Source organism: Sturnus vulgaris, chromosome 11 (assembly GCF_052056855.1).
Source record: "Sturnus vulgaris isolate bStuVul1 chromosome 11, bStuVul1.hap1, whole genome shotgun sequence".
In the NCBI taxonomy this organism is placed as follows: domain Eukaryota; kingdom Metazoa; phylum Chordata; class Aves; order Passeriformes; family Sturnidae; genus Sturnus; species Sturnus vulgaris.
In genome coordinates, this window is record NC_142253.1 from 728,663 (window position 1) to 1,017,020 (window position 288,358).

The 288,358-nt window shown below is 49.5% G+C and overlaps 1 protein-coding gene and 2 long non-coding RNA genes across 7 annotated transcripts; all 3 read right to left on the minus strand.

Moving 5' to 3' along the window:
• Positions 1 to 28,001: 28,001 nt before the first annotated feature.
• Positions 28,002 to 212,815, minus strand: GRM7 (glutamate metabotropic receptor 7). 4 transcript variants are annotated; one of them, XR_015805950.1, is made up of 12 exons: positions 212,154 to 212,815; positions 135,581 to 135,797; positions 102,421 to 102,562; positions 101,564 to 101,718; positions 86,006 to 86,146; positions 81,224 to 81,424; positions 77,453 to 77,592; positions 65,291 to 66,226; positions 45,811 to 46,057; positions 42,744 to 42,836; positions 36,885 to 36,955; positions 28,002 to 29,098 (listed from the first exon to the last, which is right to left on the minus strand). XR_015805950.1 is itself a non-coding variant. In XM_088171222.1 (11 exons), exons 1-10 carry the CDS (start codon positions 212,661 to 212,663, stop codon positions 42,766 to 42,768), a joined length of 2,760 nt encoding a protein of 919 aa, XP_088027348.1. In that variant the 5' UTR covers positions 212,664 to 212,815; the 3' UTR covers positions 28,002 to 29,098; positions 42,744 to 42,765. The 4 variants fall into 4 exon arrangements, 2 of the variants coding, with proteins under 2 accessions (XP_088027348.1, XP_088027349.1); XR_015805949.1 differs by having other exon boundaries at positions 36,885 to 37,066; XM_088171222.1 differs by lacking the exon at positions 36,885 to 36,955.
• Positions 212,816 to 229,525: 16,710 nt separating this feature from the next.
• On the minus strand, positions 229,526 to 242,832 carry LOC148222453 (uncharacterized). 2 transcript variants are annotated; one of them, XR_015805951.1, is made up of 8 exons: positions 242,529 to 242,832; positions 241,026 to 241,248; positions 240,797 to 240,885; positions 238,513 to 238,668; positions 233,380 to 233,443; positions 232,816 to 233,045; positions 231,156 to 231,765; positions 229,526 to 230,004 (listed from the first exon to the last, which is right to left on the minus strand). It is a non-coding gene; the product is annotated as an uncharacterized LOC148222453 (long non-coding RNA). The 2 variants fall into 2 exon arrangements; XR_015805952.1 differs by lacking the exons at positions 233,380 to 233,443; positions 241,026 to 241,248.
• A 16,242-nt stretch (positions 242,833 to 259,074) lies between these two features.
• On the minus strand, positions 259,075 to 263,819 carry LOC148222454 (uncharacterized). The gene is made up of 4 exons (XR_015805916.1): positions 263,727 to 263,819; positions 262,917 to 263,142; positions 259,569 to 259,633; positions 259,075 to 259,298 (listed from the first exon to the last, which is right to left on the minus strand). It is a non-coding gene; the product is annotated as an uncharacterized LOC148222454 (long non-coding RNA).
• Between the last annotated feature and the right edge of the window lie 24,539 nt (positions 263,820 to 288,358).

The window sequence follows — 288,358 nt, forward strand, 5'->3', positions numbered from 1 at the left end:
AGGAGATGCTGAGTGGGAGAGCCCCAAGGGCCCTCAGGAACAGGCACCCCCAGCTGCAATAATTCTCATTTACTGGAAGGGTGCTGGGGGTGGTGAAAACCTGCTGCACCTGACACATTTAGTGATGGTCCCTGCAGTGAGAGCCCTGCTGCTGCCCTGGGCTCCTGGGGACACTTTTGGGATCTGGAGGCTGGCCCGGGTGTGCAGGGGATGCTCCAGCACCAGCTGGGGTTTGGGTGCTGCAGGAGCATCCCCTGGCTGAGCTGGGAAAGTGTTGGTGAGAGATCCCTGATCCCCCCGGAGCTGCCTTGTATCTCCCCAAAGGGAAAACAGGAATTGAAACTTGCTTGTCCAGCGTGTTCACTGCTGTTCTGCCAGGAGTGGGATTGGTGCTGTCAGGGTGTAATAAATGAATGAGATGGGTTTTGAGGAGCAAGCAGCAGTGCAGGAGGGGGGGAAGGGGTTTGTGTCTGGCCCATTTCCCACAGGCTGGAAGAGCTGTTACCCAAATCTGCTTTGGGATCCCCTCCTGGACTGCTCCAAGGCAGGAAAAGGGGAATTTGCTGGGACCCCATTCTGGGAGGCCCTTGCCACCCTCCCACCCTTGCATTCTCTGCTTTTTATGTGGTAATTGATCGATTATTTCAGCAGAAAAGCAAAATTCTGCCTGAGAAAAGCCTGCCCTGCTTGGCCCTCACTGTGCCTTGGACTGGAGCTGAAATCCTGTTGGATTTGGCTTTATTTTCCTGAATTAATGGCTATGTGGCTGTTTGACAATCACCTGCCCTCTCTGGATGATCCTGTTCTCCAGACACCCCATGGCTCCTGAAAGGATGCTCCACATCTCTGCAGGGCAGGTGAGCCTCTAATGAAAGGGCTGCAAATGGGGCCAGTCCTGGAGGGAAGCAATTCCAGGGATAAAAGCAGGCTCAGTAACTGCACTTCAATAACCTCATTTTGGCAGCCTTTGCAAACCCAGCCGTGTGTGCCACCTGCACGTGGAAGGGCTGAACTCAGCTGAAACTGGGTGGGAAAGAAAGTGCCAAAATCAGTGGGGCTGGGAGTGAAAAAGGGGATACAAATTCACGTGGATTTCTTGGGGCTTTGCTGAGGGTCTGGAATGGTCTTTAAGGCCCTTTCAAATCCAACCCTCTGTAGGAATCACGGAATAAAAACGTTTGTGGGCTCTTCTTGCAGGGGGAATTGCTGCTGGGAGGGGGCTGCCAGCAAAAACAAATCCCTGAACTGCTCCAGGCCAGGATCCCCCTTCTGAGCTTCCTCCTCCTCACACCTGCCTGCCAAGGTGGGCACTGGGCAGGAGCTGACCCTGAACCCCCAGAGCATGGGCAGGGGGGCACAGGGCAGCCCCAAAGCCCAAAGTCTGCCCCACAGGGAAGGGTTTGTTGTCACAGCCCCCCCTGCTCAGGGAGAGCTTTGTTCTTGTGGGAGCAAGCAGGAGTTTATTAATTGAGCAATTTCTCCTGACCTTGATGGAGACCATCACTAACAGCCAAATAAATAGATTAGTATCATAATATTTCAAGGCCAGGCCTGGAAATTAATTGCATTTATCTGACTGGGGCTGTTTTGCTGTGGCAGTGGCTGGAATGTTTTGCACGTTGTGGCTCCAATTTGCACAGAAGCATAGATCACACCAGGACAATGCTACACCTAATTTACAGCAGCAAATGAGAGCAATTAAAAATAACTCAGTAAAAATGATACTGAATCTTCAATTGCTCGGGGAGATGAGGAGCAGCACATTCTATAATTGACTTGTTCATCTTGTGGCCCTCTAAAGGCAGCCTTAGCCAGGGTGGCTGTGTGCTGGTGGCCATTTCAGCACTGGTTCCACTCTCTGGCCACTGTAAATCACATACTGTGGTTTCAGTTTTCAGGCTGGATGAAGGTTATTATCTGTGTCTGTGGGAGAGTGGGAAGATGGGGCATTTTTTCCATCAGAAATGCAGTTTTCTTCCAGCTCTGCTGCTCCTGGTGTGCTCTGACACCTCCTGCTGACACCTCCCACACGGCTCTGATGGGTTATTACCATGAAGAGAAAAGCAGGTAATAGGAGTGAAGCACTGGGATTTCACTTCAGGCTGGGAGTGGGGATGTGCTGCACAACACACCTGTTCTGCATGGTTTGTGGGTCAGCCTGTACTTCAACCAGGAGCAAAAATAAAATAAAATGCCATGAAATGATCAAAATCCCTGCCTTTGCAGACACTTGCTTTGAAAATAAATGGAATAAATCTGGAGAAGACCCCCTAAGGTCATCGAGTCCAACCATAAACGTGGCACTGCCACCAAGCCACGTCCCTCAGCACCACACCTCAATTCCCCTGGGAATCAGGTGCTGCTGGACTCGCTGGGGGAAGTCCATTCCTAGCAGGGCCATGAGCATCTCTGGTGGCACTGATGACCCAGATTTCAGTGGGAATGCACTAATGAGGGAAAGCTCTAATGAAGGGCCTGTTACACGTGCTCCCCATTCACAGCTGAATTGTTTTGGTGGACAGTGATGAGCTGCTCTTAAAGCCCAGATGTGCCTCGGGAGGGGTTTGGTGGCTCCTGGAGGACGTCAGGAAGGTGGGGAGGTCCTGTCAGTGCTGTCCAGGTTCCCAGACAGGTAAGTGATGCCCAGCCCAGGTGTCAGGGCACTGAGGGGTCTGTTCTCTGCCCCGGTTGTTTGTGTTTTATTTGGGGAGGCTGAGCAGGGACCTGGCATTTCCCGGGGCTGCTGAAATCCTTTGCAGGCTCCTCTCACAGGAGGGTGTTGCTGGACCTGTCTGAGTTGAGGAGGAGAATTTCTGCCCAGGTTTGTCTCTGTGTGCTGCCAGCCCTGGGGTGGTGTGTGCCCAGCCCTGCTGCTTTGTTCCATCCATCCCCTGGCCTGTGAGAGCTGTGAGCAGTTGAATTGATGAGAGGTCTTGGAAGCCCTGAACTCGTGTGCTGGGCTGTGGCTGCTGGGGGGGGGTGAGCGTTTTTACATCTTCTCTTTCTGTCCCTAAACTGATGCCCCCTTGCTCGCTTGTGAGGCAGTATTTCAAAGTTTGCATCAAAATGAAAAGATGGCTTTTATATTTAATGTGTAGTGAGATCATGTAATTAGGAGTGAGCCTTCACGGTGATCCATGCCTGCTGTCACCACGGAGGGCTCTCTTCCCTCGGAGCAGCCAATACATTCTTCAGGCCACTGTATACATTCCCTGCCTTTGATCAATAATTTAGGGTAATCATTTTGTTCTGTAAAATTTCCCAAGTCCATATATATTGCATGAAATGCAGAATAGCCAATCCCAGAATGGATTTTTAAAAGCTTTTCATGAAAGGTTTAGGTTTTTTTGTTTTTTTTAACTCTGAGGAGGGGAAAGAAGTGGATCTAGAGATGTGAATAAATCTGTTTGTTTGGGGACTTTGATTCCTGAAGATTTATTTTCTTAATAGTGTTGGGTAGCATTTAGGCTGTCTCCAGCTCCTCAGTGCTCATGGAGCAGCTATCTTTTCTGTTTTATTTCAGCCTCCAGCTTTCCATGCTCAGTGAGGAGTGGGACTGGCACAATCCCCTCCCTGGCATGGGAGCTGTGGCTCTGATGTTCTGTGGTGTGGTTCTGTTTGGTTCTGTGCTCCCAGAGCTCTGGGTGCAGACAGCTCCAGCAGGAATTCTCCACCTCCTGTTGTGGCAGGGGCAGAGGAAAATGTTTGAGTTGTTCCTTGTGTGGATTTGTGTGTCTGGAACAGAACCGGAGCTCTCTCCTGCTCAAGGGGAAAGCTGGGTGGAAAGAGGAAAAATAACCAGTTAGAGGTGGGAATTTCTGTGCTGAACGTCAGGTGGAGGTGAAGAAGAGAAGGAAAAGCACAACTTTAAAGGATTTTAATTCTTTTGGAGTGGGGGGGAGGCTGATTTCTTGGCAGTGTTGACTAAGGTTAGAGAAAACAGACGAGGAGCTGGATCTGTGCTCTGAGAAGCCTGAGACTCTGCTTTATTTATGTATTTGTTTGTTTTAAAAAGGAAGAAAAAAATCCCATTAAGCAGCAGTGGGGAGAACATTCACATGTTGCATCTATTTGTCTATCTGCTCAAATAATGAGGCGTAGGATTAGAATAGGTGGGGAGTGAAACCTGACTGGAGCCTGATGTGTGGGGACTTTCAGGTTCCACTTGCAAGGAGAAACATTTCAAATGGCTCAGGCAGCGTGAGCTGATGTGTTATTCCCTCAGGAAATGGGATGCAAAATCATATTTATTGCTGCTGGTCGGGGATCTGAGGGTTTCTCTGTGCAAACATCTCCATCTGCAGAGGAGAGAGGCACCGGGGCACGTTCTGGGTTCCGTGTGCCTGTGAAAGGGGACAGGGAGCCCCAGGGCTGTGGGTGCTCTGTCCCACAGGCTGTAGCTGCACCCATGGGTGCTCTGTGTCCCACTGGTGCATTCCCTGGACTGTGCATTATCCTGGGACCTGCCGTGTTCCTGAAATAAAACAAACCAAAGGAGAGGAGAGAAGGAAGAGGGAGAAGGCAGAGCTTGGCACTTTGCATGGGCTGGCCACAAGGAAATGTGTGTAATTGTGCCATTTCCCCATGGAGCAGGGCACTGGGGACAGCACAGCCTGTTAAAACCCGTGTTAACATTCGTGCTGTGCTCAGAGCGAGGGCAAGGACTGCCTGTGGGTGGGGAAGGGCAGCAGAGCCTGGCCACCATCCGTATTCAGCACCACCCTTGGTGGGGTCTGGGGCTGGCAGCACTCCTGGCACACACAGCCCTGCTCCTTGAACTCTAAGTAGGTGTTTTCCCTCACCTGGTTTTGATTCTGGAACCTAGGAGCAAAAATAATTGGATATAGGGGGAAAATAAGAGCCTTCAAATGCGATGTTACCATAATGTGCTCTGGCAGCTCGGGCAACGTGTTCATTTTTTCAATCCTGAGGTGCATGAATAACACATGAGACAGAGCACAGCTGGAATGAGCTGGAGAGAGAGCTGGGCTCTGGGCAGGGAGCACATAAAAGGTGTAATCCATAAAGGCCATCCCAGCTTTATCTTCCCCAGCACCAGCTGGAACCTCCCCTGGCCTCCGGAGTGGCTGGCAGCTCCCGTGGCTGCTGCCTTGTCTTTGTGATGTTTATTCCTTTCCAAGGTTTACTTCAGTGCTGCAGTTGATAAAGAGATCTCCTTTTAGTGCCTGTTTGCAGGGCCCTGTGCACAAAGCAGCTTTGGCCTGGCCTTTAGGATGTGTGTGCTGTTGAAATACTGCACGTGGGAGTGTGTTTGTGGGCAGATAAAGGGACAACTGTTTGATCCCTGCTGCAGAGTGGGCTGTGGGGTTTTACACGAGTTAAACTCATATGAACATAATTAATTTCAAGTCCTTTTGTCTGCCACTTTCCTGGTTACTACACACAAGTACCAAGAGCACAGAAACGACTTGGCCAACGAGTTGCAATGAGTAAATGATGTTGTATTGATCTGAGCAACCAATCTGTTCATTACAGCTCTTCCAGGCTCCTTCCAAACCAGCCTTTCTGTTAAATATGAAATGTGTGTCTCCAGTGCTGGATCAGCCATTAAATTATGCTCCTGGATATTAATAAAAGAGCCAAAGGCTTGTCTTTATGCAGGCAGAGAGGGAGCCCCAGTTACATGGTAAATGGGATGAAGAATAGAGTTTTATGGTGCACTTAAAATTTATTCCATTTTAAGACATGTAGCAGCGTAAGAAGTGAGAATTTTTAAATTCTGACCTTTCCATACATAAATTGGCATATTTAGCTTATCTTTTTTTCCCCTTCTTCCCAAAGAATCCCTCTGACAGTTCCTGTCTCCTCCCTGAGTGTCCAGCAGAGGAATGGCTGTGCTCTCAGAGCAGGGCTGTGAGGCTCGGGGATGTCACTTTGAGCTGGGCTGTGCCCCTGTCCCAGCTCCCCTCCCTGAGCAGGGCAGGGATGGGCAGAGGCTGAGCTGTGGTGTCTGCTCAGGGGGTAAACGACTGAAACAGGGCAGGGACACCAGCCCTCCTCTGTCCCCGAGGGATGTGTGGGGTGCAGGGCCAGCTCCCAGGGGCTGGGCTCTGCTGGGCAGCCTGGGGGTGCTGCTGCTCTCCCCGTGTGCCACCCAGCACAGGTGACGTGGGCACAGCCAGCCCTTCTCACCTGGCACGAAATAAAAGTGTCACTGCCTTGTCTGTGCAGAGAATTTCCCCTGAGGCTGTGAAAGAATTGCAGAGTGTGACAAGAGGCCCCATTTGAGGAAATTCCGGGTGTCCAACCTGAATGTGCTCCTGCTCTCAAACCTTTGGTGAAAGGAACTGCCCGGGTGTGTGCTCAGCATTCCCACAGGGCTGGGCTGAGCTGTGCTGCAGAATCAGACACGGGTACAGAAAGCCAGGGCTGGGCTGAGCGCTGGAATGGGAACCACAGAGTCCCCAAGTGGTTGGCACGGACCTTAAGGACCATCAGCTCCAACCCACTGCCATGGGCAGGGACAGCCCCTGTCCCATTCCCCTTTGTCCTGGCATCCCACACCCATTCCCAAAGTCCCTCTCCAGCCCTCCCAGAGCCCCTCTAGGCGCTGGATCCTGTACAAAATGAAACTTTTATACAAACAGCCCAGACCAAATGCTCTATGTGTAATATTTGCCATGATTACCTCATCCCCTTGGTGCTCATCAATGCTCAGGGTGGAAGGGGTGGTGATACAAATCCAGGGTCCTGTGCTGGTGCTGCTGAGCCCCTGGCACAGCCTGTGAGGTTCCCTGGCAGGGACAGGAATGTGCCTGGGATCGGGGAAGGGCCACTCAGGAGATCGATACCGGAGCAAGAGCTTCCAGAACTCTTAGCAGAGCATTAAGATTTGTGCAGAGGCAGCAAAGAGAGAGGGTTTGGAAATGGAGCCTGGTGGGAATGTCAGAGGGATGGGAGAGATTTCACCCACAGAGGGGATGAGGGTGGGGGATTACCTGCATGGGGGGGGGGATTACCTGCATGGGGGATGCTCCAGGGCTGGCAGTGTTCCCTCCCTGCTCCATGGCACTGGGCAGCCTCCAGCTGCTCCTTGCTCCCCACAAAACCTGAAGCCACCGGGTTCCAGCTCTGTATTTTGTGTCTGGCTCCCTGTAAGAGGTGAGATCATCCCGAGTTTTAGTAAATCACGAGCTCCTAAGGGCAGGTGTGAATTCAAAGTGGGGACAGAGCCAGAGCAGCCTGACCTTGGGCAGGATCAGATCCTTGATGAGGATCAAGCTTTCACAGTTTCCTTCAGGTCTCCATTTATGAGCTGTGCCCCGTTCAGCAGTTCATTAAACCTCTGTGCTGAGCTGAGATTCCGAGCTCCTGCCAGGAATCCGCTATTTCTTATTTTGGATCCAGTAAATACCAAGTCAGGTAACATCAGGGAAGGAGTGAGCACCGGTGTTTATAGCATTACATGATAGCTCTGTCTCGCTGAAAATTGCACTTCCATTTCCACTAACGCCGAGGGAATATTCTGGGTTTATTTAACCCCTTCCTGCCAGAGCCCCAGCGTGTGTGTGCGGCTCAGGCACAGCCCCTGAGCCAGCCTGGAGCAGGACAGCTGAACCCTCGGGGGGCTGGGGCTGCCCTGGGGTGTCTGGGCTGCTCCCCCAGCCCCTGGGTGAGCCAGGGACGATCCCCAGCCTGATCCCATTTCGGGAAGGGCAATCAGGGCTCTCTGCAGAGGCAGGCAGTTACTAAACACTGCTCCGTGCCGGTTTCTAATGACACAAACGGCCCTTGCAGTCTCCAGGTGGATCTGCTCATCCATCTGCAGTTATTAAGTTGCTGGGAGAGATGAGAGTAAGAGTGCATTGAGTCCTTGCCATTTATAAGCCCAATTACCAACCCATTTCTGTCCAAGCACAGAGCTTGTCAAGCCTAAGTGAGAATAACCACTGCAGGAAGGACAGGGGGTGCCCAGTGCCCAGGCTGGATGGCAGCCCTGGCAGTGCCTGGATGAGGGTGATGGGCACCAGGAGCATCCTGGCTCCCCTGTCCCCAGGTGTCCCCTGGCAGGGTGGGGACTCCTTTCTGAGCACTCGGCACCTCCCCGGCTCTGCCGTGGGTGATGTTCACACCTCATCTCCAGGTTCTTGAAGGTGTTTGAGCATCTCTTCCCTTCAGGAAGGAAAACCTCCATGTCCAGGCTATCCCAGATGTGTCCAGCTGGGCACAGCTGCTGTCAGTCCCTACCTCTCACTTTGTCTTTCATTTTTTCCCCAACCTTAGTTTTCCTTTTATTTATTTTATGTTGTATATTTGTAATACTACTTTGAGATTGTTTGGGTTGTGCAGACATTTTAGTTAATCTTGATTTCGTGGAATGGTTTGGGTTGGAAAGGACATTCAGTCCCACCCAGTGCCACCCCTGCCATGGCAGGGACACCTCCAATGTCCAGGGGCACCCTGTGCCAGCCCTGCCCGTTCCAGAGGATGGTGCCAGTCAGCTCAGTTTTGGTGTGTGGCTGCAGCCAGAGCCTGGCACGGGCTGTGCTGTCCCCTCCCTGCATTTCGCTGTGAACCTGCACCAGGGTGAGCCTCGAGCTGCTGGGCTGCACTGGGAAAATCCACCGTGAAAAATGGGGCTAATTATTCGGGACAACGTGTTGTGTAATTAGACATGAGGCCACTGGAATGGCAGATATTTAAATCTGCTCACATTTGCCTCTTAGGGATAAGGCCACAACCAGACACACCATAAAATAATTCCAAATATTCTTCTTTCAAAAAAAGTTCCTCTGGAAAAAAAAAAATAAAATCTGAGTTTAAAGTAATTTGTACCCCACCGAGGTAATTTTCTACCCCACATTTATGGAAGAGATGCTCAGAGTAAAGCTGGTAAATGGAGTAGAACAGAGCCCTGACAGGATTATTTGTATCCTCATAAGAAGCCGAGCAAAGCAAAATCATCTGCAGGAAAATGTCACGGGTGGGAGAGGTGGCAGCACCGTAAATATCCAGAATTTCTCTGTGGCTCTGGCTGGGGCTGCCTGGCAGAGGGGTCCTGGGAGGGATGCCCAGCCCTGGGCACAGGCTGCTCTGGCAGCAGCTCAGCCCTCACAGCTAAAAAAAAATAAAGAATTATTACCGGTGTGGAATGCGTTTAAGCACTTCAGGTAATTAGCAAATATGTCGGTGCTTTCAAATAAGGTAAATTAAATGTGTGTTAAATAAGTACCAAAAGAAAAGCAAGTGCCAGCCGTGAGATGGGTTATGAATAAAACATTTTTACTACATTACCTGCTAGTTCAGGGAACTTCCCTGGGTGCAGAGGTGGGACCTGAGCAGCCTGGAGTGTCCCCAGGGGTGGAGGGACAGGGTGGCTCAGGGGGGGACAAACACCTGGGGGATCCCAGCTGGGTTCCAAAGGAGCTCTCTCAAGGGTTCCAGTGTTATTGTCAATATTCCAGTGGGTTCATTGAGCATGGCTGAAATGACAACAACCAAAGCAGTGAGCTCTGCTAAGCAGGGGAGTGTTCCCTGGGCTCTGCTGAGCGGCCTCAGCTCCTTTGGGCTCCTTTGATGCTTTACAAAACTGCAGGGGCAGGCCAGAGTCCCCGGGGCTTGGGTTGCTTCAAAAGCAGCATTAAAAATATAACAAAAATCACAACAGAGCCCTTCTGCAGCCTTTAAAGGAGTTCCTCAGACTCACTGCTGAATTTGCTGCTCCCAGCAACTCTGCTCCAGCCTGGGGGTGCCCGGGGGGGACAGAGGGATGCCCGGGGGGGACAGAGGGATGCCCGGGGGGCACAGAGGGATGCCCGGGGGGGACAGAGGGATGTGCTGCTGGCCCATGCTGGTGGCACACATTCCGAGGTTTTCCCAGCTTTTTGGCATTCCTTGGCAGGATGCTGGTGCAGCTGTCGCTGGGAGGAGAGGGAAGGTTTGGGGTCTGTGCCAGGCGGGGACCCTGCCCAGGTTTGGGGTCTCTCCCAGCCCAGGTTTGGGGTCTATCCCTGCCCAGGACCCTCCCAGGCTCTCGGGAGCTCCTGGGCAGCCCCAGCCCTGCTGGTTTTGTGGAGCTCAGGTCCCTCCCAGCCTCCCCCAGCCTTTCCCTGATGCGATTACTGTGACACTGAACTTGGACCCTTTTTAAATCACCCCCGTGGCCTTCCCAGACGTAACTAACCCCAAATCGATTCAGATTTCAGCGTGGTTTGGGCCAGAGAGGGCGCTGCCATGGAACCCCCAGCAGGCTCCGTGTCCCCTTTCTGCTGCCTTTGGTTTCCTTTGGGGACACGGCTGAGGAGCTGCAGTCCCTGTCACCAGCAAATATTTCTTAACTCAACTTTGATTTCTCATAAAATGGTGAAGCAATTAGAGAAATTAAGACAAAAGCCTGATAAATTAGAGGATAAATGGCAACAGATCCCAGTGCAGAGCCACCAGGGTAACTTGAGGGTAACTTAAACATGTTTTTAAGCCTTTTCCTTTTCCTAACTTGCTGCAGTGTGGATGTCCTCTGTTGCTCATTTAAAACCATCTTCCCACACCCAAATTTTCAGATTTATATGTAAATGCACTGTTGATCAATTAAAAGATAAACCCAACTTTTATGTGAGAATCTAGAAGGAATAAACTCAATAAAATGCAATTTTCATATCCTCATCTTTGTATACAGTGATCAGAAAGCAATTAATCAGATTATTTTTATTGCCCAATAGTAATTTTCCACTTTGTAGTAATTTCCTTGGTCTGTAATTCATAGTTATAAAACATTTTTATATCAAAAGAGATAAGTTTCATGTAGAGGATCTGTTTTGATCAGAGCAGACTAATGGCTGGTGCTGGAAATGCAGTGCAGGGTGACCCTGGAGGGAAATGACTGCCAGCAACCCCAGAGATTTCTCTCACTGGGGGTCCCTGGGAGCAGCAGGATTTGAGTAAAGGTCTCCAGGCTAAGTCTCACTGGGGTAACCAATATTTTCTATAATTTTGTAGTACTTTATTTTTAAAACAGGAAATGTGGAAGTTTGGAAATCATTTTTCATGGCAGTCTTTAAAAGCAGACTTTGGCTTTATTTTTTTATTTTTTTTCAAATCACTACCTGTGTGTCTTGCATCGGTGTGCAAAGAAAACCCAAGCCCTGCTTTTAGGAGCTGGTTTGAATGGAAATAAAGCCACAAACATAAATAAAATAAATAAAACCATCAAACAGCTGTGTGCAGAGGGTGGCTGGGGTGCTTCCCTCTCATTCCACACCAGGAACAGCCCCGAGGTTTGGGGCATTGGGGGCACAGTGTGGGATTGGGCACAGGCTGCACTTGGTGACCTTGGAGGCATTTTCCAGCCTCAATGGCTCTGGGATTCTGGAGTTTGGGGATTTTGGGATTCTGGAGTTTGGGGTTTCTGGAGTTCTGGGATTTTGGGTTTCTAGGATTCTGGGGTTCTGAGATCCTGGGTTTCTGGAGTTCTGGGGTTTTGGGGTTCTGAGATCCTAGTATTCTGGGATTCTAGGATTCTGAAGTTCTGGGATTCTGGGGTTCTGTGCCCTGCTGGCTGGTACTGGCTGCTTTCCCCTCTCCCGTGTGCTGTGCTGTCACTGCTGTCCCCAGCTCTTGGTGGCTGTCCCCTCTCCAGTGCCACCAGCTCCTCTCACACTCCAGAGCTGCTGTGTTCTCTGGAGCCCCCTGAAATGCTGTCATCCTCCTGCCCCCTCGCTAGAATGTGGCATTTTCAGGGCTTTGTTTGAGCCCTGGGGTTCCAAGGCAAGGCTGCTCTGTTTGGCAGCGAGTTCATCCCAGCTGAGCTGGCTGGGGCTGATTTTTGGCACATTGTGCCATGGTGGGCAGGGCTGGGCTGGGCTGGGCTCCAGGAAATCCTCTGGCAGCAGATTGTGCAGGAGAGATTGATCACAGCAGCATCAGCTGGAGAGGAGGCAAAGCCTGGCAGAGTCCGGGGAGCAAGGGATGGAGCCCAAATGTGGAGAGGTGCATTTGCTTTGGAAGCAGAAAACAGAACAGGAGGTGGAATTTCCACTGATGGAGGAAGAGTAGAGGAATTGAAAACTTTGCCTTGAAGAAAAACATCAGAGGAACAGGAGGAACTGCCATGCAATGTTTCCTTGTGGCTTCTCACAGTAATATTACTGAAAGTATGAAAAAATAACTAATTATTGTATGAAGAAGGGCAAAAATTAAAGTAATTTTTTCCATGAGGTTATATGATGTGCTCTACATACTCTCCAAATAAATAATTTACTCGCAGTGATTTATGCAGTTAATTTGTGTTACATTTTTGTTGCCTGTGGAGTGTGGTGTGTGCAGAGCCCAGGGCTGTGCTGTGTCTCAGACAAGAGCCCCGTGTTCTGTGATTCTGATTGCAAATGCCATTTGTCACCTCTGCCTCCACAGCTCAGGAGCTGTGCTCTGCCAGGAAGATGTTTCTGGTTTTTATCTTTACGAATGACCACATTATTTATTTGGAATACGCCAAACACCAACAAGTGCTCATGCAAGCAGCGAGCAAAAGCTCCCAGCAAACAGTGTGACACTAATCTGTTGTTTGTGCTAAAATACAGGCAGGAAATTACTGCTCGCCTGTCATGGAGCTCATAAAGGCAAAAAGAAAAATGCCACCGCAAAAGAATGAGCTTCAAAAGAAAGTTCCATTATCAGTTTGTTTCATGCCTTGTAGCTCCAGCTGCAAACAATCCCTTCCATAAACACCCCCTCCAGATAAATGGCAGCACAATTCGGGGGAGATAAAGCCACAAGTCCCTGTTTGGGGAGGGAGGATCCGCTGCTTTATTTTGTAACATCTCATCACCATCTTGGGGGAGCAAATGAATATGTATCGTCTGTTATCTTGTCATTTTGGAGCCAAACAACTTAAAATACATTTTCTGTGAAATAACCCCGGGGATTTCAAGACCAGAATAAATTATTAGAGCAATTTGAGCTTGGAGTCTCTGCACTTGCCTGAAACATGGCAAAAGCTCTTCCTGGTTTGGGAGAGTTGCTTTTGCTTAGGAAGCAAAGGGAAATAAGAGGAAAAATATCCACCAAAGCTTCCTTATCCCAGACACCTCTGCCCAACCCACAGGGATTGGGGTTGGCCTCTTCTCCCAGGGACCAGGGGCAGGATGAGAGGGAATGGCCTCGAGCTGCACAGGTTGGACATTTGGAAAAATTTCTCCATGGAAAGGGTGGCCAGGGAGGCTTGGAGTGCCCATCCCTGGAGTGTCCGAGGAATTCCTGGATGTGGCACTCAGAGCTCTGGGCTGGGGACAGGGTGGGGACAGGGCACAGCCTGGGTTTGATGGGCTGGGAGGGATTTTGCAGCTGGAATGATTCTGGGATTTCCACACACAGGCTGGTGATGCTCAGCAAAGCTCCTGGAGGGTGTGGTGCTGTGGGGACAGACCTGGTGGCAAATGCCCTTTCAGATTGTCACCCTGAGTCCCTGTTTGATAATTCGTGCTGGAATTTCTTAAATCTTTCCCTGGTTTATGTTTTCCTCAGGCTCGGGAGGGGCTGAGCCCTGTGCCAGCTCCTGGCAGTGCCTCTGCTCTTGGATGCACCTGGAAAAAAGGAATTAAATCCTTCAGTGAATGTGGAACTTCTACCTAAAGATGGACATCAGAGAGGACAAAACAAATGGGAAAAAAAAAAAAAAAAAAAGATGGTATTTTAGATTTTGCCATTTCCTGTGCTGCAGCTGACTGTGTGGGCCAATCTCCACCAAAGCCTGAGCCAGGAGCTCGGGCTGTTGGAGCCAAGCACTGGGACAATCCATGCAAATCTAAGCTCTAATCCTTTTATATTGATGGAAATTAAACTTTTATTCTTGCCATGGATATGGGAGCCTGAAATTCACTTTGGGAAAAAATTCAGGGTTTTATTTTTGGCTTCACTTTCACAATTACTCAGCCCAGGGCGTTTTTATGCTGCAGCTCCATTATGTGAAAATCGTGAGTAACATTTTTCTCTCCAGGACTCTACATTTACTCTCCGAATGTTTCACTGAGAATATGACATGATTTAGACTGCAGTGCTTTTAAAAAAGCTACCCAATTTCTAGGACCAAATTGTACCTGTGAAAGTGGCTGCAGGGAGTCAGCAGTGTCGTGGTGGGATCGAGCCAAGAGATGGCAGGAACTCGTTAGAGCTCTCTGCAAATTATCTCATTAAGTGCTTTCAGATTGGGAAGTGTCTCAGTGCTGCAGTGCTGGAGAATGGATCTCAAAAAAAGGGATTTTTTTCTGGTTTGGGGATCAGAGCTCGCAGTGTAACAGTGACATGCAGCAGTGCAAGGTGTGGGCACCTCGGGGCACCCGGGATGGGGCAGGGGGCTGCCAGGGCTCCCAGGGAACCGCCAGGTTTTGGCCACTTAGGTTGGCAGATTTTGGCGACAGATGACCCAAATCAGACCTCAAAACCAGCGGGGTTTGTTCTGGAGGGTGTTGGGATGGTGGCAGTGAATGGCAGGGGCAGGAGTGAGGCTGAAGAAGAATGAAGTTGATTTATTCTGTAATTTCTGTCATTTTTGCTGCTGTGTCTGTGCCCGTGTCCCACATCCCTCCTCTCTGGGGTGGGGCCGTCCCTTGGCACCAGCCCCGCTCCTCCCCAGGGAGGAAGGGCCGTGCTGAATAATTGACTGCATTGGAAATCTTTGTTCTGCGCCTCCAGACCGAAGTGGAAATTTGTCTTGAAGTGGCAGCTATCTGAAATCAATAATATCATCTACCTCACCTGCATTTACAAAGATAATATTTCCTTAATGTTGCCTCATTCAAAGGAACAAGAAAGGCATAAAAAGCAGAAGGAAAAGTCATAAAAAGCACTGCGGTGGAGCAGCACTAAATTTGAGAAAACTTTTCCAAGGTCATTAATTGAACTTGGTTACAAGATTTAAATGAGATATTGAAAATCAAACACGGCGGCCCAGTGTTAATTGCCTGTTCTGTGGGGGAGCACAACCTCAGAGCTGTAACTTCTGCTTTGTGTCCATAAAGATCCAGCAGCCCTGGGGAGCCACTGGGGCCACTGGAGCTGGCCAGCACTCCCAGGTTTTTATTTTTATTTTATTTTATTTATTTTATTTTATTATTTTATTTTATTTATTTTATTATTTTATTTTATTTTATTTTTTTCATTTATTTATTTATTTAGGCTACCCTGCTTTCCAAGCCAAGGCCCGTGCCCAGCACCTGTCTAAGAATAAATTCATTAAATCCTGTTCCAGGGTGCTGCTAAAGCAAGTCTTAATGTAAATATCATGATGGGAGTGATAAAAGTGTCCCAGTGCTCATCCCTGAGGCCAGGCTGGGCAGGGCTGGGAATCAGCAAAGGTGTCCCTGGCAGGTTTTTTTATTTGTTTGGTTTGTTTTTTCTGTGTTTGTAGGGTATTTTTATTTGTTTGTTTGGCTTGGCTTTTTTTAATTTTTTTTTTGAGGTTTTGTTTTTTATTTTTGAGAATGAATTTACATTGAAGATTAAAATGCCCATGAAGCTGCCTGAGCCATCCAAGTTCCTAGTGGGATCTGCAGTGTTTTGTAGACATAAAGAGATTGAAAACATTTATCTTCCCCCATGATTAATAATAAATCAAGCGTCTTATGATTCCTCCTTTAGGTTTTAATTTTAAGCAAGCTGTTGAAATACAATCTCCAAGCAAAACAAGGTTGAGAACAGGCTTTGTTTGGATTGCAAACAGAAGTTTTGTACTGTTTCAGACATAAAAAAATACAAGTCTATAAAACCTCAGCCTCCTGCAGGAACATATGGCTGCGAGCTGGGCTGGGTGAGGACGATTGATGGCTGCAGTCACAAAATAAATCTGAACAATTGGTGAGGTGAGGACAAATCTGAACAATTGGGTGAGGACAAATCTGAACAATTGGGTGAGGAGAAATCTGAACAATTGGTGAGGTGAGGAGAAATCTGAACCATTGGTGAGGACAAATCTGAACCATTGGTGAGAATAAATCTGAACCATTGATGAGGAGAAATCTGAACAATTGGTGAGGTGAGGACAAATCTGAACCATTGGGTGAGGAGGAATCTGAACCATTGGTGAGGTGAGGACAAATCTGAACCATTGGTGAGGACAAATCTGAACCATTGGTGAGGTGAGGAAGGTGGTGATGGAGGTGAGGAGGGTCCCAGCCAGGACTCCAGGATTTACTCTGGGAATTCTGGCAGGACAGTCTGCTGGGGTGAAGGATGTTATAAATGTGTCCACAATGAAACTTTCTTGTCACAGACAGAGGGAGCCCAGGATGGATTGAAAAGGGTGAAGGAAGTGTCTTGGTGTGGTTCCACTTCCCCAGAAATTGTTGGTTGTGAACTCCCTGGAGGAGCCCAGGGCTCCAGGGATTCATTCCCAGGGGCTTCTTCAAGGATTTCAGAGTGAGGGGAAATATTCCACTCCTCTTTGCTGTCGGATGGGATTTCTGTGCCATAAAATGTGAGCTCAAACAATTTCCCATGGAAATGGAGAACCCTACATGGCTGTATCAGTTTGTGTTTCAACCACTCATTATTCCTTCCTCTCATTATTCCTTCCTCTCATTATTCCTTCCTCTCTCAACACTTCCATGGTACCCAGAGTTTATTCATGGAGAGGAAAAAAGGAGCAGCAGCAGCAAGAATGGCACGAACAGGGAACGGGTGGAAAATTGAGAATTCTGCCTTTGCCAAGTGGGTGAGTGAGCAGAACATCAGCTCACCCAAAGCAGCCCTGGCACAGGGACAGCTCTGGGTGTGAATGGAACAATATTTCACTTCCTGGGGAGAAAAAAAAAAAAATCGGGCTATTGGTCAAGATGTTTCCATGGAAACGGATATAATTTCATTTCAGTGATGGATTACACAGGAAAACTCCAGGGAGGTTTGAGATGATGGAGTCTCATCTGACAGAGCCTGGCAGATTCCTTCTCTGGAGTTTTAGGCAGTTCTGGTTATGTTTTATAGTTTATACAACCTTTTAGAACCACATATGCTTTATATTTTATATATATATATATATATAAATATATATTTTTCATAAATTAATTATTAATCATTAATTATTAATTATATATTATATATTATATATTATATATTATATAATATATATTATAATCTATAAAACAAATATATATTATATATTATGTATTATGTATTATGTATTATGTATTAGGTATTATATATTAGGTATTGTATATTATATATTGTATATTGTATATTATATATTGTATATTGTATATTAGATATTAGATATTTATATTATATATTATATAAATTATATTTTATATAATATATTATATATATAGTGTATTACATAAAATATCTATTTTATATCTGTATTATAAATATTTCAATTTTACGTGCAGGAGCAGTGTGGGACAGGGTCCTGGCAGAGGCACTGCTGTGGGTTTGCCCAGGGATGGGGAGGGGGCTGCCAGCACTGCAATTCCCCCAGGAATTTTCTATTTACCCATTTCTGAGCTGAGCCGAGCCAGCACTGAGTCAGCAAAGGGAAAGAAGTGAGCTGTTGGTTTTTAAAAGGTGTTCCAGCTGCAGGAATGGAGCACAGGTAGGCTGCAGCAGGCAGCAGGAGAAAGGCAATTTTATTTCTCTTGAGGGATCAATATTCCCGAGGAGGGAAAGGTTTGAATTCCCAGATATCCCGGGCCAAACTCCTCTCATGATGGCCATTGCCATGAGCGGCCTCTCCATCCGCCCTGGCAGGACTGGGCTCTGGCAGGCGCGGTTTTATCTGGGACACAAAAACCCACCCTGGCACAGGAGCGAAAAATGGACCCAAACCCCTGCCCAGGGGCCAGGAGAGCAGGCACGGCCTCCTGCAGAGGGAACAGAGGGCTTGGGGACCTGAAACACCTCCCTGCACGACAGCAGGGGAATATCGGGGATAATGGAATATTGGGAATAATTGGGTATTTGGGATAATTGAATCTTTGGGATAATTGTGTATTTAGGATAATTGAATATTTGGGATAATTGAATATATGGAAAAATTGAATCTTTGTAGTCATTGAATATTTGGGATAATGGAATATTTGGAATAATTGAACAATTGGAATAATTGAATCTTTGTAGTCATTGAATAATTGGAATAATTGTATATTTGGGATAATGGAATATTTGGAATAATTGAACAATTGGAATAATTGAATATATAGGATAATCGAATAATTGGAATAATTGAATCTTTGGAATAACTGTGTATTTAGGATAATTGAATTTTTGGGAAAATTGAATCTTTGGAATAATTGTATATTTGGGATAATTGAATCTTTGGAATAATTGAATATTTCGGATAATTGAATAATTGTAATAATAGAATATTTGGAATGATTGCATAATTGGAATAATTGAATCTTTGCAGTCATTGAATAATTGGAATAATGGAATATTTGGGATAATGAAATATTTGTAATAATTTAAACCTTGTAATAATTTAATCCTTGTAATAATTGAATAACTGGAATAATTGGATATTTGGGATAATTGAATCTTTGAAATAATTCAATATTTGGGATAATTGAATCTTTATAATAATTACATAATTGTAATAATTGGATATTTGGGATAATTGAATCTTTGGAATAATTGGATATTTAGGATAATTGAATAATTGGAATAATTGAATATTTGGAAGAATTCAATATTTGGGATAACTGAATATTTGGGAAAATTGAATCACTGGAATAATTGAATAATTGGAATAATTGAATATTTGGGATAATGGAATATTTGTAATAATTTAAACCTTGTAATAATTGAATAACTGGAATAACTGCATATTTGGGATCATTGAATTTATGGAATAATTGAATATTTGGAATAATTGAATCTTTATAATAATTGAATAATTGGAATAATTGAATCTTTGGAATAATTGTATATTTAGGAAAATTGAATAATTGGGATAATTTAATATTTGGAATAATTTAATATTTGGGATAATTGAATATTTGGGAAAATTAAATCTTTGGAATAATTCAATATTTGGAAGAATTGAATCTTTATAATAATTACAAAATTGGAATAATTGAATAATTGGGCTAATTGAATCTTTGGAATAATTGTATATTTAGGATAATTGAATATTTGGAATAATTGAATAATTGGGCTAATTGAATATTTGGGATAATTGAATAATTGGAATAACTGAATATTTAGGATAATCGAATAATTGTATATTTAGGATAATTGAATATTTGGAAGAATTCAATATTTGGGATAACTGAATATTTGGGAAAATTGAATCACTGGAATAATTGAATAATTGGAATAATTGAATAATTGGGATGATTGAATATTTGGGAAAATTGAATAATTGGAATAACTGAATATTTAGGATAATCAAATAATTGCATAATTGGAATAATTGTATATTTAGGATAATTGAATATTTGGAATAATTGAATCTTTGGAATAATGAATCTTTGTAGTCATTGAATATTTGAAATAATTGAATATTTGGGATAATGGAATATTTGTAATAATTTAAACCTTGTAATAATTGAATAACTGGAATAATTGGATATTTGGGATAATTGAATCTTTGGAATAATTCAATATTTGGGATAATTGAATCTTTATAATAATTGAATAATTGGAATAATTGAATCTTTGGAATAATTGTATATTTAGGAAAATTGAATAATTGGGATAATTGAATATTTGGAATAATTTAATATTTGGGATAATTGAATATTTGGGAAAATTGAATAATTGGAATAACTGAATATTTAGGATAATCGAATAATTGTATATTTAGGATAATTGAATATTTGGAATAATTGAATCTTTAGAATAATGAATCTTTGTAGTCATTGAATAATTGGAATAATTGAATATTTGGGATAATGGAATATTTGTAATAATTTAGTCCTTGTAATAATTGAATAACTGGAATAATTGGATATTTGGGATAATTGAATCTTTGAAATAATTCAATATTTGGGATAATTGAATCTTTATAATAATTACATAATTGGAATAATTGGATATTTCGGATAATTGAATCTTTGGAATAATTGGATATTTAGGATAATTGAATAATTGGAATAATTGAATATTTGGAAGAATTCAATATTTGGGATAACTGAATATTTGGGAAAATTGAATCACTGGAATAATTGAATATTTGGAATAATTGAATATTTAGAATAATGAATCTTTGTAGTCATTGAATAATTGGAATAGTTGAATATTTGGGATAATGGAATATTTGTAATAATTTAATCCTTGTAATAATTGAATAACTGGAATAATTGAATATTTGAAATAATTGAATCTTTATAATAATTGCATAATTGGGCTAATTGAATCTTTGGAATAATTGTATATTTAGGATAATTGAATAATTGGAATAATTGAATATTTGGAATAACTGAATCTTTGTAATAATAGAATCTTTGGAATCATTGTATAATTGGGCTAATTGAATAATTGGGATAATTGAATATTTGGGAAAATTGAATAACTGGAATAATTGAATATTTAGGATAATCGAATAATTGGAATAATTAAATCTTTGTAATAATTGCATAATTGGAGCAATTGTATATTTAGGATAATTGAATAATTGGAATAATTGAATAATTGGAATAATTTAATATTTGGAATAATTGGATATTTGGGATAACTGAATATTTGGGAAAATTGAATAATTGGAATAATTGAATCTTTGTAGTAAGTGAATAATAGGAATAATTGGATATTTGGGATAATTGAATCTTTGTAATAATTGAATAATTGGAATAATTTAATATATGGGATAATTGGATATTTGGGATAATTGAGTCTTTGTAATAATTGAATAATTGGGATAATTGAATATTTGTAATAATTGAATATTTGGGAAAATTGAATAATTGGAATAATTGAGTATTTGGAATAATTTAATCTTTGTAATAATTGAATAAATGGAATAATTGTATATTTGGGATAATTGAATATTTGTAACAATTGACTCTTTGTAATATTTGCATACATGGAATAATAGAATCTTTGGAATAATTGCATAATTGGAATAATTATATATTTGGGATAATTGATTATTTGGGATAATTGAATCTTTGGAATAATTGTATATTTGGGATTATTGAGTCTTTGGAATAATTGAATAATTAGAATCATTGTATATTTGGAATAATTGAATCTTTGGGATAATTGACTCTTTGGAATAATTGAATATATGGGGGATGGGATGGGGGATGGGCACAGCTAACCCCTCCTCCCGAGGTTTTCTCAGCCCTAAAAGCAGCCGGAGCCTCTGCCAGGCACTGAGTGCTGCTGAGAAATTCTTCATAAAAACATCCCCTGCCTGCCCCGAGAGGGGGAAAAGCTTTATTGTTAATTCTATTTATTTATTGTTCATTCTATTTATTGTTCATTCTATTTATTGTTCATTCTATTTATTGTTAATTCTATCTATTGTTAATTCTATCTATTGTTAATTCTGTTAATTTATTAACAATAAATTGTTCATTCGGCCATTTGTGGTGGGACAAACAGCCGAGGTGTTTCAGGTACACATGGTTTTGGCTAAGACAGGTGCTGTGTTTTTATTCTTTGGGGCACAGTGCAGGGCACACACTGCAGGCTGCACTGAGAACTCAGCCTCCAAAATTGCATAAAATGGGTGAAACACCCGCTGTGAGAAGAGAAATAATTGCAGCGCTTAAACTCCGCGGCAGGTGTCAGGAATAAAAATAAAAATAAAAATAAAAATAAAAATAAAAATAAAAATAAAAATAAAAATAAAAATAAAAATAAAAATAAAAATGTGACTTCTGCGTGCTTTCAGTGCAGAGGGAGCCCAGGCTGGCTCCATTGCCTGGGTTGGAGAAAAGTCTCAGCACCAGATTCCTGCAGGGCTGGGCACACACAATTAACATTTCATCCCTTAATGGAGTTATTAAAAAAGGTAGAAGGAGTTCATAGAATTGTAGAATGCACTGGGTTGGAAGGGACCCATCCTGAGGGCAGGGAAGGCAGATTTTGCAGATTTTATTTCAGACAATTAATTTAAATCCTGCTGGGGTCTCCTGTTGGGCTGCTGGGGTTTCCTGGCCTCAGATCAGCCCCAGCCCTGCCCCCAAATTCCTGCTTCCATCACAGAGGGGGGATGGAAAGGGACCATGAAGGACAAGGGGAAAAGGGGAAGGGAAAATGGAGTGAAATGGAGAAAATGACTTTTGAACAGTTCATACATGATCACTGATCAAAGGCAGCATTTTAAAAAGGTTAACACCTCGGCAGAGTTAATTGCTGTTCTTCCTCCTAAATTCCAGTGTAATTTCTGATTTCTTCCTCTGTTGTTGAACTTTCAGCTAAGTAGATTTTAAATAAAACAAATATTTATGCCAGTAAAGCACACAAGGGCTTCATTGTTTAAGTAAAGCAAAGCAATTGAAACTTCCTCGTGTAAATATTGAAGGAAAGCAAAGCAAACAAACCCAGAAACTCACATGGCTGAAGGAAACTGCCTTAAAAACCTGAGGTTACACACCTCTTCCCATAGAGTTTCTTTTATTTTATTTTATTTTATTTTATTTTATTTTATTTTATTTTATTTTATTTTATTTTATTCCTATTCTATTCTATTCTATTCTATTCTATTCTATTCTATTCTATTCTATTCTATTCTATTCTATTCTATTCTATTCATTCGTGTTTCCTTAGGGCTCCTTCCTGCAGGCACCTGAGGGAAAGCTGCAGTTTTCTATGTACAGTTTATAGATACATTTTTATAGATACAGTTTTCTAGATACAGTTTTCTACATGCATTTTTCAATACACAGTTTATATATATATTTTTTTCACTGTAAATTAACACAGCTCTGGGAGTTTGGAGGGCAGTGAAGTGATAATTGTGCAAAGCAGAGGTGCTGGAGACACCAAACAGCCGAGTGGCTGCTCCTGCAGCTGGAGAGGTCTCAAGGAAATAACAAAAGCAGTTTTGGGGATGGAGAGGAGACTGTGGGGAGCTCCAAGCAGAGGAGAGAGCACAGGGAGACAAAATGATGGCACAGCTACAGGGCAGAGGGGAGGGGGCAGGGAGGGCTGGGACTGCAGCCTGGGACGTGTCCTGAGTGTCACTGGGGGGACAGAGCCAGGGCTCGGTGCCCAGCTGTGCCATCCCCTGCAAAGCTGTGCAGGTCCTTGTCCTCTGGTGTGTGCACTTTGTGGGGCTGTGTGGAAGGAAACAACAATTCTGGGTCATTTCCAGAGGAGATAAGGCCCAGGGGACACAGAAATGGGCAATTCTGGCTGCTCCCCCTCGTGCTGATGGGAGCCAAACCCGAGCAGGGAAGCTCCAACCTCAGGACACGAAGAGCCAGAACAGAATCCTGCTCTCCTCTCCCTGTGCCATGCTCTGCTGCCCGGATTTCATGTCCAGCAGCCTCTGCCGATTGCTGAGCCTCCTGTCGGGCACTTGCTGAGTGACTGATCTGCTCCAGAGGCACACGGGACAGAGCAGATGCAGGATTCCAGCAGCTGCAAAGTTAAGAGCAAGGTTCACTTATCTTATGGTTCAATACAGTGGGAGACAGTCATTTTTATAAATTAGAGAGCACTAGATTGAGATACATTCAGCTCAGATTAGCTGAGGCTCTTGCTTGAAGGGGCTCATTGAAATGTGTGTGATGTTCATTGTTGTGCGAGATGCTGCTCAAAACTTTTAACAACAAGATAAAAGCTTGTGACTGGGAGAAAGAACTGCTGTCACTGCTGGATTTAATAAATCTTCTGCAGGGACAATGAGCCTGAGATAAACCCAGACAAAGCCTCTTGCCTGGGAGTTCTTTTGGCAGGTGGGAAGGAAGGACGTTGTGTCATTGTGGTTTGGGGCTGCTGGAACCTTCCCAGGAGTCAGGACAGGATTTGTTCTTCCCTGGGTTTGGGGGGAAAATGGGCCATGGGTCTGCCCAGTGCCAGTCACATAATCAGCACCAAAAAGCTGGAGGAGAAAATAAAGCTGAAATCATTCTTAAGAGGAAAAAAAAAAAAAGGAGTATTCTTCTTGGGTGGTATAAAAGAACAGCATTTGCTGAAAATTAAATTTACTGAAAATAAATGTGTGGTACAAGTAGAATTGAATCCCAGAATCTTTAAGGTTGGAAAGGCCTCCAAGATCATCAGGTCCAGCTTTCAACCCTCAGCCACATTGCAAAGTGCCACATCTCATTGGTTGAACTCTTCCAGGGATGGGGATGTCACCACTTCCCTGTTCCAGTGCTTGACAAATCTTTCAGAGAACAAATTTTTATTAATACAAAATAATCGTTACAATTAAATAGTAATTTAATTTTATAGTTTAATTATAAAATTCAATTGTTAAAATTAAATCATAGTTTAAATTACTGTTTATTAATAAGAAATAATTGTGGCAGCATCAAGGAGAGCAAAGAGCAAACTCTGCTCCCCCTGGAGCATCAGGGCACTCCCAGGGTGTTGGAGTCTGTAAATCAGAAACCTCTGAATTGTCCAGAGAGAAATCAGAGTGCAGGGATTGAATTAAAACCTTTGGATGGATTGAAGTATATTAAGCCACTCATACATGAAGTAAAGGTGTAAGTTTTAAATAAGTAACTAAATAAGTAAAAATATATTTTAAGTGCTTTAAAGAGTAAAGGTCTTAGATACCAGTGTAGAAGAACAAGTTCTAGTGAAGGCTGAGAAGCACAGTCCTCTAAATACTCGTGTTAAAAACCAGTTTCCATGTGAGCTCCAAAAAACAAAGTTTTAGACATCATAAAAGTATGGTAAAAATATTGCTTCCATTTTTTAGCTAGAACAAGATAGATCATATGTGCAGTTTATATGTAACCTGCTGTGCTAAGAAACTAGAATTCTAATCAGTTTAAAAAAAAATGGTTCAGGTTTGTGGTTTTAGCTTATTAAGTAATTTGTGTAGAAGAATCTATGCATTAAGGGGAGATGCTCTCTCGCTTTTTCTTCTCTCCTCACCACCCTCATCATCATCACCCAGCAGAAAAGAAAAGAACTGCAGCAGCAGCATCAGCCCTGCCACAGCCTCGACAGGAGCACCTTCTGCTTCTAATTCAAATTTGACTTCTATTTAAAACCCTATGCCAAAAGCTTTTAGCATGAACTTTAACACTTGTAACTCTTTGCCTTTCAAAACTCATATACCTTTACAATAAACAACCTTATAGCAACTAATAACTGCTCAACTCTTTAAAAAAACCAAACAGCCCAACACCAGGGGACAGAAATAACCCTGCAAACCCAGCCCTGCTCCCCTGTGGCTGTAAGGCTGGGGAGGGGTGAAAAAATACAGCAACAGGCTTTATCCAGAAAGCAGAAAAAGTGATTTATTGCAGGAGTAGGCACATTTTTATAGACTGGTTAGCTGAACCATGGATAGAATGAGCTCATTGGCCTAAGGAAGGCAACACCTCTTGTAAACACGTTCTAATTAAAATATCACGTTCCTCACACGCTTTTATGTCCACAACACCAGGTGCTAAACTTTGTCATTAATTCTTTCCCTTCTCTTTTCCTTTGGGGAGTTTGGGAAAACTCCAGGTGCTGTTTCACCTGGCTCTCAGCAGCAGCCACACTCCCCCTGCCCAGAACTCAGCTCTCCTTTAATAAAACCCTGCTGGTTGTCAGACCCTCAGGGCAGCCCCAGGGGTGGCACTGGAACTGCAAATCCATTTGCTGCCAAGTGTGAGCTGAGGGTGAATCAGGAACAGAAACAAGCCCGGGTTTCCTGGCAATGCAGGTTTGTTCCCTGCATCCAGGCACCCTCAGCACACTCCAAATGTGCCTCTGGGAATTGTTTTTGGGAAAGGCCTGGGACACTGGGGGCTGGTGGAGCCAAACAGCACCTCACCCCCCCCAGCTCATATTAATCTATTAGAAATAATATTCGTTATGCCTCTAGCACAAAAAGCAATTATCAAAATATTTTGCTAAACATCTTAAAAAAATGTTATTTACCAAAAACCACTCCACTGTATCAAAGCCTTGACAAAAAGCTCTTTTCGAAATTAATAAATATGTTTGATTAGCACTTTCATGGATGTACAGAATCTGCATATGGGAGCATTATAGTGCACTTAATTATATATAAAGGCAATTAATGTCACAAATTAAGACGAAGCTCTGACTTGGGCTAAATAATTGTCATTATCTATCATACAACATGCCCAGAAAGCTTAGCTCTGCAATGATTTTAATGAACAATAAACTTGGCATTTACATACCAAAACAATTTGCTGGAATTCAGTCTCAGTAACAAACAGCCACAAAAAAAAAAAAAAATCACTCCCATTCTTGGGGAATTTTTTTCCTTTCACGATCACATGGGCGTTTTTAGCCCGTTCATCACGATGGGAACATTTCCTGTCTGCAGCTGGGTCCCACAGCACAGCCCGAGGGTGAGGGGATGTTCCAGCCCCACAGCACCCCTGGGTGTCACTGCTGTCACCGGGATCTCCTCCAGAGCAGGAGAGATCTCCATGGGATGTCCACAGCACCCCAGGGTGTCACTGCTGTCACCGGGATCTCCTCCAGAGCAGGAGAGATCTCCAAGGAATGTCCACAGCACCCCAGGGTGTCACTGCTGTCACCAGGATCTCCTCCAGAGCAGGAGAGATCTCCATGGAATGTCCACAGCACCCCAGGGTGTCACTGCTGTCACCGGGATCTCCTCCAGGACAGCTCCCATGGGGCTGCAGGGGGGTGTGAGCACCTCCCAGCCCCCCCAGGCACCACCACCTCCCTGGGCTGTGCAGAATCTCCCCACACACTTTTTGGGAAATCCCACCAGCTTTCCTTGTCCAAACTGGAAAACCCCCCGGCACTGACAGGACATAAATTGTGCAGCCTTGAGGCAAAGGTGCTTTGAACGGGAGGGTTTCCCTAAAAACTGCAGCCTTTGCCTGGGGCTGCCGATCTGCCCAGGACACGTGTGTGGAACACAGGCTGGTCCTGTGTACATAAACAGATTTATGTTATATGGAGATACAGCTTAAATAAACCCATTAATGCACCCGGGGTCCCCAATTTCCCATCACTCCCTCTCAGCAGCACCATTCCCTCTTTCCCTCAGTCCCCCTTCACCAAAATAAAGCGAAAAACAAACCAACAAACCATTTTTTTCTCGTTTTGAGAAAAAGCATTAGAGTCTTTGAGCAAGAAACATTTGTTTGATGGCAACGTGCTTATTTAGCCCAACGCTGGCTCTGTCCTTGCGTTTACGAGAAAAGGAAAATGCTGCAGCACCTCTGCCTTCATTATTAGCTGGGTTGGTAATTAGTTTGTTGCCAACAAAGCCTTTACCTGTGTGGAGTTCGTTCTGCAGCTCACCCCGAGGTGCAGGAGCATCCCCGTGCCCGTGCAGCCAGCCCGGCTGTGGCACCCAGCTCCATCTCTATGGCCCTGCCGTGCCTGTCACAGCTTCTCTTGACGCTGATTAACTTCATCAGGATAATTGATCGAGTTGTCTGCAGAAAATGGGAGCTAAATGCCTTCCCCGGCATCATCAGAGCAGCCGAGCCGTGGTTGCCATGCCGAAGGTGCTGCAGGTGCTGTGCTGCAAAGGGAATGAGTTTTCCTCTCACCTCTTGCCTCAACTTTTCCCTTTTCCTGCCCCAGCTCACCCAGGCCGTGCCTGGCAGATTGACTCTGATTAATTGCTCACTTAATTACCTTCTGCTGTGCTGTTGAAAGCAATGTCCTTCAAAGGCATCAGGAGTCTCAGCAGCTGACAGCAGCTTTGGAGATGTCAAACACTGACAGGAGGCTGGCACTGCGGGATTCCAGCGTGGCTTTTGGGGTTCTTACACACCCTTAAAAGTCCCTTTTGAGCACTTTTCCCTGCAATCAGCTGCCAGCTCCCCCAGGACTTTCTCCAGACCTGCTCCTTTGTGCACAAGCCCCCTCAGTGCCGGGTTTTTGGATGTCTGACAATGTCATGAAATAAATGTTAAGTCACAAGGGGGAAGGGGGAGGGAACAACTGAAAAAATATATTTATTGGAGTAAATAAAAAAAAGTTAACCAAAATCCTTTATTGATACATTCTTGGATAATATCACAGGATCGAGAGAATGGAAAGGGAGGGAGGAGGTTGCGGCAAAGATTGGTTTCACTAAATTGGCACATAAGCAGCAAGATTAACGAAATTACTTATTACAAACAGTATAAAACATACATGCTTCTGTAAGTCCTTATCACACTGGTCAATCATGGTGGGGCATCAACAAAGAAAAACCTCAAGACATGTAAAAGCCATATTCTTTCCTCCAAATATCATAAGAATCATTGAAATTATTGCAAAATAGTCATATACCTTAAAGAAAAGAACAAAATAGAACACAAATACAAATATCAAACATAAATTATTAACATGTACCATAAAATACATTACTGGCATGCATTCCAAAGATCAAGACCTCTACTAAAACTCAGCAAAAATCCTTCCTGCTTCCTCTGCAGCCCATCGGAGGTGTGAAGGGGTGGGGGGACAAACTTCGCCAGCACAGTTTTTGGTCTTTAAATTCTTTTTTTTGTTTGTTTGTTTGTTTGTTTGTTTAGTTAAAAAAAATAAGGTATATGGATTGCAGTGATACAAGAGTAATAGTACAAGTCATGTAGACAGGTGTGAGATCCTCAGTCGCCGGTTGGTTTGAGAAGTGCCCAGAGCACAGGGCCTCAATGAAACCGCGCATCCAGAAACAAACAGGGAGCTGGGAACAACATGGATGAAATATGCAAAAATCCTCACAAACTGTACAGAGAGTTCAAAAACCTGCAGTCTGGAAGTACATAGAAAGACAGAGTTAGCCCCTTGGAGTGCAGAGCCCCGGGAGCCGCTCCTGAGGCGCGGCCATGGCGGCCCAAGGCCGGAGCGGCCCCGGGGCCAGGCCGGGCCGGGCCAGCAGCGAGGGATGGATCCGGGATCCGGGATCTGGGATCTGGGATCTGGGATCAGCCTGGAGCCAGGGCTGCCCCCCTCCCACGGCAGCGCCGTGCTGCCCCCGGCACCGGGACGGAGCTCAGGCAGGCGCGCTCGGGCCGCGCCCATGGCTGCCCGGCCTAGATCACCAGGTTGTTGTAGCTCACGTACTTCTTCTTGGCAGCAGGGCCTGCAAGGGAACAGGACACGGTCACACAGGGACAGACACCTCGGGGGGTGTGCTGGGAATGGGGACACTGGGAGTGGGGATGTGCTGGGAATGGGGACATTGGGAATGAGGACACTGGGAATGGGGACAGTGGGAATGGGGACACAGGGAATGGGGACATTGGAAATGGGGACAGTGGGAATGGGGACATGGGGAATGGGGACAGTGGGAATGGGGACACAGGGAATGGGGACACTGGGAATGGGGACACTGGGAATTGAGACACACCGGGAATAGGAATGTGCTGGGAATGAGAATACGCTGGAAATGGGGACACACTGGGAATGGGGACACACTGGGAATGGGGACACACGGGAATGGGGAAATACAGGAATGGGGACACTGGGAATGGGGATGTGCTGGGAATGGGGACACATGGGAATGGGGACATTGGGATGGGGACACTGGGAATGGGGACACTGGGAATGGGAACACGCTGGAAATGGGGACACACTGGGAATGGGGACATACAGGAATGGGGACACTGGGAATGTGGACACTGGGAATGGGGATGTGCTGGGAATGGGGACACTGGGAATGGGGACATGTAGGGAAGGGGACCATGGCAGTGGCTCCCGACCCCCAGTCCCGCCCGCAGGACTCCGGGCTGGCGGCTCCCAGGCCAGCCCGAGCTCCAGCTCCAGCTCTGGCTATAAACAGAATTAGCAGGGATTGATTTTGTCAGGCTCCTGCAGTCTGGGTGACTGCACTGCTGAGGCACCACAACCAGATCCTATTAAGATTTCGTTTTTACAAAAACAGTGACATTTCCTCCAACTTCTTAAATCTCCTGAGCTAAACTTGGCTTTTCTCGTGGATAAAGTGATTCTTATTCAAGTTTTATGACTTCTGAGAATTTTTCAGTATGGAGATGAAAGTACCAGCTTTCCCAATTATGACCTTCAAATCCAATCTGTTTGCAAACAGAAGGAAATCAAACCAGTCAGAACTTTATGAGCGCCACTACACACTCCTGTCAGGAAAAACTGTGAATATTTGCAGCTGAACACAAAGCAAAATGTCCTGCAGTACTCTGGCAACATCTGACAGATCCAGGACACAGAATTGTGGAATATCCTGAGTGGAAAGGGACCCACCAGGATCATCCAGCCCAGCTCCTTCCCTGCACAGACACCCCAAAATCCCAGCCTGGGCATCCCTGGCAGCTCCTGGAGCTCTGGCAGCCTCGGGGCTGTGTCCATTCCCTGGGGAGCCTGGGCAGTGCCCAGCACCCTCTGGGGGAAGAACCTTTCCCTGATATCCAACCTAAACTCCAGAGACCAAAAAAAGAGCCTGGATTTTCAGTTATTCCAGTTTGCTAAAACACTGACTAAATCCCACAGTCTTTGGGAGAATTTGGCATAACTTAAGCAGTTTGCTGAATATTTGCAGCCTGCTAAGCTGGGGCAGGCTCCACTCATGCTTTGGATAATATTTTTAATGTGGTGTGTTTCATTTTAAAATGGGGCTCTCAGCAAAGAGCTCAAAGCTGAGTTTTCTCACCAGTTCAGCCCCAGAACTCCTTTCTCATTCCCATCAGGACAAGGAAGCAGCGGTGCCAAGGGGATGGAGCCAAGGAATGCTGCCTGGATGGGCTCTGAGACAGTGACACAATCCTTGGCACGGCCCTCACCAGGATAGTGCAGCTGACAAAAGCATCATCCATAATTCAGATAAAATGATCAATAAAAGCCGTGCGGGTACTTTCGGAGAGGAAAGACAATCTGCCTTGTTTAAAGGCTGTGGGGCCGGGGGGGGATCATGTCCCTGATGGCTGCTGCTGCATTTCCCCTCCTGCTCCTGCACTAAGCCCAGCCCAGCCTCTGTGCAGCTTCAGCCTCATGGCAGGGCTTGGCAGCTCAGCAGAGACACACTCGGTAAGGAATCCCTCCCGAGTCACAGCTCATCGTTATCACTGGCAATTAGCACCAGGTATGGATGCGATTTTCCTCAAAGAAATTAATTTCCATGAGAATGGGGGACGCTAATGGAACACGAGCATCCATCCCCTGCTCCTTACACGGATCCAGCTCCGCAGAGGGTGAGGATCCCCCACAGCGAGCACACACCGGCCTCCTGCAAGCTACACACCCGAGTTAATTAATTAATACACTCCGAATTATGTCAGGAGCAGCATCCGCCGTGCAGGGCCATTCCCCGTGCCCGGGGATCACGGCCCCGCTCCAGCAGCGCTTCCTGAGCTCGGGATGTGCCAAGGACCGCGCCAAGGGCTCTCCCTTGTTTTTACACCCCAGCAAGGAAATATCCCGGCTGCTGCCTGCCTGTTTGCCAATAAAGGTGCTCCCGAGGCGTTTGCACCGTGTAATTTCCCTGAAAACAGAAGGAGACCTTTCAAAAGAGCCCTAAGCACCTTAAAAAGAGGTTTTCTGTCGCGGTTAAGCGCCCTTTTCTGCTAATTTTCCGCTAATTAGTGGTGAAGAGTGACAGTGCCGACAGGAGAAGGAACGAGTACGGGACAGCTGAGGAGTGCAGGTGTACACAGAAGCCAGGACCTGTGCACGGGCACAGGTAACCCCACAGTACGGGACAGGTGAGGAGTGCAGGTGTACACAGAAGCCAGGACCTGTGCACGGGCACAGGTAACCCCACAGTACGGGACAGGTGAGGGGTACAGGTGTACACAGAAGCCAGGACCTGTGCACTGGCACAGGTAACCCCACATTGCCACAGAACCATCGAGGCTGGAAAAGCCTCCAGGATCAGCAAGTCCAGCCCTCACCACGGCCACTGAACCTGGCATTGAGGCCACCTGGGCTCGTGTCTTGGTTATGAGTGCACTCATTAATAAATAAACACTTCCAGGGATGGGCACTCCTTCACCTCCCTGGGGTGCCTGAGCACTTTTGGTGAAGAAATCTTTCCTAAGAGCCAGCCTGAATGTCCCGGGTGCAGCCTGAGGCTCCTCTGGCTCTAGCACGGTTCCCTGGCAGAAATTGCAATCCCTTGGCAGAATTTGCAATCCCCTGGCAGAATTTGCAATTCTCTGGCAGAATTTGCAATCCCTTGGCAGAATTTGCAATTCCCTGGCAGAATTTGCAATCCCCTGGCAGAATTGCAATTCCTTTGCCATCACCCATGCCAAGGCACCCAGACCTGCAGCAGCAGCACCCAAACGGGGACAAGCTGTACAGCTGCACCCAACTGCTCCTTAGAGCACAAGAATTCTTTCCTTTCCAGCACGGAGGGCACTGAGAGCCTCCACCCATCCCCTTCCAGGAGTGAGGAACAGGATGGGGAACAGCTGCATCTCTGTGCCAGCAACACATTAGAAACAAATACACAGAAGCAAAAATCCTCTTTGCACATATGAGTTTCATCACTTGACTGGTTTTCATTATCTTGGGCACAGGTCACACAGAAAGGAGCTCCCCCAGCAGCCCAGAGCAAGGCAGAGCTGTCAATACTGACTCAGAGCCAGATGTAATCACTTGCACTTCAATTTTATGCACATTTGTAACCTCTTCCATGCTTAAAGAGCAAAGATTTACAGTGCAAGAAATGAATTTTATTGCAGCCCCCAGGCATGTGGAGCTATCAAACACATGAAACATCATCTCAGCATTCCCAGCTCCGAGCAGGGCTGGACATGGGGATGGCTCCGAGCCTGGAACTCCTGCTCTGATTCCCCCTGCACTCACTGGGGCAGATAATTCTTAGCTCCTCTCTTTCATTTCCCTAATTCTGGCTTAGCAACCCGTATCATTTGTGCCAGGCAGAGCAGAGGCTGATTATTAAATCCTACTTCTAGTCCATCTAAAAGCAAAATGGAGCGACGTGGCTTCTCCTCCATCTCTGCCAGAAAGACAAAGCCATCCCCATGCTCTGCTGCCTTTAAATTGGAGAATTTAGATGAGAGTGGGATGAAAGCAACAGGCCTAAATGATTCTACATGCCTGCCCAAACCCCAACAAATGGAATGAAGCTTGGAGAAAATAATTTTAAATTTGGTATCTAAATGTAAATGGATTGTTCTTTCACATTTTGACATCTCTCTTGTTGTGCTACCACAGTGTTCTGGCACCTTCTCAGCTCTCTCAGTGGCTGCATTGTACAAAGCCATTTCACTGCCTGGGCTGGGCCCCTCCAGCCTGGACCTGTGCCTTTGGTGCAGAGGAGCAATGGAACAGCCTGGTTTAATAATAGAAGTAAATGAAATAACAAATATAACATCAGGAAAAGTGTGTTCCTCCCTAATTGCTTTGCAGCTTTCTCTAATAAATGATACCTGTCAGACTCCCCTGTCACTCCTGGTGCAGCAGCACAGTGGGGACATTCCGGGGGTGGGACATTCCTCAGCAGATCCCAGACAGCACCAGGCAGGCCAAGGTGCTAAAAACATCCCTGCTGTTTCCTGATTTCACATTTCCTGGGACACAGCCACAGTGGGTGGCACCTGGTGATGGGCTGGACATGTGCCAGCCCCAGGACACCTCAGTGACACAATGCTCAGTGACACAATGCTCAGGTGACAAAATGCTCAGTGACACAATGCTCAGTGACACAATGCTCAGGTGATGCCCTCAGAGAGTCACTGATTGTTGGAAAACTCCTCCAACATCCTCGAGTCCTTCCCCCAGCACTGCCAAGGCCACCACTGCCCATGTCCCCAAGTGTCACATCCCCAGAGCTGTTACATCCCTCCATGAGGACTCACCCTGCCCTGAGCAGCTCTGCCAGGGCTGCACAGCCTTTTCAGAGAAGAAATTTTCTCTAAGATCCAACCTAAACCTCCCCTTGTGCGACTCAAGGCCATTTTGTCTTGTCCTGTGACAAATCCTCTGTGACCATGCCCACGTCCCTTCTGGTGGACGTGGCCTTTAGGATGTCCAGCAGGACAAGTGGGATTGTCCTTGGGAGCCACAGCAAAGGCCAAAGCTGGCTGGAGCTGCCAGGGGAGCAGCAGAGAGGCAGAGCACCCTGCTCTGTACACCCCGGGCCGTGCACAAGGCAATTCACAATGAAACCTCATAATAATGACCTCAGCTCATTAGAATAATGATGTTTCTGTATGTGCATGCAAATGCCGTGCTCCAGCAGGGCTGGGCAGGTGCTGCAGGTGTGTTTCCATCCTCACACAGCTTCCTCTCCTAAATCCCTCACATTCTATTCAGGGCTACTCTTTACCCCTTTAGGGCTCCCTATTACTGTCCCTTTTAGACACGGCTATTTCCCCAGCCTGTCACCGAGCCCTGAGCACACCCAGCCTGCAGAGAAGAGTGAGTGACAGCACCCTTGAGGTGAGCCCTGGGCTCAGGGGACTGCCAGAACCCCACACAGAGCAGAACCGGGGACCAGGAACAATTACAAATATTCAATATCCCGAGCTCCTTTAATGAGCATCGCTTTGAAGTTCCCAGAAGGATTTAATGGGAAGGAAGAGCCCAACCTCGCCAGTTCCCCAGGGCACGTGGGGGTTTGCAGGAGGTTTTTCTTTCCAGAGTCCGGTTTAGCTTTGAAAGCTTTCAAGCAGCAGCAGCTATGGGGTGTGTTTTTAATTCCTCAGGTTTGGTTACAATGCTCCTTCTGTGAGAGCTGGGAATGCATCCGAGAGGAGGAGTAATAAAAGCAGTTCTTGGATAAGATAATGGCATAATAATAGCATCAATTCAGGTCAAAGTGGCAATGATCTGACCCTCTTAGAGCTTGAGACAGCGTGGGAGGGTTTGAGTACATGAAGTAAGTGTTTGCTTTGGAGTCCTGCAAATGTGCTGGACTGAGCCCAGCCTGCTGGGGAACTTCTCTGTCCATGAACCCTGAGCTCAGACAGCACAGGGACAGCAATTCCATCAGACACACGCCTGCAGTGCAGCACAGAGCCAGCCAGCTCTGACTGTTTGCACTAGAATAATTCCCATTCATTCCAGGGAAGCAGGCTTTCCCCAGTGAATCCCAGAGAGCATGGGAAGCTCCTCATCCCCTTCACCCCAGAAGCCACAGAATGATGTGAAGGTTACTCTGCACAGTCCCTGTGCACAGGGCACCTCTTTGGGAAGAAGAAGGAAGGACTATTGGAAATCTGGGCATGTTCTCTGTGTACAGATCAGTAATGGGCTTGGGCTCACACACAGAGCTGTGGCACAGGGGCACAGACAGAGCTGCTGTGCTGGAAAGCTTTTCCTGATGGCACAGGGTGACCCTTACACTGCCCTGACACTGTTCTGGGGACAGAAATTCCAGCTGCCTACAAAGACAAGAAATAACCCCATGGGGCACAGCACAAAACATGCACTTCCTATTTTCAGGAGAGTGCAGTGGTGAATTGCCAGTTACCTCCAGCTCCAGCCTGAGATCCCACTGAACTGAGCTCAGAGAACTGCCAGAACCCCACTGAGATCCCGCTGAACTGAGCTCAGAGAACTGCCAGAACCCCACTGAGATCCCACTGAACTGAGCTCAGGGGACTGCCAGAACCCCACTGAGATCCCACTGAACTGAGCTCAGGGGACTGCCAGAACCCCACTGAGATCCCACTGAACTGCTCGAGACAAGGGCAAAGCAGCACCTGGGGATGTCAGCACTGCCAGCCCTGGAAATGTACAGTAAAGTACAGAACAGAAAGGTAATGATTTCTTCTGATGCCTCTGTAACAATTTCCCTCTTGGATACACGGAGCACTTTGGGTTTGTCGTGGTTTCCCAGCACTGGGCAGTGAGCTCAGACCTGGGGGCAGCAAACACATCCCTGAGGAATGGTACCAAACTGTCACAGCCCTCTGAGGCAGGAGACATCCCCATGGCGAGGGCAAAACTCAGAGCTGGAGGAGCTCTGCTCCTGTGAAAAATGGTGCACCGGCATTAATGGTGTAAGCAGGGATGGGGTCATGCCCCAAAACTGGGCTGGGACCGTGCTCCTGTTTGTCCCTGGTGAGAGGTGGCACTGACCACGTGTGATCCATCCTGCAGGGCAGTGACAGCTCTGTGCACACAAACACAGCACATCATTCATCTCTGCCTCCGAGCTGCTGTTCCTCTGTCAGCCCCAGCGAGCTGCTCCTGATAAACTGGAGAGATGATCTCAGTATCTCAGTGCTGGGTGACAGACACTGCTCCCCAGGGCTGGCTGAGCATCAGCTCCACCAGCACCCCTCAGTTACAGGGTGGCACCTCCAGAGATGGATCCAGAGATGGATCTCCCCATAGGGACCTCCAGAGATGGATCCAGAGATGGATCTCCCCATCGGGACCTCCAGACATGGATCCAGAGATGGATCTCCCCATCTGGACCTCCAAAAGAGAAGTGACTGTATCACAGAACAGAGCCAGGCTGTTCATGGCCTGAAAAATCATCAGGGTTTTGCCAGAAAGAGAACTATGGGATTGAGGTTTTGAGGAGGAAATAAAGCTGATAGAGCAGGATCAGCTGTACCCTTCCAAACAAAAGCTAAACTCAATGAAGCACAGCACTGCTGAAGAACATCCATCTCAAGCACCTTTGGCTGCACCCTCTCCCTGTCTCCTGTTTGCCCATCTTGCCCACGTCCTCCTTGTGTGCAGATAAAAACTTGTGTGCCAGGGGAGGCTTGAGAGTGTGTGCCCCATGAGGAGCAGGGGATGTGCAGCAGCAGCTGAGCACTCCTGCAGCAGGTGGGGATTGCAGAGGGGCACAGGCTGAGCTGTGCCTGTGCTGGGATGTGGGGACACAAACCCTGCTCCGAGGATGGAACCAGCCCCAAGGGACAAAGGAGTCACTGCAGAGCCCCCACACCAACCCATGCCCAGAGCCTCACCTGCACCAGGCCACGAGGAGCTGCAAAGGTGCACAGGATCTTAGGAAATGTGCTTCCAAATGTTTGTGACACTATGGCAGGGAAGAAACAAACCCAACTCATATTCCTTAATTGGAGCCAGCGGGACAGAAAACCTGCTAATTCCAACTGCATTTCTACTGCTGCTGTGTGAATGCTGTGGACTGGAAAGATAACAAATGGAAGCAAATTATTTTCACCTGCTTAAAACAAAGTCATTAACAGCACTTTGCTTATCTTACCTGGAAAGCCAGGCTCTGCAGAGAGCTGTTAGAGCCGAGTGTGAAAACAGTTTGCATGAAACATAATTAAAGTGATGACCTGAGTGATGGCTAAAGCTTCCCCAAGGAGGCCAGGAGTCAGAGCTTTGGAAAACAATTCACCTCTGCCTGCTGACTGTGTGGCTGAGCTGGCTCCAGGATGTCCCCAGTGCCTCGTCCCCAAGCCCTGGGCACAGCCAGGCTCTGGGGCTGCCCTGCCCTGGTCCAGCACATCTCTCCAGCCTTTATTCCTGCTGCCATCCTGGGGGTGGTGTGGGCTTCCTCAGCCTCACAGGGAACAATTCCTCCCCCAAATCCCACATTCCTCTGGCTCTGGGAAGCCATTCCCCTTGTCCTGTCCCTCCAGCCTCTCTCTCCACCTTTTCTTGCCAGCGCCTGCAGGCACCAGGAGCCACAATTAGATCACTCTGAAGTGTCTCCAACACTGCCAGGTCTCCCAGCCATGGTTACCCTGTAATCACACAAGCAATATTTTCTTACTCACACCCAGGAACTCCTCTCCCTTCCTGCCAGCTGGCCTCCTCCAACTCCTTGGCAAAGACTTGCAAGTAACAAACATCTTAACAGGAAAATCAGGAATGTTCATGAGGTGCAAGGAGACTCAATCCACTGGAAAATGTATTCCTGGTGTACAACTCTGTTACACCATGTCTGACAAAATTACACTCTGAGCTGCGCTGTTAAACAGCCCCATTTTGCTGCAATCAACATTTAATTTTTTAGCAGAAAGTCTTGATTTCAAATACCCTGGAAATGTTTAACAGCTGATATTAATAAGAGCCCAGATTTAATGCAGAGCTCTTTATCCCAGGGACATGATAAGCATCGTGACAAGTGGTGTAACTATGGCAACTCCAGCTTTTCCATTTCTTTTTCCCCTGAACAGAAGCACAGGCCCCTCACTGGATGCAGGGCCAGGCTGAGAGCCAGAACTGGGCTACTGAGGGGAAACTCAGCCAAGCCTCACCTCCTGGGACTGGGCTGCTCTCTTTCCTCTTCACTGCCTCCGTGGTGTGTCTCATGTATTTACATGTATTTACATGCATTTAACAAATTTACATGTATTTAACCTAACTCCCTTCCTTGTTTTTCCATTTTGCTCTCTGGTTAGAAAATAACCCCCTGCTTTGTTCCCTGTGTCAGAGTCCAAGCCAAACAATCTCAGCCCAAAGGCAAAACTCCTCTTTTCAAGGCCCAAAGGATTCTCTCCTCTAATGGATCCCACTCCTCACTGGCAGATCCCACATTTCCTTCCCTGAAGCCAGGAAAGACAAACAACCCCTGTGATGTTTTCCAGAGGTGCTGGGTGTGACAGCAGTGCCTGTGGCAGAGGAGCACTCAGAAATCCCAATTCCATTGCTTGGATTTGCTGCTGCTTCCTGGCCCTCAAAAGCCAAACAAACCCAGGTCCCTGCACAAACCTGTTCTGTGTTTGCACTCTGTGACAGCATAAACCAAGATAAACCAAGATAAACCAAGATAAACCAAGATAAACCAAGATAAACCAAGATAAACCAACACAAACCAACACAAACCAAGATAAACCAACACAAACCAATATCAACCAACACAAACCAAGATAAACCAAGATAAACCAATATAAACCAACACAAACCAGTATAAACCAACATCTCCCTCATTTCCAGGGCCAGAGCAGGGCTGGGCTGTGCCTCCCACCCTCCCAGCCCATCAGCACCCTCATTTCCCAGAGCTGCTGGGATTTTCTGTGCTTTGATTCCCACAAAACCCATCAGGCTTTGGACAGCTCCACCAAAGACACACAGAGAGGCAGGAACAGAGATTTTCTGCTGTTCTTACACAATCTGAGCAGTTTTCTCCATACTTGCAATAATGCCTACCAGAAACTGCCTGGATTGTGTGTTTGAGAAATTAATTTTGCTGCAGTGTTGCTTGGGGTTTGTCCTTTTCACCCTATCATTATTAGAATTTCCTTTTTGAAATCACTTGCCAAATGTTCAATAGATTTATGAATAAAATCAGCCCTTCCAGGTTCTGCTGCTGCTGGGAGGGCCTGGACCCCAATGACTGCAGGGCCTCCAGGGGAATGGAGGTGAGGATGTGAAGTCTCATCTCCTGGTCCTTTCCTGAACCACTCACAAGGATGTGAGTGAGAGCCCCAGCAGGAGGGAGGTTATCCTGACATCTGCCCTGCCTGGGAGAGAGGGAATCTCTCATTATAAATCTGTGGCAGGTAAGAGAGACAAAAGCTGTGTCTTCTCCCTGATATTACAATTTATAGATTTGACAGAATGTCCCTGAGAGGATGTAAGGAGTGATAAATTAGTCAAAGGGAGAACTCAGAGCTGCTGAGAGTTTGTTAAGCAAGAAGGTGAGAGGGGCTGGTCCATGAGATATAACTGTATATAATATATATATATATATATATATGTGTATATATCACTCCTCAGCCAGACCTCCCAGGAAAAAGGATCACATAAGATAGAAAATATGGAATGAATGATGAATACTTACACACTAATTAATCCTTATTTGTGCTCACAGACATCCATCTCCTACTCAGATTTTCATATCCCAGGCACTTCTAGCCATGAGTGTGTTTTTATTCACACATCAAACTCAGAGGTGATGGTTTAAGTGCCCTCAGAATTTCAATTTTTTAAAAAGGAAACAGTCTGACACTTCCCTGCACGTTACAAGTCCTGTATTGTGAAAGTCATGAAAGGTGTGAGACAGTCTGCAGATAATTAATATGAGAGCAGGCAATTCTATGAATGTGCCATCAAAAGTAACTATTTTTAGATGGAAAAAAGAAAGTAACACCATCTCCAAATGGGATTTTGGGCAGGAATTGTTCCCTGGAGGGTGGGCAGGGCTGGCACAGGGTGCCCAGAGCAGCTGTGGCTGCCCCTGGATCCCTGGATACACCTCAGTGCAATGCTTTTAAAACAAGAACATCACCATTAGAAGGAATTTGTGAAGTTGTTTTCCAGTGAGCCATTCCAGAATAAAACCAGATGCAGTGAAGAGCTGTCAAAGTCTTTCAGTTATCAATTTTGAGTGCAAATTCTCATTTCTTAGCAGCCTCCACTGAACAGAAAATCCCTCAAGTGAGGTTAAACACGGAGTGTTTCCTCAGGATGAAAGTGGCCAGATTGAAAACAAAAATGACACTTTAATCCAGCAAATAATTATTGCATAGCACACACTGGAGGCTGATGAGCCACAGAGCATCTCACAGCTCAGACCCAGAGCTTTCAACGAGCTGCCTGTGCCCAGGGCCACCTCTCTGTCCCCTGGGCCACCTCTCTGTGCCCAGGGCCACCTCCCTGTCCCCTGGGCCACCTCTCTGTGCCCAGGGACACCTCCCTGTCCCCTCCCTGCACATTTCTGCAGTTCCAGCTGCATTCCTGCAGTCCCAGCTGCACCCCTGCAGTTCCAGCTCCCACCCTGCAGTTCCAACTGCATTCCTGCAGTTCCAGCTGCATTCCTGCAGTCCCAGCTGCACATTCCTGCAGTCCCAGCTGCACCCCTGCAGCCCCAGCTGCATTTCTGCAGTTCCAGCTGTATATTCCTGCAGTTCCAGCTGCACTCCTGCAGCCCCAGCTCCCACCCTGCAGCTCTGCAGACCTCAGATGTTCCCTGCCCTGCTCACTCACAATCTCTCCCCTCACGCAGGCACCACGAGGAGTTTCCCAAGGCCGGTGTTTCCAGCAGCCTCAGGAGCACAGAACTCCCATCTGTCACTCCCGGGGAACAATTTCCAGCGTTCCAGACACATCTGCCCGTGCATCACCAGCAGGAATTGATAGAGCCCCGTCAGGGCTCAGCTCTCTTCATTCCCACTACAAACACCTCGCCAGCCAAACAAGTGTCAATTCACAACCTGGCTGATGTTCTCCTGCTAGCCCGGCTTTGTTTTTAATGCACTGCATTGTTTCATGCTGCTTTCGGTTTTGTATTCCTGGGAGAACAAATCACAACAGCAAGCAGGGCTCCAGGAGCTGGAGCAGCAATGCTGGGGCAGAGCTGGAAAACAACCTGGAGCAGAGGAGCACTGGCAGGACCAGCACAAGCCCAAACCATGCCTGGCTGCAGCATTTTCAAAGCTTTTCTGGACCAAATTTTAAAATGTGCTTAAAGAATCTGAGTGGCCAGTTGCTTTTTGTAGGACTTGGGTGACAAAGTTATTTGTGTGCCTTTGCAGACAGCAATTCCTTGGATTATCTTCTTCCTTTATTATTTATTATTATTTCATTTACATGGAAAAAAAATAATTTTAGAATCTGAGCTCCTAATTATTTTTTGTGTAGTAAAAAAAAAAAAAAGTTCTGGGTTATTTTAAAACCGAATTCTCCTGAGATTTAGGTGTCTTCCATCCCTCTCTTTCTCATCTCCTTCCTTTAGCAATTTCATCTGCCCAGAGCTGCCCTTTCCTCTCTGCTCTTTCATTTGCAGTAATGCTTTGAGTGGCCCCTTCTCCCCCTGGGCTGCTTTGTCCCATTTCCCTCGGATGCTCCGGGTCACCCCGGGGCTCCTGGAGAGCTTCTCCCTCCCATCCTTTCTGCCTGAGCTGGAGTTGGCATAATGGCCCTGATTCAAATACAATAAAAACCAATTTGACCTCTCAGCCAGGACTGAATTGATGCTGGAGCTGGGGCAATTTACACCAGCCAGAGATACTGGTAATTTCTTTTCCTGTGACTCAGAGACTCCATTCAAGCAACATTCCAACCTTTGCTGATAGAAGTTCTCGCCTATTAGGGCCCAGCTAAACATTCTGAAGGCTCGATACAATACAGTGATTTTTCCAGTGCACAGCACCACAAGAACCAGGTCAGGTCCCACCTTTTGTACCTGGGCAAAGCCCCCTGAGCACACACAGAACTGGGAGAAATGCTTATTACTGGTTGGAAATCATTCCTCTCCGGTACCAAAGGCTTCCTCCGTGCCCTAGGAAAGCTGGAATTCCTGGCTGCTGCAGCCACAAACACCACAGGAGCTCACACATCACCAGAGCACCACGAGGCAGCCACGACACGCAGCAAGAGCCAGCCCTCAAAAATTGTTCACTCGTGCTTCCACAGTCAGTGGCCACTGCAGTGCCCATGGGGAAAAGCAGCTTTTCCAGCCCTTCGGGGCCATTTAGAGCTTTGGAGTAGGGAGGGTCCTTCACACCTTGGCAAAAGTTCTCTCTTTGCTGCCCAGAGGTGCTGGGGGTGACTCAGAGAACACTGCAGATATCAGAGCTGGTGGCCACAATTAACTTTTTGATCATTTGTTTGTTGATTTTTAAACAAATATCTCCATCCTCACGGGCTTTATGGGGATCCAGCTGCAGTGGGGGGAAGCAGGAGAGCTCTCAGAGCTGGTGCTGGGGTGTCCCCTGTCCCACACAAACCCTCCCATGGCAGCTTTGGTAACAGGTTGGTGAACAATTTTTAAGTTAGATATTTGTTTTAACACAGCTGCACTAATGAACATTTCTCGTGTTATTATGTATATAACAAAAAGAGTCATAATAATCATCATCATCATCATCATTTGAGAATAAAATAATAAAAATCTCGGTTTTCCTTACCTTTTGGGAAAGCAGGCAAAAGCTACACAGTAGGTGGAAGAGTGTACCAAGTAACAGACTTTTGAACACTCTTTCTTACTGCTGGTATAGAGTCTACAGGGAAAGTAAACACATTGAATGTAGGATGGGTCTGGGCACAAGGAACGCTCCCAGCCTGCCCTGCCATGAATTCACCTCGCTCAAACGGGGAGGCAGCAGCCCAGGGATCAGCCCTGGCCAGCAGCAAACGAGGCAGGGCAGGGAGCTCAGCTGCCTCCAAACACGGGGCAGCTGCTCACAGCACTGCAGGGCTGCCTGAGCTGCTCCCTCCTCTCCCTCAACCAACTCCGGGAAAATTTGGCTGCAGTTCCAGGCTCCCCCCAGTCCCTCCTCAGCCCCAGAGTCACTCACAGGTTCCTTGGTACCATCAGCAGCCATTTGAGTGTTTTCCCCAGGAAGGTGGAAGGAGTAATTCCATGGAAATCTCAGGATAAATGAGAGTAATTCCATGTGAATCTCAGGATAGATGAAGTTTGGGTGGGAGGCTGGAGCGTTTCTCTCCCAGTGTGACACTCTGCCCAGCAGGGCACTCAGTGCCTCAGACACCTCAGGATCCACCAGAAACACCTTCCCAAGTGTGGGATTCAACCACGGACACACAGAGAGCACAACAAACGGATCCCAGCGCTGGGAGCTGCTGGGCAGCAGCTGCTGCTGATCCCAAAGGTGCCCCAGCAGGGAAAGCCGTGCAGGGAGGGCAGCAGGCACATGGCAGATGGCAAACAGCAATGGCTGAGAGAGCTCTCCTGAACAGACTGCAAGGCTTGGCATTAATATAATTCATATAGCTCCCATCTATATGTATATATTTATATATTATATATCCCATTCAGCAGGAGAGCCCCCCACGGCGTGGTGGGGAGCTCAGCCTGTGAAACTTCAGCTTTTCCAGGGATCCCATGGAATGGGAAACACAGCCAGGGCTGGCAGAGGAGGTCACTGCATCTCAGGATTCTCCTCTCGTGTGGATCACTGGCTTCTTTTAGACTCACTCCAAACCCCTCTCCCAAGTGCTCTGCGTGTTTTTTTTTCCTAAATTCCAGCAGACTGCCCCAGAGCTGTGTGCAGTGGTTCCCCAGGATGAGGATTCCCTGCTCCTGGGGAGCCTCAGGGGGTTCACAGACCTTCACATCCCCAGCCCATCACCACACAGGGCTCTGGCTGGAAGAGACCTCAAATCCCACCCAGTGCCACCCCTGCCATGGCAGGGACACCTCCCACTGTCCCAAATCCCAATGTCCAACCTGGCCTTGGGCACTGCCAGGGATCCAGGGCAGCCACAGCTGCTCTGCTCCTTTAAAGGGCTACTAAAACTTGGAGATATTTCCAAGGCTGTTCCTCTGTAAAACCACCCACATTTGTGGTTTGACAGCGTCCTGTGAGTAGGACAGGACATAAATCTGGGCTCAGCCCCCAGATTCCCAGTGGTTGGGTTCTGTGATGCTGCTCCCTGGTCTGGGGGACACTCCTGGCTTTCCAACAGAAACAGCAACTCCAGCAGCTGAGACAGCACCAGCACAGCCCCATGAGACAGAAAATCAAACTGGGAACCCCACTGTACACAGAGAAAATCAAACTGGGAACCCCATTTTACAGAGAAAATCAAACTGGGAAAATGACAGCCCAGGGCAGGAATTCTTTGTTTCCTCCTGCACTCTGTCCAACACAGTCCTTAGTTTGTGAGAACCATTTCCTCCCTGTCCCATGTCAGAACCCAGTCCAGCTCCCAGGGATGAATTCACTTTTTCCAAATGGAATGTATTTTGTACACCTGCATGGTCAGACATCAGGGAGAAATCCTGCATTGGGGGAGGAAAAATGCTGTGTCAGGGACGTGCTGCCTGCTCCAGGCAGGAATTCCAGCGGCACTGGGGACAGGAATTCCATTGGCATTAACGGGACAGGAATTCCATTGGCATTAACGGGACAGGAATTCCATTGGCATTAACGGGACGGGAATTCCAGCGGCATTAAGGGACAAGAAGTGGCAGGAATTGCAGGAATTCCTGCAGAGCAGGGGCAGGGAAAGAACTTTTCTCCCCGTTCCGATGTGGTTTTGCACAGAATCTGCAGCCGTGCCCAAAGCTCTGCAGTGTGCTGTGCAGTTGTGCAGCTGTCTCCTTCCTCAGCTCCTTCCACATTCAAATGCAAATCAGATTTGATGGCCTCAGTCTGTAATTTCGTGCTGTGCTATCCTCTGCTATGCACATTAAGGAAACTAGAAGTGTCTTTGCCATCTATTTTCCTTTTAAATCGGTGGCAAGATTTGCATTCAGGCCAGATAAAATCCCTAAATGGGAATCTTCAGGGACTGTGAGACTTTTGCAAAGCAACTTTGCAAGAATCAGGATGGAAACTCTGGTTAGCAGAGTTACTGCTCGTGGTGCCTGCCCGGGGACCTGTCCCTGTCCCTGTCCCTGTCCCTGTCCCTGTCCGGGCCAGCCGGGCACGGATCTGTGCCCAGGGATGTGCTGATCCCTCACCCACGGAGGGAAAGCAGCGGGGCACGAGTCACCCACAGCTCCTGAGCCCTTCCTGAGCTGTAACCCTGCCAAACAGCAAAACCTCAAACAGCCAAAAACTGGAGAATTTAAAACCCACACTGGAGCTAAAAACGGAGAATTTCAAACTCACCCTGAAGCCAAAACTGGAGAATTTCCAACCCACCCCAGAGCCAAAACTGGAGAATTTCAAACTCACGCTGGAGCCAAAACTGGAGAATTTTGAACCCACTCCAGAGCCAAAAGCAGAGAATTTCCACCCCACGGCAGAGCTGCGAGCACAGTGATGGAGCAGAGCAAGCGGAGCAGGGATGGGATGGGATGGGCTGGGTTTAACTGGGTTGGGTTTAGCTGGGTTTAACTGGGTTTAACTGGGCTGGGCTAGGTTGGGTTGGGCTGGGCTGGGCTGGGTTTAACTGGCTGGGCTGGGTTGAGCTGGGCTGGGTTGGGTTGAGCTGGGCTGGGTTTAGCTGGGCTGGGTTTAGCTGGGCTGGGTTTAGCTGGGCTGTGCCGTGCCCCGCACTCACTGTTGGGGTCCAGGTTCTCGCAGAGCTCGGTCTTGGCCTCGCCGTTGGGGCGGTCGCTGGCTTTGTGGGACAGACGTGAGGACATGGTGGCCGCTGTCACCACGGCCTTGAAGCTGCGCTTGCGCTTCTGCACGTTGAGCTCGGGGTGGAAGATGATGATGTAAACCTTGGGCATGTAGAGCATCCCCAGCGCCACCGACGCGCTCAGGTTCATGGAGATGGTGAGCGTGGTGGTCTGGATGTAGAGCTGTGGGACGAGACGGGGGTTACACTCAGCACTGCACACAAATAGCAATTTAAAAATGTAAAGTCATTTATAACCAGTGTGCATGTGTTACACACACAGCACTGCACATAGAAATACCCATTTAAAAATGTAAAGGCATTTATAACAATTCTGCATGTGTTACACACACAGCACTGCACATAGAAATACCCATTTAAAAATGAAAAGTCATTTATAACCAGTGTGCATGTGACACACACAGAACAGCACATAGAAATACCCATTTAAAAATGAAAAGTCATTTATAACCAGTCTGCATGTGTTACACACACAGCACTGCACACAAAAATATCCATTTGAAAATGTAAAGTCATTTATAACCAGTTGCATGTGTCACACACATGGCCAGCCCAGACACAAATACTCACTTTAAAGTCATTTATAACCAGTGTGCATGTGTTACACAGCACTGCACACAGAAATGCTAATTTAAAAATGTAAAGTCATTTATAACCAGTGTGCATGTGTTACACACTCAGCACTGCACACAAATACCCATTTAAAAATGTAAAGTGATTTTTAACCAGTGTGCATGTGTTACACACACAGCACTGCACACAAATACCCATTTAAAAATGTAAAGTGATTTTTAACCAGTCTGCATGTGTTACACACATAGCCAGGGGCTGCAGCACTGCACACACAAATACTCACTGTAAAGTCATTTTTAACCAATTTGCACATGTTACACACACACACAGCCCCATGTTCCACGGATTTTGAAGCAGTCTGCAGTGAGGATGTGTGAGCAGCCCCCGTGCTGCCCCACACAAATCCCCTCCCGATCCAGCACAGCCAGGAATGGACACAATTCCCACAAAGCCAGGGCACAGCTTTGCCCCAGGTATTCAGAGTGCAGAGCAGATTGGATCGAGATAATTCTGATATCAATTCGGCTTTAGCTGAGCTGGAGGTTATAGAACAGGAGCTATACTAGCACGGGTTAGTAGGAATTTCTGACTTTTAAAAACATTGAGGAAAATGGGATTTTCTTGTTTTTACCGTACGTTAATTCTCGGCAGTTCACTGCAATAACTTTGCAGAGGGTGCACAAGGATTTCTGTGCTCTGACACTCAGCTCTGCTCCTTATTGTGGAAAAATATTTTCAAGTCAGAGAACAGATACTGAGATGAGTATTCAAAGAAACCACAGGGATTAAAAATTTACCCTGCAAATATACAGGGCTAGAAAAACCTTTTTACCCCCCCCCCCCCCCTTTTTTTTTTTAACTGTCTTTCCAGAGGACACACATAACAGATAAACCAGAACAATTCTCAGGATTTCATTAAAAGGCACAGACATAGCACAGTCCAGCTGTGGGGGAGCTGAGGAGGCATCAGCACCTCTGCAGATCCTCTTCAGAAATTAAATATGCAGGAAATCCAGAGAGATGGGAAAAGCTTCAGAGCAGTTTCCCCTTCTCCTCCCATTCAGTCTGAACTTCTGATGGAAAAGCTCTGGGAACAGCACAAATGTCCCCAGCACATCAGGGCTGCCCCTGCAGGTGGCACAGAGAGGTGCCATCTATTTAACTTTTGTATTTTTATAATATATAATTTTATAATTATATCATTTTAAAATTAGGTAATATATAATGTTATATTTTTTATAAATTTTGTAATTATTTTAATAATGATTGCATTTTTATCTAATTAGGGCCATTGTGCAGCAGTGCCCAGGACCCTCCCCAGGCCCAGGCAGCAGCTCCAGGGCTGCCCCAGTGGGGAACTGGTGTGACTGGGAGCTGCCTCACCCTGAGCATCTTTTGATCCTTCCCTGCTCCACAGGCTGTGCCCAGCAGAGCAGCAGCAGCTCAGGAATTCTTGTTTTTCATTTTTCCTGCTGGAAAGGGGTTGAAGGTGAAATGATTATTTAATCAAAGGGGTCTTTGGCAGCACCTCACCAGAGTTCCCACCTTACAAATACTGATGGGAGATAAAAGACAAGGGAGAAAGGAGCATTTGTAGAACAAGGAGGGATGAGTGACACACAAAGCTTCTCATGACAAATGGGAGCAGCCCAAAGATAAGGGAAACTAATAGATATGCTCATTATGCAGAGCCTCAGTTTTATGTGTTTTATCTCTGCTTTGTGGTTTTACCAGCCAGACATAAAAATGCAGTTTACGTGAAACTATTTCATTTCTGATTTCCCCTCTTCTGATAAATTCTGGGGAAGCATTTTAGATGAATGCAAATGGCTGCCTTAGAGTACAAAGGATCAGATTTAACTGACAATGGGACTCTAATAACTCGTGCGTGCCTTTTACAGCTGCCTGCTGAACGTGGCAGCTCCCAAACCTGAGATTAAATTAAGAAATTAAGATGCAGATTTAGTGAGAGATGCTCGAACTTGACACGAATGAGAACTGGGACCGAGCTTGCTCAGCCTGGAGGGGAGAAGCTCTGGGGTGACACAACTGTGGTGACACAACTGGGGCCCTGCAGTGCCTGGAGAGAGAGGAATTCCAAGGGATGGAGGGACAGGGAATGGCTTCAAACTGCCAGAGGGCAGGGATGGATGGGATTTGGGGAAGGAATTCTTCCCTTCGAGGGTGGGGATGCCCTGGGATGGAATTCCCAGAGCAGCTGAGGCTGCCCCTGGATCCCTGGCAGTGCCCAAGGCCAGGCTGGACATTGGGGTTTGGGACAGTGGGAGGGGTCCCTGCCATGGCAGGGGTGGCACTGGGTGGGATTTGGGGTCTCTGGATGGGATTTAAGGACCCTGGATGGGATTTAAGATCCTTCCATCCCATCCCATCCCATCCCATGATTGGAAATGTTTCCAGAGGAAATCCAGGCTTTCCCAAACCAGCCTGGTGTTGGTCTCCCAGGCCAGCCCTGGAGGCTTTGAAGCCACATCTGCTATGGCAGAAGGAGAAATCTGAAGGGTCACCCTCACTCCAATCTCCTCTCTCTCAAGCAGACTCTGGCTTTTGACAAATTCTAACTTCACACCCTGAGTTGCAAATGCAGGGACTTTGAAGCAGGCACTGGAGAGAACCCAGCCCCAAGGACATCATTCACATGCAAAAGCACCTAGATTTTATCACTGCTTTTACATAAGTGATTCCCATTTGAATTTTAGATTTTTATGTTTTCCGGATTCTTGCTTTATTCATGCAAATCACAAAAATTGCCCTCAAAACCTTGGGAGAAAATTGGACTGGTCTGGAATACACACATCTAATAACGGGCAATTTTTATAGAGCAAAATACATCCGTGGCTGATTTTGCATGAACTGTGGTTTCTCCGGGGAGCAAAGCTCTGATCTCTGTCTCTGCCAGCCCAGGAGAGATCTCCAGCTGCTGGGCCAGAAGAACTGAACTTAGAGTTTAGAGAACAACTTAACTCAGAGCTGCAGGGCTTTGCAAAGTCCCTTCAGGAGTCAGAAATCCTTTTTGCAGGCTAAAGCTTTGCCTTCAGTCTAATCAGGAGCAACTGCTCCTTTTTCTAATTCAGCTTTCTAATTATGCACTGAATTGTGTTATGTTGCAATATGGAAATAAAGTGGTAACTTGAGATATTTTTGGACTCGTGCTATTACAAGCCAATTTATCTCACTTTTATATGGGAATTAAAACAAATGTTCTTACAGATGAAGTAGAGGGTTTATAAATCTCCCAGAAGGCTTTTCCAGGTCAGCTGAAGATTCTATCTCATTCTCTACATTATGTAGTGCAAATATAAGAATGAGAAACACTTTTTAATAAAAATTAAAATTAGCTCCCCCTGCGCTGCGTGTTTGCAAAAACACGGGAAGTGAAAGGACCTGAATGCAGATGTGGCCTGGGAAATTTGGGTGTCCAGGGCTGGGTGAGGGCACTGCTGCCCTCCTGCAGGAGCCCCAAACCCACCCAGGGAACAACTCCTTCCCAACATCCAATTCATGCCCACAAAATGAGAATTCCTCCAACAGAAGCATCTAAAAACCCAACGTGCTGAGGGCAGAGCAGAGTGCCAGCCAGCCTGGCAGCATCCCAGGAGAGCTGGGAGGGATCATGGCCCAGCCAGCAAAAGGAAAACCCATTCCCAGGGAGTCACACCTGCACAGGCAGCCAGCAGGAGTGAACAGCACTAAAAGGATAAATCCCCAATTCCCAAACTGCTACCCCTAATGTCACCTTGGCTCATCCCCACGTCCCACAGCACCCAGCACATCGACTTTTCCAGCTGCTGGTTCACAGCAAAACGTGTGGAGGAGAGCTGAAGTGAATGTCTGTGTTTTAAATATCTCAGTTATTCCAGCTAAATATTTTATACAGCTTGTTCCCTTATATTAGGAACTTCCTTATGCAAGAAATTTGCATGCACCAAAAATAAACGTTTATGGGTTATATCTATAACTTGTGTGATAATTCAAAGCAGCAAATGCTGGAGCACTTGCTCTGAGGGTTCTGATGCAGATGCAGAAGAGGAGGAATTTTGTCCCTCCAGCCTGAGACAGAAACTCTAACAGCTTATCTGCAAGGAAATTAAATTAGCCAGATAATTGGACAGAGCAGCAATGGAAAAGCAAGTGCTGCTTTCAAACAGCATCTGATGGCTGAGAGAGGAGCTGCAGCAGCCTCAGAGGCAGTGCCACGAGTCCACAGCTCACACACACACAACATCCAGCACACTGCTCCTCTCCCCGGCTGCACAAGGAGCTGCCTTGGCTTCCTGGTCCCTACAGGGACATCAAAGGGGCCCAGGAGCTGCTGGGAGTGACCCGGGCATTGGGACAGGACAGTGCTGGCCCTGGCCCAGGCCAGCAGAGGATTCGAGGGGCTGGGAGTTGGTGTCCCCAGGACTGGGTGCTGGATTTCACTGGCCTCGGACAGGAGCTCAGCACAGTCAGGGACGTGCAGGGAGGGAGAATTCCCCTGCAGGGCCAGGGAGGTTCTGTGCATGCCCAGCCCTGACCAGGACAAGTTCTGCCTCCCTTGGGGCTCCTCCCTCCTGTTCTGTGCCCCTGGCGCTCTGCACTCTGTCCTGGCTGCCCGAGGGTCCAGGGGCTCTGAGCCCTGTCCTGCTGCAGGGCTGGTGACAAGAGAGGGACAGAAACTGCTGCACTCTGCCAGCCCGGGCCTCTCTGCCCTGCTGACACGGCCACAGGTGAGGGACATGTCCACAGGTGAGGGACATGGCCACAGGTGAGGGACATGGCCACAGGTGAGGGACATGGACATGGCACACACAGTCACAGGTGAGGGACACACGGCCATGGCACTCATGGCCACAGGTGAGGGACACACGGCCATGGCACACACGGTCACAGGTGAGGGACACACGGCCATGGCACTCATGGCCACAAGTGATGGTCAGAATTTGCAGTGGGTGAAGTCTCCCCACAGGATCCCAGGCATTGCCCAGGGCAGGAGTGTCCCGAGCCCCTCCTGGGTCCCCCAGGGCTCTGGGGGTGATCAGAGATTGGATTGCAGGCACAGCCAGGGGGAAGAGCTCCAGAAATCCCATTACCAACCCTCAGAAGTGTCTGAGAGCTCCTGCTTGGCACTCCTGTTTGTGATCACAGCTCTAAAATAAGTTACACGTCACGAACAGAGGCAAACACAAAGTGCAGCAGGAGCAATGTACATCCTCAACTTCTATTATTAAAATAATGGCTTTTCCCTCTCTCACGGGCTGAGCACTTGGCTTTTTTGAGCTAGAAATAATTCTTCATCTGTCACTTCTTCCAGAAAACAAAACAAAAAAAAAAAATAAGGAAAGGCAAAAAAGAAAAAGCCTTCATTGAACTGCTCCCCCTCACCACTGCACTGCTAAAGTGACTGACACACAATCTGGGCATTTTCAGGTATTCAGAGCCAGACTCTGGCTGCTGTTGTAAATCATATTTCTCCACACTTATTGCATTTTATTCATTTTATACATGACCAGAGATTAGAGTTCAAATGAAACAGATTTTGCTATCCTTCTTATATTCCAAACGTCACCAGTCTAGAAATCTTTAATTTTACTCACTTCAACTATTGAATAATTCAATGAAAAAGGAGAAAAAAAATCTCAACCCTGCAACCCTCGGTTCGAGATCTTGGGGAAAATAAAGTGAGACCCCAGGGCTGTGTCTCTGCAGGATGGTGGGCACTGGATGTCCCCAAGGGGCACACAATGTCCCCAAAGGCACACAATGTCCCCCAGGTGTGGGCCCAGCAGGGTGGGGGTGGCACAGGGGGCTCCTGGCCAGGTCCAGCTGGCCCCCAGCATGGGCTGGTAGCCACAGCAGCTCCTGGATGTGCCCAGGTTGTCATGGCAATGGCAACTCCGAGTGCAGCCCTGGGAGCTGCAGCTTTGCCTTGGCAGCTCTGAAGATGCTGCCGGTGCTTCAGGGCCTGCAGAGGAGAGGCACAAAGGCCCTGGTGCTTCTCTCTCCACCCGGGCTCTTTAACCAGTAAATTGCAGTTTAGTTTTAGTGCCCAGTAAATCTCCCAGCCACACGCCAGGACAGCAAGCAGCCCCTCTCACTTCAGCTATTCAGGTCTTGCAACACGAAATCCATAACCCAGAATAAATACAAACGTTGTTAAAGATTCCCCAGTCACACACAGGGAGCTCCTGCTGAGAAAACAAAGCCAAAGGAACAAGTCCAGCCTTAAGCCAGCCTCACAGGAGGGGCTGAGCCCCCCCAGCCCCAGCTCAGGGATTCCTTCTCCTGCCCTGACTGGGCTCAGACTGAGCTCTACTCCAGTGCCCATCCCACTCCCTGGCCTGTCCATCTGCAGTCCTGCCACGATGAAAACCCAGGTGTTTCAGCCCAGCCATGCCTAAGGAGAGCAGAGATCCCCACAGAAGGTTCATCTCACACAGCAAGCCTCAACACTCTTTTTCTGTCCTTCCACTCCAGTCCTGCCTGCCCTGACCCAGCCACATGAATGTTTCATTTATATCCAGCCACTTGGAAGGCTTTCCCTGACATCAAACTGCTCTTTTTTCTGACACACTCCAGGTAATAAATTCCCTTTGCCTCCACTTATTTCAGCAGCTGAACATCCTCAGTCCCCTGACACACAAACTCACTCCAAACCTTCCCCCATCCAAAACGAAACCCTCTGGCCTTCCCAGAAGAACAGAAGCGATTCTCCTGCACAGCTGGGCTCCAGATGTTCCCTGAGCACAGCTCCTGCCCCCCCACTCTTTGGGTGGGTGCAGCTGAGCCCTTGGGGCCGCAGAGAGGAGTGCCCAGCACAGGTGGCACCAGCTGGGGACGTTTTCTGCAGGACCCACCCAATTCCCTCCTGCTTTGGCCACTGCAGGGCATTTCTGTCTGGGAGCAGGTACCTGGTGTGAGCTGTGCCCCTCCTTTGGGGCTCCCCAGAGCTGCCTGAGGGGCAGGAGCCTCCCTGCAGCCCTTCCCTGGGGGCTGCTCAAACCCCAACACCCCCAAGATCAGAGGTTGATCCCTGCCTGTCACCCAGAGCAGAGCCCCGAGTGCCACCTCCAGGGAGGGTGACCCCACCCCTGCCCTTTGTACTGAGGCAACCCAGCATTCCCAGAACTGCCTCCCAGTATATTCCCAGCTCAGCCAGTGTGCAGAGCCTCCAACCAATCCCACAAAACATTCCTTGTCCTCCTAATGCCCGAGAAGTGACCGATGGCCCCAGCCCTGCCCGTGCCCCAGCACTGACTGTGGCCACTTCACCTCCCCAGGGCTACAAATCCCAAAAAGTCAGCTGGAATCTTTCAATGTCAGCGAAGTTTGACCCAGACCCATCCTGAGAATCTATTCCATATATTTGCATACAAAGTAAGATCTAATTCTGCTTGGAGACCTTCAGGGAAATTTGAAGTGCAAGCCGGTGTCAGTGCAGGAGGGGGAGAGGGAAAGGATAATCCTACACTTATTACTTCTCCTTAAAGGCCTTTGGAGCAGAGCACTGCCAATAAAAAGCACTGACAAACATACATAGATGAAGCAAGCCAGTTTTTCTGACACTTTTGAAATGATAATGTAATTATTAGTTAAACCAGAGCATTTACATATTGCTTTGGCTACTTAGAGAAAACTTGCTATGGCTGGACATGTCCTCTGCCACCAGGGCTGGGTACAGAGTGTGGGATGTGCTGGGGGACTAAAGGCTGCAGGCAGGTACCCAGAGCAGCCAGTAATTTGTTTATTCTTATAATTGGGTTATTTATTCATTTATTTCTCTATTAGCATGGCCAGAGCAGCTGTGGCTGCCCCTGGATCCCTGGCAGTGCCCAAGGCCAGGCTGGACATTGGGATTTGGGACATTGGAGGTGTCCCTGCCATGGATGGGTGGCACTGGGTGGGATTTGAGGTCCCTTCCCACTCAAACCATTCTGTGGAAATGATTTCATTTTCTGCAGGATGAAAGAGAACAGGGAGTGTGGTAGAGCTGCCTGAGAGGATGCAAGATTCCTGGAAAAGGCAGCAAAGCCTTTGCTCCTGACCAGCCACCATTAGGAGTTTAAACCCTGGCACAAGGAAAAGAATTCCTTGTACTAAAAAACCGCAATTTAAACGTCAAAACAATAATAAAAAACAAACGGTCGGACACGGGCTGTGGGCAGCAGCTCAAGCCTCACAGAGGCTGGACCCACACACATGTCCCTGCTCGGACCCCAAGAGTTGCCCCCAAAGCTGTGCCGGCAGCCAGGAGCACCCCCCGGTGACAATGGCCATCCTGGGGGTCCTCAGGGGCTCCCTGGCCCTCCTCACCGCCCATCCCACGGCCCAGCACCGGCCAGGAGAGCCCGGGGGCAGGGGGAGGCTCGGGGTTAGCTCCGAGCGCAGGGGGACACCGGGCTCTTCATTTTCCCCGTTATTCCTCCAGAGCCGCGCGAGTTTGCGCTGGATTAACTCAGTGACTGGAGCCAATTCTGGCTGCTGCTCATGGATCCCAATCAGAACCCAGCGCTGCCATGGAAACTGCTGGAAACTGCCCAGAGCATCCCCACTGCTGCTGCCCCGGCTCCGCTCTGCGCCATCCTAAACCGGCATCGGGTAATCCCACACTACGAGATCGTTTAAATGAGATTTAATTACAAAGACTCTATCATTTTAGGAGCTGCCAAATTCCAGTCGTTCCCCGTATCTTTGGGAGGCACCCGTGCGCGTCAAAGCTAACCCAGAGCGCCAGGGAAGAGCTTCCCTCTTCATTTTCTAACACTGCCTTTCTGTTGTCAAATAACCCAGATCTGCACCTCAAACCAGGCGCTGCCGTGACCATTCCAGCAGTCTCCAAGCCATTCTCGGGCTGATGGAGCGATGCCCTGTCCTGCACCATCCCAGCTCCGAGGTCACTCCGGGACCACCTCCCACACACAGGTAACGCACAGGTGACAGCGCCATTCACTGGAATTACTCACAGCTCCCACCAGAACCTGCATTTGGGCTGCTCAGACCCACAGCAATCCGCGGACAAAAACCCGAGTTTTAAACCCAAATCAGCTCACGTGTTTAACTCCTCCGTGGCCTGACAGAAGTTAACGAGCCGCAGGCACTGATGTGAATCTGTAACATTAACTGTGTTTTAACAGGATACAGAAAAGCCGAGCCTGGTTTTTTTTTTTTTTTTTTTTGTGCCTTGAGCCGCTGGGACACTTGCCCAGGGCAAGCTGACTGCAACAGCTCCCTCATCCCTGCCCGACAGAGCCACCTGAGAATGAAAATGAATTTGGGACAAACCTGGCACAGCGAGCATCCAGCCGGGATTCTGCTCCGAGCCGAGCCCAGATTAACCCAGCCCAGGTAAACCCAGCCCAGATTAACCCAGCCCAGGTAAACCCAGCCCAGGTAAACCCAGCCCAGGTAAACCCAGCCCAGCTCAGCCGCTCTGCAGGGACCCGGCTCGGTAAATGTTGTTTTGGGCACCGCATCCCCGAGCCCGGGGCATGGGCTGGGCTGGGTTAAACTGGGCTGGGCTCGGAACAGAGCCCCCCGTGGGCTGGGCTTTTCTGCAGAAAATCCCCGCTCGGGTCCGGTCAGACCCAACCCCAGCCCGGGCTCGGGGCTGGGTCCGCTCTGCTCCGCAGCCCCGACCTCCCTTCTTATCTCCAGTCCTTATCAGAGCTCATCTTGCAGTCAATAAAACCTGCTAAAACAACATTGATTCTGAACTCCTGCAGAATCAAATCACTTGACTTCCTTGGTCCTCCAATTAAGGCCCCAGAATAAATCTTAACTACTCCCTAATACCAGTTTTCACAAGACTTTCTCCAGCTCTAATCACGTTTAAGCACCTTGGCTAAACGAATTGATTTCCATTGCTTTTTCCTTCCCAGCCCCTGGGAGTCTGTGCTGAGCTGTCCAGTGCCTCTCCTCCCCAGCCTGCTGCTGAATTACTGCTCCAGCCCAGCTCTTCTGCAGGATCTGTTCCACCGCTAAAAGAGCTGCCTTGTCTCCAAATGACATTTAATTGTCTCCATGAAACATGGCAGGCTGCTCTGATGCTGGAGATGTAAATCCCAGGGAACAAGAGGAAGATGAGAGGATATTGTTCATCCCATGTTTTGTCCTCCTCCTCCTCCCTCTGCACTCTGCTCAGTAAGAGTCTCTGGAGGTAAGGCCAAGGTGGATTTGTGAACACTCCAGTTATCCAATTTACAATACACACATTATTTTTCACTGGTGAAAGCACAGACCTGGGCAGGGCTGAATCTCAGCTTTCCCTGCTGTGGCAGAGGCACAAGGGCTGAATGGAGCAATTAAGAGTGCAAGAAAAGCTGTTATTGCAGAAATACAAACATGCCCCAAATCACTTTCGATGAGGTAGGGTTGGGACACAAATTTTTTGCTTCAGTCTGCAAGAATTCATTGTTGTTTCTCTTTAACCTTCTGCTGAGCTTATGCCTCAAAGACAAAACATGAGGCAATTTCTATGACTGAGCACGATGGCTTCTACTTTTATTATTATTACATGCCTGCTTAAGCCACTTAAAACAACAAATAAATCCTCCAAGTCAATATTTTTGCATCCATCTCTTATGTATAGAGAATCCTACTTTTTACTTTGCAATGGCCTGGCCTGGCTAGACTGAAAATGCTTTTTGCATTGCAGCTCTTTCCTGCTCCTGCAAACCCAGCAGTGTTTGGCTCTGGTGTGCACAAAGGAGCTGAGGTTTGGTGTCACAGGATCTGTCCCACAGATCTCCCTCCAGGATCCACAGATCCTTGCTTTGTGGAGAGGAGATTCCCTTCCCAGTGCCTGCAAATTGGGGTTTTTTTACTGATTTTGGAGGGAAATTTTGGCTGAAGGAGGGCAGGTTTAGATTAGATATCAGGAAGAATTTGTTCCCTGGCAGGGTGGGCAGGGCTGGCACAGGGTGCCCAGAGCAGCTGTGGCTGCCCCTGGATCCCTGGCAGTGCCCAAGGCCAGGCTGGACATTGGGATTTGGGACATTGGAGGTGTCCCTGCCATGGCAGGGGTGGCACTGGCTGGGATTTGGGGTCCTTCCCACCCAAACCATCCCATGAATAGCTGAATGTTCTCACTGCACAGTGCTTTGGAGCAGGATGAAGCCCTGGCAGTGCCACTCTCTGTGACCCCCATCCCTCTGTCCACACAAGACTCCACCTGGCTCTTCCTGCTCCTCTCCTGGCAGTTTTCCTTGCTCCTTCCATTTCGTTCCTGTTTATTCTAAAACAAAGAGAAGGAAATCTCCTCTCCAGCTGCGAGCCCAGAGGTGCAGGCTGCTCCTCCTGCAGGGGCTGCTCCTCCTGCAGGGGCTGCTCCTCCTGCAGGGGCTGCTCCTCCTGCAGGGGCTGCTCCTCCTGCAGGGGCTGCTCCCAAACCCCTCACAGGACATGGCACAAGTGCTCAAGGACCAATTCTTGATCAAACCAAACCCTGACTCCAGCATCCACTTCAGCAGGAAAATTGAGAAACATCTGCTTAACTCCCATTGCATCGAACAAGCCCTTGATGGCTCTGCTTTGTTCCTGGATGAGCTCAGAATCAGCAGCCATTATTTCTGCCTCCAAACACCCTGATTGTGTTTGTGCAACACCCGGGCAGAGCCTGGCTGTGCTCTGCTCCCCCAGCCCTGGGCTGGCTCTGAGTGCTCTGGGATGCTCTGCAGAGCCATCAGCTCCGAACAAAGCAGCAGCAATGGGAGCCGAGGCTTTCTGCAGCAAAACTCAGACTCAGCTCAGTGGCCCAGCCCCAGCAGAGCCCCCCGCCCTCTGGCCCACCCTGCAGGGACTGGCACAGGAATGGTCCCAGTGCCACCCAGGACACCCCAGCCGAGCCCTTGGAACGGGGGTCACCTCAAAAATGCACCCTGGGCTGCAGGAATGGACCAGGGAAACCACATCGTCTTTGTGACACACTTACCTTAAGCCTTGCATACTCAGGAATTTCAAAATACTCATTAAAATCATGGAATCGCCTTTGGGGTCACCAAATCCCATCATCAACCCAGCACCCCCACAGCAGCTCCTGAAGTGCCAGGTCACACTCTGAGCACCCTCAGGGATGGTTTCAAGGTGTGGAAATGCACGATCACAAATGGAAACTGCCCGCACAGATATTCCAGCACGCTGCCCCCGCCCTGTCTGCAGCCAGTTATTTTGTGACTGATTCCTTTTTAACTCACTTTGAAGAGCTATTCCATAACTCTACAGCCATCCCTTGTCCCTGGGCTGCCCCGAGCCCAGCACTACTCAGCGTTAATCCCAAGGCAGGGCTTTGCAAGGCTGAGATTTTCCCTTGGCTGCCTCAGGAATTCAGCAAACTGGAAAAAACCCCCAGCCCCTCCCAGCAGCGTGGCAGGGTTGATGCGAGAGCTCTGCTGGGGAAATTAAGTTGTCAGCCCAAGCGAGTTTGACATTCAGAGATATCACAAGGCAAGCAAAGAGAAAAGTTTCATCAACAAAGTAATTACTGCCCTGGACTCCACGGAGCCGCAATTATTTCCCGGTGAGGGGCTGTCAGTTTGTGCTGCAGATAAAAACTCCTGATGGGGCTGCCAGGGGCCCGTGCAGAGATGGCTTTTCAGATGTAAAACCCTCCTGGCAATTCTACATCTTCCCCCCCCAAAAAAATACCCGAAAAAAAAAAGAACAAAAAAAGTACATGTCAACACTATGCATTAAACACCTACACGTTTTTCCCTTTTAAAATTGCGTTGCTTTTTAGCCAGAGGCAGTTAAGTTTGCACCAGAAATTCCAGAGGTAAAAAGATTCCTTCCTTCCTTCCTTCTTTCCCCACTTTTCCTTTCCTGACATCAGGTGTGTGCTCAGGACAGGGGCAGCTGGGGATGCTGAGACACAGACAAGTGCCTGTGCCACAGGCGGGCTCCCAGGGGGAAAAGCACCACAAATATTCCCAGATCTGCCGTTGCAGTCAGACACGGATTGTCCAGCCTTGGGGCTCTGGGTGAGCTGCTCTGAATGGAGACAGAGCAGCTGGGCAGGAGCTGGTGCAGAGCTGCAGCAGTGCCATGGAGGGAGGCTCAGGCTGGATTTTGGGAAAGGTTCTGCTTCCCCCAGAGGGTGCCCAGGCTCCCCAGGGAATGGGCACAGCCCCGGGGCTGCCAGGGATGCCCAGGCTGGGATTTTGGGGTGTCTGTGCAGGGAAGGAGCTGGGCTGGATGATCCTGGTGGGTCCCTTCCAGCTCAGGATATTCTGTGATTTTCACCTCTGCAATGCCCTCTCCTTTCTGGGTTCCATTTATTTTCCCATCTTCCAAATAATTTATTTTTTTTTTTTTTCTATCTCCTCAGCACAGCTGGGAATAGAAAAGGCTGGATTTACCACAGCAAAGAGATCCCTCACTGCCAACATGAGACATCAAAGCAGCCACTCAGAGGCTTCAAAGGGTCCCTGGGTGACACAGCAGCACGGTGGGGACAGCAATGAAGTCACTGCTGCTTGGCTGAGCCCAGGTCCCTGTGAGACAGCACAGCAGCTCCAGCGTGTGTCACTGCCCCACGACACACATCCTGCTCCAAGAAGGGAAGATTTTCCCCAATAAACCGATGGTTAATGATGTGCCTGCTGTACCTGGCTCTGCTGGTGGCTCTGCTGGCTGGGGGAGCCCCCCCTCCCCAGGTAATTATGTGGAACACGATTGTGGCCTTGGGCTCTGCCTGCTCAGTGTTTGCAATTAGATTTTACTACAAAAGTACATATTAACATTAAAGGAGCATTACAATGCAGCAAATGTGATAAAGCAGAGCAACGTTACTTGTACCTTCTGCTTCTGTTCTTTCAGGAATCATAATCACCGTTAATTTATGGTCTTCTGAGGAGGATCTAATTACTGCAATCAGCCCTTATTTCACTCCGAGGGTGCACGTGTGCTGCTGCTGCCTTGCAATACCTGCCTTGACAAGAGACACAGCCCAGAGCTGCACTTGCAGTGCTCCTGCAGCTGCCACTGCCTGGCTGCACTTGGGTGCAAATCCCCCAGCCAGGACCAGGCAAAGGCAGGAATCCCTTTCCCAGGAAAGGCCTGGGAATACAGGGCAGCACTGTGGGAAATCTGCTTATCACCAAAAGGTCTTTGCTTTTTCCAGACACCACCTTGAGGAGCAGAGGCTCCTTCCCAAAGCCATCCCTGTCGTGTCAAACCCCAGTGACAGATCCCCAGTGACAGATCAGATCCCCAGTGACAGATCCCCAGTGACAGATCAGATCCCAGTGACAGATCCCCAGTGAGAGATCAGATCCCCAGTGAGAGATCAGATCCCCAGTGACAGATCAGATCCCAGTGACAGATCCCCAGTGACAGATCAGATCCCCCAGTGACAGATCCCAGTGACAGATCCCTCAGTGACAGATCAGATCCCCAGTGACAGATCAGATCCCCAGTGACAGATCAGATCCCCCAGTGACAGATCAGATCCCCCAGTGACAGATCCCAGTGACAGATCAGATCCCCCAGTGACAGATCCCAGTGACAGATCAGATCCCCCAGTGACAGATCAGATCCCCAGTGACAGATCAGATCCCCCAGTGACAGATCCCCAGTGACAGATCAGATCCCAGTGACAGATCCCCAGTGACAGATCAGATCCCCAGTGACAGATCAGATCCCTCAGTGACAGATCAGATCCCAGTGACAGATCCCCAGTGACAGATCAGATCCCCAGTGACAGATCAGATCCCAGTGACAGATCAGATCCCAGTGACAGATCAGATCCCCCAGTGACAGATCAGATCTCAGTGACAGATCAGATCTCAGTGACAGATCCCCAGTGACAGATCCCCAGTGACAGATCCCATCCCCAGTGACAGATCCCCAGTGACAGATCAGATCTCAGTGACAGATCAGATCCCCAGTGATAGATCAGATCTCAGTGACAGATCCCATCCCCAGTGAGAGATCCCATCCCCAGTGACAGATCAGATCCCAGTGACAGATCCCCAGTGACAGATCAGATCCCAGTGACAGATCCCATCCCCAGTGACAGATCCCCAGTGACAGATCCCATCCCCAGTGACAGATCAGATCCCAGTGACAGATCCCATCCCCAGTGACAGATCCCATCCCCAGTGACAGATCAGATCCCCCCTTCTCTCTGCTGTACCTCATTGTTTGGCTGTGGGACACCCCCAAATCCCAGGTTTATGCACCAAGTTTTCCTGGCAGTTTTTCTTCCTCTTTTCCAGCCTGGTGAGCCCTGGCTCCTGATGGCCTCCAGGAGCCAGCCCAGTCAGGAATATCCCGAATTTCCTGGGATGTTCTCTCCTCCAGGAGCCTCAGGGGCCATAACCCAGCTAGAGCTGGGGCTGTGGGGGTCTGTTCAGGGAACAAAGCTCCCCCCAGAGCAGCAGGGAGGGGAAAACAGCCAGAGATGAGCAGCTCCAGAACCTGGGTTCCTGCAGCACCTCAAGGGCACACATGGAAATCCTGAGCTCCCATTCAGGGTTAGACCATCAGCAGCAGTGACAGCTCAAAACCCTTTAAATTGGGCTGGGGTTTGGTCACAGCCTCCCTTCCCATTGGGGAGGCCACATGAATGCAGAAGGTAATAAAGGAAACCTTACTGAGAACTTTACCCAGAAGTTGTGCTTAAAATTTTTGTTTAGTTCCACAGAAATTATAATTGAAAGTCTCTAAACACTCAAAGGTTGTCACAAGGGTATTTATACACTTTGCAGCAGTGCTGTTACATAACCTGATAAAAAACCTAAGCCAGGATCACTTTTGTAGTGAAGGTTATCAGACTTCCAAAAATTCCACTGATTATTTCACTTCTAGATTTCAAAGAACACCGAATTTGTCCTCAGTTAAAATGCAGAACTCCAGTACTCCACAAAAGTGGATTTTTTTGAATAGCCTGTGCTTTGAGGGTCTCCAGCCTGGAGGTCTGAGCTGCAGTCAGGTGAAGCTGCTCTTTAGTCCAGGCTTGACTTAGAACCACTCTAATGTCAGATCCTTGAATTCCAGGCTGTTCTCAGGGATACAATCAAGGCTGGAAAAAAATAAGAACTTCATCATCTGGACATGCAGACAATGAAGTGATGGGTGAAGTGAAAGTGCATCAATGAGAAATTCCTGTTATCAGGAATTTGTGGTTTTAATTTGTGAATTTTCAGCAGAAGCTGCAATGCACACTGTCCCTGTGAGAGCCCCAGCTCGTGGCAGACTCAGTCACAATTCCCTGCGAGCCTCAAAGCCTGGTTTTCTCCACAGTCCACCAGTGTAAAACTCCAACAAATTTTGCATTAAATTCCTCATAACTCCCAAATCCACATATGCAGAGTTGCTATAGCAACTGTCAGCCCAAGCCTTCCCAAGGGAGAAAATAAAAGTGTGTCCTACCTGGCTAATTGGTATTTGTGTTACAGAGAATTGAAGGGTAATTTAGTTCCACCAAAAAATAGAACAGAGACTGAAGTGCTCCTGTGCTAATGTGACATTATTTAATCTGAACAAGGACCCATTTTGCATGTGCCTTTAAATTATAGTATTTATGGAACACTCAACACAATAAGTAAAAGTGTTGCTGCCAAATATGCCTGACTTGCCCTGCTTATTGATTTGAATAAAAGGGGCATTGAAAAAAAAACCTGGAGAAACAAGAAGGAAGGTGGAAGAGCTGATGGGATTAGGGACTTCAAATTTCATTACAAAACCCCCCCAAAAAACCCAACAGTTTGTAACTGAAAGCTCATGCAAAAAGAAGCTGATGGAAGGAGACAAAACTCTTTTCTTATTCCAACTTTTCCCTTTTTCTCATCATTGCAGGAAGAATAAAGTTCCCAAGCACGACAACCTGAACAAGTCACCCTTCACTCAGTCCTGGTTAGAACTTTTTAACTTGAAAAAAGCCCTGAAGATCATTCAAGGAAAGAATCCCACTGGCAGGAGATCTTCAGGAGCAGGCTGACAGCTCTCACTGGCTTGTAAACACATCCAGCAATGTATTATTTTAATCTTAGCACAATTACTAAATACAAGCAATCAAAGCTCTGAGGCAGCAGAATTCTGTGAAACGTGAAAATATAACGATGACATCTCTCTCTCTATCAGCCCAATGACATAATCGGAGAAAATGAGATTTCAGGGCAATATTCAGCTTCCCTGGGCACCCTGTGCCAGGGCCTCCCCCCCTCACAGGGTGGAATTCCTTCCACATACCCAGTCTAAGTCTGCCCCCGTTCAGCTCAAAGCCATGGAAGGATTTTTCTGAGCAGAGACAGCACAATTCCTGTCCCCAGACCTGTCCTGCTCCTCCAAGGTCACAGCATTTTTAGGATAAAACAGAGAACCACAGCCCCCAGAGCTGCAGGGTGCCCAGGCACCCAGCTCTGTACCATGGGCACTCCAGGGGTGCTGGAACCTGGGAAGGACGAGCACATTGCACAGCCATGGCATCCCTGCGCTCACTGCCAAACACAGCCCATAAATCACAGCCAGCCCATAAATCACACCCTTTGTGTTCCCTCATTTCTCATGGTGGGCAAAGGAACAGGCTGAGTGGAGTCCAGCTGTGAAAAGGTCTGAAATGTGCTTTGACCATGTGCCACCTCCCATGTGCCTCAGGGTTCATCTCCATCCTGGAGAAACTCGGATTTCTGCCCTTCCTCACACCTGGCCTCCCTCCACCTGCTCAACAGCTCCTGACTGAATTATTCACCTTTTATGAATTACCTGAAGCACATTGCTAGGGTTTTTTTGTTGTTGTTGGAGGTGTTATTCTCTACCCTGAACAAGGCAGGTGTTTTCAATATGCCTTCTACTGAACAACATTATGCTTGTATTTATCGATAAAATAAAATAAATCCATACACTGAAACCCACACTGTTATATATAACCCCATTCCTCAGTTTAAAAGATTGTGCTGCATGAGATTTTCCAGCAGGTGCAATTTCCATTTCAGCACAGACGAGCGTGGCTAAGCTAAGGCACAATATTTTCCAGAGGAAATATCTGACAGGAAATCAGTAGCAAGCACCAAAAAAGCACAATCCCCGCACCCCCACCCAAAAGGAGTGCCAGGGAAGAAAGGAAAGCAGCAAAGCTCCTGCAGAGCAGCTCTGTGCAGGGCAGCAGCAGGGTTTGGCACCCTGGGCACTGGGGTTTGGCACCGAGCTCTGCTCCCACAGCCCAGGAGCCCTGCAGGGACACGGGGACAGGGACACGGGGACAGGGACACGGGGACAGTATCACCACTGCTCTCTAAATACTGGACTTGGAGGAATTTGCCAAATCCCTCTGAAGTGACAGCTTTTCTCCAGAGAGGAGTACAAGTGAATCTGCATCATGGAGCATCACTGGAGCCACGGGGCTCAGCCTCAGGAGCTCAGGGCAGGCCCTTCACACCATAAATGTGTAAATGTGTCCCGGGGCTGCTCTGTGAGCAGAGCACTCCTCAGACTGCACACTGCCCTCAGGGCTCAGCTCCAGAGGCACACGAGTCCACCTCAGTAGTTTTTGACAGTTTTCTTGCTTACATCTTGTGTTCCAAACGATTTAGTTGGGAGATGCCTCTTTGTGGATAATATGACAGCTAATTCCCACTTATCCTACTGTAAAGAAACAATTGAAATAGATGCAACAATAAAACTAATGGCAATGTGATTGCTATTGATCATTTGCCAGTTTGTCAAATGAATGGCCCACGAGCTAAACGGGGAAGGAGAACAGCGCCACAGACTGCCCGTGAGCCAGGAAGGAGCTGACTGGAGAGCTCAGCTGGAAATCCACGGGAAGCTGAGCGCCAGCATGTCGTTACAACCACAGAGAATCCTGAGGGACCTGTGCACTCTCACCTACCTTTTCTGCTGACTGGGCAGTGCCAAAAAATATTGGAATGAAGGCAAGCCATACTATACAGGTAGTGTACATAGTGAATCCAATGGGTTTGGCTTCATTAAAATTCTCTGGGACCCCCCGAGTCTTGATGGCATACACAGTGCACGTCACCATGAGCAGAATGCTATAACCCAAGGAACAAATGATCTGTAGATCCGTAATGTCACATTTGAGCACTCCTCTGGCCTGATCGGGGTTCATAGTTTTCTGCTCATCGTAATCTACGATGATGTTGGGCGGGTCAACAGCAAACCAAACGAAGACCCCCAGCAGCTGCACGGAGATGAGGCTGGAGGTGATGGCGAGCTGCGACGTGGGGCTGATGAGCCGCGGCGCCGTCACCGACTTCTTGCCCTGCTCGAAGATGCGGTAGATGCGGTTGGTCTTGGTGAGCAGCGCGGCGTAGCTGATGCACATGCCCAGCCCCAGGAAGATCCTGCGGAAGGAGCAGACGGCCACGTCGGGCTTGGCGATCATCAGGAAGGTGATGATGTAGCACAGGAAGATGCCCGTGAGCAGCACGTAGCTGAGCTCGCGGCCCGAGGCGCGCACGATGGGCGTGTCGTTGTAGCGGATGAACGTGGCCATGACGAAGATGGTGGCGACGATGCCCAGCATGGCCAGGAAGACGGGGATGACGGCCCAGGGCGAGTGCCACTCCAGCTTGATGATGGGGATGGAGCGGCAGCCGGTGCGGTTCTCGTTGGGCCGCTCGTTGTAGGAGCACAGCAGGCAGGTGACCTCGTCGGCCTGGTACTGGTATCCGTCACACAGCTCGCAGTGCCAGCAGCACGGCATCCCCTTCACCATCTTCTTCCTCTCGCCCGGCCGGCACGGCTGGCTGCACACCGAGGGGGGCACGGACCGCACCCCTCCGCCCCACTGCATCTCCTCAATCTGTGCGACAGGGACACAAACAGGCTCGGGGTTAGGCCTGGCTTAGGGCTGGTTTAGGGCTGGTTTAGGGCTGGCTGCACACCGAGGGGAGCATAGAACACACCCCTCCGCCCCACTGCATCTCCTCAATCTGTGGGACACAAAAAGGTTTGTGGTTAAGTCTGGCTTAGGGCTGATTTAAGGCTGGTTTAGGGCTGGCTGCACACCGAGGGGAGCATAGAACACACCCCTCCGCCCCACTGCATCTCCTCAATCTGTGGGACACAAAAAGGTTTGTGGTTAAGTCTGGCTTAGGGCTGATTTAAGGCTGGTTTAGGGCTGGCTGCACACCGAGGGGGGCACGGACCGCACCCCTCCGCCCCACTGCATCTCCTCAATCTGTGGGACAGGGACACAAACAGGCTCGGGGTTAGGCCTGGCTTAGGGCTGGCTGCACACCGAGGGGGGCACAGAACACACCCCTCCTCCCCACTGCATCTCCTCAATCTGTGGGACACAGACAGGTTTGGGGTTAGGGCTGGCAGCCACAGACATGAGCTGGGAATGAAGGGAGGGGACCGGGGAGCCCCAACACACAAAACCCAGCTGGACAAACTTCCCACATGTCAGGCTCCTTGAACCACACCCTGGGGCCTCTGTGTGGGCTCTGGTCCCCAGCTGTGCCCACTGCCTCCATTTCTCATTTCTATTTGTCATTAGACCTGATGGAATGCCATCCAACCCCAGATAAACCACCAGAGTGCAAACCTGCTTCTTCATGAGAATTAGCAAGAGCATTGCAGACCTTGAGGGAAGGCAGGACTCACATTTGCAAGGCTGCTTTCCACAAACCTTGGGGTTTCTTACCGAGACAGAACAGAGATCTCCCTTCCTGGAACTGCTACTGAGCAGGGAAGATTTGAAATGAGGTGGAAATGTGTTTTCTACAGGGCATGGGGTCAGTGGGAATGGGGGAAGGTCTGCCTATACAAGCCAGGTGAGAAATATGAAGGACAAAGAAAATGGTCATCACTGAAAAATGCAATAATTAGATAGCATTTCATTTCAAAGTCACACTCAGCTTTTGAAATACCACATGTGCTTCTGGGAATGCAAATGATGAATAATTATATGAAATACATGGCAAGTCTCACTTACTCTGCAGTCTGGAGAATCCTCAACTCCAAGGTGTGTGACAAAGGCTCCCAAGTACTGTGGAAAATTAGACTCAAATAATTTCAAACGATGCCTGACTAAAGGCACTCACCAGGAAGGTTTAGCATTGGACCCCACTGAAACAGTCCAGACTGGAAGCCTGGGAAGGCTCTGGCATTCCCAGCACCAGTCAGCAGCTCCAGCACTATGTGTGTGTCTCTTTTCCAAACATAAAACCTCATCCCCTGGGATAGATGTGACCAAGAGTTACTAAAAACAAAATTTCACCTGTTTTTCTTTAGGTCACTTGAATGCTGATGAGCTCCATGATTTTCCCTACAAGTCAAAATTCTCAGATGAGTTTATTGAATCAGCTGCCTTAATTATTCATATAAACAAGAGGACTCAGATGGGCAAGTCTTAAATTGAAGGATTGAGTTGCACTTTCCTAATTTAAATCAAAATAGACCCTGTATCACCTTCATTTTATATTTGTGAAAACACCAAACCCTGAAGTCGCACTCTGCTCACACACTGGAGTGCCAAGAGCCTTTCTGTGAGTGCTGTAAAAATAATCCCTCAATAAGAGAAATTCTAAAGCTCTGCCACTGCCTGGGAAACTTCATTAACCTTCAGCATCCGGGGGAAGAGAACAGATCCATGAACTCCTCTGCTCTGCTGAGCTGGAGGTGTGCAGCCTGCACGAGTGTCACCATAGCCCTGCTCCCCTTATGGCCACAAAAGGAAGAATTCCCAGATTCTCAAACGTGTTCCACGGCACTGCTGGTGCCTGGGACAGCCTAAAACTCCTGAAGGTTCATCCTGCACAGGCACTCTGGGAGGAGAGAAAGAGACCAGGCAGAATTGAGCAAAGTCCTGACACCACGACAGCTCTAGCACTGGCCTTGGACAGATTTCTGCTGTTTCTGGAGAAAATTCAGGATGCAAATGCCCGGCAGGGAATGCTGAGCACCAACACCTGCAGCAGGGGCTGAGAACCTGCCTCAAACTAGAGACACTTTCCCCAGTCAGAAAAGCACATTTTTAAAAGAAACTTGGTCCCATATCCACATATCTTTTAGATGCCTCCAAGGATTAGCTGAAAATGCAACACAGGCAGCAAAAAAATTCCTACATGATGAGAAAGTGCCCTTGAACTGACAGAAAGACTGGGGGTGTTTATGTAGAACCTTCCATTTCAGCCCAGCTCCAAAGGAATTTATTCTCCCCAAACCAACAGCCCAGGGACACGAGCAGCCCCCCTGGCCTCGGCTCTGGCACATTTGGGAAGGATTTTCTCCCTGCTCCACACATCCCCCAGCTCCTGGGATTGGATCCACTCACAATAAATATCCTCATTATGTTCACTATAGAACAAACAACAAGAAATGCTTAGTCTGTCTCATAAGGCCTAATGTAATTGTTCATTTTAATGAATAAAGTAACTCAATCTCTGTGTATAATTCAAACATTGCTGCTTTGCTTCCCTCCACCACAAACATTGCCATAATAAGCCATTTGTTCTGAACTTAATTGTTTCGTGCAATGTTTGATTAAAATAAAAATCAGTACAAAAATAATTACATTAGTGGTAATTAACCTACTCAGGGAAGAAAATAGCCACGTTCCCTGCTACCACTTTCATAATGATAGTGCCATTAATTTCATGGACACCCAGATCCCAGTGGTGAGGACTGGGCTCAGATTTATTGCCACCTCCAGACTGCAGCTCCTAACTCAGCACTTCAAACATTTGTGTGCATTCCACTTTGCAGACAGCAATATTTGCATGACTTAGCTCTTCAGGCTCAGCTATTAATGTCTTGTAATTAGGTTTTAAATCCAGGGATTTACCACGATAATGGTTTTAAGCTAAGAATATGTCAATAACACATCCTCAGCAGAGTCTTCTGCAAAATATCAACTGAAATCCCTGGGAGAGATAAGAGTGGTGATAAGCCAGAGTGGCAGGGAGGTGCAGAGCTGCTCCATGCTCCATCAGATGTGCTGCTCCACCTCTCACTGCGACTCCTTTGGATTTCCCTGGCTCCAGGGGCTGCCAGGGGGGCCTTGACCTGCAAGGTGGTGGAGGCACAAACCCCACCGGTTCTGCCTTGTGCCAAACACATCCCTGCACTGAGAGAGCAGCCTCAACACCTCTGCACAGAACACAGGATTCCACAGGCTCCAAACCCTCTCTTGAAACAGCAGGATTGCTTCTGCTGCAGCAGCACAGGAGCTCTGGGAAGTGGCCATGCCATCCCATTGTCCCATCCCATCCCATCCCATCCCATCCCCCAGTGCTGCACTGGGAATGGGGCTCAGACCCCAGTGTGGGTTTTTCTCCAGTGGGAAATCCCATTTCCCTCCTGCCCCGTGCTGTCCCCCCAGGGCTCAGGTGCCCCTCAGGGTGTCCCTGGAGTCCAGCCCTGCTCACACCAGCCCTGCTCACAGCCCTGCAGCCCCTCCAGCTTTTCCTTGCAGGAGAGGGCCCAGAACCGGAGCCAGCAGCTCCCATCACATCCTATTAACACATTCCATTAATTAGGGTAGGAAACTTCCAATGAGGGCCATCACTCTGCTCCCACACTGCAGCTCCTCTTGGGTGTTCCCACAAGAAGCAATTCTTAACCCTCCTTTATTTCCCTTTCATTTCGACTCTTCCTTTGTCTCTGGTTTAATGTTTGTCACCTTTTTTCCAGCAGCCCTACCTGCTCTGCCCCAGCAGCACTGAGAGCTCCTCTGAGCCCTCACAACTCCATCCTTAATGAGATCCAAGGGCCATTTGTTCTACATTAAAGCAAGGACATTTCCAGCACACCACTGATGTAGAGGAAAATGCTTAATCCACAGTTTTTGCAAAAATGCTTATTATTATACATTTCTGTTGACACACAATAAAATGGAAAATTAATTATTTTAATGCTTTTATATCTGCCTACAGCTTTGTGTTGTCTCCTCACTAATGGAAGGGGGTGGACCATGCATCTTCACTATTCATCCTGCAGCCCCTGCATAATATTCTTTTAATTAAAAAAGAACATGTGCTTCCAAATGTGCATTTATAACACACAGTTCTTGTCTCTTTAAATGGATAGGTTAGGGCAAAAGTATCTTCTGAAAGCAGAGTTAACCCAAGGCAAATTTTTATCCTTAAGTGGCTTAGAAGGAGGGAAAGTCTGAATCACCACAGAATCCCAAACTGGTTTGGACATCAAATCCCCCCCAGTGCCACCCCTGCCATGGCAGGGACACCTCCAATGTCCCAAACCCCAATGTCCAACCTGGCCCTGGGCACTGCCAGGGATCCAGGGGCAGCCACAGCTGCTGTGGGCAGCAGAGATTTTTATTGTGCAGGATGGCAGAAAGCCCCAGCCCAAAGAACACCCAAAGCCCAGCTCAGCCTGAGGGCAGAGCAGCTCAGCAGAAATCAAACCCTGCTCCCTGCTCACAGTGCCCCACAGCCTGAGAGTTTCAGTCCTCAAGAACAAGCCTGGATGACAATGACACATCTGGAAGCAAATGCAAGAATTCTGGCTTTTCTCCTGAAAATGCCTTTTTTTTTTTTTTCCTCCTGAAAACTCCTTTTCAGGGCTGTTTTTCACGGCACAGCCAGGAGTGGACCTTACCTAAAGTTTGAGGAAAGGATTAGCCCTTTCTTTATCTCTCTTAGGAGCCCATAACTTCTTACTTTTTCTGTTCTTTGTGGTTGTGAAGAAGTGCTGCTGTGCCAAAGCCAGCACACATTCCCAGTGAGGAAAGGGCAGTGGTGAGAGGGAACCAAGCACACGTTGTACAATTTGGAGAACATTTCTCTGCGAGTCCCTGGCAGCTCAGAAGTGCTGGCATTTATTTATCCTCCTAATTCCCCAGTTCATTCAAAGCCCAGCGTTTCCCAGTCACATTATTTGGTGCTGGCTTTCCCTTCCTGCAGCCTCAGCATCAATGGGACAGTGATTTCCTCATCACATCTCGTGTGCAAGGCAACACAGGGCAGGGAGGGAAGATGAAAGAAATACAAAATTCTGAGGGAAAATTCAGTATCCAGCTCGTTTAGGCCCTAATTAGATTGCTGCAGTGATATTAATAATATTAATAATATTAAATTATCCTGCTCAGGTTATGCTCAGTCAACTGGGCCCTAAAAGAACTGCAGATCTGCACAGAAAATTAAGAATGGCTGGTGGAAAGACACACTGCCAGGGGAGCAGCAGATTCCCAGGGCAGGGGATTTTCTCCCCACTTTTTCCACTTTTTTTCCCATTTTCTTGCCAGGGTAAGACCTCCAGTGCATCCCTGTGCAAGGGAACCCTGCCCTGGGTTTCACTCCACCTCACCCAGGGAGGAGAAAAGCCTGCCCCAGCCCTTCCAGCTGCATTTTTGGGAGGAAAAGGACAAAATTTGGCCTTGCAAAGGGAGGCTGGAGGCTGCAGAACCCTTCCCCAGTCAGTCAAAGCACAGGCACTGCTAGAGCAGAATGAAATCCCTGACTGCAGTCAGCACTGCTCAGTCAGCCCCAGATCCCCCTGCCAGTTCAAGGTGGGATGAACCAGTAAAAAAGGATGTCCCATGGGAATCATTTCAGCAGCATTTTCACAAAAAGGTACCTTTTCAGTTCAGTGGAAGAAAAGCCCAATAAAGCAGGAAAACAAAGCAAATAAAGCAGGAAAACAAAGCAAATAAAGCAGGAAAACAAAGCAAATAAAGCTTCCTGTCGAGTTGTTTCAGAGCAGGCTAAAGACCCTTTGCAGCTGTTTATTTGGGGCCATAATTGTCCATCATGTGAACAATTAGCTGGAGACACATGAAATTCTACATTAAACATCTGATATCACAGTCCTGCCAGCAGCCACAGCGATTTCCTTCTGAAATCAGTATTCAGGGACATTTAAATAGTGATTATTTCTGACCCACTCAATACACGTGGCCTGTCAGGAACCTTCAAGCTTTGCTGAAATGCTGGAAACTCTGAGGGCTGCTCACATGGGCCTGGTGTGAGCAGAGCTTTCCATTCCTTGTCCTCCCCAAAGCAAACAGGCACACCATGACACATCTGCCATCATTTCTACTCCACCACCCTGGGAACAAAATTTCGTTTTGCAAAACACAGCTGGGTCATGTTTGGGATCTACAGAAGCAGCTCCAAGCCAAGACTTCCCATAGCTGCTCATGCAGTTTATTGTTGCAAATTTGGTCAACAAAAAACGGAGACAAAGCAGCAAGTTTTGGATGGTGTTAATTGTCACAAGAGTCTTGGCACGCCTGGAAAGGTGCCAGCCCCTGATCTGCCACTGAAACCTGGGGCAGGTGGGGCCCCAAAGCTGTGATCCTGCTGGAATGTCACTGCTCACAGGGACAGGGATATTCAGGATATTCAGCAAACAGCCCCTGCCACAGCAGGCAGACAAGGAGAGCTGGGAAAGGAAACCCCAAAGCAGCCTTGGGGTGCCCTGGCCTCTCCAGACACAAACCCCACAGTGCTGAACCCACAACCCTTCAGCACTCCTCCCAGCCAGGAACCACACTCACCTTGCCAGGGAAGAGCCAGAAGTGTCTTTGGTGCAGAGGCAGAAATGCAATCACGATTTTGCTGATGGTTGCTGCATTGTCTCTGTCCTGCAGAGCCTTGCCCACATTGCCCCCATGGACCTTCAGTGGGGAGCTCATGGACAAACAGAGAACGTTTTCCATCCAAACTCCTTTGCCAGGGCAAGGGTGAGACACAAATTTAGGTTTTGCTGCCACCTCCACGGCCCTGGAGGTGAGCCCAGAGGAGCCACAGGGGTGCCCAGGGCTGGGCAGGAGTGCTGGGGACGAGGGGGAAGGGGCATGGAAATACCGGGCAGAACTCACTAAAGAACCCAGTGGGTGGGACTGGAGCCCGAGTTCCCTGCTGGCTTAACTGGGGGGCATTTCAGTGCCCACACTGGCCCTGCACAGCTCCCCACAGCTGGCTGGACTTCTCCACACACAACAAAGCACATCTGTCACTGAAGAGCCTCTTCCCACTTCCAGATATTAAATAAAGAATATTGCACCCTCAATAACGCACAAACTGACATTGTTACTCCTGCCAAAAGCAACCAAACATGTTCATTAGCCATAAAATATCCCAGCAAAGCATTTGCTCTTGAATATATTTGCTGACAAAACCACATTAGCCTCGCAGAAAAGCTTTACAGAGGGATGTGTAGGCGCACAAGCAGCACCTCTTTTGGAGCCTGGGTGATTTATTTTTTAACTCTCATTTCTTACATAACTCATTCTCAGAGTGTGTCTGCCCGCAGGCTCGTGGCCATGGAAGGGAACAACACAAGACAAAGCAAAATCTCGAGTCAAGTCCTCTGCTACATCATTTTTTTGGCCATTGTAGCTTTTATGAGCTCCTCACACTCCAGTTTTCTGCTGTCTTTAAGCACACGTGTATCCATCTCTGACTCTCCCTGCCTTCCCTCGGTGTTTTGTCCCCACAAACACTTTTCCTGTGCCATTCCCAGAACCCCAGCCGTGTTCTGCCTTGCCAAGCCGATGGTGCTGAGTTCCCTCACTCACGCTGCTCTTGCTGCCTGGGCCGGGCGGGTCAATAGCACAGAGAAAATGACATTTCACGTCCTCACTTCTGAGCCGGAGCTGCTCTGCAGAGCCAGGGCTGAGGTTTAACTATTGCCTCGCTGCCGTGCTACAGCACAAACCTGTCCTGGCTGAGGTGTCCTGAGCCGTGCCCTTGTGTGATGGAGCCACTGCCAAATGCACCGAACCCCCGTGCAGTCCCCCAGCCCCCCAAGGCACCCCCAGCCTGTGCAGGACCCGTGGGATTCCCGTGTGCAGGAGCAGGCAGCAGGCAGCAGATGGCCATTCAGCGGGCCAGTGGCTTCAAAAATCCCCTTCCACTTGGCTGCAAGTTAATTCTGCGAGTTGAGATAATTAAAGGTGTTTGTGCTGGTCATGGCTGGCAGGAGCAATGAGAGATTGCAGAATTTAATGAGGGAACAGAATAAACAACATCCATTATTGCAGCACACAGCAGGGAGGAGCTCCGGGAGCCCAGGGATGGAGCCACCTCTCAGATCCTGTCACTGATGGGCCCAGCCACGGCCACAGCTCTGCAAACAGATCCCTCTGCAAGGACTCTACACTGGTGCTGGGAAATAACCCCATAAATGCAGACACCCCAGCCCTGTGACAGGGACTGTCACCACGGGTCACTGGTGTGACACTGCAGGGACACAGCAGAAGGTCAGTGCCAGGAACAGAAACTCCATCTACCTGCAACACATCCTGCTCCAAGGGAAAAACCCAAAACCCAGCAGCAAACCCAGGAAAACAATGAACAGAAATCAATTTGAACGTGCTACTTTAGAAAAATACCATCTGTTGGCAGAATATTCCCGAGCAACAAACATCACTGGAGAGGTGCTTGGATGCAATTCCAGTTCGAATATTTTATCAAAAAAAAGGCAGGTACAGCCAGGTCTCTTGCCAGCAGGTTAGACATTTAATTACTCTCTTCACCAGCTCACTATTCACAACATTTATTTCCAAATTCCCTAACAGAGATGTTTATGCCATGTAAATTGATTATCCTGAGTCCAAACAGATTCAGGAGGTGTTGAAGTGAGCAGGTTCTACATCAATTGCACAGAGGATTACAGAGATACTCAATGTACTTCTGTGTGTGGGGAAGAAAGGGTTGCAGTGTGGAGGTTCCATCCTGTCTGTGTCAGTGGCCCTGGTGGTTTTTTTAGGTTTTTTAGGTTTTTTAGAGCTTTCCTCAGTCTGTCTGCCAACACAAGCAAGAGAGAGAAAACTGCAGCAGAAGTTACTCTGCAATCTAACATGAAAAAACCTGGTCCAGCCTGTGCCCAGCACAATCCCCAAAGCACCAGCAATGGGAAGATCCCTTTGCTGAAGGCACCACAAGAGACTGAAGAGCAGCAGCCCAGCCAGAGGAACCCAGCAGTGAAACATTCCTGTTCCTTCCTGCTATGAGGATGAGGATGATGATAAAGAAGAAAATCTTCACTCACCTAGCTGCTCTCCTGCAGTTATCTCCCTCCTGCCCCGGGGTCCTTACCTGTGTGAGCAGCTCCTCCTGCTCCCAGGGAAATTCAGACACAGAGCTGACCCTGCCCAGAGTGACAAAGCTCTTGGGGAACAAAGCACCAAACAAAGCACCAAACAAAGCAGAGCCACATCCCAGCAGCACCAAACAGCCTCTGCTTTCCCCTCCTGGGCTGTGTTTATGAAATAAGAACCGGGGAAACATCCCCTCAAGAGTTATTGCCACAATAATTACTGAAGACAAATCGCATCCTCGGGTCCTTTTCCCTGGGATGTATTTAACAGTATTTATTTTGGTTATTTCCAGGAATCCTCGACTTCTCTAAACTCCACAATTGTCTCCATTATTGTAAGAAATAATCCAATAATACAAAAGGGACTAGCTCATACATTTGTGTGAGGAACTAGGACGCTTGAGTGATTAGAAGGGAAGTCAGTGAGAGAATCTCAACTATTGGTATGACCCTGTGGCCATGAGGAGACGAGGGTGAGGAAAGAGGTTTTTTTATGGCAACATTTAACACAACAACAGGAATACAAATCAAGCTCCATTAATTTAGCCTTAAATTTTAATGAATCGGGATGTGCAGTTTACATAAAGAAGGGTTTGCTTAATAAAATATTAATATTTTTTGCTAAAAGAAGTGTAAACTGCAAGTTAATATAGGTTTCCTTATATAGAACATCAAAAGTTGAAAAGCACTGAAAGAGCAAATCAAACACAGAAGATGAAAATGAGCCAAAATTCAAGGAGAGTAAAATCTTGTTTGTGATCAGCCTCCAGGAGTGGAGCCCTGGTGATTCCCATCATTCACTGGATCTAACAAAGCCATGAAAACATGAAAAATGAAAGTGTTGGGCCTTTGGCTGCACCCCAGGGGATGGCTCTGTGTGAGCAGCCGTGCTTTGTGTCCCAGGGACAAAAATGGGGGCAGGAGATGTCCCCAGGGCACAAGTGCACAGAGTGAGTGACACCGGGGCCAGAGGGAGCCCAGGGCTGGGAGCACACCCTGGGTCTTTAATTGTCACCTGGGTCACACCTGGGTCACATCTGGATCATCCCTGTGTCACCTCCTGGATCACACCTGGATCACACCTGGGTCATCCCTGTGTCACCTCCCGGGTCACACTTGGGTCACACCTGTGTCACTCCCTGTGTCACACTTGGGTCATCCCTGTGTCACCCCGGTGTCACAACCTGTGTCAGCCCTTGGTCACCTCCTGGTCACCCCAGTGTGTCCTGGCCACCTGTGGAGGGGTGTCAGGGCAGGTCTGTGTCACACAGCCCGTGCTGTCACCCTGCTGCCAAAGCAGAGCTGGCAGCAGAGGAGGAGCCACCCACACCCAGAGTTCCCAAAGCTCCTGGGCTGGGAGAGCTGAGTGAGGGAGGATCCCTTTTTGTACAGACACCCATTTCCCTCAGGAACACCCTGGCTGTCACTCAGGCCATCCTGAGGAGCCCAAGTGACTGAAATCTCTGTCTGGGTAGAACTGGCAGCACCTCTCCAGGACCCAGAGGGCACAAAGCCAAGCAGGGAGGTCACAGCCCAGCCTTGGAGGGCTCAGGCTGGCATGGTCTCCAGCTTTCCCACCCACCACTCCTGGGTTGGTTTTTTCCTGGGAAACATCAGAGTGCATTTGAGCACCTGCTCCTGCTGCCTGTTTGCCTTTAGGCACAATCCCAGAACTGCCACCTCATCCCCAGCGATTAAAACCACCACAGGAAAAACGACTCACTCCAAAAACATTCCATCCCAGCTTTCCAGAGACGAGAAAAACTGAAAAGCATCAGCAAATGAAAGCCCAGTGGCTTCAAACTACAACAAATCACGGCTTCATTCCCCAAGCTGGCAACCAGGGACTGCACAAATAATAAAATTTGCATGATCACCTCACGCCCGTTAGCCTGAGGAGTCTCAGACTCTCCCTCCGGCTGCCTGGGTACAGGGGGCAGGTGACAATGAGCACAGCCCAGTGTCCCTGCAGGGCTGGGGAGCTCTGGGTACCACTCAGGAGGGGCAGGGCACTCACGTTGAGCTGCAGGTCGTCTGTCCACTGGCCCACGAGGCGGTAGCCGGGCGTGCTGGTGTTGCTGCTGTGGAACTGGAAGATGTCGTAGCGCCCCGGGGCGTCCCCGTTCTTGTTGAACATCACTGGGGTGCCAGCACTGCCTGGGGGAAGCAAACAGGACAAAAAAAAAAAAAAAAAAATCCAACCACCCAACACCAAATCTTTGCCAAATCTTTGATGTGGTCACGGGTCAGAGGTGTCACGGTGGTCAGGGCCATCCAAAGAGGACACTTGGGGACACTGCCAGCACCCAGCCCTCTCCCATGGACCCATCCTCTGCCTGAAAACAAACCCAGCAAGCCCAGGTGAGCCTTACCTCACCTCCTCTCCATGCCAGCAGTACCAGGCAGCTTTTCCTCCTGCCCTCCATCCTCCATCCTCCCTCCCATCTCCCTGTCCTGGGCAGTTCTCCAGTGAAAACCATTGCTGTGACTGCAGCCCCTCAGTGCTGCCTCCCCCTCTGGGAAATGTCCCATGTGCCTCTGACACACGCTGCTCTCAGGAGTCAGGGCCTCGTGAGTCTTGGCTACCATCCAGAAACAGCTTCCTCCTCATCCTCATCCTCCTTCACGATCTGCTGCACCCGTCATCATCATCATCATCATCATCACCGCGGGCTGGGAGGGAACGGAGCTGGCTTGGGGAACAGAATTCCCTTGTCTGGGAACAGCATTCCATGGGAACAGCATTCCTTGGGCATCCCATTGTCTGGGAACAGAATTCCCTGGGAACAGAATTCCCTTGTCTGGGAACAGCATTCCCTGGGAATAACATTCCCTGTCCATTCCATTCCTTAGGAATAACATTCCCTGTCCATTCCATTCCCTGTCCATTCCCTTATCCAGGCTCTGTCTCTCCCCCATGGGAATGCCTTGAGCAGCACCAGAGCAGGGCCCTGCATTAATTTGATTTCCCACGTACTGAGGTGAGGAACACAGGTAAGTGCAGGGCAGGGGGAGCCCGGCACAGCCTGGAGCTGCCCTGACACCTGAGCTCAGGTGAGCTCCCAGCAGGACACCTGCAGTTCAAGCAGGCTGGGACCCTTCCCAAGAGGAGAACTCAGAGCAGTGCCTCATCTCCTCAGAGCTCCAGGAAAACCTTCCAGGGTGACATTTCCTTCCAGACATATTAAAATAGGTTTCGGTAGGGTAGGGTAATATTGTGTCAAGATTGAAGATTATGACAATCCTCCAGCATATCTATATTCAAAGCTTCCTCCTCCTGTGTAACTTTTTTTCCCTAAAGCAATGAAAAATCTCTCCTGTTGTAGCACTGAACTTTAAGATTATCGTTTTCTTCATGATTCCCATTCTTCATTGAATTCCAGGGAGTGAAAAAAAGATTTGAAGGAGTGAATTAGCATAGTCTCCATTCTAGCCCTGGTAAATTGTTTCCTGTCTCTCCTCCAATCCTCTGAGATCAGATACAAATTCAGTTCAAAGGCTGCTACAGAAAATCTCCCACTGAAATCTCTCCTGGCTGGTTCCCTGTGAGCACCAGGCAGATATTTAATTGTCATTACAGATTCATGCAGCCAGAATACATTTGAGTGGAAACACTTGGAGTCAATCAGAAGCAATGGCTGTAATTCCTTGGCTCCTCAGGAAAGGCAGCAAAGTGCTCAATGGGATCTGGCTAATCACCACTCTTAGGGCTGCTTAGGGCGAGTTAGGCTCAGCTTTGTCAGAGCTGACAAGAAAGGGACACCTGAGACGGCAGGAGCTCAGATGAGGCTCCCAAAATGCAACAGACACATCTGAGGAGGGCACAGGGGAAGGGCCAGGGCTGTGAGGAGGGAAATGGAGGATGGACAGACGGACACCACTGTCACAGCCACCCCAAAAACAGTGCTGGGACAAACCCTGGGGGCACTCAGCCAGAAGAGAACACACCTACAGCCACCTGCACGGGAACAGCACCCCAGATCCCCCAGCAAAGCCACTGCAGCTGAGCCACGATGGCTCCAGCAGGGCACGGGGGGTGGGCACTGCACAGACCCCAAAGGCACCGACCTGGCACCTCTCCCATGGCCCTGCACATGGGGCAGGCAGCAGCAAACACTGCTGGGTGCAGTTTGCAGCTCCAGCAATGCTGAAATGTGCTGCAGGCAGCAGCAAACACTCTTTGATGCAGTTTGCAGCTCCAGCAGAGCTGAAATGCCCCAGCCAGGCTGCCAGGAGCCCCTGGACCATGGAGCAGCTGTGGAAAGGGGAAGCTCTGACCCCTCAGGGCATGGGGCAGGCACCAGTGTCCCTGTCCCTGTGCTGGCTTTGCAGCTGCAGCCAAGGCTCTGCTGGCCAGGCCAGCCCCCTTTAAGCCCTGCCTGGGCCGGGGTGAGGCTCTGAGCCCTTTCTGTGCCACCTGGCTGCAGGCTCTGTCACTCCTGCTTCCCATCACTGCACAGCTCCAGCCTCAGCTCAGGCTCCTTTCATGGAATAATGGAATTAATAAAAAGTGATGTATGGAAACCTCACCGCAGAGAGGAAACAGGCGGTTCAGACATAACCCTTGATCTTCCACTCATTAAAACACGTCGTTATTTCACTGGGTTTTGATCATTCAGGATTTAGTTTCTTTCTGTGAAGATTTCCCAGGTTTGGCTGAGCCCAGTAAGCAGTTCAGAACCCGTGTCACTCTCCAGGCTGCAGCTCCTTGCTCGTGCAGAGCTGTGACAACTTAATTCAGTTCCCAACAAAGGAGCTGCCTTCTCCCCACACAGACACAGGGCACTTGACACCTGCAGGAAGCCCTCAAACCCAGACACAATCTGACTGCATTTGTAGGGCTCCCATCTCTTCATCACGGCAAGATGAGGAATGAACGATGAAGAGGAGAGCAGGAGTTACACAGGTGTCACCAGCCCAGGTGTTTGTCACTCAGGGCACGTTCATGGCACTTTGGGCACCCAAGGGGCCCCTCTGAGCAGCATCTTCAGCTTTTGCCTGGCAAAAACACAACTGCACTTCAAACTTTCAGGATTTCACTGCGTGACCACTTGAGGTTTAAAGTTTTCCATATTTTGGGCCTTTTGTTCTCCAGGCAACGATGATTGCAAAATGCACACAGAGCTCCTCACCCAGATCCAGCCCCTCTTCATCACAGCCTCGCTGCAGGGATGGCAGCACCTCTGCAGGGAGGGCAAGGCCCCAAAAAGCAGGGCCAGCAGGGGAGTCCCAGCTCATGGCAGGGCCAGCAGGGTGACCTCAGCTCATGGCAGGGTGGTCCCAGCTCGTGCCAGGGTGGCCTCAGCTGCCCAGGGCTGAGGAGAGCTGCTCCACAGCAGGAGGATCCCAAGCTCTGGGGCTCAGGACACAGGAGAGCAGCAGAAGAGGTGATGGCTGCTCCTCCCCTCACACAGAGCACCCAGCTCCCACTGCCCACCCTGGGAAGCCAGGACAAATCCCCTGGAACACGGGGAACAGGGATCTGCACACTGACCAGCCCCTGTCCATGGCCCAGCTCTGAGAGGGGGGACAGCAGGGGACGGGGGGGACAGTAAGTGACTGAGGGGGGTCAGCAGGTGATGACAGGGGTGTCAGTGGGTGCCCATGGGGGGTCAGTGGGTGCCCAGGGTAGGGTCAGTGGGTGCCCATGGGGGGTCAGTGGGTGCCCAGGGCTGTCAGTAGGTGCCCATGGGGGGTCAGTGGGTACCCGGGGGGGGGTCAGCAGGTGCCCATGGGGGGTCAGTGGGTGCCCATGGGGGTCAGCAGGTGCCCGGGGCCCCAGTCTCACCGTTGAAGTTGACACTGCGGATGTATTTGAGCAGCCTCTTGCCCCCGGCGTGCTCCATCTCGGGGCACAGCCCGGCGCTGTCGGCGCACAGGTCTCGGTTCATGTGGTGCAGGGCGTGGGCCATGGCGTACACAGCATCGATCACAAACTGCACCTTCCCCTCCTGCTCGTAGTGAGAGTCCTTCCCGATGCGCTCCTGCCCTGCAGGGACACAGGGGACACTCAGGGACAGCGGGGACAGCGCTGGCACCGGGCACCGCCGAGCCTCTCCGAGCTGCGCCTTCCATCGGTGCCATAAAACCCTCTGAGCTGTTCTAAAATCAATTAAAACACAACCAAACCTCTGCCATTGGTACCAGAACCACCGACTCTTCTTGCGAGTCACTCTCCATAATCCCGAGACACAAACCGTGCCCTGATCACACCGCGAACCCCAAACCCACCCCAAACCCACCCCGAACCCACCCCAAATACAGCCCAGGCACAGCCCAGACCCTCCCCAGGCACAGCCCAGCCTCTGTGCGCTCCCAAAGCCCGGCTTTGGAGCAGGGGCGCGCTGCAGGGAAGGCACAGCCCGTTTTAAAGCCCGGTGTTTGGTTCTGCTGCAAATCCCGGGCTCGAATTGAAAGTCACAGCCAGGTCAAGGGAAGAAAGAGTCACTCCAGAGAAGCCACCGAAGGGGCTGCAGAGAACTGAGGAACGCGCCGGCAATTAACGGGCAATTAACGGGCAATTAACGGCAGCTCGGGAGGCTCCTGTCACTGTCACCCCTATGGCCCAGCCTGCAGAGCCTCAAAGGTCCTGCAGAATCCCACGATTGCCTTTCCGGAGAGAACGCGAGGAGCCCCAGAGTGAATCCATCCGAGCCAGGGGCACCGGGATTTGTTCCCGAGTGGGAACCGGAGCCCTGCGAGCTGCTCAGCCCCAGGGAACACCTGGAGAAGGGAACGGTTCTGGAAAATCAGAACACGGGAATGAAACCACAGGCAGGCAGAGGAACTCGAGCGGTGATGGCAGAGGTGAATTTAAACACCGGTTTGCAGGGTCGTGCCTTAACCCCTCTCAGGCTGCAGACACAGACAGACAGACAGACAGACAGAGGTGTGACCTGCTGGCCATGGCCACAGGTGGCCCTTGTGCTGTTCTGGTCACCTGAGCAGGTCAGGGGGGCTCTGCAATCAGGTGCAAACCAAGCTGGATTTTCAGAGCCTGGAACGAGGCACTGCAGGCTGAGAATCAGGAATGTGATTTATTCCTTTTCCCCGAAACTATCCATGAACTCCCTGGCAGTGCCCAAGGCCAGGTTGGACAGTGGGGTTTGGGACAGTGGGAGGTGTCCCTGCCATGGCAGGGGTGGCACTGGCTGGGATTTAGGGTCCTTTCCAACCCAAACCATTCCATGATTCCATGATTCCATGATGGTTGAGGCACCCCCTACCAAAACCCCTCAGTTTTAAATCTCACCTCTTCTGGAAACACTGAAACCCTGCAAACAAGTGAGCACAAAAAGTGACTTTCCAGCTAGTGAGGATCCTTTTCATTATTCACTGCCTCTCATTGATTACAGAACTTATCAGGACTTGAAGCCCTGACAAGGAAAATGCTTTTAAGTGGTTTCAGCTCTGTAACCAAATGAGCAATGCAGCAGGAATGGATGCCAGGGGAGGGGATGTGGGATTGAAATGCTGCACACAAACTGCACTGATAAGCCACAGCAAGTTCCAGAAGCACGGCTGGGCACACACACAGCAGGAGGAAAACCTTCAGCAGTGAAAGATCTGAGAGAGGAACCTGAGCAAAACACACCTGAAAAAACCTGAGAGCAATGTACCAGTGTCCAAACACAAAAATAATAAAGGTTTTTAAATCTTACTGGAATTTCCAAGAACAGGGATACTTCCCTGTGCTGAAACAGCCTCTCAGCTGAGTATTGAACACCAAGAACTGTGCACAGTAAATCCAGATGTGGAGACAAATGTAACTGCTCACCACAAACATGTCTGAATTTATACAGTTGGGAGTGTGCTGTGCTTCACCAAAACACAGGCTGAGTTAGCTCCTGAAGACATTCCATTGCAATTAGAAATTTAACCCAAATCTGAAGCAGCAAAGAACCTGCAGAGCAAATGTTATTACTTACATGGACCAAATATTCTTCAGAAATAATTAAAAAAACCCCTAGCAAATATCCAAATTAATAGGCCTGGCTGAACAGAGTTCCCTCCAGTTTGTGTCACCCTCATGCTGTTGCAGTGAGCAGCAAATCGGGCCCAAAGTCCAAAAATGATGAGCCCAATTTTAATTCCAACTTGAGCATTATTGTGGGGAATATTTCTCCCTCTGAGGCTGAGCTGAAGAAGTCAGGCAGAACGTTTTACCACAGGCTCCAGGAGCAGCTCCTGTATAATGGGAGTGTAGAAATTCAATTATTAATTACTCTGGAAGAGAAGGAAGCTCCCAACAGGCATCAAGTTCCTGCAGATGAAAGCAGCAGAGCCGTGGGTGCCTCTGGGGAAGGGGCAGAGAGAACCCCCAGGCTCAGGATGTCAGGAAATCCTGGGGGTCCCACGGGGGGAAGGTTGGAAAACCAACCTCACACGAGCCCCTGTGTGCTGTGAGACCCAAAGCATGGAAAATAAAAACAAACCCCATCCACATCTCTGTTTGTCTTTGAGAGCTGCACCATTTCTGCTCCTCTTTGAGAATTGTACCATTCCTGTTTGTATGAGAACTGCACCATTGCTGCTTGTCTTAAAAAATGCACTATTCCTGCTCCTCTTTGAGAACTGCACCATTCCTGCTCCTCTTTGAGAAGAAGTTGCTTTTATGTTGTTTTTGTTGTTGTTGTTGTTGTTTTTTTGGTTTTTTTTAATGTGGAGACCCGCAGGATCCACACAGCAGCATAATTTTCTTCAGCAGTGAAGCAGCTGACACCTGGGACACTCGAACATAAAGTGATTTCAGGAGAACACACTTCTGTCCCACGGGCTTGCAATGAGTACCTTGGGATGTCAGGAGAAGGATGAAACACAAAAGCAGTTTATTGACACGAGCATTTTTTGCTTCCGAAGGATCCATTTGAAGGTGATGACAAATAGTTTAACCCCCCCCTTTCCTACTCGAGGCTCAAGTGCTCATCATCCTGATTCCTGAGAGACAGAGCAGCTTCAGGCACATCCTCACAGGAGAACAACCCTGCAACAAAGGCAGGCAGAAAACTCCAAAGCCAGAGTGCTGAGAACACAGAGAAAGAATCCCACTTGTTCCATCTCCTTCAGCTGACACGAGTGGGATGCAGCTCTGAGAGCTCCTGGTCACACTCGGCCGTGTCCACGCAGGCAGCGCTGATGTGTCCTCACATGGAGAGGAGCAGTGCCCTGCTCCGGTGCCTCTCCTCCTGCTGATCCCTCTGCACTCATTGGTATCACCACACGGCACAGGGGATGCGTTAGGATGAATAAATAGAATCTCTAGGACAATTTTTATGGCATATAATTCACACAGACAGACATCAGAATCCCACTCCGCCGGTGCTGGCATGAGATGAATTCAGACACTGCTTCAGTTCCTGAAGAATTAAACACGTTTTCAAAGGGTCTCACACAATAGCGCTGCTGAGAACCTGGTGATAGTCATCATTAACAAGAGATTTAATTTAAAGATTGTGGGATGGTATCAAACAGGCAGCTCTTACTTGCACGAGGTGGAATTCGGGGAAGCGCTGGCAGAAAAATATCCAGTGTTCATCCAGCCCCATTCACAGCCCTGCCTGGGGACAGGCACACAGATCCACCTTCCACAGAGGGCTCTGCAAATGTCCCCTGGACCCTCCCTCCCCGCCCAGACCCTGCACACAGCAGGGCAGAGCCCCGAGTGTGGAACGGGCCGGGAGCAGGGCTCGAGAGCCAGCGCCAATGTGCCACGGTCAGCACTGGAATTTGGAGGAGCAGAGGATTCCAGTGGGGCTCCTGTGCACTGAAATCCCGGACAGAGCCCTGCAGCACCAGCAGCAGCTCTGCAGTGACAATCCAGCCAGCAGAACTCATCAGACACAAAAGAATTGATCCAACACCACCCATCAATCCCCATGGGATTTCCTGGGCAAAGCAGAGGAGCTCTGAAATTTCTCCTGCTCACCACACACAGTGTTGGATCATTCTCCGAGCCAAACTCCCTCCCCACCCCTCTGGAGCAGGATTTGTGTCCAGGAGTGCTGAGCTGCTCCCTGGCACCCAAACTCCCTCCCCTCTGCTCTGCACGGGAGTTTTCTTCAATTTTCAATCGAAATAAAACAAATCCTCCCGTGAACTGATTTCCTCTGGTCACAACTCAGGGCAATTATCCAACATAACACATTTCAGATGCTGCTGGGAAATCTGAAAGGGCTGGGGGGAGTGTGGGGGGACATCAGGGGACAGCTCTGGCCGTGGCTTCTGTGTCACAGAGGCACATTGTGCCCAACGCTTCTCCAGGGTGTTCTGATCATGGAATCCCAGAAGGGTTTGGGTTGGAAAGGACCTTGTGGACCATCCAGTGTCACCCCAGCCATGGCAGGGACACCTCCCACTGTCCCAAACCCCAATGTCCAACCTGGCCTTGGGCACTGCCAGGGATCCAGGGGCAGCCACAGCTGCTCTGGGCACCCTGTGCCAGCCCTGCCCACCCTGCCAGGGGAACAAATCCTTCCTAAATTGTTCCATCCTCCATGTAAAACAAACAAACACCCCCCAGCACTGAAATAAAACCATTCCTGGGTCCCCCACACGAGGAAGGATGAGCTACCTGTGCATTTACGATCCGTGTCCTCCTTCTTGGAGCCAGTGATGGTGAGCTTGCAGTTGAAGTTCTCCTCCCAGTACTCTGCAAACCACACGTTCCTCCTGTTGTTCTCCAGCGTGCGGGAGGTGAAATAGGTGTCAAAGCCTGCGGGAGGACAGGGCAGGGCTGGCTCCTGGCTGCTCTGCACGGGGCAGCTCAGCCCGGGCACAGACACTGCCCCTGTGCCCCCTCTGCAGCCAGGGACGTGTGAGGTCACCGTGGGGAGAGAGAACACAACTGTGCCCTCATCAGCTGCAGCCTGCAGGAAAATGACTCTGACTGCCAGGTGTAAAACTGGGCAAGGCTGATGCAAAACAGAGCAATAGAAAACAATCAATTAAATAATTAAAAAAAATATAATATCGTATATATTTATATTTTTTTATATTCTTATATTTTTATTTCTATACATTTATATGCTTATATACAAATATATTTTATATATTTATATTTATATATATTTATTTCTATAAATTTCTATATTTCTATATAAATATATTTCTCTATAAATATATTTCTATATTTATAGACGTGTTTTTATTTCTAGATATTTCTATATTTATTTATAAAATATTAAATAAAATAGAAATAAATAAAACAGATCAATATTTTTTAAAAAAGTGATAAGGAAAAAGCCTGGATTAGAGATGTAGTGATTAGGAAGTGGAAATAGATGATGTGGTGCAGCTGACACAGGGCTGAGCTCAGGGCACTAATTAATTTTGTTATTGGCCTGCCCAGACTTGCAGAGGAGGCACCTCCATCTCAGCAGGCTGTTCCCTCTGTGCATCCCAACCCCCTGCAGCAGCAGCCACACCCCCTGCAGACAACATCTGCACGGGCACAAATAAACAAATCCTTCTGTCATTTCCTGTGGCTGCTCCCTGTGCACCCCCAGGCTCAGATGTGCCTGCAGGGCACAGCCAGGGCACAGCCCCTGGCACGGAGCAGGGGCAGCTTTGTGCCCAGGGGTGCCACAAGCAGGTGATGCTGTTCCAGCCCTGCCAGGTGCCCCTGGCACCCCAAACCCTGCTGCTTTCCCAGCCCAGCTGTGCCTCCCCAATCCTCTGGAGGTTGGGGCTGTGCTGTTGTCCCCAGGGAGCTGTGTCAGCCCCACAAGGAGCAGAGCAGTCCCAGCGTGGGGACACTCACCTGGGCTCACCTGGCTGAGCAGGAGCTGTTCCTCAGGGAACCTCCCACAGCCGAACCCCCAGCTCAAGCCCAGGCACAAAAAGAGTTTTTTCTGTTACTAAGAAAGTCGTGGAGGAATTCAAACTACCCAAACGCTGGATGAAGCAGAGCAGTGGTGAAGGGGACTGGGGGATGCTGGCTGTACCCAGAGGAGCTCGGAGTGAATTATTGCCATCCTACACGGGACAGGGATGTCAGAGGATGTTCTCCCTCTCCTGGGCTCTCCAGCTGCTCTGGCCCTGCAGAGAGGTGCAGGAATGGAAGCCATGAGCTCTCCCAGCCCAAAGCAGCCTGGCTACTGCAGCATCACCCAGCCCTGCAGATGCCCAGGGACAGGGGGAACGCTGCTGGCACTGCAGCCAAGCATTTCCCTCCTGCAATAGGTGCTAAAGCCACACCGGCTGCCACAGCACAGGGTGGAGCAGAGTCTAAGGAAAACCATCTGGCACGGTGAAATCAGCACAGCAATCCTTCCACCAGCGATAAAAATAGACAGCACAAAGCCAGCTGTTGTAAAATTGGAAAGGAGACTGGGAATGGGGTCAATCCCTCTTCTCCCTGCTCTGTGTGCCACTGACCCAGCTCTAACCTGAGTTTTCTTCGGTCTGCTGTTCTTGACACATCCCAGAAAACCAGCCAGAAACATCAGCACTGAGCCTTCCAGGAGCAGGATGAAAGCTAATTCAGATTTGACCTGCAGCCTCAAATGATGCAGTTTATTAAAATCAGAAGTAGCTCCCTCCCACAGCAGAGGCAGCAGGAGGGTGCCAAGCACAGAGACCCAGTGAGTGATGCCCAGCCCGAGCCTGAAGGACTGCAAACAACCCATGGAAAAATGTAAAAAAAACCCCAAAGTGGGCTGGGAGAAACCCTCAGTGCTGGACTGCAGCTTCACTGAGAACTGGGGTGCACTCTCTGAGCTCCACACGACTTCCAGCCCTCCACTGCAGCTTGAAATGAAACCTTCCCAGAATAAAATGGATCAAACTGCAGGAAAAGAGAGATCCTGGGGTGGCAGAGATCCCCATCTCTCCCTGCTCTGTGTAACCTGAGGCAGGGACTTCACCTGGCCTTGCACAGACTGAATGAATAATTGGTTAAAACCCCTGGGACATCTGTTGTAGCTAACTAATAACAAATGAGTGATTTAGGAACATTTCTGTGCAGCCTCTAGAAGGGCCAGCATTATTTCTCTAAAAATCCAAATTATCCTGTGATTCTATGATTACCATTTATAGGATTAAATTCCCTAAGGAAAATATTCTCCTGGATGGTTCAGAAGAATATTTAGAAAACAGTAGCAGGTTTTAGGGACACACAACCTCAACTTTTTCCTGTAAACCTGTGTATATTGGTTTTCCTCCTAATTAAAAGAGCATTTCAAAGGGGATATCCAGTGCTAAGATCTGCAATGTCCATGTGGCTGGGAAAGAGCACCAATAAACCCTCCCCACGTGCCAAACTGCCTGGCCTCTGGGGAAAGTGCTCTATAACTTAATAACACAAAATCAATGAGTCCTGATAAAACTGTAATAGAATTCCATATGAATTACTCTAAAGCTTTACAGATCTAATAACAAATAATAACATTCCCATTGATTGGTTTAATGATCCCTCTGCATTCACAGGCAGGGATATGGATCCCTATTAAAAAGGGAACATTTTTTACCATTCTTTTCTATTGATCAGGACAAGTGGGTGAGTGACAGCAGGACAGGGCTCAGAGCTGGACAAGCCCCTGGTCACTCCCAGGGGTCAGTCCTGTGCAGCCACCCCTCCCCCAGTGCAGATCCTGGCAATGCTGCTCCCCCAGGGCCAAGGAGAGCCCCTGCCAGAGGCACCCCTGGCAACAACAACCCTGGAATGGTTTGGGTGGGAAGGGACCTTCAATCCCACCCAGTGCCACCCAACCCTGGAATGGTCTGGGTGGGAAGGGACCTTCAATCCTGGAATGGTTTGGGTGGGAAGGGACCTTCAATCCCATCCATTCCCCAATCCTGGCATGGTTTGGGTGGGAAGGGACCTTCAATCCCATCCATCCCCACCCCTGCCATGGCAGGGACACCTCCCACTGGCCCAGGGGGCTCCCAGCCCTGCCCAGCCTGGCCTGGGACATTCCCAGGGATTATTTCAGCAGCCAGGGCTGTTCCTGCACTGCCCACAGTGCTGTCCTGCAGGTCCATCTGTGCCAGTGGCAATCTCAAATGCTTCTCTACTTTTAGGCAGGTTTTTGGAATGAACCTGACTCATAAACACTGGGGGTGAAGGAGGCAAAGATTGTCTGACAGCAGACCTGAGCCTGGGCTTCACCTTTGTGACCCAAGGCACGAACACAACTCACACACACAGGGCTGAACCTGAGAGCTTTGGGTTCACAGGCTCTGGGAATTCGATGACCCAGCAGAAAATGCTGGATGCTTAAATGCAAAAGCAGGAATAATCACTTCTCAGCCCTGTTCGTGACCAAGCACTGCACTGGTGTGACAAGATTTAGTGATTCCCCAATGTTCTCCATATTTCATACTTTAGCAAATTACTTTTTCAGCAAATACCTCTAAGAGATATAAATAGTTCTTTTATGAGATTTTCCAAATTACAATGAATCTCTTATTACTTCAAATCACTGTGATTTGATTAAATCATTATTTTTACACATAGAAAGATGATACTACCTAAAGGGTTCATTTATTTTCCACCTCAGGATAAATATGTACATGAACTACATTGTGTGATGAGACAGAGGGGAAAAAAAGGGGGAGCATGGAGAGGAGAGTGGGGGAAAGGGAAGGATCCCAAACCCTGTGGAGGAGCTGGGAAAGTCCAGACAAGGGACAGCAGGAATGCTCAGAAGAGCCCCTCAATTACCAGCCAGGCAATAAACCCTGCTGACCCCACTCCAAAAACCCCAAATGACTGAGTCCTAACATGAACCCTGCCCCTCTGCCTCCCTGTGGTGCCCTTTTCTGTCTGAAGAGCTGCATTTGTCGTTGGGAAAGAGTCAGGAACACATCCAGGGACAGGGGGAACTGAATTTGTCACTGGGAGAGTCTGGAACACATCCAGGGACAGGGACAGAGGGAGTGGATTTGTCACCAGGAGATTCAGGAGCCCACCAGGACAGGGCTGGGCTGCAGGAGCCAGGCAGGGACACCCAGGAAAAGCAGCACCCGTGAAATGAGAGAGGAAATCCGGGGATCCCATACGGGGCTGGCACCAGTGACAGCAGCAGCAGCCAGGGGACACTCCAGCACCTCCAGCAAGGACAGCAGGGGTGGCTTGTGAGTGCCAGCAGCACGAACAGCAGGAGCTGAGAGGGACCCGTGTCACCTCTGCTTTGCCAGTTCAGCAGCACACGCTGCAAACCTTCCCCTTCACGTGTCACAAGGGACTGCAGGGGCTCAGGGGTTATTTAATAAGGAAAATCATTAAGCCTAATTAAACCACAAAATTATTGACCCACTGCATTTCCCACGTGCCTCAAGTACTCTCATTGTCAGCCCAGGTGAGAGCAAATCCAACAAATTGACCCAATTTCACTCGAGCAGGGATTTGAACAGTTTATAATATTTTTACTCTTCTATTTAGTGCCAGGGATGTCCACACTAGTGACAACCAGCTATTTACCCACACAGTAAATCATCACCTGCTATAATTACTGATGCCAAATGAGTTGAAAGCAGCTACTCAAACACTTTTCCAATTTTCCTAGCATTTAACCCAAAGCAGTTTCATTTACCCACATTAAATCTGGGATAAAAGCATTAGCTGGGGAAGGACAGGATCAATTTTAGGACAGCAAGGCTCTCTGCAGATTTGATGCTGTTGCCCAGCCACACACTATGGGCTGGTATTAAGACAGTCTGCAGATTTTTTTTTTTTTACCATCTTGCTAGGCAAAGAGGCCATAAAATAAATGATTTTATTAACTTCCAGCATGCCATAAAAGTACTTTGCAGTTGTTTGCTTTTTCAATTGTTGATTATAACTGTGCAGAGGGGTATTTTAGGTGGTGTCACATTTGACTTTTTATATCCATGACATAAATCACATATAGAGGAAATTCCACTCAGGGCAGACCAGGGATTTCAGGCTGTAAAGGTTCTGTTGGGGTAATAAATAGGTACGGGTGAGTATCCTCCCCATCACTGCACAGAATGATGCAGCTGCCAGGGTCACCACCCAGCTGCTGCCTGAGGCAGCCCTGCCCGGGAAAGGTTAATACACAACTTGTTATTATTCATTATTCTACATTTCACAGCCTCCCCCAGAGCCCCCATGCCCCAAGAGCAGCAGCACAGCCCCTGCATTTCTCTCTCTATTTCCATTTTCAGTGGCACCAGCCCAGCTGGGGGTTCCCCTGGTGCAGCAGGTGCTGAGCACACCTGAGCTGTGAGCAGAATCCCGGGATTGTGCTGTGCCCTGGGCAGGGCAGGGGCAGGGACAGCCTCCCTTTGTCCACCAAAGTTCAAATCCACAAAAGGACAAACCCAAAGCCAGAGCTGCTCTGAGAGCTCCAAACCCCGGCCAGACTCGGCACCTGCAGCCCCAGAGGGATTTCCCAGGCTGGCCCAGGGGTGGAGTGACCCGGGCTGGTCACACAGCTCAGGGCCACCCCAGGGCTCCTGGAATGAGCAGCTCCCTGTGAGGATGAAGAGATTCCTCCCCAGGCAGGGACAGTCACAGCTGAGCCCCGAGCAGGGGGTGCTGCTGGAGCCTGGAGCACCCAGCCAGCCCTGGCGACTCCTCCTGCCCCTGCCAGGAACCCAGCCCTTCCTGCTGCCCACTCACTGCAAATGGGCAGTTTGATTTGCCAGGACCTTCCTCCGTGAAAAAATCCTTTTCCTCACACCTGAAGATGAGCTAAAGGCTTTTACCAAAGCTGTTGAGCAAATAACAGAGCAGCTGTGGCTGCCCCTGGATCCCTGGCAGTGCCCAAGGCCAGGTTGGACATTGGGATTTGGGACAGTGGGAGGTGTCCCTGCCATGGCAGGGGTGGCACTGGCTGGGATTTAAGGTCCCTCCCAACCCATTGGATGTTTCTTCCCAGCAGTTTCCCAAGTTCCACCAGAAGCTGCTCCATTTTAATAAAGCAGAGCAGCAAAACCTGAGATCCAGGAGGTTTAAATGCAGAACATGAGAGTGCTTTGCTCCCTGCACAGCAGCCACTGACAGAACGCTCCCAGCACCTCCTTAAATGAGTTAAACTCCAGTCCCAGAATTTAAATTCACCCATAATTTAAACCAGGGTGAAAATACAGAAATCCCTCTCTGTTGGGATGCAGCGACTGCAGCAACTCCTGGAGGCGCTCAACAGGTTAAAATTGACAATGAAGAATTCTAATGAAATGAAAATGCAAGGGGCTGCTCCTGCCAGCACTGAGCCCTTCCCAGCAGAGCTGATTTTGTCCCTGTCCCTGTCCCTCGCTGCAGTGTTTCCATGTCAACAGCAGCAGCAGCAGAGCGTGCCCAGCTCTGAGCAGTGGGAATGTGAGAGATGTGAGAGATGTGAGAAATGTGAGAAATGTGAGAAATGTCAGTGCCAGCTGTCCCCAGACACCCCAGAGCCCCCAGAGCACATCAGCCCTGCTGGCATGGGGACAGGGCTGGGGACAGGGCTGGGGACACTGGGTTCAGGGCTGGGGACACTGGGGACAGGGCTGGGGACACAGCAGCTCTGCCCAGGGCTGCCCCTGTCCTGGCCCAGGAGCTCAGAGCCCTGCAGGCACTGCCAACCTCACTGCACATTCCCAAGAAAATGGGAAAGGACCTCAAATCCCACCCAGTGCCACCCCTGCCATGGCAGGGACACCTCCCACTGTCCCAAATCCCAATGTCCAGCCTGGCCTTGGGCACTGCCAGGGATCCAGGGGCAGCCACAGCTGCTCTGGGCACCCTGTGCCATCCTCCCCTCCTCCTTCACTTGTCCAGTCATCCCCTGCTCCTGTGAAAATCCCTCCCCTGCACCCCCCTTGAGGTAAAGGAAGATCTCCCCAGAGCTTTCTCCTCTCTCTGAGCAGCTCCAACTCACTCAAAATAGAACCCAACCCCCTCATCACATCCTTCCCTTTTCCCCTTAGGTCCTTTTACAAAACACAAGTTCCTCGCTGTTTGACAGCCTGGAGTTCTTGATTTCTCAAAGGTTTCTTGGCCCCAGGGCAGCCTGAGCAGTGCCACAGTGAGCAGGGAGGTGAGCAGAGGGATCTTTGCTGTTCTCTCCCTGCTCCCCCCTGTGCACAGGGATCACCCCAAGCACCAGCCAGCACAGCTGTTCACATCTGGGCAGGCACAGCAGGGCTGATAGAACACCCACAGCACCCCAAGGGCACTCCCTGATTCTGGGAAAGCAAAACCCATTTGCAGCTGATTTCAGTATGGCAGGAGCAGAGCATCCTCCAAAGCACCCAGCCCTCATCCTCCAGCCTTGGGGGCCACCAGGTCAGTCCTGGGGCCAGTTCCTGGCTCAGAGCTCCCCTCACGTGCACCCAGAGCCACTGGATCCCACCCCAAGAGGATCAATATCCCAATAAATATCCCAATAAATATCCCAATATCCAGCAGCTGCTGAGGGCAGGCTGAGCCCAGAGCTGCCCTGGCAGGGCCAGAGGTGCTGGGGACAGATCTGAGGCTGCCTGAATGTAAGGAAACTTTTAAATGGCTCTCAAGCTGCAGGATAATTTGTATTCCCCTCTCTTCGTACCAACACATTAACCAAATACATTATTTCCATAATGAGGAGATGAACATCTGTGTGGCTTCCCAAAATTTCAAGTGGCAATACTCGAGACAAGTATTCCCTCTCTGGGACTGACACATCAGCATTTCAAATAACTGCCAGAACTAAAAATATCATTTAAATTCCAAGGAGGTCAAAGACAGTTCAGGTGTGGTTTAGATTTCAGTTTTTTTAGATAAAGCAAACCAATTTAATTCCACGAAATTAAGTGTCTGCAGTATTGTACTAAATCATTTGTACTTGGCCCCGTGTAAATGAGGTGCTCAGTGCAAACTTTGGCAGGAATGGGAAGGACAAATCCCCGAGGCTGTGCCACTGGAAATCGCTGAAGAGCTCTGGGTCAGCCCCAGCTCTCGTGGCTTCACCTCCTCCTGCCTTTGGGACAACGAACCTGCCCAAAGCCCCCCCAAAAACCAACTCAGCCCATCAGGTCTGAATATTCTTCTTTGGAAATTCGTGCTGTGGGAAGCAGTAATTAAACAGAGAAATAAAAAAAAAACAAAACCCCAAACCTGAAAATGAAGGTGAGAAGGATTTCTCCTTTACCTTTAGGACTCCTCGCAGGTCCCTCCTCCAGGATGTTCTGTGGCTGCACAAGGGGGGCTGCTCTGCACTGTGAGCACCGTGAGCACCCAAAGGAAGGGAATTTTTGGGAGGGAATGGCAGTGGGAGCCTGGCTTGCCCGCAGGGGAGCCCAGGGAGGGTCACTGGGGACGAGCTGAGCCTTAGCCCTGCTCAGACACAGAGCTTTGGGCTGGACCTGGGCAAGAACCAGAGAGGCAGCTCAACATCGACCACGAGCAGTCACAGCCCCCTGCTCTCTGCAATCATCACTTTGAGGTTCCTCACTCCTCCTCCTCCTCACCGGTCCTCACACAGGTACCTGTGGCAGGTGGGACACACCTGAGCAGAGCAGCCCCTGCTGAGCCCCCCGGAGCTGGGACCCCTCTGAGAGGGCTTCTTCAATTTCCTGCTGCATTCTCCTGTATTGCATGGCTAGAACCTGCAGCCAGTCTATTAAGTACCTCTATTAAATTGATTAATCACCTCGTCAGTTGTGTGCTGCCGGGAGCTGTGAGTGTGAGGTTCCACCAGGGCCGTGCAAACAGAAACCAGGCAGTTCCTTTCAGATGGACACACCGTGTAATGGGAATAAAGCCCGAGCTCTGCTCCCCACACCTTTCCTGCAGCTGCACGATCTCCCCGGGCAGCTCCCAGCCCCTCACAGCCTGCACTTGGAGCTCGGACAGGGGGGTTGTGTTTATCCACCCAGCCCATGGATCTGCTGACCCCTGCTCCCCTTCCTGAGGAGCCAGACAGGGGCTGCCCGGAGCAGCTTTTCCTAAATCTATTCCTAAATCTTTCCCTCAGTCATTCTCCACCCCTTTGTTGTCATGCAGTCAAGTCAGCAGAAGGAAAACACGCTCCTGAGGCAGCCCTGCAAACGCAGCAGGAGTGAAGTGGGCACTTCTGCCTTCATTGTATCATCTTTAAGGAAATTATGTGTATTGTTCTGTGCATTATTTCCCGAGCTATTCCTTCCCAAAGCCTGTAATCAGCGAGGCTTTAACAATACACAAAAAGGCAGGGAAACAAACAAGCCAAAAGCTCTGCTCACATCTCAGCTGAGCACATTTCTGTGTGTGCCGAGCCTGCCCGAGCCAGGGGTGCCAGCAGCAAAGCTCCTGTGTGGCTGCGGCTGTGGAGTCCCCGGGGATGCTCTGGGTGCCCACAGGCTGGGACCAGCCGCTCAGGGAGGACCCAGCCACCCCAAACGCGGCGCTGGGGCGGTGAAGGCACTTTTGGGGTGTGATGCAAACATCCCTTTGCTCCTTGCACCCGTCACAGCCTCCTGCAGGAGGGGTCTCCTGGAGCTGCCACACACAAAGAGCTGCTGTGTAAAATGACAGCCCTTCCTTTCTGGCTGGAAATAGCCACACACACCCAGCTGACAGCTCCCAGGGCACAGGAAAGGTGGCCTGGAGGAGAGGCAGTTTTGGCTATCCCAAAGGCACTAGGGGCGATCATAGCTGATGTCGTGTACACGTCTGCATGTGCCCAGCCCTGCCCAGAGCCCTGCGATCACAGCTGGGTGGGGACACAAAGCCCCACCCTGAGCACAGCTGGATGCCAGCACAGCTGGATGCCAGCACAGCTGGATGCCAGCACAGCTCCACAGCTGCTGGGGCTGGGGGAGCTGCTCGTTCCATTCCAAGGGGCCCCAGAGAAAGCTCCCCAATCTCTGTTTCACTGCAGTTCTTCAGTTCCCATTAGAGCTCCCCAGCTCATTTCTGTGCTGGGAATCAGCAGCATTTGCTTCAAGCCCCATTTGGGACAGGATTTCTTGTTAATGCCCTGCTGGTTATGGGCCGTGTCCTGCACTGAGCAGTGGCAGATAATTCCCTTGAATCCTCTAAACCATCAGCCCCTCAAACCCTCACAGAGCCAGGGGACTGCAGGGCCTGAGCCCCACACAGCAGCCAGGGCTCACTCCTGCAGCACCCCAAAATCCCCTGAGCAGGAGGGAAAGGTGAGATCTCACCTGCAGTGCTGCCTCCAGCGCTGGGATGCTCAGCACTGCAGTTCCACGGGGAATGTGCAATTCTCTTGGCCCTGTTTGCTCCAGCATTTCCAGAAGGATCTCTCTCAGGACACTGGCACCACCACACCCACGAATTTCAGAATTTAATCTGACTTTTACCTGCACCACAACACTGCCCTGGTCCCAGCCAGCCTGGAGGGGACAAGGGGGGGACAGCCCAGAGCTGGAGCCCTTCAGCAGAGAGGGAAGAACAGCTCAGGGAGGGAGAGGAGGATTCAGGTGATGGGGAGAGACAGCAAATCTGGGAGCCACGTCCCAGACCAGGCACTGATGGTCCAGGCTGCCCCTCCTGTGCCTTTCCCCTCAGGACTGGGGTCCCCTCTGGCTTTTGGTGTTCCTGGGCTCTGCTCCAGCCCCACAAACCCCTGGAGCCACATCTTTCCATCCCAGTTCCTCTCCAAAGCACATGGCTCACGCCCCAGGGACACTGAAAAAGCTGGAGAACAACAGAGAACTGGAAAAGACTCTGCACCAGGCTGTAAACAAACAGAAAAATCCAAATTTTACAAGTATTGTTATGCAATGTACACTGGCCTCTGCTCCCCCCAGGGAGAGGCAGGAAGGGCTGTGGGCAGCACAACATTCCCAGGGAATATTCCAGGGAAAAATGAACCCTGAGCTCCTTCCCTTTGCCACTCTGGGGCTGTGAGGGTAAAACACTTCAGAGCCCTTAACCAGGGAGAGAATTTCATCCTCAGTTTTGCTTAAGTCACCACTCTTCCATTGTTTTTTCCCAGTTCATGCTGCCCAAACAAAAAAAGGAGCAAAGCAGCTCTTGTTGGAAATGAAAACAAAACAGGATTTGCCATTTCTTTGGAAGACAAACAACTGAAAATTCCAGGGACAGTTCTGTTGGTTTGCAGTGCTTGCAGTTTTTGTATTTTAAAATACATAGAGCTCATCCCTGTGCTGGATCTGAGCCATCCCTCAGCCTTCTTGCCCAGAGCTTCACAAACTCCAGCCTCAGCCCCATCCACAGCCTCTGGAATTGAATCATTAATCTGAAATCTATTTGAATCCCACTGTTCAGTTGCATCAATTCTGAGCTCAGACAGTAAAGACTGTTTTTCTCCTCATCAGCAAAGCTTTTGCCAGACTTTCTAAATAATTCAGATCAAATCTCTGTATTATCCTGTGTGTTTCTCCTCCAGCTGCTCCCCTCCCTGGAGCTGTGTCCATGCACACAGAGCACACACACCTGAGAGAGGGGAGGAAGAGTCTGCAGAAAAAAACATGAGAGGAAAGCCCAGAGCTCTGGAGAGCTCAGTCAGCAAAAGTGACTGAGTGACTGCCACCAGTGCTCCCAGTGCCAGCCTGGGAACTGCCCAGCCTGGGAAATCCTGCACAGCAAAAGGAATGAGAGAAAGGAAGAGGAGAGGGGATCACTGTCTGTCACAGCTGAGGGAAGTGGAAAACAATTCCTGGGACTCAGGATGGGCTTTGGGAATCTCCCCTGGTGTCAGGAGGGCTCAGCACACTCTGCTCTGGGAGAGCTCAGAGCACCAGGGAACAACATCACAGCTGCTCTGTGAACAAACCAACCAACAAAGAAATAAATAGAATATTCTCTTTTCCCTCTGAAAGCCTCTCCAAGCCCTTCAAGCTCCCTGCACCTGGCTGGGCTGGCACTGGAGCTGCTCCCACCTTGCCAAGGAGTGATTCCTCTTTCATCTGCACTTCCCTGGCTCACTGTCTACTGCAATTATGCAAATAAAATGCAACTTTATCCTTTCAGCATAATTACATCAAACACAATCAGGCTATATTAAGACTGACTTAAGATGAATGAATTCAGTTCATCTAATGATTTCCTAAATCCCCCCCACGGGACCGTGGCAAAGAAAATTCTGTCCCAAGAGTGACATCGAGTACCAAGACAAATAACTGTGGGTCTGGGGCCTGATCCTACAAATAGCCAAACACTTTTAGGTCCCCTCTGGAGCCACAGGCTGCTGGGCTATTCCCACTGCCAGAAAAGCAGGGACATCAGCAGGCAGCTGTCCAGAGGTGTAAAACACAGCACTCCTGCACTGCACTCCTGCTTTTTGAACTGAAGTCACAGCTGGAGCTGAAGAATAATTTGAAAAACGCTTTTTTTTTTTTTTTTTTTTCTGTACAGTGAGTGTTTCAGTTTATGACTCGTGTGACCACCAGCTCTGCAGACAAAATCCTGCTGATCCAAAGTGTGCCCTGCACCCCTGAACTCGCAGGCACATCCACTGTGAGTGCAGCTGGAGTCCCTGGCTGCTCAGCCAAGCATTATTCCCTTTCCTGTGTCAATATTCAGGTCAAGGCATGGGAGCTGCTGTGCCCTCTCTGCTTCCAGCAAGGATTCTCAGGAATCTTCTTCCAACGTATTCCAAACACTACTCAAGGCAGTGATAAGAAGAGATGCTTTGGAGGAGTAAAATAAGGGCAAGCCCCTCATTCCTGAGTGTAACCCAGAGTTCTCATTAAATGCAGGGGGAATGGAAGGGTGACCCTGCCCTGGAGCCCCAGGGAGCTGCATGGGAAGGAGCTGGGCTGGGATCTGCCCAGGGAAAGGAGCTCCAGCCTGCTCTAAACTCTGCTTCCTTCAGTTTGCAGGGGAAAAATCGAGGTGCTTTATTTCTTCCATTTTATATTCATCAAAAGCGATGTGTTGCTGAATTTTAGGAAGCAGAAGTTCATTTCTGGATGATGAAAGAATGACATCAAAATGTCAAATTCCTTTCTCTGGGTCTCGTGGCCAAATGAAACCAAACCAACAGAAAGGAAAGCAGAGCAAGCTCCAGCAGCCTGAGCAGCAGAGCAGTGCAGGACGTGCCTGGGCATGGGAGCACCAAGGCTGGGCATCCCTGACACTGTCACTGCTCTTCTCCTGGTGAATGAGGCACCAATGGGGTCAGCCCAGAAGGGGAAACTGCTCCAGGAGCAGAGGGGTGAGCTCTGCTCCCCTGAGCACCCCTGGCAGCAGGAGCAGATGGCACCTCCAGATGGCATTTGGGGACAGCTGGAGGGGGCTGGCAGGGCCAGGGAGGAGCCTGAGCCCCCTGCTCTGCACAGGACACCCCTCTCTGCCCCCCAGGCTGCCCCTGCCCACGACAGCAATGAGGGATTTGTCTTAACAAACCAGCTCTGGGTGTGCTGGGGGATAAAACCAGCACTGAGAGATAAAAGAAACAATGGGAAGGATTCCACTGATTGATGGATGGATGGATGGAAAAAAAAGATATTTGTCTTTACAAACAAACTGTAGGTTTGCTGAGAAATGGAATTAGATATTGAAAGGTGAAAGAAGCAATGGGGAAAAACCATGAATTGTATAAGAATTAAAAATGCAAAGGAGGGTTGTACATCAGAGGGGAATCTCAGGTGTCAGGGGTTTGGGAAGTCTGAGCCTCTCAGGTACCTCAGCAATGGGGAAAGAGAGAGGGAAATGTGGATGGGAAATTGGGATAAAAGGGAGGTGAGTCCTCCAAAAATCTGATAGACCCCAGGGAATGTCCCATGGCCTCTGCCTTTATCCAATAAAGTGAAAGGACTCCTCTGTGTCCTGTTTGGACACAAACCTCTGGAGTTTGTGGGTTCATTTTCCTGACACCAGGAAGGAGCACACAGACCCCAGAATGTCCTACAGGACACCTCAGCCACAGAGAGCTGAAGGCAAAATGCACTTCAGGCACCACAGGACTCCCCCAGCCTCTGTGGCCACGAGTGCCAAACTCACCCATCAAACTCCAGGCACCTCTGAAGTCACTGAACAAGGAGAGATTTGCAGCTCAATAAACACAGAATTTTTGGGGTTTTTTTTTTGTAGAGACACCAAATCCACTGCCATCCCTAAGTCTGCTTTACCTGACTCTGCACACCTGAACTCCCCCACTCTGCCATCCTCTCACTGCATCCAAACCCCCTCGTGCTTCCCACGAGGGGTTTAATGTTCAAGGTAAAGGAAAACATTTTCAAACAAACAAACAAACAAACAAACAAACAAACAAACAATCGTGGGAAGTTTTTGTTGCTGTGTACTGCTGACAGAATTTTCGTTTCTGTGTCAGAAACCCTCAGGGATGAATACAGACAGTGTGAAAAGCTTATTAAAATATTCAGCTTTCCTGAAACAAACCACTTCATTGTCTGTCAACTTTCTGTATTTACGGAGAAATAACATCCAAGAGTACCCTGGGGGGGGTTAAAAATGGAAAAGAATGAAGCAGATGATCTACCTGAGAGGAATAACTGATGAGCAGGGAGTGCAGGCACAAAGAAAAATGCAAATATTTGGTTTTCCAGGGAGTGAAGGCACCAGAACCCATTTTAATGTGGGCAGCGTGCTCGGGGGCTGGCCCAGCAGAGGGGCTGGGTTTCTGTGCTCAGTACCTCCCCTGAAAACAACTTTTCCTCCATATTCCAGAGAACTCACAGCCCCTCTGGTGCCCACACGGGTGCCAAAGCATCTTCACCCACGACAGGATTAACAAATCGAGGCCAGATCAGACAACAAACACTTGAGAGCACAAAATTGAGAAGCAAAGGGATTAAGCAGAACAAGCTTCTCAAAAATTGCCATACACACACATCTGTACAAGTGTGGACATTTCTGAAGCACACAGGCAATATGGATAAATCCAGTGCTTGGTCTGAAATAAAAGTTAGGCTGAGTTTAAATGGAAATCACTGATGGAAAAATGAAATTTTAGTCCTTGAGTAGAAAACTTCTCCTCTGCTTCAGAGAAGAGTTGCCCGAGATGCTCCCTCCCCTGCATGAGCTGAGAGGTCCAGATCAGTTGGGTTTTTATTTCCAGGGGACAAATCCCTTCAGGGGCAAAGCCCTGGCACATCCCCCAAGCTCTGAAATCACATCTGTGACAGCCAAACAAACAACCTCGAGTTTCCCCGTGGGGAAATTCAGGGAGCAATCAGGAGGTGGAGATGCAGCCCAAGGAGCTGGCAGTGTTTGTGTCCCCGGGTTTATGCCCAGGGCAGGGCAGGGCAGGGCAGGGCAGGCTCTTACCCTCGATGGTGGCTCTCTTGGGCAGGATGGTGATGGCTCCCTCGGCCACGTCCTCCTGCTGCAGCAGTGGGCTCACCTTGGAGCCCCAGGTGTCCGAGCCCACCCACAGGAAATGTCCCACCTGGTCTGCCCTCTTGGCAGCCGCCAGGATCTGCCTGTGGAGAGGAACCTTGGCTTGGAACGTGCCTGGGATCAGCTCCAATACAAGGGCAGATGACCCCAGAGCCTTCCCTGCCTCACTCACAGCTTTCCTGGACATTCCCAACTCCATATCCCCACCCCAGACCCTTCCCTGGCTCATTCAGAGCTTTCCTGGACATTCCCAATTCCGTATCCCCACCCCAAAGCCTTTCCTGGCTCATTCAGAGCTTTTCTGGCACGTTCCCACATTCTCAACTCCATAAATCCCCACCTATCTCCATCACAGACCTTTCTCTGCTTCACTCAGAGCTTTCCTGGCACTTCCCACATCCCCAATTCCATATTCCCACCCCAGACCCTTCCCTGCCTCACTCAGAACCTTCCTGGCATTTCCCCACATTCCCAATTCCATATCCTCACCCCAGACCCTTCTTCCCTGGCTCACTCAGAGCTTTTCTGGACATTCCCAACTCCATATCCTCACCCCAGAGCCTTCCCTGCCTCATTCAGAACTTTCTTGGCACTTCCCTGGACATTCCCAACTCCCCCCATGCCCACCCCAGACCCTTCCCTGGACATTCCCAACTCCCCCCGTGCCCACCCCAGACCCTTCCCTGGACATTCCCAACTCCCCCCGTGCCCACCCCAGACCCTTCCCTGGACATTCCCAACTCCCCCCGTGCCCACCCCGGGCTGTCCAGGCTGTCCCAGCTCACCTGATGTCCTCGTCGTTGGCGAAGATGACGATGGCTCTGGCGTTGGGCGTTTCCAGCAGCTGCCGGATGATCCTGTCGAAGTCGATGCTCTTGTCCTTGCGGTCCTGGGGGATCTTCAGGGACTGGGCGATGCAGAGCCCACCTGTGCCAGGGAACAGAGCACACAGGGACCCTCAGAGCAGCCAGGGGAACGTCAGGGGACAGGCAAAGGGCGGTGGGGAATGCACAAAAGAGAGGGAGGGAGGAATTCTCGCATGGATCACTGCCCTGATCCACAGGGATCCATGAAATTCCTGCTCTGACACCACGCCTGGGAGGGTCAGGGGTTACAGACTGTGCCCAAGAACAGCAAAACAGGCAAAGAAATGGGCAGTGGGGGGATGAAAAGGAGAGGAATTAAAACAGGAACCCGAACAAGCTCAAAGTGATGAATAAACCCCCAAAACAACGGGCTGAGAGGCAGAAGGCACTGACAGTGTGCTGGGCAGGTTTGTCTCAGGGAAGGGCTGAGATTCTTTTTGATTTTGCTACTTGAGGGCTACTGGGGGAAAATGCTTCCACTGGAACCACTTACCTGGAATAGGAACAGCCAAAGCTGAGATACTGGCAAACCCCACATTGTGTGAGGAAATCCTTATTCATTCAAGTGCCCAGCACCAGACAGGTGAAGAGACACAAACTCTGAAGCCTCAAGATCAAATCTGAATGGGATTTCTCATAAACACCCAGAGAAAAAAAGCAAAGAGCACCAGCACAGTCCCAGGTCCCTACAGGCAGAGCAAACCCCACTTCTAGCACAGTTCCTGTATTACAGCTGTCTAGTTTGTTTTAAAAAAATAAAATTAAAAAAACTCCCATCTCCACTGACATTCTGCTGGTGGCTGGCAGATGAAAACACAACTTTTGCCTTAATTATTTTGTTTCTCAGTAGTAAATGCTTTCATCTTTTACAGCATCTTTGATACCAGCCTGCTCACATAGCACACAGTGCGTTAATTAATAACGTATCAGAGCTCTTAATGAAAACCAGCAGTGGGGATGACTTAATTAAAAGGCAGCAGGACAAGGAGGAGATTCACAGATAGGCTTTAAAACGCAGATTGAGAAGTGCAGGGAATTGAAGTGCTGGAGAAGGTGTTGGAGGGTGAAGAACCTGGAGGAGGAGACTCAAACCCCGGAGCCTCCTCCTCATCCCAGGGCAAAACAAACCCGGAGAGAACCACGGGAAGAGCTGGGAAAAACAAACTCCTGCTTGGAAATGGTGAAATGCAGCTCTTGTGCCCATCCCTGAGCCCCCCACAATGCAGGTCAGCCTCGTTCTCCCTGGTTTTGAGAGACAGGAGCTGCAGCTGCCTGGGGGCAAAGGAGCTCTGCTGGCCCAAACTCTCAGGAGGGAAAAGCATTGTTTCAGTGGGGACAAACCAAACAGTGGAAAAGAATAAAGGAGAAGAACAACTCCCAAGTTTTTCTCTGACTCACATAAAACATTTAATTTTGTTGCACAGTTATCACAACCTGGACTTTCTGCAACCTTTTCTTTCCCTTTAGAAGCAAACAATACCGAGTTTTAAAAATAACCTTCATTTTAAATGAAGATCATAAGTCTCAGTGCCAGCAAGTTCAGAGATCTGAACAGTTTTAAATTAGACAGAATGAACCCAGACCCACGAGCAGTGAGCTCCAGCTCTCCCAAAACTCAGGGGATCCCAAAGCAGGGATCACAGCCCCCAGCCAGCCCCGGTGCTGAGCATCCCCAGCACTGTCCCTGCCCATGGGACACTGGATGGGCCCTAAGGTCCCTCCCAGACCAACCCAACCTAAACCAACCCATCCCATTCCATCAGCCCCTGATTGTGATGAACACACCCCCAGTGTGCAGGGAGTCAGCAACAAAAGCACCCACACCCAGGACAGTGATAACTCTGTGTCTGCATTAAAGAATCTGGGAGCCCAGGGGGGAAAAGAACAACCCCCTCAGCCAGGTGACACGCTGTTGTTGCAGAACTATAATTTATAAAATAAATGAACTATTTAATATTAAGTAAATATGACCAAGATGATGGAAGTGCTTGGAAAAGGGGCTGGAATTCTGGGAAGGCTGCAGCCACCCTGGAACAATCCCATCCATCCATGGTGTGGGGTCTGGGTGGGGAAGGCAGAGCTCCCATTGCTGTGGGTAATGGTGGATAATGGTGGATAATGGGAGATAATGGGGGATAATGGGGGATAATGGTGACACTGAACCGAGCATCCCTGCTCAGAGCCTCAGCTGTGGCCAGGCTCCCACAGGCAGCAGAAGCCCCTAAAGCAGCTTTTGCTGCCAAAGCTGGAAATTCCAGGGGCTGGGGAAAGGAAGGAGGAGCCAGGCTGGGGAGAGGAAACAGTCTGGAATTTGAGGGCAGGTCTCAGATGCTGTTTGTGACATTTCCCACTCCCTCTGGGGGTCAGCTCCTGTTTCCCTGCCCAGTGGGGAGGGTGAAAAGCAGAGCTCTGCTCTAAGCTGCCCACCTGGAAAAGCTGCTCTCCATCCAGGAGAGGGGAGCTTTCCCAAAAGGAGCAGATGCCAGGGTCCCCTGCCAGCCCTGGCACCACCTCTGCTGAGAGGAATTACAGCTAAATGGCAAATATCCAAATATCTGTGTGCCCTTTGTCACCCCCCGGGGAATTGGGTGTCTGCTGTCCAAAAGGCACAGTGGAATAAGTTCAGCTTCCACATCCTCATCCCACATTGCAGCACAACAGGAAACATGTGCACAGTTATTGGAACTGTCAGGTTAATTCACAGCACTACCCAGGGAAAAACCTCGGAGGGAATTAGGTGGCAAAAACATGAAAGTTGCAAATTCAGGCTCTTGTCATAGGATTCGTGCAGTAATTCATTACCCCTGGTGGCCTGGGGAAGTGACAAATGCTCCAGGCAGCACCGAGTGCCTGGCAGTGGCTGAGAGCCAAGGACACCCCGGGACTGAGCTGGGGCTGCCCCTGCATCCCTGGCAGTGCCCAGGGCCAGGCTGGACAGGGCTTGGAGCCGCTGGGATGGTGGGAGGTGTCCCAGCAAGGCAGGAAGTGTGGATGGAACAAGAACAGCCTTAAGGTGCCTCCCAGCTCAAACCATGATGGGATTTTATGATCCCGTGAATTTGTGGATCCCACACCCAGCAGGCTCAGGTTGCCGAGATAAAGGAGCACATCCAGCCCCTGTGAGTGAGATCCATGGCACAAACCCTCTGAAGGATGAGCAGTGATGATTTTTCTCCCTGGGGATGCCAGTCCTGTGTCAGAGCCTGGCACAGTCTGGCCCCAGGGCAGGATGTTCAGCCAGGGACTGAACCAGCAGGGCTGGGGACACAACAGAGCCTGAGCGACCTCTGAGCCACGTCCTGATCAGTGTCCTGATCAATGTCCTGAGAAACGTCCTGATCGGTGTCCTGATCAATGCCCTGATCAATGTCCTGATCGGTGTCCTGATCAATGCCCTGATCAATGTCCTGAGCAATGCCCTGAGCAACGTCTTGATCAATGTCCTGTTCAGTGTCCTGATCAATGTCCCGGCTATGTCCTGTCCCCCCTGTGCAATGCCCTGATCAATGCCCTGCCTGCTCCTGTCCCCCCGATCGATCTCTGATTAATACCCTGATCGATCCCTGATCAATACCCTGATCAATGCCCTGATCGATCCCTGATCGATGCCCTGATCGATGCCCGATCAATGCCCTGATCGATCCCCGATTCATCCCTGATCAATGCCCTGATCGATGCCTGATTGATGCCCGATCAATGCCCTGCCTGCTCTGTCCCCCCTGATCAATGCCCTGATCGATCCCCGATCAATGCCTTGATCAGTGCCCTGATCGATCCCCGATCAATGCCGCGATCGATCCCCGATCAATGCCCTGATCGATCCCCGATCAATGCCCCGATCGATCCCCGATCAATGCCCTGATCGATCCCTGATCAATGCCCCGATCGATCCCCGATCAATGCCCCGATCGATCCCCGATCGATGCCCCGCCTGCCGTGTCCTCCGAGCCGCGCAGGGTCTCAGGGATGCTCGGGGCCAGCTCTGGTGTCCGGGGCTGCTCGGAGCAGAATCCAGGCTGTGCTCCCGTAGCCATGGATACCCCCGGCATTCTCCACGAGCCACTTAACTGGATTATCAGGGAGCAAAAGAGACAATTCAACACTTTTTCAGCTGATTTATCTGCAGAGATTCCCCTTTTGGGGGGGAATCACTTTTGGCAACGCTGAAAACATCACGTCACAGAGTTATGTTGGTGCTGATGATTATTAAAAGGAACTCTCAATTAATTTCATTAGTACTTTCTTTTAAAATCAGCAGCTGCCTCCTGGATGTTTATCCGAGTTCTGGGAACAACAGACAAAGCTCCTGGCACAGCTCTGGCCCAGCTCCCTCACTGCACACCAGCACAGGAAACACCCCAAAATGAAGATTTTAAGGATGGTTTGTTGGGGGGGGGGCGAGAAAAGCTCAGGTTAAGTACAGATGGTACCTAGACTTCATAAAATAAACGATAAAAATAAAAAATCTTCAAGTGCAGGAGAGTTCTGATCCCTCAGAGAGACCCTCCCAGGGAGCTGCTGTGGCCCCACAACAAGCAGGACCCCCCTCACACAAGGGGAATAAATCAAACAAACACTCGAACTGAAGTCTGGGGGAGCCAAAGGAGGGAATTAACTGGGGAAGAAATGAAAGAAACCTCAAAGGCACACAGGAGGTTTGTTCCCATTTCCTTGTGCATTTTCTGCATCACTGCTGGGCTTGGCATTTCCTGCCATTCCCTGCATATACAATTTATGAGCTGCCATGAATTCGACTTGTAAACCTCCTGTACTGTGCAGATGAGAAAGCAGAGGCAGTAACACTGAAAACTGACTTTAAAGGAGTCAGGATTGTCCCTGTGTGAAAACCTGGATAGCACAATTGAGGAGAGTTCCCTGATAAAGCAGAATCACATCCTGAAGAACCAGAGCGACAAAAATTCACTTTCTAGTTCTGAAATACAGCTGGGGCTGTACCAGACTCCTCAGCAGGGACAGAGCTGTTCAAACAAGTGACACAAAGCCCCCAAATCCTCAAAGCCAGAGGCTGCAAATCCAGCTGTGACTCACACGAGGCTCTGCTGCAGCAGCCACGTCCCAGGGAGGGGTTTAGGCCAAGCTTTGGTTTCTGTTTAACTAAAAACCAGAATAAAGCCACATTCCAGGACCTGCCAGCAGCCTCACACAAGAAACAATCAGATCTGCAGGAAGTTATTTGAGTGTAGGAAAATTTCCAGCCCCGTTCCCAAACCTGCAAATTCACAGTACAACAAGTGAACCAAGTAAATCCTGGTATAATATTCCCCTGGATCTGCAGTATTCCCCTGGATATTGAATATTCCCATCATGGGACAAGTGTGGAAGTTCACCAGGGCTGCTCTGAGCCCACCAGAACACTCCCACCACAAATCCCACCAGGGATTTATCCCAGACCTCCAGCCCATGGCCCAGGAGATGCCAGGGGATCTGCCCCAAGCACCCCAAAGGAATTTCAGTCTGGGAATGAGCTGAGGGATAGGAAAGCTCCAATTCCATGCAGCCAGAAATGGAAATCAATGGATTTATCCTGTCCCCCAGTGAAACCAGACCAAGGCACATTCAGAGAGAGATGGGTGGGTTTAATTCTGCTGCACCCCCAAAACACAGCTCTGGGAAATGGGAAATGGAGCATCCTGGGCATGGAACACCACACTGCAAGGAAAAACATAAATGGAGAGGCCAAATCAGCACAGAATACGCAGGATCCTCAAGAAAAAGGAATTTGAAGTTAAAAAATGGCTCGTAGAGAGATCCAGAAGTGCCAGCTGGGCCCTTGTGTCCTAAATCAAATTCCTAATGAGGCTCTGGGTTGGCTGCTTGTTTCTTTCCTGGGACAATTAATACCCTGCTCCCCAGGAATGCTCACCCTCCTGCTTGCCAAGAGCTACAGAGCCTTTGCTTGTGGCAGTAAAAGAAGTTTACAACTGTCCTGATCTGCAGATGGGCTCGAATTGAAATTACATCTCCATAGTATGGTAATTCGATTGTAAAAATGGAAAGTGCACCAATAATAAAATTACATTAAAACATGGAATGACAACAATTTATCCAAGGAAAAGGATCCCTGTGGATACCCAACAGCTTTAACTAAGAAACTTTCTACACATGAAGAAGCTACTGAATCACTTGGAAATTTCATTTTCACTAATCTTGTTTATTGTTTCATTTTTTTACATTAGCCCTCAACATAACCCAACAACAGAACACCTAAACTAATATGGAAGACTAATATTTCTACTATGTTATTCATTAATGCTTAATTCCATTGTGTCAGACCTTTGCTGCATATTTAATGACATTCCTGGTGTGTTTTATCACCTCAAAATTGTCCTTTATTATGGCAGTTAAACTCCACTAATATACAAAAAATTAAGACTCTCCTTGGGAACACTAAATTAAATTACAGGAATGGTGTAAGATCACTTTGAGAGATGTAGGAGAGCTCTGTTTGTGAGACAGGAGGAGAATGAGGATGTGCTGCAGGACCAGGAGCTGCCTGTGCTGGGACAGGGCTTGGCTGCACAAGGGATTGGGAGATTTTGGCTTCCTAAAATCTGCTGCAAAAGGTGCACTGGAGCCACACGGTGCAGCCATGCAGGAAAAAGCAGTAGGAAATAGAAGCCCTGATTTAAACATTGAAATGCCTTTTGTAGGTCCAGCTCCCAGCCTGGAGCAGAGCCCTGCAGAGGGGTCAGGGGCTCTGGGATGCCCCTGCCAATGGAATGAGACCCCTGGGAGGAGAGGAGACAGCAGGGCACCCAAAAAACTCCAAAATGGATGAACCATCCCCTGCTGGCTTCGAAAGAACAGCAACTCCTCAGCTGAACATTTCTGCTTCCAGCCTTGTCCCTCACCTGTTGTGACACCCAGGGGAAGGGGTTCAGGCTCCTGGGTTAGGGAGCAGGGCTGTGCTGCAGATCTGTGGGGTCCTGTGAGACCCCAGCCCTGGGGGCACCTGCTGAGCCAGGGGTGAACCCCCCTGGGTTAAAGCTGTGCCCTGATCAGCACAAATCCCCAGTTAATGCAAGGATCAAACACTTGCAGAGCTGGCCAGGCTGGGGCTCACCTCTGACACCCAGCTGCCAGCCCAGCACCCACCCTGCTCCCCACTAAGGCTGAGCCCCGTCCTTGCAGAGCCTGAGCTCAGCTCTACAGCGTCCCGAGCAGAAATAGCACAGGCAGAGCCCTGCCAGCATCCCTGAGTGCTCACATTTGCTTTGGGAACAGCGTGGGTGGTGTGAGCTGGGCTGGGGAGACACAAACACAGCACCCAAAATACCCTGGGGAGAGCAGAGCTCCAGCCCAGCCCCAGAGGGGAGAGCCAGGCTTGTGCTGCTGCAGAAAGCCCAAATCCAGCAAGAAAGGGAAATCCTGCAGGACAGGCAGGGGAAGCAGCCCCAGCCCAGCAGCCAAGGTGCCCAAAAAGCTTCCTGGAGCTCCAGCAGGGACACCTGGTGTCCCAACCCCAGAGAGGCTGGTCCTGGTCCTGAAATGAGATTTCATCCAAAAAAAGCAGATTGGGTTCCAGGGAATCAGCAAAGAAAGAAACAAACTGGGGAGACACCCCTGGTTTGCTGAAAGCAATGCTGTGATTGAGGCAGAATCACAGAAGTGCTGGAAAAGATCTTTGAGGACAAGGAGTCCAAGCATTCCCCAGCACTGCCAGCAGAGATATATATATATCTATCTATCTATCTATAATTCCTTGATCTTTCCTAGCTGTTCTCATTATCCCCATCTCCTTCACACTGGAGTAATGTTCTTAATGTACTTGGCTGAGCCTTAATGACCCTCTCTCAAACGAGTACTAAAAATGCAATACAGTCAATAAAAGCACTCTTGCAGCCTGGCAGAGCCCAGCCCAGCCTGGCACTCATCCCCTGCAGCTCTGCCACCACAGGCTGTGACAGGCACAGGGGAGGCAGCCCAGGACTCATCCCTGCAGTGCCTTTGTCTCATGGAAAATCTCCTGTGAGATCCCAGTCAGACACCAGCAGCCACTGGGGGCTCTGGGGACAGGGCTGGGACAGGGACACTGGCCAGGGACACACCCAGGCCAGGCTGGACAGGGTTTGGAGCAGCCTGGCACAGTGGGGAGGTGGCCCTGCCATGGCACGGGTGGCACTGGGTGGGCTCCAAGGTCTCTCCCAGCCCCACTCCCTGGCCACGTGCTCACTTCTCCCAGGAACCCCAAAAAGAAATTTGGATATTTGGAATTTGGATATTTGGAATTTGGATATTCCTGAGTGATCCCAGCACCAAGCTCTTCACTGCCTGCCTTCTGAAAAGCCTTTCCAATGATCAGCCCATTAAAGACATTTAATTTAACATTGAACACATTTAATGCCCATTAAAGACAGAAGGATTCTCTTAATCTGATGCTGGACTTGAGAGCCCTGTGAAATATTTGCCAATATCTGGAGTGCCCAGAGTGTGTAACTGGCCAGGGATTGCTGCAGGAACCTTCAGGAAAGCCCACACTGCCCCATAAAAGCTCCCAAAAACATCCTCAATCTTTAAAGCCTCCATCTCCTCCTTGTGCTGCACTCCTGCTTTTATGAACTGGGCATCCAGAGCTGTGGCAGTGTAGGAGAAACTGCTCTGTGCTACACCAAGAATAAACCCAAGGAAATTCACTTTACAGCAACAACTCTGAATGCACCAGAAAAGAGGCCACAGCCTCAAACCAATCCATCCATCCATCCATCAATCTTTAAACCAGTTAAAAATTAAATTTTTAGTTAAATTTAAATTAATTAAAAACTAGTTTTTATGCCACAAAGGAGTTTTATCACTACTTTTTGGGGTGGAATCTTGATAGGGCAAGGCAACACCAGGAAATCTAGGATTCACAAGAGCAAAGAGAGAGGCCAAAGAAGGGATGAGGAGGAATTATTATTATTATTAAAATATATGAAATAATATATATTATTTATTATAATCTATCTTCTATAATAGTAATATATATTATTATTAAATGCTATATAATAATATTAAAAAGGGGCTGAATGTGCCCCTTTCCCTGACTGTGGGCCACTCCTCCTATTTTCTCCCCTTAATTGAATTTCCCTCTGTTATTTGCAGATGAAATCTCCCATTTTCCCTCTCCACCTCCTGGCACTGAGGGGATCAGGAGCTGCACTCCCTGTGCCATAATGAGCACCCAGAGCAGCTTCTGCTTGTTCTGGAGTTCCCTGGGCTCCCCCTGCCAGACTCAGCCCTTGGGAATTGCAGCTTTTCCAACCTGGAACGAGTGCCAAGGGCCAGCAGAGCTTCTCTTACAAAGAGTCTGACTTGTATGGAGGAATTTCAATGATGTTCTGGGTATTACACAAATGAAAAGTAATTAAATCAATGTCACTTCTAAGGAAACGGATGTTAACTGTTATTTCACATCCACTTCCTTTATCTTTAATTCATTTTGTGGTCAGAAAAGATGACCAAAGTTATCTTTACTTTGCAAAAAACTACTGCAATGTGAGAGAGGGAAATTAACACTTTGATTAACGCTTTTAATATTTGAAATTAATTTCAAAGCTTCATCTCCCTCTCCAAGGTTTGTATTAATCATTTCTCCCAATATTATGGCATATTGAAAGAACCTGATTAGATTGATTGCAAAACAGAGAGTGAAGGCACAGCTCAGCCACCACTGATTCAATTCCTCACTGCCATTCCAGCTCTACCTACTCAGGGAACTTGCTTTGCCAGCACCTCTATTTGAACAGAAAATGGGGAATTTTCGATGTAAAATTCTATTTCTCAGAGCTCACACACAGAGCAGCTCATTCCAGGGCTGGGACAGCCACAGAGCTCTGGCAGCTCCCAGATATTCCCTCATGGAATGGTTCAGGCTGGAAAAGCCCTCTCAGATCAGATCCAACCCTTCCCCAGCTCTGCCAAGGCCACCAACGTGTCCCCAAGTGCCACATCCACAGGGCTTTGAAATCCCCCCAGGGATGGGGGCTCCCCCACCAGCCCCTCCAATTCCTGGCCACCCTTTCCATGAAGAATTGTTCCCAAAATCCACCCTGAGCTTCACCAGCACAGCCTGAGGCCATTCTTTGTCCTGTCCCTATTCCCTGGGATAAAATCCCAAATTCCCAAATTCCCCCTGGCTGTCTCCTCCTGTTAGGAGTTGTGCAGAGCCACAGGGTCCCCTTAATCCCTTTTCCTCCAGGCTGAGCCCCTTCCCAGCTCCCTCAGGAATTCTCCATTCCCTTCCCATTTCCCTCAGGAATTCTCCAGCCCCTTCCCTGGACCAGGCACAGAACAGACCCTGCACCCACAGGGGAGCTCTTCTGAAAAAAAAAAACCCAACCCTCCATTTACAAGTCATGAAGTTCATTTTGCCTTTTCTCCCAGAGCAAAGCAATGTTCCCTGCATAAAAAATAAAGGATCAAAGCAGGATATCCACAAAATTCCAGCGAGCCTCGTTTAATCCACTCGCTTTCAGTTGTTCTGCAAACTTCTTATTTTGGGGAAATAAATGTTTTTAATTAAGTTGACTGCACAGCTGCTGAGGCAAGAGCTGTCAGTCCCTGCACATCCACGCTGATAGCTGCACTTGATGGTGATAAAGCAATTTGTTGAGTCATGCTCTTTTCCCTCTCTCCAATCTTGATTCCCCAGACAGTGTCAGTTCTCCATTTGTTAATCCATGCTTAATTTTTAAATCACAAAGCATCATGGCTTTAAAGATAAGCTTTTAAAGCGCCCTCCTACACAGCCTCTCCTGCCATCTCCCGGGATATTGCTGAGAACAAGCAAGGATCAGACACTTCAAATATTAATGAAGGAGCTGCTGCTGGAAACTGGGGGGGGGTTGGAGGCAGGTGATGGTGTGGAGATGGGATGGGAATGAATCCTGGGCAGGGACAAGGCTGAGGATGAAGGGCAGGTCAAGATTTGGGAAAACAACCCTTCCCAAATCCAGGGAGAGGGGAGCAGCTCTGCCAGGTGGGGCTGAGAACCCCAAGGCACAGGGGAGGACGGGTCCCCAAACTCCTCCATTCTGGGGACACAGAAAATGAAAAAAAATCCTCACCAAGCTGTTTGTGCTTCTCTCACCTGGAGCTCCCTGGGACACAAAATGGAAACACAAAACCTTCAGCAGCCCCCAGAAAAACCCAGGCACTCAGTGCAATCCCTGGAGAGCATCACAGAGCCACTGAGCTGCTTCTGCTCCCAGTGAAACGTCCCTGGGATGGGAATTCCCAGCCACCCCAAAGCCAGGCTGTCCCCTGGAACCCCGGGGCTGCCCCAGAGAGAACCAGGGATGTGTGGGGGAGGCACTGGGTGACACTGGGAGGCACTGGGAGGCACTGGGTGACACTGGGTGACACTGGGAGGCACTGGGAGGCACTGGGTGACACTGGGTGCACACACCCACGCCTGCACTGCTGCAGCACCCCCGGGATTCCCAAAGCACAGCCCAGCCCTCCACACATGGACAATCCTGATTTTCTGTGTTTTAGACACCAAGACATGGAGGAGCCCTGCTCCTTCCGAGCATCTCAGTAAAGATTTTAAGCATTAACCTGATTCCTGTAACACTGGGAGAAGAGTCCTAATAAAACTAAAGTTACTTTGATGATAAATTTTAATTAGGACCATCCACAAAATGCTAAAATAATCTGATGGAGGAGGCGAATTCCAGCTGAAACAGCAGAACATGTAAATCCTCAGCCTGATTTACAGATCCTGGAAGCAAATCTGGAGCAGTTCCCTCAGCCTTTCATGCAATATTTTTTATTTTTCTCCAGAAAAGCTACACTGCCAAGGAGCCATCTCTTTTTTTTGGGTAGATCCTTGTTAATTACTAGCATGGAACTTTCCTCCTAATTGAGCAGCCAGCCAACACACCAACTGAGAGATGCACAGTTCACTGCAGTCTGAGTTACAGCACGTGAAAACAAAGGGAATTCCTCCTTAAAAAGAAATAAAAGCATTTCACCAATGGTTGAAAGAGAAATGGAAACACTTTTTTACCTACCAAAATATGGAGTTCACTGCTGTGTGCTTCCCCTGCCACAGCTGAAGGCATCACTAACCTAAAACAGAGCAGAGAGCTGCACTTGCACATTAAATGTCTAAAGACAGGTGCAGAGACAGGGCAGGTCACATCATCTCCTCACAGAACACCTTCCACAGCAGCCCCAGGAAAATCCCTTTTCCACACCAAATTATGAAATGTGGGGCAAACATTTCCTGGGGAGAAAAGGGAGCAGAACCCTCCGGAGCTGGGCATGGGGCACTCAGAGCTGAGTCCTCACTGGTGCCAGGGGCTCTTTTGGGACAAGCACAAAGAGGAGACGCAGGAACAAAACCAGGAGCGGGTCACAAGTGGGGAAGAGCAAAACGAGAACATTTTTCTTTCAGCACAGCTCCAACCCCACTGCCTGCAGGGCCCCAGGGATGCTGGAAGGGTTTCACCTGCCCTGAGCAAACCCCTCTCAGTGCTCTGTGGGCTCCACAAACCCCCTGGATCGGCTCTGCCTTTGGGATTCACTCACACAGAGTCTGCTCCCAATCACATGGATTGGCTGATGCTTTGTTTGCTCGGGCAGACACTCAGAACAGCTTGAAACTTCGACCAAACTGGGTGGGGAAAGAAAAGAAACTCGAGAGGAAAAAATAAACCAGAGAGGAAAAACAAAACTAGAGAGAAAAGCTAAACCAGGAAACGAGAGAGGAAAAAAGAGAAACCGAGGAGGGGAGTGATGTCCAGAGGCACAAATGCACAAAAAAGACTCGCCTGAGGCTGTAGCTCTGCTCTGAAGTTGGCCAGGCAAAAGCACCTCCTGATCAATACTTTGTGAGACAGATTATAGCTCATTAGGATCTCCTGCTTCATTTGCTGCTTTTTATTCCATTCCTGCCAGCATCTCCCAGTCCCCAGAGAACGAATTCTCTGCAAATGATGCCCAAGGAGCATTCCCAGGACCCAGCTGGGTGCAGCTGCAGCAGAACTGAGCTCTCTCCATCCCCTCTGTGCCTTAAGGGGTCCTGGGCTCCCTGGGGCTGGGGCAGCAGCGATTTGGGGAAGGGAATTCCCAAATACCAGAGGCCCCCACCGTCCTCACTGAGCTGCAGCTGCACACACAGGAGCTCTGCCTGCCAGCTCCAGGGAGCCCAGAACTGAGCTCCTGGGGATGGCTGTCCAACAAAAACACCTCCCACGCCTCCCAGTCCTGCACACCTTGGGGAGGAGCTGCCTGGAACCCACCTGGAACCCACCTGGGACCCACCTGGGACCCACCTGGAGCCCACCTGTGCTCTGCTCCACCCCAGTGGAGATAATCTGACTTCTAGAAGCGCTTCCAGAAGCACCTGCAGGTGCTGAAAGCAAAGCTGGGTGCACAGGGGAGAGCTCACAAAGTCACTCCTGTTCCTGTTCCAAGGAGAGGAAGGAAGGATAATTCATCCTGCCAGGGGCTGCTCCTTGCTGCCACTCCAGAACTGGCTGCTGCAGTGTTTGCCACATTCCTGCACCCAGCAGGAATGATTTCCTTGGGAAAAAAATGTAAAAGCTTTAAAAAAATAAAAAAATCCATTAGAAGAAGTAAAAAGTAAAATGCCCAGCTCCTACAGAGCTCAGGCTCCAGAGCAGCTCGGTGCCTGAGAAGTCCTGAATGACTTTTCAATTTATCATGAGATTGGCAAAGGTGAAAAGGTTGAATTTGGTGGCACTGACTTCCACATTCTAGTGGCTCTATCTGGATTTTTGCCTGCCAGCTGGAATAGGAGCTGAAATGGAATTACCTTCCTGCTAAGAGCTGGAAATGACTCCCAGGAGTCAGCCCTGTGCTCCTGGAATGCTTTGGGGGTTAAATTCCCAGAGATTTTACTGCAGATGCCACTCGTGCCTCCTTATTTCAGGGAGGATTTCATCTTGGCTGCAGTGTATTTTCTGCAGACAAATTTTCTCTCTGTTTTTTTTTTTTTTTCCTTCATTTGAGAGAAACAGAAGTGGAAGAGCAAACCACCCACAATTCTGTGCTGAGGTTCTCCAATCATCTCAGAAGTGGTGGCTGATGCAGCCAGTTCAAACCCTGTCTGGACTGAGATGTGCTGCAAACTTCATTCAGAGATCTGCTGTTTCCATGGCAAATTAGGATGAACAACATGAAATCAGGAGAGAGAAATCTGGGAAAAACCCCAACGTTATGGAGAAATGGAGTGCCCAGGATGAGGCTCCTGGGGCTGTGGATGTGTGTAACAAGAATTAAATCTCTGCTGAGGGCCAGGGGGGTCCCATCCCTCCGTGGTACCTGGAGCTGGTGCTGAGCCAGAGCAGAGCTCAGGACACCAACAGTGCTCCTCACAATGTGGAGCAGAGGGTTACACCAAAAAATGAAAGGGTTACACCAAAAAATGAAAGGATTACACCAAAAAATGAAAGGGTTACACCAAAAAAATGAAAGGGTTACACCAAAAAAGAAAAGGGTTACACCAAAAAATGAAAGGGTTACAGCAAGAAAAGGGTTACACCAAAAAATGAAAGGGTTACAGCAAGAAAAGGGTTACACCAATAAATAAAAGGGTTACACCAATAAATAAAAGGGTGACACCAATAAATAAAAGGAATACACCATGAAAGGGTTACACCAATAAAGGAAAGGGTTACACCAATAAATTAAAGAGTTACACCAAGAAATAAAAGGGTTACACCAATTAATGAGAGGGTTACTCTAATAAATAAAAGGGTTACTCCAATTAATAAATGGGTTACTCCAATTAATAAAAGGGTTACAGAACTCCACAAGCTCGTTAGAAACCTCTCCCTAAAGTCTTGCTGCAGAAAGATGGCACAGGGTAAAACTTTCAGGAGTTAAGAATGAGGAGCCTGACAGTGAATGTTGAATTTGCAGTCACAGGCAGCAGTGACAGCCAGGCCTGGGCAGTGACACAGACCCACATTTAGGGCACTCAGCACATGGTGCTTCACAAACTGCCACCCCATGGAAGTTTTCATCCACTCCAAGAACTGCTTTTCCAAAATCCAAATAAAATGGAAGGCTCAATAATCAGGACAAAGGATGATGAGGCCACAGGCAGCTTTCAAATGTGGGAAATCCAAATGGATCTAATCTGTTCATTAACACAAAAGCTGTTTATTGGGAATTTACTGCAGTTGTCCCAACACTACATTCCCCAAAAGGGTAAGAAAACCATCGTGCCCAACAGAAATGAGGGTTTTCTGTTGCTTCATTAAAGGATTTACATTCCTGCCTTCTGGAAGTGGTGCCTGATTGCAGCTGGAGCATCTGTCACATTGGAACCCCCCAGCCAAGAGCAAATCATTCTGGAATGGTCTGGAATGACAAATCCCAGGGGGGCTCTGGCTGTGCCCAGACCTGGCACCAGCAGGGAATGGGAACCAGCAGCAGCACTTTGCTCCCCACGAGCTTAAAACTCCCTCTGCCTCTGTTAAATCCCTTTCTGCATCTGAAATTCAGTCCTGGCCATGGGCTGTTCCTGCCTCTAAATGCAACTGGGGCAGCAGCTGGGAGCTCCCCAAACCCCAAACCTCAAACCCCAAATCCCCAAAGCTCAAACACCAAACCTCAAAGCCCAAACCCCAAACCCCAAATCCCCAAAGCTCAAACCCCAAACCTCAAACCCCAAAGCCCAAACCCCCAAAGCCCAAAGCTCAAACTTCAAACCCCTAACCTCAAACCCCAAACTCTCAAACCCCAAAGCCCAAACCCCAAAGCTCAAACCCCCAAAGCCCAAAGCCCAAACCCCAAAGCCCAAACCTCAAAGCCCAAAGCTCAAAGCCCAAATCCCAAACCTCAAACCCCAAACCCCAAAGCCAGCACTGCAAGGACAGGACAGAGCAGAGATTTCCCCTCCCCCAGGAGCTCTGCAGAAGTGTGGGATGCAGAACATGAAGAATCCAGGAATTCCTGACAATTCCCTTATTGCTCCAGCCCTGCTGTGCCTTCAAGCAGCTCCTTTCACCCTGAGTGGGTAAAAGGACCAAGTAAGCCAGGAAACCCACAAAAAAAAATCTTCTAAATCTATCATCTCTTCAAAACAACAAAAGTTTTACTATTTAGTATTATTCATTTTTATGCTGAAAAGTGTTTTACCTGTTAAATAAGGTTCTTCTTTTTCCACTTCTCTCCAAAGAAATATTTTTCCCCGAACCAATTAAAAAAAAAAAACAAAAACCCAAATTGCTTAAATCTGTTTCATACAAAAAAAAAAAAAAAAAAAAAAAAAAAAAAAAAAAAAAAAAAAAAAAAAAATTCAAAAGTTTGCTCCCAGATTTTCCCTAAATCAGGACAGGGGGTCTCACAGGGGATGAGCTGCCCTGCCCTCCTCTCCTGGGCCTGCCTGGCCCTGCTGCAGGGCACCCACAGCCCAATCCTGGCTCCAGCCTCTTGATTGCTTTCAGAAAAGGCAGAACATTTCCCAAAAGCTGCAGAGGTCTTCCAAGCCCAACCATCGAGGAAAATGAAAGATAATTTACCAAAATCACATTGAATTTCCTGTAAATCATCAGCATTATGGCAGTTCCCCATTTTAATGCTACTTTTACACATCTATTTGTCTCAGGTGAATAACAGCTGGGATTTTTACCACCAGAATTTGGTGGAGAGTCTGGAGGAGAGCCCCAGGAACCCTTTGGGGATGAAACACAGAGTGGGTACCTGTGATGTTCTCACTCAAAGCCTCGTGTATTTTCTGTTGATTTTTCCTTGGCAATGTCACTTTTAATAAGAGGCTCAGAAGCAGGCTGACCTACATCATCTCCTAGTGCAGAAGCACACTCTGCCTCCCACTATTTTTGGAGAACATAAATGGAAATGTCTATGGCTGGCTTGGTTACCCTGTCCCTGCAGAGCCATAAACATCCAATGGCAACAAATGGCCCAGGCTTGTCCAATTCACCAGCAAACTCACACAGCTGCTCTTTTTTCAACAGCAGGGCCCAGCAATGCAAAAGAGTCTGATTATTTCATATCAAGGCATAAATCTTCCTGCTCTGCACTCAGATGGCACCAGGGCACTCTGGTCTCCAGAGTCAGCCAGAGCTGTCTCCAGGAGGAGGAGCTGGAGCTTCTCCCCCTCTCCCTGTCCACGTTCACCAGTTCCAGCACGGGGACATAGCAGGGCAGATGGAGCAAAGGAATTTTAAATCTTTTTCCTATTATTCTGTTAGCCTTTAATTGCCCTGAATCAACCTTGCCACAAGACAGAGCTCCTGTTTTCCTTTCTGGCTGCCTCATTTTCCTTTCCCTGGGACCCAACAGCCACTGCTCCCAGGTCCAGCACGTTATAAATAAACCCCCTTGGCTTATTTGGCTGAATCATATCTGATTTGAAAAGGTACAAAAGCTGCACACACAGCCCGGCTGGCAGTCCCTGAACAATCTTTGTCCAACAGGCAATTCCTGAGCTTTACCCTGCACCATCCTGCCCCAGCCCCAATTCCTGAGCTTTACCCTGCACCATCCTGCCCCAGCCCCAATTCCTGAGCTTTTCTCTGCACCATCCTGCCCCAACCCCAATTCCTGAGCTTTACTCTGCACCATCCTGCCCCAACCCCAATTCCTGAGCTTTACTCTGCACCATCCTGCCCCAACCCCAATTCCACAGTGACCAGGGCAAGGCTCCATCCTGCTGGAGGGACACAGGGAGCCCAGCTGGGACTGTGGCCAGAGCTGGCCCTACAGAACTGGCCCTACAGAGCCCAGGCAGGTGGGATCCTGCAGCCCTGGCCCTGCAGATGGGATTCCTGCAGCCCTGCAGGAGAGCAGTGCCCTGCTGGGAGATGGCTCCAGCTGCAGTTTTGGGGCCAGCCTGGCACAGAGCCCTCCACAGCTCCTGGCTGTGCACATTCTCCAGATCCCCCTGTGGCCCTGGCCAGCCCAGCAGCGTCCCCCACATCAGCTCAGCACAGCCCCCACCTGAACAAGCCCAACTCTGCCCCTGCAGGTGAGCCCAGCTCCCCTGGCAGTCCCAGGATCAGCCCTGATTCAGGGTGGGGACAGCAGAGCTGCAGCAGGGCCAGGGCAGAGCAGGAGCTGCTGAAAGAACCAGACCCACCAGAAAGGGGGGCATGTCCCCAGGGGCGTCCCCAAACCTGCTCCAGGCACCTCTCACTGCCCACTCCCTGTCCCAGAGCAGAGATTCAAATGTCCCAGCAGATAAAGCCTGGAGTCACAACCAGGAGATGGGAATGATGAGCCAGGAGCTCCCTCCTGGCTCCCAGCATCTGCCTTTGTCCCAGGAACTGAGCCCAGGGACATTTGGAAGCTTATCTTTATGTTGGTGTTAAAGAAAAAGTTTCTTCTCCAACAAACCAAACCCTACAAACTGGCCATGCAACTGCAGGTGTAAAACACAACAGCAAAATGAATCCCAACAAAGAAACGACTGAAGAGCTAAAGCTGCTATTCTGCACCTGTCCCAGCCTGCTGCAAATCCTGAGGCTGTAACAATCACTGCATTCCATCCCTGGGGCAGCAAAACCAGCACCAGACCCCAGAACACAGTGAGCAGGGTCAGGCCATGGGGAGAACAGGAGGAAAGTGTCACCTGCTGTCACCCAGAGGGGATAAAACCACCCAGAAACACACATGGCCAAAGGAACCTGTGCCCATCCCTGTGCTGCCAGGCCAGCCCATCCCCATCCCCTCACCTTGGCACTCCCCATCCTTCCTCCTGATACCAACAGAGAAAACATTTCCCCCGCCAGTAATCTTGTTTATTCTAATAAAGAGTCACTGACTAAAACAAAATCCAGAGAATTGACTGTTGACTCACAACTGAAGAGAAATTCCCATAGGCAAATCTTTTTAGCATTCCAAAAGCATGACTAATTCAATTAACACCAGCAGAAGAAGATTATGTAAAGCTACGAAGTTACACATCTATATATGTATAGAATAAATTACAATGACATGTTAAGGAACACAGGTAAGAGCTGGATGGTTTGCATTTCCTATTTCAAATACTGGTAGAAAGATCTTTATTGCCAGTTTGACTCCAGGAGGTGTTTACAAATTTTCAGGCATATGTGAAAATAAAGTTTTAGAGTAGTGTGGTTTTAATTACCTTTTCCTTACTCAAACCATTACTGGATGTTGTTATGGCAGAGTTGTCTTTGTCCATCAGTGACTGTACATGTGCCAAACCACCCTCCACCCCTCTTCTTCTTTTCTGCTAATTCCAAATCTCCATAAATCTCATGAAAAGAAAAAAGAGAAAAGCAAGGAAGTGGAAAGGAGCTTGTCTTGTGGATCACTCATGCAAGGAGAGAATTCAGGATTGCCCTTGAAAGGCTTTTCTGAAAACTTCACAACCAAAGCACGATTAAACTGTGAGCCTGAAAGTTCTTGTGCCAGGAAACAACTTCTTGTGTTTTCCTTTGACTCGAAAGCTGGGGGTTAATGAGCCCAACAATGAAATGAAATAAAATAAATGTGAATTCTGGGCTCAGGCAGTGCAGCTGCTCTGGCTGCCTCTGCTCCAGAACCAGAGGCCACCGTGACAAACTGGGACCACAGGTGACTTTGCCTGCCTGGACCCATCTAAGAACATGAAAGCTTTTCAGAACAACTCTCACCTTTTCTTCCCTGTACAAATCTTACAAATCTCCTGCCTTGAGCTTTCCGGGCTCATTTAAAATTCCAGATCAGCCAGAGCAAAGCTGAACTTGTCCCATCAACAAACACTGAGATAAGATGAAGCTCCACATTCACGTCATTTTTGCCTGAAAAAATGAACTTACAGGAAAAAACTGCTGTACTTTTTATAAAGGTGTGAATTAGGGCTGACTGAAACTTCAATCCCAAAATAACCTGTGAGTTCAGCAGCCATCTGGGCACACCCTGTGGCTGGGTGTGAGCACAGCCCCTGCCCAGTGCCCCGGGCCCCTGCCAGCCCTGCAGCCTCTGCCACGACCCCCAGGGCATCACCTGGCACCATCCAGAGCCCAAACCTGCAGCAGATGTGCATCACTGCCCTGCTGTGCTCGAGCAAATTCAAACACTGTTTGAAGAACTTCACTGCCGACTTCTGAGCTCAGCCAGCCTGGGAATATTGCCCAGAAGTCATGGCCAGAGCCCTGGGCTGACCCAAACCCCCCAGAGCTGCAGAGGGGCTCTGTCCCTGCCCAGCCCAGTGTGTCACACAGATGTGTGACACATCTGTCACCAGGACCTGCAGCATCAGGGATGCTCTGAACAACACCCAGCACCCAGTTCGGGTAGAGCCAGGCAGGACTCGGGGGAGCTGCCCCTTTTTAAAAATCCATTTTAAACTCTTGTTTAACACAGGAGGCTGGGATCTGTTCCCTGCAGGGTGGGCAGCACACAGCAGGGCCACGGGGCTGCCACCCTGGCACAGCAGCAGCACATCCCTGCTGTCACACACAGCCCGGCTCTGCAGCTCCTTCCCAAGGCCTTCCTGATCCCAGCAAACTGCTTCTGGCAGCAGAACAACACTCAGCTCCTCCCTGGGCACGGGGAGTGCCCAGCCCTGCAGGGATTTCACAGCCACACTGGGGAGTGGCACCTGGGGACACGGGGTAAATGCTGGGTGGGCTTTTCCAACCTCGATAATTGTGATTATTCCCACAGAAAAATGTTCTGCTTGGGGAGTTGGCAAATGCAGGATCCACCCCTCACCTCTGCCAACCTCCTTGTGAGGAGGAAATGTGACACGGGCCAGGTATGGCACAGGATGGCACAGCACGGGCCAGGTATGGCACAGGATGGCACAGCACGGGCCTGTCACTCCCTGCCACCCCTGCCACTGCAGGGACAATAACCCAGCACTCCCACCTGCTGCACACACCTGGACAGTAACTCTGCACACACCTGGACAGTAACCCAGCACACACCTGGACAGTAACCCTGCACACACCTGGACAATAACCCAGCACACACCTGGACAGTAACCCTGCACACACCTGGACAGTAACCCAGCACACACCTGGACAATATCCCTGCTCCCTGCACTCCTGGGGCACACAGCTGGCACAGTGATGCCATGAATCCTGGAGATTTAGGGAATGTGGATGAGCAGGGATCAAGCTGAAGATCACAGAAAGGTTTGGGATGGAGGAGACCTGATCCAGACCTGATCCCGGATGGAAGCTCCTGCAGCTCCCCCGTGCCTGCACAGGGACACCCCAGCAGAGCTGAGCAGGGGCCCAGGCTATAAATAAATAAATATCCAGATACAAATAAAAATAAATCCAGACACATCAGAGCACCCAGCACACCCTGGGCCAGTGGCTGTGTCACCTCAGCCCACCCAGGAGCTCAGCACAGCAAAGCTGAGCTGCCTGAGCTTTTCACACCCCATCCTTGAGGGAATCAGCCCCACAGCAGCCTGCAGAGGGGAGCAGGAATCTCTACAGCTCATGGGACTGTCCGAGCCCCTTATGTAACAGGCAGCAAGGAAAGCTCCCAGGAAAAGAACATTTTCTGTTCTTGGAGATGTGCAGCTCTCCTGCAGCACCTCCACAGCCACAGAGCCCCTGGGAGGGTGAAGGTGCTGCAGGGAGAGCTGCAGGTGCTGCAGCTCTGGCCTTTGTCTGCCTCCTTCTCTGCAGCTGCACGGCCACCCTGCCCTCTGCCTTCCCAATGCCTGTTTGATTTGGTTTGGGCACAATCATTGAGGGTAGATTTAATTTCTTGGAGCTGATAATGAGTGTTGCTAGATATGGATCCTTTCATTTAAAAGTCTGCTTTGCAATTTAATCAGCCTCCACAGCCTCAACACCAGCCTGGAAGTAATGTGGGATGGTTGTAATGGTGAATGAAGAATAGAAAAATTAGACAAAAATTAGATTAATGATTCTATCAGAAATACAGAGCTGCTGTCTGTAATCAAGTTTCAGTGTGCTCTCTCAACACACTGGTGTCTCTGGAGAGGATTACACATCTCCAGGCCAGTGCTGAATAATTCCAGCACAGCTCCCAGCACAGCTCCAGTCCACACACAGGACAGCAGCACCACCTCCATCTGCAGCAATTTCCCCACTCCTCACCTTAAGAAACATTTTCCTGAGTGATGGGACAAGACATTCACAGCCACCCTGAGCTCCCCAGGCAGCCCAGCAGGACTCAGCCCCAGAGCCCCTGAAATGGCCAAACCAGAATCACACAGCAAAGCAAAAAGTCATTACATCAAATAGCTGGGAGGTCCCAGACAGCCCCAAATCCATTGTGGGGACCCCAGGCAGCCCCAAATCTGTGCTGGGGGTCCCCAGGTAGCCCCAAATCTGTGTTGGGGACCCCAGGCTGTCCCCTGCCCTGGCACAGCTCAGTCCCCACCTGGACTCATCCCACTGTCATGGAGAGCTGGGCTGGGAGAGGATTTTTCCCACCTGGATTTGCCATCACAAGCAGCAGGATTTCCATGGCTGGAACAGAGACACAGAGAGCTGCTCGTGGCTGAGATCAATTCCTGACACCACTGCTTGGGTGAGCAGAGGACAGATCTGCACATCAGCTCTCAGCACCAGACATTTCCACCCATTTGTTGGTACAGGAAAAATCCTGCCTTGGCAGCCAGCTGCTGACACACCTGTGCACATTCACCTACTGGAGAGAAAAGCAGCTTAAGCACTAATGACATCCAAATTATATCTTTGCCATCTTTGATGTTTATGATTCTTGGCTCCTTTCGAAGTAAAAGATGCTGTTAGAGTTTAATCAATAGCATTCTGCTTGGAGAAAGGCCTTCTGAAGCTGACAAAACTACACAGGCTTTGCTTTGAGACCTGCTCCAATCTGAAAAAGGATAAAAAGGAAGTGCTTGGCTTCTCATGCTGGGGAGGTTGTTGAGATTTCTGAGGAAATCAAACAGCGACTGCAAACACGATGTTATCTCACTGCTGGGGCTGAAAGCAGGGAAAAGCTGGATCTGGGACTGTGGCTGCAGCTCAGCTCACTGCAGGGCTTGGGAACGCTCAGAAATCAGAGATTAATCAAATCTGATCAGAGATATTCCACCAGAAATCAGAGGGGTGGTAATCCCTGCATTCGGGCATCCCATTTCCCTGTTCCCAATCCCTGGCAGAGTCTCCTCAGCATCCAGGGCTGTCCCCTCAGCAGGATTAAAGTGCCAAACCCAGGTCTGAGGTGCCAGTGCCACCCTGGCCACTGTCCCCATGCAGGAGGTGGCAATTGCTGCCCTCAGCTTCCCTGTCCAGCCTTAAATTCTCCTGCAAGCATCTGGGCTTTGTTTTATTGGGTTTTTTTGGGGTATTTTTCAGGAATCTTGGAGTGCCAGTGATTTTCCTTGTTTGGCAGTGAAATCTCAGACTGGTTTGGGTTGGAGGGACCTCAAATCCCACCCAGTGCCACCCCTGCCATGGCAGGGACACCTCCCACTGTCCCCAATGTCCAACCTGGCCTTGGGCACTGCCAGGGATCCAGGGGCACTGAGGAAATGATGAAGGTGGCCCAGATGTGTCTGTTCTGGAGGTAAATAAGAATTTCCATGGACACAGAGCCCCTGCTGCCCTTCCCTCAGGATCTGAGACAGAACTGCAAGGGCAGGGAGGGGAGGGAAGCAGGGAGAGAACACAGCCAGGCTTTAAAAAGAGAGAGATGGAGCTTTTAACGAGCTGGGAAGTTCTCAGGGAGCGATTGCTGGGCTGATTGCTCTGAAACTCCTTGCATTTGTTCTTGGAAAAGTCTGAGGGAAAACACAGCATCAAAGAACGCCGAGCACGGCAGCAGTGATGGCCAGAGGCACGGGACCAGGCCATTTCTGTAAATCCCTCCAAAGTGCTAATTGCTTTTTTAGTGCTTCCCACAGAGCAGGGGCACTGGAGGGCAGCTGGGTGTGAAGGGGCTGGAGCAGGGCTGGGCTCTTCCAAAGGAAATGTTTCCTTCAGGGACAAGTTTGGGCTCTACAGACTTTGGCTGTGATGTTGTGAGGCTGCCTCCATCCTGATATTAATAAATAGATTTCTTTGATTACAGCAAGTGGAGGTTTGAGAACAAACAAGACAGGGAATGAACTGGAAGGGGGATTATTAAGAGGCAAAAATTGCAGGGTGGGAATATCCAAACTCCAATTCATGCTCAGGGTGAGCAGGACACTGCCCTGGTCACACAGTTTGAGCTGGCCCTGGCACAGGGTGCCCAGAGCAGCTGGGCTGGCATCCCTGGCAGTGCCCAGGGCCAGGATGGACACTGGGGACAGTGGGAGGTGTCCCTGCCATGGCTGGGGTGGCACTGGGGGGGATTTAAGGTCCCTTCCCACTCAAACCTTTCTGATGAGCAGCAAACAGAACCAGTTCTGACACCCAAGTGCCCAAATCCTCTTGGCTCATCCCAAACTCCAAACAAAGGCTGGGTTTGGATAACCCAGGCCCTGGGTGAGCTCCTCCAAGCCAACAGCATCACCTGGCAGCACTCCTGGGGCTCTGCCACAGCCCCAGGTCACTGCAGGGTGGCCCCAGAGCTGCTGGCCCAGGGCCACCCTCCTCTCCCTCAGCTCTGCAAGGGTGGATTGAGCTCCCTGCAGCACAGCAGCTGCAGCTCCACTCACTGCAACAAAATCACCAATTCTCACTACCCTGGCAAAAACCAAGGTGCTCTGGTTCCTTTAGCCAGGCTCAGGTGTCCAAACATGAGACTTCAGGTGCAATTTGCTTCTGATATTGGAATAGATATGAAAAAAAGCCCTCCCAAGGAATAATAGAAAACTTGGCAAAAGGCACACGCTGCAAAAATCTAAAGGCCATTCCTTAAGCAGAGTCCTTGCTATCCAGCAGTGATATACCAGCAGTATAATCTTAATTAGCCAATAAAAGTTTTTAGACAATCTGTCTAGACTTGCTTTTGCCTGGATATAAAATTGGCTCTAAAAGAAATATATAAACAGCAATGAAACATCAGTGAAGGGCCGTCAAAAAAAGCTCCCTGCTGCTCTACATCTGCACCCTGCTCCTCTTAAACCACGAGCATTTCTGTGAAATCTTTCAGGCTTTTGAGCAGAAACTTGCTGTGTTTGGGCTCAGTGCACTGCAGGCTCAGGCAGCTCAAGCCCCTGGGTCTCTGCTGCAGCAGTGACAGGAGCAGAGCTCTCCTGGAAAGCTCTGGAGGGAGCCAGGTCCTTATCAATAATTCAAATAATAATTGAGAGTGTGTGGGGAGCACTGGCTCTGCCCCTGCTGCCCCAGACAATCAGGGAAAGGAAGAAAATACAGATATTAGATAAACTGGGGGACAATGAAAGGGTTGGTCAGACATTGTGGGTCACTGAATTAAGGGGAGAAACAAAATCCAGGGCCTTCCTCTGCTGCAGGCTTTTGTGAAATTCACTTTTCCTTCAGGAAAGCTGGCAAGCACAGGGAGAGGTGCCAGAGGCCAGCTGGGATTTTTGGGATTTTGGGGATTTTTGGGATTCACAGGCTCCACGTGTCCCTCCAGGCAGGCTGGGAGCAGGGAAGAGCCAGCTGAGGAGCAAAGGCTCAGACACAAACCTCTGGCCAGTCTGATTTCCCTGCCCTGGGCACAAAAGAGACACTTTGGGGAGAATTCCTGCCTTACCTTCTATAGAAGCTTTAAGTTTTCACCATCAAAGTCAATCCTGCTCCTGAAATCAGGGCTTTTTGGATGAAACAAATGGGATTTTCCAGCCCACTCTCTATGGCAAAGCTTCCTTACCCGTGGATATTTTTTCCCAGCCATTGCTCAGTTTTTGCAGCTCCAGCCACTCGTATCCACCTTTGTTCTGCAGCTTTTCATCTCTCCCTCTCCTCAGCCTCACTCCTTTATTGTTCTCTAACCCCAAACTCTCTCCTTTCCCCCTACTCCTCCCCAAACCAGCAGCCTCTGCACTTCAAGGGCATCTTTTCTCCTCAAGTTTCCTAATGCACATGAACAAACTTGGTGTCCATTTCCTCAAAGTCTCCCCCTTTTTCCCCAATTTCCATCCTCCCCAGCAGCACTTGGCTGCAGGACAAACTCCACTGCTCCCATGCCTGCCACGAGGAGCCCCTGGGATGCAGAAATGCTGCCCAAACCAACTGCAAACACTGGATTGGGATGAACATCCTGAGGCTGCAGCAAGGCAGCACCTCCCCTCCTGCAGGCTGAGCACCCCTGGGTGCCCAGCGTTACTGGGGGGGATCAGGACCCCCAGAGCATCCTCGTGGATCAGCCAGCACCCAAGGGATCCCTGCCCTGGCATGCACAGCCCCTCTCACAGCCACACCAGAGGTGTTTTATTACAGCTGGGCTGCTGCTCTGAGAACACCCTGGCAGTTATTTGTTCAGCAGCAAGAATTGCCCATTTCAGTTTTATTCTGTCCTTGGGATGCAATCTCCACATGGTCAATAAGTGCCATAAAAAGGCAGATATTTGTCATTAAAGTGGCTGATGGTCCGAGGGAGCAGCAGGGTGAGCTCATCCCCGTTCCTGTGGGCTGGGGATGAGCTGCTCTCACCTCTCAGCTCTCACCTGCCACCCCCATGCCCCAGGGCAGGGATGCCATGGGAGCCCTGCCTGCCCTCCCCAGCTCCGGGGATTGATTTCTCACCAGGACAAGGAGGCATCACCGAGATCCCATCACAGAATTCCAGCAGGGGCACATCCAGCCCCTGGTGCCTCCCTGCTCCCCGGGGACCCTGTAAATCCACACCAGGTACTTATCTCCCCTCGCTGGTAAAAGATAACAAAACACATCTAGCACTACACACCAAGGGTCGGATTTTTTTTTTTAAATTCAAGCTTTTTATCGTGCTCGTGTTTGGTGCCAACGCTGCCTGTGCAGTCAGGAGAGAAATGGATGTTCCCAAAGGGCAGCTGGGATCTCACCTGCCCTGAGCAGGGAGCAGAGGCAGCCAGGACACCCTGGCATGGCCCAGGTGGGACAGACAGAGGTGGGCACTGCAGCCACAGCGTTCTGTGATCTCCAAACACAGCCTGGGGTGCCACAAAAGGAGCTGTAGAGCCCAGTCAGCACCTCAAGGACCCCCCGTCCCCTCCTCTGCCCTGCTCACGGCTTCCCAAAAGAGCCACAGCAGCTCTGACCCCTCCCAGGGTTTTTTCACAGGACTTTTTTTTTTTTTTTTCCTACAGATTTTACTTTCCCGCTCTCAGAAATTCCTTCAAGCTCTCAATGCAGCCCCAAGAACTCCTGAGGATCAAGGCCAGGGCATCTTCTCCCAGCTCAGCTACAATTAACAGGAAATCTCATTAACCCTGCCAAACTACAGCACATAACACGAGTCAGTACAAACTCAGCGATCTTGCCTGATTGTTGTTTTTTTTTTTCTGAAATGCCAAAACATTTGTTATTTGACAACAGGAGGGAGAACAATAGATTTCATAATGTTGTTATTTAACATCACTGCACACCGAAAGGACACGTGCCTGAGTGCTTGGGAAAAGTGGGAAGAAAAATGGAAAACACTTGAAGTGCTCGGAGATAAATGACTCGATTTTATGAGTGGTTTATCCATTTGTTTTCGCTGTATTTGATCCGGAAAACAGGCTCCCAAGAGAATGAACAAAGGCTACTCCCATCAAAGCTGAATGACTGAACACGACCGAAGACACAGGGACAGCACTGAGCCCCCAGGAGGGGTCTGCAGGACCAGGAATTCCCTGGAAACCTCCCCCAAACCTCCACCTGTCCTCTCTTTATTGTCACAGCCAGAGCACTCCCTGCCCAGCACTTCAGCACCTCCCTTCCCATTCCTTGGGTACCCTGTGAGCTCCCTGCTCCTTGCCATGAGTGCTCCAAACCACTCAGCAGGCTTTGATGGATCCCAGGAAAACAGAGATCCTTTCCTTAGCACCGGAGTGTGGGACAAGAAGGAAATAAATCAGGATTTTCTGCTTGGCCCCAGCAGTCAGCAGTGCCTTTGGGGGTGCAGGCAGAGCAGTGATTTCACCCTCTCATGTTAGTTCATTTGTGCTAATGGAATTCCCAGCAGACAGCATAAAAATTAACTTCTCTTACAAAAATGCGGATTCAGGATCAGAGCAGACCTTCAGGAGCCTGCAGAAGTGCTGTGTGAATCACTGAGGGATGACAGAGCAGCTCTGGGCTTTCATCAGGGTCAGCTCCTGTCAGCAAGGGCTGAGTGAGAGCAGAGACCTCTGATACCACTGAGGGGCTCAGGGAGCCTCAGGACATGACTCAGATCCCAAAAAAACCCCAGCACAGGATTCAGATCTTCAGAATCACAAGCCAGTGGAGAAAACAAGAATCGAGGCTCTAGGAATAGCTGTTGTATTTTCAGTTTTCAGTGGGTAGAAGGGTTTAAAAAGCCTTTGCCATGGATAACAAACCCAGAGAAAATAATTTCTGTAATGAGTACTGGATTGTAGGCCATCAATTTGTAAAGAAACCAGAGAATTTGGAGAGGATGATATTTAATGCACAGATTGGAGTGCAAAATCATGGTTCGTGATTCTGGTGGAGTGACACAGAACCATGGAATGTCCTGAGCTGGAAGGGACCCACAGGAACAAAAATCCAAGCCCTGTCCCTGCACAGACACCCCAAAATCCCAGCCTGGCCATCCCTGGAGCTCTGGCAGCCTCGGGGCTGTGCCCATTCCCTGGGCAGTGCCCAGCACCCTCTGGGGGAAGAACCTTTCCTAAAATCCAGCCCAAACCTCCCTGGCACAGTTTCACTTGCTAAACACAAGGACAAGGTGTCCCACACAGGTTTGTGTGAATACACAGGGGGTTTGTAGCAAACAAAGCTAAAGGGAAAAACAAGATAAAGAAATTCAGGCTTATATTGAGAAATGCCGTTCAGGAGCTCTGCTGGGAAAAGAATTCTGCTTATGAGGGCAGGAAGGATTGAAAATCAGAGTGGTGTGGGTTGGAAGGGACCTGGAAGCAGAGCCTGGAATGGGACTGGAACCAAACCCTGGAATGGGACTGGAACCAGAGCCTGGAATGGGACTGGAACCAAACCCTGGTATGGGACTGGAACCAGAGCCTGGAATGGGACTGGAACCAGAGCCTGGAATGGGACTGGAACCAGAGCCTGGTATGGGACTGGAACCAGAGCCTGGAATGGGACTGGAACCAGAGCCTGGTATGGGACTGGAACCAGAGCCTGGAATGGGACTGGAACCAGAGCCTGGAGTGGGACTGGAACCAGAGCCTGGAATGGGACTGGAACCAGAGCCTGGAGTGGGACTGGAACCAGAGCCTGGAGTGGGACTGGAACCAGAGCCTGGAACCAGAGCCTGGAATGGGACTGGAACCAAACCCTGGTATGGGACTGGAACCCCCTTTGTCACACCTGCAGCACACACACAGAGGTGCACACTTCCCTAGAATCCCTCTCCAGCCCCTGCCAGTGGCTCAGATCTGAGCTCAGACCATGCAGGGCTGTCCCTTCTGGCCAGCCTGCCCTGTGCACACAGAGCTGGGCAGGACACAGGGACAGCTGAAGGAGGGACACACATCCTGCAGCTCCAGGACACAGGGACAGCTGAAGGAGGGACACACATCCTGCAGCTCCAGGACACAGGGACAGCTGAAGGAGGGACACACATCCTGCAGCTCCAGCCCCTCCTCAGCCCTGAGCTGCAGCCCAGCAGTGGGAGAGCAGCAGAAGCCCAGCAGGGCACAGCCAGCCAGCTCAGCTGTGAAAATGGGCCATTGGGGGAGAGCAGAACATTAATAAATGCACTCCAGATCTTTCATTTATCTGTTAGGAGGCATTCAAGTGGTCTTTTGCTAACGACTTCAATATATATATTTCTTACAGATAGCAATTAACCTTCTGGTACAGATTAATCTTTTAAAAAAAATCAAAGATGAATTAATCTTTGAAATTCAAGTATTCAGTAGTTTCATTAATAATCTGAAATTGTCCTTTAGATTTCCCATAATTAGACCATTCCCCTAATTTATTAATCCCACAGACTGCAGAGCATGTTTCAAATCTTCATCTCCTGCCACAATGACATATTCAAACTCGCTTGAAGTGCTCATAATAAAAGTCACTTTGTGAAGAATTATTAACTCAGAGGATCAAGCAAAGTCTTTATATGCCAAAGCATATTTGAAAACTAAGCAGGGGAAGCACTTTCTACTGATCCTTGGATTTCCTGAGATCCTGGCTGATCAGAAACAAGTTGACTTCACTGACTTCAGGAAAATTGGCTGCTATGGACTGGAGGCCAAAGCCAGGGGATGTGTTGGTACCTCCAGACCAAACCTTCCTTCCTGCCAAGGGGAGCTGACTGTGAGGTGCCAGACAGTGCCCTGGGAGTGCCAGCCCCTGCTCCTGCTCCGAGCTGGCCTCACTTCCCTCCAGCCTGGGCTCTGGCAGAGCTGCCTGCTCTGGGGACAGCAGAGACCCTCACTGGGGAAAGAGGAGACCCCAGGGAGAAGCTCCCCTGGAGAACAATCCCTTAGATAAGAAGTTCTTCACTTAGAATGACTAAAACTAAGAAATATTTTACCCCTCTGCAAAGCCCTGCTTTGTCTCTCTGTAATTCTACTGGTTCATTTTCAACCCCTTAAATAATGAATTCCTTTTAACCTAAAATCCCTAATTACTGGCTAGTTTCCCAATCCCTTATTCTGTTTCCAAGACACCTTAACCCTACAAAAGTCCCCTCAGGACCCTGCCCATCGGATTTGCTGCCCTGGACCCCTTCATAGAAGAATTAAAGATTCTGTGGAACTTCCTTTGGGGCTCTTCCCAGTCCCTTTCTCTGCTGGTAAGAAGGTATTTTACCAGCTGAGCATAAATCACAATAAAAGCTGATAGCCTGGGCTCCAGGCATTGCTTACATCCCTGTACCTTGTGGCTGAAATGTGCCTGAGACTCCAGGAAAAGCTGTTCTTTGTGGGATATCTGATCCAGGCACTGCTTACATCCCTGTACCTTGTGGCTGAATTCTGCCCAAAACTCCAGGAAAAGCTGTTCTTTGTGGGATATCTGATCCAGGCTCGTTGTGGCAGCTCAGGGCTGTAACAGACACAGCCAGACAGGGGCTCTGCTCCTCAAGCACCACTTCCACCCTTTCCTGAACCCTGCCAGGCTGGACAACACTTTCTGTAGGAGTTTTCATTCATATCCTGACCCCATTTCAGCTCCAGGCTCCTGCCAGGGACTTTTGGGGAGCAATGGCCCAGCTCCTCCCATTGAGCACCACGAGGTTCAGCCCAAAACCAGGGGACAAGGTGCCACTGTCCCCAGGGATGATCAGAACCTGCATCTCCACACAGCCCTGCTCCATTAAACCCCCACACTATGGGATCTTCCTGCACTTCCCAGGGTTTGGGACCTGCAGGAGCTTGTGACAGGTATTAAACCCCATCAGAACTGCACTTTATCTGTGGGATAAAGGAGCTGAGCACAGCCCTAAGCAGCAGCAGCTCCAGGGATTGGATTATTCCCATCCCAGAGTCAGGCACATCCCTGTGAGTGCCTTAGTCTGCCAGGCATGACCCACATCCCCCTGAGGGACACAGAGCTGGCAGCACTGCTTGGCTTCAGGCTCTGCTTTTTCTGCAGGATCTTGTGTTGACTGCATGAACAGCTCATAGAATAAATGTAATTCTGCACAAGGTCCATAAAATGGGATCCTGTTCTCCAGCCAGAGCCTGTCCTTCACATAGGGAACACATTTTGGGTCTGAGTTTGCAACTGCAGATATTTGCAAATAAAGTCAATTTTAAATTCCAATGAGCACTGGCATTTGTCACTTCCTGCTGTATTAAATCCAAACCCATTTGCTTTAATACCACATAAATATGCATTTGTAGGAACAGAAGAATTTATGCAAATGTGGGTTCCTTCTGTGACACCAACAGAAGGAAACAATTCCAGCTCCCCCTCTCCAAGACCCCTTCCTTTAATCCCAGCGACTTTCCCTGCTTGTTCCCAGGAAGATGCTGCAGGAGGGATCCATCAGCCCCAGCACAGCCTGGGACGTGCCTGGGGCTGTCCCTGCAGACAGAGCCCGTGCTGGGGGACCAGCCCTGGGCATGGGACCCCCTGAGCTGCCCCAGAGCAGCCCCTGCCCTGCCCTGCCCGGGCATTCACTGAGTTGGGAGTGCTCTGCTCTATTTGGGGCAGTGCCAGGGATGAACAGGGGCACTGAGCTGGGAGTGCCCTGCTCTATTTGGGGCAGTGCCAGGGATGAACAGGGGCACTGATTTGGGAATGCCCTGCTCTATTTGGGGCAGTGCCAGGGTATTTACACGGGCACTGAGCTGGGAGTGCCCTGCTCTCTTTAGGGCAGTGCCAGGGTATTTACAGGGGCACTGAGTTGGGAATGCCCTGCTCTATTTGGGGCAGTGCCAGGCAGGTCCAGGGTGGGAGAGCTGAGAGCTCACAGCAGGGCTTGTCTTGCCCCATGCTGATGGGTTCTGTCCCCAGAGCCTCCTGGAGACAGCCCTTGCATTTATCACCAATAATCAATTCCATCATCAATGATTCCATCCCATCACCAGCTGCTTTTTCCTTCCCAGCACAGGAATCAGCTCCAAACATTTCATTTTCCAAAGCCTGACAAATCTGGGTTGCAGGTCAGCTTGCCAAGGACTCTCACCCAAGGGCTGGCATGTGTCACCCCACACCACTGGGCTGCTGGCTCCACACCCCACAGCAGCGACCCCCGAGCCTTCAGGGCAGAGGTTCTGAATTGCCTCCACTGAAATGGGCAGAGAAATGCCAAAGCAAACAACCCAAATCAGGCTGGACCCCGGGGCTGACACCAAAGTAAAGCCAGTGGCTGTAGGCAGCCCCCAGCAGAATTCCAGGCTGTGCAGACACACAAGCTCAGCCTTTCCAAACCTGGCTTCTCCCCATGCCCGCACAGGGAAAGCTCAGCCAGAGCAGCACGAGGAGCTCGGTCCAACTCAAGCATTTCTATTTCCCCAGAAATGACTGCAAACCACTGAGGGCTCCCACTCTGAAAGTCCACGAGCAATTTCGGGATGACAACACCCAGGAGGCATTGCAGAGCATTGCAGAGAACTGGAGCAAGTGTAGGATCAAATATCAGCTCTAGAAAAACAGGATCACATTTGGCACAACACGACATCGATGACTTTGCTGGAGGGAGCACGGGCGTGGCCTACCTGCCTCTCTGGAAATTTGCATGAAGGACTCGACTCCTTTTTCTCCATAATTCCCTTCAGATGCCAAAGTGGACACATAATTCCATCCCAAAGCTTTCACAATGTCCACCATTGCTTGTGCTTGGAAGGAATCTGGAGGAACCACCCGTGAGAAGAAATCATAGCGCCTGTCATCGCTCAACTCGGGTGCAGTTGAGGCATAACTGATTTGTGGGATCTGTAGAAAAAAACAATTTCTGATAAATACACACATTCACAGACTCATGGCACCTATAGCAGCAGCAGCTAAAGCACCTGGCTTCAGCTGAGCTTTGGCTTTGCTGTGCCCAGCTGCATTTCTCTCCTTTACAACGTCCAAGCCAAAGGAACGATCCTTTCATTGGCCTTGAATTCCCCAAATAAAACTGAGAATCCATTGCAGAGAGCCCTGTGTGTGCACACCCCTCACTCCTCCCTCTGACACAATCCAGTGCAGCACACAAACCATTTCCATCACTCACTGCCCTTGTCTCAGTGCTGTGGTTTCACCAGGATTTGGGATCCTGGTACAGTCAGGTTAACTCCACACCTGGAAGCCAGGGAGGCTCTTCCTCAGCCTTTGGAGGATGAAGGCTCCAGGCTCAAGGAAAGGTTTAGTTTTTATTCTTTCTGATGAAAAAGAGTGTGAAGGTTGCTGAGCACAGACACAGCCTGGAGATCCAGCCCTGTTCCAACAAGCAGCCACTGCTTTTCCTCCTCCCAGCACAGTGTGGAGGAGCCTGGCAGTGACTTTTGTGACACAGACACCAGAACAGTGCTCAGGGCTGTTGTCCCCATGGCAGCAAAGGCCCTGAGCAGTTCCTGAGCTGCCAGGACCTTGATCCCCAATGTGCAATTGTTTGTTACAGTCTGGGACTGCATAACCTGCCATCATCTCACCTGAGACACCACACAGGGGAGACAAGAGATTTGCAATCCTGAGCAAAGGGCAGCACCACGAGCACCTCCTGCACTCTCAGCTCTGGTCTCTGCACAGCCCTCCACAAGGATTTATCATTCCACAGGTATTTATCAGCTCTCCTGCCTCCCCAGAAAAACAAACGTGAAAACCAAACAGAAAAACGAAACGGTATTTCCCCAGGACCAGCGCTGCAAAGGGCTCAGCACCTTTGGCTCCACAGAGAGCAGGGGAAGAGGAGAGCAGATATCCCCAGAATTCACATTATTTCCCCAGAATTCACTTTATATCCACACAGGCATTTGCAGCTCCCACAGCACAGGAGAAGCAGACACAGAGAGCAAAATTGCTGCTGGGGAGCCAGAAGGGTGAACAGAGAAATGAACTTTGCATGGAAAAATTATCAACTACCCCACCAGCTGCTATTCAGCCTAAACAGACACTCTAAGAGTCTGACAGAGAGGGCTCCTAAAATTCAGTTTATTGCACAGATGAGGTTCCAGCAGTTGTGGGTGAGCCCAGAGCTGCTGGCTATGGGCAAGCCCTGTGTCCTGAAACCCCTTTTTATTATTCATGTTACAATGCATTTTATCTCTTTCATGTTAAACTTTGGGACTTGCTTTGCAGTGGAAATTTCTTCTAGCTTTGGTAAAAAAAAAAAAAAAAAAATCTTTTTGTCTGCCTATGCTTTTTTGCTTGGTAGAAAACATTCCTTGATTGAAGAAGATTTATCCTTTTGTTTGAAGGCCACTTAGTTTATGGACTTTAGTCATAAAACTCCTTCCAACTCGACTAAACCTTTGTTCTCTCAGTTGTTTCAGCAACAACTGGCCCTAAAAGCATCTTTTATGTCAAAACTTGCTTTCATTTCTATAGAGTCTTCTGTATATCTGCAAACTTTTCTGTTAAATTTTCGTCTTTCCCAACAAAGTGTCCCAGAAGCAGCAGCTCCATCAGTGCCAGCCCTGGCCCTGCAGACACCCCAGCAATCCCCTGAGCTCCCTCCCACCCCAAACTGCAGAGCACGGACCCTGCTGGGCATCCTGGCCAGCAGAACCTGGGAAATTCCACTTTGTCCCTGCTGCCAGCAGTGCCTGGACACTTTGGGTGGACACCTGAGCACCCAGCACCCACCCAGAGCCAGGGGCTGCTGTTTGCAATCAGCATTAAAGGGAGGCTGAAACATCAGTTCTTATATCTGTGGCAGCTCTTTGTATCCCAGTTTGCCAACAACTCCTTTTTCAACTAAAAATCCAAAGGAGCACATTCTGCACTTTCACAACGACCAAAGCTTCTATAGAATTTGCTGCATTGCTTGTAATCCTAAGGAGATTTTTTTGATTTTAAATCTTTTTCCACTGTTCATAAAATATTAACTGCTGCTGGCTGCTTCAATCACTTGGAGCATAAAAATCAGGTATTAGAGGTTTTACCAGCGCTTCAAACAGGATATCTAAAAGCAACATAAAGTTATATATATATATGTGCCAAGTAAAAATTTCCTGCTGTTTTGTTAAAATCACATTGGTTTTTGTTAAAACGCCTTCAGGGGGTGTGGCAGGGACTGCAGCCACCAGCAGTGCCCTGGCCAGTGTGGCAGAGCAGGCTGCAGACACCTGCAGGAGGCACCAGCAGCATCCCAGTGGCCAAACTGGGCACCCAGGAGCCAAAACCCAACTGCTGCCCCCAGGGAGCTCCACACAGGCACCCCCAGCTCCTGCCAGCACCAAGGTGAAAATAAAAAGGGATTGGGACAGCTCCTCAGGGCCAGGCTGGGCAGTGCCCCTGCTCTCTGCAGGGCTGCAAGGAGGGAGAGCAGGACCAAGGACCACCAGCGAGTTTTAAATCACTTTGCTCTGTTCAGGGCTTTTTGATTATCCAGGTTAATATTTTCTGTCACTTCACCATGCTATTTTTCCCTCATTTTAGCAAAATCTGTTCTTTATCATCAATTCAAAACGGGAGTTGGGAGAAGCAAGATTTCATTCCCATCACATTTTCCCCATTTTCTGTTCTGACACATCAAAAAGCTCCAGAGAATGCCAGCCTGCTTTCCAAAGGCTCCAGCATCCTGGCAGGAGGGACCTCGACCTGCTGGCCCTTCCCCAGCTGCCCTGAGCTGAGCTGGAGCTTTCTAAGGACACTCAGGGGCTGGCAGGTGAGAGAACATCTCAGTGTCCCATCCAGGGAACATCTCAGTGTCCCACCGAGGGGACATCTCAGTGTCCCACCGAGGGGACATCTCAGTGTCCCAGCCAGGGAACATCTCAGTGTCCCAGCCAGGGGACATCTCAGTGTCCCAGCCAGGGAACATCTCAGTGCCATGGGAAGCAGATTCTCCTCTAGTCCCTGTGTTTGCAGGCCCGTGGCACACACCACACTCAGTTCCCCACGTGGTTTGCCTGGCTGATGTTCTGATCACAGCAAGGGGGAATGATTAATGCTGGGAACACTGTCTTAGTCAGTGATTAATTAATGTTAATTTATCTCTAACATTGACCATTATTCTTCATTTATTTCATTTTCTCCTGCTCATGAAGAGCTGTCTCTGGGTCACACTCGTTGTCTTGCTTGCAAAGCAGCTCCTGTTTGAGAGCAGGAGCAGCAGCACAAAGTCACCAGAGTCTGCTCAGCCTCTCCTTCCCTCCAGCCTCTCCTTCCTCCTCCTCCCCTCCAGCCTCTCCTTCCTCCTCCTCCCCTCCAGCCTCTCCTTCCCTCCAGCCTCTCCTTCCTCCTCCTCCCCTCCAGCCTCTCCTTCCTCCTCCTCCCCTCCAGCCTCTCCTTCCCTCCAGCCTCTCCTTCCTCCTCCTTCCCTCCAGCCTCTCCTTCCTCCTCCTCCCCTCCAGCCTCTCCTTCCTCCTCCTCCCCTCCAGCCTCTCCTTCCCTCCAGCCTCTCCTTCCTCCTCCTTCCCTCCAGCCTCTCCTTCCTCCTCCTCCCCTTCAGCCTCTCCTTCCTCCTCCTCCCCTCCAGCCTCTCCCTCCTCATCCTTCCCACACCAAGCATCCCCAGCAGCAGGTTGGGAACAGCTCAGAGCACACCTATGGAACTCAAACTCGCTGTTCCAATTTTCCATTTCCATCTCGTTGTGTTTGATTATTGATCCCCCACCTCTCCCCTCAGCACACCCGTGTCAGAATGGTGCCAGGATGTTTGAGGTGCTCACCCTGCAAGAGCCCAACCCCGGTGCCAGAGCACAATCCCCGGGGCTGCAGGAGCTGCCAAAGCCTGGCCTGCCTGCCCAGCACCCCAAACGCACACAATTATTGATTATTGATTATTATTGATTATATTGATTATTGATTATTGCTGCTAGGCTGCCCCCGAGGGGACCTTTTAAAAAGATGATGCAAATGGTGCACCTGAACCCACCTCAGCAATGCCAGCAGGCAGAGAACTTCACAAAAGGCAATTTCCCTGAGGAGCTGGAGCAATTAAGATAAAGCAGGAGTGCACCCACTGAGACATTAATGAGCTCCTACCAGGACAATATTAAGTTCACAGTTTGCTGCATTTTTACTTTCCATTTCCTCCGAAGTTTTAGTGATATGATTTTCCTGGCAGAACCTCTTGAAGCCATCACATCTGGCAGGGCAGTGCCAGGTTCCAAAAGCTGCAAATCCCCCACCCCCAACAACGACTCAAATTCACAAAAATGAGCTGCAAAACTCTGCTGTGAACTGAGAGCTGAGGAACAGCCTGGGATCTGTTCAGGGCTGGGGTTTTATTCATGGAAATAGCATAAATAGAAATAGTTTTGAAATATAAATGTTATAAATATTATAAATATTATAAATTCATGGAATAATGGAATTCGTGGAAATTTTACCCAATACACTGAATATTTACTATATGTATCCTATATATAATAACATGAAAATTTTATCCAATACACTGAACATTTATTATAAATATACTCTATATAATAACGTCCATTTTAGGAGCAACAGGAAATATTTCTGAGCAATGGAAGGAACACTGAGAAAATAAACCCAGAAATGATTCATGTACCTGGATTTTGCTGATACCTCCATTGGTTCATTCCCCCAATCCTCCCAGGCTGGGTGAGCTCCAGCTCCCCCTCCTTGGCCAGAATTAGCATTGAGCAGCCTTTTAAAATTCCCAACTCCTCATTATTATTATTATTATTATTATTATTATTATTATTATTATTATTATTATTATCATCATCATCATCATACTGTTATTATTATTATTGTTATTATTGTTGTTATTGTTATTATTGTTGTTATTATTGTTATTATTGTTATTATTGTTATTATTATTATTAGGGATGGAACCCATTCCTCACACAAACACTTCCAAAGTTGCTTTGGCTTTCTCAAACAACTTCCTTTCTAATTGAACACCTCACTTTTAAATTCATTTTCAGACCTGAAAAGAGCCCATTTCCAGGCACAAACCAATCCCATCCCCACCACGACTGTCATGGCACTAAGGTGGAAATATCCTGAGTGATTTTGGGAGGCTTCTCCATAGCTACAAGGTCTTTGCTGCTTCCTCTGCTAGAGTGAGAAAGTACTCCTGAAAAAAAATAAAAAAATAATTGTAGCAATTAAGGGACAATAATGACAGCAATTAGTGCTGGCCACACGGCTCATGGGAGCACTTCAGCTCAGAAAGCAGGAAAACAAGATGATAAACAGCCAGTAAAATGAGATGTGTCCATAAATATGAGATATCCTGTATTTCATCTTGATGACCTGTGCCTGGACCAAGGTCTGTTTGTGACAATGATGAGCTTTTGGCATAAATTGGATTTTTATAGAAAAACAGGGGCTGATTTCTTGGCTTTTAAATACTAAAAGAACCTTGAAGAACCTGACTCGAAACCAGGACCCGGAATTGTAATGAAAATTAGTCAAAGCACAAAAATAAACATCTTAACCCCCTCCAAAGCTGCTGGAAAATTGTCCTTGAGTAAAGCAGGACATCCCCCCTGTGTCAAGCAATGCCCACAGTGGGGATTGCTCACTCATTACAGAGTGTGTTATACAGGCCATAGCCAGCATACAGCACACATTTCTGCTTTCTTAGGGATGAATTATTTACTAAAATGCTTCCAATTCTATCCCTCCAAATGCCCAAGGCCAGGTTGGATGTGGTTGGAGCAGCCTGGGACAGTGGAGGTGTCCCTGCCATGGCAGGGGTGGCTCTGGGGGGGATTTGGGGTCTCTTCCAACCCAAACCATCCTGGGGTTCTGTGATCCTATTTTTGGCAAAAAGCATTCTTTAGAGCTGGGTCTCTGAAGCAATTCCAAACCTTCCTGATACTTAAAAATAACTCTGAGAGAGCTTTGTGCCAGGCTGTGGCAGCAGCAGAGCTCCCAGGGCACGCTGAGACAGAAATGGGAGGGCAGAGCAGGCTCCAAACCCTGCCCATCCCCGTGGGCTCAGAATTTGGGGAGGCCAACAGGAATTCTCTGCTCTCTCCCTGCCCTCAGAGGAGGCTGAGCCCAGCCCAGAGCTCCCTGAGCCCAAATACTCCCACTCTTCAAAAAAAAACAAACTTAGAAACAAATACAAACTTACACACAAATACAATACTTGTACTCTTCAACAACAAATGCAAAGCCCAGGTTACTTGACAGAAGGGGGAGTGAATGAAGGCATGAATAGATTTTGAAGCTGGAAGAAGGAGCATCTCTGCAGGACCCAAACCCACAGAATAAACACAGAATACAAGCAGGGAATTAGTCCCTTTTCCTTGGGGAACAGGGGCCATCCCAGAAAAATAAAAACAACCTTCAAGAGACATGCTTGGAGACTGGGATGAGATCAGAGGAAAGGCATTAACAGAAGGAGATTTTGACAGCTAAGGGCTGTGCCATCAGTTCTGGAGGGAGAAATGTTCATCCCAAACGGGCACCCCTGACCCAGGATGTAATTCAAGACTCGAGCAGTGCTTTGGGAGATGGGAATGAAACCAGCACCGTCCTCCCCATGCCCTCCCTCCAGCACACCCACAGCCCTGCACAAATCATCTCCTCCTGTGTTTGCCAGCCCAGCCCTCACCATCTGAATTGCCAACTGCTCCAGAAAACTGCCACACCTTGGCACTGGCTCTGCCTAAAAACACTCCTTGAAAAACGCGTCCAGAAAGCAGGATTTGAATTCCTACTGACACAGAAGAAGAGTTTTAGCTACACACTTGCCTCATTTGTGTGTGCAAATTCCTCTTTGTGAATAAGGCTGTGTTTATGTAATCACGAAGATCCTGAGTGAGCATTTCTCAGAAGTAAAATTAACTGGTATTTATATTACTCCCATTTTAATTTCTCTTGGTTTATCTGCACTGTGATTCACTAATATCGGGCGAAACTCGAATTTATAATTGTTAATTACTATTTGTAAGCCCTTGATCTGCAGCCACCCTTCCTGGAAAGCACCACCCCCCCCAGCCCTTATGGCAGGACAAGGCACAAACACTGGGCCACCCTCCCTGACACCCAGGAGCCACAATTCCCCCTGGGTGCCCCAACAAACCCCTCCAGGAGCACAGAACCTCTCCCATCCCATCCCCAGGGAGGGAAATCCATCTCCTGCACCACAGGGATTATTGATACCGAAGGCACAGGCACAAACACGACACTTCCCCATTCCATATTTTAAAGTGAAATATTCAGCTTGTTCAGAACTGTAGCTGGCCTGCCCATAAAGCAGCGTGGCAATAAAGGCTCCCTGGTTTGCAGATGCTGGGGATGAGCTATGGGCAGCACAGCACATCGGATTGCACAGCACTGAGCAGAATATTCCTCCTAGGATCCATCAGGGGGAACATCAGTGCTGATGGCCCATCCACTGCAATGCACAGCTCTTCAGATTTTAACCCCAGCCCTGGTGGGCTGAGAGCTGCACAGAGATGTTGAGCTAATAGATGGCACTTTGCTAGAGGCAATCGGAAATCTTAACAAAGCTTCAAAGCATCTTGGCTATTAGGAGCCAGTTCTTCAAGCCCATTCTGAGCTGAGCTCATGTAAGGTGATGAGAGCACAGGGACCCTTTCATGGGGCCACTTTTGGGCAGCCAGGCTGTGCTCAGCTCCTGCTGGGGCTCAAATCCAGCCTACAAATAACAGCCAGGGACATCGTGTCACTCCGAGCCCACAGCACAAGGTCTGACAGAAGCACTGTGAGGGAGGGGATGAGGTTCCAAAGAGAGAGCTCTGTGTGCTCTCAGTCTGCCTCAGGGGCTGTTGACTCCCAGCCCAGCCTGAGGAAGCACCAGCTCCAGCAGACAGAACACACAATGCCACAGAGGAGGGAACAAACCAAGGTCTGGCCACCAAAAAGCTGCAGAAAACAAAAGAACCTGTGCCAAAAATGCAAAAGTGCAGCTGCCTGTGCAGCCCACTGCTAAGAGCAAGAGCAAGGGTTGTCCAACACCCTCAGGGGCTGGGGAATGGAAAGGATGTTGGGGGCCCATTTTGGAAGGGCTGAGCTCAGGATTTTGTGTGTCACACATGGAAAGTCTGTCCTTGGGCTGCTCCCTCCATCCCCACGTCCTTGACAGGACAAGGGAACGGATTTAAGATGAGAGATGGCAGATTTGGATGGGATTTTGGGAAGGAATTGTTCCCTGGCAGGGTGGGCAGGGCTGGCACAGGGTGCCCAGAGCAGCTGTGGCTGCCCCTGGATCCCTGGCAGTGCCCAAGGCCAGGCTGGACACTGGGATTTGGGACAGTGGGAGGTGTCCCTGCCATGGCAGGGGTGGCACTGGCTGGGATTTAAGGTCCTTCCAACCCAATCCAGTCTGGGATTCTGTGTCTGTGGATACTGGAGGGAGAGGAAAGGCTTGTCTGCCCCTCCCATGGCCTGAACACACCTGCAAGGTCTTCTAGATGCCAAAAACTCTTCCTATTGCTCTGGAGTTGAGATTTACACCAATCAGGGCATTCTCAGAAGGTTCCTGTCACCAGCCAAGGTGTTGGGCAGAGACTCAGGGTCCATGCCCTGAGTTATGGGACTGGGAGCTCTGGGTAATTTGTTCTCATCTCCTCCCACGTGCACCATTCCCATACCCCTGCCTGCACTCCCAAAAGCTGAGAAGCCATCCAGAAGCTGGATGGACACACAAACAATCCTGCAGTGACTGCAGCTCCCACATCCAAACACGGAGTCACCAATTCCACCTCCTTTGAAAATAAATCTGGAGCAGAATATAAACAGAATGAAGCAGCTTTTATGTTTTATTTATGTGTACACATTGCTCCATTCATCCCAAACAGATAATTGAACCTTATATTGTCTATGCATATTTTAAAAGGTTTTTAATCTGCAAGTATAAATCTCATTGATTTTGAAAGTAGCCCGATAAAGACAACACCAGTAACGACTTATTCAGCAGCCAGGCTGAGACAGAAAATGTTCTTGGTGGCAGAACAGAGTTCTGTGAAAGTAATCCACAAACACAGACACACAGACCCAGCCCAGTGGAAACAAATTGCAGTGTGGTACAAGGGGAAACAATCATCCCTGTGACTGAGTTATTGGGCTAAATGAAAGCTGTCGAGCTCGGATTTGAGCAGATCTCGTAATTGCATTTCTAGGAGAGCATCCATGCTTATGTCGTGGAAAATAAGGCTGTGATTTGAATATTTATTCCTAAATTTTCAATAAAGCCAAGAGTCTGACAGCCAAAGAGAATAAAGCCTCTGGCCTTCGTGCCCTGACAGCGTAACACATCCAAAATCTGGCAGTACAGATTTAGCTACATTAAATGGTTATTTCTAATTTCAGTGTACTGTTAAACTCTGGGCAAGCAGCTCAATGAGCAAACCCAAACTCCTGTGAATAAATCCCACTGAAGAGACATTGCAAAAGGAGGAGTCTGCTCTCATTAAAATGTCTCGGAGTGGCCTCACGTTAAGGGAGAGGCTCAGAAAATGTGAAAATGTGATCTCCAGCTCCCCCCCAGATCCCCTAACACCCCAAGGGGACCAGCTGCATTTCAAGCAGTAAATGATGTTTTAAACAGGGTTTCTGGAGCTCATTTCCCTCCGTGCAATCCTGGAAGTATTTCTGAATTTTAAAACGTGTCAAATAATAAAAACCCCGGGGTTTTTAATGCTCTCACACACTGTGGCTGACTGAACGGTTCTGCTTGAGCTTCAACTGCCTTGCTTTGGATTGGCACTTCATTAAAAGCTTGAGGCAAGAGGGAAGTGTGGATTATAAAGAACGAGTGTAAGCTGCTGTGTGACCTCCCTGCAGCCCTGCTCACTCACACCTGAACAGGTCCCACCTCCTCCTTCCCCCCAGCTCTCCCCACACCCTCAGGCTGTGCTCACAGAGCTGCAGCTGGAGGTGACAAACCCAGGGCTGGAACATTCACCCCAAATTCTCAGCAGGGCCACAGACCCCCTGTCTTAGGCTGCAGCACAGGATGTGACCAGCAGTGTGTATTCTATCACCAGCTGTGGGCAGTGACCCTGATCTCTGTGGGGATCTCTGCTGTTCCTGTTCCAGCTGTTCACCCAGCTGTGGCAGTGATCCTGATCTCTGTGGGGATCTCTGCTGTTCATGTTCCAGCTGTTCACCCAGCTGTGGGCAGTGATCCTGATCTCTGTGGGGATCTCTGCTGTTCATGTTCCAGCTGTTCACCCAGCTGTGGGCAGTGATCCTGATCTCTGTGGGGATCTCTGCTGTTCATGTTCCAGCTGTTCACCCAGCTGTTGCAGTGATCCTGATCTCTGTGGGGATCTCTGCTGTTCATGTTCCAGCTGTTCACCCAGCTGTTGCAGTGTTCTTTATCTTGCCCACAGCCCATCCTCCCTCCAGGAGATCTCTCCTGTTCATGGCCATGCAGTCCCAGGGCAGGGCTGATCAAATTCCATCATCCCATTGGGAGATGCTCCAGCCAGGGCAGGAGCCGAGCATTTCCTACCCAGATCAAAGGGGAGATTTGGAACAGCAGAGCAGCCTTTTCCCACTGCATCCCAGAGGAAAACCAGAGCCTTGCACATCATCCCTGCAGCTTTGGAGGAAAACTGCACCTTGTGCAGGAGCCCTGCTCCAGCAGAACCACATCTGTCACTGCAGGAGGATGCAGCCACCATGGAATGGGACTGCACCAACCCTGACTGACTGACGGGGGCACCTTGGATTCTCCCTCTGCCCCTGCTCTGGGTTTGTTCTCTGCAATACTGCATTGCTATTGGAATTTTCCCAGTAAAGAACTGTTATTCCTATTCCCATGTCTTTGCTTGAGAGCCCCCTAATTTCCAAATTACAATAATTTGGAGGGAGGGGGTTTACATTCTCCATTTTCAAAAGAGGCTCCTGCCTTTCTTGGCAGACACCTGTCCCTCAGACCAAGACACCTCCTCATCCTGCCCTGATGGGAGCAGCATCACTGCTGCCAGCATCCCAGTGACATCAGGGATCAATTCCCCCGAGCCCAAAGGCTCCTGACGGGGCTGTGATGCTGCCAGGGATGGTGGCACCTGCACAGAGCCGCTGTGGGGACAAGGGAGCTGTCACAGGTACAGGTAAGAGCCTGGGTGTTACACAGGCGTGGTGCTGTGTTGTCCCAGTGTGTTATCCTGCCTGGACAGGCCAGACTGAATTCCTGGTGTAAACTGATCCCAGAGACCTGGAATGCTCTAAATGATCAAATCTCCATCAGCCATTCTTTATCTCCCCTTTTCTACCAACACAAATCATCTTCTTCTATGTCATAGAACCCAGAACAGCATTCCAGAGCACCCAAGGTGCACCTGAGGCAGCCAGGCAGAGAAGAACAATTCTCTTGTAAGAAGTGCAAGATCAAGGGCCCAGCTGGGGGCTCTCACCTCACAACCCTCCCAGCCAGCACAGAATTCCTACAGGCAGCTCCGCACAGCCCAGACGTGTTCCCAGCTAAATAATCTGCCCCAGGGAAGAGCAGCCTTTAGCTCAGGTGTTCACTGCTGCTGCAGCCACAGCCCAGGATATTGGAGTTCACCTCTCCAGCACTGCCCTGCTGTGCTGCTCTGCCTCTCAAAGTCACCACCTGCTGCAGCAAGGACTCAGATAAATCATTTTTCCACCAGAGATCAATCATCAGGGTGGAAAAACACTCCAAGATCAAGTCCAACCCTTCCCCAGCACTGCCCTGTGTCCCCAAGTGCCACATCCAGCTTTGAAATCCCCCAGGATGGGGACTGACTGTGCCAGGGCTGGGCAGCCTTTCCATGGGAAATGATTCCTGATATTCAGCTTGGAGCTCCCCAGCACAGCCTGAGGCCGTTCCTTGTCCTGTCCCTGTTCCCAGATCCCAAATCCCCTCGGCTGTCCCCTCCTGTCAGGAGTTGTGCAGAGCCACAGGGTCCCCTTAATCCCTTTTTCTCCAGGCTCAGCCCCTTCCCAGCTCCCTCAGGAATTCTCCAGACCCTTTCCCAGCTCCCTCAGGAATTCTCCAGCCCCTTTCCCAGCCCCTTCCCTTCCCTGGACTCCTCCAGGTCTCCCCTGCACCGAGGGAGGGGCTCAGAGAGGACAAATTGTTCCATCATCTGCAAGGTCAAACGTTTCCTCCCTGGAGTTCCAGGCATTTAAAATTCCTCCAGAACGTGTGGGAGGCACACTGACCCGGGCTGGGGATGGTTCCACCAGGGACAATGAGGGATTATATTTAGCCTGCCTTTGATTTCATGTTTTCTTTAATCCAAAATAAACATTATGACAAGTAGAAATGCCTGTTGTGTCCTCTGAGCATCAGAAACGGAACAAGGTCCTTCAGGACACAGACTCTGGGTATAAAGGAGAATGGGAAAATGCAGAGAGGGAGAATGGATTGTAATTATGGGAGAAATCTGCATTTGACATTTCTCCCTCTACATATCCAAGAGTTATAGGGTATAATGAAGTTCCAGGGAATATCTATACCTTTTATTCCCTTATATTTCATCTCTGGCCTTTCACAAAGTGCATCATCACCATGTAATTCTACAGATATCTAAATATTTCTGCATTATTACAGGAAAAACCACAAGGCAATCACACTTCTACCTTCACTGCTTTTCTTCACCTCACCATTGAGCTTGCCAGCTAAATAATTACATTTCTTCTTATCTAACTTGTGGGAAAACAAATTTAATAACAGAAATACAGTCAGAAAGACGAATACTTAGGGGAGAATAATTTTCAGACTTAAACTTCACAAGCTCAATAGATTATTCTGGACACTGGATAATTACTCTGCATGTCTTTATCACAAAAGTGCCCGGACATTCTAATTAATCCAAATTACTTTCTAAGGGCCATGTTATTAGACTCATGCAGGAACAGCCAGATATAGAAATATTTGTATTTTTTTGAAGGTCTCTAACAGCTCAGTCTTTCAGCACCCTGATGAAATCCACACCAGAGCAGCTCCTTGCCTTGCCTGGAGCCAGCAATGAATCCTGAGGAAAGGAAAGCTGCAGGAAAAGCTGCCCAGCCTGATCAGGGCCTTCCTTAGAAGATAAAAATCAGTGTCCAGTGCTGATTTCATCAACAGCACCGACCCCAACCTGCAGCTTGTGTCCCTGATAAAATCTATCCTGTGTCTGTGATAAAACTGATCCTAAACCACACCAGCAGCCACTTCCACTGCCTGAACCAACCTTTCCCATCCACACCTGCCTTGCTCTTATTTTTGCAACGTTATTTCACCATCAACTCAATTTTCAGTCATTAAAAAACGTTCCCAATTCTCCACCAAGCCTCCTTTGGAAGCCCCATGTGTCAAATTCGGGGTCAATTGTTCAATACATGGGACAGTCAAGGAAGTGCTCATCAAAAAAAACCATCTGGGCCTGGTGCACACCTCAGGTAAACCAGGTGTGCTTTGGTTTCTCTCCTGAGAGCAGAGCTGACCTGTTACAGCTGTCCTGGTGCCCAGAACTGGCCTCATTTACACCTTGGAACCAAAAGAGTAAAAGTAAAAAGAGCAAAAAAAGCCACAGGCACTCAGATTCTCAACCACATTCAAGCCAAACTTGGTGGTTTCTCCCTGCATTTTTTTTAGCAGAAAAAAAAAAATCCAGGTGTTCTGGAAAAGTGAAATGCTCTTGGAGGAGCCTCCCATCAAAATTTGGAACAGCTTTGTGTTCAACAGCCTGAGGAGCTGGGCTGGCACTGGATTGGTCATACAAAATTGGGTTCAGGCTCTGAGACATCAAATAAAGGCTCATGGGCAGCCCTGATGTCCCCAACCTTCCTTCCCTGCCTGGCTCTGAGTGCCCAGAATTCCCCGACCTTCCTTCCCTGCCTGGCTCTGAGTGCCCAGAATTCCCTGACCTTCCTTCCCTGCCTGGCTCCCAGTAAAGAGAATTTCCCTGACCTTCCATTCCAGTGGCTCCCAGTAAAGAGAATTTCCCTGACTTTCCTTCCCAGTGGCTCCCAGTAAAGAGAATTTCCCTGACCTTCCTTGCCAGTGGCTCCCAGTGCTGAGGATTTTCTGGCAGCTCAGCCTGGAGCTCCTGCAGGGCTCTCCAGCTGATCCAAGCACGGGGCAGGGGAGCTTTGGGAAGATGAAAGCAATCCCTGTGACCCTGGAAAACCCTGCAGATAAAAGGGAAAAAGCACCAAGCGTTTCAATCTCCCTGCTCTGTGAGAAGGCTGCTGGTGCTGGGAGTGCTCAGAATCCCCGAGGATTGATCCTGCAAGGTGCTGAACAACCTGGGCAGCTCCAGCAGCCACGGGAAGGGATGCAGGCAGAGCCACAGCAGCTGCAGGGACGATGTGGGATGGTGTGTTCTCCTTCCAGGACAGGAACAGCATCACGTCCTCAGCTGGGCCACACTGCCACGGGCCTCAGTGGAGCTGCACAGCAGCCACAGCTGGAAGAGCTGAACAGGAATGAACAGGGCTCTGATGGCTCTGCAAACACTCCTGCATCTCTATTTATCACATCACAACGAGCACCGTGCCTCTGGAGATCACCTCATGTTTATGCATGCTCAGTTTACACCCTAAATCAACACTTTTTTTTTTTTTTTTTTGGTTTTTATTTTTTTAACTTCTGACTGAATAGCTATTTCTGAAAAGGAGTTTATGCAGAACGTTGGTGTCAGATCATTCTGGCCCATCATCAGCTCTCCTGGACAGGGGCAGCAGCACCGTGGGATGGGAGATGGGATGGGAGATGGGATGGGAGATGGGATGTCCCCATTAATCCCTGAGCAGCAGGGCCATCCTTGTCAGGAATCAGCCAAGCTGCAGCAGCCTGGAGCTCCCTGCAAGAACAGCTCTGCCCTTCCAGCCCTGTTCCCTCAGACCCAGGAGAGGGAGAAGGGGAGGGACAAGGGGGCTTTGCTCTCCACTTGAAACACGCTGAGAGTCTAAAGGAACGCAGCACTCCAGGAACACTAAATGCTCACACTGCCCACATTTCTCACTGCCCCCGAGGGACAAATAAAACCCCAGATATTTCTCCAAACACTTCTGCACCTCCTGCTCTCACTCCGTGGCACAGCAGCATTTTATGGGGATGTTTTTGGATGCCACCCCCTTACCCTCATCTCTCACCAGTGTCTGTCAGATCCCTCCCTGCCAGCCTTAGGAACACACACAGGGTTTATTTCCTTCTCCTTCATTACATCTCCTTTCAATTCCCTTCCCTCCAGTTATTTATTCCTCTGGAGGGCAAAAGCACAGAGGAACAAGCCCCCTGTGCATTCTTCATCAAGATGTGCAGAGTCGCTGCTAATTACTGCAGTGGAGCTCTGGGCTGGGAGCAGCAGCTCCAGCTTGTGCTCACCCTGCAGTGTGCCCAGGCTCAGGAGCCCACGAGCACAGAAATGGTTTGGGGTTTTTTTTGGTTTTTTTTTTAATGCTATGTTCTGGTATCACAAGCAACCAACAGGAAAATTAGCATTGTAAAATGGCAACCTCATTTAGATAAGCACCCTGTGAATCCATCTAATTTGTATACAGAGTCATTAGATGGTCACAGCCCAGTGACTCAAGCCTCTTGCTGTTCCTGCTGCTTCTGCCCACTCCTGAACACCAGAGCTCCGGGGCTATCCCGAATTCCCTGAGCATCACTGCCAGCCCTGAGGAGCAGGATTGTCCCTGGCTGGGGACTGGCAGTGCCCAGGGAGCCCCAGCAGCCATCCCTCATTGCCCAGGGGGTGCTGCCACCTCCCTGGGCTCCAAACCTGCCCCAATAAAACCCCCAAATATCCCTCAAACATCTCTCACCCAGCGGCTCAGGGGCTCCGTGGAGCTGCAGGAGGGTTGTGAGCCCCTCTCCACTATCACAACACCCACTCCAGGTACTCCCTGGGGACTGGGTGACACCCGTGGGCACAGGCAGGACATCCCTGGGGTGGCACAGGTGCCACACACCCTCAGCTGCAGAGCTGGGGGGTCCCTGCCCCACTCCCAGCCCCCCTTGGCACTGGGGAACACATGTGGAGCCACATCATTCATGGGATTTGTCTTCCTGCAGACTTTTCTGCAGGCAGAAATGCCAGAAGATTTTAACATCCATTCTGACAGCTTGGGAATCACCATGTTTAATAACAGGAAGCTGACAGGGAAACTCAATAAACAGAAATCCTTTCCACACTGTCCCGGTCCATCTGCATTATCCCAGACACACAGGAGATTTATATCCACCCAGGTGCTCACACCAATCCCATCTCCATGGCATCACACAGCTCTCAACTCTTTAAAAATAGAACTAATAGCATTTTCTCATTATTTCTTCCTTCCAAGCTTCCCAGAGAACTGCTGCAATCACTTATGGCTTTATTTTATTTATTCCTTTGTTTGTGAAAGAGGCTGAGCGAAGCACAACGCTTCCCTTCTGCCAGGGAAAGGGAAAGAAAAACAAGGGGGGGTGGGAAGGAATTGAAAAGGATTGTCTGTGTTGTTGTAGGGTCCCAGCTCGTGTGGGGGTGGATCCCATCCCAACCCAGCTCCAGCCAGGTGGGACAGAAAGGAAGGAGAGCTGAGAGATGGAGAGCAATCCCAAAGAGAGCCTGGATTAATTAGTGCAGACATCCCTGCAATGCTGCTGCATTCTCCTCATCACCTGCACCCTGGGAGAGCCAGGCTGGCACTGCCCCCAGGCTGGCACTGCCCCCAGGCTGGCACTGCCCCCAGGCCAGGGCACAGGGGCTCTGCTGGCCCAGGGATGCCCACCATAGGGAAATGGCAAATCCATGCATGCATGCCCCCAAGGAATGGAAAATCCACCCATCCATGCATCCCCCCAAGAAATGGAAAATCCACCCATCCATGCATCCCCCCAAGGAATGGAAAATCCACCCATCCATGCATCCCCCCAAGGAATGGAAAATCCATCCATGCATCCCCCCCAAGAAATGGCAAATCCATCCCTCCATCCACCACCCCAAGGAAGGTGCCTGGCCCAGCTCAGCACCCAAGACACAAATGCTCCTTAAATCCCTTTCCTTCCTCACTCACCACCTCCCATGCTTCCCAAGTGAGAGAAACACATCAGAGTATTATGGGAATGATCTGGATGTGCTCCTTTACCATCCCTCTCAACCACATTTCTGTTCAATGAGCCAGCAAGAGCCGTGCAGATCTCCTGGCAAGTTCCTCTCCTGAAGGTGTCCCTGAGCCAACCCCAGCCCCCAGAAGTGTGGAGGTGACAGTGGAGAACCTTCCTGTCCCATCCCTGGGGACCAGCCCAGGGGACCCTGCTGCATGGCTGGCTCCAGCAGCCCTGCTGTACAAATTCTGTGTCCCCAAACCCTCTGTGGCAGAGTTCCACACCTACTGATCCATTCCCAACCCTGTCCCCACTCTGCTGTCCCCAGACTGAAGGCACCAACCTCACCATGAGCATTTTACAGCTCTCAGTGAGAGGGGAAAAGCAAAGAAAATATCACAGCAAAGGCAGATTGTCCCCCTGGTACCCTGCAGGATGGAAATGAGAGATGGAGAAAACTCTCTGAGCATCTCTCCCAAATCTAGGCCAGTGCAGAGGAGTGATCCCAGCAGAGCTCTCCTGCCTCCAGCACAGCAGTGCCAGCCAAAACGGGACTCCTGCTTGCCCACAGCCTCCCCTGGCCCTGGGTTTTGGGGGTCCCCAGACTCACCCCCGGGTTTTGGGGCTCTCCAGACCCACCCTGGGCTCCTCCTGGCAATGACCCAGCCCTGCAGCTCACACTTGTGACCACTCTGAGCACCAGTTAACCCCAGAGATTCATCCCACCCCATTCTGCCACCATCATCCAGCAGGAAGAGACACTAATTAGCAGGGAGCTGTTGCAGGGATGCATGAATATTAATGCCACCGTCCAAACTAATTTCCCCAATTACTGCTGTTACAGCAGCTCCATTACAATCCATAAACCCGGGATTGATATGAAGATCTCCCTAATAAGGGAGTGAGAACAACTGCTAGAGAGCTCTGCCACGCCTCAGCTGACACTAACAAGGTTCATTTTCCCCCTGTAAAAAAATCATAGAAATCTGTAAATATTTTAAGAATAAAAGCAGCCTTTCCCTCCTGGTATAAATATTCTGCTGTAAAATCCACACGGAGCTTCCTTCAGCACAGCCTGAGCTCAGGGAAGTTTGTGATCTCCTGAACTCCCAAGCGTGGAGCATTGAACACTGAGAGACAGAAAGTCCCATTAAACCAATGAGCTGGCTCCTGGTTTGGGATCTTTATTCCAGATTTCACATTGATACTCCCCTTTGAAGTGTCTGTGCTCAGGAATTCATCAGTCTGTGACATGGCTGAACGATTATATGACATGTTAGAGCTTAAATGCACTTTTATTATGCATAAAGCATTACATTTTGCTATTTATTTCCTTTCGCAATGCTTTTTTACCCCTCTGCAAACACAGCCAATACTTGGAAATGAGACAGCTAAAAACTCTGCAGAGACAAAGGAATTAAACCTTTTCCTGAGGAAAAAGAACCATTCCATGCATTTAGATCCACCACTGAGTTACACTGATGGAGAACACGGCTACAACATCCCTTCTGCTCCTGGAGGTGACCAGTGCTTGGGGTGCACCATGATTTCATTCACCAGGACCTGCAGATCCTCAGCCCTGAGTGTCCCACATGCCAGCCAGGGCTGGTTATGGGGGTGAATTCCCAGACACCACGAGCACACCCCCAAAGCCCAGCCCAAACCCAGCACCCACAAACTCTCACTCCATGGCAAAGACTCATCTTTTAATTGAAAGGGGAAGATGGGAGCAGAGGGCAGGACACCTTCCAGCAGGCAAATCACAGAATCCCAGAATATTTGGGGCTGGAAGGGACCTCTGGAGATGATCCCTCCACCCCCTGCCCAGGCAGGGTCACACAGGAACACGTCCAGGTGGGTTTGGGATGTCTCCAGAAAGGAAAATTCCAGCATTCCCTGGGCAGCTGCTCCAGAGCTCTGCCCCCTCCATGGAAAGAAATTCTTCCTCATGCTGAGGTGGAACTCGTTGTGGTTTAGTTTTTAGTCAAATGCCTGCTAGAAACACTCCCAGTGATAGCCCAGGCTCCTGAAACCATCAAACCTGACCTCCATCCTGCCACCACCCTCTACCCCCAGGACCTGACTGAAACCTGCACTAACCCTGGGCCTGATGCTTCTCAGAAATATTTTATACTCCAGGGAAACAGCAGCACAATGTAACAAATAACACAAACACAAGGGCGAAGCACAAATCTGTTTTCCAGAAGTAGGAAAAAACTACATAAAGCAAAAAGCCCTCTGGTGATAAGTGATAGAGGAAGATGTCAAAAATCACGTTAAAAATCATGTTTAAAATCACTCAGATGAGGCTGTGCTGGACCAGATGCAAAGCTCAGGAAATGCTACAGGATTTTAATGATCTCCAATTTTAAACGCCAGCCTCTCAGGGAGCAGCGTGCAAGCACAGGAGCTTTGGAGAGGTTTTTTTTCTCTGCTTCCACCTGCTGGTCAGACCATCCTCGATTCACCCGGATGAGTTAAAGGCGGGGATGAGGAGGGCTGGGCTGGGCCCTGGCCAAAGCCCAGGGGCTGCTCTGGAGCTCTGGGACATTCCCAGAGCTGCACAGTGGGACATGGAGCAGCTCTTGACTTTGTGTGAGTGCAGCCCCAATGCCATGGTTTACTGACATTATCTGAATAATGATACATTTATTCCTTTGGTGGTGTTGACAAATCCCTCTGGAAGTGCTGGACACTGTATTACACATTATTATCATTATTATAATTATTATTATGATAGAAACAGAAAGTAAGACTGCAGTGCAGCCTCGAGACACCATCATTTCCCTGGTAATGCCAACAGAGAAGAATTGAACAAATAACCATTCTGGGGGTGAAAAGCAGTCTCACTGCGTTTCAGAAGATTCATTTTTCCAGAAGGGACACTGACTGAAAGCTGGAAGAGGCTTGTGGAAATTGTTCCCTGAGATAATTGCTATTAATTAATGACTTTCCTGCAGGATGAACGTGGAATCAGAGCCTGGCTCTGCTGGGATGGGCACCCAAACTCCTCAATCAGATGAGCACCCACGGGTCCAACCCATCAGCACTCACTGAAAGGGCCAGGATGGCTTGCACAGAAACCGAAATTCTCCTGATCCTCTGCACCTTCTCCCAAGGAATGATTCCCAAATCCCAGCTTTCCTACAGACACAGCCCAGAGGGGAGCAGCAGGTCAGACTCTGGATGGATGCTCCCCAAACTTTCTGATCAACAGGACAGCAGGAAACAGCCCCAGCTTGTGCCAGGGCGTGGGCAGATTGGACATGAGGAAAAATTTCATCATGAGAAGTTTGCCCAAGGCCTGGCACAGCTGCCCAGGGAAAGGTGGAATCACCATCCCTGGAAGTGTCCAAGACTCATGGGGACAAGGTCAGTGGTGATAATGGCTGGACTGGATCTCAGAGGGCTTTTCCAGCCTAAAGGATTCCATGATTTGGAGAGGATGAGGAGCTCAGGCCAGGGCTGAGGCAGGAACGTGAATTTGATTCTCTCTCTTCTCGTTCATCAAAGCTGCAGCAGGGCTAACAGGCTAAAATTGAACAAAAGTGCTCAGGAACAATAAACCAGGCACATCCAGCCCAAAACCAGCACTGAAATTGCTCTGACCTGCCTTGCAGCTGCCTGGATCCTTTTTCATGATCCTTTCATCTTCCTCTTTCCCACCAAGGACCAGGTCTTTGCTTCCTGCCCCTCAAGGCCTGTTCAGCTTTTCTTCTCCTGGCTCTCTTTAAAGACACTGCCTGTGATTCCAAGCCTTTCATACTTCTCCCTTACACATCCCTGCTCCATCTGGCACTTGCAACACCTTCCAATTTAGATTCATCTGGAATGAATCCAGCAACAGCTTCAGAAATACTGAAGCAGATGCTTTAAACAATGTCTCTGCCACCTTCTGCACTGCTGGGGAAGGAGGGAGCTGCCAGAGCCTGCTGCCCTCCTCACCAGGGAGCCCCCGGGCTGGGGCTGCCACAGCTCCCTGGGGGCTCTGGGCACTTGCCACGTCCTCATCCCAATCCTTGGCTCATCCTCCCTCCCCTACAAACAAAATCCCGTCTGCTCTCCCACTCTCTGCTGCCACCATCCCTCTCATCTCTCTTTTCTTCTCCTCCACCACACCCACAGCAGAAGGGCCAGGTGAGGGCCAGCAGGTGAGTGTCCCATCCCTGGCACAGCTCCTGGGCTGTCACAGGGACCCTGAAGGGCAGGGCTGAGGCAGTGGCTGCCCTGGTGCCCTGGGGAGGATGAGGAGCTCAGGGCAGCCCCAGCACGGGGTCTCACCTGCCCTGGGGATGCTCAGCCCAAGCCTCAGCCCCTCCAATCCCCCTGGACCCCTCCCAGGGCTGCTGCTCAGTCCTGGGGAGCTCCTGGGCTCACTCACACACCCTTACCCACCTCCGAGGCTGGCACCACCCTCGTGCACAAACACCCAAGAATGTTTAATTATCAATGGCAACACTCACAGAGATCCAAGAATATTTAATTATCAGAGGCATCAGTCACAGGCTGCAGCTCCACACTCACCACTGCCTACTCAGCAGAGCCACCTCGATTTACTGAACTGCCTCTGTTCTCTGTTTTCTTTTCATCTCCCTGATTATTGCCCATCATTCCTGGGAAGCTCCATCAGTGATTCAAGCCAGACTCGCAGCCTGGCTCCTGGGCATGGCGAGGGTGTGCTGCAGCATTGATCTGCCTTCCTGTGTGCTGCAATAAATATCAATCCACTCCTCATCCTTCCCACTTCTAAATGCAAACCTACTCTCAGAGAGCCAACCTGAGCCTGCCACACTTGGAGTGCTGCTGATTCTTCTACTCCACGTATTAAACAGCTCCAACTTCCCTGCAGATGAAGCAGAGGCTGAAGTTCCTTTGCAGCTGATTCCAGGCTGCACCTAAGATGCTGAGGAAGAGGATGGAGTGCTCCACCTTCCCATGGAGCATCCTCAGGGGCAGCCCTGCTTCAGTTTGGTGCCAGCTGAGACTGCCAGGGTGAGATTTCCCAGCTAATGAGGGCCCTGCCAGTGTCCCCACATCCCTCTGGGATGGTCCTGCAGCACCAACTCTCGTGGGAGCTCTGCCAGAACACGGGCACAGAGTGCCCTCGAGGCTGGGAGGATCAAAGGGCATTTGCTGTCTCTAAAAGGACCACAAAGGAAGCTGGAGAGTGAAATGAGAGGGGAAACGAGCATCCTCTGCCAGGATGGATTCAGGAGCACCAGGAGGTCCCCCCAGCATCCACCCACAGCTGGTGACCAGCCCATCACAGGCACTGCAGCAATCCTCATTCAGTTCCTCACCATTTATCCCACCTTTGAGTGGCCACAGGACCGTGGGGCAGCAGCTGTGGGGGCCAGCCCAGCCCGGGCTGCACTGACCCCTTGTCCCCAGAAGGGCCCTGTGGCCATGGCAGGTGGCCCTGGGCAGATGCCAGCCCCTCCCAGCTGGCAGGAGCGTGGGGCTGAGCCCCCCTTGCAGGACAGAGCCAAAGCTCCTGGCCAAGGACAGGCTGGGAATCGATTGTGCCTCCTGCTCCTCTTCCTCTGCCACCTGTCCCAGGCAGGAACAGGAGTGTGACCAAACAGAGGGACACGTGGCACCTGGAAGGAGCCTGGAGTGCCCAGAGGGGACAGGACCGAGGGCACAGGGCTCGGGAAGCCTCATCCCCCCAGGCACAGACACTGATCCATCAATCCCATCAGGCTGTGACTGCAGGAAATGGTGCAAGAATGAGCACGAGCCCTCGTGCATTGAAATGCTGAATTGAGCTTTGAGGAGAGAGAAAAAAAAAATAAAAAAATTACAATTCCAGTGGAGCCCAAGCCAAAGCTGCTGTAAAACCCCTCCTTCACAGGGGCTCTGCTGCAAAGTGCCTTATGTGTAATTAAATGATATGGATAATAAATGCCAGGAATCAAAGGGAAGGCAAAATAAAGGTTTGAAGGTAAAAGATGTTTTCAGATCTGATTTCAAAATGATGGTGCATAAATGGAAAAGCAAATTTAACAATATTACTGTACTCTATCATTAGGAGAAAATGAGAGCGATTTACTTATCACAAAACTGCACTTTTTAAACAAAACCACCACTTAAAACAAAACGGATCTTTGATAGAAAGACCATCAAAGCTGGGTTATTCACAGCAAGCAAGGCTGAGGGGAGGTTCCAGGCAGGCTGTCCTGTTCTGGGCTCTGGAAAAGCCAGCCCAGAGCTCCCCAGGATGTCCCAGGCTCAGGAAAACCCAAACTCGAGCTCCCTGCAATGTCCCAGGCTCAGGAAAACCCAAACTAGAGCTCCCCAGGATGTCCCAGGCTCAGGAAAACCCAAACTCGAGCTCCCTGCAATGTCCCAGGCTCAGGAAAAGCCAGCCCAGAGCAGGCTCAGAGCTCCCTGCAGTGTCCTAAGGCTCAGGAAAAGCCAGCCCAGAGCAGGCTCAGAGCTCCCCAGGATGCCCCAGGCTCAGGAAAAGCCAGCCCAGAGCAGGCTCAGAGCTCCCCAGGATGCCCCAGGCTCAGGAGGTGGCACTGGAAGTGCAGAGCCGAGGCTCATCACGAAGCTTTATGGGTTCAATATAAAGAAAACGCAAGTCAGCGTTGGCTGCCCACGAACAGCAGCACTTTGCAGTGCCCCGTGCCCCTGATGTGCAGCTCCCCAGCAGTCGTGGCCCATGGGAAATGCACAAACTGCTCAAAGGCAGCAGAGTTTGTCTCCTCATCCCTCAGCAGCCCTCGGGGTCAGGACTCTCTGTCCCCTCAGCTCTCCCTGCAGGGTAGGAAATCTGCATTTGCAAGCACTTCACTTGCTCTTGTGCAAACAAAGGAACACAAAGTTTGCAAGGTGACTTGCCAAAATTCTCTGTCTGCTACCGATTCTCTCTGCTCCATAAGTTTCATAAGCCAATAAAGATCTTTTATTACAGGCTCACACCGAACCCAGCCAGGTGTGAGCTCCCCACAAGCTGCACCAGGCACCAACTCCACTCTCAGGCACTGCCAGCCCAGGTTTAGATCAGGCAGAAATTTTTAAATAATTCCAACACATACAAATGAGCTCAGCAGATTTATTCTGTCCATATGGTGGCTGAATCGTTCTTTCAAAATTCCCTGTTATTGCTGGAGTACCAGAAACCCACCCAGTGCCCAGTGCTGCTGCACCTGGAGCACCTTGAGGAGCCAGGAACACAAAAATGCCACTGAAGGGTTTGGACGAGGTGATCTCTAAGGTCCCTTTCAACCCAAACCACTCTGGGACTCTGTGACACAGCTCACCCCAAATCAAACACATGCTCATGCCTGACTGACCCAAACCCACAGGCACAAATTGCAGGGATTTAGGCACTCTACCCAAAGTGGATCAGAGAAAACCAGCAGCTCCCACAGTCTCCTGTGGAAGGCTAAGCAGGAGTAGAAATGCAATTTTCAAGGTTAACAGCACACAGAGCCCAGGCTGCCACTGTCCTGCTACTCCTGGGGGAAAATCAGAGACCAACGAGCAGTTTTTGGTGTGTCAATAAAATCATGGAACTGGTAAGAAATTGGTGAAAAAGATCTCCAAGATGCCTGTGAGCCCAGCAGCACTGCTGTGTGCACCACCAGACTGTGACATCCACAGGGCTTTGAAATCCCCCAGGGATGGGGACCCCATCACCCCCCTGGGCAGCTGTGCCAGGGCTGGGCAGCCTTTCCATGAGAAATGATTCCTGATATTCAGCTTGGAGCTCCCCAGCACAGCCTGAGGCCGTTCCTTGTCCTGTCCCTGTTCCCAGATCCCAAATCCCCTCGGCTGTCCCCTCCTGTCAGGAGTTGTGCAGAGCCACAGGGTCCCCCCCGAGCCCCTTTTGTCCCCTGCCAGGGCAGGGCTGTGCCTGTCCCTGCCAGGGCTGCCCTCCTGCACCTCCAGGGAAAGCAGGAACCCACCAGCTCCAAGGGATGCCAGAGCACCAAGAGGCTTTTGATTCATATTTAATTGTTCAACTCAAAGAAAGCCCCAAAGCACCGCGAGGTGAAGAACAGAGATGAGAAATCCAGCTCTGAGAACTGTGAGAAATGCCAAGGATTTTCCCCGGCTGAGTCCTTCACACAGCACTTCAAACACGGGACTGCAATCTGGGAGTGCGAGGTGTGCAGCCTGCAAAGGGCCACGAGCACTGGGGCTGTGTTCAAAGCACGCCAGCATGAAAAGAAAAAAAAAAATCAAATACAAATAAAAAGGAAGCACAGCAGAGCAGAAGGAAGGTAAAGCTTGTCCCAGGGTGGTTGTGGGAACTCAGGCTGGACATCAGGAGGAATTTCTCCCCTCAAAGAGTGGCCCAGGCTGGTGGTGGAAGCCTCAAACATTGAGCAGACACTCTGGGATGTGGTTTCGAGGACATGGGGTTGGATTGATGTTCTTGGAGGTGTTTTCCAACCTTAATTATTCTCCCCTCCTCACTGCTCTGCAGCCCATACACCCAGAAGGAAAAGCTCATCTGAAACTCATTCTAGGCAAATTTTACAGTAAAATTTAACTGCAGCAATCCTTGCAGTCTATATTTTATTTTTTCTGCTAATGGAGCTTTTCCTCTGAAACAATAAAACAATGGAGCTGTTGAGCAACGCTGCTCATTTACAGCTCTCCAAGCACTGAAGGGATTTAGCAGTTATTTGCCAACACCAGCAAAGGTTTTGGACCAACCCCCACGAAGCCCAAAGCAGCAGGGTCAAACAGAAGCAGCAATCCAGGAAAATCAAACAGCTTGGAGGGGACATTCCCTGCTCTGATCCTGGCCCTTGGCACCAGCTGGGCACTGAGACCTGCAGCAAAGGGAAGGAGATTCCCTGAGAACCTGGAGACGGGAAAAACTCCAGGAGAAAGAAGATGATGCATATTAAATACATAAAATACCTAAAAATATGCATTCAAATGTATTTCCCTGAAAGCTCAGGGTCTCTCGTTGAGAATATCAACAGCAGGAAGCATCCCTGTGAGAAAAACGCAGTGCTGGGATCACAGAATTCCTGACAAATCCATCCCCACCTCCTGCAGGCCACAAACAGGACGTGCCACCTTTGTTTAAGGGAGAAGCAGCTTTATGGTGCCTTCAGGAAATACATATTAAAATTTAATTCTCATAAATATCCTTTACAGCTTGCAGCGCTAATTACATTGAATTCATTTAGTTCTCAGGCCGTTAAATAAAGTTTTTCATTGATTTACAGATTATAGGTTGATATATCACAGCAAAGCTCCTTCCTGGTTTATTATGCCCCTCGAAGCCTTTTTAAAAATATTATTCAGTCCAAAATCAATAGTTACACTTGCAAAGGAAAAAGCAGCGATGTGGAAAGGCTCCCAGAGGGAAGCTTTAACCCCGGGGTGAATCTTACCCACAGCAAGAGAACATCCCAGTCATGAAAAATGGGACATGTGGATATGGAAACACCTGACCAAAACCTCTCCACTTTGCACCCTCTCCTCCTCTCAATTATTCCTCACTATAATTTTTTTTCCCCAATAAAAAGATGATAAATCGCTCCAAGGCTTTTACATTTCCAAGTCAGAACACACACCCGAGGCTTTTGGTCTTTGGATTTGTCCCCATTTTGATGGGGTTTTATACAGTTCTCAGCTCAGAGTGGATTCATTTGGAGAAGCATGACATTTCCCAGAGAAAGGGGGAGATCTCTCCAACATGATAATGATGTGGGGAAGAATGCATCTCCCAAATCAGGCCTGAGCAAGAGCAGCTCTGTGCAGGAGCTGTGAGTCATCACAGCTTGGAGATGCTCAAGAATGACTAATTTGAATTTTCAAAGTGAAAATAAAAGGTTACATGCTTGGGGATGCAGGCCACAGGCAGCTCTGAGGGGATCTGGCAGACGAGAGGGAAAGGAGGGAACAATTCCTGCAGGAATTCCAGGGAGGGTCCCTGGGCTGAGCATCCCCTGCTCCCACTCTCAGCCGTGGGTGCTCTGACCCTGCTGCAATCCCACAGCCACCAGTCACACATGGGGGAGAAAATCTCAGCGTTTTGCACCGAGGTTTTAGTGGGTTCACCCCTGGAGAGGGGCAGTGGCTGCAGATGCAGGGACAGCACACAGGGAAGGGAACACTGGGAAACAATTCCCCCCTCGAAGGCATCTCCCCCACACCTCCCTCTGCTTCCAAATGAGAACACAAACATCCTCCACAGCTTTAAAAACGTCATTAGGGAAAGGTAACTCAGAAACACTGAAGTTTCAGACCCTATAACTTTCCTGCCATGAGAGTATTTAAATTGCATTTTGCTGCCTATGATGGATCTGTCACCCCAGGAGCAGCAGAGCTCCCGAGCTGGGCTCTGGGAATATTAAAGAAGCTCTGCCACAGGTTCATATATTTCAATCTCCTCTGTCTCACTGGGCAGGCATTGCCAGGGCTGGCAGCTAAGAGGGTAAAAAATTAGCAATTTATTTATTCCCTCCCCCTGCATGCTCCCAGTAGGAGTATCACAGTCACAGGCACCGGGGCTGAATCTAATCACAGCTCCTCTGATTGTGTTAACTGGCTTTTCCTGCGAGGGAAGTGGGATGTTCTGAGCTGACACTTCTCTTATTTAACCCCTGCTCGTGTCTTCACCTGCTCCTGCTGCACCCCTGAGGATGGAGAGAGCTGAGGGAGCCCTGCTGAGCCCCGTGCAAGGAGTGCCAGCCTGGGCTGGAAGGGACAGCAAAGGTCACCCAGTGCCACCCCTACCATGGCAGGGACACCTCCCACTGTCCAACCTGGCCTGGGACACTGCCAGGGATCCAGGAGCAGATTTCCCTGTTCTGGGAATTCCATCCCAATGTCCCACCCCTCCCTGCCCTCTGGCACTGGGAGCCATTCCCTGTGTCCTGTCCCCCCATCCCCTGTCCCCAGCCCCCCCAGAGCAGGGCAGATGCTGCTGCTCCTCCTTCCTTTCTTCTTGCACCAAGGCTGGACTTGATCTTGGAGGTCTTTTCCATCCTGACAGATTCTGAGATTCCACGAGAACCAGGTCAGTGCGTTCTCGTTAATGAGCTCATTTGGGCTCACTGACCCCTCGCTGCACCTTGCAGCTTGAACAGAAAACGTTACTATAAATAAGAATGGAACTGATTTTCCCTACCCAGGGACCCTGTTCCCACCCAGCAGGATTATTATTCACTGCAGCTCAGCCCAGCCTGAAGAGGAGCTGTTATTACAACTCACATGATAATGAAGGTTTTTCTTTACCTGAACCCACTTCAGAAAGAACAGTATCAAAAATGGCACTTTTCATCTAAGCAGTGCTCTGCCAGCAATTGTGTCCTCCAAACCCCTATAAAAACAGCTCACTTGAAATCAAATCAGTTGCTTCCCTACTGTACTGGGTGCCCAAGGCATTAATTTGTTTAGAAGATGATAGCACACGATGGCCCTGCCTGCTGCCACGGCCACAGCAGCTCAGCAGGGCTGCACTCACAGCATTCCTGGGCACCATTCCCATTCCTGGGCACCATTCCCCCCTTCCCTGTCACAATTCCCCCATTCCCATTCCTGGGCACCATTCCCCCCTTCCTTGTCACAATTCCCCCATTCCCATTCCTAGGCACCATTTCCCCATCCCCATTCCTGGGCACAATTCCCATCCCCTGTCACAATTCCCCCATCCCCTCTCACAATTCCCCCATCCCCTGTCACCACTCCCATTCCTGGTCACAATTCCCTCATCCCTATTCCTGGTCACCATTCCCCCCTTCCCTGTCACAATTCCCCCATTCCTGGTCACCATTCCCCCATCCCCTGCCACCATTCCCATTCCTGGTCACCATTTCCCCATCCCCTGCCACAATTCCCCATTCCTTGCCGTATTTCCTGCTGCAGACCCCCCCTCACCAGCCCCTGGAGGAGCCAGGGCTGCTCTCAGCTATGTCCTGGCTGCACCCACACCCCTGCAATCACCTGGGGCTGCAGGGTTGGGCCAGGTGCAGGCTGCAGAGGGAGGGCACAGCTGAATGCAGAGCCAGCACCTTGTCCCTGTCACCAGGGGCTCCTCCTGTACAGCCTGGGCTCACAGACCCCCCCCAATCCAACCAGAACCAGCCCCTGCACAGAACCGGGGCCCTCCTGAGCTGAGGCTGCCCAAGCTCTAAGAACAAGCACATTTCAATAATTTCTCCCTGCTTTCACAGCTGATTTAGTGCTCCTGAAGCAGCAGCTCCCTGGTGGGAAGCAGAGGAGCTGCCCCCATGGCACTGCAGGGTGCTGGACCCTGGCTCTGGGGGTTCTCTCCATGCCTGGAAAGGCTGAGCTGGAACAGAGACCAGGCAGAGCAAAAGGGATAAAATAGGGATTTATTGAACGGATAAAATAGGGATTTATTGAAAGGATTCACCTTGGGCAGTGCAAGAGCCCAGCCAGGGCTGCACCCAAATCAAATCCCAGATGGATCCTGGTCACGAGTTTTACACTTTGATAAGTTTTGGTTCATCTTGGGGTCAATGATCCACCCACAGCCCCAGGCTATGAAGTCTCAGCCCCCAGGTTTGCCCCATTTCCCTCACTCTATGTTTATGATTTTTGGGTACTGGGTGTCCTTGTTTCTCCAGCTGGGAAGGAATTGTTTTGTCACCACCCTGTGAAGAGAACTCACTAACACCTGACATGAAGTTTCAGAGTTACCAAGCAGCAGAGATTCTGAAAAACAGAAAAGCTAAAACCCAAGGCATCACTCCCTACCACTGACAAACATCGTAAGACACAAAATCATCCCTGGCTCCACCACGGGGGAGGGATCACAGGGACCCTCTGAGATCATCAGGTGCCACCTCAGCCTGGCCACTAAACCCATCCCAAAGTGGGAGCACCCAGGGGTGACCTGGGAGCACGGGCACTGCAGGAAGGGCTCAGAAATCATCACTGAGACCCCACAGTGCCCTGCCCACCTTCATCCTGCAAAGAGCGGGGTGGATGCACCCCTCCCGTGTGAGCACAGCAACACCCGGGGCTGATCCCTCACCTGCAGCCTCCAGGGAACGGGTTTAGAACCTCTCCATCTACCCGAGGCTTTGAAATTTCCTCCTGAATCGTCTCCCTCTGAAGTTCCCTCTCCCTGTCACCGTGCTGAACATTTCAAAGCAGACGTTCCGCTTTCACTTCAATTATTCTCTTTTTCTCCCCTCTGTTTTCCAGGGAATGTCAGTTTTCTCCTCAGAACGGTTTATTTTATGGTTTCAGATAAGCTTTTAGGGATATTATGGGGCTGCTAGTCTGGAGCAGGCTCATCACACCCTCCCCAGTGCTGCCCTACTTTGAGGCTGTCTTACACAGGCTATATTAAGCACACACATGCAAAAATGTTCTCTGTGATGTCTGGGTGCCTTGGAAAGAAACAAGTGGTGAAACAATTCCAAACAGGGCACACATTTCAGACTGACAAAATTATCCCCATCAGCTGGGGCAAGAAACCTCAAATTATCTCATTGATTAAAATCACATCCTTCCTCCTGCTGATCAAACGGATAATGCACCTTATTTATTTGAAAACAACCAACTCTGCTAAGTAGTACCTGCTGAAATTGAGCTCTCAAGATGAAATTAATGCCATTTGCTGCTTGAAACAGGAGGAAGGTGCATGTGAAATACCAGTCTGGGGATGCAGAAGGAACATTTAACTTGGAATTCATAAATCCTTCCCCGACACCAGCAAGCTCGACAGAAAGCTCTGGGTAAATTCCTCAGGTGGAGCCACAGCAGGACTGAGCCTCCCTCCCCAGCTCAAGACTTAAAACAGAGATTTTTGCCACTCTCAAAGTCACTGAAAGTTTCTGTCAGCAGCAGTTCAGTCTCTCAGCTTAATGGAGGAAATGGGGGAAAAAAAGCAAAACCAAGAACTGGTTGCTATAAAATACTGTAGAGCAAATGTCAAAGAGTAATTAAAAAGAAGGGAGGATTTCTGTGGACCTGAATGAATAATGAGGAAGGGAGCTACTGTTGAAGTGACACTGCTTAATAATCTCATTGTAAAAACAGAGAAAAGTTGCGTTCGGGGGAATTATTTTTTAATTATTTTGAATTGGTGGCTGGAAAATGAAAGGAAAATGGGTGCTTGTGCTGTTAAATGCCACTAATGTACAAGGCTCCTGAACAAAAAGGCTTCTCAATTGAAACACTCACAATGCAGTGCCATCACTTATCAGCTGAAATGCGTTTTGTGCTGCCGTTCTCTCTGGGAACCACTGCTCCTGAACTGGGAAATTCAGAGCCAGAGCCACGAACTGCTGGGCTCTCTCCTCCTACAGATCCCAGAGCTTCCCTGGGCTTTGTGCAATGCCCCAGACAGACACAAACCCACGGCTGTTTCATCTCATGCACCCTCGGGTGGGCTGGGAAGGACAAGCAGGTGCTGGGGACCAGAAGAATTTAATTTTGTTTAGACCCTGCTGTGTTCAGAGCAGGGATCAAGCACAGCAGCCAGAGAGGCTTTTCCTCCAGAAGTCTGAAATCAATGCTGGCAGAGGTGACAAGGTCCTGTCCTGGGGACAGCGAGGTGACAGCGAGTGCTGGCACTGCCACCTCTGGAGGAAGCAAATGGCTCTTCACACCCAGGACAGAGCCTGGGGCTGGGCTGGGCTCTGTGTGAGCTGAAACTCCGGGGCAGACACGTCCCTGGCAGCCAGGGACACCCAGGGGACGTCGGGCAGGGGGATCTGGGGCCAGGCTCCCACCAAAGGTGAGCATCACCCTGGCAATGGCAGGGAAGAACATCTGGGGTGAGCATCACCCTTCCAAAAGTGGGGAAAAACATCTGGGGTGAGCATGACCCTGGCAATGGCAGGGGATAAAAACATCTGGGGTGAGCATGACCCTGGCAAAGGCAAGAAAAAAACATCTGGGGTGAGCATGACCCTTCCTGGTGGCCAGAGAGCTCCTGGCTCTGTCCTGCTCCCTCTCCCAGCCCCACTCCCGAATTTGCTCTTTTCTCAGCAAATGGAACACCTGAAAGCCAGAGCCGAGCCTCTCCTCCCTGTCAGATGCTCTTCTTCCCCCTGCACTAAATTATAGATGTTAGGCAGTTCCGAGAGAGGAGTGTTAATTATTAATAGGAATTACCTGAATTGATTCGCAATTACAGAATATTATTTTCTATTACACTGCAGCAGGACTGCAGGAATTCCATTAAACCCCAAATGAACACCATCAATTCCCATTAGGACACATGGAAACTGAACACATTATGTCTCTGTTGAAGGCAGTGATTTGCAGCACCCATTTCCATGAGTTCCATGTGGAATATTCTGGGGTGGCTCCAGGGCCTGGCCCCATTCTGGGCTCCCAGCTGCCACCACCTGCTCCACCCCAAAAATCCCTTTTTGACCAGCACAGTCCCTGCTCAGCAGCTCCCATGATCTCTTTCCCATATAGGATCCCTTCCCCAAAACCTGACCCATAAAAATCGACATTTTGGGTTCCTTCCTCCTGATTAATAAAAATGAGAGGGGGAAAAAAAAATGTCTCTGCAGGGCCTTTGCAAAGGATTTTCTCATCACAGACATCCCACCAGGTGCTCAACACAACTCACTCCTTCCCTGCATGGATATTGCTGCTCTGAGACTATGACAGAGCATGATACTAAACACTAAAATAGTCATTTATTTCTAAACTTTCTGCAGGAAAGTAAACATTGGATGTAAACAGGTTTTTTCCATCATCTTGAAGTGGGAAGAGACACAAACAGGGCTTTTTTTTCTACTGAGCAGGCCCCAGAAATCACACACAGGTGGTACAGCAGAAATATCCAGATGGTTATTCTTTTTTGGGAAGATTCTTTTTCCCCCCCCCCCTCCCCTACTGCTTGTGATTCTCATTTTTTAAGCATTATTTTAATTTTTTGAAGAGTTCTTCCATCACAAACTGGATGGACTCTACAGGCCAGCATCCCAAAGACAACATCAACACATTAAAGCCCAAATAAAGTGAGAACACTCCCTCAAAATGCAATGGCAGAAATCTCCAGTCTGCCTACAGCAGGCAGCTTTTCAAGAAATAAACATTATTATTGCTGATTAAGATGTGATGCTGCCTCCAGCTCAGCCAGCCCCTGTGACTCCAGAGGCTCTGAGAGCATCAATAAAAACCCCAGCTCTGCTCAGGGGGAGTTTTTGTCCTCAGGGAGGATCCAGGTGAGATCTCCTCCCTCCAGGTGTTGCATCCCTGGGTGGGACCAGCCCCAAAATCCTGCCCAGAACCTTCCCACTGCTCCCTCCAGCAGCCCTTGAGCAATTTTTTTCCCCTCTCCCAGTGTAGGAAGAAGAGGTTTGTAATCTCGTGGAGCAGATGGTGGGATCTGCATGTCCTGTTCCAGCCCAGCTCCCTGGGATGTGGCAGTGCAGGCAGGGAGGAGGGGAGGCTGCAGGACGAGGATTTCCTTCCTCTTCCTCCTCCTCCTCCTCCCTGCTGCCTCTCCCTGCTCTGTCCCCCCTGGGCTGTCAGGCCAGAGCCATTCCCTGTAAACACACATCAATCCCTGATCTCCACATTTTTGTGCCTCTGGATAATTCACAATCATTTGGGATCGTGGTTTGATCAACGTGAACATCTCAATTTGCATTTCCTTCCATCTGACCCGGCCCAACCCAGGCAGACTGGAGGGGACACTGAAGGAAAAGGGAAAGTGAAAGGAGCCAAGAACAGCTCACAGCTACACCGAGAAGCACTTGGAAGGCAAAAAGCCAAAGGAAAGATGATAAATAAATGAACAAACAAATAAATGAAGGCTGAGCAGGGGACAGTCAGGTTTGCTGGAGCAGCAGGTTCTGAGTGGGTGACCCTTGCTCTGCTAAGCCTGGCTTGTTATTCATGAAAATCAAACTGGAACCCACACGGAGAGGTCAGGGCTGAACACACCAAGCCCAGACTGCTCCCCAGGGAGAAGGGACTGACACTAAAGCGAATTAAATCCCCAGAGATGGGGGAGAATAAAGCAGCAGTGCCCCAGGGGCAGAGCAGGGTCCGGGAGGGCACGAGGAGGGACAGCAGAATTAAAAGCAAAACCTCAACAATTGAAAGAGCTGCAGTTGAGAAACAGAAGCCGCTGAACTTATTCTGTGTATCACCCTAAAAACCCACAGATCTGGAGGTCCTGGGGGGGCAGGCACTGCACACAAGATTACAGATTTGAGATCTCTATTCTGCAGAAATCCAACATCTTTTCCCACAATGCACTAACCCCAGCAACTTTTCCAATCCCTTACAAAAACAGCACTTTCTGCTCCAGAAAGTTTCAGCCAAGTCAGGCCTTAGTGATCATCTAACCTTGAGAAATTGCATCTTTTTTTTTGGATGGATTGTAATAACTTCTGAGTGACATATCTGATCCACTCAGAAATGTTTGGGAATTAAGCAGGCATCAGTAGGCAGAGTCCAATTGATTTTGGAGAAAGCCAGGAAAGAGCAGAGTAAATGAGGCACATATTACTCTCTTTATCTGGTTAGCAGATTAATTTCCTCCAGCATCTCTGTAATCATTTATAAATAGCTGATGGCAGCTGTAGAAAATAAAAAGAAAAGAAAAATCAGTTCGAATTGACATCTCAAAGCCTCACTGCCCATGGAGAGAAACTCAATGGGAGGAGAGCAGGGGCTGAGGGTGCTCCCGTGGGGAAATCTCAGTGGGAAAAGATCCCCAAGATCATCCAGCCCAACCTTGGTGCTGGAGCCCCCAAATCCTTTGGGCTCACTGGGGCATCCAGGGGCACCTCTCTGGGAGCCCAGGGATGCTTCAATGGCTGCTGGGAGAGCAATCCTGAACAAACAGGAGCTGCTTCTGTGCTCCCAGCGTTCCTGCCTTCCCCTGCTCTGGCACACACCTTTCCTGGGCAGTTCTGTTCCTCAGCAAAAGGAAATAACTCTGAAATCCTCTCAGGCTGCCCGATGTGAATTAACCCTTGAGACAAAGCATCTGATTATTCAACATTAAAGTGACACTGAACAGAAAATGTTTCTTGATTAAGCACAAGGAGCCTTCCCACTCCACACTTTGGGAAACCCCCCAGCATTGAGAGTTGGTGTCATTCATGGTGACCCCAAGATGTTTTCCTGCCACAGAAATGTGTTTTTCCAAAGGGGAATCTTGCATGGAAATTCCCTCTTCCACAGCAATACAGCAGCAGAGAGCCAGAGCCACTCCAGAAAAACGAGTTCCACTTTTTGAGATTCTTGGTCACAACTGCACCTGCCCAGAGCTCCCTCCCCACCTCCCCCTGACCATTAACATCATTATTTATTTGTTATTTACCACTTGCCCTCGTGAATCCACATTCTCTGAGCAACCTGGAGCTCATCTCACTGCCTTGGCTGGCACAAGTCTCTCTCCCAGAACCCAGATGTCTCCTAAACACCAAGAACGATCTGCTAATGGCTTTATGGGGTTAATTAACTGTTTCTTTTTCGAGATAACAGAACTTGCAATGAGGAACATTATCTTTAGTGCTACCTCTGCAAATGGAGAACACAGGATAATTGGTACTGCCTGCTATTGCCCATTATGCACAGAATTAAGGCAGGGAATTTACACACAGTGATTACCATTGGTGTTTTATTGCCTCCCATTCTTCTAATGGATTGCAGTTCACACCATGGATGTACAAGAAAAGTGCTTTTTGTCTTCTCCTAAACGGAGCTTTGTGCTGCACTGCCCCATCTTTAGCCCTGAGGGTTCCTCTGCTGATCAGGAGCCCAAACCTGGGGAAAGCTTGAACTGCACTCTGCACCATCCTAAAGCCTCCAGCAACATCCAGCAGGATATAAAGTGATGCTCTATCAATTTGGGAGAGTGCAGAGGTTATGAAATGCCTTAGACTTCATTTAAGTTAAAAACCCCTGGAAGGGCCTGGAATGCTCCAGTCTGGAGATGCTGACAAGCAAATCAGGTCACAAAGGCAAAACGACTGACAGGAAACCACCAACCAACTCGGTTTGTTACTGAGAGCAGTGGGAGGTGCACCAACACCTGGATTTGACTGCAGTTTCTGGTGTCCCTCTGAGGACCCTGAGCCTCCTGCCATGGAATTCAGCGCTGGTTTGGGTCGGAAGGGACCCTAAAGTTCATCCCATGTCACCCCTGCCACGGCAGGGACACCTCCCACTGTCCCAGATTCTCCAAACCCATCCAGCCTGGCCTTGGGCACTGCCAGGGATCCAGGGGCAGCCACAGAAATCTGAGTTTCCTTGCAAAACCTCCAAGCTGAGCTATTGCCCAGCAAATCCTGAAAATCTAGACTAACATTCAAAGGAAAAAAAAACAAAAAACCGTGATGGCAGGGTGAGCAAAGGGCAGGGTGCAGTTCCAGGCAGCACTGCCGCAGGTTTGTGACAGAACAAATCCCCCAGACAGAGCCCTGGGTGCTCTCAGGAAACCTCGGGGCCACTCCTGGTGCCACTCAGAACTGTCCCCGTGTTTGCCCTCCCTGTCACCCCCCCATGGCTCTGCATTGCCTGCCCCAGGCATGGCTGGGGTGTCCCCTGGGCTCAGCTGGGCACTGCAGGGATGAGCCTTTGTCCCCTCTGCTCCTCTCCTGCCACAGCAGCCCCTGGCACCAGCCCAAAGCCAGAGGAGCAGGTGAGGATGCTGCTTGCCCCAGGAATATATTCCAGTCATGCACTTGTTTTTCCCTAAAAAGCAATGACATGAAACTGGACTGGGATGTTTTTCCAGCAGAAAGAGGAGTGCTCACACTTGCTCTAATTCAGCAGAGCTCCCCAGCATTATCCATCACTGCAGGGATGGTTCAAGGTCTGCCTTCCCATCTTGATTTGGATACCAAGAGCAAAGCCCAGCTCACCTGTCCTGCTCAGGACCCACCTGCTCCTGCTCTGCTGCAGCCAAAGGAATTCCTTCCCCCACCTCCACCCCTCCCTCTGTGGGTGCCAGGGCTGGTAATTCCAGAGCTGCCAAGCCCTGCCTTAATCTGGAAAAGCTTTTCTTTATAAACCAAGTGGCTGCAGCTCCTCTCAGCCCAGGGGTGACCCAGGAGCCTCCTCTGCTCCTCCCAGTGAGGTGTGAATGCACTGAGAGCCTCGGCCAGGAAGAAATCCTCCCTGTATCTAAATTCTCCCTGTATTTATTCCTCTGTGTTCAAAGCCCAAGCAGATGTCACCACCTCCTCCCTTTATCCTCACACAAAGTGTGTGTGAGACACAGCAAATTCTGTTCAGGGTATTGCCCCATCCTGGGAAATTGTTACAAATCATTCCTAGGCAAAACCGAGCCAGATTTGTGATATTTTCTGTGCTCCTCCCTCCACAGAAAGCTCTCTGCATTCTGCTCATCCTTGTCTCCCAATGATGAAGATGGCAATGAAGCTACAAAATAAGCTGAGTGCATTGTAACTAAAGCTAAAGGGTCCCAAATTAAATACGAGCAGTGTACAATTTAATCTGTTTTCTTCTTTCTCCTACAACTCGTAAAAAAAAAATCTTAAATTGTGCTTCTGCAGTTTAAGACATCAGCAAATTCTCTAATTGCTTTCCAGAACCATTGTTATTTTATGAAGAGACTCTCCATCCTCCATGTTCTACAGCTGGAAAATTAAATTACCCTTTGCAGACAACGTGCACAGGAACCACAGGCACATTTCTGAAGAGACATTGGGATTTTGGGCAGGAATTGTTCCCTGGCAGGGTGGGCAGGGCTGGCACAGGGTGCCCAGAGCAGCTGTGGCTGCCCCTGGATCCCTGGCAGTGCCCAAGGCCAGGCTGGACATTGGGGTTTGGGACATTGGAGGTGTCCCTGCCATGGCAGGGGTGGCACTGGGTGGATTTAAGGTCCCTCCCAACCCAAACTGTTCCAGGGTTGGATCTCTCTGCACATCCAGGTGTTTGTGGATTCTTTTCCCAGCCCAGCCCCACCAGCAGATCCCTTCCAGAAGGGAACCCCCCAATCCCTTGCAGAGGCTGCCAGGTCCCCCCTGCCTGTCCCAGGCTGCAGGGAAGCTGCTGGCAGGGCTGGGGCTCTGCTCCCTCCCTGCCCAGCAAACCCAGCTCGTTTGCACACAGATAAACCCACCCAAATCTGCCTTTCCACCCCAGCCACTCTCTGCCCTTTTCTCTCCTCTCTCACTGTTCACTCGGCCACGATCGCTCTGTGCCTTCTGCCCCTGCCCAGGGATGCTGCCCCTGCTCAGCCCCCGCCCAGCCACATCCCCTCTCCTCTCCAGCTTTTGTCCACCCACCTTGGGCACGGGCAGCACATCAAGTCTGTGCACTCCCCTGGAGCAGCCTGGTTTCGCTCCCCTCTGCTTTTTGATCATTGTTTATTTCTCCTTTTATCTGCTAATTACCCCAAACTCCTTCCTGTTGTTAATCACGTATCAAAGCCTGCCCTGACAATCCCTCATCCTCCTCCTCTGCCTTGTTTCACAATTAACTCACAACCAACTCACAACTTCACAACTCCCTCTTCCACAAACTCCTGTCTCCTCTTTGAGTCTGCCCAACAAATAACACCAATTAAAGCTGGCCTGAATTAATACATTGGTCTTATGAATTTCCTGCCCCATTCTCAGCATCAGTATTTCCACAGCCTTCCCATGAATATAACAAGTGTCAGTTCATTGATGCCAGCATTATTTTATCAACAGAAGTTTGGGGAAGTAGGCACAAACTCAAGTGCGTCATCGCAGAGCTCGGCAGAAAATTCCTTGATCAGATCCTTATAAATCCTCATCTGTGCTGCCATAGATTCATTTGGGGTTTGTGCAAATTCACTGCAGAGTCCTGTAATCCCTTGTCATAAATATGAAGGATTTCACCCAGCCTATTAACCTGCAGAATTACAGATTGCCAGGGAGTAAATCATCCCCCTTTTCCAGACACACCAACAAAAGGTTGAGAAAAATTACTCATTCATTTTTATAATCCTTTAATTCTCGTAGATGTTCCTCTGGAAATTGATTTAAATTGATGAGTCACAGGGCACAATTGGTGTAAATTTTTCAAGCTGAAGACGTTGCCTTCGATGGAATGATCTCAGCATCCAGCCCTGTGCCTGCCACAGCTCATCCCTCTGCCAGCCCTGACACTGAGAACTCAGGATCCAGTTCCCTGGCAGAGCAAACGGGATTTAATTAGATGGAGCCTGACCTGTCCTGACACTTATTTTTCTGTTGCTCAGATGGATGGGAAGGGCAAAGCAGAGGCAGAAATTCACCTTCTGCAGGTGTCAGTGGCTCGGGGCTGGTCTCAGGGACACTCTGTGCCTGTCACACAGTTCAGCCACAAAATTCCCCCATGGGAACCCCGGGCCACCACACAGAGCATCTCACCCAGCTCCAGGCTGACCCCACAAGTGAGAACCTGAAAGAACTCAGCATTATCCACAGCAGGAAAACACTTCCCAACTCTTCACATCCTCTGCTTTGTCAAAATAATCCCAGGAGATTTTATCCTGCTCTGGGTTATTGCTGGGCAGCTGCTTCCCAAGAGATATTTGCCTGATATCATTCACACAAGGATAAACAAAACTAACCCCCTGACTTGATCGTAATGACTCTTTTCCTTGTTCTGTGGCCAGAGAGGGTCTAAATTTCAGAGGAGATGATGAAAAGCTACTGGCTTAGCCTGAAAAACCTCTCACAGAACCAGAAGACTGTCACAAATAATGTATTTGTCAGTGCCACATGAAGTCACCACCCTCTGCTGCTGGGAGTGGGCTCACAGCCTGTGCCACACCCATACCCACACTCAGCTCGAAAAATGCCTGAAAAATGCCTCAAAAACCTCACCTGGCCAAGCTTTACTTTAACGTGGTTCTGTCCACCTAACACATGTGGAGCACAGGAATTCCATGTGCTGCCAGGATTTCCCTGTGCCCCTGGGGACAGGGCCAGCAGGAAAAGGGGACAAATGCAGCCCCCAGAAGCTGTGGGACATTCAGGTTATTTCTACAGAGACACACTGGCACTGCCATGAGGGGCATTTAGAATTCCCATTAATATCACCCAAGCTTTCATTCCAGATGTTGCTGGAATATTCAACCCCTGGCACTCAGTGTTTGCACACCACAGCTGCCTGTGGCACCTCCAGACACTGACCACGATTTTCTGGCTGAAAACCTTTAAATCCAGAATTGTCCCTGAGTGTGCAGAACACTTCTCTCAAGCTGTGAACTGCCCAGCACAGCTCCAGCTCCCATTAGCTGGATCTACAGCCTGTAATTACCCCCAGCAATAACTGCCTTCTGCAAGGGAATCTCTTCTCATTTCAGTTCGTCCCTGTGCTGAAAACAAATTCATTGTCAGGTGGGCAGGAGCAGTGAAATCCCAATTAAATGTGCAATAAATTTCATTTTATTCCTTCAGCACAACTTTAGCAGAAGGAGCTGCCACAAGTCCTGAGAGGCAGAGGAAGATGAGCTTCAAGGTGGAAGGTCTCTACCAGACCTGGAAATGCCATCAGGAAATCAAACACATGTGAGATCAGGCCTGCTCTGCTCCCCCTGAATCAATGAAAGCCCAGAGTCCTCAAGGGGCACCTCAAAATCCTGGAGACTGAGGCAGGAAAGTCCTGCTCAAACCAGAGGGACCACAGGTTCTGCCATCCCAGCACAGAGCCACATTTCATCTGGAAAAACCCTCCCAGCCCACGGAATGCCAGCTGTGCCCACCTTGTCCCCACCCAGAGCACTGAGTGCCAGCTCCAGGAATTCCTTGGGCACTCCAGGGATGGAGGGAGGGATGGATGGGGCACCCACACGGGGATGGGGCTCCCCAAATCTCCCTGGGCAGTTGCAGTGCCTGCCCAGCCTCCAGCAGAGAGCTCCTTGCAGCCGTGGCTCGTGGTGAGGAGCAGTTCAGTGCCCTATTTCCAATAAATAGAGGGCAGCAGCCCAGTGGAACACGGGAGGACCTGACCCGAGAGCCTCGGGAGCCTCAGCAGGAGGAGCCTGAATCCCTGTCCCAGAACATGCTCGTCCCTCTGCTCCCCTTGGCACGGTTTGGAGCGATGCCTGCAGTTCCACAGGAGGTTTTTTTGCCCACGGCTGGTGTCCCACAGCCCTCCTCGTGGCCCTGGGGACACCGGTGGCAGCTCTCAGAGGAGCCAGCACAGCTGGGCACGAAGGGGCAGCAGTGACACTGGCACAGGAGCCAGGAGGGGCTGGGGCAGCTCTGCACCCTCACACCCTGCCCTGGGTGAAACCTGTGCCTGCCAGCACTGCTGCCCAAAATGCAGCCCGGTCCAGGTGAGCTCTGACACCTGGCTGCTCACAGGGCAAGCTGAGAGCCCCAGGTCCAGCACAGCTCCCACCCAGCAGCTCAGGGAGGAGCATTCCGGGCAGCCCATGGCCCTGAGCATCCCCATTCCCCCTGGGAAACCCTGAGAATAAGCAGAGCTGACACTTGGGCTTGTGACAGAGCTGAGCTCAGGACGTGTTACACAACAGCTCCTGGCAGCTCTGCCCTGGCCAGGGGAGCATCCCCAGCCCTGCCAGCCCTCCCAGTTCTCCCAGTTAACCAGAACTACCTCAGCAATGTGCCCTGATACCTGCACAGCTCCTGGGGGGAGCAGCCAGAGCACAGCCCCAGCACTCCCGATTTCCCAGTCTCTTCTTTCCCCATGAAATCAGAGATTATGGAGTGGCCAGTGCTGGAGTCAGTTAGAGTGGAAGTCACTCTGGGAAGAGACGAGTCACTTTTCCGTAACATGACTCTAAATCAATAAAGTTCTTCTCAAAAATTATCTTTCCCAGCCGGATAGTCTGAACCACGTCTGCTCTGAGATCTGCTGAATGCAATACCCGAGTGCTTTGTGCATCTGATACCACGACTCTTAGATGTAACTCCAGCACAATATGGAAATTATAAACTTCCTGATTGAAATTAAAATTGCTTGCATTAAATCCTGCTCGCAGAATCCTGGCAGCATCACAGTGAAATTGCTCCACGTGTTATAATTGCTCCAAACCCAGCTGGCAGCACCCAACCACCCATCCCTGGCTGCCCACCCTGAGCACAGACAGCAACTCCCCCTTGGAAAAAAAAAAATCAGATTGATCCCTGATTGAAGGCACAGCAAGCAGGCAAAAGGCAGAAAGAAAAGGGACAGGAGGAGAGACTCCAGTGCTGGACAGAGCTCCTGAATTTGATTTCTCATCAGCAACAACAGGAGCTTTCCTCAGAGCTGCCCCCACAGCAGAGGACCCCTTGTCACTCTCCTGCCACCAGGGAATTGCTTTTCCAGGCAGCACAGCCCCATTTAGCACTCAGGCTGCAGGAAGGATAATGCAAACAGACTTCATTGCTACAACTGACTGACTGGGAGGACACAATTCTCAATAAATCTAATATTTCCAAGTGCTCTTCCTGCCAAAGCAGCAGTTTGGATTTGTGTTGGTTACAGAAGTGAGCAATAATGCATTTCAGATCTAATAGTGTCTCCAGCAGAGGCACCTCGGAGTGCATTGCCAACACTAAAGACCTACAGTGCAGGGCAGGAGACACTCCTGGGCAGACTGCTCCCCCAAAATGGGACAGCACAGCTCCCCCCAGGCTGAGGAACAACTTCCAGCACCCACATCAAAACCCACAGCATTCACAGGGAAAATTGTGCAGAGTTCCAGCTCCTCGAGCTGAGACCCAGCCAACACAAAGCCCTCGGGGAGCAGCTGAGGAGCCCCGAGTGACTCCTGGCATGGTGAGAGATCACAGCAAAGCCTGGCTTTAAAGCCTCTCTGGCTGCGCTGGTTTGCCGTGGAATTGTGAAATCACCAGAGCTCTGAACATCTCCCTGCTCCATCCACAGCACTCAGGACACACAGGGACGCCAAAAGCGACAAAAGGTGCCCCAGCTCAGAGCCCCGCAGGGGATGGGTGAGCAGCAGCAGTGGGGACAGGGACAGACACCTCTCCCAGACCAGAACACATCCCTGCTTGGTCTGCACCGCCCTGGAGGGCACAGAATGACTCCTCCAAAGCACTGCAGCTCCCGGGCTGGCACACACAGCAGTCCTGGCTCGGACAGGGCTGGGCTGACCATCCCAGCCCAGGGAGGGAGCTCAGTGTCCCAGCTGCTGCCCTCCAGGGCACAGGGAGTGATGGATGGGGTGAATCTACAGCTGCTGCCTCAAGCAGGCAGAGTTATGTGCCACTTTATCATCAGGATGGATTCCACAGAGCCAGAAACTCAGGATGGCCAAAAAAATAATCTGCCATTCATCAGGAGTGCTCCAGCAGCCAGGAAGAGCACAATGATTTCTGATGTTCATTGACTCTCCTGCAGCTCCTCAGCTCAAAGGAAGAATGGCTCCTTATTCTTTTTGATTTCTGGATCACAAACACCTTCCTCACCAACTCTGCCTGCAAGAGCTGCAGTTTTGCTTTGTCCCCTGCTCCACCTGACTTCCCCCTCATTTTTAAGTATAACGGATTTTCTTTCTCTCCATCTATAAAAATAATATTGGCAGCAACATCTGACCAGAGCTCTTGGCTGCTTTTCCTCACAAATTGCTGTGACTCCAGGGTGCTCGTGCTCCTGCCAGAGCTCTTGGGCTGCAGGACCAACACCTCAAACACTGCTGTCAAACACTGTCACATCTTTATTTTTGGCACATCAGAGATCCTATTTCTATCACTGTCTCCAAAACTTTCAGAGGCTTTAGAGCCAACAAAGCAATGAAAACCTACATGGATAATCAGTATTCTCCTAATGAAAGGCATTCCAAGACTCAGCCATAAAAGATGCAAAAATAAGCGTGCTCACACTGCAGGAGCTTTGATAACTAAATTTATTTCTTTCTCTCTACGCTTAACCTTGGGAATGTACTACTGCCCCTAATGACTGCAAGAGAGAAGGAAACACTTTTAATCCCAATGATTATGCTCCCTCTGTTGCCCGGAGAAAGGGGTTGAAGAAGTTGACAGGAATTGCTGGGTTGTTTGTTTGGCTCCAAGGCAGAGGAGAGCTGGGACCCCCCGGCCCCTCCTGGGTGTGTCAGGGATGCCACCACAGCTGTGCCTGCATGGAAGGGCAGGCAGAACCCTGCTGGCTTCTTGGGACAAGACAATAAAATTCCATAAAATTCCAACTTCCACTGATGGGTGGGGGGGGGGGGGGAGCTTTAAAATTTCACAATTCAAGGGTGCATCCTGCTTTTTTTTTTTCTTTGTCGTTCCACAGAAATACAAAATCCGGGGGGAGCTGTGCCTGGTGCCAGAGGAGTTTGGTAAATACAGGCCTGAAAGAGTTCTGGTGCTTTGATCACTGCTTCCCTTATCAGCCCCCGGCTGGAATTACAGCCTAAGCTCCTTACAGGCAGCTTTTCACTGCCCTGCATTCTGCAAGAGCTGCTACAGGTCTTACAGAAAGGTTTAATCTTCAGAGCACTGAGAAAGGCCCCAGAAGGGGCAATCCTGGTGAATAAAGGAGCTGCACTTGGCTGGGCATGGTCCTGGTGCACACAGCAATGTCCATCCTGCTGCTGCCCCGAGCCAGTAATTGTGGGACATATATTGAGAAAGGAAGAAAATTACAGCCTGAGAAATATTCCAGGCTGGAGCTTCTCAGCTCTGTTCCCAGCCCATGAGCTGCTCCAGCTCAAGGCTGGGGAGAATTTCTCCCAGGGTGATCATTTGGTCACAATAAAAAGGAATTAATACCAAGATAGAACCCCTGTTGTGGTGTGTGCCCAGGCCCTGGCCATGGGGTGTCTTCTCTCTGAACCAATCTCCTTTTCTCTGCTCTGGGAGTTGCAGTCCTGCTATAAAACCAAGTGTGTTTGTGAATAAACTTGGCTCTTTCTTCCTGTCATGGCAGACGCCCATGGAGCTGTGCATCTTATTTCTGCCTCACTTAAAGGGTTAAAACCCCTTTCCACGGCTACAGCAATTAACCCTGCTGCACTAAATGAGCCTCTGAGCTGGTTCTCCCAAGCTCAAGGGGTGTCAGAGCCTTTTGAAGTCTCCAGTGTGGTGGCACAGGGGCCAGGGTTGCCCACCCCAAACCCAGCCTGAGGCTCCCAGTGCTGCTGGGTTTGTGTTCCATAACTCCAGCTGCAGCCCAGCCCGGGAAGTTTGCAGCCAGTTGCACTAATTAGATAATACATTACAATGAGGGCACTATTTCACTGCTGACACTCCATTCTCCCTCAGCACCAGCATCACTCAGCACGGTGAAGGGCAATTTGATGCCAAGGAAATCAGGAGTGAGAGAGAGGCACATAAAGCACAAAGAGGTGCATTAGGAGCAGGGAGAGCCTATTTCTTAATATTTCCTTCCTTCTTATCCTGCCAATGACATTAGATTGGGCAGGCAGAGGGCTCCATAAAACATCTAATAAACAATTAGGAGCCCCAAAGCCTCTCTCAGCCATTTGTCTGCAGCTCTGTGCTGGGTGGCTCCAGCAATGTGTGCAATGTGTCTGTGGAACTGTCCCAGGCTGCTCCAAATCCCAATGTCCAGCCTGGCCTTGGGCACTGCCAGGGATCCAGGGGCAGCCACAGCTGCTCTGGGAACCCCACCCTCACTCAGGAACTCCTTCCCAATAGCTAAATTAAACCTGACTTAGAGAAACCTGTGCTGAGCTGAACAGTGATCTCCAGCCATTGATTTATTTAACTGGATTCTTCAGGCTCCACATACACAGGACTCACTCAAATGAACAATTACATAAAGAAAATAAATCCAGACATAAACCACCCACACGTGAGCAAGAACCTCCTGAAATTACCTGGCAAGAGCCTTAATTACAACAGTGCTTGAGAAATCCTTGAAAAGACAAAATTCCATCTAAAATTCGTATTTTCCTTCACTGCCAGTGTCCCACGCTGGTGTTTGTGACCAGGCAAGAGAAGCACCTGAGCACAAGGGATGGACACCCCAGTGCCCAGCACTGGTGATGTTCACATCCTGGCCCAGACAATCCCCATCCCTGGTGAAAATGGAACAGCAGCACGGAGAAACAAAGATCTAACACCTGATTTATTCACTCTGGGGACAGCGACCCACCCCTCTGCTGCCACTGGTGCTTAGGTTAAGAGCTCTCCCGAGAGGAAGAGGAGGGCATTTCATGGGACACAGCTCTGGAGCAAGGATGCTGACACGAGCTCAAAGAAAGGACAGAACAGTGGCACGCTCAGAATTTAGAGCTGAGTGTGCTCCCAAGGCTGGGCATGCTGGAGTTCGGTTGGGTTTGTGTTCTGTGCACAAATGGGAATATCTCAGTGGGGACAGCACTCACAGGGGCTCTGCCAAACCAGCCCAAACAAACAGCCCAGGGGAGGGAGGACACCCATCCCCAGCAGGGCACAACAGCAAACCAAGCTGCATTTACACCCAGCCACCCTTCATTTGTCCCCCTGCCACCCCCAGCCCCACCCAGGAGCTGCTCCCCTGGTGCCAGCCAGGGGTGACTTTCTGCAGGGTGTCTCAATGACCGAGTACACAAAAGCAGCTCAAATCCAATTATGATCCACTTGGATCCCTGCCAAGCTGCAGATGAAGTTGCCAAATTACTTTCCATTAACTTTTATGTTTCCCACAGCCATCCAGCGTTCCCCCCAGCCCAGCCCTTTGCCAGGCAGTGTTTCTGTGCCAGCCTGCCTTCCCCAGCTCGCTCAGGGTGGGCTGGTGGCCCCGCACCCCCCTGCTGTCCCCTGGGTGCTGCCATACAGGGAGGCACAGCAAAGAAACTGCCTGATGTAAAAGGCTCGATTCAAAAACCCACCTCAAATCTAAAAATAACCCTTCCCTCAGCTCTCACAGTCCCAAAGGGAGCAGCTTCCTACCACAATATGCCCCAGAAATCAGAAATGCTGGGTGGGTGTAAATTCGTGGGCAAAGCTCTAGAGCCATTCAGGAAAACCTTTTCTCCAGACACCATCCTGGGAAGGTTTAGGGACTGAAATGGGTAAATCCCTGGGCAATGTGGAGCAGAGACCTCCAGGCCTTCCCAGCTGAGTTATTCAGTGATTACAGCAACCTCTACTTGCAGCTCCCCTCTTTTCTTGCATCCCACATTTCCCCCCATTTAGGAAGCACCAGTGCATGTTTTCTCTTAGGTGAGGTCCAGCTTGGCATCACTTTTATCACTGCAGTGAGATCCAATATCAGCCTTGTTGAAGAAAAAAAAAAAAAATAAATAAAAGAGTGAGAAAGATGCAGGAGAGTGGAGAAAAATGTGAGAGGCTTCCAGCCCAGCCACTAAGGAAATTTAAGTGGTCTGATGTCAAATCATCACCATTTCTGTAAGCAGCAGGCTGGCAGCTGATGGATGAGGATGCACAAGCATCTCTATTCCACAGGCAGAGAGGGACTGAGGCTAAAATATCACCGTGCTTGGTGTGACAGCCTCACTTAGAGTCACCAGGTTTGTCAGTATTTTCCTTTGGAGGCCTGTGCCACACGAATTCAGTTATTCAGCCCGGGAAATTGCCTTTCAGTCATTCTGCCCGGCTGATTAATTAGGCTTCTTTAGAGAAAACATCTGAGAAACCAAGATCTAACACCTGATTTATTCACTGTGGGGACAGTGACCCACCCCTGTGCTGCCACTTGTGCTTAGGTTAAGAGCTCTCCAGAGAGGAAGAGGAGGGCATTTCATGAACACCGAAACGAGGGGAATCCTGCTGCTGGGCACTGCACAAATGTGGCAAGAAAAAGGTTTCACCGTGTAATTTCTGTCCCATTAGAATCAGCTTTTCCTCCCTGGGGGTCACTTCAATCCCAGCATTAGCTGCTCATTTCCAGCACACAAAAATCGCCTGTTGAAAACCCACACTTCCATTAGCACATCCTCATTTCCCTGGCAATGTTCTGCCCGGTATTTTTCCTGCCTGCAGGGGCAGAGGCTCACGGTGAGCACGGTGCAGACGACACGTTTGCTCAGATAATACTGGGAATCTATAAATACCACTTGGAAATATCCTCTTTGATAACATCAGGCCAGATTTCAGAACTTATTTACTCCAAACAGCGCCTAACTCTACAAATAATCCTGCCAACTGCTCGGGGATTTCTTCTGTGCCAGTGGATGATGGGTGGCAGAGCCAGGTCACAGCTCACCTGGTCCACACCCCAGGTTTGTCACCACCTGTGCCCACAGAGCCTGGCACACACAGCCCGGGCTCTGAGCTCTGCCTTCCCCCCCAGGAGGTTCCCGAGTGCTTCCACGGGAATTACACACGAGTTTGGCTACTCAGAAACAACTTCAGGCATCGAACCCAGCACAGGGGATGCAAAATCCCTTCCCTGTTTCCTCTCCAGGGAGGGCCAGGGCTGGGGAGGAGGCAGATGTGCCCCTGGCACTGAGCTCAGCCCTCCTGGCACACCAGGGCCAAAACCACCTTTCATTCCAGCCCCACAGAGCCACGGAATGCCTGAGGTTGGAAAAGCCCTCTAAGATCACAACTGAAGAGTACAATTATTGCCCCAGCACTGCCCCGTGTCCCCAAGGGCCACATGCACAGAGCCCTGAAATCCCTCCAGGGATGGGATTCCAGCCCTGCCCTGGGGATGTGCTGCTCACTCCAGCCCAGTGAGCAGCTGAGAACCCAGCAGATATCCCCTGATGCAGCACAGAGGGATCAGAAAGGGCCGCGGCCACATTAAAAACCCCACGGCACCCCTGGGCAGTGCAGAACCCCGATCTGCTGGGATTTGCAGCATCCCCTTGGATTTCATTCCCAGCACTGCCCAAAGTAACAGCTCCTTTGGGGAGGATGCTCCTGGCAGCAATTCCAGGTCAGGCACAGCAGGCCTGGCAAGGAAGGGAAGGACAAATCCCTGCTCCAAATCCCTCCCTTTCCTGCTCAAACTCAGCAGTTTAGGAGCACAGCAGCCCCTCCAGGGAGGTACCAGAGGCACACAAAGCTCCTGGGGCTCCCAAATCCCAAGTGCTGCAGGAGCTCAGCTCCCCCCTCACCACCACACTGCCATCAGCAATTATTACACTGACAGTTTTTCCTCTGCTTTGATGTTGCTTTTCTTGTAAAAAGAGCAGAGGGTGGAGTTGGGTTTCTGTTGTTTGTGCTTGAGAAAGACTCATTAGAATGTGCTTAGGGATGTAGATGTTTTAAGGGTCTTTTCAAGTTTTTTTTTTCCTTATTTCTCAGATTAATTTACTTGAAGGATCATCAGGGGACCAACCCACATGTGCATTTCACGCTGTATCCTTTGGTTTTGAACCAAAAGCAGGATTTTAAACAAAACTGAGTGGGTTTTTGAGCTGAGCCACACGAACAGATGCAGCAGGCAAGGGCTGGATCCCAAGTCAACCACGGATCTGCAAAGCCTGCACCAACCACTCCTGGAGCCATGGAATATCCTGAGTGGGAAGGGACCCACCAGGATCATCCAGCCCAGCTCCTTCCCTGCACAGACACCCCAAAAATCGCACCCTGGGCATCCCTGGAGCTGTGGCAGCCTCGGGGCTGTGCCCATTCCCTGGGGAGCCTGGGCAGTGCCCAGCACCCTCTGGGGGAAGAACCTTTCCCTAAAATCCAGCCTGTCCCAGCTCCAGCCACTCGCTGGGTGCTGTCCCTGTCCCAGAGCAGCGCTGGGAGCTGCAGCCCCTGGTCAGTGTCCCCTCAGTCTCCTCTCTCCAGCCAGGTGCCCTCATCTGGCCCCTCCATTCTCCATGGCTGCTCTCCAATGGCTTTCATGTCTTTGTTTAGACAAAACTGCCCCAGGACTGGGGGTGAGGCCAGGGCAGTGCAGAGCAGGGTGGGACAATCCCTGGATGCTGCTCCTAACGCCCCCAGGACAGGGATGTCCCCTTGGCTGCCTGGCACTGCTGGCTCCTGGGGCACCAGGACCCTTCTTGCACACACACAGGGGGATGAGGAATCCTTTTCTCAGAGCCCCAGCCTGGCCCTGGGTGTTCTCTGGGCCACAGGGGCAGGGAAAGCTGAGCTGGAGCACAGGAGGGTGGGGTGGGCTCAGAGCATCCCTGATGTGCAGGCAGGGCTGGGGCAGTGCCAACACACAGAGCTCCTGCCCGAGTGCTGGCAGGACCCTCCTGGATGAACAGGCACTGCATTGAGGACAGCACAGACTCATCCCATCCTCGGGGAGCTGCTCCAGAGCCTCCCCAATGCCCCAGCAGACGCAGCCCCCCAAGGTGGGGAGCACGAGGAGCTGTGCAGGCTCAGGAGCTGATTTGCAAGAATTCACAGGAAGGTTTAACAGCTCTTTTATCTTTGGCTCCCTTCTGGTGTTATTTCAACATTGATTTGCATAGTCAATATAAAACTCTTTACATCTGAACTGCCTGCAAGGATGACACCATCAATCCTCAGCTCTATTCACAAAATTTATTATTTGTTTCAATTTAAGAGAGATCATTGCCGGATTACACAGTTGCTGATGAGGATTTATATTTACATTTACAGCAAGCAAAATACATGTCTTAGTTTTCGGTTTTTTTTTTTTTTTTTACTTAAGTCATCTCCACCACTGTGAAAGAGGGAACCAAAATAAAATCAGTGTGTACACTCTCCTGAATGCCTGCAGATCCTGTTCTGCCTCATCTTTCCTTCAGACAATATTGCAAATTAGTCAGCATCTGTATCACAGCAGAGCATGAGCTCGATCATGAGGCAGAATTAAAGGGTATTACTGAGACAGCCTTAATCTTACGTGGCTGTGAAATCGAGTGCTCAGATGTGAGGGAAAACTGGGATACAAGAGGCCTCAGTTGTGCCTGTGTGACACGGCAGCCACCAGCCATCAGCCCACACATAAACCAAGGACCCAGGGATGGACTCGCCCCCACCCAGCTGCCAGGGCATGGAAAACACAGCAGGGCAAAGGAGCCCAGTTCCAGGAGATGTGACACTTATCCAGCCTGTGATGCAGCAGATTTCATCAAACAAGTCTTTTAACACATCTCATGGGATTTGGGGGGGAAAAAAAAAAAATAAAAAAAATAAAAGCCCACAAAATAACAGGGATGCATCACCAAAGCAGCTGAACTCTGATTTCCCACGTAACTGAGGAGAGAAAATAACTGAGCTGTGATCATATTCTACATCACCCACAGAAGTTCATAAAAGTTACAGCTTCTGTGAAATAAAAGGAGTTTGAGTGTGAAACGACCTGAAGAGGAGCTGAGTGGTGAGTTCTGCCTTGGAAAAATAAAGCAGAATTATTTTCCAGGACAAGAGCAGGAGGAATGCTCCATCCCCACTGCTCCCCATGGGCAGTGCAGCCCCTTGGAGCACTGCTGTGGTCACACCAGGAACCTCCTGCCTGCACCTGCACTGCCCCCTCCCACAGCAGGAACAGGCCAAAACATCCATCCCAAAAACACCCCAGTGAGAACTGAGCTTATCTGGAGTAATGTGTGAAGAAGAAAATGTGCAAACACAGCCAAAAATCACTAAAACTGCCCAGCAAGCTGCTCCCAGAGCTCCCAGCTCCAGCCTGGATCCACCTGAGCCTGACACGGGGCCAGTGGGGAGCAAGGTTCAGTTCATTTTTCTGAATTATCACCTCCAGAAATAACAGATCCTGTAACGAGTGATCCATGACCTGAACAATCACCACATGATTAACAGAGATGAAAGCAGCTCTCTCTCATCAAAGCTGCTCAGAGCAGGATGAGCCCTGGCCTCTGGCTGAAGGTCTTGGAGAAGTGAATCATGCTCCAGTGTGTCCTCATTCACCTGGCTTGTCCTTTTCCCCCCTGTATTTTCTTTTCCAGTTACCTGCAGTTATTACAAGTGTCTCATAGTGGAGCAGCCCTGGCACAGGGGGCCCAGAGCAGCTGTGGCTGTCCCTGGCAGTGCCCAAGGCCAGGCTGGACACTGGGTTTGGATCACCCTGGGATAGGGGGAGGTGTCCCTGCCATGGCAGGGGTGGCACTGGGTGGGATTTAATTCCAACCCAAACTCCTGTGTGCCTCAGGACCCCAGAGAATGGGTGTTTATCCCAAAAGTGCAACTCCCCAGCTCCCAGGGATGAGCTCCCACTGTCCCTGCTCTGTTCCTTCCAGGGAAGGAGCCCCAGCCCAGCAGAGGATTCTGACATTTCCTGGTTTCCCCGTGTTTACATCAGCCTGCTATCAACTCACTGACTCCAGGCAAGGAGAAACCCAACCCTAGGAGCATCTCCCCCTCGGTACCTGCTCCAGGATTGCTCAGATCCAGGCAGTGATGCAGATCTGAACCGAGGAGCATCTGACCTCTTACTCACTCCCAGACAGATCTGCCCAAGGCAGCCTTGGTGCAGAGTCACAGCAAGCTCTGAATGCAAAGATAAAGACCATAATAGTCCGTCAGGCAGAGGAAATTTCCAGTCACAGAGGTTCCATCCCCTCCTTTTTGCAATGGGAGGTCTGAGTCTGCATCCTGCTCCGTGCCAAGTCTGTGCTGCTGTCACTGGAGCCACCTGAACCTCACAGGCTGCTGCATCATTAACGCATGGACAATAAAAACAACGTGTGCCTCCCCTTTATTTATGGATTTGCTGCTGTTTTGTAGTCACTCACTCACTCACATTCATCTCGGGTGTGCTTTTAACTGAGCTACCCCAGCAGCTGCAGAGGGTCCTGGCAGGGTGCAAACAGCAGCACAGCCTGTTCCTGTGCCAGTGTGTCCATGGGGACTGCAGGGGGCTCAGAGAGGCCCCTTGGACTGTCCCAATTGTGTTCATATGGATTGCAAGGGGCTCAGAGAGTCCTCTTGTGTTTATAGGAACTGCAAAGGGCTCAAAGTCCCCTTGGACTGTCCCAGCTGTGTCCATGGGTGCTGCAAGGGGCTCACAGTCCCCTTAGATTGTCCCATCATATGGACTGCAAGGGGCTCACTGTCCCCTCGTGTCCTTAGGGGCTGCAGGGGGCTCCCAGTCCCCCTGGGCTGTCCCCTCGGGTCCATAGGGACTGTAAGGGGCTCCCAGTCCCCCTGGGCTGTCCCCTCGTGTCCATAGGGACTGTAAGGGGTTCCCAGTCCCCCTGGGCTGTCCCCTCGTGTCCGTAGGGGCTGCTCAGACATGGGTCACACACAGACAGGGGCAGCCTTTGTGCAGCCCAGGCTGAGCAGCTGTGCCCGAGGCTGCCCCGGCTCTGCAGCTGCTGCTCGTCATGGGAACACAAAGCACCCCAAAAAAAGGCACAGCCTCCGTGAGCAGGGCCTGGCTGCCAGCCCAGGGCTGTGCCAGGAGCCCGTGGCACAGGCAGGGCGCTCCAATTCCCTGAGCACACACTGGCACAGAGGGCAGGGATGGACGGGGCACGGGGCAGGAATTGTTCCCTGGGAGGGCGGGCAGGGCTGGCACAGGGTTGGCACAAACATTCGCTCTGTGTCACAACAATTCTGTTCTAATTTTGCTCAACCGGTGCCCAGAGCAGCTGTGGCTGCCCCTGGATCCCGGGCAGTGCCCAAGGCCAGGCTGGACATTGGGGTTTGGGACATTGGGAGGGGTCCCTGGGTGGGGTTTAAGGTCCCTCCTATCCCAAACCATTCCATGATTCCATGGCTGTGACAATAAATTTTAACAGGATTACGAACCAGAGCTCCCCCAGTCCCTACAGCTCCCAGAGGATGTTCCTGGAGGTTTTAGCAGAGCTGCTTCCCAAGGCTCCAGTGGCTGCCCTGGGCTCCCCTGGGTCACACACGAGGAGAAGGAGCAGCCCAGCAAAGCTGGGATGTGTGCCCAGCCCTGCTCCAGGGAGAGCAGCAGCCCTGCTTTGCATAGCTGTTAAACCAGATTAAATACTGCTTAGTCACTTCCAGCAGCCATGGGAGAAGTGACCCAGAAATTAGTTGGAAAACATGACATGTATTCAGCATTGCTTCTGCTGCCAGACATGGGTGAAGCAGCCACCAGTGAACAAAAAAAAAAAAAAAAAAAAGGATTAATTTCTCCCTCCATTGGTCTCCTTCACCTCCCAACATGAGTTTCTTTCACACTTTAAGATAGTAGAACTTGTTTTGCAAAATTAAACACACACATAACAGCAATTCCTCTGTTGTGGTCCTGGAGTCACCAAAGCCATCCAGGACTTGCTCACATGGCAAAAATTCAAGTCCTAATTCAGTCAATTAAGACATGAAACCACCTCAACTCAGCCTTTTATGTAAGCACTCACTCAGGATGAGGCTGGATCAGGCTTAATCCACTTCCAGAGTGAGCTAAACTCAACCAAACCTCAGTCACTTCTACACAAAGAGCCAATGTGGTTTAATAACCTGACCTAGCATTAATTATTACCTTTAAATTGTGTTTTAGTCTGCACAGGCCACAGCCATGCCCAAGAACATGCAACAGTGGAAGGTTATTTTATTTTAATATGCAAACTCAGCCAAGACCCAAAAAAATCCCCTTGGAGCATCCAAGTCAGTTCATTTTAACATTTCTTCACTCAGTTATATTTCCAGACAGAAAGACCCAGTAGGAGCATATTTAATCTGAGCAGCATCTTGTGATGATTTATGTTAATTGATATTTAATGGGGTAATTTTAGCCTGGTGCCATTAGCTTTGAAACCTGAGAGATTAGAAGGATCTTACAGTGGAGCTTCATGTACAGAGAAAATTGTGAAGGCAGAAATGCTGAAGTCTCTAGAAACATTCAGCCAGATCTCGTGCAAAGTGGATGAACAGAGATCCTTGAGAAGCAACATTTTGGGAATTCCTCCTGCTTGCACTGGACTGATGGGGCAGGGGAAGTGGAGGGAGCCCCTCTGAGCACAGCAATGGAAACCCAAGGGGTGCAGGGAGGGGGCCCAGCCCATCCCATCCCATCCCAGGAACTGCCCCAGCAGTCACAGAACCCTCAGGAATAAACCAGTCTGCAAACCCTGACAGTTTTCACTCTCCCTCAGAGCAGGACAAATCAGTAAATGAGATGCTCCAGGTCCCTGCAGCCTGGGGGACCTTCCCACCCAGCACAACAACCCCCAGTGATTCACCTCACATTACCTTGGGGTTTTTAACAATCCCTGTTGATAATTGCTCCACTTGCACACCATTTTGGAGCCCAGCTGAGATGGGTGACCACATCTTTCAGTGCCAACCCAACCCAGCCCGAGGCATTTTCCTGCTGTGCAGGTTCTGGGGCTGGAGCAGCCATCCAAAGGGTTTGTTCCTTCCTTTAGGAAAGGGGTCACTGCAATCTTGTCCTCCTTATTTTCCCCTCCTCTGTGTCAGGATCACCTCAATCTTTTGTATTGCATAATGACAAACCCTTCCCTCACAAGGCTGGTTATTTAAAACACTTTTAAGTACATTCCTTTGATTTGTACATTAATATTCTCCAGGCAGGGAAGAAAATAGGACAGAAATAGGGCTTGTTGTTTACAGCTCATGATTTGCACCCTGGGTGCCCATGTAGGGCACACAGACCCCATCCCTCTGGGCACACCTGGCCCAGGTGAGCTGGCAGAGCTCCTGTCTCAAATTTTCACTGCCAACATCTCAGAACCTGCCCTGAGCTGCTCCCCTGACCCCAGCAGAATTGCCTGGAATCAGAATTCCCAGCCCCTCGGACCCAGGCAGGGACAGGTGATGGCAGTGGGGCAGGAGGTGGGAGCAGGCCCTGGCAGTGCCAGCTCTGCCTGCAAACCTGTCCTGGCAGGGTGGCACAGATCCACAGCAATACTGGGATAATTCACTCAGAGATGGAGCAGCCCAGCCCAAAGGCTGGCTGGCACCAGGGCACCCTGCAGGCACTGCCATGGCCCTGAGAGGACACACATCGTGGGCAACAGCAACCCCACAGCACTGCCCAAACGCCAGGGCTTCCAACAACATCTGCAGCCAATTCATTCCAGGGACACAAAGGTGGCCCAGCCCTGCCTTTCCCTGCTGGGCTGTCCTTGAGCATCACCCCAAGCTCCCCTCCCATCCCTCCACCCCAAGCTCCCATTTCTCAGCCTGGACAAGCAGCAGTTGAGGATCCAGCCCAGCACCTTCCCTTGGAGAACTGGGGCAGCTCAGCACCAGCCCAGGGTCCTCACTGGGAACATCAACCCAGACCCTCAGGGAGGGCTGAGAGGGGAAAAAAGGACAAAAGCATCTCAGATATTCCACCAGAGCATCCCAGCTGCTCCTCTCCAGGAGCACCCGAGTTCATTTTTTTCATCTGCTTGGAAAGCTTGGTGACCTGCCCAGCCCAGCCCCTTCTCCTGCTGCCCCCAGCCCTGCTGAGCTCTTCCCTCAGAACAAACATTCCCTCTGTGTCACAACAACTCAGGTCTGGTCCTGCTCAGCCTGCACAGAATTATCTCATCGTTCATGGAAAACAAAGATACTGTCACGAAATGCAGACTTGGAGGAGAAAGGCATTCTGTGGGTGAGGGAGGAGCCCACAACATGACACAACTCCCAACTCAATGCCCTCCTTGTAGGAAAACACTCAATGCCTCATTTCTGATCAATTGTACTTTCAAGTCACTTTCTTATTTATGGGTGACTGAGAAAACACTTGAGCTGGCAAAATAATTCACATTTGTGTGCACAGACAAAACCAAATTTAATAATGCAGCCATTTTTTAAAATAAATAAAGTCATGCATTACAAAATGTGCATTTAGAGTCATTCTCTGTAGAAAATTCACAGCATGAACTCCAAAGTGCTCCTTTCCCAATGTGTGTGTGATACACGTCACACTCCACTAATAAAAGAAGCAGCACCTGAATTTCTGTTGCTCCTACAAATTTAGATTCATTGATGGCAAAAGTTCCATTCAGCTGCCAAGACCCAGAGCAAGGTCCTGGCAAAGCCTCTCATCAGTGAGCAGGAGATGACTGAAAATTCCTCCTGCAAATCCAAGGGGCTGTTGAACAGATTTGTGGGGTCCCAGGAGCCAGAGGGTGAAGATGGGAATTACTGGGGGCAAAGGCAGGTCTCAGCTACTTTACAGCAGGAGAGAAACATTCCTTGGGAACTCTGAGCCATATAAAAGCACTAAAATACCCCTGGAGAGGAAAGCTAAAGGGTTTTCACTTGAGATAATGTGCTGAGATTCAATTCAAAGAACAAACTCTGAAAGCACAGACATTACAACAGCCAAAAATCCATTTTGCACCAGCAATAACCACCCCAGAGCAGCTGGAAATGTTCTTACCTGCACCAAGGTCCTTCCCCTGAGCTTCTCGTCCCCTGAGCTTCCCTCCCCACCCTGCTCCTCTCTCATTTATTCCCTCCCTCATTAGCCCCCACTAATTGGGGGGGTCTCCCCAGCCCTGTCAGGACCCAGCCCCATTTCCCCACCTGATTTTCCCTGCTCCCTCCCACAACACCTGGGGACATTTCTGTGCTCTCCTTCCTTTCTCTCTTGTCTTTTCTAAACGGGACAACATTCAATTTCTCCTGCACGGGTATTTGGAAGGTTTCTGTTTGGAGCCCAGATTTGTCAGTGAACAGCAACAGGTGCCCAGGACATCCCTTCACTCCTGATCCCAACACACAGCTCAAAAATTCTTCTTGTGGTTCCTTATGAATGTCAATAAAACCCCAATCCTGATAATGCTACAATTATATACAACCATTCATTTTTATATATTTTTTTAAAATATATTTTATATGTGCCCTGCATTTAATTTTGTCCCCAAATGCTCTTAGGGGGATTTGCACAGTTATTTTAATAGTCCTAATTTGAAATTCATTGAAATGCAGGTATGCACCTTTAGACTGAACTCATTCAGCCATTTACACCACAGTAATGAATTGCAGGACAGCACTGTAGACACAGAGAGAAATTCTTTCCTTCTGTAGAGTTTGTATTTCTAAATTCAATCGTGGGGTTCATTGACATGCAGAGAGTCCAGGGACCTTTGTTAAACGACGACATTTAACGATAAATGTTTGAGAAGATGCAAAAAGGAGAGAAAGTCTCTCCTATTTGAATGTCAGGAAATTAGAAATATTCTAATGAATTCCATTTTTTCACATCTTTCATCAAAGCCTTTGTAAAAAAAGGTCACAATCTTCACTTGTTATTTTAAAAAGCCTCCTGCAATTTGCCTTCCTGCTGTAATTAGAGGGAAAGTTCCCAGAGCACCACACCACAACAGTCCAGGGGGACTCTTCTTCCTCCTGATTGTCAACAAATTTCAGCATCCAAAGGCAAAAATGATGAATTTCAGAGGCATAATGAGGCCAATGGTCACAGTCAACATTACATAAAGTATTTGCATTTCATGCATTCTCTGAACTGGGAGCTCCCTGAAGTCTGCCAGCCTGAATATGCTGAGATGAATTATTCTTTTATTGACATTTTCAAACTGTTTGAAACCCCTTTGCTGGATCTGACCCACATTTCAAAGAGGTTCCACTCCTTGCTGTGGTGACTCCCAGCTGCAGGAGCTCGCTCACATTTTTCATCTCTTTATTGCTCATTCAGGTTTCATCCCAGCCCCCAAAAATCCGGGAGCTCTTGGATCCTGGGGATCTTTGATGGCTCCGGGTAGCTCTGGTTTAATGCAGAATAACGATCAGCACCCTGTTCCTCCCCAGGACAGAGCTGTCCCCAAGGATGGAAATGTCCCCAAGGTTGTCCCCAGGGCTGTCCCCAGGTTGTCCCCAGGGCTGTCCCCAGCCCAGCTGCTCCTGCTGGTGCCTCAGTCCCACCCAAATGGGAGCATCTGGTGCTCACGATGAACAAAATCCACCTCCAGCCTGTTGGGAGCAGCTCAGAGGATCCCTGGAGTGCCCAGGGCCAGGCTGGACACCCTGGGACAGTGGGAGTGTCCCTGCCATGGCAGGGGTGCCACTGGGTGGGACTTGAGTCCCTCCCAACCCATTCCATGATTCCCTGACTTCTCTTCCTCTGTCACTTCCATCAGGCTCCAGCCTGGGCTCCTGTAGCAGCTCTGTGAGGGTTTCTTGTGATTACCAAGAAATCGGGCCCTGAAAAAGAACTCCCAGACTTTCCATCTGCATTTAAAAGTCAAGTTCAATCTTCCCTTATTACAGCTGCAAAACCCCTCGCTATCTAATTCAGATAAAGTAACAAAGCTGCACTTCCAATGATTGGAACTAAATGCAGTTAACCTTAAAAAGTCACTTTTACAAACAGAGCAGATTTATCTGGATTTAAATTTTAGTTCTTGTGCAAAGGCTTAAGAACAGGTTCCTCCCCATTATTCAATTTAACAATAATAATAAAAACCTCCATGACAACTATAACAAAAAGACTCTGATAAAGCCTGGAACCTTTTGGATAATGAAACATACAATTTCCCTGGTTGAAGCATAATTCCCCAGGGAACATTTTAAAAAAGATATAGAAGAACTGTCGTCTCCCAATTGTTAATGTACAGAACCACATGTGAGAACAGCACATGGGAGAAAAAAAAATCAACTTTGAGGAAAGCTAAAGAAAAAAATCATGGGTGGGAGAGAGGAGACAACTTAACTGCAGTGTTATTAGTGTTAGTCTCATTAGGGCAATTAGAGTCATTAACATGGGAAAGGAGGAAGGGTTCCCTCAGCCCAGGGGGAGATCCTGGGGTGCAGAGCTGCCACTGCTGCAGCCCTGAGCCTTCCAGCCCCTCCCTGCTTTCCAAAGGGGTCCAGAACCCCATCCCTGATGTCCCTTACACGGATCCATGTGGAGCACAGAACTGAGAACAGATAACCCAGAGGAGCAGCTGACATTCACTGGGGCTGCTCCTCCTCCTCCTCCTCCTCCTCAGCTCCAGCCCCAACCTCCCCATCCCTCATCAACAGCTCCTCACCTCAGTGCCAGCGAGAAACTCGTGCCCAGACAGACCCTGGGAAGAGGAACAAGCACTGGGCATGCCAGAATAACCAGCCCAGGATGGAGGGAGGGATGGAGGGATGGAGGGATGGATGGATTGAGGGATGGATGGATGGATGGATGGATGGATGGATGGATGGATGGATGGATGGATGCAGAATAACCAGCCCAGGATGGGTGGATGGATGGATGGATGGATGTTAAAATCACCAGCCCAGGCCCTGGGTTAGAGAATAAACACAGGACAGGGTTGGGATGTGCCAAACCCTCATGGGATGGGTGCACAGCTGAGGTCAGGGATGGTCTCCAGCACAGGGAATTCTCCTTCCACACTCCACACAGCACACAGGTATCACTTTTTACTACTTAAGGTTTTATGCATCAGCTTTTTGTATCAATGAGTATTTTTACACAGAGAGCAGGAGATCTCTTTACTTTTAACGTGCCTCCCTTCACTTCTCAAAGTGCCAAAATGAATAAAAAATTTCCAGTTGCCTATAAAATATATGTGTCACAAGCTTAGGTTCTTTCCTGGATTGGAGAAAGGTGTGGGAAATGTCCTGAGCATCTCAGAGCACATTTTACTGCTGTAGCCATTGCATTTGTGTGATTTTTAATACCCCAGCTCCTGCAGCCAGGAGTTACCATGAGAACCTCCACTCTCATTAAAATTACTGTTCAACCATGGGTTTGTGTTTTGGGGTTTGAGGCAGGTCTGTGTCTGCCAGGTTTTAAGAAATTTGTATTTTTAAGTATTTTTTCTATCGGGGTAGGGGGCGTTTATACAAAAAATGCCAGTTCATGAAGTGCAAAGAGTGTGATCACATCTTAAACCAAGCAGATGGTCTCACTCCTCCTTTAACCTGGGTCTCTCTATTTGTGGCTTTGGCTGCTGCCTCACAGGACCTCAGCCACAGCAGCCAGGCTGTGACCTCTAATCCCCAGAATCGTGTTCCTGTCAACAAGGTGTGAATTTAAAATCCCATTTGGAGAGACGGGATGATAAAGTGCGGTGTGGAAAATCAACTCATTAACGTGAGAAATCCATTCTAACACAAAGAGAGCCCAATAACACTGGGATTGTATTTGTCTGCTCTGGGATGGATCCCAGCACTGCCCCAAATCCCTCCGGGCTCGATTTGGCTCAGCAGCTCAAGGAGGAGAGGGAGGAGAGGAGAGGAGAGGAGAGGAGAGGAGAGGAGAGGAGAGGAGAGGAGAGGAGAGGAGAGGAGAGGAGAGGAGAGGAGAGGAGAGGAGAGGAGAGGAGAGGAGAGGAGAGGAGAGGAGAGGAGAGGAGAGGAGAGGAGAGGAGAGGAGAGGAGAGGAGAGGAGAGGAGAGGAGAGGAGAGGAGAGGAGAGGAGAGGAGAGGAGAGGAGAGGAGAGGAGAGGAGAGGAGAGGAGAGGAGAGGAGAGGAGAGGAGAGGAGAGGAGAGGAGAGGAGAGGAGAGCTCTCCTGCAGCCACAGGGGGATCAGCTTTGGCAGCGGACACTGGGGATCTCACGGATCCCTGTGCACTGCCAGGGAAAGGCTCTGATCCTCAGGCACGTGTGGGATTCTCACAGCCCAGCCCAGCCCCAGCACAGAGATTCTGTTCTGCCAGGGCACAAACCAGATTTCACCTCAAACACTCCCACATCCCATTCCCTCCTTCTGCTGGCAGCACCAGCACGTCCAGCTGAGCAAACCCAACACCAGCTGACTGCCAAAATCCTGGGCACATTCACCAAAATCCCAGGAATATTCACCAAAATCCTGGACACAGTCACCAAAATCCTGGACGCATTCACCAAAATCCCAGGCACGTTCACCAAAATCCCAGGAACGTTCCCCAAAATCCCAGAAACGTTCACCAAAATCCCAGGAATATTCACCAAAATCCCAGGCACGTTCACCAAAATCCCAGGAACGTTCCCCAAAATCCCAGAAACGTTCACCAAAATCCCAGGAATATTCACCAAAATCCCAGGCACGTTCACCAAAATCCCAGGAACGTTCCCCAAAATCCCAGAAACGTTCCCCAAAATCCCAGGAATGTTCCCAAAGCCCCGGGCCCGTTCTCCCCATGCTCTGGGAGTGCCCAGCCAGGGGTGGGCTGGGAGCTGAGCAGTGCTGGCAGGCACAGACCAAGCCCTGTGACAAGGGGACAGCAGTGTGTCCTGCATGAGGACACACTTCATTAGCACTGCCAGGAGCCCGACAGGATTTCTCTTCCCAAAGCTCGGGGGGGAAATGTGGGGCTGGTTATTTCCAGGTCCAGTTTGTGTTTGCTCCTGAAAGAACACGAGTCAAACCCCAAGGTAATGGCCTTGTGCTGACAAATCCACTCCAGGCAAAACCCAGCTCTTTATGCACTGTCACTGCAATAATTTGGATATTTTTACTGTTGTATGGGCAGGGAGAAGCCCTGGTTGAGGTCAGACCCTTCCTGACCATCTTCCCCAAGGCAAATCCTTAGCCCAGTCCTCATTGTGAAGGATTTATACATCACAAACTCTGCCGAGTTACACCCCCATTTCCATGACAGGCTGTATTTTATAGATCAAAAAACCCCAAACAATGTGTTCCAGAGATATCTCTTCTATCTGTGACGCCTGAAACGAGGATGAGCAGCATGGCTTTAAAATCAAACGGGAAGGGCTTTGTGGGTTTGGCATCTGCCAAAGGATTCAGGTTCAATAGCACAGACACCACTTTGCCAACTGTTAAGGAAAACACATCCCAGTTGTACCACATTTTGCTTGATTTATATAAGCACTGGGAGAAAGATGAGGGGGGGAAAAATAACCTGCAAAGCAAAAAAAAAAAAAAAAAATTTTTTTTTTACCTTGTTTTGCTGCTGTGCCCGTGAACCTGCCAAGTTTGAGAGGCTGCAGGAGCTCCCCCAGAGCTGAGCACAGGCACTGCCAGCCCCTGCTCCTGTGGATGTGCCACTCATCCCTGGGCACTGGGAGGGCCCTGGGCTGTCCCTGGGTACCAGCAGGGTCCCTGGGGCTGCTGGGGATCATTTGGGAAGTTCATGGGACCGAGAGCAGGGAGTGGGATAAAAACCAGATAAAAATCAGATGATTAAAAATCAGATTAAAAATCAGATTAAAAATCCCATCTCTACTTCCCTGGGCTTACACCAAATGCTCACCTGCTGCAGGCAGGAGTCAGACCAGGCACTGCTCTTTGGAATCAGGTATTGTCTGACCCAGACCTGGCAGATTTCCCAGGACACACACAAGGATTTGCAATATGGAGCAGGTCCCAGAGCACCCCTGGGTTTGCTGTTGTTCCCCAGCACCCCCAGGAGAAGCAGCACCCAGCCCAGCACCAGCAGCCCCTGATGGCACCCAGACAAGTGTGGAGAAGTTCTCTGTCCAAATCAAATTAAGTTTGCTGCAGGGGCCAGGAGGGAGCAGTGCCCTGCAGCTCACAGCCCTCCATCCCCAGCCCAGCCTGAGCCCATCAGGGCCAATTCCCTGTGCCTCTCCCTGCCAGGCCATTTGCTCCCTGCTGCCTGTGATTAAAACTGCTCCAGCTGCTGAGAGAGTTTCGTTCAGTGCAGTCACAGGCTGTGCCAGCATCCCGGGGAGTTCAGCCAGGCTTGGACAATTCCAGGCTCCCTGCAGGGAGCTCTGCAGTGCAGCCACTGGCTCATGGGGTCCTGGAGTGGGTTGGGTTGGAAAAGACCCCAAATCCCAGCCAGTGCCACCCCATCCACGGCAGGGACACCTCCCACTGTCCCAAATCCCAATGTCCAACCTGGCCTTGGGCACTGCCAGGGATCCAGGGGCAGCCCCAGCTGCTCTGGGAAGAGGGAGAAGCACACACAGCACACACGTTCATTGCTAAAAAATTCCGTGTGAGGAAGCAGCAGGAGGCAAAGCAAAGCAATATTCAGCAAGAAAACAATTCCTGCAGTCTGTCCCATCACTTGCTGCACAGAGGTGCCACAAACCAGCGAGGAACTGGTGGGATTTTTAATAAACTGCTCCAACTGTTCAGAGCAGGGATGCCTCCCCTCAGCTCCTCCTGCACTCTGTCCTTGCTGTGTCAGGGGTCAGAGCAGCCCCAGCTCCACTCCAAGGGCTGGATTCCATCCTGGAGGCCTTTCCCAACCTTAATGATTCCGTGATCCCAAGGAATTGTGCACATTCTCCATTTCTGCACGTGGTGCTGAGCAGAGTTTGGAGCCAGGTCCTGATCCCCAGGGAGGAGTCAGGACACACATTTAAATCGGCAGCAGAGGTGCACACCCAGAATGTCCCCAGGGCTGTGTTTCCATGCCCACACTGGGCAGAGCTGAGGCTCAGCTGAGGAGGCAGCACCAGAATCCACTGCCAGATGGAGCAGGACATTTCCCAGACGAGGTCTCAGCCCCATTCCTCCATGCTTTTGTGCTCACAGTTATTTCATGCTCGTCTGAAATGCAAGGAGATTCTTCCTGAGAAAATAAACACAGAGGTGGGAGGCTTTTTTTCAACAATTAGATTCCCCAGAAAAAATGTATTTTTCACAGGTGGGAAAAACTGTATTTGGGATTTATTTCATTTCTTCATGGATTTAATGCTCTTCACAGTTTGCCACGTCACTGAAATATTCCTGAAGAAGGAAAGTGGCTTTTCCAGGGATTCCATTACCTCTGCTCTGCTCCTGTTTCACACGGAGCTGTTGGGGATCCTGGTGTGTTTTAGAAGGATTTGTGCAGCTGCCCTGGGATCCTCCACGGGGCTGGAGAACCCATTCCTCATTTCCACATTTCCACTTTAGCCAAACAAGAGCAAACGAGCCGTCACTCCCTCAGGGCTGCTGCCACCCTGGGCACTGCAGGCAGATGGAAAATTCAGCTTTTTGTGGCAGCTTCCAAAATCCTGTGGAGTCCAAAATCCCTTCACCTGGGACGCCAGCATTCTGCTGCAGGAGATGGAGCAGGCAATGAGCCCCCAGCTCAGAGAATCCCAGGATCCCTGAGGCTGGAAAAGCCCTCCCAGCCCTTGGAGTCCCAGCTGTGCCCACCCTGTCCCCAGCCCAGAGCACCGAGTGTCACATCCAGGAATTCCTTGGGCACCTCCAGGGATGAACATTCCAAACCTCCCTGGGCACTTCCAGCTCTCCATTCCAGTTGTCCAAGGTTTGCTGGAAATCAAAACATCTTTTCCTCCTTTGGAAATCCTCCACTGTAGCCATAGTAGACACATCTCAAAAAGATCATTTCCTTTGCATCACCATCCATGGAAGGGCCCTTAAGGATCATCCAGTTTCTCAGAGATTTTCTGTGCTGCTGTCAGATAGAAAAACTACGAACCCACCAAAAGTCGTTTAATTAATTTTTATTGTCAATATAATTTCTGTGCATTCAAGCCCTGCCACAAAATCACCTGCTTTAAAAATCACTAAACCATCTCTGTTAGTGCTGGATTTTATTCCTGCAAAAATAACAACTTCCTGCCAAATTCGAGCTGACAGTTTGTCTTTATTTCTGTAGTTATTCCTGCCATTTTTTATTAAATGGAATTTGGCCTTGATCCTCTCCATTAGGACTCACTTTTGATGGGATCCACATGGGGAACACCTCTGGGCACTCAGTGCTGTCTGTGCTGGGGAGATGCTGGCTGTGCTCTTAGGAGCTGCCATTAAATCCCAGTGTTCAATTCCAGCCATCCATTAGATTTACCTGGATTTTATTATTTCAGCACCGAGCTGTGGGCTAGCAAGAGATGTTCTAAAGCAGCAAATGCTGTCCCAGGACACCAGGACAAGGGCCAAGGGCTCTCCTCTGGCACCTGCAGTCAGCCAAGCCAAGCTTTCTTTGGCCATGAAACTTCTGACATTGACTGACCTGTGTTTCTCTCAAAAATAAATTTGTATTAATGGACTATTAATGCATTCAATCTGTATTGATGGAGCTCAACGTGTATTTATCCATTTTTTTTGGGAGTGTGATGTTGATGGTCCCATAACCAGGGGGTGCCATGGGGTGCACAGGGGGACCCTGGGGCTGTGACTGCCAGCAGAACCTGCTGCACCTCTGAGGCTCCAACCCTGCATGTGCAGAGAGGAAGAATTCCTGCTGTGCTCCTCCTCCTCCTCCCCAGAGCCCTGCAAAGGGGCACAGCCTCCTCCTGTGCCACCAGCCCTGGCACCCACAGGCTGCTGTGGCTGCACAAACACCACGTGGAATTATGAGGCTGAATTTAATGACACGAAACAAATCTCCATTCTGCTGAATGCATAATTACCGGTGTTAAAATATTTATGGAATAAGAAATTTATTAGGAAATTAGTGGTGTAGGGGCTTGCTTTGCTGTACACAAACCCTAAAGTGGCAGGAGAGAAAACAAGCTTGCAAAGAACCACAGCTGGGCATTTCCACCTGAGACAATGCAGGGACACAGATCCCTCTGTCCTTGTCATCAAACATACTGAATAAGCAGAAGTGGGATTTTATTATTTTCATAATCTGGAAAATCTATGGTTCTTTAAAGAATTGCTATCATGGAAGCAAACTTCTTGTGGGATTTTCTTTGGATTGGTTTTGAACACAAGTATCCCAGACTGGTAATGCACCCCTGGGATGAGCCAGAATTTAAAATAAGCTCTGGTCCCCAGAGCACTGGGCTGACACCTCGAGCCTGGCTCAGGCAGGGCTGCAGTTCCACAATTCCCACCACAGTGCATTCATCTCCACACCTCTGCTTTTCAGCTCTGCCTTCCAGCATCAAAGGGAGAGCAGAAGTCCTGAGGAGGAACATCCCTCTTGCATCTTGTGTTGCACTCAAGCCTCAAAACCTGCTGTGAAAACAGAGCCAGAACAAACCAGGAAAACTTCCAGCAAAGAGGATAAAAGCTGAGTATTAAGAGGAAAAATAACCAGTGTTTCTTGAAGGCTGTAGAACGTTCCTCAGAAAAGTTTGCAGTTCAGTTGAGGCTGCTGGGACCAGCCTGGCACCACAGGTGCCATCCAGCAGGCAGGAATTGTTCCCTGCGAGGGTGGGCACAGTGCCCACAGCAGCTCTGGCTGCCCCTGCACCCCTGGCAGTGCCCAGGGAGGCTGAGGGATGGCACCAGGGCTAAAGATGCCTGAAACTGCCCGAGGCAATGAGCTAGCTCCCTGCTGCCCTCCCACCAACCCCACCACTGCTGCAGCATCCCCAGGAAAGGCTGGGGAATTGTGCACAGACCGGTTTGAGTTTGCATCCTGTACAATTCCCCCCCTGCTGCCCAGGGCACAGCCAGGGACAGTGGGATGGGGTCTGTGTGCACGACAGGAACGTGGCTGTGCAAAGCCACAGGGACCAGCAGCCCCTGGCCCAGCAGCACTGCTGGACTGAACTGGGGCAGGGAGCTGTGGGACACAGATTGGGAAAGGAAGAAAATTACAGCCTGGAAAATATTCCAGGCTGGAGCTTCTCAGCTCTGTTCCCAGCCCATGAGCTGCTCCAGCTCAAGGCCAGGGAGAATTTCTCCCAGGGTGAGAATTTGGTCACAATAAAAAGGAATTAATAACAAAATCAAACCCCTGTTGTGGTGTGTGCCCAGGCCCTGGCCATGGGGTGTCTTCTCTCTGAACCAATCTCCTTTTCTCTGCTCTGGGAGTTGCAGTCCTGCTATAAAACCAAGTGTGTTTGTGAATAAACTTGGCTCTTCCTTCTTGTCATGGCAGACGACCATGGAGCTGTGCATCTTATTTCTGCCTCACTTAAAGGGTTAAAAGCCCTTCCCACGGCTACAGGAGCTGGCAGGGATGGCTGGGGCAGCTGAAAGCCCCTGGGGCACATTCCCAGGGGTGCCAGAGCTGCCGAGGGCTGCAGGAGTCCCTGGCACAGCCCAGGGCTCGGGAGCAGTGCTGGGATCTCGGTGCATCCCTCTGGCAGCCACAGGAGCAGAGCAGCAGTGCCAGGAGCTGAGCTGGGTTTGTGTCAGCCCCCCCTGAGGGAACCTGGATCCGAGCCATTCCTCAGGACAGCTCCAGCCCGAGCTTTGGGCTTTGTCAGCAGTTGTTTTACCCGCCAGTGAGGAGCTGCAACAGCTGTAAAGGTGTGAGAGCAAGATCTGAGCGAGAGCTGTGGCAGCAGGGGAGCTCCAGGATCACACCCAGCCTGCTCCAGATTCCCAGGCTGTGACCTGGCAGTGGCACAGCAGCCCCAGCAGGGCACTGCCCTGGGCTAAGGCAATGTGCCAGCTGCCTGGGCTGTGCCCTCCTGGCCCTGCTGCCACCGACCTGGCCATGGCTGCACAGCTCTGCTGCAATTCCTGCACAGCATCCTCCTCCCAGCACCTGCACAGCCACACTCCAGCCTCTCCCTGCTGCAATTCCTGCACAGCATCCTCCTCCCAGCACCCTGCACAGCCACACTCCAGCCTCCCCGTGCCCTTCCCTGTTTTCCATCGCAGTTTCAGCCTCTCCTCCCTTCACTCTCTCCCCAGCAGGAGCAGCCAAGCCCAGACACAGCCTGTTGCTGGTGCTGCTAAAGCCTCTGAGGTGGCTCCGAATTCCTAAACCACATCTTTTCTCTGTTTATCACCCATGATTGATTGTTCTGAGCCCTGAGATCCTCTTAATGCGAGACAGGCAGGATCAAACAGGCAAACAGGCAGGTGAAGGGCTCACACAGGGACACAGAGCTGCTCCATCCTCTCCTCACCCAGCACAGCTCTCCCCAGCCCAGCCCAAGCCCTGAGCAGGACCTTAAAGAAACAGCTGACATTTACAGCACGAGTATATCCATCACTAATATTCCCGTGTATCTCCATCTGTCTATATATACAAACCCACATACACAGCCATGCTCGGGGGCATTAAGCAAAACCATCACCAGGATGAAATCTTGTGACCTGTGACTGCTCCAAACCCTCCCCTCCACCCCCAGAGCTCAGGCCATCCTTTTCCCAAAAACCCCGACCGAAATAGAGCTGTAGGATGTGCCCTGCATGTGCAAACATTGGAGCTGCAGCACCTCGGGCAGCCAGGGCATTGGCAAGGGCAGGGCTCCAGGCTTCCTCCCCTTGCCAGTGCCAAGCAGAGGCCAGGCAGCCCAAGTGCTTCACTGATCCCGAGGCACAGAGAGGTGATCTCCAGCCAGGAGCACGTCCCAGGGCTTTGGGAACATTTGCCAAGCTCATTGAGAAGGGCTGGGAAGGGAGGCACGGCCAGCATCACCCGACAGCTGAGGGATAAGAGAATGCCCAGCGCTCACACAGCATCTTAATGTCTCCACATCCCAAATGACACAGCAAAAGAGTCCTCAGCACCACAGCCACAGGGACCCGGGGCTGGCCTCTGCCAGCCAGGGGCACTTTGTGCCTGCAGAAGGGCTGGGATCCCTGTGGGAAGCTCAGGTGTGCCCAGGTGTCCCGTCCTGTACCTGACACCAGCTCTGCTGCAAAAGGCTTTGCTCCAAAACACAGCCCATGGAGCTGGACAGCACCCACTGCTGCCCACCCTGCACCCCCTGAGCTGCCAAAATACGGGGTACACACAGCCCATGGAGCTGGACATCCCTGAGCACCCACTGAGCATCCCCTGGGCACCCACTGAGCATCCTCTGAGCATCTCCTGAGCTGCCAAAATATGGGGTTCACAGAGCCCATGGAGCTGGACACCCCTGGGCACCCACTGCACCCCACCCTGCACCCCCTGAGCTGCCAAGGAACAGGGCACCCAGCCCATGGTGGCCCTGGGGACACCAAAGAGCTCCAGCCCCTCCTGGCACCAAGAACCATCAGCGTCTGCTCCTGGTGCAGCCCCGGGGCTGGAGAGCTCTGCAGGCTCCGAGGGCTCACTGCAGCCAGGGGAGGCACAAAGGGACAGCCCAGGAGCCAGCTGTGGCCTCAGGTGGGGCAGGGCCACCACCTTCCCCAGCTCCAGAAGAGCAGCAGGATTTATTTCTGATGAAATTGGTGATGGTTCAGAAGAACTGCACTGCCTTCAGCAGAAGGGCTTGGGAGGACCTCGTGAATCATCAGTAACGAGCAAAGCTCTGGAAATCCTTGTTCTCCTGTAGATTTCTCTCTGCCTGGGTGCCCTCTCAGCACACTAATGGCCTGGCTATATTGGATTCCATGCTCTCCAAACAGCCTTCATTACATGCTTCGTATCTCCCAATATTATGATAAAATTCATCATAGTCCAGCGTCTGGGACAGTCAGCATTGTCACTCATTGAGATTAATTTGAATACGACTATAAATAGAAATAACAACGTCTGATCTTATGAAACAGAGTATTGTGCTGCATGGTTTTAATGCCTCCAAGCAAAACTCATTTAATAGAATAAAATATGGAACAGAGTACATGTAGTTTTGTAGTATTACTGTTATGAGATTCCAAAGCAGATCAATAATTCTTTCATAAAAATTAATGCCTTGAAATGATCCCTCCATTTGTCATTCCAGAGAGGTCACCTTACTTTGTTTCAAAGAGTAAATTGGGAATTGCACCAGTGAACTTGCTGAAAATCTGCTCTCCCTGTTCCTGCACCCCTTGTGCCATCCCCAATTCTCCTGAATCCTCTTCCCTGCCCCTCTCCAGGGATGAGCATCCCTCTCCTGGCAGAACCACTCTCCTTCCAAATGACCCTTTGCAGTCCCTCCTGCCTCAAGAGAGACACTTGAAAACAGATGAAGAGCCAAGATTATTGCTCCAATTGAATTTTGCCTTGTCAAGAAAATGAATTTTACCTCCAAAACACAGCGTTCCAGAAAAACACATTCACAGCACCTCCAACCTCTCATTAGTGACTCCCCACGTGGAATTCTGGAAGTGAAGATTTTCCTGGCCTTTTATTTATACAGGCAAAATCGGATTCCACATGTCTCTGGTGCAGCCTCACAGCTGAGGCACAGCACATCATGGCTCAGGGTCTGACACACATCAGGGCCTCACTAACAGCAAGGGCAAATATTGAGAGGCTGCTGAAATGAAAGCTCATTCAAGAACACAAAAACCTTTTTTTTTTTTTTTTTTTTGAGAAAAGGCAAAGAATTAAAGGTTGCTGATTCCTATTTTCAGCTTTTTGTTCCATTCTCTATGTGAGAAACCGAAAAATGTGGAGTTTCCTGAAATACCTTTTCTAAAATGAAACATTACTCCATTGCTTAAAAAAGTATTGCCCTGTTTGAAGCGAGGAAAATGCAGCAATCAGGTCAGGGGTTCACAATAAATTAACATCCAGAGAGAAATCCTGCTGAAATGTGGGAGTTTTCCTTCCTGAGCCCCAGTGAGAGCCCAGGCACATTCCCTCAATGAAACCTCCCCAGCATCTCTGCAGGGCAGGGGTGGCAGGAGGGGCTCAGCTCCTGGGTTTGGAATAGAAATTAGATCCCATGGAATGGCCTCCATCCCACATTCCTGCAAGAAACTTGAATTAGGAGAGGGAACAACGAGCAGCTTGCAGACATTTTCCTGGGAATTAAAAGGAGTTTCTAGAAACGGCTCAGATCAGCAGTGTGGAATTCATCAGGATCCAAACCATGGGATCTGCTGGAACCATGGGATCACACGTGGCTCTGAACATTCCCACACAGCCCTGCCCTTCCTCCCTGTGCCTGAGGAGCATTCCTGGCAGGAGCAGGCTCCAGTGCTCCCCTCACTCCCTGGAGCAGCTGAGCCCCATCCATCCCATTATCCCATTATCCCATTCCATCCCAAATCCCATCCCATCATCCCATCCCATCCCACCCCATCCCATCATCCCATCCCATCCCAAATCCCATCCCAACAGTCTCCCCCAGAGAGCCTGACAAAACCGTGTGCATTTTGCAAGAAAAGAGCAGCATCCAGCTCAGAGCTGCACTTTGAAGCTTCCCTTCCTTTCCAAATAATCTCATTTTTGTGATTACTGTGTCTGGAGCAGAAGGCAGGACTGCAAGTGTCATGTTCCTCCTTCGGCAGGAAGGAAAGGCAGCCAACACCCCCAGGGAGATCCAGGATGTTCCAATTTACACTCCCAACCTCCCTTAGCCCACTTGGCTGCAAAGTTCCCTGGAGGGGCTCAGGAACAGCCCCACAAGAGCCACCCCTGATAAAATCCCACAGGGATTTAGACGAAAACAAAATTATTCTTGATTGACTCTTTCAAGCTGCATCCACTGAGGACACAAAGCTGAAGCAGTGATTTGCTTATTATTAAAGCTTGTCATGAGAAGTCTGTAGTTCTAAGGGAACACAAAAATAAGTTTCCCAGCATTAAAAAAGAAATCAGGCTGCTGATATTCCCCATATTGCAAGGTTCTACTCCCAGAAAATATGAAACACCCTGGCAATGGTTTTATCATGGAGTTCCAGTTGCAGAGAAAGCTACAAGCCTGCATTCTCTCCAAAGCAAAACCAGCAGCCTAAAACCATCCTGCCTGAACTCCCCAGCGCATTTGGAAGCAGTTTCCAAATTATTTCAGTGTTATTTTTGGGAGAGATATTTAATTTATGACCGGGCTGCTATTTGCTGGTGTGCACTGATAGAATTGTGTTGTGAAGGAGTCCCTGCCTTTGACACACCTGAATATTGGTGCAGGGCCATGTCCAGCTGCAGCAGCCCCAGGCTGATCCCCCCTGGAGCATTGATCCTTCTTGGAGCATTGATTCCCCCTGGAGCATTGATCCCCCTGGATCACTGATCCCCCCTGGAGCATTGATCCTTCTTGGAGCATTGATACCCCCTGGAGCACTGATCCCCCCTGGAGCACTGATCCTTCCTGGAGCACTGATCCAGTGCTGCAGCACAGGCAGGCTGGGCTGGCCACACACCTGCCCTGCTCCCCAAATTCCTGCCTGGACACGGCCCCAAGGGATGCAGTCACACAGGGCTGTGCCACTGCCCCTCCTGCCAGGGCACTCCTCCTGTGCAATGGGTGATGGCAAAGGACAGAGATGGAAAATAAAGAATCCAGCTCGAGGCACCTCCCTGAGGCCTCGAGCCCTTCCTGGGGAGGCCATGGCCAAGCTGGAGAAGCTCCAGCCCTGCTCACCCTGCTCAGGTGGGCACTGCCCTGCTCCTCACCGGGCACTGGGGATGTTCCTCACTCACCATTTTAATCCCAGTACATCCCAGGAGCCCTTGGCAGTGGCAGACACCGAACCCAGGGGTGCAGCCTCTCCTCCCTCACACCCTGAGCTTGCACAGGACACTTCCATCCCTCCTCAGTTCATTCTGGAATCCTCCTGGATGGGGCCTGGAGAGGCAATTCCTGTGCCACCCACACGTCCTGTGGGACCCAGCAGGAGCAGTGACCACCCCAAAGTCTCAGCTTGGCTCCATCAGCACCAACCCTTCAGCTGGAGAAAGGGAGAGGCAGGGTTACAGCTCCCCTGGGCTCCAGCAGCACTCCTGGAGGAACCTCCCACCCCAACTATTCCCAGCTATTCTTTTATCCAAGGAGAAACTGAGGGATAAGTGAGGGCAGAGGTACAGAGCCAGGGGAGGGACTCTGATCACACAGCAAAAACCCCAAGTGTCATGGAGATGCCTCCCATCATTTTTCACCCCAGGAAAGCTCCTCCAAGAGCTCCAGCAGTAATTGCATGGATGAATTCCAACCAGAGATGCCTCTCCCTGCTGATCCACCTGTTGGCTGTGGCTGGGGATGCTCCCAGCCCTGTGTGCTGTGCTGGGAGCTGCAGGCAGAGATAACAGAACCCCCCATGCAGAGAGGAAGATGAACAGCCCGCACGGATCTGGCTCCTCCTGGGGAGGAAGAGCCTGAAGCAGCAGCAGCTGCCTGAGCAGCCCTGCTGTGCTCTGGATGGGGTATATACATCTAGAGATGTATATTTACACGGATTTTCTCCCTACATTAAGGCACAGCACAAATATTTATCTTCCAAGATATTGTCAGAGAAGCAGAAACTCCACTAAGATTTCTTTGCAGGGGCCTCCAAGGAGCTTTTACCTCCCAGGTGTGAGGGAAAAGCCAGTTTGGGCATGCAGGGAAGTGTCCAAGAGCCATCCACCCACCCCTCACTCACTGCCCCAGGCAGAAAAACCCACAGGGACCCCTGGAAAAGAAGCTGGCTGCCACACTCAGGAATTCCACAGAGTTCTCAGGTTAACAAGATTTTTTTGTGATTGCTACTTGGTTTTCGTCTTTCCACTAACTTAGAGCTTCTCATCCTCCCACACACAATGACACTTAGCTGTTGAGCAGGTCCAGTTCTCCTCCTAAAATAGTTCTTTTCTATTTCTCTTTGGCTGAACGTGTTCTGAGCTGTGTTTTGAAGGAGGAGAGGACAATAGGGAACAGTTTTACGGCATGGAAGATCTGCTTCAAGGCGGCTCATCCAAGCTGTAAAATACATATCCAGTAAAATCCCTCAGTGTGGGCCAGTTCCTGCTTTCTGGATGATTTGGTTAAATTGCAATTTTGAACAGATGCTTAGTCACAACGCATTAAAATATTTAGTTTATATAAACATCTCTACATGGAGAAACTGTCCAAATATCTTATTTTCTGCAAACTCCACCACGTAACACACCAAAGACTCTGCAGGTATTGTGGCATTATCCAAAAGGCTCCTGGTGCCTGGGTTTCCTTTCTGAGCTGGATGTGGGTGCCCCGGGTTTGGCGTGGGATGAGAACTGGGGTGGGAGAGCCCCGCACCCTCCTGGCTGGGGCAGCTGCTGAGCCCGTCCTGAGCACGGCTCCAGCACGGCTCCAGCACGGCTCCAGCACGGCTCCAGCACGGCTCCCATCCCTGCGGGGCTCGCTTCTGCACCGGGGGAGGGAGCGGGAGGGCGTGGGGCATGGAGCGATGCCGTGGGCACAGAGAGATGCTACCGGGCACGGAGCGATGCCGTGGGCACGGGGCGACGCTGTGGGCACAGAGAGATGCCGTGGGCACGGGGAGATGCCGTGGGCATGGGGGCAATGCCGTGGGCACGGGGCGATGCCGTGGGCACGGGGCGATGCTGCCAGGAACGGGGAGATGCCGTGGGCATGGGGCAATACCGTGGGCACGGAGCGATGCTTTGGGCACGGAGCGATGCCGTGGGCACGGAGCGATGCTATGGGCATGGATCGATGCCGTGGGCACGGAGCGATGCCGTGGGCACGGAGCGATGCTATGGGCATGGATCGATGCCGTGGGCACGGAGCGATGCCGTGGGCACGGAGCGATGCCGTGGGCACGGAGCTGCACGCTGCAGCCACACAAACTGTGCGAGATTCTCAGCACAGCGCTGAATCCGGCAGCGATGCGCTCGAATCTGCCAGGAAAGGAGGCGAGCACGGCAAAGCAGCGGCTCGTTGGTGTTTTGGGAAAAGAGCCAGGGCACAGCCCGGCCGGGCAGAGCAGAGGGCAGCGAGCAGCGAGGGCGGCATCGCCCGCTCGCCTCGGCTGCAGCGGCCGGAGATGGCACCGGCAGCCAGATGGGAATGGGGCGGCTCGGCGGCTGCTGACAGCACCGAGAGGATTTGCCGTGAAAACCTCACAAGTTTCCAGCTGGGAAAAGCGGGGGATCTCTCCGCCCGCTGCACAAAAATAAAAAGAAAAAATCCCTCCACCACCTTCCGCATGCGAAGGCGTAGGACAGGGAGCAAAGAACTCCGCTGCTCACGATGCATCTGGTGGCGCTTCTGTCACTGTCACCGCACCCGCGATCGCTGCCGAGGAGCACCCGGCGCTCGCTGCGGGGCCCGGCGGCTGCAGCAGCGCCTCGGGGGGACATCCCAGCCCCGGGGGGACATCCCAGCCCCGGGGGGACATCCCAGCCCCGCGGGGACGCCCCCGCACCCCGCGGGGACACCCCCGCACCCCGGGGATCCAGCCCCGGGCAGGTGGCCCCGCACGGCCCTGGGGCAGGAGGACGAGCGGGGTGACAATGCCCGTGCCCCGGTGCCCAGCGAGGGGCAGCCGGGGGCGGCGGGGGCGCGATGGCAGCGCACGGGGAGAGGCGAGCAGGGGGAGCACGGGCAGCGCTGCAGCGCATCTCCCCCGCACACACACACACACGGCTCTCTAATCTAATCCTGCTCTGCTCATCGCTCGCTCCTCCCGGAGCCTGGCGCGGATCTCCGGGGCTGCAGCCGCCCCCGCTGCCTCCGCTCCGGCCGCCCGGGCTCGGGAGAGAACCGGCACCGACCTGGCCAAGGCTGGGTGCTGGGGCTGCCCCATACAGCTGGAAAAAACCCCTCCTGACCCTGTCCTGACCTGTCCCGGCCCCTCGCGACCCCCGGGCAGGGGGATGGCTCCGGCCCCGGCAGCCGTGCCCGCACCGCCGGGATTCCGTGCGCCGAGCGCTCCCGGCCGTGCCCCGCGGGGATGCCGTGCGCCCGCATCCATCCCCGCCGAGCCACGGCTCGCTCCAACGCAAACCCAGCGCAACCAGCGCCTCTTCTCTCCCTTGCTTTTTATTTTTTCCAACCCCCCCTCCTTTCCCTCAGGCATTGCTTCGCGCAAATGGGGCGATAAATCCAGAAAGCGCCACGCTCCGTGGAGAAGGGAGACGGGGAGGGCGGCGGGGAGGGGAAGCAGCTGCTCCGGAGGAGGAGGATGGAGCACCTGGAGAGGCACGGGGGGAGCCGGGAGCGGCGGAGCCCCGCGGCACGGCCCTACCTGGAAGAGCCGGAGGATGTTGGCCACCATAATGGACACGGAACTTCCCGACGCCCCGATCACTCCAACTACTTTCTCCGGCTTGACGAAGACGGGCGGCTCGCCGTTGGTGCACCTCACGTCGGAGGTGTCCTTCTGGATGAGCGCCTGCACGAAGGTGAGGGACTGCTCCAGCGCGTAGGTGTCCCGGGAGCAGGTGTCCAGGATGCGGGCGCCCAGGGTGACGTTGGGCAGCAGGTCCGGGTCGCTGTTGATCTGGTCCAGGGCGTAGAGCATCGCCTCCAGCCTGTGGATGCCGTTCTCCTTCTTGATGTCCCCGCAGGGGGAGCCCGGGGGGCCCTTGGCGTGCACGGGGAAGAGGCCGCCCAGGGTGATGTCCCCTTCCAGGCGGATGGAGTGGGGCGCGTACATCTCCTGCCCGCGGGCCGCCTCCCCGAGCAGCAGCTCCAGCAGGCAGCAGGGCAGCTCCAGCAGCGCCAGCAGCCGCAGCACCCTGCCCGGCCGGCCCATGGTGATGCCGCCGCCGCCGCCTCCGCCGCCCCCGGGCGCTGCCCCGCGCTCCCCGGGGGCCGGGCCGGGCCGGGATGGCCGGGGGAGGGCTGCGGGTTCGGCCGCTGCCGCCCGCCTGCCCTGCCCTGCCCTGCCCGCCGCGCTCCGGCACCGGCACTGGGGAGCGCCGAGCGCCGCTGCCGCTTTAAACGGCCGGGACCGCCCGCCCCCCGCCCCGCCCGCAGCCCTGCCCGCAGCCCTGCGCAGCGCCCGCCGCACCGCCCCGACCAGGAACGGGAACGGGGATGGGGATGGGGATGGGGATGGGGATGGGGATGGGAATGGGAATGGGGATGGGGATGGAGATGGGGATGGGGATGGACACGGGGATGGGGATGGGAACGGGGATGGAGATGGAGATGGGGATGGACACGGGGATGGGGATGGGAACGGGGATGGGGATGGACGCGGGGAAAGGGCTGGACACGGGGATGGAGATGGGCACGGGGATGGGGATGGAACCGCGTGGGCCCGGCCCCTGCGCCCGCTCTGCCGGGGATGGCGGTGACAGGTGCAGCCGGAGCCTCCGGGGACGGGGAAAGCGGAGGAACCGGGGCGGCCCCGCTCCCCTCTCCCCGCTCCCCGCTCGCCATTCTCCGTTCTCCGCTCCCCTCTCCCCGTTCTCTGTTCCCCGCTCCCCGCAGCCGGAGCCGGGCTCGGGCAGCGCGGCTCGGGAGCGCCCGCCAAAGGCGCTGAGCGGGGGATGCTCGCTCAGCCCCGCCGGAGCATCCTCCTCCTCCTCCTCCTCCCCCTCCTCCTCCTCCTCCTCCTCCTCCTCCTCTCCCGGCAGGGAGCGGAGCGCCGCGGGCTCCCCCGTTCCCGGGGCCCGGCAGTGGCACCGCGGGGCTCGGGGACAGCCGGGGACAGCGGGAGCATCCAGCCGGCCCAGGGCATCCACAGCATCCATCCGGATCGTGCCACGGCAACGAGACCCTCGCCCGCCGAGGTGGGTGCCAAGGGAGCCGTGAGGAGGAGGAGGAGTTTGGATGTAACCCCGGACTCCCAAAGCTGAAGTAATGCAGCTGATCTCGTTCTATTTTAAGATCTCCAGACCCATTTTTGTTCTGCACACCCAGATCTCGAGGATGCTGGGACATCCTGGTTTTGTTCCCTTCAACCCGAAACTCTGGTACCCAAAGGGACACCACCTGTTGCCATTCCCTCTGACCAGCAAATCCATACCCAGGCACATTCCCAGTTCCAGGCTAATGCAGAGTGCATCTCTCAGAGGTTCCCACCAGACCAAGCACATTTATTTGAGACAACCTTTAATTCCTCCATCATAAATACCAGAGCAGGTGTAGCTCCTGTTCATCACTCAGCCCTGGCACACTCTGGACCAGCAGAACCCCGTGTGTAGATCCTGCCCAGCCACAGGATCACACAGTGGACATCTCCTGAAAAATCCTGTTTATCAGTTTTCAATTTCCTGCCTTTTAAGTTGAACTCTTCAAATTGGCAGTATTCTCCTTGTCATTGTACCTGAGCTCCATCCACTCTGTGCTCTGAGCTACGTACAGCCAATCTGGCCCTCTCAGACAGGAAACTAAATATAATAACAGCCTGTGCACCTCTCACTGCTGTGTTTTCCTTGGGAGAAATATCAGGCTCGATGATCTGAAAGGCCTTTTCCAACCAAAACCGTGATTCTGTCATTCAGTGGTTTCGTGTGTGCCTGGGGTGAGGCAGCAGTGACTAAAGCCAGCAGGGAGTGTGTCACACCTGTGCTGAGCAACATCCCCAGTCCCACTGCACCTAGAGAACCCCTCCCCTCCCTGCCAGCCCACCTGAGAGCCACACTCAGAGTGTTCAGCACTCAGAGCCACACTCAGAGCCACACTCAGAGCCACGCTGAGAGCATTGAGCACTCAGAGCATTGAGCACTCAGAGCATTGAGCACTCAAAGCATTGAGCACTCAGAGCATTGAGCACTCAAAGCATTGAGCACTCAAAGCATTGAACACTCAGAGCATTGAACACTCAAAGCATTGAACACTCAGAGCATTGAGCACTCAGAGCATTGAGCACTCAGAGCATTGAGCACTCAGAGCACTGAGCACTCAGAGCATTGAGCACTCAGAGCATTGAGCACTCAGAGCATTGAACACTCAGAGCACTGAGCACTCAGAGCATTGAGCACTCAGAGCATTGAGCACTCAGAGCCACACTCAGAGCGTTCCACCAGCAGTTCCTGAGGAGAACTGAGCCATGGCCATTCCCCACTCTCAGAGCCAGCAGTGTTCCCCTTCCACTCAATGCCAGGAAAGCTGCAGCTGTAATCCTGCATGGCTCAGGAGGGAAAGCAGCACTTGATGCCTTTAACGGGACACGCCAGAAGGGTGGAAATGGGGGAAATCTCTGCACTGTGATGTTTGTGTTTCACTGCCCACTCGTGTGCCCAGCCCAGCTCCCAGCACAGGCACTCTGAGCTCCCAGGCACTGAACACAATGTTCACCTTCAGCCTTGTCCTCACACCTGCACTGCCTGGACACCTCCTGGGGAAAGAAGAGTGAAGCAATTCTGCTTTTCTCAGAATGGCACAGCAGGGAGCTCAGCACTGGGGTTTGATGCACTGCTACCACTCCAGGTATGTCCAGGCACCCAGAAGTCCCATCCATGTGTCCCCCACAGCACCCTTCCATTGCCTGAGCCTTTGCAGTGCTGGGGACACACTCCTTCTCCCTCTGGGGAGATGTGCTTCACCAAAAAAACAAAACAACCACAAAAACCACAAATTCACCAGAAAAATAAACCAAACTCAACAAACACACCCAGCCCAAGCCTGATCCTTTTAGCAAGAGAATTTGTTTCGAAGTAAACGCTGGTTAAACGCATCCAAGAGAATATTCAAAATAATTTCTTAACTTGCCTGCCAAATCAGATTCAGCCAAATTGCTACTGGATAAGCAAAGAGTTTGCCAGAAAGGAAGGGGCCTCATTGCTGGCATCCTTCAGGGAGTGGTGTGATCTCCATCACAGGAGGATCTACTGTCAGAGCTGCTGTATAATTAAACATTGCCTTTATCTGGGCAGCTGGCAGAGCAAACACAAAATCCCCTCACAGCCAAGCAGTGGAATCAGCCCAAAGAGCGATGGACCAGCAGGAAGGAGGAATAAAACAATCTTTCAAATATTGGAGATGTGGCAGAGGCTGCCAGGCAGGCAGAGGTCAGCTTGGACAACTGTAATGGACGTGGTACAAGCAATTAATTTGTTGGGTGAAGTCAGGCTTGGGAAAGCAGCCAGAGCTCCTGCTTATCTGCAGTTCAGAAAATAATGGATTTTTGGAGCAGAGGCCAGTGAAAAGCTCAGATCCTTAACTCGGGGCTTTGTTGTTGCTGTTTACAAAGAGAAGGTGTCAGTGAGACTCTGGTTTCCAGGGAGGACAGGGGACAGCAAATTCCCTTCAAGGGTATGGTCGCTTAGAAACCTTGCTAGATCCTTATTTGTGTAAGAGAAGCATTATTTTTACAATTGTAGCTTATTGAATTATAAAATATTAAAATATATTAAAATTATAAATAGATTGTGCTTTATAAAATATATGAAGTTATTAAATCTACAAGACATTATGGATTATCTCCAAGGAAAAAACTGCAATGAGCACGTTGTGCTAAATGAAATGTCTGGGCCTAATTCTGTGTTGCAACACTGGTGTGACCCTGTGGAAGAGCAAAGCAGCTCTGAGAGCCAGGCTCAGCCATCCCGTGGAGAGAAACATTTCCCTTCCTTTGATGCTCCCCAAGGCCCACAGCATCACACACAGAGCGATTTTCCATCTGCAGGCACCTCCTGGGTGCTGCCTCCTGTGCCCTGGCAGCAGCAGCAGCAGGAGGAGGAGGAGGAGGAGCCCTTGGCCAGGCTGGTGACTCCAGTGTGGACCTGGCAGTGCCAGGTTCACCATTGGATTGATGATCTGAACTCAATCCCAAAGATTTTGTGACTCTAGCACGGGGCTAAAGGAGTGCAGGGATCAGGTACCACCATTGCCACCCCTGGGGAGGATGAGAAGGGCAGGGGAGGAAGGCTCTTGCCCTTCCCAAACAATTCCCCCTTTCTGAGCAGCAATTTCCCCTTTCTGAGCAGGAGCTCAGGTCACTCTGTCACCTCTGCCTCGGGGACAGGGCTGGTGGCATTTCCCAGCGCCAGGGGAAGCTCCCAGCCCTGCAGCCCCATCCATCCCTGTCCCGGGCTCTGAGAGCCATGCAAGGCTCCGGGAGGAATGGATCAATCCATCCCACAGGAGACACTTTGCAAGAGTTCCTTGGAGATCACAAATCTTCCAAGCAGGCAGCTCTATTAGATGGGCACTTCAGCCAAATCATTAAACTCGCTGCCAGTCATGGGGAACAACAACTTCTTCTTTCCAAACACTTATTATTCTCTCAGTTACTTATTTACTAAGAATATTTTGATTCACTTAATGCTTGGAACATCTTCCTCCGCTGCTGAATTAGAAATGATGGAATTGCACATTCAGGGTAATTAAATAAGACAGCTTTCTCCAAATAATAACAGTGTTGTAATGTCAGACAATAAACGGACCCAGCCAGTGCAGGCAGGTCCCCTCCTCCCCTTCTGGCTGTGCTGCCTGGACTTTTCCAAAGTGGCATTAAAGCTGATGGAATCACTCAGGATGCTCTGGAGAGGCTTTTCCCTCCCAGCCATCAGTGCCCCTTTTCTGTCCTTCACAGCTCCGCTAAATTTTAAGCAAAACACTTTAAAAATACTTGACCGATTCCCCCCCCCCCCCCCCCCCCCCAGAGAATGCCGACAGAAAATGCTTTTTTATATTTCTGAAAAATCCCTTTAACCGGTGACATCTGTCCCAGCCCCTGGCGAGGGCTTGGTCCCTGCAGAGGAGATGGACACAGAGCTTGGGATGCTTCAGGCATCCTCCTCCTGCCAGCCAGGCTGAATGGCCCTGAACAGCCCCAGCAGCTCCTGGGAAAGCTGAACCCTCCAAGAAAAACCTGCAATGAACACTAAATGAAGTGTCTGGGACCAATTCTGTGTTGCAGCACTGGGGTGACCAGTGTGACCCTCCCACAGAGCCCAGCACAAGCTGGGATTGCTCCTGGGCCAGTGCCAGCCCCACACCTGGGCACTGTTGGGAAGGGATCCTGCAGTGCCAACAGACCCACATCCCTGGAAATCAGCCCCTGATATTTTGCCATTGCTGCCCAGAAATTAATTACTCTTAATTACTCTGGTTTTAATAGCAGGGTGTGCACACCAGCACGGGGATTCTCTGAGGCTTTGGCTGTATCAAACACAGCTCAGAGAGGCTTTGTGAGCCCAGTGCTCATTTCACACCAGCGTGGAAAGCTTGGACACAGGCACAGAACGCTGGGATTGTCTGGGATGGAAGGACCTCACACACATCCAGCTCCAAAGCTCTGCCACGGCAGGGACACCTCCCTCAGGACACCTCCCACAACCACACCTGGTCACACTCACACCTTCCTGGCTTTCCAACTGTGTCCTTTTGGGAATTTAATGATTTTTGTCCAACTGAAGAGAGGTTGCTTTTAGCAGAGAAAAGAAAACCATCCTGGGAACTTCAGAAAACTCCAGTTCGTGGATTTAGGCACTAAATACATTCCCTTTTGGACCAGCCCAGCCCTAAAGCACTGAGCTGCTATTCCCTAAATCTCCAGGAGCAGTGATCCCAGTGGGGTCCCCGCTGCTGTGGTGCCCAATCCTACCACAGCTGGCACTCTGCTTAATTAGTCCTGACAAATCCTGATAATGAATCATTGAGAATATGAGTTAAGCATGAAATAAAGCAAACAGCAAGGATCTTATGTAATTCTTCCTACTTCAATGGCTGCAGGAATTGAGTCATGAGATTGTTTTGGAACATTTTATGACACAAGTCAGGAGAGCTCTCTGTAAATTAAGTTTTAACTTTTTTTCTTTAAGGGCTCTCCATGGCTGTGCACATTTTGTACAAGTGGAGATTTTTTTTCCTCATCTCTTTTATTTATTCCCTTGATGTCCTCCTTCATTCATTTTGTAGCAAGCCTGGTCTGTGCAAGGTTTTACCCTGTGCACAACAGCAGCAAACTCAGGCAGAAAACATCGACAGCCTGGTGATGTTAGCAGCTCCCTTCTGTTGATGGGGTTCAGGGTATGGATTTTTACCTTTACTCTCTTGCTCTGACAGACTGAATATCAGACAATCATGACTTTTCCCTGTTTGCTGGTACTTAACCATGGCTTTCCTTCATGCCCTGTGATACTCCATGAAATGAATTTTCCCCTGGCTTCACCTCTCTCAGCACTCACCTGGGTCTCAGCACTCACCTGGGTCTCTAGATCCTGCTGTTCATCCCTGGGGGAGCCAGCACTGGATCATCCTGTGCCCAGCCCAGCCCAGCCCAGCCCAGCTAAACCCAGCCCAGCTAAACCCAGCCCAGCCCAACACAGGGATTGCTGGGTCTGTGATGGGTCTTGTTCCAACCACACCGTGGTTGAAACTCTCCAAGAAGCTTCCACTATGGAAAAGCCTCTCCAAGGTATTCCCATGAGTGGAAATGTGGTTTTGGGTCACAGGGTTGAGCTCAGAGTCTACCCAGAAATTTTTGACTCTTCCTTTTCAAGACTCACTGTGTTCTCCACAGAAAAAAAAAATAATTTACAGGGGCTGAGAACATCTCCATCACCTGTGAGCTGCTCTAATAATAATAATAATAAAATGTTTTGTTTGAGATGTTTCATTGGTTATTGTAATGAATGAAATCAGATTTCTCAAACCCCACTGAGGGCTTTGGGAAATGCAGCGTTGCACTTCCTCTCTCAGGATTCCCTGGGCTAACAAGACTGGCTGCTTGAGCTCAAGGAGTGGAGAAAGGCCCTCAAAATCACCTGGAGTTACAGCAGAATCAAACCTGTGATTATTTCCCCCTCTTTGTGGGGAGCAGCAGGCACTGCTGGAGCCTTTAATGAGCTCCAGAGGACTGGAACACGCAGGGGCTGTGCCTCAGAGTAGGTGAACTACATTTAGTGAGGCACTGGGCTGGGCTGGCAGCCTCAAAGCTGATCCACTTCCACCGAGGCCGATGGAAACTCATTAATTCCAAAGATTGGAGCGTTAATTGGAGCTGTGCTGGGGGAGGCAGGAGAATTAAAGAAGACGGGACAGGAGATGCTGGCAGCTCCTCACACGGATCCTGGCTCTGGGGAGGAGCAGAGAAAGGTTAAATTCCTTATTCTGGAGGTGAGCTGGGCCACAAGGCTTCCAGACAGGCTGTGTGTGTGTATCAGTATTTATACACCCAGAGAACATGGATTTTATCCTCTATGAGTCCAAATGGAGGGCTGCCCTCAGCAGGGCATGGCTCAGGAGTCACCCCAGCACAAAGTGCAGTGCCTGAGGGTTAAAGAGGGGAACTGCCTCAATAACCCCCCAAAATTCCACCCAAACTCAGCCATGCTCATGAGTCCCTTTGGGAGACAATTATCGAGTTAGGAAAAGGATTTTATGAAATGCAGCAGGACGGGGTGGCTGTGCCTGCACAGAGCTCACATTTCCCACCTTGTTGGCTCTTGGCTTCTGTTGTGTCCTTCAAGGGACCCAAAACACTTTGTCTGCCCCAAACCAAGCACATTGGAATGAATATTTTAAATCTCTTCCTTATTTTTTCCAACTAAATGGAAACAAATATTATAATTTCTTGACATTATTAGGGCATTTTGTTGAGAAAACGATGTGAGAACGGCCGTGTTTTCTGTGCAGGCTGTAGTGCAGCCCCTGGAGCTGTCCCTGAGAGCTGTGGCACCGAGCAGGGCTGGGCTGAAGGGTGAAGGTCCTGGCTCAGGACCAGCTGGACTCAGCCCTGGGCTTAGCTTTGGGCTGGCTCTGCTGTGGATTGCGTTGGGGACACTGCCAGACCCATCTCCCATCTCAGTTCTGCAACATAAAAATCCATTTTCCTCACTTTGAAATGCCACCCCAGTGAAAAGCAGGGTGTGGGCAGGGGATCTGGGGGGGTCTGTGCAGGAAATGCTCCCCCAGCCCTGCAGGCCCCATCCCTGCCCTCCCCTGAGCACACATCATTCCTCCTTTGGGACCACAATTAAACACTGAGAAAACAGTGGCCACCAGGGAATTCCAGCCTGGCCCTTCCCCAGCTTCTCCCAGGTGTGAAAGGAGCTGCTTTGTGCCCAGCACCTTCAGCAAGGGTTGTGTTATTGTGATATGCAGAGCTGAAACCCAAATCTGATCCACATATTGGATCAAACCTTGTACTCCGTGGCAATCTAATTTTATCCTGACATGTTGATTGCTCGCTCTTCATCTGTGGCTGCTGTCCCAAAGGGGGCTAAGTGAGAGGAGCTGCATTTTTATTTTTTTTTAAAACTTTCCTGTAAGAAGATGACACGAAATAAATTCAGAAGAACACACACAAGAACAATGTGGGGTTTGTTATTCACAAGACAGCTCCGAGAAGGGAAAAAAAAAAAATTGGAGCTGAGATTTGTGAAGGATGGTACGAAATATGATGGAATTTCTGACTAATAAATCACAGAGAACCATTCCAAACCAAGGGAACTGGTCCATGTAGGGGCTTTTGAAAATCACTCTGTATTGTTCTCGCTGCTCTCCAGCAGGTGGGAAACATGGAATTCCTGGGAAAAGCCAGGCCTGTGGCTGGTGAGGTCTTTGGGCAGATGCTGATGGGGAATTTACAGCTCACAGACCAAATCCAATGGCAGCTTTAGGTGCAGAACTTCCTCAGGGATGTGGAATTTCCCAGTGAGTAATGTCCCTCACAGGCACATACACACCTCCAGCAAGGGATGCTGAGCTTTGCCACAGTGGAGAATTAATTCCATTTAAAGAAGGGCTTGCAAAAATTCCGAGGATTTTCACAGATTTCCACGGATATCAAATTCCAGATGCAAAGCTGAGGAAGGCACAGCACCAGGCCTGAGCAGCAAAATCAACAAGAGCCCTTGAAAGCAGCAAAGCAAAGGCAGACAGGAGAAGAAACGAGACCCAGGTGAGCCAGAAAGCCACAAGGAGAAGATCCCTGGGTGAAAAGCTCATCACTCATTCAAACACTGCTGTATTTTAATAGAAAAAAAAAAACATAATTAAACATTTTCCCCCGTTTAGTTCTTTTAAAAGCAGCCAGTGCAGAGCTCCTGCTGCCCCCTCAGTGCAGGGGAGGATCCCTGGCCCATCTCTCTGGGCATTGCCCTGGGGGGGTCACAGGTTCAGCTCAGCAAATATTGGTGCTGCTAATGCAAGAGGAAACCCTGGTGTCGATATTTGCACAGCCAAAGCGCTGCCCTTAATTTTCTTGTAAATATTTAAGAAAAAAAAAAGTCAAACACAAACTCACCAGCCCATCAGCAAAACCTCATCTGCACCACTGACAATCCAGAATTTCTCACTGAACTTCTCTCACTTCTAATAACCCAAAACTTAGAAGTGTTTCTTAATTTTAGCAGCTTTTTTTTTTTTTTTTCTCTTGACCCAGATACAAACAAGCTTTTACTACTGGGAAATGCAACGTTCATGCAGCAGTGCTAAAGCCATCATTTATTTTTATATTAAACCAGGAGAATTTCTCTCCTTCCTCTTTAATTACCCACCTTGATGGTGCTCTGCATTGTCTCTAAGTTTAGAAGGTTTCTGCCATTCCCACTCTGGCTCCTCCATTAGCTCAGGTCCAACTCTGCCTCAATCAATCTGAATATTTAAGACACACCAATGGTGGCTCAGACAAGAATAAAATTGCTTTTTATAAGGTTTATATTAAAAGCAATTCCGTTTGGAGGACCAGAAGATGAATTTAAAGAGTGATGCTGGGCTGTGTGTGTTAATTGCAGGCAGTTGATTTAATTAGGGATGGCTGATGAGTGCAGGGCAGTGCTGCCTGGAGATTCTGTGTGGGCTCCAGCTCTGCCACAACCATGGAGAAAAATCCATGTCCTCAAGACATCCCCTAACTTTTCTGGTGGTTTGACTCATTAGCAATTTTCCTTTTCATGCTCTTTGAGGTGAAAAAAAAAAAAAAAAAAAAAAAAGGGAAAAGATGGCATTTTGGAGAAGAGAGGAACAAGTAAAAGACAGGCAAACCCATGAGAGCACTTAGAGAGGAAAGAGCCCTGCTGTGCTCTGGTGTCTCCTCCTGCACTTTTCCATTTATTCCACCTGCAGGGTCACACGAGGCAGCCCCAGCCCAGCCTGGGAGCCACAGGAGAGTGCAGGAGCTTTTAGTGTTCCTAACCAAGGCTTGAATTCCCAACAGGAATCCAAATTCAAGCCCAAAAATCACCAACTTCCCATCAGGCAACGCTTGGCAGCAGGCAGGGTTAAGATGTTGAAATCAAAGTAACCACTGACAATCCTCTTGAAACTCAGCAAATTTCCTTTATCCTCGCTGCCAGGGAGGAGAATTTTCCTTTCCAAAATGGGAATTTTTACCATTATTTTATGTCCTTTGCTGTTTTTATGAGGCAAAAGTTATGAAGGCATTTCAAACGTGAATTACTTGAAACTTCTGCTAAATTCCCACCAGGGCTAGGCTGGCATTCTCTAGATTGGAATGTTTGGGAGCTCATTTTCCATTTCTGTGCCAATGAAAATGTGGATTCGTTCAAACCTAAGGAACATTTAAGGTTGGGCTTGATGTTCTTGGAGGTCTTTTTCAACTGTGATCATTCTGTGATTCCACACACACAGTCTGAAAAATCAGAAGGGAGAAATGACAATTAATGCAATTAGTGCCTGGGGGAAGCAGACCCATCCCAGCTCCACCTGGGTCTCTCCTCAGTCAATTCCTTTTCCTGCTCCTCTTGCTGGGTGCTGGGAATGCTCCAGAGCCCAGACACAGGGGCTGGATCCCAAAGACAGGAACAATCTGAACCCTCTGTTGTAGAGGAGAGACCTCCAAAGGGGCTGTGCAGGAGGAACAGAGAGTGAACAAAGCCTGGCCAGCCAAGAGCCAGAGCAGGCAAGTTCAACAGCTGCATTATTTCCAATGATTTAATTGACACTGAGTGTGTAATCTCAGGCTGCAATATAAGCAAAACCCCACTTGAGCCCAATTGCTGTGACACAATCATTTGCTGATTAATCCCCAAAGAACACTCTAAAGGACACAGCCAAAGACTTCAGGACAATGGTCTTATTTTTACTGTGCCACATCATATTTTTCATTTACGAGTGCAGTTCTTGTTAAAGACCTGTAATTTCATCGCTGGTTCACCCTGTGTGAAGTCTTTGCCTTGTTCCAAAATACTCCCTTAGAAAAGCTTTCACCAAAAGCTTGCAACCAACAATAAAAACAATCGCCCTGAAACCACCCTCAATTGGGGGCATTTCCATCAATCCAGCTCCTGCTGCTGCTCCCTTTGGAGCTGGGGCTCTTAAATGATTTCTCACTTTCATCCTCGCTCTCAAACTGCACAAAATTCTCACATTTGGGCACGGCTGGGAGCAAGGACAGGGAAGCTGCAAAGCTCCTGGGTCTCCGTGTGAGGGAGGGAGGATTTTTGCCCTGAGTGTCCCCATTTCCATCACATCCTTCATGATAATGGAGTTTTAAACCTCGGTTTGAGCTCCCTGCTGGCAGCTCCTGGCCCACCACACCATCCTTTTTTGGGGCTGTTTTGGTGTCTCCTGGGATCTGGGTTCAGCCCCAGGTTTTCCACACTTTTCCTGAGTGGGGCTCCAGGGAAGGATCTCATTCCTGGCTGCTGCAGTTCCCCTCCCTGTCAGCAATAACAAACCCACTAATTCACATTGCTCCAAGACACGAGAGCCAGAGCAATAAAACTTGCAAACAGAGCAGAGAGAGAGAGAGAAGCAAGTAAATATGATTCAAACCCAAGCTGAAGTTACTAAAATCCAATTGAATTCAAATTTCTTTTCCTCCTTCCCCTGGCTGATGTTTCCCCAAAGCTACTCCCTTGAATTACATGTGCACAGTCACCCTTCATTTCCATCAGCTGCATTTCCACGTTGGAAACACCCCACCATCTTGTGCTGCTTATGAAGAAAATCATTTAAATGATGAAGGTTTTGTCCACGTGAGTTCTGAGAGCATGGAATGACTGAACAGCCAGGGATGCCTCTGATAACTGGGCAAGGTTTGCAGGAATGAGAGCAAGCAAATGCCTGACCCCCATTTCCAAAGGGTCAGAGTGTTTATGGAAGCACAACGAAGAGTTTGAGCAGTGGTAGCAACCAAAAAAAAAAAGGAAAAAAAAAGGTAAGAATTGGGTTTTTTAGAAGCATCTCACCATCATCAGCCCAAACCTTCCTGCTGGAGCACCAAAGGTCACCCAAGAGGTGACATCTGTGACGTGCTGGGGTGACACTGGTGCTGCTGGGTTTGGTGACACTTGGGTGGCTCCCAGGGTTTCATGCCCAGGGAACAAGGAGGATGTTGGTTAGGCTTGGCTGGCAGCACCACTGTCTGCTTCTTACTGCCCAGGAAATGTGGATTTATGGCAAACACAGCTTCCCAGTTTAATGGGGTTTTTGGAGGGGATGGACCATAAAGGTGGTGATGAGCACAGACCTTCCAGAAACCAACTGCAAAATAATCTCAGATAAGCAAGAAACTGCTGAGATGCTCAAAGATCATCCCCTGATGGGTGTGGAGAGGCCCTGGGATGGATTTCCAGAGCAGCTGTGGCTGTCCCTGCAGGGGGACATTGTCCAGGCCAGGCTGGACACTGGGCCTGGCACTCCCTGGGACAGTGGAAGGTGTCCCTGCCAACCCCACCCATTCTGTGATTCCCCCTACAGAGCACACACTGGAAAAATTATTGATTAAAAAATAAATATGTTTTTGGAGCACTCCCATCTTCCCAGGGCCATTCCCAGGGTCCCCTCCAGGGCAGGGCTTTGGGTCTGACACAGGAGGGGTCACCCAGGGGTGGCTCCAGCCCCAGGAGTGACCAGAGGGTGAGGCCTGAGCTGGAGCTGAAATGTGAAACCTCCTCTCTGCTCCATCAGCCTGTGTGGAGGCCTCTTGCAAAACCAGCCCTAATATTCAAAATTTAGCAACACCATCTGTTAGAGAGTTCGTTAAATAAAAACAACTCATTACTGAACTTAGATCTGGGAGAAGGATCATTTTCTTTCACATACAACTGATTTTCTTCAGCGAGGAAAACACAAATAGTTGTTTCTCAGCATTTCTGAACCATTTCCAAAGGTTTCTGACAGCAGCCACGTTCCTAACCTGTAGCCAAAAAATAACTGTACTATTAATCTGGAGCTGGCAGTAACTCCTGACATTTGAATTACGTTGCTGAAAGGTGTCTTTTTAGCAGCTGGTAAATAATGATCCCCTAATTACAGATATAAATCTGGGGAGGGATGAATGCACAGCTGAAAGTGATGAAAATGTTGAATAAAATATGGCCCAGAAATGGAGAACGTGATCAGATTCAGCACCAGAGACCCAGGGGGGGTTTTCTGCATCTGCAGGTGGAACCCCAGCCCCTGAGGATTCAACACTTCCCTGTCCCAGTGCCCGGGGTGAGGGGGAAAATCTGCTGGTTAGAATTGTCCCAAGAATTCTGAGCATCAAACTCCTCCTCAACTATCCCAGTTCTAATGGCTGCTGCAGGGAGGAGCATTTCTGATGTGCTCTGCTGATAATCAGCAGCCCTTTATTAATTTTGCTTCTCCAGTGAAGTTTGATGAAGATATGGTTTCCTTTTGGGGCCTGGATTTGTCACCTCTGTGATTCAGACTCATATCATAGATCTCTGATGACAGAAATTGGAAAAAGCTCAAAACTGGAGTTTATTTTTTAATTTTTTTTTAAATCACTTTTTAAAATTCTGCCCCAAGTCAGCTGTTTTACAAAAGCCATGGCAGCTTCATCTGGAATGGCTTTATTTTGGTGCTTCTTTTTCAGTTTTTTTGAGTATTATATTTACTCATTATAATTTTTTTGTTATTTCCCAATAATTTAACAACATAGTAAATACAGGTGTCTATACAATATATTAAAAATACTACCAGAGCTTGGGGGATGGTGAATGCCCTTTCTGACCACTGAGAGCTGAGCTCAGCCCAGGTTGGATTTCATAACTAATAATTGTAATTATCAGCCACAACTGTGATTTCAGCCCAGATCTCTGTCCCAGCTTCCCTGAGGGAATAGTGCCAGGCTCAGGCTGCCTGCCCTCTTCAGGGGATGAGCAGGGAAGTTCATTCCCAAGCTCAGCTCCTGTCTGCAGCACTACATTCATTAACTCTGCAGCACAACACCCAAATTACTCCTTTTTACTCCTGCAAAGATTTTCCTGTCATGCTCGGGGTGGTTCCAGCTCATTAGTGCTGCTGTTTGCTGCTCCATTATTGATGCACAGGCACTGCCCATACAGGGATTCACTAATAAGTCACGTTCTTCAATCCATGTGTTCCCCTGAAAGGAAGGGATTTCTGATAGAACATCTGCCTGTGGCCAAATTACAAATTACACTTAAGACACTCTGCTTCTGCTCAGCCCATCCCATGTCCCAGCCCCAGTGTCCAGCCTGGCCTTGGGCACTGCCAGGGATCCAGGGGCAGCCACAGCTGCTCTGGGCACCCTCCCCACCCTCAAATCCCCAATCTCACCATGTGGAGGGAGCAGAAAACACAGAAGAAAGTTTCCCTGCATCCTCAGAACAAGCCCCTTGGAAAAACAGAGCTTAGAGATAAGAAATGGATTGTGAAATGACAAATACAAAAGGAATTCAGCTTCCCCCCCTTGGTAGACCCTCTTATCTATCTCCAATATTAGTGGTTCATTCTCTTTTAGTATCCCTAGGCCAGCTTTGAATGTGAAATCCCTCAGGGATTGGTTAGAAAGTGGAATTCCCTTGGTAATTGGTGCAAACTGTAAAACCCTCAAAAGATATAAAAACCCCTGTAAAACAACAGCCGTGGGTATGTGCAGACAGGAAGCCTTCATAGAATAAACCATGGATTTGTGCCTCTCTGCATGTGCTGGTCTCTGTACCCTGCTGGTCTGAGAGCTCCCCACGAGCCCAAATTCCATCTGGGCAAGGCTGGGGACCGTGCTCCATCACTGAGGGCTGCAGGAGCAGCCTCAGGGATCCCAAAGGGACCCCAAAAACCCCCGACCAGTGACACCACCACCCTCAAACCCCAAGAGCCTCCTTTAATGCAGCCCTTACTGAGGCCAGTGCTGATGAAGAACACTCCAGGGGATCACTGTGCATTTTCTGGTGACCAACACCAACCTCCCTCAGAACTCTGCTCAAAACCACCCCCACCAGCCAGGCTGAAACCCAAACAAGCACCAAACCCCAACCCAGACCCTGCCATTTCCACGCCAGCTCTCTGGGCTGAAGATTAAACCAATAAAAGGGGTTTTAGGAGGAAACTTGTCCAGGAGAGGAAGAACCGGGCTGCAGAGGCTGGAGCTGGCATGCAAGGCTGAATTAACAGCTTAATGCAATTCAGTTCTTACTGGTTGCCTGGAAACTAACTTCGGGGAAAAAAAAAAAAAAAAAAAAAGGAAAAGCACAAACCATAATGGGTGTAGAGGGCTTAATAGGGAATTATTGATGCCACCGGCCTGTCTGACAGTCTGATGGATTTCTAACGAAATCACTCCAAACGCTCCTTTATTATTTTATGTTCTCCTGAACAGCAAGGTCCGAGGCCAAAGGAGAGGAACCGTCCCGTGGTGCTGGGGTTAAAGCTCCAGGAGAGGCTGCTGTGTGCCAGGGACAGCCCAGCTGCCTTCCCTCCGAGCTCTCCAGCAGCACGAACTGCAGAATTCCTGCCCCACTCAGCCCTATTATTAACCCTTTCAGACCTGCTGACAAGGCAGGAGCTGCCTCATTCCAAACCGCACGGGTCGGGAAGCACAGCCACGGATCTTTGGGGAGGGTTTTAGTGGATCTTCGTGTGAATGGGGAGGGGAAAAAGCACACCCTGGAAAGTTCCTGCCGTGCCAAAGGCTCTGGAGTCCTTTGGGATCCCACTTGAGCCTGGAGGAGATGAGGGATCTCGGGCAGGAACAGGGACCAGCCATGGCTGAAGCTGGTTTGGATGGAAAGCTCCTGCTCATCCCACTAAGGACCTGCCAAGCCTGGGAAGGCACGAAGTTAAACCTTTAATGATGCATATTTTAATTAGCTAATGGTTCTGGCATCACAAAGCAAATCCTGTCCCTCCAGGAGCATCACCCAGAGCAGCTCCAACAGCCAGACCCTGGGGCCCAGTGTTCCATCTTGGAACAGTGCAGCTTTTATCCTGATTAGTTTTGACAGGAATTAGGTCAGTTTAATTACCTTCAACTTCAGATGAGCATCCACCTCTGTCCTGGCTACTTTTGGATATAAAAATAATGCACTGATAACACCAAAGCACCAACCCCAGCAGGCTGAGGCTGCTGGGGACCCTCCCCACACACAAATCTCCATTTGTGGGCCTCAGAGACAAACCCTGGCAGCTTTTCAGGGGAGAGGACGATCATATGTTACAAACAGCTTTGAGAACAGACTCTGTCTCTTCTCCCATCTCTGAGGTGCATTGTACAAGGGCTGGATAATGGATCTGTAATATGGAACATATTGTAATATAGAACAGTGCAGGGCTAATTTTGAGTCTGCTCCTGATTTATCTGTGATGTCAAGATATTCAGTAGATACCTCGAGAGCATTTTAAATAGTCTCTAAATAAAGCAAGTCATTATTTCTTGCTAAAAATGGGGTTTAAAATGAGCTAGTTACTGAAAAAAAAAACAACAAACTGTAAATTGTTTTCCAATTCCACAGGTCCCTTTCCTGTTTCCAAGTGATCTGTGGTAATAAAGTATCAAGATGGAGATCAAATGCCCAAACAAGATTATTTAATAACTTATAGAATGTACATCAAATCCCTACAACCCAAGCTAAGACAAACATAACCACAAGCTCTTTTTATTACAGTTCTTTAGACACTGGGGGTATAAATAGAATTTAGCTCACCAGTTCACTTCTTCTTCATTGTTATCCCATTACCCACAAGTTCTGTTGTCCGTGTATCTCTTTTTAGGAGTTCCTGAACCAACCAACCTGGAAGGTGGAGCTGTTTGAGCCCTCAGTCGTGAGAGGAATTTCTGGATTTTCCAGAAGGAATGGAAGGGAGGACGTGGGCTCCAGGCTGAGGAATTGAAACCCCTTTTAGGTGCAGGCTTCCCTCTGAACCAGTGTGGATTCCCAGGGATGTCCCCTCGCTGTTGGGAGGGACCTGGGACACCTCATCACAGCTGGGCTGGCTCTGGGAACAACGAGGGCATCTTCTGTTCCCATGGGAACAAACTGCTTTAATGGGAAAACATCTGGTGAGAACATCCCCCCACCTCCTCACACTTCCCCACCAAAACCCACAGGTACCAGGATGGCCACAGCTGCCAAACAGCTGGATTGATGATCAACAGCTGGACTTGATCTTAGAGGCCTTTTCCACCTTAACAACTCCATGGTTCCATGAGAAATGAGCACTGGGCTCACAGGACCCTGTCCCAGTGAGATCCTGCAGGTGAAGCAGTCCAGCATTCCCAGCCCTCGAGCTCTGTCTGGGACAATGTAAACCCCCTCCCTCCAAATTACTATAATTTGGAAATTAGGGGGCTCTCAGGCAAAGCTATGGGAACAGGAATAACAGTTCTTTACTGGGAAAATTCCAACAGCAATGCAGTATTGCAGAGAACAAACCCAGAGCAGGGGCAGAGGGAGAATCCAAGGTGCCCCCGTCAGTCAGTCAGGGTTGGTGCAGTCCCATTCCATGGTGGCTGCATCCTCCTGCAGTGACAGATGTGGTTCTGCTGGAGCAGGGCTCCTGCACAAGGTGCAGTTTTCCTCCAAAGCTGCAGGGATGATGTGCAAGGCTCTGGTTTTCCTCTGGGATCCAGTGGGAAAAGGCTGCTCTGCTGTTCCAAATCTCCCCTTTGATCTGGGTAGGAAATGCTCGGCTCCTGCCCTGGCTGGAGCATCTCCCAATGGGATGATGGAATTTGATCAGCCCTGCCCTGGGACTGCATGGCCATGAACAGGAGAGATCTCCTGGAGGGAGGATGGGCTGTGGGCAAGAGAAAGAACACTGCAACAGCTGGGTGAACAGCTGGAACATGAACAGCAGAGATCCCCACAGAGATCAGGATCACTGCCACAGCTGGGTGAACAGCTGGAACATGAACAGCAGAGACCCCCACAGAGATCAGGATCACTGCCACAGCTGGGTGAACAGCTGGAACATGAACAGCAGAGATCCCCACAGAGATCAGGATCACTGCCACAGCTGGGTGAACAGCTGGAACATGAACAGCAGAGATCCCCACAGAGATCAGGATCACTGCCCACAGCTGGTGACAGAATACACACTGCTGGTCACATCCTGTGCTGCAGCCTAAGGCTCTAACCCAGGAGTCTGGAGCGTGTTTGAGGCACGTGTTTGGAATTAACCCCCTTACCTGGAGTGGGATTCCCTGGAAAAGCAGGAGTGGACACCAGGCCGTGGCCCAGGAGCTCTGGAGCAGGGCTGGCAGTGCCAGCACAGGGAGGGCAGCCAGCCCCGAGCGTCAGGGGGGCTCTTCTGCTCCACAGCATCCCTGCAGCAGCAGAAAGGGACGTGGCAAGCAGAAATAATTGGAGTTGACATGTGCAGGAGGACTGGCAGCCAGCAGGCCGTGTGTGTGACCTGGGTGACCACAGTGGTGTGGGCAGTCCCTGAGTGGAGAGCAGGGATGGTCAGCTGCTCCTTGTGTCCCTGCCCGAGCCCAGCCCAGCTCCTGCAGGGTGTGAGCAGCCTGGAGCTCCTGTGCCAGCCAGCTCCACTGCAGCCAGCTCTCATCACAACCCTGCCATGGAAATTGTGTCTCCTCCTCGCTGTCTGTGCAGTTAAAGTGATTTATCTGAGCTCAGGAGCTGTCTCCAAATTGGTAAACTTGTGATGGTGGACGTAACAAAAAGCATCCCTGAGCCTTTTCTTCTGGGAAGAGGGAGATGTCCTCCTGAAGTTCAAAAATGTCAAAGTCTTATTTCTTCCTAGCTGCTGGAACAAGTCATTCCGAGGTTGTTACTCTGCAAAATAATTCATAGATTCCAAATACTGATATTTATAGCTGAAGCACAACTCCTAAAATCTCGTGGTTCTAATGGGAATGTTGGCAGGTCCTTTATTATGTCACAGCGAGCAGTGGTGTTAAAAGTTCTGGAATCAAACTATCAATGCATGATAAATGGGGGGTGAGCTGCTTGTGTCACACCACTTATTAAGTTGGTACCATAAATTATTGCACTGTAAAAATCAATGTTTACTTCAGACTTCCATATTTTCATTGCTATTTTCTAGAGTTCATTTAGAAACTACAAGAAACAAAAAAAAAAAAAAAAAAAAAAAGCCAGAACCACGTGAAACAGGAAAATTAATTTTCTTCAGGCTGAATTGTTCTCTATTACCTAAACAAAACAACAGCTGAGGGTGTTGCAATTATTAAAACTAGCTTGACAAGAAAGGATGAATTGGAGATGGATCAGACCACGGAGTCAGATATTAACCAAAAATTCCAAGAGGCCCCATTTGCAGTGCACAGCCACAGGTGAGCTCGGGATCACACCTGGCTGGAAAAGTGTCACACACATTTAGGAGCAGCCTGGCAGCAAGAAAAACACATTTTCGAGCTTTTTACACCCAAAGAGTGGAGCTTTTTTTTTTGAAAAAAATAAAATAAAAAGCTGTCCCTGGTGTTTGTGCCAGTTTGGTTTCATGCTTGGCAGGAGCTGCACGCCAGCAGCGCCTTCCCCACTTTGTTTTGATAGACTGTCTCCCAAAATCCGAGTTTTTGGGGATTCCTCTCCACAAGCTCAGCACTTTAAAGCATCCCTGCATTTCCTAAAGCTGAGGGCAGCACTTTTCAAGTGCCACCCACAATGTACAAAACCTCCTTTCCTGCAGGCCAAGCACAGCCCCGGGATTTATTGCTAATAAGTCAGAGATTTCGCAAACAACAGCATCAAAGAGCACATTAGCTCTGCCTGGAGTGAGCACATCCCATCCCCACCGAGGTTTATGACACATGATTCAAAGGGGACAAATGAAGAGGCCTCAGAAGCTTTTATGGCTTTTCTTACCTCATCTGTGTTTGCAAAGGCTCTGAAGCTTTGCTGTGTTTGCCATCAATGATGGGGCTGGAAGAGCCAGGAGTCAATAAGGGAATGGGACAGGGAGGATTCCACACCTCACACAGCTCAGGGAGAGGGTCCTGCCAGGGCCAGGTAGGGACACTTTGGCACTGAAGCAGGACACTGCCTTGGTTTGATTGATGGACACCCACACGCTGGGATTTGGGAATTCCTCTGCCCTAAAAAAGAAAGAAAGCAAGAAAGAGAGAGAGAGGAAGAGGGAAAAACAGGGAGAAAAAGAGAGAGGAAGGAAATAAGAAGAAAGAAAAAGGAAGAGAGAGAAAGAGCGAGAGAAAGAGAGAAAGGAAGGAAGAAAGGAAGAAAGGAAGAAAGGAAGAAAGGAAGAAAGGAAGAAAGGAAGAAAGGAAGAAAGAAAGAAAGAAAGAAAGAAAGAAAGAAAGAAAGAAAGAAAGAAAGAAAGAAAGAAAGAAAGAAAGAAAGAAAGAAAGAAAGAAAGAAAGAAAAGAATCTGAATTTTGCCAGATGAAAGTTTACTATTTAAACTTCACCTACCTTTAAAAAGGGGGCTGAGGCAGCAGGTAAGGCTGCCTACGACTGAACAGCTCCAGCAGGGATTCTGTGCAGGGTGGGGAAAGGAGAAAGCTGTCACTGGCCTCCCAGGAAAAGTCTCTCAGATCTCAGGCCAAGATTCCCCCATCCTACAAATAAACATCTTTAACCCCTTGTTGGCCATGCTACACCCCAATGGGGCTCCTAAAGGTGGAGCACCTGTGCTTGTCACTGCCCGAGGTGTGAGCAGCTCTCCCAGGCAGGGTTTTCAGATGCACAAACTCATTAATCTTGCAGGTTCAGGGTGCATCTGCAATCGTCTTGCATCCCACATTCCTACCTATTACCTCCAATTTGGATCATCTGCCTTGTTTTGCAGCAGGAGCCGTCTGCAGAGGGGCTGTGAGCCAGCACAGCTCCTTGCTATGGAGATTTGCTCCTCGGTGACGTGAGCACAGAGCTCTGCATTCAAACCAAAAGAACAATCTGTGAGCAGCCTGTGTGTCCTCAGAGCTCAGCCTGTCCTGAGAGCAGGGCAGGAGAAATCACCCATCTCCTCCTCTCTGCAGCTGCAAAGGTTTAACCAATTAAACCAATTATTTTGCTGTAACCATATGAAATAAAAGGGTTTGGGTTTTTTTTTACTTAAAAATAATAGACAATCTGAGCTAATCCTGTGTGTCAGTCTGGAGGAAGGATGTATTGCAGAGCTGCTCTGGGGCAGTTTGAGTGACTGAATAAACCCTGTGTGCATCAGCTGGGTCTGTCCTGCACATCCCATCACTCTTTACAGGTTTGGTGGGATTTATTGCCCAGCCCTTGATGTTCATGCACCTGGTGGACAAAGACTTCTCAGAATCCCAGAATGGTTTGGGGTTGGAAGGACCTTAAATCCCACCCAGTGTCACCCCTGCCACGGCAGGGACACCTCCCAATGTCCCAAATCCCAATGTCCAACCTGGCCTTGGGCACTGCCAGAGATCCAGGGGCAGCCACAGCTGCTCTGGGCACCCTGTGCCAGCCCTGCCCACCCTGCCAGGGAACAATTCCTGCCCAAAATCCCATCTAACTCTCCCCACGAGTGTTTTTTTTCCACAGTTTCCCCTCCCAGAGGATCCATTCCCGTGCTCTGGAGGGATGGAGGCAGCACAGCCCCACAGCTGCAGCCTCTCCCCATCCCAAAAAAAAGCTGTGCTGCTCCCAATTCCAGCTCGGGACTTCTGTCCTTGGCATGCAAGAGGAGAAGCAGGTTTTGTTTTGTTTTGTTTTGCTTTGTAAAGATGGATGAAAGCTGAAGCAGGGTCAGGCTCCAGGCCCTGCCCAGCCAATTGTTGCTCAGTGAGGTGTGCAAGTGCAGAGGGACGTGAGGATTTTAAGGTCCCTTCCCACCCAAACCATTCTGGGATCCTGTGCTATTTATGTCTCAGAGTTCTTCATTTACTCACTGCATATTACACATATTACTTTCAATATTAAAATATTACTTATCTTTATATTATTTCTAATTAAGTGCAACATTTTGGGTTTTTTTTTTTTTGTTGTTATCCTGACCTTTCCAGAGCACTGAGCTTTTCCAGCAAACCCAATCATTTGCCCATGCTGCACAAAGGCAAAGCTAACTGCAAAAATAATATTGGTGCCATCTATTTATAGCAGATATAAAATCCCCCCAGGAAGCTGGTAAATCCCCTCCTCTGTGCTCAAATCTGAGGGGCCACAGCGTTTCTTTTCCAGTAGGGTTTCATTATCCAATCCTGGTGATTGATGCTATTCCTGAGTAATCTTTCAGATAAATGAGCCCTCCCCATCTCATTTCCATAACTGTTTTATCACCGTGTGAATTAGTTCCTCACACTTCTGCAGAGTTACCTCTCCAACAGGAATTTCTTTACAGAGCAATAGAAACATCCAGCAAATAAAAAATATCCCAGCGAGTGCTGAGTATCTCCCAACAAACTTCAGATCCTTCTCTTTGAACAATTAAATTATTGACATTTTTTTTCATCAACTCCTTTCTCAACAGGTGAGAAAATCCAAACCAGGAAACAAGGACCAGGCAGAAGGTAGGGATGTTTTCTAGGAAAAATAGTGGTTGTCCAATAAAATCCAATCCAGACATAAAATCCAACTATGTGAAAATCTTCCTTTGTCAATATCTGCAGGAGTTTCCTAAAACATCTCTTCTTTTTGGAAAATAGCTTCAAACTAAATCAAAAAACAGCTTCAGAAATGGGGTTTAGAGGACTTAGAGACAAGAAAAGCCATTTGTTCTGAGGCAATCTGGGTTTGCTTAGATTGGTTCCCTCGATTCTGAGCAGAGGAAGGTGTGAAAATAGGCAAAGAGGAGGACAAGATTTGACTGCTCTGGATGAAAGGATCAATTCCAGGCCAGTTTCTGTTTGTGCTCACTATAAACCCATTTTTTTCAAGGGTCTCACATAAATCCAAATGTACTCTGGCACTGAGTGAAGAATGGAACTGAAACCAGGCAGGGGATTTGGGGGTGTGGGTGGTCACATTCAGCGACAGAGGTCTCACACTTCACCACTGGTACGAGTTTAAGATGCTCTCTTCATCAAAAAACTTACATTTAAAAAGAAAATCTGTTAAAGCTCCCCCTGCATACGTTAAAATATGTTAAGCCCTTTACTAAGGACAGATTGTGAGATCACAGCAAAAACCAGGTGTGGAAAACTGCAGCCATAATTCAACTGCTCAGATATTTCAGTATTTTCAATTTTAAAAGCCATTCTTGCTAAAAAGCTGTCACATCCACAAGTTGACCGATGCCATATATAAAAAAAATTGTCCTTCAGAATTACTTTAATCACAACAGATGTTCCCAAACCGGGTTTTAAAGCAGTACCTAATGGTAGTATTTGTCTAGGAGAGTTCAGCAGCAGACTGCAGGGAAAAGAGCACTGGGGTGCAGAACCCAGCACTGCCAAGGGTTGCACTGCCAGTTAATTCTGCTTTTTGGGGGATTCCCTGCCCAAATCCTGCATTTTGGGGGATTTCCCATTCAAATGCTGTATTTTGGGGGATTTTGCACCCAAATCCTGCATTTTGGGGGATTTCCAGGCAGGCCCACCCTGAGCAGCCCAGGGCTGGGTCAGGCTCCCCCTGCACCCCAGCAGCTCCTGCAGTCCCAGTTCCTAGGCAGGATGGGAGGGGTGCCCGGGTCTGGATGCAGGCAGGAACCAGGAGCACCCAGTGTTGAAAATCTCGGCTTCCAGGGGGTTTTGGTGGCCCTAAGGGTAATGGGATCTTGGCTGGTCACACATTAACAGCAATCCCTCCGTGCGTTTGTTCCCTCTCCTGTTTGATGATCCCAGCCCTGCCATCCTCCTTCCCAAAGCTCTGCTCCAGGAACGTCCTCTCCTGCTGGGGAGTGCCAGCAGCCAGCCCAGCTCATCCCAAAGCTTGAGCAGCACATCCCAACACAAATCCAGGGCTGGGATGCTTGGATCCAATGGATCCCCAGCTCATCCCAAAGCTGTGAGCAGCACATCCCAAAAACCCAGGGCTGGGATGCTCAGATCCACTCGATCCCCAGCTCATCCCAAAGCTGCATCCCAGCACAAATCCGGGGCTGGGATGCTAGGATCCAGTGGATCCCCAGCTCATCTCAAAACTTGAGCAGCACATCCCAACACAAACCCAGGGCTGGGATGCTCGGATCCAGTGGATCCCCAGCTTCCAGCTCAGCTCATCCCAAAGCCTGAGCGGCACATCCCAGCACAGAGTCAGAGCTGGGATGCTCAGATCAGTTGATCCCCAGCTCATCCCAAAGCTGTGAGCAGCACATCCCAACACAAACCCAGGGCTGGGATGCTCGGATCCAGTGGATCCCCAGCTCATCCCAAAGCTGTGAGCAGCACATCCCAACACAAACCCAGGGCTGGGATGCTCGGATCCAGTGGATCCCCAGCTCATCCCAAATCTTGAGCAGTACATCCCAGCAAAAATCCCGGGCTGGGATGCTCAGATCCACTCGATCCCCAGCTCATCCCAAATCTTGAGCAGTACATCCCAAAAACCCAGGGCTGGGATGCTCGGGCCCAGCTGATCCCCAGCTCATCCCAAATCTTGAGCAGTACATCCCAGCAAAAATCCCGGGCTGGGATGCTCAGATCCACTCGATCCCCAGCTCATCCCAAATCTTGAGCAGCACATCCCAAAAACCCAGGGCTGGGATGCTCGGACCCAGCTGATCCCCAGCTCATCCCAAATCTTGAGCAGCACATCCCAGACAAACCCAGGGCTGGGATGCTCAGATCCACTCGATCTCCAGCTCATCCCAAAGCTGCATCCCAGCACAAATCCGGGGCTGGGATGCTCAGATCAGTTGATCCCCAGCTCAACCCAAATCTTGAGCAGCACATCCCAAAAACCCAGGGCTGGGATGCTCGGATCCAGTGGATCCCCCGTTCCTGGCCTCGTTGCCATGACAGCAGAGCACCAGCGCTGCTCCTCTGCTCTGTCTCCTCTCTGGAAGCTCAGCTCCGCTGCCGAGCACTCCCAGCTCCTCATCCAGCACGGACACGGCAGGACAGGGATGAGCCCAGGCTGCTGCTGCCACCTCGGGTGCTTTGGGAATTTTTACTGCTCCTCTAGAACGTGGGCGGAAAGGCACAGCAGTCCCCGGGATGGGGAAAGCAGGGAATGCAGCCACAGAACCAGCGCGTTCCCATCGAGGTGAATCCTGTAATTTATGGTTCCCGCAGTAAAATCACAGAACTTTGTGTCACCACTCCAGGAGTTCGGGGGGACACAGAGCTCCTCCAGACTCCTCTCTGCTGGCAAAGAAGGCTGGGCATTAATGATGGAATCATTTCTATTTCTGCCAAGCTGATGCCAAAATGTCCTCATCGCTTTAAAAAAGAAAACTTGGTGGCATCAGTATAAACTGTAGGGAATTGCCACCTCTTATAAATCAAGATTTTTGTTGAAAACAAACGCATTTTCCTCCATATCCTTGTTCCTCATGTTCTGTGCTTGTTCCTCAGCCTCAGGACGAGCTGAATTTCCACTGAGACATCTTTCAAGCCTTTGCTCCCACATGTTCTTAGATTTTCCCTTCAAATTTCCTGTTTCTATAGAAAATACTGATGTTTACACACAGCCTGGCATTACCTGTCGTGCCCTCCCCGCTCCCTGGGGTTTGTCCCCTGCAGATCCCTGAGCGAGGACACCTCTGCATGTGGAAATGGGAAGAAGGACCCAGCAGCTTTCATCCTCTTCCACTCGTCCTTGAAGGATTTCCTTCCCTTTGGAATGTTCTCTCTGAAACTGTGCCAAAACCAACAGCGTTCCTCAAAATCAATTTGTCATTTCTTGAACAACAGAAGAAAACATGATATTCTTGGGTATATAATATGCAAAACATGCTTGGGTTTATTATTTGAAAAACTCAGACAGCTTTGCCTTTGGAGATTAGGGAGAGCAGAAATAACATTCCCCGTGCAGAAATAACATTCCCCATGCAGAATTAAAGCTGTTTTCCTCAGCAACATCCACAAATGCTGTCCCAGGTGTTTCCCTGTTCCTGTCCGTGGCTGACATCCCTTCAGCAGCCATGTGGGATGTGAGGAGCATCTCAGAACCCAAATTTCACCTTGCTCCCCATCCCCAGGGAGCTGTGGCAGCTCTGTCCTGGAGCCTGGGTGATCTGAGTTACCCATTCCTTCCAAATCTGGTGTGGTGTCCCTGCCCGTGCAGTGAACTGGGCTCTGAGGTGGCTCCTACCCCATTCCAGGATTCCAGGGCACAGTGCCTGCAGGACAGGATGGGAGATGTTCCATGGGATGGGAGATGTTCCATGGGATGGGAAATGTTCCATGGGATGGGAGATGTTCCATGGGATGGGAGATGTTCAGTGGGATGGGAGATGCTCCATGGGATGGGAGATGCTCCATCCTATGGGAAATGCTCCATGGATGGGAAATGCTCCATGGATGGGAAATGTTCCATCCAACAGGAAATGCTCCATCCTATAGGAAATGTATGGGAAATGCTCCATTCTATGGGAAATGCTCCATCCTACAGGAAATGTTTCATGTATGGGAAATGCTCCATCCCCAAGTGATCCAGCACCCAGTGCACCCAGCTCACCCAGCTCACCCAGCTCACCCAGTGCACCCAGTGCACCCAGCTCACCCAGCTCACCCAGCTCACCCAGCTCACCCAGCTCACCCAGCTCACCCAGCTCACCCAGCTCACCCAGTGCACCCAGTGCACCCAGTGCACCCAGCTCACCCAGCTCACCCAGCTCACCCAGCTCACCCAGCTCACCCAGCCTTTGCTGGCAGCTCCAGGCTCCCCGAGCAGCCCCTCAGGAGCAGCCCTGCCCTTCCATGGATGCACAAGGAATCCCCAGGCTCAGATTGAGGCCAGCCCTTCCTCCTGGAGCCATGGACACAGCAGAGCCAGCAGCAGCAGCAGAGCTCCCCAGGCTGCTGGACTCCTCTCAGCCCTCACACTCAGCCAACAACTCCCACAGAAACGCTTTTATATCTCAAGACTACTTGAGAGGAGCCTAAGCACTGCACTTTCACTGCCAAATTTAATTTCTTCGTGGAGCTCTCAGCTCACTTAAAAGCTTGCCAGCCTCTCTAAGGGCTGGGAGCTGCTCAGGGCATGGCCTGGGCTCAGGTCTGGGATCTGCTCTAGGCTCTGGTCTAGGCTTTGATCTGGGCTGTGCCCTGGGCTCTGCTCTGAGCTCTGATCTGGGCTCAGCCTTGGGCTCTGGTGTAGGCTCTGCTCTGGGCTCTGGTCCAAGTTCTGAGCTCTGCCCTGGGCTCTAGTCTAGGCTCTTCTCTGGGCTGGGCTGTGCCCTGGGCTCTGCCCTGGTCTCTGGTCTAGTCTAGGCTCTGCTCTGGTCCAGGCTCTGCTCTGGGCTCTGGTGTAGGCTCTGCTCTGGTCCAGGCTGTGCCCTGGGCTCTGTCCCTGACCCCCCTGGCTGTCCCCTCCTGTCAGGGGTTTGTGCAGAGCCACAGGGTTCCCAAACCCCTTTTCCCCCAGGCTGAGCCTTTCCATCTCCTCCCTGCTCCTCAGAGCCTGGCACACCTGGGGGGACAGGGCAGCTCCTCCTGCCTGGATTTTCATGGTTTGTCGTGATAAAAATCCTCCAGGCAACAGAGGGCGAGGACTGAAGCAGAGATGGTGCAGTACCCAGAGTAAATTGGAGAAACAAAATTAGAAACAATCTGTGTTTCAAAAATGTGGTCAACAGAATGCATCACCATGACAATTCTTGCTAGAAGCAACAAGAGAAGCTTCCTGGCAGCACTGAAGGAGGGCTGGTTCAGGAGTGAAGATTCATCAAAATGCAATTTACAGCACCAAAAAAATATATCTGTAGTGGCATTTCATTGACTTTTATTCTTAAAATGTGAGAACTAGACTGAAGAAGCATTACCTTACACTGAATTCTGTGAAAATCTTGGTCCTGACAGAAAATCAGAGACATCTTTAGCGTGTTCCTGAGTGGTTGCATTCCAGACAAAGCTAAAATAAGGATCAAAGATTTATATCACAGATATAAAATAAAATCAAACGAGAGTCTCAGATTAAGGCACACAGAGGTGGGCTTTAAATTATAAATATGGTTCTAAAAGGAAATGTAAAGAAAGGATTAAAATACTCACACAATGAAAAATAATTCCTTTTGAAGGTGCCACCACGTCCCAGCCATGGAGAAACACAACTTGCTGCAATTTTAATGCTGGCTCTCTCAAAACATCCCATCCCAGCTGCCCTCCCTGGCACGTTGGGTGAGGATTCACAGCCACAAAAACGGATTGTTTTCATTTGGGGCAGCTCTCCTGATAGATGAGGTCACCCAAATGTGTTCATGGGGAGAGGGCTCAGCTGGAAATGGAGAAAAAAGGGAGAAAAAAGGAAGAAAAAGGAGAAAAAAGGGAGCAAATCTACCAGGAGAGAAAGGCAGGGTGCCCAGAGCAGCTGTGGCTGCCCCTGGCAGTGCCCAAGGCCAGGCTGGACATTGGGATTTGGGACATTGGAGGTGTCCCTGCCATGGCAGGGGTGGCACTGGGTGGGATTTAGGATCCCTTCCCAACCCCAAATCATTCTGGGATTGTAAAAATTTCTCTCCATTGTTTCAGGACCTGCAGTTTTTGAATTGCCATGGCAGGGGTGGCACTGGGTGGGATTTAACATCTCAACTCTTCTGGGATTCTGTGATCATAAAAAAAAACCCCCAAGGTTTTGCTGACAAATGAAATAAAGAGCAGCTCTGGCTGGGGGTGGTGGTGGGAGGGAAATCACGTCCCCACCTCTGGAGCTTCCCCCAGCAGCTCTCCCTCAGGGGTTACTATTTACTACATTTTAGGGAGGGCAGGCACTGAGGATAAATTTCCTCTCTTAAGGCCATAAATCTCTGCAGGTCTGACTGAACGCTCAGCATGGTATATGTGTGTGGCTGGGCTGACCTTGAGCTGGGGAAAAGTTTGTTAAAAAACTTCTCCTTTTGGAAAAAAAACCAAAAAACAAAACTCATTGCAGGCTGACAAATCCTGCACAGCTGTCCATCAACTGCCACAAGTTGTCTTAATTTTTTTTAGTGCTTAAATAACATTCCTTTCTCATCAAAATACTTCGTGTCAAATATTTCATTTTGAATGTTATGCTATGTTAAAAAATAGTAAATCACTTAGCAACTAAAATGAAATATCTAACGTGAGGTCAGATTGGCCACTTTGTTGATTCTGGGTTGAAATAACAATTTTTTATCATTTTTGCTTTTAACAAAGCTTTTCTTTTTTTTTTTTTTTTTTTTTTTTTTCCCCTAGGCAATTTCGAATTGCCAGGGAATAAAATAAATATATTACCCCCAGGTAGGTACTGTATAAGTAATATATGGTAGAGTTATAATAGAACACTGAAAAACTCCATTACATTCCTGTTCCTTTGTCAGAGGCAGGACTGGTTGGAGCAGCACTTGTATATCTCAGTGATATCTAATTCCCAGGGAAAAGCTAGCAGCACTGAGAGCACAGGCAGCTGCAGGCAAACAGCATCATCAAACACTGTCAGCAAACAGATTATTCACAGAACCCAAAAGGAAAAGAGAAACAGGAAAAGAGACAATGTCTGTAATGTTCATAATTCACAATAAAATGGTTTTTTACCTTAATGCCAGAGCAAGTCCTGGTGCAGTTGGAGGTGCAGCATGGAAATGGGGGTGAGGAGGAGGAGCAAGGATGAGCATTTCCAGACCCCCAGGAGGGGCAAATCCTCTCTTTGTCCCACAAACCTCTTCTGTGAGCACAGGAAGGAAAAAGCACAAGGACAGGAATAATTGTGAGGAGCTGGGAGGGAAGGAAACCAAGGCAGGGCAGTGAACCCAGAGCTGAGCTCAAGTCCCCCAGGGATGCTGAGCTGCAGGGGCTGGGGCCCAGAAAATTCTGCTGGACCCAGAAAATTCTGATGGACATAGCTCAGCTCTGCTGGGACCCAGATCAACTTTGGTGGGACCCAGATTGGTTCTGCTGGACCCACTTCAGCCCTGCTAGGACCCAGATCAGCTCTGATAGACCCAGGTCAGCTCTGCTGGACTCCTATAGCTCTGATAGATCCAGATTATCTCAGATGAACCCAGCTCAGCCCTGCTGGACCCAGCTCAGCTCTGCTGGACCCAGCTCAGCCCTGCTGGACCCAGCTCAGACCTGCTGGACCCAAATCAGCCCTGCAGGACCCAAATCAGCCCTGCTGGACCCAAATCAGCTCTGCTGGACCCAGCTCAGCCCTGCTGGACCCAAATCAGCTCTGCTGGACCCAGCTCAGCCCTGCTGGACCCAGCTCAGACCTGCTGGACCCAAATCAGCCCTGCAGGACCCAAATCAGCCCTGCTGGACCCAAATCAGCTCTGCTGGACCCAGCTCAGCCCTGCTGGACCCAAATCAGCTCTGCTGGACCCAGCTCAGCCCTGCTGGACCCAGCTCAGACCTGCTGGACCCAGCTCAGCTCTGCTGGACCCAGCTCAGCCCTGCTGGACCCAGCTCAGACCTGCTGGACCCAAATCAGCCCTGCAGGACCCAAATCAGCCCTGCTGGACCCAAATCAGCTCTGCTGGACCCAGCTCAGCCCTGCTGGACCCAAATCAGCTCTGCTGGACCCAGCTCAGCCCTGCTGGACCCAAATCAGCTCTGCTGGACCCAGCTCAGCCCTGCTGGACCCAGCTCAGCCCTGCAAGACCCAAATCAGCCCTGCTGGACCCAAACCAGCCCTGCTGGACCCAAACCAGATCTGCTGGACCCAAATCAGCCCTGCTGGACCCAAATCAACCCTGCAGGACCCAGCTCAGCTCTGCAGGACCCAAATCAGCTCTGCTGGACCCAGCTCAGCTCTGCAGGACCCAGCTCAGCTCTGCAGGACCCAGTTTATCTCAGATGGACCCGGCTCAGCTCTGCTGGACCCGGCTCAGCCCTGCTGAGGACTGTCCCTGCAGAGCTGGGGTGACCACTGGCAGCCACCCCTGTGTGTCATGTTCCCCCAGCCTGGCACAGGGAAATGCAATGCTGGAATATTTCCTGATCTGGGCTCTGCCAGTGACGTCAGCCTTTCCCCCAGTGCTCCCAGTTGTGTCCGTGGGCTGGGCTGCCCAACACCTCCCTCGTGGAGGGGAGCCTGGCCCCGGTGACTCACGCTGCCACCAGCGAGGTGACAAAGTGCTGCATTTCCTCACGGTGCATCAGCCAGAGAGGGGGCACAGCTCCAGCCCCCCCCCCCTGCTCTATTTATGGGTGCAGGGAGAGAAAAAACATGCTCCTGCCACGTTTTAAAATAAAATCTGTGTGAGTTTGGTGAAAAACACCAGATGACTGCACACAAGGATGAGGGGATATTAATGCAGACAGTGACACCTCCAGTTTTTGTGCTGCCTGGAGAAGGCACCAGCAGAGCTGCCAGCCTGGCCTTTGGGCACCTGGGGCCTGTCCTGGCTTCAGCAGAGGGTGCAAACACCAGGAACACCAAAAATAAAACACAGCAAGGCCAAATTCTGGTCAAGCTTTGAAGCCAAATTCTGGTCAAGCTTGCTTTGAAGCCAATCTGGCAAAGAGCACTGGGAGAAAACAAGAACACTTGAAAATTTCAAAATATTTTCATTTCTCAGGAATTTATAAATCTACAAAAGCCTCGTTGATGCATGTGAAACAGCTTGGGCTTTCTAGTATTTATTTAAGGCAGTAATTCTTCTGAGTATTTTACAGGATGTTCAGCCCTTCAAGTGAAGCTGTACAGCAGCAATTATAAAATGCAAAGGGCAACGCTGCTCAAATGAGAGACCTCAGAGCCACTGAGAGGTTTTAGCTTCTCTAAACCTCATTTGTAAGCAGGGATAAAATGGAAGAGTAAATGGAGGAACCTGATAGCTTCATGTCAGGAAAGACATGAACCGTGACACAGCAGTGTCAGCCAGAGGAAAATGAGCTGTTAAAGCACCTGGAGTGGAACAACACACGGTTTCTGAAGTGGCAGATTAAAAAAAAAAAAAAAAAAAAAAAAAGAAAAACCTGATAATGGGTCACGAGTGATGAAATTTATGCCTTGTTTCTGCCGTGCACGGGGACTTCCACCTCCAAACCTGCAGTCAGAACAGATTAGATTGCCTCCAAATGAAAGTGTCAAGGTAAAACCCAGCAAGTGTAGTTCAACAGCTCTGTAAAAACATTGGCAGCGAGGGAAACAAGAAAACAAACCTCATTCTGCTTTTCCTGCAACTGGAGAACAAGACTTTAAGAGAGGCAGCAGAAAAGGGATAAAAACCCAGGGCCTGGAGCAGAGGGCTGGAAGGAGGCCTTAAGTGCCTGTCAAAAGTTGTTAAATAAGATTTTTTCGGAACTAAACCATGATTCAGCTTTTCTAATATCACATAAAACTAAAAATTGGAGAAAAAAAAAAAAAAAAAAAGGTGAGGGCTTTTTTATTGACCTTCAGGAGGAAAAATCCTCTGGGTGGCTGGTGGCTGCAGAGAACAGGCAGTTCCAGCTCGGCTGATTACTGAGCAAACCACTCTCCCAACCATTTCTTTTCCCCCTCCTGCTTCAAGCAGTGCCTCAGCACAATTTAACAGCTTCCAATCCACTAACTAAAATAACTCAAAGGTCTTTATTTTTCCAGGGTGAGAAGGGCAAATGAGAGCCCAGGAGCATTTGTGCTGCGAGGGCTCCATCAGATTTGTCTGGCACAGGACGTGTCTCATGGCATTTCCACACTGCTGGGGAATTGCTGGGGGTGGGAAGCTGCACTGCCTGCAAATATCCCCGGTGACACACTCTGGGGAGGAGAAAAACTAATTTTCTTCCTGATCCTCAATGAGTTTTGGCAGAAAAATAACAAAAAAAAAAAAATAAACCACCCAGGCTTGGGTTGGTTATTTCTCTGAGCTCGGAGGGAAGCGTGGATGGATCACACCCCACCTGACCCCTCTCCCCTCAAAGTTTGATGCAGCTTTTTGGAACTCTTATCAATTGAAACAAGAGATCATCCCCGGATCATAAACTCTGAGGGGAATCAGTAAATTCTGCTATTTTATTGTGCTGACCTTTAGACCACCATCTGTCTTTTGGCTCTTCAGTTTGTAGATGAGAAAATACCACGAGGTGTTGGAGCTGCTCCTTCCTCCACCACACACAGACCTTAAACCCTTCAGCTCTGAGCTGGAAGTTACATTTTTATCATTTTTATTGAGTGACTGCTCGAAGCAATGGATAAGAAGGAAAAAAAAAACCAACCCTGCTCATTTATAACCACTTTCAGTTAACACCAGCGAGCAGGATTTTTTTGTTTGCTCACATCATGTACTGCTAAAGTCCTATCTTCTCTGTTAAGTCTATGCTTTGAAAAGTCCTTGGCGTTTTAATTGGCTCAATATTTCAATCCTGTGTGTCAGAAAAGAGACTTGCTGAGGAAACACCACCTGATTTCTCTGTGGGTTCCTCAGAGCCCCCTAAATGCTGCTCCCCCCGGGCAGAAGTTTGCAGTGCAGCTCTCACCTCAGCCTCTCCCTCTGGAACAGTGTGGCAAACCCAAAATCGAGCAGCATTTTGGAGCAGGAGCTCTCTGCCTGCACCTGGCTCACGGTGAGGCATCCCAGACCCAGCTTTGCATTTCTCCTCCTCCACCAAAGAACGACAAAGAGCGAGCCAGGCAAAGGAAAAATCCACAAGTGGCTGGAGCTCTGCAGAGCTGGAAGGGAACATTTCCCGTGGGAGCTGCAGCTGCAAACCTTACCTGTGGTCAGCAGTCCCTCCTTTCCTGCTGCCCATCATCTCCACGCAGCTCCAGTCTGGACACTGGGGTTGTTCTCCCTTGGAACGGGGCTCTGCAGGGCAGGGAGGAGACACCACAGGAGCTGCAGGTTGGAAAAGCCCTGGGAGACATCGAGTCCAACCCTGTCCCCGAGTGCCACATGCACAGGGCTTTTAAAGCCCTCCGGATTGCTGCAGGATGGAGCCCAACCCCTGGCTGTGCACAGGGCACCCCCAAAACCCCACTCCGAGGCTGGGGGGGCTGCCCTCCACGCCAGCATCACAGCAGAGAAATGCTGGCAAGCAGCAATTATTTCCATTTAATCTAGTGGAAGTAATGACAGCCCCGTTTTCTCCCCTCAGCACTGCCCAGAGCTGCCTCCAGGTGCTGCTACCTGAGGGCTGGGATGAAGCCAAAAACCCAAAAACCCCCCCAAAAAAGGCAGCACCCTGCAAGCTACACTCCTGTTTTCAGCTGCCAAGGATTTAGACAGATTCCAAATTTCTGCTGCATTTCAGCCATTGTGCATTATGCAACCCCCCAGCGTGCATTTTTATTTTCTCCCAGTATCCTGTGCAGGTTGGAACTATTAGGATCTGCCAAAGCTTACCCATTTTCAGATGTCTCAGGAGAAAATGAGGAAGGCCAGAGGTTTGTTTTTTTCTTTTTTTATACCAGCAAATTACAGTTTGCTTGCTTCAGTAAGTTAGAGGTTAATGGCTCTGCATGAGAAAACAAGGATCACGGCCAGTTCTGAGCAAGATTCACTTTCCAGTTGCTTGAAAACTGAAAAGAAGGTCAGCACGCCCAGCCAGGTTCCTCTGTGCTTTTGTTTTATTCAGCTTTGCAAATCAGAGCTCTCTTCATTGCTTCAGTCTCTGGTGTGAGAGCAGAAAAAATGAAGTTGCAAGGCTGAACTGTTATGCTATTATGTTCCCCATCTTATTATCTAAATTGCTGTGCCACGAGCAGATCCAGCCCAGAAGCTTCTCTTGATCTATAGCTCAGGGACCAGGACTGCTGGGTTTTTCAAGCCCTGGTGTGTGTACACAGGGCTGGAAGCGTTTGGAAATCTGTTTACAAGCTGTCCAGTGTAATTGAGAAGGATTTTTCTTGTGCCTTCGAGGTCACACACGTCCAAAGGTGAAACTTGCTGCAGCAGCTGCTTTAAAAGGATCAGGGAGGGAGAACAATTATTTGTGGCCTGGGGATCAGGAAGGGGGAATCCCCAGAGAACTGTAAAGAACTAAGAAATAATGGAGATAATGCACTAAGAACAGAGTGAGTCAGGAGAGGAGAACCTGGGAAGAAAGCTAATGAAATTGGAACAAATTGCATATCGAAAGAATTCCTGAATTTCCACAACTTCCTTTCCTTTCCTTTGCCTGCTCTCACCTATGGATCCCAGCTGGGAGTGGGCTCAGGGTCCTGCCACCCCCTGCTCTGTCACATGGGCCACCAATGCCATGGCTCTGCATTCTCCGTGGCTTTCCTGTGCAGGAATTTCAGACACAGATTTAAACCTTCAGAGAGTGTTTCCTCCCCAGAGCAGCCACGGGGGCACAGGGGTCAGGGACAAAACGGGGGGGCAATTAACAGGAGATCATTCCATAAATGCATCAGTAATAAAGGGGAACTGCAAAAGGAGCAGGAAAGCCATTAACCAAGGAAGTTGAGTGTTTAATAAGCTTTCCTTGCCTCAATCTTCATGAAAAGGCTAACTGAGAGCAGATGGTCGGCACAATAATGCTGGAACAAAGAGGGAAGTTTATAATCTCCCACAAAGGCAATGGCGAGAGTGCCTGGCTAATTTAGATGTTTGCAAATTGGTTATGCTGATGAACTTTATCTTTGCATGCTTAAAGGACTGTCTGAATCAATATCAGAGTTTTAACTGCTCTTGGGGAAGGCTGGAGAGGGACAGACAGGGAAAGAGGAACCACATCTGTAGAATCATACATGGAAGGGCCTTAAATCCACCCAGTGCCACCCCTGCCATGGCAGGGACACCTCCAATGTCCCAAATCCCAATGTCCAACCTGGCCTTGGGCACTGCCAGGGATCCAGGGGCAGCCACAGCTGCTCTGGGCACCCTGTGCCAGCCCTGCCCACCCTCCCAGGGAACAATTCCTGCCCAGTCTCTAATCCAAAGCTCCCTCTGTCACTCCGAAGCCATTCCCCCTTGTCCTGGCACCCCATGCCCTTGTTAGCAGTGTCTCTCCACAGAAGGATGAAAGGAGCTTTACATCCCAGCTCACAAGACATCCATTCCCAGAAAAACAAACTTTCCAAAAAAAAAGCTACAAGACACCAGAAGTGTGGGCAGCAGCCAAGAGCTTTGCTGGACTGCCCCATCCCAGCTGCATCTGCTCCCATGGGACTCTAAAGATTCAGAGCTGGGCTTTAGCCTTCTGTCCCAGCCTGGCCTGTGGTGCCAGAGCTGCTGGAGATCATTCCTTGGCAGAAACAGCTCTGCTGAGAATGAAGAGATGAATCAAGGTGCTGAGAGACCTACCCTGAACCGAGCATTATTAATTTCTTCATTATTAACTTGACGTGACAGAGGAGGGGTGTGCTGGTTAAACTGGCTGCTGGCACTGAGCAGGGAGGGACTGGGAACACGTGAGAGCACAGAATTAAAATCCAAAAAGGTCTTGGCATTGCAGAAATCACCTTTAAAGAACACCTTAATCAAGAGAGACAAAGCAAACCCCACACCTGGGCAGAAATAGTCCCTGGTGTCATTGCAGGGAGCTGAGGATGAGAGGTCATGGCTCTGGGACAGCAAACGGGATTGTGGCCATCAAAATATGGGAAATTCCCATCAAAATGTGGGAAATCCCACCAAATTTATGGGGAAATATGGGTTCAGTCCCACCAAGCCCTAACTGGAGAAATGGCATCTGTTTATACACTCGTTGATAGTGAAGTTGGGAGCAAAATGAAGGGAACCAAAGGAGGACAAGGAAGGAGATCAGAGGTCTGGAAAATATCCCCAGTGGAGGAAGCAAAGTTGGAGAGTTGAGCCTTAAACCAGACAGAGACTGAGGAGAGAGCTCAGAAACTGAAAATACAGTCAAGGTGAGAGCAGAGACAAAACAATGAGTTATTTTCCTGTCAGGCATGAGCTGAGGGGGATGAGGGACAAATCCCAGGGAGCCCCCCTGGCTGTGGCAGAGCTGGGAGTGACCAGCACTGCTCTGGACACAGGGACCAGTGTCCACCCCTGCCCACCCTGGAGCTGCCACTGACCCCTCAACACCCTGCAAACCACCACCACCAACATCTTGGAACGTGACATGAAAAATTCAGGAAGGTCAATTAAGCTGTTCATGGATATTTAATAATAGGGAAGATAAGAAAAATAACCAAATAAATGACTTGTTCTGAATTATCCCTCCATTCTACCTGCAGTTCATTACTGACTCAGATTAATGAACGTTGAAAAGATATTACTCTCGTCTGAATATCCAGACTTTGCTACCTGATTGCAATTTTTGAAATGAAAAATGCAGTGTATCAATTCGGGATGAATTTTTTAATAGAGTCAAATGCCAAATGCCCTCCGGTAGCAGAGCTATCATTTAAAGTGAGCACGTTCCTCTCTGTGAAGTTCCCAGATTGCCCAGATTTCCTGCAACTCCAAGCAATGGTTAACACAGGAATCACAGGGAATGCCTGCATTGCTCCAGCCAGCCCAGCACACCTCAGCTGGGGCTGTTATAAATAGTGAGAACTCTGAAAAGACCTAACCCTCCCCTCAGGGTTTTGTGGGCTTATTTTATTCATTTTCACCTTCAGCAAAGGAGTGTTTGCCAGGGAAAATGCTTTTGTACTTAGCAAAAAATAAAACCTGTGAATCACCAGGGAAGCTGTGAGGGAAAGGTCACCAACTGGCTTCTCCAGACATTTATTTCATCCTTGTAGGACCTGCACTCCTTCATGTGATCACTCAGCTCTGGATTTTAATAGACAGGACTGGGTGAAGGTGAGAATCTGGTGTTTCTTCAGGAGAAGCAGAGGGGAGGTGACAAACACAGTGCTCGCTGCCAGCTGCTTCACCTCCCCAGCTCCTGAAAATGATTTATTCCAATTGCTCAGCTCGGGGAATGGACGGAGACACAAAGCCTGGGATGGGCACCTGGAAGCAGTGAGCCCTGGGGACAGCTCAGGTGAGGGCTCAGCCCTGCTCAGGTGAGGGCTCAGCCCTGCTCAGGTGAGGGATCAGCCCTGCTCAGGTGAGGGACCAGCCCTGCACAGGTGAGGGCTCAGCCCTGCACAGGTGAGGGACCAGCCCTGCTCAGGTGAGGAATCAGCCGCAGGAATTTCTCCATGGAAAGGTGTTCAGGATTGGAAGGGGATGCCCAGGGAGGTTTGGGATCCCCATTCCTGCAGGGCTGGATTCTCCTGCTCACCCTTCTCCCCTCCCAGGCCAGGCTGGGCTGTCCCAGCTGGCACTCACAGAATCCCCCACATCCCTGCAGGTGCAGCCAGCCCAGGATGTCACTGCTTGTCCTCCCCAGAAACCAGCCTGGCCTCTGGCACTGGCTCTCAGCCCCATTTTTGGGACACAAACACACCAAGCTCACCTCACTTATGGCACAATGACTTCTTCCAGCAGGACACGGTCTCCTGTCACCCAGAAATCACCTGGTGCCTCTCTCCTTCTCTCCCGAGCTGAGGTGTTTGTGCCCAGCTCCTCAGCCCATTCCTCTCCCTCCATCACTCTTTGGATGGAACCGAGTCCAAACCCGTTTTTCCACAAGCCCCACAATGCACACCTCACCCCAGCTGTGTTTAGGACCTGCCTGATGCCCTGATTCCTGCCCCTGCTGCTTTCCTGGCCAGCTTGCAGTTGCTGCTGCCCAGGTTCTCTCCTGCTTTGCTTTAGGACAGCCCTTTGCTTCAACCAACTCCATTTTACTGAGAGTTTTCAGTATTTCATTACCCCCCGAGTTTTCTTTCCTTCTGTGAAATCTCCTTGATTTTACAGAGACCAGAATCGCTGCAGAAGGCTCAGAGTGTCTGTGGCTATCACAGGAACCTTTCCAGGGGAAACAGGACACAGAGGGAGCTGGGGTGGCCGATTTGGGGGAGCAGAGGCACAGACCCCTCCTGAGGAAGGGGAGGTGGGTGCAGCAGATCCCACACCTCAGAGCACCCCAGAAAGGAACCAGGAACATTTCCCATCACCAGTCACACGAATCCACTCTGGGCCTGAGCAAGCACAAATTGCCAAAAATGGGAAAATGAGATCCAGGATCCTTAATGGCTGGGATGAGCAGGAGATTGCTGTGCCCATTTCTCCCCATCCCTGCTCTGCACACCCGGTGCTTCCAAGGAATTATCCCTGATAAATGACTTGTTTTCCTCCTGCTGCTGCTCAGGTGTCTCTGGACTAGGAGAGTGGAGAATTACAGCCCGTGCTGCTGCTGCTATTATTATTATTTGGCAGTAATTCCTCTAACTTTCTTCCCTGGAGGAAGACACAAGGAGCTGCTCTCCTGCTCCCAAGGTCATCCCACCAGAAAATATTAGCTATTTACTTCTATTACTTTCAATTATCGAGCTGCAGAAAAGCAAATAATAGCAAATTTACACCATTTCATGGCCTGCCTTAAATGCAGGACTGGAACATTTACCCCAAAGCACGAGCAGCTCCAGCAAAGTCTCAAAATCAAAGCCTCAAATCCTGCCGGGCCCAGGAGGAGGATGGGGGTCCCCATCCAGACAGGCTGGGGGAGGCTCCAGCCCTTCCATGGGCACATCTGGGGTTTGACAGAGGAACTTTGAGTGGCTCCAAAACTCCTAATTAGACTGGGTTTGGGGAGTGCCTGCCCTCCAAAACATTTCCCAACATTAATTTATTAATTGGCTTCACCCCCACCCAGCACTGCTTTCCTGCCCTCCAAAACATTTCCAAACATTAATTTATTAATTGGCTTTACCCCACCCAGCACTTTGCCACCCTTCCCACACTGCTCCTGCTGCCTGCACTGGTTGGTTTGAAACAGCAAAATTGAGTTTCAGCTGCTGCCACAGCCCATCGTGGACTAGAACAGGGGAAATTTGCAATACACCACCAATGTCAGCTGGAGTTGGAGGGGAATTTAAGGAAAAAAAAAAAACAAACAACATTTAGATTTTAGTTCTAGGCAAAAAGAGTGACTAAATAACAAGATTGATTTGCCAGCCCAAGAGGAAATAGAAAAGAGCCCAGACACTCAGCAAGCTGAAAATGCAGTGACAGGGAAAGGGAAACTTCAGATGGAAAGACCCTGAGCTGGAGCTGATGAGCTTCAATTCCTTTTATTTTTTCCTTAATTTCCAGCCTGGTTTATTCTTGCCTTAATTGCTCAATGGGAAAGTGCAATCCTGAAATTGTTCCTAAAGTGATTTTTTTTTTTTTCCCAAACTGTTATTCAAATTATCCACAGTCTAAGGCAAGCCATCGATATGAATTATAGCTCTTGGTATTAAACTACCAAAACAAATTATTAGCATATAAAAACGGATCTGATCTATTCAGAGGCGTTGCTGTGAAATATGGCCCTTAGCACAGTGCACCTATCTGGGATCATAAAACTTGTCAGAGGTACCCAAAGTTTATTGCCTTGGAAGATTCATGCAGCAACCCTGGAACACTTGATTTAGGTCTGAGCAGCCGTTTGTAATTCTTGCAGGCATGCAAGCAGTTCAGATTTATTTAAATAGAGAAAAAATAATTTAAGAAGACAAAGCAGCCTTTTCTCCTAATCAGATGAGATAGAAATTATTTCAAGGCACTCTAAGGAACAAATTTGTCATTTTTCTTGCTCTAATTGTATACCACAATAAATCCTTCCGTGTGAATTCATTTCTTAAACGCAACAGTTATTTATTAACACAACAAAGCGTGTTCTCAGTGTGCTAATGTGTGCCCCACCCCAGTGAAGTCATGGCAGTGATTTGCTCACTGTCTGCGCGTTTTGGAGCTGTTGGGGTGGATGATGCCCCCTCTAACCCTCAACTCTCACAAGAGTTTTTGCTGTCCCCACCCAGGGACTGCCTGGGAGAGTCTGGAAAAAAACAAAAAAACGATTTATTTCACTGATGTGGCTCTGATGGAGTTTTTGTTGCATGAAGGAGGAATGGGGAAATTTCTTAATACAATAAAGACGTGAAACACAGAGAAAACAGCAGCGAGCAGAGCAGACCGTAATAATAAAACCCCTGTAAAATAAAATAAAATTTCTGTGCAGCTTGGGATGGAAACACAGCCTCAGCTGGAATCACTCACCTTCCATTCCCACAACTTGAACCAAATCTCACAGAAACCAGAATGGAAAGTGCTGGGTTTTTTTTTTTTAGGATGCATCTCCTCCAAACTCAGCCCTGCAGCTTTTCCTGCCTTCACACACACTCCCAGAGCAGAAAACCCTGCGTTTTGTGGGAGATCTGTCCTGCAGCTCCTGCAGTGATTAAAAAGATGAACTTCAGTTGTCAGGAGTTGTAGTGAAAAGCACCGAAGGCTCAACGCTTAATTACAGAGGGAAACAAAAGCGTGGCAATGAGCTTTGTTCAGGCTGGCAGCAGAGGCAGGGAACAGCACAGGGGCAGCCCTGGACACCTCCCGTGCTCAGGATTTCACTGCCAGGTAAAGAAATGTTCACCAGGGCAGGCAGAGAGAGAGAGAGAGAGAGAGAGAGAAACCCCAGCTGTAACATCTCAATAATCCCTTCAGTGGATCTGTCACAGCACGGGAGGAGCTGGGCCAGGGCACTGGGAGCACTGGGAGCACTGGGATGCTCCTGGAGGCCAGGGCAGAGCCATTCCTGTGGAGGGAGCAGAAAACACAGAAGAAAGTTTCCCTGCATCCTCAGACCAAGCTCCTTGGAAAACCAGAGCTTAGAGATAAGAAATGGATTGTGAAATGATGAATACAAAAGGAATTTAGCTTCCCCCCCTTGGTAGACCCTCTTATCTGTCTTCAATATTAGTGGTCCATTCTCTTTTAGTATCCATAGGCCAGCTTTGAATGTGAAATCCCTCAGGGATTGGTTAGAAAGTAGAATTCCCTTGGTAATTGGTGCAAACTGTAAAACCCTCAGAAGATATAAAACCCCTGTAAAACAATAGCTGTGGGTATGTGCAGACAGGAAGCCTTCATAGAATAAACCATGGATTTGTGCCTCTCTGCATGTGCTGGTCTCTGTACCCTGCTGGTCTGAGAGCTCCCCACGAGCCCAAATTCCATCTGGGCAAGGCTGGGGACCGTGCTCCATCACTGAGGGCTGCAGGAGCAGCCTCGGGGATCCCAAAGGGACCCCAAAAACCCCCGACCAGTGACACATTCCCACTTTTCACAGCCCAGCTGGCTCCTCTCAAGCAGTGTCTGACACACTTTGGTTTGTTCAGCTGCCCAAGAGAGGAAATCACCTCCTTTCCTTGGAGGTGAGGGTAGAATTCATGGAATCACAGAGGGATTTGTGTTGGAAAAGAGCCCTGGGCTCCCAGGCTGCAGCAGAATTCCATCCCAGCTCACCTGGGCTCACCTGGGCTCCCCAGAGCAGAGCATCCCTCACCCTGGCACTGCCAGCAGCCTCAAATGATCCCTTTCCCCAGCACCTCAAGTGGAAATAGAAATGTAAGAGACCTCACTGCCTCCAGGGACTGCCTGGGAGAGCACCCCAAGCTTCCAGGCAGGAATTCCGTGTGGCAGCACTCACCTCAGGGTGGCTGCAGGAAGGCTGGCAGGGACAGCAGCCCTGAAGCCAGGCTGGGGAGCAGCTCAGCACCAGCATTCACATTCACAGCTTTCATGAACAGAGAATGTAAGGAGCAAAAACCTCTTTTCTTTTTTTTTTTCTTTTCTTTTTCTATAAACTACATAGCTGCAAAGGTGTTTACAACTATCAGGACTTCAAATTATGGTGCAGTGTTATCTTAGAGCTGTAAAATGGGATATGCCAGCACAAAACATCTACATTTCATAATTTTATCATTATAATATATGATATATTAAGGTCCTTCCAACCCAAACCATCCTGGGGTGCTTTAGGGCCACAGGAATGGGGTTCCCACTGCTGGCTGGGGGAGCAGGGCCAAGGGGCTGGAGGAATGCCATGGTTGTACCAGACCCTCCACCAACCAACAGGCAGGGAATGAATGAACAATAAACACAAAGACCCGAATAAATCACAGCTTAAACCCACTCCTATTCCTGTTCACGCAGCACCAGACCACATTTCCCACTGAGAAGGTGGTCAACTTGAAAGCAAAGATTTAAGAAATGCAAAAATAAGAGGGGTTCTATCAGCTGGCTGCACTCTGGAGGCTTCACTTGACAGCACAAAGTCACAGCCCATCACTGAGCACACCCAGCCCTCCCCTGCTGCCCATCCTCACAGGCAGAGCCCTGGGATTATTGATTGCAGGAATCCAATGGCAGCTGCCCCCGGGATGCTGCATGGGATGGAGATGGATGGATCTGTCCCCAGCCTGCTCCTGGGGGACAGCAGGAACCAAGGAAGTTGGGGAATGTTAAGGATTTTTCTAAAAGGCTGTCAAGTCGTTTCCCAAGTGCAAGTAATGAAGTCACTTCTCTCTATTTGTTTTGTGTTCAGCCTAAGCAGTGCCGAACTCGAGGCTGAGATATGGAAAAGCCCCGGATTTGTGTGTGTGTGAGGCATTGTTTAAATCCCCATCAGAATAAAATAAAACTTCACTAGAGGGGAGAGGGGGTGTTTATCCTGGAGAAAAGAGGCTCAGGACACCTCTCACTCACAAATCCCAGCCAGGGCTCCATCTCTGCTTGCAGGGAACAAGAGACAAGATGAAATGGCCTCAAGCAGGGGAGGTTTAGGTTGGATGTTGGGAAGATTTCTGCACCTGAAGGGCCCTGGAGGAGTCCCCATCCCTGGGGGGATGTAAAAGCCCTGTGGATGTGACACCTGGGGACAGGGTCAGCTCCTCCACGTCCCTGAGCTCTGCAGTGACCCCGGGAAGGTTTTCCTGCCTCTCCTGTTGGAGCCTTTTCAGGGCTACCTAAAAACAGAGGGCAGATAAAATCAAGGGAATAAAACCAGTTCTAGTTATTGAAGGACCCTCAGGTACATTTAGGGCACACAAAATCCCCCAGGGGCTGCACCCAAAATGGACCCAGGTCACAGTTTGGTTTTCACATTTTTATAAGTTTGCTCTATTTGCATTTTGGGGGTTAATCTTCCAATTCCAGCTGCAGGTAATGAAGTCATTTACCCCAAGTTTGCTCCCCCCAGCTCACTTTTGTTTCCATCCCTGGGGGCCTGAGGCAGTGAGGTGTCCTTGATTGCCAGCCTGGAGAGGAATTGTTGTGTCTGCCCAAAATGGGAGAGCAGCAGCCAGCACTGGATATGGAGTTTGGAGTTACACACTGAAAAATTACACAAATACATGACAAACAGACGAGCTGAAATCCCCAGCAGAGGAGTGTCCAGGCTGCAGGGTGACCCGGGGCTGGGCAGGGCTGGGCTCTCCTGTGCAGAGCTCCCCATGCAATGAGCTGTGGCAGCTCTCACAAAGCCTTACCCCGAGGAGCTGGGCAGAGCACGGCTGTCACCTCCTGTGACACACACAGCGTGGTCTGAGACCATGAATTCAATTAGACCATGAAGCAGGCAGTGTTTCAGGAGGAAAAACAGATTTCCTGAGGTTTTTTTCCCCCTCCCCTCTTTTCTTTTTATAGCATCTCCTTTTTGGTGGCTTTCCTTCATGCATTGGATGCTCCCAAGGAAGAAAAGCCTCCAGTACCCAAATATTAAAGCTAAGAGGGTGAAGACCCAGATGGAAGGAGGGGGTTGTGCTGTGTTGTAGAGGCAGAAATGCAGAGCAGCCACAGCAAAAGGCAAAACTCAGGGAGAGAGCAGAGCTGGGGGTGCTCCTGTGCCCATGGAGAGGCTGGGACCAGAGCAGTGTCACCAAATCCCAAAAATGCCCTTCCACCTGTAATCAATGGGAATTACATGGGATTGTTCAGCCTGGAGAGAAGCTCCAGGGAGAGCTCAGAGCCCCTTCCAGGACCCTGAGAGGTTCCAGGAGAGCTGGGGAGGGACTGGGGACAAGGCATGGAGGGACAGGACACAGGGAATGGCAGGGCTGGATGGGATTTTGGGCAGGAATTGTTCCCTGGCAGGGTGGGCAGGGCTGGCACAGGGTGCCCCTGGATCCCTGGCAGTGCCCAAGGCCAGGCTGGACATTGGGATTTGGGACAGTGGGAGGTGTCCCTGCCATGGCAGGGGTGGCACTGGGTGGGATTTGGGATCCCTTCACCCCAAATCATGCAACAATCCAATGCTCCTGCACAAACAGGAGGGCTTTAATGCACTCACCACGTAAAGAACTGTTCTGGGTGTTGTGGGGTCCCCAGCACTGGAAGCAGAGATGCCAGGCAGGCAGGGAGGGGCCCAGGGCCATGGCCCTGCCTGGGGGACAGGCTGTGCCACCCTCCAGTGCCACCCCAGTGAGGATCCACGAGTCTCGTTTGCAATTCACTTGTAATGAGATACAGTGCAGACTGCTACCAAGCACAAAATCTATTTAAAGGATATTCCAGGGATTCTCAATGAAGTTACATTATCTCAAGTTAACATCCCTTTAAAAGCACATCATTCACTCTTAACCCTTCCAGTCTTTAGTGCTCTAAGGAAAGCCACAGCCCTTTTTTGTGCTATGTGAGAGTCAAATCCAGCCCCAGCCTCACTACACAATCTGATTTTCCATCAATAGGGTTGGCCTGCTATACTAACACCCAACAGACCCCAAAAATTCCCCCTGGATTATTTCGGAGTGCAGGGGAGGAGGAGTGCAGCCTGACCAGCCCAGCCCAGCCCAGCCCAGCCCAGCCCCACCACCCTTTAGCAGAAATGTTTGGGTGCTGGGGCAGCTCGGGGATGTTCCTCCTGCTGGGGATGGGCTCTGTCCTGGATTGCCCCACTGAAATCCCGATGGAAACCCTTCAGCAGCACTTGGGAGGGACAGAAAGGAGACACTTCACACCTGAGACGTGAGATGGGGCTGGGACAGGAGACCCCCCCCCCCCCCCCCCCCGGCTATGGGTTTGGAGGGGTTGGCAGAGCAGGCTCTGGAGCCATCAGCACCAAGGGCTCCAGGAGATCCTGCCCAGGGTCTCTGGGTGGGCACAGGGGCTGTGCTGGCTGCCCAGCTCAGCCCTGGGGGCTGCAGGGCACTGCTGGGATTCAGCCCTGAGGAGGAAGAGGAGGAGGAAGAGAACCACAGACACAGCCAGCAGCTCCAGACATTCTCCCAACTGGGGAAAAAACCCAGCTCGTTCCCTTGTTCAAGAAAACGAACAAAACCCAGCTCTCCATATTCCACAATATACATAGAGACACACACACACAAAATAAACAACTCCAGGAGCTTTGTGGCTCTTTTTCTGTTCCATTCAACAAGTATTAATTGACCCAGCATTTTGAAAATAATGTCCAAATGACTGGCAAAGTATTTACCATCCATCAGAACTCATTCCCTCCGTGGCAGCAATTACAGGGCTCCCAGAATTATTGGCTTCACCTGCAGCAGATGCAATCACAGGCAAAGGCTGAGCAGCTCCTCATTTTCTACTCATCTGACCCCTCCAGCTTGGTAATCTTCTCTTTTATCACATTCTATGGAGAGGAGGGAAGATGATGAGTAGGGTAAGGAAGAATAGGTAACAGGAGATAATAATAAAAAGAGTCAGAAAAGAGGTGATCCATAATTTACCACGAACAGCAGCACAAGGATTTCAGGCTTCACAGGGACAAAGCAGGAACAGAATCTACATTCTCAATATGGACATTTCCTTGCACTGTGTCCTTTCTTTTCACTTATTTCAGAATATAGATTTTTAAGGATCTATTTCAGCAAAAGAAAAATATCTTCTTTCCTGTAAGTACCTGCTGTTCCTCAGGTGATGTGATCTTGTCTGGCCATTTGGTGCAACAGTTCAGCAGCTCTGGCCCTGCAGGAAGGACAGAAATGAAAGTGCTCAACAAAGCCCAGCTCATCTTCACTCCCAGTTCTGCATGCTCTGCTGTACTTTGACATGAATATGAAATCACAGCAGCAAAAGATGTCAGTGTCAGTTCTCCTGGCATCACCTTCAAAGCCTGACATGTGATGGTGGGAATTCACTTGAAATTGGTTTGTGTATTTATTTCTCAAAGTTTTAAAAAATATATAATTTTGGTAAGCAGTGGAAAATATTTCATCTTTCTAAACACAACATGGAACTGAAATTCAATATATTCTTTCTGTCTTATTCCCTAAACCTTCCTTCCTTTCTTTTGTTATGAGCATATGGGTGAAGCTAATTGCTCTTAACAAATACAACTCTGATTATTGATGGAATTCACAGCTGAAAACCACCTCCAGGCTGGATCAAGGCTTTCCTTTTCTTCAGGCAGCCACATCCACTGCTCATCTCCCTCCCCGTGGTTCCCACACCCATGGCAGGAAGGATCTGCCCCCAGTGACCCAGTTCCTAAAGGAGCTTTGTGCTGGTTTTGACAGAAAACTGTTGGGAGTTGTGCCCTTGAGGGTCTTACCCAAAAAATGCCTGAAATTTGGATTCCCATCAGAAATGCAGCTCTTTAAACAAATCCTTTTTTTTAAAAAAGCTACACCCACAGAATGCTTTTCAGGCCAGCAGAGCAGGCACCTAAATAAACTCCTTGGGATGATTTCCCAGCAGATCTGCCCACTCTGCAACACACAGGGGCTCCAGCAGCACCCCTAAACCTTCCAAAACCCAGGAAAAGGCTCTGTGAGGTGGGGAAAATGAAAAGTGAGGCTGAGGAAACCTCCAGCACCATCAGCCACACAAAGGCTCGCTGAGAAGCGTAAATAAATCTGAATATTGTGATTCCCAGTCTCCAAGGACACCTAACAGGGCCCTTCCTTTTTCACTCTGAAGAGCTGATCAGCAAATTAAAATACTTTCATTAGGCTCCTTTTGTTTGAGTGGGAACAATTGTGCTGAGCTGCCAAGGACTGCAGCTGAGGAACAACATCCCAGAGGCAGCACTGGGATCATTGCAGTGCTTGTCCAACAGTTCTCCGATTTCCACACCCATAAACACAGCCCAGAGCAGTTTGTTGGTAAATCCGTGCAGAGTGACTGGGACAGGAGAGCTAAGGGGAGGTGGGAGCAGCAGGATATGGCTGAGGGGTTTGTGAGAGGATCCTTTGGGCAGGGGCAGCAGGGGAGGGGGATTCTGCCCCTGTGTGCTCAGGTGAGACCTCACCTGCAGAGCTGCCCCAGCACAGCAGGGACCTGGAGCTGCTGCAGGGATCCAGGATGGGCAGGGATTGTTCACCTGGACAGGAGAAGCTTTGGGCTGAGCTCAGGGTGGTCTGAAGGGAATCACAAGAACGATGGAGAGAGGCAATGGCAAGAGGTGGAACGACAGAACACAGGGAATGGCTTCAAAAACGGGAAGGGAGCAGATTTAGGTCAGATATTGGGATTAAATCCCTCCCTTGGCAGTGGCCAAGGCCAGGCTGGACACTGGGATTGGAGCCTGGCACAGGGGACGTGGAATGGGATGAGCTTTAAGGTCCTTCCAGCTCAAACCATTCCATGATTTTGCTGATGCCCCACCCCGGACTTGCCAAAGGACCCAGGGAATTTCTGTGGCACAGAGTGAGAGCCAAGCCGTTCACCTGCAGTATTTTTTTGTAGATATTTGCAGCAGGATTGCAGGGAGGTGCACTTCCAAAATGGGAATTCACACTGCCTGAAGTTTTTGTTTCAGTTGTTACCTGTGCAACTTCCAGCCTCATTAAATTATAAAATGCAGTTTCTCAACGAACTCAGCTAATAAATGCAGAGCTGCTTCTCTGCTCCCTTAAAAAAAAAATAATCTTCCACGTGACTACAAGCTGGGGATGGAAAAAAAAATCCCAACAAAGCATAAACCCAAACAGCTCCCAGAGAAAGCCAGCGTGCTCCTTTTTTAACACATGAAAAATTATCACAATCAAATTCCATTGTAAAGTGCACTTCCGAGTTTGTTTCCCCAGCTTTATTACCTACACTACTGGGATATTTTTATTTTTCCTGAAGTAGGAGCGAGTATCTAAATGAGAGGAGAATTGATGATATAGAGCTGGAAAAAATGGCTCTGAAAAGTAAGGGGCCAAAATTTATCTCCATTGTTAAACACAATGAAGCCCGTGTGCCATAAACAGATATTGTAACAGAATAAATCACAATGGCACCAATGATCAGAATCCTGATTCTCGGTGGTCCAGCCCAGGAATCAGGAGTCAGGATCCCGTTTTTTTTCTTGGTGTTGGACAGGAGGGAAAAGCTGAGAGACAGGACAGGGGGAAAAAGAGGGAACAGGAGCTGGCGTTTGTCACCTCCTGAGGCAGGGATGAGCTGCAGCCACCAGGGACATTCCCAAAGGGATGCCAAGGTCTCAAAAACAATGGGAATTCTTCCTGTGCACAGGGGAATAAAGGGAGCTCGGGGAGGGAGTCCCAGGGCTGAGGGGAAGCACTGGCAGAGCAGAACACGGGATGGAGAGAATGTTCCTCCAGCTTCTCCAGGGAAAAGGGGCTTTGGATGGACAGGGATGGATGGCTGCTCCCAGGGACAGAAGGGAAGGAAATCCTCTTGTCCTTTCCTTTCCCCTTTTCCTTTCCTCTTTTCCTCTTTTCCTTTCCCCCTTTCCTTTCCTTTCCTTTCCTTTCCTTTCCTTTCCTTTCCTTTCCTTTCCTTTCCTTTCCTTTCCTTTCCTTTCCTTTCCTTTCCTTTCCTTTCCTTTCCTTTCCTTTCCTTTCCTTTCCTTTCCTTTCCTTTCCTTTCCTTTCCCCTTTTCCTTTCCCCTTTTCCTTTCCTTTCCCCTTTTCCTTTCCTTTCCTTTCCCCTTTTCCTTTCCTTTCCTTTCCTTTCCTTTCCTTTCCTTTCCTTTCCTTTCCTTTCCTTTCCTTTCCTTTCCTTTCCTTTCCTTTCCTTTCCTTTCCTTTCCTTTCCTTTCCTTTCCTTTCCTTTCCTTTCCTTTCCTTTCCTTTCCTTTCCTTTCCCCTTTTCCTTTCCCCTTTTCCTTTCCCCTTTTCCTTTCCCCTTTTCCTTTCCCCTTTTCCCAGTAGAAAATCTCCATTCCAGGGCAGCTGCCTCACTGGAAGGCAGCACAGAGCAATTCTTAAACCCAGGGCAGCTTGGAATGAATTGCAGGGGTTGTTCAGTATTTTTTGGAGGTGTTTTTCAGGAGGGGCCAGGTTTGTAAATGTGTTACCTGTGCTTTCTGTGCCAGCAGCTTCTCCCCAGGGACAGCTTTGCTCTGGGGCAGCTCCTGGCTGAGGATGCAGAGTGAGACCTCCTTTAATATCCTTTAACATCCCAAAATATCCTTTAACATCCCTTCCATCCCAAAAGCTCTGTGATTCCACCATTCTCTGTGCTGCTCTCCTCTGCTCACCACACTTCTGACCTCAGGGAAGAAGTGACTGTGAAAAACGGGCCTAGGAAGAGAGAACATTTATTCTCTGGCATAAATATAATAATAATAATACAGTAAAATCTGACTCAGAAGCCCAGGGCTTATGTATTTCACATTTTGTGTATTAAATATTTAAATTCATGGAAATGTTTACTTAGATACTTATATTTCATGGGCTATAAAACAATAATAACCAACTCCAAATTAGTCATTTCCTTTCAGATAATAAAGTCACAATGAGAAAAAATTTGTAGCTTCCAGTTGTTCCAACCAGTGTTTGAAACAACATGAAAATCTCTTCAGCAGTCATTACAACATAATTGCTTTGGAAAGCTGCAAGAGAATTACCACAGCTTTTTGTTGCTGTCTGTTTTGCTAAAGGAAAGTTAATTTCTTGCAAAATTATTAACTATTTCCATCTCCTTATTCCTACAAAGCAGAGAAGTGAATTGGGAATTTCTGTTCAATATTATAGAATCATTAAGGCTGGAAAAGACCTCCAAATCCCCAAGTCCATCTTTGATTATCAAATTCTATCAAAAGCCTTTCCTACAAATTAAATCACACAGCTCACTTCTCCTGAACCTTGCAGAGAGCAGCTCAGACCTGCCAGGATGTGCTGCCTTCACTCTGTGCTAAATGAAATATCCACGTGCAGCTTTGCAGTCCCAGTCTGCTCTGAAGCTCATGAATGATGCATTTCCTCCTGTGAACACAAAAGGAAATAGAATTAGTAACGGTGGTTTATCAATATCTATTGGCATCGTTATTTGCTATTTACAAACATCCTTACATTTTAGCTAATTAAGAGACTGAATTTAATTTCTGTTATTTGGGGGATACTCAGAATTCCTGTCTCATGCTGAAGCACTCGGGATGCCAGGTGGGATTTTTTTTTGGCTGGGACTTTTCTGGCAGTCTTCAGAAGCTTTTTTTTAAGACAAGCAAACGTAAGGTACTCGAGCTGGAAGACAAAAACCTGATGTTCAAGCAGAGTCTGAGGCTCGGGATGTTCCTGTTCTTGTCCCTGGCAGGAATTCCCTGGGGTCATTCCCTGCTTCCCCAGCCCTGCCTGCCTTTGGGGCTCTCCCAAGCCTGGCCTTGGTGCTGCCCTCCCCAAAATCTGCAATTCCTGCAAATTCAGAATTTGCAATTCCTGCAATTCAAAAACTGCGGGTCCTGAAATAATGGAGAGAAATTTTTTACAATCCCAGAATGGTTTGGGGTTGGGAAGGGATCCTAAATCCCAGCCAGTGCCACCCCTGCCATGGCAGGGACACCTCCCACTGTCCCAAACCCCAATGTCCAGCCTGGCCTTGGGCACTGCCAGGGATCCAGGGGCAGCCACAGCTGCTCTGGGAGTTGGATCCCAGAAATTTGGAGTTTTGGAGCTTTCTGTGCTCCCAGGCACAGACCCCCTGGAAAACACTGCTCTGGAGCTGGAACCTTGGAGAAGGCTTGGAAATGTGAATAGTGAGTTAGAAATCACCAATGTGCAGTGGGTTAGATGTGTTTTCACTGGGTGCTGGGTTTTAAACTTGAGATTTTATAGAATAGTGGTGGATATGGGACAAGATGGAGAATTTTGGGTGGTGTCTTTCTCTTTGTTCATCTTCTTCACAGAACTCAGGCAGTGACCTTTGGTTGGTCAATGTCACTCTAAGGGTGGTGGGAATCTATTATTGGGTCAAAAGATAAATAATGGAGGTGTTAAACTTTTATTGGTTTGTTTGGCTTTAAAAAGCCTTGAAGCAGCCTCAGCTGGGCCATTTTCCCCACTTCTAGCAAGGAGCTGGAGGTGCTGTCACACTTTCTGTAATTTCTGGTAAGATACAATAAACATCCAAGAATGAGAATCACCTCAATCGTGATTAATTAATCCTGGCTCTGAGGGAAAACACAGACTAATGACAAAGCACTAATGAGGGGTGCAGAGCCCAGCACACACCCCCACACCTGGGCACCCTGTGCCAGCCCTGCCCACCCTGCCAGGGAACAATTCCTTCCTGATAAACCCCCTTGGGCTGGAGGCTGAACACCCAAAAAGTCAAACCTGCTCCTCACTTGTCCCGTTGCACCCAGCTGGTAAAATAAAATACCAAAAGATGATGCCCCAGTGGTACAGAGATGTCATCATAACACAGAAAATATCCCTGTTTGGGTTTTTTATTTGGTGTTTGGGCAACATTAGAAGCCTTAAACACCACACAGCACCCTGAGAACTGCAAAGAGGTGATGTTCCCCTGCTGCTGCTTCTTCCACTAAGAAAAACACCCCCCCAAGTTAAAGAATTTCAGAGGAACCTGCTCAGTATTTAGCCAACATCCAGGTTTCTCCAGGAGCTTGCAGCAGCAGCCAGCACCTAAGTCAGTATGATTCATTGGATCAATAATTCTAAGGTCTTGTACCTAAAAGGTTGAAAAATGTGATGTAACCTGGCAGAAGAGAAATGATTGTAATGTTCAGCAAAACGGTTAATGAGGCTTGGAAAAAAGCAGACTTTGAGGGGAGGGAAATCTGTCCAGGTTTAACCTTGCCCAGAGCTCCAGCAGAACGTTCCCTCCTCAAGGTTAACTCTGCAGCCCTCCCAGACACCTTCAGTTTTTCAATATTTCCACTCTTTTACTGGCTGGCCTTTCCCTTTCCCCACTTCCATGCTCTGGAGGACCTGGACTCTTTTCCAGCTCCCAACATCCCTCATCATTTCTTACTGAATGCTTCATTTCAGTAGCTCAGTTACATAAAGGCACTGAAATGTTTTCTCCTTCTCCCCTACCTGCAAGTTTTGTTTTGAAGTCCTTCTTTTTTCTCCCATCCATTACCATCCAACTCTAAATTAAAAAAAAATCCCTTTTGCACTCTTTGACTCCCTTCAGATAAGAAAATGCCATCTTATACTCCAGCATTTGTGCTCAAAGCAAAACAAATAACAGTGATACTGGGAGCCAGGGCTGGTGGTGTTATTTTAGCATTTCATTATTCTAAGGAAAACAGACACTGGCAACTCCAAGTCCCTGGTCCATAAAAGCACTTCCCACAAGCCAGCCCCATTTGGGATGTGTGTGTGGGATCTGCCCCATCCCTTACCTGGAGCTCGTCCTCACCATCCTCACACCAACAGTGGCACATCAGCCTGGAGAAGGAAATGTCAGAGAAATGATTTTAAACTCTTTATCCACTTAGGGGGACTTCTAAAGGGCTTGGAGTGTCAGGGCAACAGGGAAGGGCTTCACATGGGGGGAGAGCAGCTTGGGATTGGGTATGAGGGATAAATCCTTCCCTGGGAGGGTGGGGATGGAATTCCCAGAGCAGCTGTGGCTGCCCCTGGATCCCTGGCAGTGCCCAAGGCCAGGCTGGACATTGGGGTTTGGGACAGTGGGAGGTGTCCCTGCCATGGCTGGGGGGGATTTGGGGATCCTGAAGGTCCCTTCCAACCCAAGCCCTTCTGGGATTCTGTGCCAAAGCCCCACTTTGCAGCCTCACCCCTCTGCCTTTCAAAGCCATTTCCCAGTGGTTCCTTTTGTCCCAGCAGCTGAGGCCAGGGAATGTTCTGGGAGCAGGGAAATGTTCCCTGAGTGCCAGGCTGGAGATCCTCCCTGATCCCAGAGCCTCCCCAGCCCTGGAGCTGCACATCCTTCCCTCTGCACAGCATCCTGCACACAATTACATGGTTCTGATCTCATTGCTGTAATTCACTTCCCTATCTAATCAACAATTATCCCTAATGAACTTTCCACTGCTCATTCAAACTCGGCAGCTTCTCCTTCCTCGTGTGAGACAGAAGGGAGAGCCCGGTGGCTGCTGGCATATCATCTTTTATGAAGTGATTTCTGAATAATCACACTTGAATTTTAAAGCTGTTTAACAGCCAGAGCAAATGGCAGGCAAAGGAGCTGGAGTGAGGAGTGTGACCTATGAGAACGAGGCAAATTCATTTGGAAAAATCCGTTATTAGGGAAAGGTCTCCTGGTCACAGCTCTATAAATCACACTGTAAAAATGCAGCACGATTGGAGAAGAAAATAATTGTATAATTCTGTATTCCTGCAGTCATCTGAATGGGAATAATGGTGCAGGCAAAAGGAAATATTTGTGTCCTGGTTGAAGATGCATGAAAATGTGGAATGGGTTATGAATGACCCTGCTCTTTGGGATGTCTCAGATAAATAACTCTGAGATTGCTTTGCATGGACACCTCACTTAACTATGGCCCGAATTCTGAGGTCAAGGTAATCCAGCTGCTCTCCTTAGCACAGATCCCACTGCTCCTAAATCCCACTGCTCCCAAATCCCTCTGCTCCAAAACCCCGCTATTCCCCAGTCCACTGCTCCCAGATCCCTGATCCCAGTGCTCCCAAATCCCTCTGCCCCCAGGGACTTCAGAGGGGGTGGGAGCAGCTCCTGGGCAGCCCCTGCTGAGCAGGGCAGGAGGACAGCACCAAACACTCCCAAGTTTTGGTGAATTTTCAGGCGAGCACCAGCTGTAATTATTTCATCTATAACACGGTTTTCTTTTTTCTTTTAAAGGGGGAAAAAAATAAAAATAAAAGCAGAGCTGAGTAATTTCAAAAGAATTTTGAGTTGTTTTGCTTTCCCAGGTACAATTCCCCTCCTGGAAACACAATAAATGCATTGTGATGGAATTACTGCCAATTGTAACACATCCAAAAGGGATTGCAAATATTAAAACACGGCGTAGGAACAGGGACAGAGGTGTAATCCACTCCTCCTTTGTATTTATTTCCCACCACACGATCTTGCAGTCCTGACCACATCAGGACAGCTCAGACCTGTGAATTATCTGATCAATAGCAAACAGGAATGGAAGTGCTTGCAGCTCACTGGCAGAAGTCAAGGAACAGAGGGATACCAGCAGCAGGGATTCAGTCAGAGGCAGCTGGAGTAGGTGGCACAAAACGGAGGACAAATGTCAAGCACCCAGACAAATGGCCCTGCTGAAGGGAGAAGGCTGGAGTTATCAGAGTGCCTTTGGAAAGGCTCCGGGGTCAGCCTCCTCCTCCTCCTCCTCCTCCTCCTCCTCCTCCTCCTCCAGAGGAGCTCTTGGTGCAAGAAAAAAAATTACTCATGGAAGCAAAACCATGTGAGGCTGCAGCATTTGTCAAATTCACGGTCCCAGTTTTTAAGTCACGGTCACGTCGACCTTCCTGTCAGTTTTACTTGAAAACAAAGAAAGGAAAAACCCCAGAGCTCTGGAGCAGGCAAGAGGAGCTGTTCTGTAAATTCCCATGTCTGCAAATCCCTCTTAGCTTAGCAAAAAGATCTTTCTTGCTCTAAGTTTAAATTAATGAGAAGACAAATCTGATCTAACTGGCAGGGGTGAGGCAGCATCTCCTGTGACAGAAACAGTTCATTGTGGCTGAAGACAAATCAGAGCAGGCTCTGGGGTGTTTGGTGGCAGAGATTTACTCTAAATCATTCTGTTCCCATTAACCAGCAGAGGTTAAACTGGGAGTGCACTGCTGAACCAGGGCTGCTGTGCCTGCCTGGAGCTCCTTGAAGGATGTGCTGCTGCTCCATGGGCTCAGCCCAACTGAGCCCAGCTCAGAGCCCAGCTCAGCCTGCCCCAGCACCAGGCAGAGGAGATGGATGGGGAAGAGACAAATTTCACCTGTCTGCAAGAGCTGGGAGAAATATCTGTGGAGAACTGGAGGGTGAGGGACAGGGACAAAGGGAGGGCACAGGGACAAGGACAGAAAATCCAGAGTTAATCAGGCAATTGTCCAAAGCTGCCTGTAAGGCTCTCTCCATCCTCAGGGGTCTGTGGGATTAATTCCATCCATCCTCAGGGGTCTGGGGGGCTCATTCCATCCAACCCACGAGTGTCTGTAAGTTCAGGTACTTCCCTCTTCAGAAGTTATCACAGAGGATTTATTTAAGTTACAGAAATCCCTCTGGACAAGAAATCCCAAATGCATCAGGCATCAGGATGTGGGAAGCTGTCACTCAGATTTATTGGATGAATTCTTCCCAAGTGCTTTACAGCCAGGTTCTCTCAAAGCATTTGGGTCTGACTACACAGGAACACAACAGATCCCATCCTTTTATCCAGGTGAGGTTGTTTGCTCCTTCACTTGACAATTTTCTTTGTTGAATTAAGCAGTGCTGCTCCATTCAGTGCTTTCTTCACATGGTGCATTGAAAGATACTCCACAAAAAAAAAAAAACAAAAACAAACAAAAAAAAAAACAACAAACTGCTGGAAAAGTGAAAACCTTCAGTGAACTGATTTCCCCAATCACTCACAGGGTGCTGCTCCCACATCTGCCTCTCCAGATCATTGCTGAGGGCAAATCCTGCTTTCATCAAACCTATCAAAGCTGAGATAGACTCCCTTATCAAAACTCCACGTTCTCCAGAAATATTTCTCACTGCATCCAGTAACAAGAAGGAAAAAGATCTTTTCTTCCAGCACTGTGCTGGGCCCTGCAGGGGTTCTCTTCAGCCCTTTCCTATATGATAAGTGGGGGAAAAGTTGGAATCCAGTCCTGGGAAGCGTTCCCAGTGCAGGCAATGGGATTCTGCTTGAGTGAAGCCTCAAGAGTTCAGCTAATTGGCAGTAATTTTCTCCTTTCTTGTCCAGTGTGATGAAAATGCTGTGGAGGAGCAATCAGCCTGCTGGGAAATTACACAGCGAGGAGAAAATGGGAGATTTCCTTGTGGGTTAGGGTTGCTTTGAGGGGCAGCTCCAGTTTTGCACAGATTGAAAAGGGAATTTTTAAATTTAAAGTTTGCCAAGCTATCATCAGCCAGCAGCTCCTTGATTTCCTCCCGGAGCCCTGGGAATGTGATGGCTCTCACAGCCCGAGGCTGCTTTTGCTGGGATCAGAACGAAGCTCTGGGGGTTTCTCACACCCTCTGTCCCTTCCCAGAATTGCAGCTCTGCCCTGCCCCCAGCACAAACATCACCCCCAGCCCTGCTCTGCCCCGGGGCTCTGCTGATGAACTTGAACTGCTGGGCTTCCCATGTGCACAGATATTTATTGATATATTTATATATAAATAATAAATATTTATATATATATTTATTAATAGAAATTATTATGTGTTACATATTATTTATCCAATATATACATATCGTTTATCCAGTATATATCTATATAAATTATATCTTTATGTGTTATACATTTCTAGATTATATATTTATATATTGTATATTTCTGTGTTGTGTGATTCTCTATTTTCTGTATTATGTTTCTCTATTTCTGTATTATATGATTCTCTATTTCGAGAAAACATTGCTATATTTTATATTTAGAAATATTTCTATACAAGCAGGGAAAACAAGCACTGAGGCTCTCAGTGCTCCCTGTGCAGTGGCCCAGCCTCCCCCAAACCCCAAGTTCACAAAACCTCAAAGCTCATCCCAAAGCCGCTGCTGGGGCTCAGGAATTCCCTGGGGATTGGATTTCTTTGGGAATCCACAAGGGCCAATCAAACCTGCACAGCCCCACACAGGAGACAGCAGCCAGACCTGCAGGGCAGGGCACAGAAAATCCCAATAAAAATCAACGGGAGCCGCTGGCAAAGCTCAGCTGCCAGCCCTGATCAACTGCTCCTTCTAATTCAAGATTTAATTCTCAATAATTCACTGAATAAAATCTCAGCGTTATCCTCTGGAAAAGAACGACTGCATTTGCAGCACCCCCCACCCCAAACCCTCTGCCCCCTCACCCCGGGAGATCAGCTCCCCAAAGCAGCAGCAGGCAGGCTGGAAATGCAATGTATTCCCTTCCCCACCCTGCGGTGCTTTTGGGAGCACATCATTTTTCTTTTTGAAGGATTTCCCCTCCGCTGACAAGTAAATAAATGTGTGACTTTCCGCTCCTTTTAGAGCCCGAAAGAAAAGGAAGGAAGAGAAAGAAAGGGGGAAAGGACCTGCAACAGGTTTGGGGAATATTCGTGATTCGTTTTCTGGAACACAGCAGGGACACTTTATAAACTAATCCAGCTTTGCAGCGGCAGCAGCACTGCCTTCACTTCTCTGTTATTGGATAATTTGTCAGTTCTGGCACTTTGGCAAGTAATCAAGTAAGGAACAACTACCAGAAGCAGAAGGAAATTATTGAATCTGGTTCTTCTTCCTCCTCCTTCTCGTATTCTAAACAGAAGCTGATTTTAAACAAAACACTGTTGGCAGAAACAAAACAACCTTTAGGAATTAGGAAAGACACAGCACTAAAATAAGATGCTCGTGTTTAAGGGGGTTTTGATTTTGCTGTTCCCCCCTCCTCTCTCCCCAGATAGATCACTTTCCATTAAATGCTTTGAGCTAAACATGGAAAATCTTAATCCCTGCCCAGGTAAAACTTCACTTTGCATAACTGGTAGCTCGGAGGGGAAAGAACATCGCAGTGACTCGGGCTCAGCTCTGGCCACGGCTGCAGCTGCTCCTGGGGAATTTCCTGAACCTAAACCCAAACCCACGCTTAAACCCCACGTACCTGCCTTGTTCCAGTCCGGTTCCATCTGCAATGGGAAGTGGGGATTGCTCCAGGGAATCCCATCCTCTAAAAACACCTGGAACACCCCAGAGCATCTCCTGAGGCGCTGAAAGCTGCTGCTGCTCCTGGGGGTGAAAGGGATTCCTAAACAAACCCGGATTTCTGCACACTAGAGGGGGAAAAGAAACATCAGTGAGGAAGCACTGGTGCACTAATCAGGTACAAATTCATCCAGGGTCACTTCAGCAACGCTTGGAGTTTATTTACCTTAGAAATGAAGTGGTCACTCATGGGGTGTGAACCTTTTAAATGATGAGGAATTCGGAGCTGGTTCCACAAGACCAAGAAAGCATCAAACAGCAAAAGTTTCTGCATCAGCTGCTGCTCTCGGGGCTCACCTGCAGCTCCCCAAAGAAAACCAGAAAATCCAGAACACGGATTTTGAATTCTCCCACTGCAGGTCCTCGGTGAAGGAAAGAAATGCCCATCCCAAATGAAGGAAATGGACAAAGGAACAGCTGTTAAGTGTTCTAAGGTTTCATTTGCTGTGAATTGTTGTGTGCAGGCACCAGCCCTCAGTGCTGTCCCCCATCCTGGCAGTGAGAAGCAGAGAGGGATGTTTGCAGCAATGGCTTTGAAAGGAAAGTTTTAAATAAAAAGCCTGTCTGTTATTCAGCTCACCTGTGGGATGGGAGCAGGAGCTCCAGGAGCACACAGAAAGGGCCCCAGCTTGGAGCAGTGTAATTTTAAATTTGGCTTTATCTCACTTTGTTGGTTTAGAGATTCCACTGAAAACCAACCAGAGCCCGGCTCTGCTGTCAAAACCTCGTGGCAGTGGATGGAAATATCACTTTAATGTGGCAAAGATGTCCCAGGGCACTGAGCTGCTCTCAGCACCCTGGTGAGGAGCTGTGTGAGGTGAATTCCTCACCCCACGGAGCAGAGGGGAGGCCAGGCTGCCTGTGTGTGATTATCCCATTCGTGGCTGTGTCAATGTCAATAAATGATAATAAATGTCAGTAAATCGCTGTCCTTTCTGTGCTTGTCCCACACCGGTCCAAGATGACTTTTGAAAGCCCTGCATAATTAATGAGCCATCAGCAAAGGAGCTGGAGCTGTTCACACGCTGCCAGATGTGTTCAGTGAGCCCTGGCCCTCCATTTCTGACACCTCTGCACTGGGAGAGGAAAAAAAACATCTCACACTGACCCCAGAGTTCCCTCTGTGCCCACGATGTGGGGGTGACAGCTTTGTGAACAAGAAGCTGAACAGTAAAAAAAGACTTTACAAGCCAGTTACCCTAAAAATCACGGGGGTACAAGCTCAGCAGTGACCGTGGTGGTGCTGGGTTGGACCTGGTGATCTCAGAGGCCTTTTCCCACCTGAATGGTTCCAGCATCCTGCTCCTCTCCAGCACACCCCGCTGGGAAAGGCAGCAACGGCCCCAGCAGCCCAGGCACGAATGGAGACAACAGCAAGGGCAAGGAAGGGGGAGATTGTAACCTCCATCCCTGCACCCATCCATCCTGCACCCATCCATCCCTGCACCCATCCATCCTGCACCCATCCATCCCTGCACCCATCCATCCCTGCACCCACCCATCCCTGCACCCATCCATCCCTGCACCCATCCATCCCTGCACCCATCCATCCCTGCACCCATCCATCCCTGCACCCATCCATCCTGCACCCACCCATCCTGCACCCACCCATCCCTGCACCCACCCATCCCTGCACCCATCCATCCTGCACCCACCCATCCCTGCACCCATCCTGCACCCATCCATCCTGCACCCATCCAGCCCTGCACCCATCCTGCACCCATCCAGCCCTGCACCCATCCATCCTGCACCCACCCAGCCCTGCACCCACTCATCCCTGCACCCACTCATCCCTGCACCCATCCATCCTGCACCCATCCATCCCTGCACCCATCCATCCTGCACCCATCCATCCTGCACCCATCCATCCCTGCACCCATCTTTGCACCCACTCATCCCTGCACCCATTCTGCACCCATCCATCCTGCACCCCCAGAGCTCCCCACTCCTCCCGTGGTTACAGATTGCACTGCTGGACCCTGCTCAGGCAATTCTGCCTTTTAATGCTCCCTTGCATGATAATGATCCCACCTTTGCCACTAATTAAAACCCTTCTTTGTTGAAGAGTCCATTTGAAAAATGAGATAATGGGTCTGGATTAAAGCATTCCTGAGAGGAACAGCCCAAGAACAGCCCCAGCTGTGTCCAGCACAGCTCTGCACACACAGGGCCCAGGGTTTGCTGCTCATTCAAAGCTCTCAGGGCTCAGCCAGGGCCAATTCCACACCCAGCTCCAGCCATGGGCAGGGAATTCTGTCCCCAGCCTGGCACCAGTGCCCACCCAGAGCCCTCCCTGGGAATGTCAAGGTCGCTGCTGGGGAAGTGAAAATGGAGTTGGATCATTGCTGCCAGAAACCTGACTCTGCTCTGACGATTTAGTAATAGAATTGTGCAGGGATGATGACACCATTTCTTGTTTTCCCAGGGTAGGGAAAGTGCAGCTACTGCAGCAAGGCAGAAATTGCCACTTCTTATCTAAATCTTCCAAAAACATTCCATAATTCCCCTCGTTTGTAATAATTTCAATTCTTAAATTTATTTTAGTTTTACTAGAACACTAAAAAAAACCCAAAACAACCCCCCAAACTTCCAAATATCCTACCAGGATAATTTTCATAGCCCGACAAGAGAGAAGAAATATTTCCTGAGGCTCTCTGACAAGTCTGAGCATCCACAATAAACAAACTGTCCAAATACCAGCAGAGCTCAGAAGTTTGGAGGGAATCAGGCTCTTCCAGTCCCTTTTGGGGAAAAATTCCAATGGAAAACTCTGCAGAGCAAGTCCCACAGCCCGGGTAGCAACAATTCTCCATCAGGTCATGGTCACCTGCAGAGCCAAGGGTCCCACACTCCATCAGGGTCCCTGAGCCCTGCAGGGGACACAGCTGTCCCCACCTGCCAGCCCAGGCTGGCCTCCAGCTCCATTCCCATTTCCCTTTTGGCCCCTCGTGGTTTGTGTTTGGGTAAATACAAAATTAATTCCAGTTTCTAACTCAGCCAAAGGCTGGGATCCCAGCTCAGGGAAGCTCAGCCTGCCTTGGACACCCAAAGCTGCACATTCAGCTGCAAATCAATTGCAAGAAAATGATTTTAATTTTAAACTGTGGAAGAGGGGTAGGAAAAAAAAAAAAAAAAAAAAAAAAAGAGGATTTCCAGCACATTAATGAAAACAAAGTTAATTTGAATATGAAATTCCATCAGGACAGAAACGACTCCTGGCTCTTTCCTGCTAAGGCTGGGCTACAGTGGGGCAAGGACAATGAAATGCTGACACCTTTTAGGTTTGAGGAGAAAGAAAAAAAAAATCAGCAAATCATTACCAAACCCAAGCAGAGTCATCTAAACCTCAAGGCAGTGCTGGTACCACCAACACCAACCTTCAATGCCTCTCCTAACAAAGCAAATGTTGTCCCTCAAAGTTTTAATGGAGCAGGAGAAGAAAGTGGACTTTGCTGTCCTTGTGTCACCACCATGCTGAGAGCTGAGGGAAAGATCTGGGCTCCTCTGTTCTTCCCTCTTCTTTTATCCTTCCTTTTTCTTTCTTCTATATATATTCTTTTTTTTTTTTTTAATTTTTGTTCTGTATCTCTCCTGCCTTTGTGCCAGGCAAAGGCTGCTCCTGCTGGTTGAGGTGGAGCCCTGAGCACCCCAAGAGGGGCTCAGCCCATGGCCAGGAGCTGGGGAGGGAGGGGGCACCCACAGAAAGGTCCCCTGGCCCCTCTGCACCCTCCTCATGGACCACCCCCATTCCAGACATTGCCTCTGCTCAAAAAGCACATCAGAGCTCTGGTTATCACACCAGGACACTTCTTGCCATAAATCCTACAAGCAAAGATTTGCTAAAGTTCTTTCCTTACACTCTGCAAGGATTTCACCTGCTTTCTCTTCTTCTTCCATATTTAAAAAACAAACAAAAAAAACAACCCTTTACAAATATTTTCCAGCACAGCTGTTGCAGCCATGCCCACCCCCAACCCCTAAAAAGCAACACCCATTTCCTGGCAGTGCCCCTCTATTAATCCTGGTTCCTGCACCACAGCTCCAGGAAAACACGTGGGAAGAGGAGCCCGTGGCTTTTTAAAGCCATTTCCTGGCAGCCTGGGCGACTGCACAAACCCACAAGAGTTTTATACCCACCCCACTTGGCTTCTCGTCGTTCTGTTCCAGCAGATAAATCTTCCTCAAGGTCTTGCAGGATCCACTGGCACAGCAATTCTGAGTTCCCTGCTGCGAGAAGGCCAAAGAACAGATTTGGTTTACCTGGAGCTGGTAAATCCCTGAGAGCAAATTCCTGACCCTGCTGTGATGCTTGGAGAGGGAGTGATGGAAAAAGAGCAAAATCCTTCCCCAAAAACAATCCTCAGAGCCCTCGTGCAAGGGTTCAGCAGGAGGATAAATAAATGTATTTATTTTATCCCTCTTTGCTCTGGGGGGTTTCACTTCAATGGGAAAAAAAAAAAAAAAGAAAAAAAACAATGGTGTATGATCATAATTGAAATGTGTTCAGTGGAATAATCAAAATTCTTCACGTTGTTTGATGCTAAAGCAGTGACACAAACTTTAACCTAATAAAGTTAATTCATAGCTCCAGCTGGCCACTATCCTGCCCTTAAAAAAACCACAATAAACAAAAAACCCCGAAGTTTTTTATGTATGTAAAAAAATAGCCATTAACATCAATATTTTAACAAACATTAATGTAACCTTGATCTCGAAACTTTGATTCCAGTTGCATCTCCAGCACTGTAACCATAGAAATAATCCAATCCCCTCCCACTAAAACGTTGGCTGTCCTTGATCGTTATTTTTCTTAATTGAAATACTTGAGCCACTTGGAAGCAAATTGCTTTGCAGCACAATACATTGCAGAAAAGTTGCTTCATTTTGTAACCTGCTGGTACACCATGTCCTACATTTCCCCAGTTTTCTGGGAAGCTCCTTAAAGGCATCTTTAATTTTTAACAACTCCCTGGAAATGTGAAACAGAAGGAAAGGTAGGTCAGAATTTTGGGCATCCCGTTTTTGACAGAGCTCTTTGAACTCTGCGGCTTTGCTGGCTATGAAGAGTGTCTGTGACTTGCAACTCTTACCTAAGCATCCTCCAGAGGCTGCCAGGCTAATTCCAGGAGGGCTGAGGAGTTCTTTTAGCATTTTCACCATGGCACTAACCTGTGACACCTGCAGCTGCTGTCCTGTGCAGTGCACACACCCCAGAGCTCCCTCCCTGCAGGATTTGGGCCAGCAGGGCGAGTTCCTCCTGAGCCCAGCTCGGGGACACTCCTGCACACACCTGAACCTGCACCTGTGCCCCAGAATGCCCCAGGAGCCCCCAGACCTTGGCTGGGCCAAGGGAGACTGAGGTTGGATGTTAGGAAGAAGTTTTTCACTGAAAGAATAATAAAATATTGGGATGGTTTGCCTGAGGAGGTGGTGGAGTCACCATCCCTGGATGTGTTTAAAAAAAAAACAACTGGGTGTGGCACTGGGTGCCATGGTGTAGGTGAGATGTTTAAAATAAAGACTGGGTGTGGCACTGGGTGCCATGGTTTAGGTGAGGTGTTGAGATGGGTTGGACTTGATGATCTTGGAGATCTCTTCCAACCCAGTGGTTCTGTGATATCCATGGGTATCCCCCAGCTCCAGGGACCCCTCTGAGCATTTGGGAATTCAAGGGGCACAGCAGAGCTGGAGCCTTTGGATGAAATTCCTTGCTGCTGCCTCGGTGCCAGGGCAGGGGTGGAACTGCCTGGAACCCCTGGCACTCACAGAGGGGCAAGAAAAGACAGTGCTGGAAAAAACTGGGCGGTGGGGAAGGGCTGGGGGCATCCTCGAGTGCCTTAAATCCCATTTTATTTCAATAAATTCCTTTTCCTCATTCCAGGGTGGCACATCCACTGTCAGATTCCCAGCCTGTTTTACTCACATCCAAGCCCATCCCCTCCCTCCTTGCCCTTGGGGAGATCAAATTCCTGCCAAACCCTGCTGGGATGGGGCACAAACAGGAGGCACCGGCAGGTTGGAAATAGAACTTGGAGGGGAAAAAAAATTAAAAAAAAAAATAAAAAAAAGAGAGCTCTTGCAAGATAAAACACACCTTGAAATCCTCGGGAAGCAGCTCGAGCTCTGCATCCACCACAGCTGCCACGTCTGCACGGGAAATATTGGATTTCTCCATCTGAACACGTTGACATTTCAGCAGCAAGGAATGGGCTCAGCACTCCCAGCCCCTCCTGAGGAATTCTCGAGACACCAGCCCTGAGAAGAACACGATTTCAGAGAGGAATATTTGTTGAAATTCGTAGCATATATGACATTTTCTGTTTTCTCTCTCTCTACAAAGGTGAAAATCTCCTGGCCATACATGAAACAAAGCAGCCTTTCCCTGCTCTTCCTGAAATCATGAAAATCTCTTTATTCTCTTCTCTTTTTCCTCTGATTAAAGCCCACTGTGAAAAGACTTCCTAGTGTGCACCATTAAATTCAAAATGGGAGCAACAAATAGGTAAAATTTTAGAACACGCTGTATTTAAACTATTTTAAGTCTTTCAATGAGTTTAAAACTCAATGTTTAACAACCTTTTCATGTATTTAACAAGCAATGAGGAGAGTTTTAAATCAAAGTTCCCATTTCCACCAGAGGAATCTCCAGCTGTTGAATGAGAAGTGGCTCAGCAAGACTTGCTTGAATATTCAGAGTGATCTGCAGAAGATCCCAGTATCACTAGAGATGATACATGAATATCAGTGGATAATATGAGGTAATTACAGGGATTATCCCACCCCTGGGACAAAAAAAAAAAAAAAAAAAAAAAGCGAATTTCAAGCACTCTTTAATCTCAGTGGGACAGGATGAACGTGATGATAACCATATTTTGTTCAAAAGAATTACTTGCACTAATTAAAGATGAAGGTGGCAGTTCAGAATCCATTCCTGACTGTCATTTCAGGTGTCACATCAATCTATTCCACTGAGAAAATCACAATCCAAATGCTCTCTCAGTCCCAGCAAGCCAATCTGTGCTAGAAAAATCACTTTGCTGCTGCTGCTGAGAGTTTTCTTTTTGGCTCTCTGGTGAAGCACAATTGCCAACCCCACAGAACAAAGGAAAATGCGTTTTTTTAGGTAAAAATACACTAAAAATACACCTGAGCATGGGCTGTGTGTGGCACAGGAGGTCAAACCACCTTCAAAATTGCCAGGGAGTGTCCAGGAGCCAGCCTGGATCCATCCCAGGCATCTCAGGTGTGCAGAGGTGAAATGCAGGGCACACACCTGAGGCTCACCTGGACTCCTGGGCACCTCAATATTTCTGTGTATCCCCCGAGATATTCGAAGCAAGAAACGTTGCAAGGATCGTTCTCCTTGCACCCAGCCTGGGCTGGGATGGTTGGGATTTTTAATATTCCCAAAGCACTTGGTGCAAACAGCTTGGTGTTAAATTGGGGCTTTATCCCCATAACTCACGTGGGGTGGGAATTCCCATCATTCACGGAATTTCCTGGGAATTCCTGCAGGAGCACAGCTGGAGATCGGGTGAGGAAACGTGAGGAAATCCTTCTGGAGATGTTCAAAATTCCCAGGGACCTCCCAATTCCCCAAGAACTCCTGAAAACATTGGATGATCCACGAGGAGCTCTGCAATCCCAACCCTCCCCAGAGCAGCAGACTGAGCCAGGTTTTTTGGTTTTGTTTTTTTTGCTCAAGGGAAAATACTGCTTAAAGTTTTGGTAACTTATCCATAAAAATAAATCCTGCAGCTTTCTGGATGGCAGAGCAGTGCCTGGAGAAGGCTCTGAGCCACGAGCAGGGCTGGGGGAACACGGATCCTGCCTGTGCCAAAAATCCAGACACACAAAACCCCCCGAGCTGCCAGCAGGGCTCAGGCTCTTCTTGGCAGCACAAAGGGAAAATTGGAATTTTTCTGACCCCCCTGAAATGTCCCACAACCAAATAAACCAACCCAAGGAAAGCCTCGAGGAGCAGCTGCTGGGGTTGTTACCAATCCATTCCCCAAATTCCTCTTCTGAGGCTCCATTTGAAGGAGCAACAAGAGATTTGGTTCATTTTTTGGTCAAATTGCATCCATCACATTTCAGCAGCTCCAAGGCCAGGTTGGACATCGGGGTTTGGAACAACCCAGGGACAGTGGAAGGTGTCCCTGCCATGGCAGGGGTGGCACTGGGAGATCCTAAATGTCCCTTCCCACCCAAACCAGCCTGGAACTGTGTGATTCTATTTGTAAAAATTTTTAAAAGCTACCAAATAAGCCCTAAATCTATTTGCACTGGATTAAACCAGTTATTTTTGTTAGCACAGACAGCTGGAATAAATATGGACAGCCACAGAAGTTGTGTGGGACAGAAAAAACTAGTTCTTATTTGAGTGAAATAAAAACAATAATAATGAATTTGATTACCAGTAGTGTATGAGCAATCCTTTTCCTTCCTCGAGTTCCCTGCCTCATGTAAAAATGATTAAAAGTATGATTTACTAGGCAGTCTGTGGATTTAACTACCATTACCAAATGGCAGCCATGGTTTATGAGCAGTTAAAATGCAAATATTTGTTATCCCATCTCACAGTTGGGTTTGGTTTTACTGCACAGTCATCATTAAGCTGCAGTACAAGGGTTGCTGTATCTTAGTTAGCAAAAATCCCCAAAATAACAAAAAAACCCCCAAACACCAACCACTCATTTATTCAGCATGAATTTATATTCATGGTCGAATATATAATGCACTTTCCATGAATATTCTTCATTACCTGTCTCCACAAAGGTTCTGCCTGATAAATTAATTAGCTCTGAAGGAAACAAATTCAAAGAAAGAGGAAAAAACAAATTCCACTTCGGATTTTCCTTTTCCCCCCCACCTCTCCCACCCAAAATCCTCTCCTGCCCCTGAGGCCCCTCACCTCTGACAGGGATATTTTATATTTTCTATATTTTATACCTCCCAGTCTGCCTGGGGACGTGCTCATTTCCTGAGGTGGAGAAGGAAAACATCCAGAGGCACTGAACACCCAGAATAGGGCAATTAAATGATTTTATGTCCTAATTCTGACACAATAACACAACAGTTATCAGCTAACATGATCTTTAAAGCTGCTTGATCCTTAAAGCGACTTGTAAAGCTTTTATTGAGCAGAATAAATCACCCCAAACCCAGCCACCCTCTCACACAGGCACTGCTTGGGAGCATCTCCGTGTGATCAATCAGGAACAATTTATCAATAACTCTCAGCACACTTCCCCAATTTTTGGCTTACGAAAATGAACTCGCAGGAGAGAGTTCAAATATTTCTCGCAAATTAATTCAAACCCCCACTTGTAAAGGTGCAGCAGAGCCTTTGAAGCAGGAAATTCTGGGTGAGAGGGGCCCATGGGGCAGAGTGACCTGGCAGAGGAGCTCACAGAGGGCAGGGGCTCCACACAGCCCTCACAAGCTGGAGAGGAGGAGATTTCCAGGGAAATTCCTTGGGATTGCCAGGGAGTCCTGCCCTGAGGAATGTTCTACTCAACACCCACACCTCAACCCGTGTCCACAGGACCCCAATAAAATAAATAAAATAAAATAAAAAAAAAAACCTTAAAGCAAAATACCAGGGAAGGGAAAGGTGCACAGATATTCCCAGCACTTCTGAAGGGAAGAACACTTGTCAGAAATGAACAAAACCTGACAGAAATGGAACAAAAACCCCCTCTGTGGTCCAAAAGGCAGGAAAAACAATCGGGAGGAGATTTCCCCTCTTCCTTCTGGAGCACAGAGCAGAGCTGGCACAGGGAAGCATTTCCAGGACTGGAGCTGGCAGAGTTTGCAGCCTCTTGAATTGTGTGAGCGAGCATCAGCTCTGTCTCCACGCTGGGAAATATGAATTAAACCTTTCTGTGGCTGGGATGGAGCTTTTGGGATCACACCTCCTCAACAGCTGTTCTCCAGATGTTCAGAGGCAAACCCCAGTGACAAACGGGGACACTCCTCAGGGAGGGGGGGAGACAAAAATCCTCTGTGCAGCCTCTGCTGCCTCAGAAAACAAACACGATTTTAATCCCCACACAGAGCCTGGCTTCAAGTTCACACACGAGGAAAGCCCTACATTAATCACATCTCTATCCCATATCCCAAATTCCACGTTACCATCAGGTGGAAATATTTGGTTGTGCAGAACTGCCATGGCTTTGACACTGTTTTCCTTTGGGACACTCCCCAAAAATCTAAAATGAAGTCAGGTAATTACAGTATTGATAGCAGACCCCATCACTCATTTATTATCTCTCTGCCTCTGACAGAAACACGTGGAGATTTTCATTAATTCCACTTAACATTTTAAACGTCCTATATGTCTATAAACACGAGGTTCCCTCAAGATGGGTGTTTAACAAGGTGCTAATTGTATTTATTCCTAAAGTGCAGTGCCTGGTTGGAATTCAGCCCAAGCTGGACTGAATTCTGAATTTCTGCAGGTGCCACCCACCAGAAATGGGGGGCATTCATCCCTGCCCAGGAAAAGGGGGTTTGAAGCAAGAATTCAAAGTGCAGCAATATTTTTTAGGATTAAATACCTGGTATTTTTCTACCCAAGGTGGGATGGGAGGAAGAGGGAAGGAAAGTCCACAGATCTGGAGCTGCTGGTTTGCACACACATGAAAGGCCTGTAAATCCCATTTCTGGAGGGGTTGGTAGCCAACATTCCAGCTGGTTGGAGCTCTGCCTGGAATGGATATTTCTTAATGAATCTTTTAAGCAAAAGCCCTGGAACACTCAAAACTCATCTGGAGTGCAGTGAATTGGGAGTTTTATCCAAAGCCTATCAAAGGCTCCCAGCACAGGCACAGTAAGTGGCACATTTAGCTCAGATTATTTATTTCCCCCTGCACAAAATGCAGTTTCCATAAGCAAAGAGCTATTGGATCACTCTTATTTTTTCAAGGGATATTTCACCTGTGTTTCCTAACTTAAATACATTGTTGTCTTGCACTAAAACCCTGGGTTTGGTAAATTTTGCTCTTTGTTTTACTAATTGACATTATTCCCTGTGGAAATGGCTTGAATTTGATGAACAGATGCAACAAGGCTTGGAAATTTGGATCCCAGAAAGGAGCCCAAAAAGTTCCTGAAGTGGATGGCAAGGCAGGACCATATTAGCACCTCAGAAGATAGAATGAGAAGAAAATTACCTTGATTATTTTTTCTTTCATTTGTTATTTATCCTGACATGGATAAAGGTTCAGTGAGGCTGAGGAAAAAACTCCCTCATTGCCAGTTTGCCAGGAGCATTAAGAACCATCCACTTTTGGAATGAATCTTCCCTTCCTTCTTGAATAATTAACTTCTGGTGATCCAACACATCTTTCAGTCTGGTCTAGAAAGCAGGAAAGAAAAAAAAAAAAAAAAGAGAGAAAGGAAAAGGTAAAAAGGTAACAGTGCACTTTTCCATAAAAGAAGAGGAGTTGGTGGTAACTCAGATCAGACAAGGGAACAGCTCCTTGCACAAACATTTGATGCCATGGATTAACACCAATCCCAGATGTCAAACCTGTCCCTAAAGGCTGGACTGGATTTATAGCTGAGGTATTCCATGACCAGGGCTGGGAGGAACAGCACCCAAATTCCCAGATGTGTTTCCCAAGGCACTGCCCTGCTGCAAGGAGCCCTCAGGAGCAGAAATTGCTGCAAGAATCATTGCTGGCTCCCCATCCAGCAGTGCCCTCCTGATCCCTGGGCTTTTCCTGCACGACAGATGGCTCAGCCCCAGCTCCTGCCACAGGTTAAGGATCCCTGGAATTTTCAGAAATTGTCTTTCTGGGTCAGGATGAAGGTGCAGGAGCAATGAGCCCAGCTGTTCTGGGCTGAGTGGAGAACCACAAGAGAGGATAAAGGGCTGGGAAATGCCAGGGCTGGAGCAGGAACAGCCCAGACTCTGCAGCCACAGCCTTCTGCTAATGAATGCCCCAAACCTGGTCTGCACCTCCCTGCACACAGACTCAGCTCCTGCTGCAAGCCAGACCTTCAGCCATGGCACAACAGCCACGGAAAAGCATCAAAAATTTGGTCAAAGAGGACATTGGCCATTTTCTGTGGCAAACCTGTCCATGAGGAGCGGGGGCACTGGATGGACACAAGGGCTGAGTGATTCAAAATGCTCCTACAAAAAGCAAATAAAGAATCCCAGAATGGTTTGGGTTGGAAGGACCTTAAATCCCACCTAGTGCCACCCAGGGACACCTCCCAGTGTCCCAAACCCCAGTGTCCAACCTGGCCTGGGACACTGCCAGGGATCCAGGGCACCCTGTGCCAGCCCTGCCCACCCTGCCAGGGAAGGATTGATCCCCAATATCTAAGCCTCTCTAACTAAACCCACACATAAACCAGGGTGCAGGAAGGGTTGGGAAGCCTGGTGCTATCCATGGACACTGCAGTGCCTGGTCAACACCAAACAAAGTGAGAATTGAAATCAAAATGTCACAGGAATGAGATTCAATAGAAAGCTTTTGTTTGCTTGTTTTTGGGATAAGTGAAAAATCGACATCCCAGTTTCCAGTGAACATCACAGGAGTGCAGTTTAAATCACATTTACACTTCCCCTGTACTTCCAAACCCACACTGAGCAATCTGAAATAGTCTGTAGTAACTTCACCTTCAAGAGAGGGAGACAGGCCATGGCAAACTTAAATATTAGAGGCAACAGAGCCTTAATAGTGGTGAAAAAAGAGTGATACAGATGGCAAAAGTGATGCCAGTAAATCACCTGAGCTTTCCAGAGAAACCCCACTGGAGATGCAGCAAGGCCAGTGAGAGCAGATATTTGAATTCAAAGGGAACTGTAGTGAGTGTTGTAACACACTAAATGTACATCTCCATTTAACTATAAATATTCATTCAGAGGGAGCACACAGTGCTGGGGTAATCACATTTTCACACTGCAAAACAGCCACATTCATCAAGGCTGCTTGGAAGTCATTTCCCATGCACAAACTGGGACAAACTGGTTCCCAGCCCAGTGCTCTGGGGCCACCTGGCTTTGTCCTCAGATGTGGGACAGGTGACATCCCAACCCTGCCAAAGCCAGGGCACAGCTGTGGCTGCCTCACCCTCTGCTGAGTTACAGAACAGGAATAAAACTGGAACAGAGGCAGGGCTGGCTCAGTCTGACAGACCACAGCAAGCTCACAAGTTAATTTCTCTGAAGAAAAAGAATTTAAAAAAAATAAAAATAAAAAATCTGTGTAGCTTCAGCTCCCTCCAGTCCCTCAGGTTTCTGTCAGCCAGAGCTGTGCTCTGACACACAAAGCTTATTCAGGCACGATTTCTTTTTGGTTTCATTCCAAAGCAGCACAGAAATGACTTTTACCTGCAGAGAAAATTCAAACCTTCCAGCAAAGCTCTCACCCCATTTGGGACACGTTTACTGCAAGAGATGCATCTGTGCTGAGGGCTTGGGATCCTTGCCTTGACTTTTTGATGTCCAAAAAAGAAACAGCTGCAGGCAGCAGGAGGAATTCTGCTGTCCATGGTCGTGACAGCACCGAGGCTTCAGGGATGTGCTGGTCCTGGTGCTGGTACCAGTGCAGGTACTGCTGCTGGTCTAAGAGTCAATCCAGAGTTTTCCTCGTTTGCCTCATGAGGATAGAGATGATCCCAAGGATCCCCACCCGAGTCTGGACAGGAGTTCTGGCCTGGCTGGGGTGGATGCTGGCCCAGGGACTGTGTGCTGGTACAATGCCATCAAACAGGTACTGCACTGTGGGACACAGATTGAGAAAGGAAGAAAATTACAGCCTGGAAAATATTCCAGGCTGGAGCTTCTCAGCTCTGTTCCCAGCCCATGAGCTGCTCCAGCTCAAGGCCAGGGAGAATTTCTCCCAGGGTGAGAATTTGGTCACAATAAAAAGGAATTAATCCCAAGCTAGAAGCCCTGTTGTGGTGTGTGCCCAGGCCCTGGCCATGGGGTGTCTTCTCTCTGAACCAATCTCCTTTTCTCTACTCTGGGAGTTGCAGTCCTGCTATAAAACCAAGTGTGTTTGTGAATAAACTTGGCTCTTTCTTCCTGTCACGACAGACGCCCATGGAGCTGTGCATCTTATTTCTGCCTCACTTAAAGGGTTAAAACCCCTTTCCACGGCTACACTGCACCTGCAGCTGCTTCTCAGAGCCCCACTGCCTGTTCTGTCTGGAGCACCTCACAATGGCCCATAAATCTCCCAGCTCTTGGCCAGACTCCACTCACTTTGGAAGAGAGCTATAAAAGAGTGACCCTGTGGAGAAGCCTTGGAGATCTCCCCACAGAAGATGTGTCTGTTGGCTGGGACCACGAGGACACCACAATCTCTTGGGCCAGACCACGAGGACATCCATCTCCTCTGTTGGTAGCTATTCCCCATTCCCCTCCTTTTCTCTCTCTCTCTTTGTTTCCTTTAACTCTCCCTCCATCACCAAACTGAGTTGTTGGCACACAATAAAAGTGCATTTCTGCTTGGAGCAAACTGATTTGTCCCCTGTTGTTGTCTTTTGCACCCCTGAGATCAAAACAAACTCCTGCCTGTATTAACAGCACATTGTGACAGCTGCTACTGGTACCAGTGCTGGTACTGGTGCTGGTTGTGGTGATGATGATGGTGGTGATGGTGCCTTGGCCTCTGCTGGAGAAGGTCGGGGTGTGGTGCCTGAACCCCAGAAACCACAGGGGGATAAGAAATAAATAAATGTCTTACATGCATGTCTGAACCAGGATCCAGCTGGGCAACTCTTCCTCACATTCCTCTTGAATGCATTGCAGAGAGAATGTTAAGCAGGGTAATCCCCATCAGAAGGGTGTAAAATATCCTTCTGTCAAAAACACTGAGCTGTCAGCAGCCTAAAAATAATAAAGACAGATCTCAGTTTCTGTCACATCAGACTGACACAAAAAACTTGAATATCAGTGTAAAAAGGGGGGGAAAAAAATCAATGTCAATCCATTTCTCCACTCAAAAGCAACAATCTAACAAGACAATTTGAGCTTTAGCATGAAAATGATTACTGAGAGTTCTTTAAATGTGTTCTGCAAGAAACTGAACCGAGGGGATTCACTTCAAAACTGCCACTTTCCTGAGATTTCCATAAGTCCTCTATTATTTCCAGAGGCAGCAAGCACACACCAGCCATGGATCCTGCAGCTACTGTTGCTTTCCTGATAAAGAAGAAAGCCCGAGGGACTGAATTGATGCAAATGAGGGAGATTTCTTGCCTGGGCTGAATAACTCCCAGGGCCAGCTGTGATTTCACAGCTCCCAGTTCCCAGGGTGGCCTTTGGGCAGGGAGAACATTTTTCCCACCTCAATCGCAGCTGCTGGAGCATCATCAGGCTGATAGTCCAGAGAAAGAAAAGCCCCACCAGAGCACATTTCCCTCATTTATCAGCCGAGGGAGCCGCAGCAAAGCTCCACTCAAAAGCCTGAGCCCCATTTTTAATCGTGAAGATCTCAGTGATACAACCAAGCAAGTCGTGGTGCCACATCAATCTTCAAAATAACAAATCCGGCAAGAAAAAAAAAAACCACCAGGGAGGAGCAGGAGCTCAGCTGCACGGTGAGAGTGAAGGGCACAGCATCACCTGTCCCTGTCCCGAGTTCTGTCCTGTGCTCCTGCCCCCTCTGGGGCTGGCACAAACAGCCCCTTCCCCTCCTGTCCCAGGGTCTCCGTGGCCCCCTGAGCTGGAAGTTGGATTTTATCTCAATAATGCACCGTAATCATTTATAATCACCAGGCTACAATGATTTCCTTCGGCAGCTGAAAAGGAATTTGTGCATAATAACATGAAGTAGAAATGGGATTTTTAGCTGGATTGTGGGAAAAGCTGTAAAAATACTATTAAATTATTAAAAAAAAAAAAAATAAACCAGTGAACTGCATAACTTGGAGAAGCCTTTTCAGCCCAGGTTGGGGCTTTAGGCTGGTACAAGATATAATTCAATTGAGCTTAGTCCCCTCAAAGGGGCACAGCCTCAAGTGATGACCCAGACCCTGGTCCTGAGCCCAAGCCCTGAAAGTTGGAGGCAAAAGCTGTTCCATTGTTTGATTTCCATCCCATAAAGCAGCAAATATCATTGGTGCAGCCACTCTGGGGGAAGCAATGGGGATTGAGAATCAACTGCTCACAGCACTTCTGCTCCAGCCACATAAATCATTCCAGATTCTGGCAACGGGCAAGAAGGAAAATAAAAATTACAGTTATCAACTGAAGGATATCTTGAATTGCTCTGTGGCACAGCCCAGCAGAAACCCCCAGGTGCTTCAGGTGGAAAAGCAGCTCCTGGAAAGGTCAGCAGCTCCTCACACCCCCCTCAGCTCCCATCCAGCTGGAGAGAAAAAATCCCATCCTGCCCCCAGCAATTCCCTCTGGATGACTCCACTGCAATGCTCCACATAAAACATAAACAGCAGCTAGGGGAGAGAAACCTACACCATTACTGAATGTGCAAATCTCATTTTTTCACCCTGTAATATTTTGAGATTGAAGCCATTCTGCATTTCCAGGCTACCCCGAATCGTTTTAATGATTTCTTTTTGACCATGGATGGATTGTTTCCACATGCATTATCCAAGCATTAGGGAGGTGTAGCCATGAAGCTTGAACCATGAAATTCAAAAGTTCGTTGAAAAAAACAGTCCAAACATTTTTTTCTAAGATCAAAACA

Bases quoted from the DNA above. Each gene is read 5' to 3' on its own strand.
- GRM7 (XM_088171222.1), bottom strand. From the start codon at position 212,663: ATGGGCCGGCCGGGCAGGGTGCTGCGGCTGCTGGCGCTGCTGGAGCTG. The intron at 102,563-135,580 runs GTAGGCCACGCC...TCCCTGGCACAG, and splicing joins GCAAATTTCCAGAGAGGCAG to GTGGGCTCTGCATCGCCCAG. The intron at 101,719-102,420 runs GTGAGCTGGGAC...TCCTCTCCACAG, and splicing joins GCCAACGACGAGGACATCAG to GCAGATCCTGGCGGCTGCCA.